At 34.7% G+C, this 209919-nt stretch overlaps 5 protein-coding genes across 21 annotated transcripts; 4 read left to right on the top strand and 1 right to left on the bottom strand.

Annotated features, from left to right (window-relative positions):
- The first annotated feature begins 14216 nt into the window (after nt 1-14216).
- Nucleotides 14217-16637, top strand: LOC120625016. The gene is made up of 2 exons (XM_039891926.1): nt 14217-14745; nt 16621-16637. The coding sequence occupies exons 1-2, from the start codon at nt 14217-14219 to the stop codon at nt 16635-16637; spliced, it is 546 nt and encodes a 181-aa protein (XP_039747860.1).
- Nucleotides 16638-26152: 9515 nt separating this feature from the next.
- On the top strand, nt 26153-151903 carry LOC120624995 (probable nuclear hormone receptor HR3). Of its 14 annotated transcripts, none has more exons than XM_039891900.1 (13): nt 26153-26318; nt 68404-68454; nt 130617-130730; nt 132252-132365; nt 140201-140372; nt 142588-142757; nt 143547-144035; nt 148343-148457; nt 148817-148971; nt 149460-149568; nt 150031-150149; nt 150793-150943; nt 151263-151903. In XM_039891900.1, exons 2-13 carry the CDS (start codon nt 68424-68426, stop codon nt 151387-151389), a joined length of 1866 nt encoding a protein of 621 aa, XP_039747834.1. In that variant the 5' UTR covers nt 26153-26318; nt 68404-68423; the 3' UTR covers nt 151390-151903. The 14 variants fall into 14 exon arrangements, with proteins under 14 accessions (XP_039747834.1, XP_039747833.1, XP_039747832.1 ...); XM_039891899.1 differs by lacking the exon at nt 68404-68454 and adding an exon at nt 36203-36420; XM_039891898.1 differs by lacking the exon at nt 68404-68454 and adding an exon at nt 36203-36435.
- Nucleotides 151904-157078: 5175 nt separating this feature from the next.
- On the bottom strand, nt 157079-165303 carry LOC120625225 (androgen-dependent TFPI-regulating protein-like). Of its 3 annotated transcripts, none has more exons than XM_039892221.1 (6): nt 165251-165303; nt 162345-162418; nt 160432-160603; nt 159509-159664; nt 158140-158360; nt 157079-157271 (listed from the first exon to the last, which is right to left on the bottom strand). In XM_039892221.1, exons 2-6 carry the CDS (start codon nt 162347-162349, stop codon nt 157079-157081), a joined length of 747 nt encoding a protein of 248 aa, XP_039748155.1. In that variant the 5' UTR covers nt 162350-162418; nt 165251-165303. The 3 variants fall into 3 exon arrangements, with proteins under 3 accessions (XP_039748155.1, XP_039748156.1, XP_039748154.1); XM_039892222.1 differs by lacking the exon at nt 165251-165303 and adding an exon at nt 163395-163420; XM_039892220.1 differs by lacking the exon at nt 165251-165303 and having other exon boundaries at nt 162278-162418.
- A 12915-nt stretch (nt 165304-178218) lies between these two features.
- Nucleotides 178219-185515, top strand: LOC120625224 (androgen-dependent TFPI-regulating protein-like). 2 transcript variants are annotated; one of them, XM_039892218.1, is made up of 6 exons: nt 178219-178303; nt 179177-179352; nt 180168-180314; nt 181633-181853; nt 183450-183646; nt 184547-185515. In XM_039892218.1, the coding sequence occupies exons 2-5, from the start codon at nt 179182-179184 to the stop codon at nt 183634-183636; spliced, it is 726 nt and encodes a 241-aa protein (XP_039748152.1). In that variant the 5' UTR covers nt 178219-178303; nt 179177-179181; the 3' UTR covers nt 183637-183646; nt 184547-185515. The 2 variants fall into 2 exon arrangements, with proteins under 2 accessions (XP_039748152.1, XP_039748153.1); XM_039892219.1 differs by lacking the exon at nt 178219-178303 and adding an exon at nt 178548-178640.
- A 3015-nt stretch (nt 185516-188530) lies between these two features.
- Nucleotides 188531-193336, top strand: LOC120625223 (all trans-polyprenyl-diphosphate synthase PDSS2-like). Its single transcript, XM_039892217.1, has 2 exons — nt 188531-188905; nt 191410-193336. Exons 1-2 carry the CDS (start codon nt 188663-188665, stop codon nt 192361-192363), a joined length of 1197 nt encoding a protein of 398 aa, XP_039748151.1. The 5' UTR covers nt 188531-188662; the 3' UTR covers nt 192364-193336.
- Nucleotides 193337-209919: the final 16583 nt, after the last annotated feature.

Genomic DNA, 209919 nt, shown 5'->3' with positions numbered 1-209919 from the left:
TTGCCTTTGGTGGTAGATTCACTATAAAACGACAGACTTGACGTTTCAAAAGTAATTATAACGTAAGCCTAATATAAATGAATTTTGAATTAAAATCGGTTTACCACACAATCCACTCTTTCAGTTATCAGATTAAATTCAACAAATTTGCTACACCCAAGTCAGACTTATCATAAGTAACAGAAAAAATCCCGCAAATTCTCGCCCATTATCAGACACGCGTCCAAATCAGCATCGATTGAACATGAGCATTGAACACCAATCTAGAATCCGTGGCTCAAACCGGCTACACCGTTACTGGCAGCACGAAAAAAAATACAGTTAGCTTTACTGCCCGTGCCGCGGAACGAAAAAACCACCAGCCTGCAAAGTGCACAAGCATTCGCTGCCGCACGTCATCTAGACGTGTGCACGCAGCTTTATTCCCGCGCAAATTTGACATTGACAGCGCGCGTGTCGCCATTTTTTTATTTATATTCTATTTTAAACTTTTTATCTTGTTTTAAAAGTGACAATATCATTAACTATTAAGTGAGGTTGTCTGTGGTCTATTAAAATTTGAATTTCGATTCGGAATATGAATGGATTACTTTGGAGTGTTTTGTGATTTTTTTTCTTACACTGAAGAGGTTGAACGGATTATTTTGCCACAATGCCTAGCACTATACGAGGTAAGTTTTTTAAAGAGTATTTTCTGTTTTATTGTAAACAAAATAATAAAAGTATCCAAAAATAAAATCGCAAGTGGATAAGTCTCCATTTTTTTTATTTAGGTCGTAAGTACAAAGTGTAACTGCTATATTTAAAAGAAACTTAGTGAATCGCTTTAATGAATACGATACTTGTTATTTTAATAGATATATATAATAATCAAAAGAATAGATAAAATACAATAAAACAGTTTGGAATAAAATCACTCGTACTTCAATCAATAAAACCTTAGCAAAAAAATAGCAAGCTCTTTTATTATCAAGCTACGTGGAAAAAAAATTATTCATCTATAACACAGAATTAGCATTTTATCCGCTGGTACACAGCGGGATTCTTTCTTCAACGGGGTGAATGTACTTGGCATTGTTTCCGTCAACAAAACAGTAATGTACCTATATGAATAAAAAGGATAAAAATTTAAATCCCATTCGGCGATTCCGCTTGTAAATTGACGGTCACTTACTACCCTATTTGCGATTTATTTATTCGCGCCATTCGAAATTTGAATTTGGCTGTATCATTTACGGTTCTGTTTTTTTTAATAATATTTTTTTCCTAGAAATACCGAAGTCTAGAAGAATAATTACGTCTGTAAAACTGATTTGAAAGATAATTATATTACTTACTAATTTTCTAGTAGATTCAGTGGCAAGTTAACATATTTAACAGGCCCTGTATGATATTTACAATACTGAGACAAGGGTCAAAATCACTTAATGTGCCTTGAAGAGAGCCATGCTCGGAGTATCTCTATGTGACCAAAAAAAGAGTAGAACCATCTCGTAAAGCTCAACGAATTGCGTAGCTGAGCTGGGCATGGTACATTGCTGGAAGAATTGATAGAGGTTAGGTCCCAGGTCGCTGGAATAGCAACCCCGAAACGATAAACTCAAATCCTGAACTAGCTGACTGGTCCAAGAACGAGTTCTTGATGCTGGAACTCCCTAAAAAAGACTTATCTCAAGCAGTGGATGTGCATCGGTTGACAAGATGACGATGTTAAAGTATAAGAGGAAGTATTTAAGAGTATGTTAAGATTAAAATGTACCAGGGAATCAGGAGCCAGGAACGTTCTAATAAAGATTACCAGTATTAAGTCATTGTACAAACTTAACTAAGCTTTAAACGTCAATAAACTCATATTATTAAGAGATTTATAATGGAAACCACTCAAATTTATTGCTAACTTTAGCCTGTTGCATGTTACAGGCAAAGTTTGCAAGGTGAGCTAAGTTAACATTGCCAAGACATTCATAGAGTCCAATTCTGTCCAGAGCAAAATTGCGCCTACTTGCTCTGAAATCACGAATTTATCGCCTAAAAAAATATACCTAAATTTTTCCTAGGATGAAGGAAGATAAACATTTTTATACACTATGAAACATCTACAATGTTAACATACAAAGTATGTTAAAAACGACACATTGAATTCCAGGTGAACAATTTTAACAAACGCTGAGGCGGCTTTAGCGAGAAATAATACAAACCAGATAACTGCACTGCATGGTATATAATGAGTAGCCAATAGGATAATCTACCTTTGTGCTAAATTTCATTTAGATTCGTTAAGCCGTTCTTACGTGATTTAATTACAAAAATCCAAACATCCAGCTTTCGCATTTATAATTTTAGTCTATAGATATTGATTTGTATTATTTCTATAAATCGAATATTAGTGGTACAATTTATGGGTGATGTCCTAGTTCTTCATTTGAAACTAGCCTAAGATACACGCACTTTCATATAAAAATACACCGACCGGACCGTTAATTTTCATCTTCGTAATCAATATAAAAATCAATAACTGAGAACACCCAAAGGCTCTGTGCAAAATCAACTTAGCCCCGGGCATTATTAACTTTGCCTTCCCTGCGGGCTTGGCCTGTAACGTATATTATAATAATAATTGTAGTCGTACATCGCTCGTTCAAATTTTTATTGCGGGTCAACGACCTTGCTTGGTTTAAAATTTACCAATGGCTTTTTTGCACAGGCAAGTGAAAGAGCGACAACCAAACATCTCCCGCAGCGTTGAGCGCTCTGGATTTGATGTTGAAGTGGGATGTCCGGGTTTAGGGCGGCTTCGGTCGGGCCTAGTTACTACCCTACAAACAAAGACGTACCGCTAAGCGATTAAGGGTTCCGGTACAATGCACAATGTCGTTTAACAACAGACTTGGTGAGCCCGTTACCATCTCAGACTGCAGCATCGATTACCAGCAGATGAGATTGCAGTCAAAGGCTAACTTGTAGTGAAATAAAAAAGAAATGGATTTATAAATCCATACTTACTAACGTGTCCTATCTTAATATAACAATTGTGAATGGGAGTATGTTTGTTTCGCTTTAACACCTTAACTACTAGACCGATCTTATTGAAATTTCGCAAACACAATTTCAGGGCGACAAAAGACACTTTTCACTTATAAAAAAGCGAGAAATAACTTTATTCAAGTTAAAAAAAAAATATTTGTTACCCATGCACAGACTATAAGCGGAATTGATCATGACGGGTGTAGAGATAACATGTAGATATCTAACCTGGAGATAGACAAAGGATACTTTTTTCCGCCGAAATTTTATTAAAAAAAAATAATGCTCTCGGACGAAACCTTTAGCTAGTGTTTTTTACGTTATTTAAAAAAAGAACACGACTGAGGAACATCGCAGTACTCATTTTTACAATAATTGAAAATGGCGCCAATGTCACATCCGCTTAAAAGTTGTGGTTGTATAAAGAAATACACATACATACATATCTACATGAGCCATGAAAAAAGTTACTCTTTCTTTGGACAGTCGTGTAAAAAAAACTAATAACTCGCGCAATTTTTATTCCGACGATCAAAGAAAAACTGCAAAGAGAAGGGTCATTGAACTTGCCAAAATCTTAAATCACCATTACGTACTTTTCATTCATCATTTGACAAGAGTCTCAACACTAAAAGCCACTTAAAGAGCCGTTAGTTTAACACTTACAACGTTGGTACTTACTTACAACTACAGAAGGGTTTTGAATTTAACAGACTATGTTTGTTTGTTTGTACGTTACACTACTCATTAGATTGTGTATTTGAAACTTGTTGCTGCCCGCGACTTCGTTCGCATGCATGTCTTGATTATTCTCTGACCTCTGAACTACCACTAAAATAACCTTGATCTGCTGCTCTGTAAAAAACAAAACTATCCCATGGAAACTGTATATTTTTTGGGATAAAGCTATGTGCAATTCTCATCTAGATCCGTATAGCCGTTTTGGTGTGATTCAGAAACAAACATCAAGTGGATAGAAGCAGGTGTTACTTTGCGGAATTCCATGGTATATTATGAAAATTAACCTTAGCAAATGGCTAAGTCTACTCCGCGAAAAGCAGGAGAATTTTTATGGTGTAATTTATTCTTTTTTCAATCCTTATACTCCGCAAACGGATTTTCGTCAATGTTCCCTCTACGCACGTTTCGCTCCGAAACCGGAGCATCCACAGAAGATTTATTTATTTATTCGTACACCACATCATTCAGAAAAACAAGAAAAAAAGAACAAAAACTTCAGAAGTGAGATGTTGACTTTACAATGAATAATTGTTGTCTGGAGTGTAAGGATTGAAGAAATTACATATTACGCCATACAGATTCAGAGTATAGCAAAAAAAGCTTAATTTTCATGATATAACAAACATCTATTCATCTAAATTTTCGTAATGATAATCACTACATAGTATAAAGTAAAGTCGCTTCTCGCTGTCTGTCTGTCCCTATACATGCTTAGATTTTAAAAATTACGCAACGGATTTTGATATAACATGCATAGTAGCGAAATACTGTTAAGTTTAAAAGGTTTCTAATATGACGTAATTAAACACATTTTTTGAGCTTACATTGCAAACGCTGGATGAACTCTAAGAGATAGATAAAATAATTTACTACATTATTGTACACCTTCAAATGTCCGCGATAATATTATTTTTATCTCCAAACGATAACCCACTGAAATTTTTTACTATTACATACATTTAAAACACATGTGTTATTTAAAAAAATATTCCTTATCCAATTAAATACATTAGATACGTTGTGCATTTCATGTCGATCACAATAGTCCTTTACAGCATTTTAAGGTCGGTAACTAGCCATGGCCAAGGCCTTCCACCAGACCAGGACAGACAAAAATACAGAAATGAATTCTTACATATATTGCACCTGTACGAAGCCGGGGCGGTTCGGTAGTTCTTAATTAAATTATTAGAGGTTTAACAACTAAGCATTTCCTATTGTTTGTGAGAAATCTTTATGTAAAAAATTTAAATAGGACTTTTTATAAAAAAAAAATCTTTTTTATTCGGCTGTTGGTCTGAGTTAACTTTCTGAACGAACGTACGTAGCTAAATTGTTGGCTAAAAATGAATTTTGTAATTGTTAGTTAACATAGCGATGGTAGTTATTACAAGAGACTCCCCTCTAAAACGTTCAAATTTAATCATGGATAGTTTAGATAATATGTTTTTTTTGCATGCTTACGGTGAACGGTCCCTCTGTAAAACAAAAAAAAATGTCTCTGCCGCATTCAATTTTAAAATCCAAGCGCCGTTGTAAGTTCGAAACATGGCACGCTGTCCAGCGGTATAGGAAAAGCGATAGTTTTGCGATACGGCCCTCAGTACCGTTGCTACGTCCCTTTCTTCGTGACGTAGCCTACGGTACTCCGATAGTGCTGCCCGTTGTGATGTCGATATGTGATTGGAATTTACAATAGGTATCGATCTATGGTGTATGTTGACACAGTTTAGTATACTCAGAGGACGGTGTGGCCTAGTCCCAGAAACGTGTATCAGTTAATAATTACTGCAACTTTTACCTAATTCGCGTAGTGATAGGGAGCTTAAAATTGTTTGAGTCAGCAATCAGGGGGCTTTCTCAAGTCAAGTCAAGTCTTCAAATAAATCCGGATAGCTGAAATAAGTAATTCCGCAATTTAACAATAACACTGCTTTATACGATGGTAGCAGTACTTAACCATACCCCAGTAGAACAATAATTTAATGCCATATAAGTCGTCTATTCATATATGTCAATTGTAGTATCCAAAAACTTTAACATTCAAGAGAAATACACGAGCCACACGCTTACACGTGCGTTGAGTTGGGCTCTAGACGAGTTCAGGATAGCCACTATGTAGTTGATAGAATTTTTGTTCCTAATAAGTAAGCTTGATTAGATTTTATTTGATTATTTAAACATCAAAGAAATATATTTTTTTCTATTATATTAATATATTAATTCAATATTCTTCGTATTTTTAAAATATTATTGTTGATAAATTTACTAGCTATAAAACCTTATGAAACCTAATCAAAGCGAAGCTCAAAGTACAGGACAAACACCATATGTGGTTTAATTTAAATTCGAAGTTTAGATCACTCAGACATATTTTTTCCTTTCCCATGAACATACCCGAAAATTAATCACAACAGTAAATAAATACTTAACTCAGTATCACATATCACAACAAACAAGTAAGTAAATAAAAACATCGATATGAATGCGGCACACGTCCCTACGATACGACATGACGTCGCTAACGGTGCAGCCTCACCCACATACTGTGTAACTGTACGCGCCGTTACACGAACGAGATCCGTGGGATTGGAAAAAAGCGTATGACAGGTGCGCCTGTGTGGCTGCATGTCGCAGTGCCGTTGCCTCGTTCATGAAACAAAATTAACATTTGGCGCGAGAAAACTAATCAGTAGTGTTCATATCCTCATCGATCGTATAATAAATCTTTTTTTCAATAAGCCAGCACCGTGAAGTGAACTTGTCTTATTGATAAAAAATAGACGAAATTGGCGAAAAAGTCTAATCAATACACTTGTTTGTAAAAATCTTGTTTTTATTTAGCAGCACTTTGTATCTTAAGCAAAGTTGTTACTATTGACTTCTTTAACAATTAAAATTCCTAAAAATATTTTTCATCCCAAACTATATAACTTAATTACAGATACTATCATGTAGCTCCGTGCTAGAGTCACACGGCCACACGGCCGTCGAATCCATCGATCCTGGGATGTGATATTTTTGCGCACTTATGCCTTATAAATAATTAGGTCAGCACGATACGAAATGATGATTATGATTTTTATCTCATATTTGTGCATTTCTAATAATTAATAATATAAGGTTTATGTAGGGTTTGCCCGTGTGGCTGTATACATTGCCTTAATTGCGATTTAAAAAAGCATAGGGCAAAGACATCAATAAACTTTATTCTTATTTCGTTAAAACCAGAAACAACTTTCTCGTAATACAACGACTGTTTATGTAGCTGTAAAACATAATATTCTACAAACTTAACGGCACAAAGTGCGTGCTTAAGAAAAAAAACTTGTATCTCTGGCTTGGACCGGTTGAGGTGAATGAACTTTTTTGACCATACGTACATTCATACTTTAATTATATTATTTAAATAAAATATTTCAAATTTCTAATAATTTCTATGAAATCATTTATATATATATATATATATTTGTATATAAAATATTCATCCAAATTCATAACTAATATACTAATATATATATATATATATATATATTAGTTATGAATGCAATACAACATACTTTGGTCCTCTTTGTACATACACGTATTACAGTCTTGACATATTGTCTTGAATTAATCACAAAACGCATACCCATTGAATAAAACTCTAAAAAAATAAAATTAAATGTATACGATAATAATAAGATAATACATAAATTTTTTTGAACGGTGTGCTATATTTATTATGTTCGTATGTTACGGTTTCAAAAAAATGATCATTATAAAAAAAAAAAATAGCTAGCATATGTTTCTGTCCACAAAACTAGAAAAGTATTAAATTGACTTTTACTTTTTACTCTAAAATTCTCACAGAAAATCCTGGACAGTAATTACTTTATAGCAGACTCAGCCAATGAGAATTGTTGTAGGGATTAGCCAGTAATAATATAAATCATTACCCCTCTTTCTTAAAAGACAAAACTAACCATACCTTCGTCCGTATAACCTAGGTTATAGGCCTGACCTAGCCTAGCCTACAAGTCTAGATCCTGGCTAACTGTGAACTTACAAACGCGCATACAAATCGTGACCTATTTTCGTAGGAAAGAAAAAAAACAGTTCTTTTTTTAAATTCGCAACGCATTACCATCCTGTCAATGTCAGTTCGGCGAATACCGTAATGTGACAGAACTCGAATATTATTGCGTAATGGAGCAGATGAGGCGCTTTTAGAGTTTCCGATATAAGCTTTATATTTCACAGCTTTGTATACTACTATGTATGACGTTCTTCGTCTTGTCAGTGCCTATTTTGTTTTTTTTTAATTGGGCTAGAACTATTTGTTTTTCCAGGATAAAAACAAGTAACAGGCAGGAAACCTATCGTTTCAAGAAAGCTAGTTATCCATTTTTAAAATATGCTGAGATCAGTTTAGCACTGAGCGTAGGTAAAACAATGGACTTAGGCAATGTCCATCTCCAGGATTATTAAGATCACTGGGAGGGTTGAGCCAAACAATAAAATAAACAAACAACAGGACACATTTTCCTATTTATAACATTAGTTTATATGTACACGTATTAAATACCTTTGCTTAAAGTAGTATTAATAAAATTTATTTACATTAGATATTTATTCACACCACTTCCTCGACAATGCATTATTACTAGAGCTGATATATAAAAGTGAAGTAAGTAGTGAAGTTACATTCATTAATACGACTTAGTTAGCTCATTTTTAGTACAACATACTCAATGAGTTCTGATGTTCATTTGTCATTAAGACAAAGTCAAAGCCAAAGTCAAAAATATCTTTATTCAAGAAGGCCCATAGGTGGCATTTTAATGTGTACATTACATGAGAAGTACACGGTGGTGAGATGATGGCGATAACCACATTCGTAAACTTTAAATAAAGCTACGAGGGTTCCAAACGTGTCCTGGTTTCAGAAGAAGCCCAAAACAAACTTAGCCGGGTGTTCATCACATTACAACAAACTTAGTCATACTATTAAGACACATTTAGCAGTCGATTTTTTTTTATATTATTTGTTATCTCGCTGCGATGAATAATGGATTCCCTCCCCCTCCCCTTACTTCGTTTGAAGCCTCTTTCACTGGCCAGAACGCGTCAAGTAAAATTTATATAGCATAGAGTATTGAAAATTCCCTCAAAAACTCATCTCCGTAACGCTTTATTTTGGTATTAATGAAATAAATTGCGAGGTGTGAAAAAAAAACAACTCAACATTATGCGGTGTTCGTTTTAAGCGCCTCTAAATCCTTCCGCTTATCTAAGGATACGATCTCCTCGTTCCGATTCATCCCAGCAGCCCCAACGTATGATGATATATCATTGACATTTTTACAACAATCTACCTTAATAACAAACATATATACAATGCTGCTATTGCTGCTTCACTTCGATATCGTGTCGTAGCCGTGACAATAAAAACCGATAACTGGGGTTCAATGAACGCAATTCGGCTATCTCCCGTTAGTAAGCGCACGTGACTGCGGGCGGTTTTACTTTTAAATTCGCAATTTGGTACCGCTATCCGCTAATAGGTGGTGTTGCTTTTGCCTGGCTTTATTTCTGTACTTATACTTAATTTATTATTACAAAGAGGGAATATTTTTTTTATTATTAGGGACATCGGAACACTAAATCGCTTAGCGGGACGTCTTTGTCAGTAGGGTGGTAAATAGCCACGGCAAAAGCCTCCCACTCCCACCAGATCAGACCAGAGAAAATTCAGAAATAATAAATTCCCAATTTATTTCTGCCGGGAATCGAACACGGGGCCACCTACTTAAGTTCATAGCGCTTACCGCTGCGCCACGGAGTTCGTCAAAAGCATTGTGGCGTGAGGGAGTAACAAACATCGAAACATACATACTCAAACAATTATCACGACCTTTTGCATACACGTTGTCAGGGGTACACAACTTTGCATCCCCTTCACTCAGAAAAAAAGTATTGTCCTGAGGCATGGTAGAATACTACTCAGAAAAGGACAACCTTAAGCCATTCAATAAACTTAGTAAGAAGCAAGATAATATTTTCATTAGTGTAGTCCATAGTTGTAGTACATAAAAAGTGCCACCACTTACCACCAGGTAAGATTGCAGTCAAGGGCTAACTTGTAGTGGAATAAAAAAAAAAGAAGGGTGTGTGTTTTGTGTTTATTGTGTTGTGTATTGTTCAGATAACTTTTGAAGTAAATACGCTTATGCCGAGGTGTGAGTGGACATTTTGTGATGGTGTATAACACCGCGTGTCGTGTTTAGCGACGAAAACATTTTGGTCCCATGTTTTCCCTGTACGTTTACTGTATTCAATTGAAAACCAAAGACAAAACTAGATAAAATACCCTTATAAATTTTTTTTTTTTTAAATATCACCAGGGGATAAACGTATAGGAAACCGAATATATATATATTCCTTTACAAGTTATATGCGATAATGTGGACAAAGTCAGTATCCACTTGTTTCCAATATATCTATAGAAAAGCTCTTAAACTATGTGCAACAAACTTTGTAACAGTGAAGTTACTATACCGTTGATGAATTTCTTAACGACAAGGTAGCTTGGAAGCAACTATTCTCATGTCCCACAAGATTATTTTTGAAAAAGAGCAACGGGCAGAGTATCATGCAGGCTTCTCTGTGGTAGAATCTGCTTTTTCTACCGATGCCTAAAGGTAGGGACTTGAATTTAGAATTTAAGGTCTTAACTTGCATTTATGAAAAAATTTTGGTATGCGTCTGTAAGCTTCACATATTAGTTGAATAACTCTATTTAACACATTTTAATAAACATAAATAAATAAATACATACTACGACAATATACATATCGCCGTCTTGTCCCAAAGTAAGCGTAGCTTGTGTTATGGGTACTAAGATAACTGGTGATTATTTTTTATGAATAATATACATAAATACTTATAATATATAGATAAACGCCCAGACACTGAAAAACATTCATGTCCATCACACAAATATTGTCCAGTTGTGGGAATCGGACCCACGGCCTTGGACTCAGAAACCAGTGTCGCTGCCCACTGCGTCAGTCGGCCGTCAATTGCATTTGTTTATGAGTAAAAATAAAAGTCACTGCAAGCTTCTAATGTTTGTCTCGTTAAAATATGAGTCATTTTTTAATTAAACTTATATTTGAAGCTTGCAGTCACTTGTATTTTTACCTTTAAGCAAACACAATTAAAATTTGTTAAATAGTGTTTTTTCGATAATTGACAAGTAAAAGAGCATTTTCAGTGTCGTAGATCTAGTGCTGTGAAACCTAAAAGGTATATGATATGGGCTTTATAAATATAGATTGATGTTATAAAAATTATATAACAATAAGAGCAAGAGAAAGGTATAGAAATAGGCCGTGTTTACTTGGGGTTTCCGTGTTTTGGCCTGTTAGATCATACCCGGTTACATAATATGAAGCGGGGAACGACAGCAGAAAAATATCCTAGAGTGACGAAATAAATAAAGTCAGACAACTTACACGCTTACGTGTTACGCTTAGCCAGAGATTGCCAGATGCGTGATTGCCAGAGAGTCGTATGTTCAAATCCTGTCGGTTCGGAATATTATTATGTTCATTATAAATTTATAAAATTGACACAATTGTAGGTAAAAACACTTTTAATAATAGGCCGCCAAAAGTAGGCGTAAGTGACGCCGAATTTTTTTTTAATTATAATTAAAATGTACAGAAGATATGTATTAAAATGTATTTTTAAATATTTTTGTTCTTAAAAAAGTGTGCTGCTTTCCCACATTGCGGGCTATCTTTATGCAAATTTTCATCAAGATCAGTTCAGCAGGTTGGTTATTAACATACATAATAATTGAAGGGAAATGTATAAAAATAGGCCGTGTTTATTTATGGTTTCCGTATTTTGGCCTGTTAGATCATACCCGGTTGTGTATGATTATTGTATAGAATGGAGAGCGTCAGCAGAAAAAATTTAAATCTTCAGAAGATAAATAAATTCATGTAGTTGAACTTAAATTATCGTGAGTGGCCGTTGTAATTTGATCGGCATGCACAAATGCTTAAATGCTGATGGTACAGGTTGGACGCCCCATGGTACGTGGACTGGTTTAGATCGCTTTTTAGCGACAACCCGCTTTTATTACCTGTCTCTTATATTTGATACTGTAACTCCTGTTCCATTAATTTGTTAATTTATATGTATACCTACAGTGTACAAATTTTCGCTATGTTCGTGTTCGGTAACTGACTAACGTCCGTTGTATTGAATGTTTCTGTCAAGGAAATGTTCGGTCCATCTTGAGAGCACGTTTAAAATCGCAATTCGGTATCAGTTTTATCACTACCATTTCATATTAACCGTTAAGCAACATTGTAGGTGAATGCTCAAATTCCCTGTTTCATATGAGAGAGAAGGCCTTATGGCTGCAGTGGAATATTAGTAGATTCAAGGTTACGTTATTAGCTATACAAAGAAATACTTCATCATCTTACCCATTCGTGCGAGATTCAAGTGTAAGTCCTATCTCGGTTAGAACAAAAACCAAAAAATAGGCCATGTTCACTTGCCTAAACTGGGTTTCCGTGTTTTGGCCTATTAGATCATTCTCGGTTACATAATGAGCAGCGAGGAGCGTCAGCACAAAACTAAGAAAATGAATAATCGATCGTGATTAGTTTGATGGTTAAGACGGTATATTGGTGTGGAACTACTTGGGCACACTCCGGTTTTTTTTGTGCGGGTATTACTTTAAACCGTTATACTATACCCGATTACCTAGTGGGGAGTGTCAGCAGAAAAACTTAGTAAGAAAAATAGTACATTTATCGCATCGTATCCCTCGGATACAAACACAACTTAGCATATAGGCACTATGCTAAATTTTGTTACAGTAAGTTTTACGACCATAGGTAACAAATCCACAAACATACATATTCTTACATCTATAATTTTAGTATGGATTAAAATTTATTTTTGTGCAATCAGTACACTAGATACATAGTACTCGCAGGGACCGACATAAATTCGATTATGTGCCTTTTTCGTCATTCCCAAACGATCGAAGGACCGAGCGAGAGCAACATTGTTGCGAGAGAGAGAGGAGATGGGGGCGGCTGTGCGCATGCGTAGGCACGTGTCGGTAAATGGGCGCCGCTCCACATGAGAGGAGCTTGTAGAGACAAATTTTGTGGTCGGAAATCGCGAGATTGTATTGTGCGGTATGGAAAAATCGAAAAATAATGTGTACTGATGTTGTCTGGTAGATATAATTAAACTTTGGCTATGATATTTACCATTTATTGCACGATGTATAAATCTAGACAGTGTGTATTGGTTTATCGAGTTTTTATTGTATCTCAAATCTAAATGTAAGATTTTCTGTGTCAAGAAAAGTTATTTTCTTTTATATAGCAACAACTTCATGATAAAGCTTCTAGAGTATGTTAAAATAAATAAACAATTAATAAAAAACCTAAGAGATTCGCAATATTTACTATGCATACTTAATGAAGATATGTTTATATATTTGAAACGTCGAACTAATGAAAGCATGTTTCTACTTTAAGTAAAAAACACTGATTGACTTAGAAGTAACGTTTTAGCCGAGTGTGTATACAATATACATAAATTTCAGTACCTATACAATGAATTAAAATTAAAAACAATATTATTTTTACTACTTTTAATCATCGTTGTTCTATTCCGAATTCCTCATTTATACATTCCAATCCAAAAAATATCTAAAACTCAAATCTATCAATCAGTTAAAGTTTATCGGACGATTATATAAAGATACTATAAAGGTCTGTTTTATAATGAAATGAATAAACAAAAATTACATTTACTATTTTTTTATGGTCGTCTTACAATCCTTATCTGAATATAACATCTATCAAATTATCTCACGACTGATTCGCGGAAGTGGACTCCATGCAAGTTTCGCTGCGCGCCGTAGCGCTACGCCTCGTAGGCCTCACAGTGGCTACGACACGGCCGCGTTCGCGGTCCGCGTTCTGAAATAAGGACACTGTGTCATCAGGTCCCTAGGACGCCTACAAACAAACAACAGACACAGATACCAGCTGGAATACGATGTGAACGCACAGTGCCTCGGACCAACCAACACTGCCAATTGAATTACGAATAAACGCACAAAGGGTTCAAGATATACGAAAAAAAAATATTAGGATGTCGACCCCTGACCTAGTTCCGATGCATCTGCGCTCTGCAGTGCAGTAGGACACGAATCAAGGACGTTCGACAACCTAGTGTTCTATGTGATACTTGTGTTCATTATTATAAGGATAACGCGCGTGTTTATTCACGATATTGCGGGAGAAACGCGCGGCACTCGACTGAAAATTAATAAAAAGTAATAATCTAAAAGTCTGATCGCTGCTTAGTGTGTGCGTAATTGCGAATGTTTGGCGTGAGTAATCGATAAAATAAAAATAAAAATGGCGGGCAACCGAGACAATACCCTAGAGGGGCAGCTCACTCATGTAATACAACATCATATGTCACAACCGGGGACGGAGGCTCAAGTGAGCGTTCACCAGGTACAAAGCCCACCCGGCAGTGGGAAAAGACACCAAATAATAATCGATATCAAACAGGATATAGATATAGATGAGCTATCGACTCGGTCTTTGGCTGAGAGTGTCATGGAAACCCTAGGCGCGCGTTCTGCAGCTGTATACATAGACAACTCTCAAGTACAGGGAGAAAATTCAGATATGGAGTCTTTGACGACTGTGAATGTTATAGTTGCTAATGATTTGAGCCAAGCGGCACCGAGCCCTCAGATGGAAGACACGGAAATAGTCGAAGAAACGCAGGCGGAGAGCACCGGGATATTGCCTGGGAATCGAATAGCTGTTGACCGGATTGTGGAGATGACAAATGCGGCGAATACATCGAACGAAAAATCGACATCGACTGCGACTACTTTATCGATAACCACAGTTGCTACCACTACTGCGTCAGGTGAGTATTTTGGTGTTGTTCTATTGTTTTTATTTTTAGAATTTTGTCGTTTGGCTTCGATCGTGGATATAGTTACCCTACTGACAAAGACGTGTTACCAAGCTACTAAATGTAGACTGTAGTGATGCCGCGTAGAAACTAACTAAGGCTATTGTTTGAATATAACTGACACACTGTACTGCTCGGAGAACCTTTGAGGTCCCAAGTTACTGGAATGGCTTCGCACTGCTTACCCTGTAACGAGATGGCATCAAACGATTTGCAGGGGACCGTTGGACCCAAGCGGAACAAGACCGTTGTATTTCGACTTCAAGACACCTATTTCCAGCAGTAAACGTCCATTGGTTGACAATGATGAACGGCTATACCCCTAACAGATAAGCCCGCTACCATCAACATTACAACCAGGTGGAACTGCAGTCAAGGGTTAACTTTTAGTGAAAATAAAAAGAATTTTGTTAATTCCATGGTACATTAAAAGAGGTGTGATTGTCTAAGCAAGCTTCATGGCCTTTGCACACAATACAAACTTAAAATTGACTCGATTAAAAATAGACAAATTGCAATGTTATTGTAACTGTTGTAGTTCAAATTCAAATTCAAGATTCTAAATTTATGTATTTTTATAGGCGTTTGTTGGTAATGGCTGGTCAAGCCTGACGGTTTGTAGTGACTCTACCACCAGTTTGTAAGGCGGATTCTGCCGGTACGAGGCCAGCAAGAAACTCTGCAGTTACTCTTTTCCAACATAAACTTTTTACATTGTAACAATCTTTATTCCATATCAGAGAACGGGTCGCTGCTACCCGTTCTCATCATTCATCTATGCTTCTACTACCATCTGCTGTGATCACTCAACCGTTTGCTCAGCGTGGTGATTATGGGTAAACCCTCCAGTTGGGAGGGCCAGTAGTTGATTGTGATAGGCTACTTATTGATTATTCTTTTTACGAGAGATGACAGGGGAGTGGCATGCTTCCAAGCCAATTTGTCATTGAGAAATGTATCCATTAGTTCTTTAACTTTAATTACTATATCTACTTTATTTAAGCCTAAGTGACAAACTTTTCTTTATTTTTTTTTAATCCCGACAACCGCAAAAATAGAGGTCTAATAAGTTTTACGTCTGTATCTGCTTATTGTTGGCGGCCATTTGGTGCAGTGGGCAGTGACCCTGCTTTCTGAGACCGAGGCCGTGGGTTCGATTCCCATTACTGGAAAATGTTTGTGTGATTAACATGAATGTATATTTAATTTTATTATATATAAAGACCCAGGTCTTTATCTATAGTAAAATTATATTTTTAACTTAACTTTGTCAATCATTCAATAATCATATGAGCTTAAAATGCTTCGACGGTCTATATTCATAAGGTTATGAAAAAGTTTACTTGAAAAATAAGATTTTAAGCACGGGTCTCCGATTTTCGATAGTTTTCTAGTGTTGGAGAACGTGGGGAAGAACTTGAATAATACATACACATACATTTGGTAATTTTACTTCTTCAAATACGTTCAGATACAGTTTACAACACCGACAAACAAAAAACAATAATTATGTTTTAAGATTATCATAAGTATATACATACCAAACATGTAATAAAGCACTATAACGGCGTTAAACTAGGAAAAAAACCAAGTGCCGGGATATTTTATTTTAAGTAAGAACATAATACAGTTACACGTTTTTATATTTACGTAGATATTCGATATTTTTCCGCACTTAGAGATACGCATCGGTTGGGCACTTGTGGCGTGTTGTACACTAAACTTAATTGACAGATCTAAAAATAGTTCCGTCCTTTCTGTACTGTTTCTTTACTGTATACTCTAGAAAGGGATGGCACTATAGTGAAATTTGTCAATTTGTTTTAGTTAAGATCGTGACATGACCGGTTTCAATTTCAGTACGCAACGTTGCAATTTGCAATAATTATTTTTTTGTAATTTTTGTCTTATTCTAGGAGTCATTAAGTTAGTTATAACTTAAATGTTATGTTTTTATAAAGAAAGAAAACATTAACACACCTATACCTTGAAGACGTATTGTTTGGTTGTTTTATTTTTTTTAATTACTTATATATAAGTAATTAAAAAAAATAAAACAACCACCTCAACCTCAGTGATGTCTTCGTATTATATACAGAAATTTAATAAATAAAGTAAAACGTATTTTAAAGTTTCGTTACAGGTTACTTGGCATTATTTCTATCGAAAAAAAAATTACTGAATTTTGTAACGCAGACAGGCCCTTTAGTCCGAAAATATTATATCTTTGTCTCGGTGTAAAAACTTAAACACAGATTATGAATAGTTTAAGTGCGTAAAACCTCATTTTTCAGCACTCGGCAACTTAAGAGATTTGCTTAAACCAACATTGGCACCACTGTTCCTATTACATTTTGTATGACGCTACTATTTAGTAAGTACATTATTGATCGAAGCGACAGACACATTTATTAATTCATTTATGTGGATTTTCATAATACCTTTGAAATGAAACTCCCATTGAAGCCGCCATTGAAATCAGCCTTCCCGCTTTTGATTTGCCCCCTCCCTCTCTCTACGTAAGGGGGATAATAAAATCGATTCTCCCTTCATTAGTAACTGACAGTACAACCATAAACTCTCTTGCTTTTTTATTACACGACTGTTCAAAAAGGAGTGCTATGTTTTTAGTTCATGTATGTGTGCATGAATTCTCTACTTTTCTCTCATATCATGTTGGCAATCTTTGGATGGTATTCTTTTTAGTGTAAAGTGTGCATTAAAATTAACTTTTCAGAGTAATGTGCTTTTTGAATTATAACAATTGATAATTACTTGCTTAAACGGTGAAGGAAAATATTGTGAGGAAACCTGCATTGCTGTTCTTCGTAGTCCTAAAAGGCTTGCGAAGTCTAGCTATCCGCACTTGGCCAGCATGGCTTGGGCATCGTGGCCACGGCCTTAGCCCTTCTCATTCTAAGAGAAGACCCGTGCTGTGGTAGTGGGCCCGCCGATAATGATGATGACTATATTAAAAATTTAAAAAAAAATCAAGTGCGTAATAGTTAACGATATTGATCGCTTAATGAGTGCCTGTAATAAGGTCTACATTAATTAAACCATTTTTGAATTTTGAATTTTTAAATTAAAGGTGTGAAATAATTTTAAACGTAAATAGCTTAAACGAATATTTATACTAAAAACAATGAACATAGTATGTATATGAGTGTCTTTATTGCTCCACAATTTCTAAATGCTTGAAAAGATATGGATGTATGTAGTAGCTGGAGGGTAACCTGCTAGGAGTTTTGCAGTTATATTGAAAAAGTTTATTTATTTATTAAAAAAAAGTGTACATACCAGAAGCCCTGTCTCCTTATATTAAACCCATTCCCCCTTAATCGGTTTCTACGTGTCATCATATATGAATTTTAAATCGCTTGGCAGCGTCTTTGTCGGTACTGTTGTAGCTTGTAACAGAACAGAGAAAATTTAGAAATTATAATCTGCTCGAGATCGAACTCAGAACCTCCCATTTCTAAGGCGCTCACCATTCCGCCAGGGAGTTAAAAATAACAATATTAATACTAGTTAAGCAGGGAATGTTCTGCGCAATGGAATAAAAAAGTAAAGCTGCTCGCGCATTGTTTATTTATAAAGCGCGAAAGGAGCCATTACACTATCGATCGGTTCGCGTCTCACTGCCCTATAAATGGAGCGGTATTTATAGCCGGGAACGGAAACTCGCCCGTAGGGGTTCTGTACCTAGAAGCGTCAATACATTGTCTATTGCTGTCATGATAAAATAAAAATTATAATTTTATATTTTTTGCCTGTTAATTAACTACACTGGATAGATCTTCCAGCAGCGGCAATTTGAAAAATTATAATTTCTGAATTTTCGGTCTGGTCTGGTGGAAAGCTTCGGCCGTGGCTAGTTGTTTGTTGATATCCTATTAACTTTGAATTTAAAGCCTACGCGCGATTCTTTAAATTTTAATGTTTGAATTTTTTTATTCTGAGGTAATAACATATTTTTTTAATTTTTTTCCGAAATTGCCGTTGTTATTTTGATATTTTTTTTTGATTTGCATATGCACTATATTTAACTATAGGTAACTTAGACTAAATGAATACAAAACTAATTAGTTCTTTTTAATAATGTGCAAGACTTTTTGTACTTGCGACGTGGTTTGAGGATTCCTGAAATTATATTGTCTTGATGCTTTATCGTTATGCCAAGACAGTTAATTAACACCACGCATCAATAATCATTACAGCAGCGTGTTTCAACAATGTCCATTTATTTCGAAAATAATTTCTTACTAATTCAGTTGACAGCGCCATCTATTATCTAATAGCTTTAATAACATACAGCAATCTGTAAGAACCATACAAAACTGGCTATTTCTTAAACCTTTCAATTGCATCACTGTTTTACTAGTGCCATCTAACGGTGTATCCAAACTTTGTTTTTTATTTTATAACTTTATAAAGTAGGCATGTGTAAACGCAATTTGTTTTTGTAAATAACAGATAAAGGGTAAATCACTCACACAATTCAAGTGTTCTTATCTTTGACCTATATTGTTTTAGATTGAAAAGACGAGAATGTATACAAATCCTAGTGTTATAATATTGAGAATGTAGAGTTGCAAATCCTTGAATTAATAAAATGCGAAAAGTGAACCCTTATCACTGTAACTATCGCCATCTGTTATTGGGCGGCGGTGTCTTTTTTTTAGTAGTTTTAGTAGATAATTTACTAATAAAGCAATAATTACTCATAGGTGTATAGGCATCAAGTGTTTTATGTACCTACAGATTGCTCGTTAAAACACTAGTATGGATGCATTTTGTAATCTCTACATTCTTTTATTTTTAGATGACCACATCTCTTTAAAAATAGAAAACATAAAATTGTTAAATTACATTACGATAATTTATTATAATTTTTGAGAAAACGTGAAAATGAGTTTTCCTATTACGGTGTTCTAACGCCATCTGTCATCCAGTGGCGGCGACTTTTTTTTTAACTTCTGGTATGTACCGTTGGAAGACCGCTATTGACACAGTTTCGCACAGCTGTTTATACGTAATGTGTTGGATATTTTTATGTCTGTAGGTACTCGGATCCGGGATGCAACCGTTAGAAGCTTAACTGAAACCTGTTTGAGGCACATTTATTTTATGTTAGCTGGCAAGCACTTTAATACTTTGATGGTTAATGCAATGTAGACTTTTAGATTTATTATGGCTTAAAAATCTTGTACCCATGTCATAAAATTTAAATACATAATAAATGAGGTACCTTATGGTCGGGAAGTATACAATGGTCTCCCCGAGCGTCTTAAAAAGCCAATTGGGGGGACATTTCGTGGTGGTTTAAAGTTCGGCCATACCCCCCTTTAAAGAGGGGGAGTTCCACATAATTTACTTACTGCCCGAGGATCGGCAATAGCCATAAGCTTGTACCACCACGACGGAAAAAAAATATACCTACTTGCCCATATAGTTAATTTTTACCTACCCAAATTCTTATAATTAAAATAAAATGCCAATCACTGGACCAACGAACTTCTATTCTTTGATTGTTTTTGTAATAATGTAATAAAAAATTATTTTCAGGTAAGTTGGTACCTACTGCACATTTAAGACTTCAGTCAAATATCAAAGGTTCAGGTAGGTCTCATTATTTATATATATCATATTCTTTATCTCGTGGCCGACTTACTTACTAATATAGTCTATTTTCCGTCCTTTTCCTACTAATATATTTTAAAGAAAATATTTATTAAAAATATTAAAAGATAATAAAAACATATGTGGGTTACATATGTTTTTATTATCTTTTAATATTTTCTTTAAAATATATTAGTAGGAAAAGTACGGAAAATAGACGTATAGAGTTTCCAAGTGCTTATAGAAATATTTAAATATATAATAATTTATTTTAATTATTTTATTTTCTTCAGTTAAATCAACATTTGTTTTTTACTTTGTCTTTTTTAATATGTAACTAATCAAATTAACTCTGGAGTTGGGCAAATCTATCAAATCTATACGGAGTTTTGACCATTTGTCGTTATAATTACTAAAAGTAAAAAGTTTTTGATTTTTTTCGCCCGTGCAATACAGTGTAGTGTTTCATATTGCACCTTGGTATGGAACCATTCGCATGCAAGTCGTTTTTTATAAAATCAATCTAAGAAAATTGTGCATATCTTATGAGCCTACAATTTATAGGCGTTGGCACCCATTTGGATATCAATGCTTTTATCGGCGAAGTTTACTATCCTATACGACCCTGATAATTGCTCTCAAAGGAGGTATAGGCTTCGTTTTTCAAACGACTTCATAAAAGTAGTGGGTTCATTGTGTGATTTATGGTCATCTGTTTTTATATGTTTGTTCAACTTTTACTTCGTCTATTGTAGACCGATTTTGAAAGAGTTATAATTTGGGTATGATCCCATTGTCATTGTCACTAAGTCAGGAAATTCCGTTGAAAGCGAGGGAAATCCTTAAGTTTTATAAGCATGTGTGTGTAAATCAACTTATATGTTTTTTGACCGAATCTTGTTTAGCTAAAAATTCACCCTTTTATCAAAACAGAGATGCCTAAAATTTGAGCAATAAAGATAACGTTCGCTACGGATTTAGAAAAATAGACAATGCGTAGAAAGAAATATGTGTTAGTCCGCCTTTATCTCGTTTAAATAATCACTCTCGAATCTGACGAAGACACCTTGAGCAATAAACTAATATTTGCCCGCAGTTCAAAATAGTGTGTCGATTTTATTTTATTACGAGTAACTTCAAGACAGAGAAAGAGGTGTTAGGGATTTAGTTTCAGACTTTATCTAGTTCACCTAAAAATAACTTTCTTATCAAACAAAGACGCTTTATACACTTAAGCAGTAAACACAAATTTTCACCCAGCTTACGTAAGATATAGTATTTTATTAAAATTTCAATACGAGTTAGCTCTTGACTGCTCTTATCAGAAAACTATATAACGACCTCCCTCGCAGCGGTGAGCGCTGTAGTTTTAGGTGGTAGGTCTCGGATCCTATCCCCAGCAAGGGGCAATCTGGGATTTTATAATTTCTGAATTTTCTCTGGTCTTGACCGCTGGGCTTTGGCCAAGGATATTTACCACCATACCTACAAACACGCGCCTCTAAGCGATTAGCGTTCCGGTACGTTCACGCGTAGAAACCTATATTTCAAATCGATTTTGAGTCTGAACATAGACCCTCTGGTCGATGTTCAGATTCAAAATCGATTTCAAGATCGATCGAATCGAAAATTTTGTAATTATAATTTTCTAAATAGAGAATGAACTTTGCAAATGCTTGGAAATAGCCTAGAAATGAACTTTGGGTGCTTACATTTAGCAGACCACAGACCGGTATCACAGCTCTTCGCCAGAGAGGTCATTTTATATATATATATATCCTTCGATTTATTTGTGTTTATTAGGTGGTTTAACTAAAAATTCACGCTCTTATCAAACGAAGGCGCCTGGAGCAATAAACAAAAATTTCGCCAAACTACTTTTTTTTTTCTTCGCCCACTATCGTCCATTGACCGAGATACGAACCCTGATACCTTATCAGCGCGTATCAGTAGAAATTAGGTTACTGTGTACTGTGCCAGAGCGTCTTGTCGATATCAGTATGAAGTATAAACTTATGGGCATTAATAACGCATATAGATATGAATGAATGTTACTCGAAAGTGGTGTCTAACAACCCCCAGGGTCTGCAACCTGCAAGGGGTCCATGTAAATGGGGGTCAACCCAATGACATTTAGAAAGGCCTTTTTTCTAGCATTAGATTGTATTATTAGCTATTGATTAGATTGATTTTATATGGTTTGTTCTTTTTCGTTTCTCTTTTCATTTATTTCTTTTTTGAAGTCAATATTCATTTAGTGTCGATTTGAATAGTTATTAAGCATGTTGTAACTATATATAAGTTGAAACATATGTGTTTCTAATACCTTAGGCTATTACTATATGTCAAGGTATTAAATGTGTGTACGGTGTGGTTCACATTGGCGGTGCTTTTAATAAATAAATTGGTCTTTATTAATATACTTAAAACAATTGTAATTTATTGAAAAAAATAAACTTCGATGTATCGTTGGAGTTTTATGATACTTAAACTTTGTGCTTTAAGAAATTATACCGTGTATGCGATACCCAATATGTTGAATCGATATGTATAGAAATTCTGAATTTCCAAATTACCCCTGCCACACTTTTACATATCAACACAATCACACGACCGCGTTTGTTTCGTTTTTCAAAAATACCGCGGGAACAGTTCGTTTTCTCGAGACGAACAGTTAAGAAGTAAGATAGGGTTATTCGATTATATCTACGTGTTATAAGTTTGACGTGGCTATGGCATCATAGCTCCCAAACACCTGAACCGCTTTGAGTTTATTTCTTTTTATTTGAAAGGTGAATTAGTCGGGAGAGTTGTTAGATATGTTTGGTGAAAATCGGTCCAAGATGGCCGTCGCCATAAAACTCCCTCAATATGGGTGACAAATGAAAGGCTACTAGTTGAAAATAGTGAACAATTATAATAATATAATATTGAAAGGGAATGGTTACGTGTCGGGGGTTTTTTTATTATAATTTTATAATGTTATTTGTTTTTTTTCCATGCAGAGAATTATAATAACACACATACTTTTGCATGTGTGTTATTATAATTCTCTGTGCATTTTTCATCAAGATCGGTGCATGCGCATTTAATAATACTCTTAGCACGGATTTGTTCAGAGCAATGCTTCAAATTAAAAGGCCGCATTGCAAAAATACTTTATTTTATTTCGATCCTGAGAAGATTGCGAAACCGTATAAGTTCTATTGTACGCAATTTCTCACAAACCGAGCAAAGCGGGTTTCTTAATTATTATATTATGGTAACATCTCCCTAACTCGTATTTATATGGACCCCTAGAGTTTTTAGGGGTCCGTTACAATAAACAAACCTTACCACTTTTACTTTGCACCTAATCAAATCTTCTTATCTTGTGTCTGGGTGTTTATATGTATATTATAAGTATTTATGTACATTATTCTTTAAAAAATATTCATCAGTCATCATAGTACCCATAACACAAGAAGCTACGCTTACTTTGGGGCTAGATGGCGATGTGTGTATTGTCGTAGTAAATTTATATATTTTATCAAAAATTCGAATTCAATATTCATTTATTTAAAACTAGGCTAATTACTAAACAATTTTATATAAACTCACTGCTTAAACCTTTCCGAGAGTTCTACGAATATTTTAAGACCTAAATAAACCAAATAAGCCCAGCCGCTCTCGAGTTTTTGTGAGACTAACGAACAGAAAAAAAAAATTATAAATATAAATGAATTAATAATATATATAAACATAGATTTTTATTTATAAACATAGATAGGTGTTCTTAGAAACCACTTTTGAAACGTCAATTCTGTCTATTAACTGTGGTTTTACTATTGGTCCTGGAGGCAGATTCCTCTCCCAACGGGAAGGTGGGCCAAAATTTACAACGCCCAGGGGACGGGTTGGTGACTGCAGTAGATGGTAGTAGCAAAGACGTTGGTACCCGTACCCCGTTTTATTCCCTAAGCCGCCTCGTAGAGTCGCCCACACCACAAGGAACGGGTACTGGTTCATAATAATAAACATGCCTTCGGCCTCCTCTGAGAATCAGTAGTGTTTGGGCTGTAGTTAACCACGCTGGCCAAGTGCAGATTGGTAGAGTTTACATGCCTTTAAGATATAGGGAAATCGCAAGAATGGAGGTTTTCCCATAATGTTTTCCTACACAGTTAAAGTAAGGAATATTTAATTGCCCAAAAAGCCAATAGCTACTAAAAGTTACAGATGAGATTGGACTCCGTCCACCCGCAAGACACACAAGACCGTGGTATTTGAAAATACGATTAAGATGTTGATGATGATGATGAAAAGGTATGAGGTTTCGTTAGAATCTTTTCATCATAAGGAGTGGCACTGGCTTTACAATTGTTGAAAAATAAATTTATCTTGTGGCTGAATGACATCTTCAACCAATGACATTTTCTAATATAAAAATCGTATTTCGTGTTCGGCAGTAGATTTTTAAATTTAGCTTTGTTTTTTTTGGACCATAGACAACATTTACAAGATGGCGCTTGACCAGTTTTCTTTTTTAAATAGCAACTAACCCTCTGACCGGTCCTCCCGGTTCCTGCTCAATGGATTTTACATGTCCTGTCATTTTTAAAGGGTGACCAACAAAGGGTTAAATTTGCAAGCGAAAAACACTGAAGGGGTTCAAATGTAAATATAGATCATGCTGAACGTCACAAGTAAATAAAATTAAAGTGTCTGTCTGTGATTTTCAAATATTTAATCTATGTGCCTAATTCTACATGTCTACATCTGTTTGGTGTATATCCAAGGTTTCTCGATTAGAGATTGCTATAACTTAGAATAGAGTGACTCTGTGAGACGGTGATAACAAATGGAATACACGGCTAAGTTTTTTGTGTCATTCTTCTGAGACTATAGAGAGTTTGGAACCTTCGTAGCTTTAGTATTAAGTAAACAAGTGTTGGCATCACCAGTATTTTACATTAATACAAAAAATATGTAGAAAAATATGTATAGGTAGACGAATCAGATACACTTTTGATACACTTTTTATTTAAACTAGATCTAGTTTAAATTAAAAAAGATTTGAGTCTGAGTTTTAAGTTTTGATAATTATTGCACGTTGAGTTGTCGATCCTGGTAATTATTACAGCTTACATCATACATGTGATTACAATGGTTAAAACTCGCATTGAAGCAGTGTGAAGGGCGTTACGGCGAAATCCCTTACTCATATAATATAGCATTAGGATCATTAATAAGTTGAGGTGATACTCCGCCAACCTGGCTTCAGCCACCGTTAATTACGAAGGCGTAACGTTTAAAAAGCTTTTCAATACGCTATACAACTTTCAGGCTTTTATTCTATGTTTGCACCAAAAAGGATTAAGTACTTAAAAAAGTGATGTCTATGGTAAGGCTGATATTAAAAAAATGCGTAATTATTTTAATTACTACATTATCAGTATCAATAACATATTGATACTTCTAAAAGTCAATCACAGCAACTAACAGACCATTTGGTACTATTTAATTTGGTTAGATATAAAACAATAAATCTAGCCTGACTTTGCCCTAAAGTAAAGAAATGTTTTAAGGTAATGGTATTTTTAACACTATAACTATTTAAGAAGGTGATTAAAAAAGAATCATAGAAATTTGAATGAATTTCAAATACGAATTGCCTGTGGCCAGTACCTTCACAGTCCTGTATGCCGTAACCATTCGCCTTCGCCTAACAAAATTCAGTTTGTGTGGAGAAGGCGCGCGCGCGGCCGTTCTACGCGCCGAAACTTTCAAATTTCGAACCCGAAATTTAAATTCGCAATCGGACACTCGCAATTTTCATTTTGACATTTGAGGACCAAAGAGTTTACAATAGTGTATACCAACTTTTTGTGAGTGACATTTCGGATTTTGACTGTACCTTGGATGTGAGTAGATATACAATAATACAAATTGAGATTGTTCGTCCGTCGTACTGAAATTTCGTAATGTCATGTGGGAATTTTAAAATATTATTTTTTAATTCTTGTTTTTTTTATTCTACGATAGTGTGCAAAGGTATTTAGATTTTTTTATTGAAAAGGCCTGTATAATTACCCGCATACAAATTATTATTATCTATCACGAAATGCGGTTATCAAGGTCTCTAGTTGCAGAGATGTATTGCATACTGTGCGAGTGAGAGAGCCTGAACGTAACCTTGCGTTAGAAAGAGAGCTCCGATGTTGGGAAACTCTTGGGAAATATTATTTTTCTCTTTCGGGACTGAAGGGCATTTTTTAAACTATTTGCTTTTTAAGATAAATTTTTATCTCTCGTAATAATTTGTTTGTACTTTTCTAGGTCAGTTGTTCAATGTATATTTTTTAGTATCTTAATTTTTTTAATTATCTAATAGCATTGTATTGTTATTCCTAAAAACAATGAACATGAATTTAATAAATACGATTATAATATAAAGACAATATGTTTTAAAACTTTATTCGTATCGACCGTTGCATTATTAGGCCTTGCTATAAGATTCTATTGCAACCAAAAAAAAAATTGACATTATGGGTTTTTCTTATTTCTTTAGAAAAATATTACTACTATTTTATAGGTACTATTTTATACGTTCTAAAGTTTTATGGACATTACATAGCACATACTTAGCTCTGAAAATTTAAACATTAATGACTTAGCTTATGACCTTAAGAACTTTATTTTTGATTGAGTTTAATAATTTTAATAGTTCTTCTAAGTCTAAATTTTTTTAAACTTTGATTCAAATCTGATTAAACATTACTTTTAATTACGTGTAAATAAAATGAAAAAAGCAATATTACCAATTTTATTACGTATAACTGCCTCGTTGGCGTTGGTTGTATGATTGACTATGGATCAACAGATCCTGAATTCGATTCCCAGGTCAGCCCAAAAATTGTGCGAAATACTTTTTTTGTAATTTCTCAGTAACTATCCTATAGTTAGGAAAATAGTGTTGACGTGCTCTCGAAAAACCAGGGGTGGCACCGTGTTTTGTAGAACACATAAAGACGTCGGTCCCGGTTATTATAATTGTCATAGGATAATAAGAGTTAAGTCTCACACTTTTGTTGCGCAGCTTAGTCACTACACCAAAAAGAGGCAGAAAAAATCATCTTCCGGGCTTCTGGTTGGTTATAGAATTTTCTTAATAGAAAACCCTTGTCGTAAAGTTTTAGCGCGTCCCGGGAATCGAACCGAGAAGCTCACATGCTTACCACTTCACCAACGAGGTAGCAAGCGACCCTTTAAACTTTAAGAGTTCTTGAACGTCCTACTGCTGGGCACAGGCCTCATCTCTTATAGTTTTAGAACATAGTCCCAACACGCTGCTTCAATGCGGGTTTTGGGCTAAAGGACTATTCTCCCAAGTTATGTTCTCTTATGTGTTTATCGAGGCTTTCGGTTTGACACTGCAACTGTACAGATAATTCTCTAACACTCCAATACCTAACAACTTTTGGCCCGAAACGAGTTAGGAGTTAGATGGAGTAAAATGTCATAAATGGATTGTAAATTAATAATCCTCTGGCAAGCGGATAGGGGTTAATCAGAAGTATTTTAGGTAGAGTAGTTTTTCTTTGAGCACCAAATTATAAGATAGGTATTTGTCAAGGCCTAACTTATGGAGAAATAAAAAAAAAATTGCATGGGTAACAGATATTGAACTCAGACACAATCCCATATTAAAAAAAATAGGTCGTGCTTTCTAAAGACATTTTGCAAATTGCAAATGCAACGCAATACGATTTTAAACCCAAAAATTTGACATATAGGTACTTAATGCAATAAACATAATGTAAATTTTATTCATCCATTTAAAAAAGTTAAATATCGCTTTTATTTGTATTTCTGTTAAGCTGATGGCACATAGCAACATGTACCGCTAAGTGTATTTTTCATTTATCTTTTCTCTCGCACTAATAACATTTAGACGGCAAACTGTAAGTATTTCAGTGTTTCTAAGAAGCATTCTCAACCTAAGACGGCTTTGGATCTGATCATGATATAAACCCTATGTAAGAAATTAAACTTTTAATTATTCTGGTATAAAATGTATCCTATATCAGCCTCAAGGATGCAAGCTATCTATATGTGAAAATGAATTAAAATCGGTTCAGCGGTTGAGCGGATACTTTCATCTTTCTAATATTAGTACCTATTCAGACAACGGTTGTGCCACAGTAAAACTTGCCAAACCGAAATAGGATTTCTGTTATTTGTATGCACAAACGATCGGTGTGATATACCTTAGCCAAATAGAGTTTACTGAAACACCCACATTTATTTAACAAATTTAAATTTCGAATTTCAGTGATTCTTTATTTATGCGTTTCTTTATGTGTTCGCCACATAAAAGTTGACGTCTCCTCATAGATTAAAAATTACGTCAATAGTGCAGATATATGCGTGTTAAGTACATTTTATTAATAATTTGAATATCTACATCTACAGAAAAAAGATCTTCATTAGGCTTATAATAAAGAAAGGCAAGAGAAAGTCTGATCCTAGTATTAAAGTGATTGTCTGCAGTAAACAGAAATATTGACCTTTAAATAAATGTCATATTTTATAAATGATAGTCAATTATTTATAGCTGTTATAGTATGTGAAAAATTGGGAATTGTCATTTGTTAAATTTACATCTTGTTTATATTAGACCTAAATGTGAGAGGTCAGAAAAGAAACGGCATTTCATTAAAAGCTGTTTTATTTTGCATACTTTCCATCTTATTTTCGCAGAGATGCTAAGAATTCAAATAGTTTTTTTGTAACGATCAATGTTTTTAAATCAATGCTTATACTGACAATAAATATGATAGGTTGTTCGGTCCTTAGACCTTAAGAAGGAGGATCGAAAAACTACATAATATGGATGTCTATTTTAGGTCAAAGAGTTTGTTAATTTTTTGGTTTTTAAATTGTTTAGCGTATTTTTCATGCCTGCAAGAAGGATACAAACACTAAACCTAGTTTTTTCTAACAGAAAAACTGTTTAATAACACTTGTATCAGTCGGATTTTCTCATTTAACCAATCATAAGCTATGAGCTAACAAAATTTATTTCTATTACTACGAAATAGCCAACTTAGGTATGAGACCTCGCAGCACGCTACTAAAACCTGTATTTTAGGTACTTAGGTACTTAGTACTAACTTCAATCGGCGAACGTACTTGAACGTTGGGAGTTATCAATTATTTTAGAACTAGCGATGTGGTAAAGCGTATACTTACATACTATCAAGCTAATTTTTTCATCATCCTCAGTTAATTCCCCGATTGCTGGACACAGGAATCCTCTCATAAGTTGTGCCCCTACGCTGTTCCAATTTTTTTAACCATTATTACAACATTTGAGTAGGCCAATAAAGGCTTAACAGCAAGGCCCCACAGATAACCGAAAAAAGGAACGTAATATTTTTGGTTATAGTTTATGTATGTATGTACTCGTATGTATCTTTACAGTCCTTACATGATCCCGCTTGATGCTGGTTATTTTTTTTTAAACAAATTCAATTCAAATTAAAACAAATTCAAAATTGAATATGGCAGATGTAAGGTGCCATTTTCAAATGTGAAAATTCGTACCGTGTCCTGTAGTCTTATTTTTTGTTATTTTGAGCCATTGGAAAGTCTAAACATGAACCTTAAAAGTTTTTATTAAAACTCACGCCATAATAAACTGACCGAAGTCAACAAACGCACACGCATTAAAAAATGCACAAAAGACTCACAGATCGCATCCGGCTTCTCTTTTAGTGTATCTTGTAATATGTAATAATAATTATGGCATCGATCCACTCTCGCCAGCTTTCACCGAAGATTTTGGCAACTTTCACATCGGGCGTGAGGTACAGACGCCGGCGGTTTTTTACTAGGTTTTTATTTTGGCCGAGCGAAGTGAGGTGCCGTGAATATTCCTATAGTTTTGTTGATCTCCATGATCACTGAACGCTGTGGTTTTATGATTGGGTGGTTCTGGACTAGATCCCTGGAAGTCTAGAATTTTCTAGTCTTTTCTCTTTCTGGTCTCATACACTTACGCTTATGTAATGGAATAAAAATGCGGCAAAAAGGTAACATTTCATTAAAAGTTATAAATTAAATTAATAATTTAAGGGGTAAATGCAAGGATCCATGATTTAAAGCATATGTAAAATTCCTAAATTCCTAGGGCCTCTAACATCTTCCATCCCCCACTTCACTCCTCGAAGCGTGTAATTTTATAAAACTTTGCTTTCTACCTATTATAAAGCACTAAACTTGTATAGTTGCAAAATAAATATGCGTTCTATGTGTTATAAAGCTTTGTATAATTAAAAAAGCTGCGTTCTAGCCGATAGGCAGGTTTTATAGAAGTTTATGTAATTAAAAAAAACTGTCCTATCGGATAAATAATTTAATTGAGGTTTACGTAGTTTCAGAAAAACTGTAAATTTTACTTTTTAAGCAGCTCTCAAATCAAGTTTCATGAAGATTTGTAAAATTCTGTCGCGTCGCATCTATAAAAAGTTTTAGCAGCTTTAATAGAGTCCTCACAATCGAACGATGCATACGCTGCATGCAAGATAAAGAGGAAAGGACATGAATGTGAAAACACTTACTTTCTGCTTCAATACTGCCAACATTAAAACTTTAATAAACAATAACTTGCATGAGGGTAGGATGAAGGTATGCTACACGCGACTCAGTATTTCACTAATGCATGGCTGGATGCAAAGGCAAGAATGTGTAAAACAATTACTAACTAAACGCTTCAATGTTGGCATTATTACTACTCTAAAAAACAATAACTTGTATGAAGGTAGAATAAAGGTATGCTACATGCGACTCAATATTCCACAAATGCATGGCTAGGTGCAATTCGAAGAGGAAAGGGCAAGAATGTTAAAACACTTACTAACTTTACGCTTCAATGTTGCCATCATTACTACTTTAGAAAACAAAAACTTGTATGAAGGTAGAATGAAGGTATGCAACATGCGTCTACGAGTATGTATTCCACTAATGCTTGGCTTTATGCAAGTTGAAGATGAAAGCGCACGTAATAACACCTACTTACCGCTTGAGTAACCCCAAGATAGGTTTTACAACAGGATGTTACTAAAGAGATAAAAATTACTAAGCAATTAAGATATTTTTATAATAAGTCGCTTGTTAATAATGTTACGAAAAACTATGTTTAAAACTACCTTTGAATGTTGTTTGTCACGCATTGTATAAGCTACTTGCTTATGCATCATAAAAACTATGTTCATTATTATCACTATAAGCTTATTACAGTTCTACTGGGCACTCCGCTCTCATGGGTGAGATGGATTCGGGCATAGACCCACCACGCTGTTCCAATACGGGTTAGTGGACTTTAATTGAATAGATACGAGTTCTTTAAGGCACTGGGCTACGTTAAACTGTATACTGCCATTTTTTAACAGTAAAATCCCATACCTAACAATTCTTGGCCCAATCATAGAGTGTAACCAAGGAACACGTTACCCGTAGTGGATCCTTTTAACCACTTAACTAATGAGGCAGTTAAAACTATGCTAAGTTCAATTAATTACCCACACCTGTCCACATGACATCTCTATTTTAGAGGAGAATGAAGAAATGAAAATACACTTTATTGTAAACAGAAATGAAATTATAAACAAAAACAACACTTAATAAAACACAGGTAATATGGGCGGCCTTATCGCTAAAAAGCGATCTCTGTCAGGCAACCCAACTAAGGAAAAACAAAACACTTTAGTAGCAGTGGAGTAAGCCTACAACACAAAGAAAAAGGGCTCAGAAGCAAAAAAAAGAAAAACTAATTAGGCTGGCATAAAATGTTTTTTTAAGAACTCTCTTGAAAATCGGTAGTGACTGCGCGCGCCTAATTTGTAAGGGGAGAGAGTTCCATAGCCGGAAATGAAAAGAAGGACAGCTTCAACTGAAAAGGATTTAGAATAAAAAGAAGTACTGTGGAAAGGAATTTTTAGGATAAGGTTATCTTCAGAACGGAGAGAGCGAAAATGAGAATCACTGAGAAACTCAAACCGTTCTTTCAGATATGGGAGTAGCTGGATTGAACAGAATGACACACTGAGAATGAGAATGAGATAGAGATCACACCATCAAGTGAAATAATAAACTTAAAGCAAAATACGTTTGTTGCAACTGGCGTTAGATTGTAATATTAAATAATAAAATAAATAAGTAAAATACACACATCTCCATCTAGCCCGAAAGTAAGCGTAGCTAGTATAATATACATAAATACTTATAAAATACAGATGAACATCCAGAAACTCAAAAACATTTACCGACATTTTCTAGTTGTGGGTTTCGAACCCACGCCCTTGGACTCAGAAACCAGGTTCACTGCCCACTGCTCAAATCGACCGTCAAATCTCACTCAATCAAAACACTTATTGCAACTTACCTATTTTTGTAACTCACGTTTCACTACCAAAAGTGCGACATAAGACGCTTAATGCAACTAACATTAGTTTACATTACTTTACAACTCATGTTTCGCTACACAATTTTTATCAATCTTTAACTCATGCCACACTTTAACAAGTGCAACATTAATCACTTAATGCAACTTGCTACAGTTTGTAACTCATGCCGCACTCAACAACGTATGCGAGAGCGTGAAATATTGCGCAACTTTGCCTACGTATTGAATGTAGATAGCTTTACAGTGGCATAACTTAGATTCAACAATTTATTTAGTTTATTTTTTGGTTTAGTTGGCACATTAAATTTTGTAAAAGTATAACTACTTAAATGCGATTACATGAGACTATCGAGAAGTGCAACATATAACACTTATTGCAACTAATATTCCCGTAACTCACGCCTTAACTTTAACTAATGCAACATAAAACGTTGCCTCGATTCTTTAACTGTAACCACAATTCTCCAAGTCCAACATAAAATACCCAATGCAACTTGAGAAATTTCGCTCACATTGGTCTTCACTCATGCCACACTTCAACAAGTGCAACATAAACCACTTAGTGCAACTTGCATCAGTTTGTAACACACGCCGCACTCAACACTGTATGTGAGAGTGTCGTAACATATTGCGCAACTTTGTCTACGCATTGAATGTGAGATAGCAGTGGCATATTTTAGTTTCAACAATTTATATAGAATTATTTAAGAATCGTTTTAATCGATAATTTTTATTAATTTATCTCTAATTGCCAGGCTTGTAACTCAATCTACTATTAAACCGAAAATTGCTCTTCGATTTTGCAATTTATACATATAAATTAATAGGTGCAACATAAAATAGTTGTTGCAACTATGAACAGTCTTTGTGACTTTCCGTTTTTTCTGTCCAACCAACTAAGATCGCGTGTAGCTACCTTATATTACTAATAACGGTGACAATAGTTTATATACTATATTTGTACACCATAAAAATTAAGGATATCAATAGGTGCAGAAAAAAATCAAAAGTAGAATACAACTTGGCATAGTTTAATCTCTTATTTTCTGTTTATTTAAAAAGATTTTTTTTTATTACCATAACAGACTTTACTCTAATCAGTAATGAAAAGAACACTATAAAATGTGTAAGAAAATATTTGTATAGAATAACATAACTTAGTTATAAGCGTTAACCGGTAATAGCGCATTGTGGGAGCTCGACTTCACTTTCGGGGGGCCGAGTTCGAATCCCAGCTCGCACCTCTAACTTTTCTAAGTTATGTGCGTTTTACGTAATTAAAATATCACATGCTTCAACGGTGAAGGAAAACATCGTGCGTGAAACCTGCATGCCTGAGAGTTCTACACAATGTTTTCAAGGAGTCCACCAATCCGAATCGGGCCAGCGTGATGAGCTACGGCCTTAACCCCTTATCATTGTAGGAGGAGGAGACCCGTGCTCTGTAGTGGGCCGGTAATGGGCTGATGTGATGATGATGATGACGATCTTAGCTATGGTGCCTCGGAGAGCACGTTAAGCCTCAAGTCCAGGTTATAAAACAATTTCATTATGACTAACAAGATGATACCGAAATTGTTAACTCACCAGCTAACATTGAAGCAGCGTGGTGGGTTTATATATACTAGAACCCTCTCTAAGATGAAAGAGGTGAACCTGTGCCTAGAATTGGAATGTTAAAAGGCTGGTGAAGATGATCACAGCTTTTACAACAGTCGTAAAGCATCTACGTACCCCAAACACAGCTTTAATGAGCTATTTTTGAAATAAAATTATACGCTTTGAGTTGTCAGATTAATATGATTTACAAAAAACATTCACAAACACAAAGTAGTAAAATATATCAAAAAATATTTGAAAAGTTTATCCTTTTTTGAAGTAGATAAGGTAACTACGCAGACGAAGTCGCGTGTCTAAACAAGTTAAGGGTATTGATCGAAATGCAGAGAGTATCTTTTGACCTTTGACATTTGTAAAGTTACATTCGTAGAATTGTTTTCAAAATGTTAGTTAATACAAGCTGAAATGCTTCGGCTTCTCTCGTGTGGCCCCACAACCGCGCCGCACCGCCAGCTTTAAGCAATGCGGTTAAATTTTTTTTTTTTATTATAATCAAATGTGCATCTTATAACATTTTGAATTTTGCTTAAAGATGCTGTAGATCGGATAGATTAACGGGGTCATCGATAAACACGTCCTCATGTTAACAGTTTATTTAAAGAACAGTAAGTTTTGAGTACATACCTATTGTTAAATACATATACACATACAAGATTCAATAATCGTACCAACAAAGGGAAACCGTTCCACAGTAACACCTACAATCTACATTCACCCATACAACGTTACAAACATAAAGTACTCCAGCGAACATCAAAGTAAAATGACATAATAGGCGACTGACGCCCCTATATATACATTCATACCATAGACTATAGAATATAGAACTATAGACCGCGTTTCCATGCCCCACACATAGCGATGCAAGTAGTGTTTTAGTTCTGAACACCTCACTGGCCATGCGGGATCGATTTCGGGCATGCGCAGTGAATACCAACGCTTCCGATCCACCCCTCCCCCCCGGACTGAAGCTGAAACCCCCTCTGCAACTGCACTTCAGTGCATCCAAGAACGCGGCTAAAAAAACTCCAAGAATAAAACGCAATACCGATTCTAAATTTAAACCGCGGTGTTATCTGTGGAAATTATTTTTTCTAATAACCAGTACTATGTGCGCGAAGGCCTACTCCATGAAAGTGTAAAACCCCGAGTGGACGGAATAAATCGATGCTTAAACAAACTATGAAGAGAAAAAAACGGGACGTAAACTGTGGCAGACAACCTTTTTATAACAGACCGCACCTCGACAATATATGAGACACGATTAAAAATAAAAAGGAAATATAATCACGGTTTATTCAGAATTTACACTGCAATATTTAATCACAAAAATAATAGTAATTAATTCACAAAATAATAATTAGTTTAAATCTAATCAAACTTACACAAAACCCACCAATTAAACGTATAACTTCCCCGATCATACCAAAACCTTACGAACGAAAATTTTAGACTGATATTTAAATCCGAATAAAAGTAGAGTTAAAAAAAATATAGCGTATTTACATTAGTTGACCATTTGAGAAAGTTTATAATATATAATATTATAGAAGCGTATTTATTGATAGAATTAATGATAATAATAATTAAAAAAAACACATAGTGATATGAAACGCAATATATTGAAGATACAAATTAACCTGGGATCAGACATAGCCTTAAGTTTTTTACTTACGAGTACGGCGGACGAACAATTTTGAGACTTGAGAATTTTTGCAGTGTGTTAAAAATATTTCGTATAAAATAAAAATGGGTGCGCGTTGTTTCTACTGTGTGATTTATTATTAACGTAGTGTGTTATGGATCAATTTATGTGAACGTGCACCGAGGTCCCTTAGGGCCCATGATGTTGAACATGTTCGATATGTGGAACTCTGTGAGCACGAAGCTGGAGGCCCAAAGCAATGTGCAGCAAAATCAACAGCCACACACTTCAGGTGGGAGCATTAAAGGTAATTTCCACTTAACTTACGGGTTAGTCACTTGATTTTCGACAAAAAAAAAATTATAGATGGAAGTATATCAAATATTTGGTAGACAGTGGCGTGCGCACTACACATGGTTATCTGCCAGGGTAGGCACGTTAAACAAAATCTTTCTTAATTACTGTGTGTAGTAGTGCTTTTATGCATTTTTATTGCATAAATGAAGTGCACGCCACTGTTTGTAGAGTAGAAAAAATAGTACCATTATTACTGAAATTATAGTAAGTGACCGGCCCAATGAAAATTTCACATTCAATAAATGTTCAATACACACATAGTAGAAGTTATTAAAGCCCGATCCACTGCTCGATTTGACAGCATTAATATGAAAAACGGCTAAATGCGTTTTGTTTTAGTGTCTCTCTCTTCAAAGATATTGTTCTTCGAAGAAGGTATATATATATATTAATACTAATTGCCACCCGTAAGAATTTTAGGTGAGCTTCCTAGTATGTCATAAAATTATTATTACATATATTAGTTATTTACTTATCTCAGGGATGGCAAAATCAAATGTAGTGAATTTGTGATACATATATTTTAGGGTCGCCCGTAAGGGCTTTTCGCCATACATAAATATGATTCAGCAGAACGATTAACGTCTGTTTTCTATAAATTGGAAAAAAGAGCCAAATTTTGGTACAAATATGATTGAAATTTTCTTATTTTCAGTGAGGAAAGGTGAGGAGTAAAATAAATTCATGTTTTTTTTTAAATTATTATAATTTGCTTTCATATATGGCAAATTCAGTGTTAAAACATAAAGATTCAATCAAACATGCCAGTTATCTTCAACCAAAGAAATAGCGACAAGTGCAAATATTTTTCGCAAATGCCTTTCTTTTTCTCAGTGGTAGAGGCCAGCAAAAATGTTAACGTTTTTGAGTCCATCTATAGTAAAAATTGCGTGAGCGATCTCACATAAAATATCTTCTAGAAAGTTCCGCCAAAAATACTTCCTTTCCGGTATATTAATACATACATAATTGTTTCTCATTTCACAGTTACGCAATTGAAAGCTGCTCGCCTAAAGAAAGTTGCCCAATTAAAATTCGGTAACAGTTACTGCCATGCCGTTGTGTGTCTCTTTCATTATGATTATATAATCCTCTCGTTAAAAAATGCAAACGCAATTATAATACTAATTTATAATATATTTGATTGGATGGGTGGATTAATAGCCGTGGGCTATGATCATATAAATCGCGCTACAATACGTATTAAGTTCCTATGTAAAAAAACATTTATGACATAACCCTATATAATAATATTGTACGTAAATTTTAATTTATTTGATTAAACTAAACTATCTCTAACTTTCGTTGAAATTATAAAACACAAAAGCTGATTACTTAAATATATTTTATATATATAAATCTCCTGTAATGATGCTATGATAAAATTCTACTATTAGTAAGTTAGCGCCATTTCGCCCCTGGCTCAAAAAAGAACATCAAACAGCAATCCATCTTAAAGGTGTCTGAAAGCGAATTCAAAGCACCTGATCTCAAATTAGTAGGTGTTTGTCCGCGATGGACTCCTAAACTACTCAACCGATTTAAAATTAAATTGGTACACCGTGAGCAGTCTGGTCCAACTTAAGAGATAGGATAGCTTAGATCTTTAATTATAGTCGCAATTTTATTTTATTTCAAATTATTTGTCTATAATTAATTGGCAGTCACATGTTATATATATATACTACTATACTCATTTAAAGCTTAGCGATACTGAATACTTTAAAAACAAAATCAAACGCAGACGAAGTCGCGGGCAACAGCTAGTATTTTATATAAATCGTATCTTTATAGTAATATATTATGAAACGGCTGTATTTTTGCGTTCAAGTACTGCAAATGAACTGATACTCTTTATATCTGCCATAGCAATTATGCTGCTATGTCATTAAAGTTTTTTTTTTCACTTTGTAAGACAAGAATATGAGCAAACGCCAAATTTTGTTTGATAAACTCATATGCGCTGATTTCTCCCTGTTTTTCATCGACAGGTGATTTAATCTATCCAATTTTAAGTTTCTCTAAATAACATTCTAAATGTGAGTTAATTAAAGCACATATTAAAAATGCAATATATATTAGCTATCCGAAACTAAACTGCGTGGATAGCTCTAAATGTAATGCGATTCCATTAAACAGGAAACATTAGGGATTACACTCAAAGCATTCCTTTTTACTATTCCGCTTACTTCATTTAACTATTCGTTATCAACTGTAACATTCTAGCTACTGAAATAGTTTATGTATGTAATTTACTATAAATGTTCGATATTATTTCGCAAATGAAAACTGTAACTCTAGTTTCGATCAGTACTTTCAAACAAAAAAGTTTTCATTATGAACATACATGGCATACTCGTATGCGATAACGTCAATCGATTTTTTAGTACAAATATTCACCACACAAATTCAGATGACGTTTTAGGACGCATTCCCAGTATGCAAAAATACGTTGAAGCTCTATTGTACATGCGATAGGCTTAGTATTAATGTTGTCTCATGAACAATTCTGCACCCATACCCCAAATTATCTAACTTAGTTGCTCCAATTATTTTAATGTTAGTTACAGAGCAATAAAGCTCCATGTTTTCGCACTTTCATTTCTAAGGACAATTTCGGTTGGCATTAAACACTTCAAGAAAGCACCTCTGCGAAATCTGGTTTCTTTTTTTATAACACGTTCTGTTGCGTAAAGTAATAAGGTGGAGTGTAATAACGCAACCAGTTCTACAGTTGTATGCTTACCATTTGTTAGTGAGTCGAAATTGGACTAGTCTTTTTTTTTTTAAATTAAAAAAGTTTGACAGTTAAAATTAAAGACAGTTAAAAAAAAATTAAAAGAGTTTGAAAAGACCCCTTTCAATTAAAAAAGTTGCGACGTTCCTCCTCTGCATAACGGGACCGCCATCTTGTTTTGTGCGTTTCGTTGTTTTGATTAACCTAGCAGTGGTTTAATGTTTTTTTTTAACAAATAATAGCGGGTGTATCACTTTACCCGGAAAAGAATCTCAATGTTGCAGCTCTGTTGAAAATAAAACTCTAAAATAAACTAAATGGGTAGATTTTAAAATAGTGCAGCTCTTTTGGAATAACAATGATATAGTGGAACGGAATTGGCATTTCGGCATAAAAGTAGCGCAACTGTTGGACAAACTAGGAATTTAGTTTAGTTTAGATAATTGTACGTAGCAGAACAAAAGTGGTCGCACCCAAGTCATCACAAGAAACACGCATTGTTCGAAGACTTTGAGTTTCAGGCATTGCCAATCCGAATTCATTGGGTGGTTTATCTATTTCTCTTAAAAGGAGTTACCTATCTACATTGTTTTTCTAAGGTATATATATTCGTGTAAGTTCACGAGTGCAAGGCGCTTAGTGATTATCCAGTGGAACGGATCATGAGCATTTGAGAACACACTCCAGTTAGGTAGGGCCAATTTCGAAAAAGGGGTAAGGCTTACCTGTTTCTCCAACTCAGAAATCGGATGGGCAGTGTTCGGACATATGTTCATCCGAAAATCACATCACACTCAGTGCCTGAAAATTTCGGGCAAGAGTTTCAGAATTGGCAATGAACGTCCACGGTAAATAAAACCCATAGAGCCTCCCTAATAATAAACCAAAAGGCTTCTCTTTCAGTTTTCGTTATTTGTTCATTTCTTTTGCAGCGGATTGAAATTAAATATTTCATAATCTTGTTGTAGGCATCTGCTAATAAGACTTAAACATATTGTTGGTATGAAATATGCTGATTTTTGAAAATTCTGGTTTCGTAATAAAATAATGTCCGGACGTAACTCGACACCGCTATTTGATGACTTAGCATTAGAATAGGTTTGCAATTTCTAAAATAAAGTGTCAACACTTAATAGAATGTTGATTGCTTATTATTTTTTTAGCAATATTAAATTATATGTGTAAATCACTTGAAAATGTTAGTTATTCTAAAATTTAAACTTCACTTAATTTAGTGAATAATAATCGAGCGCCTAAAAACGTAGTACTTTTTCTTTAGTTTTCATGTTTGCTTGTTTTGACGAACGTCTGGAAAAACACTTTACTTTCGCGTTTTTCCTCCTGTCATTTACTTCTGTCAATTTGATTGGTTTGCTTTGTTTACGGCTAAATTAGCAACATTTTACAACAAAACATATCAACAAAATGTACCAGGGTCACATAAGTATGTTAGTTAAAGTTTAGTCGTCATAATAAATACTATTCCTACACAGTCACACAATACATTAACCAGTTGTACTAGGCTCTCATAAACACATGCAGTTCAACGTTACACAATAATTATTATCTATCTTCCTTTGTTACGAATGAAACTTATCATATCTAAACCACAGTACACAACATTACGCTTAGGTACTACCACTTAAAATATACGTTAATTATTACCTTTTAAAATTAAATTATTTGCTTAAATCTTTTAAGGATTGCTGTTTGTTCCACTTGTTCGATGCGATTAATAGTTCTGCTTGAAAAACAGCCGAATTTATTTTAAACACGCTTTGATTTTTTTTAATAATTTTGACCGCGTTTGTTTTGGTTTTTAAAAACTCCAACGGGAACGTTTATTTTCCCGGGATGATATGCACCTAAATCCAACGAGTACGCTCCCCGGACGCTTATTCGGGATATAAATTGTATTCTATGTGTATTTCCAGAATGTTGTCTATCTCTGTGTTAAATTTCGTTAAGATAAGCGCAGTAGTTCAGCAGAACATACTTAACAAACATAAGGTAAGTATTTCTATACATCTCGAAAAATAAACATCATGTTTAGGTTGCTTACGAGTTACAATAAAATAAAGTCAAAAGTCTTTTTTAATTAAAGTTGTGCAACGAAAATATCGCTTTGGTCCTAACGTACAAGGAAAATTGTTTGTTTATTATTTAGAAAGACTTAATTTTACCTGTTCTGCGTTCTGACTAACACTGCTTGGTAAAAATTACGTTAGCTAATTATCGCGTGATTAATACATTTATAGTTTATACGATTAAACTTGCCTGAGCCTGTTATGATTATTATGACATAGATTACCAATTATACCGTTAAATGCATGTTAGTGTATAAAAGTGCTATATGTAGCTGAATATGTCTTTAAAGGTGTATTGGTTCATCATCATCCGCAGCCTATTAAGGTCCCACAGCTGGGCACAGGCCCCCCACGCTGCATCAATGTGGGTTGGTGTGCTTTAACAAAATTCAAAATCCTATTTTGCCATGATTACTTAGCTTATGATTTCTTAATATACTCGCAGGATTTTACAAAAAAAATAAAGACGCTGTCTAAAACATTTAACTACTTGAAAACCAAATACATATGTTGTTGTAAAGAATGATATATTTTTTTAACTGAGTGCAAATTATAAAAAAATCATCAATTTTATTTTAAACTGCTAAAACTACCAATCTACCAGGATTGTATAAATTTAGCTAACGTCGCACGATAAGTTGTTACGAGAAAAAGTTGCCTGGCCAAGACCCATATAGCTGCTAGTTACTTCGGAAAAAACTTAGATTCAACTTAATAATAGGTTTTGAACTATTGTATTATTTTTGTGAAACATGTGGTTAACAATGGAAAGTGTTGTTTATTTAGTATTTGTTAGGTTCTTTTGAGGGAAAATCTATAAATTATAATATGAATATTACATTTACATATGAACATATTTAAACACTTGGTTAATATTTGGCAGCACCCAGGATGCCTCGTAGCGGCGGTATCGAAGACGCTTTAGATTTAATTTGGTTCTAATTTTGTTCGTTAGGTTTTTGTTGTAAGCTTTATTAATTAAGTTTCTTATAAAACCTTATGATAAAAGAAGCGAGAACTCATTTCCCTTATGTTATTAGATTTTCAGTCGTCAGGCTCTAAAACTTAATAATAATCCATAGCCGTTAATGCAGGTAAACCAATAACTCGCATCATATTGCAGTGAACATGAATTGTTCACTGCAATATGATGCGAGTTTTGTATGAGATGACAGATACAGATAGATTTATAATCTATTTCTCATTGTCATGTCATTCTCGAGAAAAACGAACGAAAAGTCGTTGTACTGTTTTTTCGCATGAAAACATAGGTACATTGTGTCTCTATCTACGCACTGCGTACAAAACTAAAATATTACGAACCCGTGTTCCTACAATTATAGCGCCACTTGTACTACGCCAGAAATGTCAATGGTACTAAATAGATCAACTTAAATTCATACAAAAAAATTCGACCATACGATGTAAATGAAAATGTAACCTAAAATCCGAAATGGGAATCGAACCTATAATCACGATCTCAATAATAATTATTACATCAAAGTATTACATCAAAGTAACAACTAACTAAAATGCGTACATAAAATTCGACTGTACAATCATACACTACCAGGACTGCATAAACATGTGACAGACCAACGTTAGTTTAGTACTAGCGAGAAAAAGTTGCCTGGCCAAGACCCATATACACGCCGCCGTATTCGTGCGACTCGTCTTGATACTAGCCTTCGTGGTTTATTGACATCTGTTTAGTGACGGCCATTTTGACTGTTCGATTTTCAAATACTTTTTAAGGATGTCCAGTACGGCTAACTTGCGCGTCACGATATTATTTTATCTACTATATACGGTCAACTACAGACTGCCTTGACGATTCAAAAGTGCTTATGAACTAGGCCAACTGGATACAAATAAATATATATATTCTTGCATTTTATGAATGGTAAATAGTCGACATAAAATTACCCGCAGGGAGTTTTTGGATACAAATGACACAAAACTGAACAGGGAGTTTGAAAATCCCTAAAAAGACGCCTAGCAGTGGACGAACTTCGATTGTGATGATATTGTGTAGCTTGATTCGAGTGTCTCTGCTTCACTTAGCCCATGTTGGTCTAACAAAGTTGTGTTTTACGATCCAGAATTGTCATTTCCATCCCCCCAATGACAGCCGATCTTAAACTTGCTACTGCACACTTACCATCGAGTGTGATTTAAGCCAAGTTTTAGTCTATTGCTTATAAAAAACTCGTGTGTGTACTTATGACACGAGTAAAAAGATAAACTAATCACCTTTCCCTCACCACAATCTTTTTACGAATTCAAATAAAAAACATCAAAAAACTTTAAATAATTTTCATTGGAGACTAACTCAATACAGTGTTACATCTACGCGCGCTCCTTTTTTTTCATTCGGAAGAAATCACTCTGATCAGATATCTACTTCGCGCCAAAAGAAGTAGATATAACTTCAATAAAATAATTTAAAAGTTGTTACGCTTCCTACCGTACCACAGACTAATACATATAGGTAAGCATCATGATATCTCTACTATATTTTTGTAATATCGATGAAGAAATAGGATACAAAATTATGAATCGATCAGACCTTTATGAAATAGACAAGAGCTGATGATCTTCAACTGACTTCTACAAAGCTGAAAGGATGTTCTCTATCATACTCAAGAGCACTCTGATTTAAGTCGCGCCACATCGTGATTTTGCGTTCTGGTACGCGTCTGTCGCGTAGAAACCGGTTTAGAGCTGTAGGTTAAATATAATTGCCATATCACAAAAAGATTAGCCTACTACCACTAGATGAGGTTGCAATCCAGGGCTAGCTTGCACAATGTCAAGGATTGAAAAAAAAAATTGGTTCATCCGTTTTGACACTGCGATACACAGGGCAGCACATTAAACTTAAAACACCCATTTTTGCGTCAAGGGTTAAAACACTTACAGCAAGTATCAATAACTTCAGTCGCAGTTCACATATTTATGTATGCACATGCGTGGAACATGCGCTCAGGTACCAGTGACTGATATGATAGTGCGAGTGTGTGTGAGTGCCGTGCCGCGTTTGTGTGTTGCCAATCTACTTGACTAGTATCACTTCGTCGGTTATCTATTAATACTAGAACCCAACATTACAAGCAGGTTTCCAAAAAATATTTTCAGACAGCTTACCCCAACCCTCTAGTGTTCAAGGTGCTGATACTCGCCTAACCCCAATTGCAACGAGCGATGACTGGGGGAGTCTAATAACACAGGCGTAGTAAAGGTGCTTGTTTGTACACTTCGGGTACGAAACTCTAAAAAGTGATTGCAAATGATTTGCTGTCGTCCGTTGTGGAGTTATTTTTTGCTAAGATATTCATCATCATGAACATTATTGTTATCCCACTTTCGGCCCACTACAGGGCAAGGATTTATTCGTAGAATAGGATTTGCTTCGGCCATAGTACACCACGCTGCTTATTGGTAGACATTATACTCTTATGGATAACTCTCAGGCAAGCAGGTGATGATTTCCTACACCGTTACAGCAAGTAATATTTCATTGCTTAAAATGCATATAACTCTGCAGAAACTAAATGGAATATACTAATGGAAATGGATATACGAAATGGGAACTCATTAAAACGAACGCCGCGGCCTTTATCCTAATATTTTGTACTTCATGCCGGTATATACCACGCTATAAATGCCTGTTTAGGTACTCGAGCAATGTTTCCTGTTTATCGGTCAAGACATACTTCGATGAGTGTGCCAAGAACTTCACAATCTCATTCCTATACTGCCTTTATACCGTAGAAGCAAGATTACATTTATAATAGGAAGAGCTTAAGTGTTAAACGCTCTTCCGTCATCTGTGCTTCCTGACACATATACATTGAGTTTCTTCAAGGCCAGGCATCCGCACCATCCCAGACCTCATTGCTTTCTACAAGGCATAATAGTAACCTAGCGCTAGGCTATTTTGTATAAAAACAATTCTTGTCTATGATCTTAACTCGCGCGAGCACTAGATCAATCCAAACGGAGCACCCCAATCTACTGCAAACGTACGTGGAGTGCACGCGCTCGCATGCGCTTTGTTGCGTTTCGTGTGACGTCATCGCCATTTTGTAGTCAAATGTATATAGTAACCTACTAATAAGGCTGTTTTGAACTGGGAACGTTCTAGAACAGAGGTCACCAAACCTTCTTGTGTCAGAGACAACTTGTCATGTCTTTCGGCTTCGGGTAAATTTTCTGATTACCTGAATCTAGACCAGACCTATCTTAGTTATTAATATTTTTTTTATATTTAATATTAGTTAGTGGCTAAACTATAAATATATTGACTTGTATTTTCCGAAGTATTTCATTTATAAAGCTATATTAAGCTCTTTTGCTATATTAAGCAAAAAAACTGTGGCAAAAATCTGTCCTGTCGGGACTGGTTTTTCTTTCGTTGATCTCGCTCTATATCATCCACGGAAACCTTAATCTAAAGTAAAAAGTAAACGACCTGCTAGAATAATCCTCAGTCGATCACTAAATTTCAATTACGTTTTAGACGACTATGATCGTTCTAGAAGCTATGGTGCAATTGCAGCATAGCTTCAGCTTTGCAGCTTCTAACAAAAGTTGACCAGGAAGAAAATGGCCGTTTTCTGGCGTTATGCAGATGTGAAAAGGAAACGAAGTAGGTCTCCAGGTAAGGTAAGAAGTGAAGCATCAACTCGGCGGTTAGTCACTTCATTCATTTAGCAGTTGACAGTTAATTTATAATTTAATTTTAGCTCTAATGTTCTATGTTATTAACGTTTATCATAAAATGGGGAAAATGGGAAAACTTTGTGACCTAGCAACATTCCGCGGGGGTGAAGTGAGACGTGCTCGGGGCGTATTCTCTGTTTTTGGACACAAAGCACTGCGTGCAATAATGGCTGAATGAGCCTTCTGTACGTTCTTAATTCTTTGATTTGACTATTCTTTATAACAAAAAACAAACTTTCGCATTTATTATATCAGTGTGGATAGAAAAAAGGACAACAAAGCCTTTAATCAACTTTCCAAGTTCCAAGTATCTAAGATACTAGCCAAGGACAAGCCTGCCGACCCGGTTTCGCTTATCAATATATAAAAAGCGGTGTTGCCTTGGGAGACGTTGCAAAATTACTAAAACGGCTGTCATGTCGCAACCGAGCGGAAGGTCTGACTGATTTCACTTAGTTGACAACTGTGCTAATTGTTTTGGTCGGGAAGTGCGTTTTTGATTGGCCGGCTTCAAAACATTCTATGGCTGTCACGTGCACAAGTTCTTAGGGTTCCGTATCCAAAGCGTGCTTACTGGACCCTATTACCAAGCCATCCGACGGATGGCTATGGTATGTTTCTAAATGTTCAAAAGACAACATACTTAATCAGCGAAATAGAAATAACCTCCCGTTGAAGCTATAACTTAATTTTTGAAAGGCTGAAAGCGGTAGATCAACAATGAAACAACCGAATTCAATGGAAAATTGACTGTCTAGATTTCTTGGTATGAAAAGGAATTTGCAAAGATTTCTTGATTTCTACCGCTGGAATAGCTAGCTGACTACTAGTTTTTATAACAAGTGAAAAATATTTATATTATATAGGTAATAAACAGCAAGAAAAAAAGCAGTAACTCCAATTCATTAAAAAAAACTTTCTTTTCCTTCATCAATAATGGCACGATACAATTCGCAAATCCCATATCATACTTCTACGCATTCGAATTTCAAATTTCGAAATTCGCGACAGGATAGCTGCGCCCGTCTCAATTAAAACTATACTCTGTTGTCGCGGCGCTCTAAAAATAGCTCTAAAGTGAAAGTGGTAAGGTTCTTTTTAGATCGAACCGCGTGACGGCTTGAAGCCAACTCAAAAGTGTGTCACAGAGTTGAACAGCACCGCAAGGCCGGTCTATCTATGAACGCGCGAAGTACGGATGTACGACCCTTGCTTCTCTATCATTTATTTAAATCGTTCTATGCGTGTTCCATGTTTAAAATGACGTTGTAGTGTCGGGAGAAATTACGAATTTTGTCCTTTGCCCATAGACAGTTTATAGGTATTTTCATTTTGTAACTTTTTAGTTGACCTTAAAATAAATAAAATATATAAATTCACAAAGCGTATACAATGCAACCATAAAATTACTAATATTGATAAAACTCTATATTCGTCTTATTTTTGTTTAGAAAATATGATGACCAAAATGTTCCGAAAAGGCAACCATAAAAGTTCGAGATTTACTGAAGAACATCTACATAATGAGTAACATGTACTGCATATAATCCTCCTTTGGTTTGCAATGCGGGTAAAAAGCATTTTCTTCTGAAACGGTAGCTATAACTAGTAGATACTAGTATTATATAATGTTTAGTTACATTATGTTGACTTTGTTGCACAATTTCTTTGCTTTGCCTTGAATATTTATCAGTATTGTTTGTAAGATAATTTCTATTTCTTCAATATTTCGCTTTATGATGGTGAGTTATAAGATTGACAGGCTGTGCATGTGTGTCTGTCTGTGGCATCGTAGTTCCCGAACGGATGAACCGATTTGGATTTAGATTTTTTGGTTTTAAAGGTAAATTAGTTGGGAGTGTTCTTAGGTTTGTTCGATGCAATCCGGTCCAAGATGGCCGCTGCCACAAAATGGCGGGGTACGTATCTTATGTAACTTTTTCAATATGGATATGAAATTAATTGTTAAGTGTCGGGGGAAAGTTTTACTTTTTGTCTAACATTTGATTGATTACAAACGTGGCATCACAATATAACTATATAAAAAAAAATTGAGAATTTTTTTTCTTATATTCAATAAGGGATGTTTAATGTTGTCCTCGTATCTCCCGTAACGAATGAAACACATTGGCCAGCTAGTCTAGCCGATCGTAACACAACGCTAATATTATTTACAGTAAGCTAAGCCTGAGGGCGATATTTATTGGATTATCAACATGACAACCTAAATACCAAGAATATTTAATAATCGTTTTGAGACTTTGAAAAGAGAGCTCGATTCTGTTTCACCAGTTAACGACCCACTTACAATTTTTTCAACTAATAAAAATATTCGTGGCTCAAATTAATTATTTTATTCATCCACAGTCCACAGCTGGACATAGCCGCTTGAAGGGATTTCCCACGACTCGACTCAGATGTCACTCTCTAGGGTAGGGTCTACCGACTCCTATTCACCGTTGGGCATTCCATTCGAGCACGTTGGGACTCCAACGTCCATTATCCTCCTAATTATATGTCAATTTCCATTTCAGCCTTCACTGACGTGTGACTTTTTCATTCTTTCTACAGATACCTTTTTCTGATTTGATCACGTGTTGAATCCAAGCATAGTTTTCAGGCTTTTCAAGTTTATATTTTTATTTTTAGTTGACAGCGATCCTGCTCTCTGAGTCCCCACCAAACCCCACCTAAGGTTGTGGGTCCGATTCCCACAACTGGAAAATGCTTGTGTATTGAACATTAATGTTTTTCAGTTTCTAGGTGTTTATCTGTGCGTTATAAGTATTTATAATAATAATAATAATAATAAAGTTTTTTATTAGAGGCATATAAACCCATATATCAGCTTTTATATACAAAGAAATCTAGTTATCTTAGTACCCATTAAACAAGCTACGCTTACTTTGGGGCTAGATGGCGATTTGTGTAGTTTCGTAGTATATTTTTTTTATCGGTGAAAGTTCAATTATTAACAAATATTTTTTTTCCTTCAAGTTAGCCCTTGACTACAATGCCACCTCATGGTAAGAGATGATGCAGTCAATGGTAATGGGCTAACTTGTTAGGTTAATTGCAGTTATATTGAAGCCTCGGTTCCTACGCGACATCGGACCGAAATGCTAAATTGCCTAACTTTTATGTTGCTTTTGGCTTCGTGGTAAATAGTTACAGCTGAAGCCTCCCACCAGACCAGATCAGAGAAAATTCTGAAACTATTAATCGGGGATCGAACCCGGGACCTCCAATTATAAATCAATCATGCTCACCACTGCGCCAGGGAGGATGTCTAAATATTTTTGGTGTTTTATTAGTATTGCAGAAGCATAGTTAGTCAATGTAAAGCTTTTTGTGCCAGAGCTCGCCCGGAGAAGTGCATTCTTATTTCTGATGCCAAGCAGCATTGCTGTGTTCTGGTTTGAAGGGCGTGTGTTTCCAGTGTAATTACAGGCACACGTACAGGTAATCGTGTCCGTCAGGACACACGACGGCACTTTGTGTGAAGTATTCCTTCTATATCCTGCGAAGTCTTGCAGTAGTTGTTGGTAGACTTCACATACCTTCGAGAACGTTACGGAGTTCTCAGGCAGGAATCCTCACGATATTTTCCTTGACTGTTTTAAATTTCATACATTAACTCCGAAAAGTTAGGAGGTGCGTGCCGCGTGCCACGAACTCAGTCCCCACGAGAGAGAAGCCAAAGCTCCAGCCTCTAGGCTTTCGCCTAACAGCAGTGGACCGTAGTCCGAAGCTATGGAATCCATTAAGCAATACCAATATCCAGGTAAATTGAAATGTTACACTAAAATTCTATCACGCTAACTTGAAATCTAGAGAAACTAACGTAAAAAGGTTTATGATGGTTGTATTATTTCAAGGTACGTGACCACAATAATTTAGTTGCTGCATTGTGGTCAATAATGTAATGAGGTATAGCTATCTGTTTCTGAGTTTATTGGATTGTTTTGTAGAAATATTGACTTAAGAACTCACGTGTTCATGTCTACAAAAATCGGTTGGAAACTAGACTATGTACTATAAATATAAATATTCCAGTCTACTTCCTATCTAAAAGAAAAGGCAAATTTTATAAGTGATGCATGTTAGGGGAATTTAAAATATAGTGTTAGTTTAAAAATACAATAACTGTTCTAAATTACTTTCTGCTGTTGAAATTGCTGTATAATCCTCACATGAGAAATAAAAATCCAAGAGAAATAAAATAATAATTTAAAAAAATTCATACGACTTTTAAATCCTCTCATTGCAAAGAGAGCTTCGGATTAGAATTTTCTCCAAGCTTCTCAGAAATATATTGAAAATAAATTTTCGTAAAAATATAAAGTTTAAACATAGTTTAAACACAAATTGATTTAATTACAGAGGACGTCTAAACCTTTTATTTTATTTATTCGAATTTTAAATTAAAGGTTTTGTATCCTCTTTGGAACCAAAGTATGAACTACGTGTGAATCATCAAATCGCGTGCAAAATCGACCTTAGGCGTAGCCGTAAGGCCTATTCCTCAGAAGACTTAATTAAAGCTAAAAAAAATTGTAGACATAATTGGCTTGGATAGGTTTACTAAATGCAATTAAGTAAAGTACATGAACCATATTATTTCGTATGCTTTCGTATGCGTATTCTAAAAAGTAATTTGGTAACAGTATCCGGCCGTTATTACAAAAAATTTTAAAAATATACATGAAGAAATTCGAAATTCAATTCGGTGGATGTGCATACGGGCATACGTTTGTACCTATGATGTTTGTATGACGTACAGTACTGATCAGTACAGCCTTGAAAGTAATCCGCAGGACCAAAGATACAATACAATGTAATCGTACCCGGTTTAATAATTTTGTACATTGGTTTCAAAGATTTGAAAGTTTATAGGTTAAAAAAAAACAAATTAGAAACATTTCATTTTCAATTTATGCGTTAGCCAGTTTGTTTAAAAATACAAAGACTATAATTACAAGGTACGCACACATAGTTAATTATGAACATAGAATAATAAAATTGTATAAATAAATGCATGTTGTTAAAGATTCTATTGTGTTTTTATGTACAATATAAAAACTATTGCGTTCTGTCAGCACGTGACAAGATGCAATAATTTTATTGATTAAGTTTTAATTTTGGCGCGATTTCATTATTAATTGCTTTAATTTATTTTATACTTGCGTGACATTGCGACCTTGGAAAATTTAATAAATAAACTTAGATGCGAACTTAAGAGTACGTGTCTAAACTCGTGTACTAACTTTTAGCTGAGCTTTTAATACACTATTGTAGTGTTTTTTATGATATCATTTGGAATAGGCAATCAATGACCATAATCAGGTATAATTTCATAATTTTCATTAGAGTTTTTACCTACACTTGGAGGAATTATCAATTTTATAAATTTAACATACATATAAAAATTTCTGGAACCAACAGGATTTGAACCTGCGACTCTCTGGCAATCGCGGTCTGAACGCTTTCCCAATTGATTAAAAATATATTTCCCTATTAACTATAAATTTTATAAGCATGTTAAATATATAAAAATTATAATCAGGTATATCAATAAATGCTTAAAATCATAGACAAACTGTAAGTTTGTTCCATATCTTTATATATACATTTCTTGTGTGCGTGTGTATGTCACTGAACTCCTAACTCATAACATACCATCAAGTGAAATGGCAGTCAAGGGCTAACTTGTAGTGCAACGAAGAAATAAATCCTCTCTTTTATTTTTTTTCTTTTTGCCAGTAATATCAACCATATTAGATTTATCATGAAATCGTAAGCTTAGAATGCTATAACAAATACAACGAAACTATATAATGAAAACTAATGAGCACTTAGGGAGTTAACGTACAAACGAACAATCGCAACATTTTAATATAATAACTCTGCCATAGACAGGTAAAATGGGCTCATGCAATTAGTAATTAACTAAGTATAATATTAATTAATTACTTTTTTATTTATTTTAACAATTATGGTGAGTAATTAATAAGTTTTTGTAGCCTTAGTATCATCATGAAATTATCGGATATGATGATTAAAAACAATGCATAATGCTTGCGTTTAATGAATTTTAGATGCATCTATCTCGTATCGATAAAGATATGAAAACACACGGCGTCGTTTTGCAAACGGGAAAACGGCGCGTTTTGGTTTTAAGTTATAGTGTATAGTTAGATACCTGAAGTTCGTTATATTTAGATAAATAATGCGTGTTCGTTAAATTATCTTAAACAATTTGAAATTTAATTCTATGAACATTTTTGCTCATTTGTTTAACTTTTATTCTTAATTCAAGCACAAATTAGTGTTTATACATATTTAAAGAGAAAACTATTAATTAAAAAATTTACGGTGAATATATCACCAATAAAGTATTTAGAAGAACAAGAAAGACTTTATTGCACGTATAACATTCAGGAAAAGAAACAAGTAAGGAGTATACAGTGCACAATGTAGACATGCAAAGGCGGCCTTATTGCTGCAAGCAATCTCTTACAGGCAACCTTTGTAGGTAGGACTTACAGCAAGTTAACGGGATAGTGCCAAGAGTGTTGATAGATATACATAAATACCAAAATGTAAAGATGCAAATACATAGATAATTCAAATAAATATACGTAATGTATATATAGAAATATATAACACACAAAATATATATAATTAGCATAATTCTGCTCTTCCTATTTTGTGAAGTTGTTTAATTAAAGCGACGTTTCAGCGGCAGGTTGGTCCCCGTATGATCAAGCCACTGATTTTACTCATTAAATTCGCGTGACTGGGAAACACGGTGAAGGACTATGCCTACGAATTAGCAATATCTCATATAATTGCAGCTGTCTGCTGTAAAAATACGAGCTGTATGAAAAAAATATCGTAAACTGAGATCTGGTGCTTATAAAGGAACGGTTATAACTTGGCCATAATGAAAATACCTTCTTTTTTTTAAACAGAGAAAATGCCTGAAGCATTCCACTCCGTTAGGGGAAACGGAGTGGCTATGTGTCACTTGCACCCACTCTCTAATGTGCAGTTTTACCGGAATAAAAGTTGGTGAACCCATACGTCCAAACATGAAACTTTGTTGAATTTCAGCTTTATTCAAAAAATCAATCCTTATGTGTGTTTACTGGTCAACGCATCGTTGGTAGACTGCCAACTTGTTGGACAGAGTCGAAGGGACTAGTATACTAAACAGAGAAATAGCTGTTGTAGATAAGGAAGGATTTTTGAAAATTCATCTTCAAAGGGGGCAATATATTATGGCTTTTAAAGTCTTATAAAAATCGAACTGAACGTGATAGGAAAAAACTTGTTTAAACATAAACTTAATTTATTTTTGCTGAGCTTTATTAATTTGGCTATTTTGAACCGGATATGTTATCAATCTTTAACTACTACTGATATTAAAAATCAGCGACTAAGTATTACTTTCCCTTTGTGCTTTTCGAGAGAAAGCAACGCCTTAATTTAAATTTCGACTTGAAGTTATAAGTTCCGGTTCCTTTTAACAAACAGAGTTCATGAATCAATCAGCCGTTTACTTATCGCTTTAAAGTCTCTAACCCAGATTCGTCTGTGATTCAGTAATGATTTTAATTAATTGCACGACCGCCCGAAAATAGCATTTGTATATATGTATGTGTTTCTTTACTTCTCCATGACTTCTAAATGCCCGAAACGATTTGGATGTATCCGGATGTTCTTAGTAAAAAAAAAAAGTCAAGATGCAGGATCTTGACTTTAAAAAAAAATATGTAATATCAAATCAATTTCAGCAATCCTACATCCAACATCTTCACGCGCAAAGCTAATATAACAACCTTCTTTTTATGGTTATATCGTGGTTAAAAAAATGCTTCCCTTCGATTTATTGTTGTAACTGAAATCCGAGGAAAATATTACAAGTAAGATTACAGTAGGCTCGACTCGACTAAAAGATTATGAATTAGATTCTCCGATGGAGTTTGTGAAATTTACAATATTACGTATATAAATGATAATCCAAACTTACGCCTAGATTACAAGAAAATATTTTTATCCTTAATTTATTATATATTTATTTTAAATTACACACTACAGGGCCTATAGTTTACAAAGGAACCAACCAACCTATTGTTAATTATAACGAAACAAAATAAATACTAATTATTCATAAACAAAGCATTTAAACATAGAGCTAAACAGTATTAATAGTCGACTATCACCACGCCCTCACTTATCAACGGGTTTATTATCTAACAGTGAAAGTCTTGAATCACCTTTGCTTGCGTTCGAAAACCGAGTGACGAAATAATGCGGCCATCTTGTGTGTGAAAACCGGCGGTAAAAACTACGTAAAAACCTGCCTACATTGTTGTGTTGTCAAAGCAGTTAACACCAATGTTTGCTGATAGAATAACGCGGAAATAAAAAAACACAGCTGTTGTGTGTTTGCTTTAGACCCTTGGCCCATAAATAATTATATGTGTTTTATAATTTCCATTTTTCAATTTAGGCAAAGATCTGAAATATTACCCCACAGTGTTGTGTAGATACGTGTGGTACATGTACAAATTTTTCTTCTCCTTCAAAAAAGCCTTCTATTTGTATATTTGAGTGAAGAACTTTTGTCTTTTAATAATATTCCATTTGAATGAATAAGGTAGCGCAGGAATAATAGCAGGTACTATAATTTACCGTTCTATTATATTTTCGTAGATATATCACGATATGGTTAATTACAAGCAGCTGATAGTTAAGAATTTGTTAAATTTTTGTTTATATGCCCAAAACACCTGCCTATGATAGACAGCAAGTTTGATTTCCGGTAGAGATAGAGGCATAGAGGGCAATCTTATCATATAAGGGTATAGAGTATCAAGTACAAGTTTTAACAATTGATTATTTGACACGATTAACGAAGGGTTAAGCAATGAGCTATGTATATACTATGTATATGCTTTAAGATAACTCCAGAATTGCTTATTAAGTTTAAGCAGACGGTCTATAGGTTTTTTTTGTAACAAAACGGCTTTAAAACGTTAAAACGCTTAAATGTATGAATTATATGTATTATATATAAATACATACATATATTTATAAAAATTCTGGAATAAGGTGTTGTCTTCCGAGCATCTCTATCATTTATTCCTAGACCTTTACGCTGTGCCGTAAGAAAACCTAAAAAAATAAGAAGTATTTGACTTTTGACTGATTTTTTTACTTTTGCAGTGCCAACATTATTATTGCAATAAATTAAGCTAAAAATTAAGTATGTAGGACCTAGAAATGATACGTAAATAGAATAAAAACAGATCCATAAATCGATTATCAAATAGGTAATTGAATTTCGAACGTAGCGGCGTCACTTCCTAAGTTACAGAACGATACTTCCGCTGTCAAAAATGTTTTTCTCAAAACACGGCGCGCCGATTTGGCAACTTTCACCCGCGTTCGAAAGTTGAATTTTATATTGCATGTGTGTGCATTTTCGGATACACGTATAGTATTCAAATTCAAATGTTACGCGGTATTTTATAATCCAACAATTAATTTTTAAGATAAACGTCTTTAAAGATTGCGCAATCTAAACATAACTATTATAAACAAGAATTATATAAAAAAAATATATTATTGTTTCACTGTCTGATCGTTTGATTGAAATTTGTGAGACTAAATCAATTATCCATCCCACCAAATATTTACAATAAATGAAAATAACGTAATAACGTGAAAATAACGTTGTGTTGGGATAGAGGGTCATTGGGTATTATTAATAAGTTTAGGCCTCATAAGGCCTATTTATTGTTGCATAACTTTGTTATATCAGCGAATATAACTTGGGTACAATGTTCAATTAAATAAGCGTATTCAGCTGTTTGGCTGATATCGAATTATTGAGTTCTAAGCAAATAATATAAATATATGTGTTTTTGGTGATGAGAAATTTGCCACCTATTATTATTGTATCCTCAAGATTGAAATAAGTATAATTTTGTTTCGGAAAAGCACTTGGAAAATAGAGTTCCTGTGTGAATAAAACCAAATAAAATTGATGCATAGCTTAGCAGTACCTTTAAAGATTTTTTTGACCATCTTATTCTTTTACCTGGCAAAAAACGATACTTATTTAAGGTAGGTAAAATAATCGGTCCCTGCAGAATTAAAAAAAAACCGAAATAAATGTGGAAAATACATGGGAAACTACTTCATAATTTTACTTAAAGACGGATTTGAGTTTTAAAGTCCTTAACGGGCTTTGCTATAATTATAGAAAATTCAGAAAACCCATTTCAAGGTCAGTTGGTACTTCAAATGTTTTTACCGACTTACAAATTACCTACATAAGGTAAGAGTTGCCTCCCTGGTGGTATCATCAATGTTGGTCTAAGTAGTATTTTTTATAAAACACTGATCAATGATATCTATACTAATGAATTTTCAATACAATTATTTTACACATAAGTACCCAGGAGAATAAAAACAGGTAGGTTTCATTGCTTGTGTTTAAAGTGCAATTCAATTTAAATTTGGAATGCAAAAGCTGAAACTGCGTAGGTACTTATTAAATGTTTACATTCGGGGTACCTACCTACCTAATTAAATTTAAAAATGGAATCTTTTCGCTGAAATACACGGGTTCGTTGTGTTTTCGAACGAAAAAAAGCGAAAGCATGACTCAGGAGTCGAGAAAGTAATTCCTATTTTGAAAGTTGTACCGACAAGAAAGTACAACGACAATTTTTACGAAACCAAACAAACTGAGATAACTTATAAGTACATACCTATACGTCTTATTATAGAAAGGGACAACAGTAAACATACTTATTCGGAAGTAAATCAAGATAAATCACAATTGACAAAACGATAACAGTTTCAAAACAAGCGTGACACATTAACCAGAATATGTAGAGCTTCTTTTGTAAACTCGCGTGGTATAATCTGTGTTTATTAGCATAGGTCAAGTTACGATTGACGCGCAATACAATCAAATAAAGACCACACTAGCGACTGTCTTGATATAAGATATTATGTATTTTCAAGTTTGTGACGGCAAAAATCTCTTCTTCTTTCTTTAAAAATGATCGTTCTTAACTCCATAATCGGTGCAGACAACAGTATTTCATTATTATTTTTATAATTTTCTCACAGTTTATTCACCGAGGCTATTTTTCTCTAAAAACGTAGCAACAGGTTTCAGGTGGAATAGTTATTTTCAATTCAGCCAGCAATCTTTTACTGTTTGTTCACTTCATACATACAAATTTTACAAACGCAAGAGTGATTTTCCTAAAAAACGTAAACCGGGTATGTATTTGTCTTATCCAGTTTTATTAACGTATTTTAGTTGCCAACTATTTGTAAGGTTTGGTTAGATTAGGTCTTTCTGTCTAAAAAACCTCATTATCAACCAGGAGCTAAAATTAGCCATATCTCCGTATCTTGGTGAGCACTGTATTCCCAGATTATACACCAGATTAATATCACAAATATGTAATAAATATTGTCAAAAAGCCCGTCAAACTACATTTTTGCTTCACCTGGAAATGTTAAACCCTCTCTTCTATGAATGAGGAGACTTTTCCAAGCTGTGGGTATAGGATTAAAAACTATTGGGCATAGACCTAAATATTTTAAATGAGTCAATATTAGACCCTTACCCCGTCGTTTTTTTAATTTTAATTAATTAATACCACTGCTATCTATGCATAATTGACTAATTGAAAATTGATACACTTTTGCCATCTTATAGGTAGTTCATCCGTTTACTAAAAAAAACCAACGGACGGGGATCAATAAAATCTTTAAAAGCGCTTTGGGGTACCCCATTGGAGTTGAATTATTTCCATTGCAAGAAGTTATCCAAATTTCGAAAATATCTATTAAGGCAAGGTCCGGGGAGCACGCTGGATGTCTTAGACATTCCAATTGAGGCTCTTCTAATTTTGTAGCCATCTGTTGTTCAGTGTGTGGTCTTGTGTTTTGCTGAAGCAGCAGAGGCCTAGAGCGATTGACCAGTCGGTTATTTAGCAGCTAGCTTTTCCATCAAGGTTTGCAGTTGCTGACAAAAGACATCCGCTGTAATCGTCTGGCCACATTTAAGAAAGTTATAGTGAACGATGCCGGTACTAGTCCACCAAACGCTCACAAGTAATTTTTTTGAGTCAATTTTCGCTTGGGGCAGAATTTGGCCGGTTTGCCAGGGTTTAGACATTGCGATAAGCGTTTCTGATTATCCACTATTGATCACCGCTTCTTTTTTGTGCTGGTTGAGTAATGTAACACAGCAGTCGACGCGCGTTAGACTTTGCTGCACTTAATTCATGAAGTACCCACCTTTCAAGCTTTTTCCTTCAATTCTTCATCATCAACTCTGGTCTCCGGCCGTCCACGGGGCTTGTTCTGCAGGTTAAAATTTCCAGAACGAAAACTTTGGAACCACAAAACGCACTGTGTGTTCTTTTGTAAGACTGTCACCATACACATGATCCTTCGAGCCGTTTCTACAGCACTGGTTCAACGATGGAACTCGTACTCGTAAATAATGCAATATTTCAGGTTTTCCATTTGTGAACTGCGTGTTGCTAAGAAAAAAACCAAAGGAGGAAAAACAAATAAATTAGGGTTTCAAAACACAAAAGCATGAGTAAATAGCTATATAAACTTGAAATTGGAATCCAACCAAAGTGGACATGATTGAGATCTAACTCGACACATTGACTGTACCAATTTAGCTGAAATTTGAAATGTAATGTGAAATGTGATAGCTTATTTAATTTTATTTATTTCTATGATTCACTGAGGCAGCTAGAGTACACATAAATTACGACACACATTTTCTACTTTCTAAACTTGAGCAGTTGCAAGAAAGAGATCGTTGAAAACTAAGCGGTCATAATGTTATTAAAAAGTTATGTCCCCCGTGTGGTCAAACCCTAACGCTAAGATGGCGCATATGTTCGCACGACGGAAACGGCCGAAGTCCCCCGAGCGCACTCGTAACTAGGTCACACGCACACATCCGCACGGGATCGACGTACGCGGCACACGCACGCGGTTCATCGTATCGTGAGCTTGGGGAAAAAGAAAAAAAATACCTTATTTTAAATGGGAAAAAGATATTTTCTTTATTCATACTAATAGTAGTTTCATAATATGTTTCTTTGTTTTTTATTACATGTTTTCCACTCAATCATTACACCAATGTTGATGAAATTTAACACATTTATGTCTTGCATCCTGGAGATGGACATTGTATAATTTGTATCCCATTGGAAGCATCAGAGTAACGTTACGTTGTTTTAAAAAAAACTATCAAATGTTATTTTTGATAGTTTTTTTTTTTAAATTTTGATCGTTATAATAGAAAAGCTGAAATTAGTTTTTGTTTGTTTGATACAATGCTATACTATAGGTACATTTCGTGTCGTTTTCTTTCGTTTCAAAGAAAACCTACCTACTATTCGAAATATTTTTCTTTTTATTGCCCAATTCTCGCCCTTAGAAGCGGATCAAACTAAGTTGTACAGCTGGCGGGTGATGCGATGCGGTGGGTCGGAGAATATTGCTTATAATATGGGATGGTTAAGATAAATCTTCTATTGCCTAATCCTTATGTTAGTAGTGTCTTTCTTGGAGTAAAATAAGAACTTGGTGAATTTGAACAAACAAAATTGGCTCATAATTTTATTTTATTTTATTTTTAGTAGTTAAAGAAATAGAAGTTTTTGAAGGCTCAGAGTCACTCTGTGGGCTATAGAGGGAGCCATCATCACACTATCTCTACGTAATCATATCATAAATTGGGCGATCCGTAGAACCAGAGTGTCCGACATAGTTAAAGTCACGACGCTACAGTGGCATTGAAAGAGGCACCGTAGCTCTTAAAATGGATAGACGCTGATGCCCTCAGGAGCTGGAATGGCGATCCTGAATCGGTAAACGCAACTTTGGTCGACCACCAAGAAGGTGGGCAGACGACATGCAACGATGTGGAATTAAGAACTCTCTAAGAAGAGCTACATCCAGTAGTTGCAGTGGCGTGCATTTCATACATGCACAAAAGCACTGCATAACCAAATTATTTTATATAAGTCGTATTGGAGGGGAATTTTTCCATTTTATGCCATGTACCGGCTTAAAGCATAACCTGGTCAAAACCCTATAAACGCCACTGAGCAGTTGACATGATGATGACGATTATGGGGATGGCATGTTTCACAGAATTTATGGATATAATCCTTACTTGCAAAAGTGTTTGTTTGTCCTTCCTTTAGTTGCTAGCAATCCTTTGGTCTAGAGGTTAGCATGCTCGATTGCGAAGTCGAAATTCGATTCCCTAGTCGATTGTTGGTTATTGAGTATTACCCTGGAGAAAGAAAATTGTTGTTCTCCGAGACTCGGGGAGCACGATAAGCTGCTATTCCAGCATATGTGTGCTTCTCGACTAATGCCCGTTTTACCTTACAAAAAACAATGCTTAAATAAGTAACGCCTAATCTAAGGAGATTCCTTAGCATACATCTACCGACCAATAGTTATTAAGAGTTGGTGAAACGTTTTTTTCTTTAGACATCGCCTTTAATCATTAGGCATTCGATTTCGGCGATAGCTCGGTTTAGGCAAATCGGGCATAAGCTGTGGTTGAGTGTCAAATCAACCAATAGGATCGTTTATAATTTATAGCTTTAGCTTACCTAAGTATAGATCCGGTGGAAATAGATTCAGCAAAGTATGTATTTCATAGGGAGATACGTCCGAAGGAAGACTAACAAATAAATGGATGGGTTATGTGAAAGAGGATATGCGTGTAAAACCGTACAAATTTTCCTGGTTCTCGCGGATTTTAGCAAATTAAACTCTATGCTCCATGTACATTCGAAAATGGCGCCATACAGCCGCCATATTGAATTAAAAAATATATAAGTAATAGTATCTCGGGATATTGAGTTCTAACGATACCTCATAGAAAAAGTCTTTAACTATAACTATAAATATAACTCAAGGATAATGAAACTTGAAGTTGACGATCTCCCTGGCGCTGTGCTTAACGGTGTGGTCTTTTAAGTGGAGGCCCCGGTATCCATCAACGACGCACTCTATTTGGAAATTATAATTTTATCTGGTCTGGTGAAACTGCAGTAAAGTTATAACGCATATTTTTAGGTAGTCGTCTAACATTTTATTTTATATAAGATGTCAATCAACCCGAGCCGCAGATAGTGTAATATCCTTAAGGAAATGGCTTTATTATGCACTTGTTCTAGAATCAAACATTAAAGTTTTCTTTTCCAAAGTTCGCGCGACGGAAAAGGCCGAAGTCCACCGAGTGCACTCGTAACTGGGTCACACGCACACACCCGAACAGGAGCGTCGTACGACACACACTCGCGTTGGGCATTGTGAGGTTGGGGAAGGAAAAAACATAGCGTTTTTGCTTTCACTTCACACGTATTTTCCCAAAGAGATTTATTCATAAGGGAAGAAGGCTTTACGGTACATTTTCATTCCTGAATATTCACTACCTCATGATACCCTAGTAATATTATAATTATGAAGTAGACTGGCTAGTGTATGTTCCTTCACGCAGCAACGGAGTAGCGGATTGACATTATTTCATCCTTTGGAATAGGTCTCGCTATCTTGATTATTACCCGTTGTCCCTCCCTGCAAGAAATACTTTTAATTACTGTCATAAAAAAAAAATCAAGTCATAGAACTTTATCTGAATAATCTTAAAGGGTTGGAAGGACTTTGAATAAACTTCTTAGGAAGATATCTTCCTCGTTGGTGCAGGGATTAGCATGTTTGACTACGGATTCCGATGTCCTAGGTTTGGTTCCCCAGTCTTGAGAGAAATGGTTAGGTATAATTAGTTTTTTAGTCTTTCCGTCAAGAACTACATTGGCGTTGTCCACCAACGTTTCTCGGAGAGCTCACGAAGCCGTCTGTCACTTCTTTACATAGTATAAAACAAATTCGCTGCCGCTGTTTGTACAGTATTTTGAACAATGCAACGGATTTTAATGTAGTTGTGAGCAATAGATAGTGATTGAGTAAACTCAATTATTAGTATATTTATTACAAAGCCCGGGCGGATCGCTAGTGTGATAATAATCTATGAAGCCCACAACCCCGCATTAGGGCAGCGCTGTGGGTAAACGTTTTAAATCCCCCACTCCTACTTGAGACGAGGCCTGCTAAGCCCAGCAGCAGCTAAAGATATATCCTTGTGATCCGTTACTGCGTGAAAGACAGAAGACAAAACAATAAAAATGTTTTTAACCCTTCATTACGCAGCAACGGAGCATTGCGATAGTTAATTGGCTAGAGAGTGAAAAATTGTATGATAAAATAGCCGGACTCGGGAATCGAAAACAAGACGCCGTAAACAGCTCAAGGAGTCCTGGGTTCAATTCCTGGTATGGAAATACTAACCACTAAACAAACAAACATTACTCTTATATGTTCCTTACTTTAAACATACGCGTATTACTCAAGTTTTATTTAAACTTTACTTAATCCCACGAGATTTTATGGCCATTTTAAAATAAATGTGCGGTAAATAACTACTTTTACGTCGTATATAAACCGAGATGATATATTATGTAAGCCAGTTTTTGGAGGTTGCGTGTCCGAAAGGTGTTTGCGCATTACCAGGTGAACCGCAAACAACGCAACCAAATTACAAGCTTTTATTTAGATTCACCTGCCCCGGTGCTTGTATCGCTGAAATAAAGTCTTGCAACCAACTCAGCGGTTTTCTTTTAAGCTGAAATTCATATAAATTTGTAAATGAAAAGCGTAAAATACAGTAAAATTTAGTAAATAACACTTTCTATTATTACTATCAATTTTAATAATAATATGTGTGTGATTTTATAGTTTTAGTTTAAGTATTTATGTGTATATCCCTGTCGATGTATTAAATCGCAAAGAAGGGCTGTTTTTTCTCACAAATTGTAACTATTAATATTAATATAAGCACATAAATATACTGTACATGTAAATGTGAAAATACTAAGTCCACCATAATCCACAATTGACTTGCGTGGTGGATTACGGCACTGTAGCAGATGTGTTGATGGTGTGATGAAAAAATTAAATTGGAAAAAAAGTCCTTTTTTTATAATACCATTTTTTTATGATACCATGAAGCTGTTCTGAAAATGGAGTCGGAAGGTGAGAGTAGAAACTATGTTGTCCAAAAACGGGTTGGGCAACAGAGTTTTTTTTCGTCATATTCGTCTTACTGACACCGATTAGGCATATGTTTACATTATAACCTACCCCACACCTTAGACTGCATCATCACTGGTTAGGTTCCAGTCAGGTGCTAACTTTTAGTAGAATAAAATGATATAATTGGTTAAAAACTTACAACTGATATAAAAGATACCCAATAAGTGCTGATGCCCACCGTAACAGTTAGGTACGTGAAGCCAATGCGATTCAACGTGGAATTTGTTAAAATTAACTATTCAATACATTGACGATTTGCGCGTTGAATGCTAATGTTTACTGCAGCTATAATGTAGAAAAGTTATAGGAAGGTATCGATAATGGGGATATCGATAATATCCCTCGCACATCATTGCGATTCAAAATCAATAAGACACAAATGAATGAAATGTGAGCGAGCTTTATGTCGTAGGACATAGTGTTGTTTGGAGTAAGCGACATTTGGGCAATAAGTGGTTTATGTCACATTACGTAAAGAAAGCTATACTTTAATTTCGCCTGGTATTGAATTGATACAGTGTAAGAATTCCATTATTGTACCAAGCCGACTGGAGAAATTATCATTTTTAAATGATAAATAAAATAAATAAAATAAATAAATAAATATACTACGACAATACACACATCGCCACCTAGCCACAAAGTAAGCGTAGCTTGTGTTATGGGTACTAAGATAGCTGTTGAATATTTTTATGAATATAATACATAAATACTTATAATATATTTATAAACACCCAGACACTGAAAAACATTCAAAAGCTCATCACACAAACATTTTCCAGTTGTGGGAATCGAACCCACGGCCTTGGACTCAGAAAGCAGGGTCGCTGCAAACTGCGCCAATCGGCCGTCAATAAAGAACGCTATTTAACGAATTTACATCCTGATTGGAAAGTTTTAAATATTTCGTGGTAATTACCTAATGAAGGAAGAGAAATGAAACATATTTATAGGGGATTGGTACTGTGACAGATGTTCGGCAGAAAAAGGTACTGTGAAGCTGAACAACCCAAATAATAATCTATGTTGAATTTCGACCATATGCGGTCAAGTTTTCATTTCTTTTATTTTATATATAACATAGATTGTTTTTTTTGAAGTGCAGAAGTATTCTGTATCGCGATGGATATACACTTCTGAGTTACTTTGCAAAAAATTGGTAACAAATAAACATTTCTGTCGATAAAAGTATCTATTCACGTCACTAGTACTAGGCTAGAATACTATCTGCATAATTAGGGTTTACGGTTAGGCCTAACGTTACTAAAATTGGTCAATGTCGTATTTTTAATCATTATATCGAGGGCGGTGTGATTAAAAGTTTCCTAAAACTATCATGGTGACTTTTTAACTAGTCGTTCGCCCCGAACTAAGACATAGCGTTGTATGGTAAAATGGAAGCGTTAGCTTTGAGTTAATGAATTTAGTAATAACCGTCTCCTCTTGCCTGGTGAGAAGCTACGGTCGTGTCTAGTAACCGTCGCGTCTAGACCTGTCTAGAACCGACAAAGACGTGCGGTAACCGATTAGGAGTATGGTTTTATATAACTGCTATATTCCTAACAGGTTATCCTGCTCTCATCTAGGACTGCATCATTGCAGTCAGGCTTAACTTGTAGAGGAACATAATAACCATGTACCTCTTATAGGGACATTAGAAAAATATGTATAGTAGTAAATTGCCTTCTGCAGCCCAAATGGAATGAAAAATATGATGGTGTTAAAATTGTACCAACACCCACTAACCTGTTTAAGTCCAGTGCGGTGGGCTTAAGCTCCTATTCCCGTTTTCCTATGAGAGAGGACTGTGCTCAGCATTGAGATTTTAACGGCCTGACTATAATGATTCCATCATTTAAGATTATGAAGTGCAATGGTGACGTAAACATTTCTCATTGCACGACAACATTGTAAGGAAGTATGTTTATATTGTATTACCGCTATGGACTAATAATACTCGCGTAACTGACCTACGCGAATACACTGTTATAAGCGACCTACAACGCAATACTTTGTGTGTGTATAGACATGTACATCAATAGTCTATAACAGTCTATTGATAGACTAAAGGCCTCTCCAAATGGGAGTCAAAACTAAACGACCTCGTCAAGGGGAGTAGTAGCACAGAAGCGTGCATAGAGGGTATGCAGATGATATAAAATGAAGAAAATATTCAGTAACTGCAAAAAGCCTCATGTGCCTATACCTAATTACAACGGCAACCACGCCCTTCAGACTGGAACACATCAATGCTGCTGCCTGCTTGGTGTCAGAAATAAACATGGGGATAGGACTTCCCCAAACGAGCCTTTTCACAAAAACCCCTAATACTACGAACTCTATTCTCCGTTAGTAGAATAAAATAAAAGAAACTTACAGTAGTAATATTGTTTTATATTCATGTAGGTGTACCTACACACCTACATGAATATAATACAATATTATAGAGTAAGCATTGCGATGGTAATTCCCCAAATGAGCCCTTCCACAAAACACTACGAACTCTATTTTCCAGTAGTATTATAAAAGATTATAAAGTAGTTATATTGTTTTATATTCATGTAGGTGTGTAGATGCATTCTTACATGAATATAATACAATATTACAGAGTAAGCAAGGCGATAGTAATTCCCCAAATGAGTCCTGCCACAAAAAGCCCTACTACTACGAACTCTATTCTCTATTAGTATTACAGATTATAAAGGAGATATATTTTTTTATATTCATGTAGATGTACCTACAAACCTAAATGAATATACCTATTACAATAATATAGAGTGCGGTGGCCACCCTATTTACTAGTGTGATCATTTTAATGTCACAGAATCGCAGTGTACACGTTATTACGCCGATTAGTCATTACAATCAACATCATAGAGGCTGGGGACCGTTTAAGAGCAATCTTCAAAAATATTACTGCACGTAATTGTCTAGTATGCTAATGGAACAAGCAAAATGGCGGCTCTCTGGTCTGACTCATAAGTCATAACTTGAACTCTACTACTGACAAGCGTGGAATGACCAGATTGGATTTTAAGACTTGTAAAATAAAAAGCGATCTAAAATGCTACGTGGCCGCATTTGCCACTTTTCCACTTCCAATTTATTTTTTGCAATTTTTTGTTGCATAAAAAAATACTAAGAACTTTATATATATATTATATATAACCCCCAAAAATAGAAACTAGTATATGAAGCTGCTCTGAAGTTACACATGTATTATTAAAAACTCAGCATCAAATCGGCAATCTTAATATTATTATTGACAGTTACACTAAAATAAAAAAAAATATAAAACAATTTCTCAGTCTCTAAGTAGGAACATCTCACTGCATATCAGATAAATTGAATCGATGCTTGTTTATTGTGGCATAAGATATGGACCTACCTTTATTATTATTAATTATAGGATTCATAAAGCAGTTGCACCTATCAAGAGACGCTTATAATATACAGTACGTTAATTTGTATCGGTTCTATATATTTTTACTGAAAAATATACTGAATAATTTAAATTAAGCATAATGTATTAAAAAATAAAGATATGAAAAAAATAATTAACAGGACATAATTTTATCTGACAAAATAATTTTAAAAAGGATTAGGTAGGAAAAAATATGTCAAAAGTCGGTTATGCCAAGTCGGCTGTAATAGATCGACATGAAATCTAGTTAGCTAATAAGTACATAAAAAAACAACTTATTAGGTATATAGTTAGATAAAGGTGACAATTCTGTTGTAAATAAATTAACTAAACTAAATGTACATGTCTAAAAATAGTGTAATCCTGTTATACCATTATGAAGATGCCAATTCGATGCTCAGTAATCTATTTTAAAATAAAAACAAACAGAAAAGTTTTCTTTTTAAACGAGTTACTAATCTTTTTTAGGAATCTACCGCCCTGATACATAGTCTTAACTTATTAATAGCTGGTCTGAAAATTTCAGAAATTATTTCGTCCTTTTTTTTATTAATCCCCAGTAATAAGAATAAAGGTCAAAAATAATAATTATTATGCCCTTCGCAAACTCAATTAACGTTCAAATAAAAATCAGTCATAGAATAAAAGATTTATTTCAATAAATGCAATAACAAGGCAAAGAACTTTTCGTATTCAGCCTAATCATCGATTACTTAAATAATGAATAGATAAAGTTTAATATGTGTCATAGCATGCGACTAAAATGATAATGATGTAGTATACAGATATAGTACTACAAGTCTATAGCATTTAGTAAATAATTACGTCCTTTGATGAGAAATCCACGCATTAACCATAATATAGGTCAAAAATAATTTAGCCCCTTTTATATTCAATCAAAGTTAAAATAAAAATTTAAAACGTCATAGAGTAAAAGATTTTTTTTAAAAGCGAGTCATAAGGCAAAGCATTTTCCCTTTTCAGCCGATTTTAAAAGTACTCATTAAGGTATGAAACCCGCATTCCACAAAAGATTAGGCTGGTTGCATGTGTGCGTGACACGTGAACACGTTGAGCACGTGCGGATAGGTGTAGGTAGTGTGTGTGGATGCACACATGCTTACTACAGTGATGTAATGTTGGAGTTGACGCCTAGGCAGACATTTTTTATGGGCTCTGACGCAACTTTTTATAACCGTAGCGGTAAGGATCGCTTCATTTGTGCGCGCCCTTTCTCCGATTTTCTTTTTCGTCTAAAAATATGTGTCGCGCTTATTTCGAGCACTGTGTCACGATACAGCTATTTATACCCAAAGTTCGTGAAGTACCTAGTCTGATATTGTTTTTCGTGTAATTGCGTCGAGTGCCTATGTGCGCGTGTCCTTTATATTCAGATGAAACTAATTGTGTTTTGGCAATTGCCATGTTATAAAATAAAACGTCGAGAGACATTTACTTGATTTTACTGTTACATTAATAAAACAAAATCAATCAATCATATCAAATATAAAGCAGCTACTTATGCCCAATAAACGGTTCTTGTCACAAATACCTATTAATATTATATTTCAGGCGCCTAACTTAAAACTTCGTGGCGGGTTTGTGTTTTTTATAACTCAAGTAGAATTTAGACATAAAAAAATTTGTTAACGGTATTTTTTTGTTAATATTGTGTATTAAATCATATTTCTCTATTTACAGGTAAGAAATCACATGCAAATATGAGCAGCACAATCACAATGAAATCATTAGGTTTGTATTTTATTTAAGACTACAAACAACTGTTTTAAAATAAAAAAATAAATCGAGTAAGCATAAGTACTAAAATATAAGCGCTACTTTTTTAACTTATTCTGTAAATAGATACCTAATTTTCATTCAAAAAATAAAGTCTATGCCAAATAACGACGTCGTGTGAACCGAGCCTAACGATGCACGTTCACCACATACAAAGAACTGCGTATAACTGTAACGCAAGGCTGCACACTAACGCAACAAGGACAGGTCAACGCACTCCGTTGCCTTGCCCGAGCGAGACAGAAATATACAGTAGCACCTACGTGCGAGGAGAGTAAACATGCGTCACTCATTTCCATGGCGCTTATGCTAAGTTGTATGTGGGTGAATGAAATGGCGATATGCCGGTAGGAAGAGACAGCTATATAAATATTATGTCTGTTATTTCACTTCCTCTGCTGTGATGCAATAGCAATTTACAGTATAAGCATCTATTTTGAGACAAAGCTCAATTAATATTTTAGGCTTCTATCATTATTAATTATTCATGCATGCCTGAAAATGTAGAAAATAATTATAAAAAAAAAACTATATAGGTACCTCATACTTTATCTATGGAGGCTTGGGGAAGCAGATGGCGTTAATAATTGCTGTAAGTTTTGGCGGGAAATCTTACATGAACTTTGGATAAATTTTGTAACATTTTCAAATACTATAATTTCATATTTTTTAAATACAAAATAAAAAAGGCATAATTACCTGAAACATATGTAATTTACAATAATGTATAGACGAAATTATGCAATTATTGAATATTGATAACAGCGCCATCTTTCGATGGATAGCCGAACTAATTAGATAAATATTATCGCTTGGCCTCATTTTTGGACAATTCTTGAAACAACTACTCATTAGGTATGCAAGGGAATTCTCGCTATCATCTCAATTAAACAATAATATAACATTTATCCTTTAATTTAGCGGAAAATCGATGTGAAAAAAATACCGCACTACGCATGCCCTAGTTCCTTTTCCATGAAAATATCTTCTTTTGTGGACTACGTAGTGGAAAAAATAAGTAGGCCCAGATACATGCCAAACCGCGTGTCATTGAACCCTCTGAAAAAGATGCCAGCCTATCTCAGGTTCATGGGAATATGGACTTAAAGCTGCACGGAAAAACGTCCAAAACTACTCCTACACCTATTTTAAAAGAGAGACCATTTTGAAAAATACAGCACTGCACTTAAGCTCTTTCGTAGGCTGTGTTACACGCACACAACTCAACGTTCACACTTTAAAGAATCAAAGACACGAAGGTAGTTATGTACAAAGAAAGTACGTATGAGCTTTCCCTGTGTTGGGTTACACAACCTCCGGCCTCTCTTTCCAACTCGCACTTAAATTGCACCCCTCTCACTCCCCCGTACTGTTATGTAATAACGGTTGTTGTGATTTTGCCGTAACATTTTTCTCCACGGACCGCTATGCCTGTTTCTATGCTAAGATTTTCCATCCGCAATTTAATATAGCGCCTAGCACTCCGATTCGAATTTTAATTATTATTGCTGTTACATTTAAAAATACCTAGCTATGTATATATTTTTTTTAATCGCGACCTTTGCCGTTTTTTTTTATATCTGTCAAATAGATAAAACTTGATTTTTTTGTACATATTTTTTATTGCAGTGCACTATTTATGGGTATAAATACATACGTATATTAATACCTGTCAAAACGGTGCACCGTCAATTACATGTGCGAGTACGTGTTCAAACATAACGTGTCTGCGTGTGGGAGAATGCGGTGGTGTGCCTCACGCCTGAATATTTCCTAGTTGTTCCCCCGATGGCCCGCTTGCAACATCTATGTGAGCGGGTCCTTACGGATTCGGCGCGTGTATCTGAAATTTAAAAAAAAAATCCGTTGTCTGTGACGTGCAGTGAACAGTGTTTATTTAGTGTTGTGGAATAATTTATCGATATTCAAATTTGGAATGAAGCTCGCAGGTTTGATTTTAAAAAAGGTTTTACACAACTCGACCGGCTCGGCATAGTGATGTAACGCTGCGTTACGAATTACGATTACACTTATTATTTATACTTGTATGTAATTCGAAACTTTCTTAAACTCCAAATATAATTGGGTTTAATTATTCTTTAATTAGCAGAGATGGGTTTCGTGCGAAATTCACGTGTATTAATTAACTGTGTGGATGTTGGATTGTTAACTGTTCTTATTTTAAAAGTTCAATTAGGTACTTGCAATGCTCTCCGGTTTACGCTACGTTTTGAATGTGGAATGGTGAATTTGATAAAAAGTCTTGATGCGACTTTGAAACTATACAACAATAGGTTGTTTTGAATTGAGAAATTATATTTTAATAGCTAATTATTTTCAAATAACAAGAAGAATAACTGATACTTGTCATATTAGAGAAACTACTATTAAAAATCAAAAATCATAATAATTATTCATAATTTAAAAATTCTTTATTTCGACATTCATACTTACATATTATTGTGAGGTGATAACTACTATTATGTTCGTAACTTTAAACTGAAGCCCGTTCTAAGAAAAAGCCCACAACACACTTAGCCGGATATTTTTTTAGTTACCACTACGTTTAACTTTTAGTAATTATTTAATATACAGATGAAAGCATAGGCTGTATGTAAATCAACCTTTGCTTATCCCGAAGGAGTTACATTGAAAATTTTTTTTTTTAATTTTCCGAAAGAAATAATACTTTAAATTGCAATAAAAAAACCACAAAGCCAGCGGAAAAAAAATAGATAGAATCGATGGTATCTCGGTTTTCCTATTAAAGATAAGACTTGCATATAATATTATCACATGTACCATATGTGATAAGTTCCATTTTGGTATAATAGACAATGACTATCGCTGTTTAAGTTGGTTTCGAAACTTATAGTTCCTATCTAGGCTGGGAATATAATATAAGTACTTGGAATATGACAACATAACTCCTTATAATATGTTATTTGTATCTACAAATTACATACTATAACGACAGGTCTGTAACCGGAAAAAATATAACTTCTTAACGCAAAATACTGCTGATGTGTCCTAAATACCGCCAACACGTTAACTGTGACCCACTACGCTACCTCAAATGTGGTTCTGTGGGCTTTAACGATTTTACCTATTATTATAATGTGGACCGATTTAACGTGATCTTTGAAGCTGAAACACCCATAACGCCAGTTTCCAAATTTCGGGTACTTAGTTTAGTTTTACAGAAAAACCCAATACAAATTTTAGCCCGAACTAAAAATCGAACTTTGGCACACCTTCGGGGCTAATAACATCTTCACACGCAACGCATAATTTGAGATATTGTAATGCCAGTCCGCCATGGATTAACGCCTGGCAGTCACTTCACTTCATACAGAGACTTCTTTATGTGCATCATAATCTTTACCTAGGCACGGGTCTCCGCCCACAATGATAATGGTATAGGCCGTAGTCCACCACGCTGGCCCAGTGTTTTTTGGTGGACACCTTTATGCTATCTTGTTATTTATCACTGAAGTTAAATATAGGTATAAAATTCAGCTCAGTCGCAGCCAAGAAAATCCATGCTTGAAAAATTGTTTGCAACTTTGACGGTAGCTACATGGTCCATGAAACTTGAAGGCTTACAAAGAATTTATAATACATAAGCTGTCAACCCATACACTAAGATTTCTACCATAAAATATATATTAGTTTTTTAGTTAATAGGCAACAGTCTTAGAAATTCATTACCTATTTCATCTCCTTTACTGAGTTGATCTCTTAATAGAGTCTCGAGTAGTTTATTGTTTTCAAGTCAGTTTATTCAGGTAATATTTTTTTAGATGTTTTTTAATATTGTCGAATATAAAATTAATATTAACTATATTATGTGATATCCATTTTTGGACTTAAAAAATATGTTTCTGTTCGAAATGTAGTCCATACTACCGCTCATTAAATCAGTATTATTTTGATATTGTTAACGCTTTTGTTACAGAATTGTAATCTTTATTTTAGAGACGTCTAGATATGTCATATAAAACTGTTATTTTATAACACTGCTTTGAAAGAGATGGTAGTAAACCCCCAGATAGATACGGGAACCTACATAAAATTTTACACCCGCAAGATGGCATTACATTGTCCAGAATTTTCTCATCACTTCAGTAAATGTAGTAAATATTAACAAAATACAATTTCACGTCACAAAAAACTTGAAGACTTCTGACGGTTACATTCAAAACGTTTAAGAATAGCAATTCAACAATCCAAAAACACAATAGATCGGTGTTCTACGGGTTACTGAAAAATGGACGATATCAAGTTCCGAGGGGAAACTGTATAGATATCCCTCCCTGTCGGATGTGTTACAAAAGAATGGGCGAGAAAGAGACGGGGATAGTTTATTGTTAATACTATAAAAGATGGCCTATTTTCGCTGGCCACGTGTTGAAAAGTCTAGTAATTTCCTTTGGAATGGGGGGGACTGTTTAATGAAAGAGGGTATATTTTTTTTATCATTTTGCAATTCTCTGGTTGCTGGGTTATTGTTGACTAGCTTTGGCCGGCTGCTTTGCTCGCACGGCTTAATCACTCCGCGGAAGGCTTTTGTTTGGGATTTAATCTTTAGATATAACAAATGGCGGACGCTGAAATTTTATTTAGTGCACCGAGTCGAAATCGAAATAGCGGAGGAAATAATGGATCCGACAAACTTTAACGTCAGTATTTACAAAAATACGGGGCACTGTGAAATTTTACACAGCATCCCGTAGTAAACACAGGTTTAACTTATAATATTCTCAAAGCTTCCCCCAGGTAGAATCTGCCATACGAACCGTTGTAAAAGATTTGATCATACCACGTGTCTGTTATAAAAATGGAGCTTATTTGCTACACTCCGAAAAAGCAGGAGAATCTATATAGTGTTACTTATAATTTCTTCAATCTTTATACTCTACACCAAATCGATCTTTGGCAATGTACTCTCAACGCACGTTTAGCTCCGATATATAACTTGTAACTGAATTACGATATAATGTTGAAGGAAGGAAGTGTATTTCATAAGAAATCACCCCGTAAAAATATTAATTCGAAAGAAGCATTCATATTTTTCCATGCAAACAAATTTAAAACATTCTAAGTGTTTACTTAGAACAGCCCTATTACAGATAAAAGACTGACACGGGCATAGTACCTACGCTACGCGACGCGTCCCTAATAAAGTGACAGGAGCCACTTGATCTTAATTTTGCATGTGATTTAAAACTAAGACATAATGTACCTCTAAAGCCTATTAAGTATTATTTCAGTTTACATTTCCACGTTGTATATCGGAACATCCTCAGGTGATGTTGACTTTACAATGAATAATTGTTAAGTCAATCAGAGTTCTATCCAATAACCACGTGTCTGATAAAAACAGCTAAGATCTTCCGGCATCTCTGTTTCCTGCCATTTGAGTGACTTTAATGTGGGGTGAATAGGCATTTTAAAGGCAACCGTGCTCACTCTAGAACTTTTCATTGGTCTCCATTAGGCATCATAGTCGACAAGCCTATCTCGTGAAAGAAAATAAATAATATATCTTCAGTGCCACTATTAAGAGTAGGAGTAAGAGATTGAGAGCTTAAATCTAGGGTTTAAATGTGCCTTGGACGGCTTTAACGACTGGTATCACATGTTTAATATGATTCCCATTTGAGTATATACTCGCATACAACGCATTTACAATTAAGTATATTTATTTGTGTATGTAGAAACAAACGTATAAATTTATCCACATTTGTTTCTTTTCACTTTTTGGTGTACCTACATAATTGGTGTACGTAATTCTCATTTTATTTAGTAAAACATTAAAAAACCGAGGATAGCTAGTGTCTTGAATTTTCGGGGAATCGCGACCAGTATCTTGTAGGCTTATTGTTAAAAATCTTATCAAGGTACAAACGAGGCAGGTCAGATCAATAAGATAAATTTTAATCGTAAGCTTTTTTAAATCCGCGAAATATATATTTTATTAATTTCACCCTAAGTTTGCCCTTCACTGCATTCTCACCTGCTGGAACTGATGATTCAGTATATGATGGTAACGGACTAATCTGTTAGTGGTATGGCAGCTAAATTGGATCCGTACTCCTAATCGGTTCCTACGCGACGTCGGAACGCTAAATAGATTAAGGGCTCGACTTTGCCTGTAGGGTAACTAGCCACAGCCGAAGCCTAGAGCAGACAAGAGAAAATTCTGAAATTATAAATTCCCATGTATGTTATTGTTGTTTTTTTAGTAATTTACATTAATTGTGGGTAATTTTTTTATTTGTATTTATATGTAATATATTCATATATATGTTATAGTTATATGTTTTCTTTATATAATTTTTAAATCTTATTGATTGCACCACCTACCTCTTTTCTATGTTTTTTTCCATTTTCGCCTTTGGTTGCCTGGAAGAAATCGCTATGTAGCGATAAGGCCACCAAATTGTACTCTCTTGCTCTGTATTTATATCTCTGTAACTACTTTTTTTCTTTGGTGTACAGTATATTCATATATATATTATAGTTATATGTTTTCTTTATATAATTTTATAATTTTTAAATCTTATTGATTGCACCACCTACCTCTTTTCTATGTTTTTTTCCATTTTCGCCTTTGGTTGCCTGGAAGAAATCGCTATGTAGCGATAAGGCCACCAAATTGTACTCTCTTGCTCTGTATTTATATCTCTGTAACTACTTTTTTTCTTTGGTGTACAGTATATTCATATATATATTATAGTTATATGTTTTCTTTATATAATTTTATAATTTTTAAATCTTATTGATTGCACCACCTACCTCTTTTCTATGTTTTTTCCATTTACGCCTTTGGTTGCCTGGAAGAAATCGCTATGTAGCGATAAGGCCACCAAATTGTACTCTCTTGCTCTGTTTTTATATCTCTGTAACTACTTTTTTTCTTTGGTGTACAATTAAAGTTCCCAAATTGCGCCCGCCAGGGATAGAATCCAGGACCTCCCACTTGATACCACCAGAGCTCACCGCTGCGCCAGGTAGGTCGTCAAATCTGCTTCTAGGTAATCTCAATCTCTTTGAAAAAAAATCTCAGCGCCATCTAGCGCCAATAACTCGACGTCGCCCCAAACTTTAAATAGGTCACAGTGCGCTCCACATTTTGGGCTAGCTCTCGATCGGCCCTAATCTGACCTCAGTGGCCTTGAGGTCCAAGTTCATTGGTTTTCGAGGTCGGCCGAATTTCGCGGTCTTTGACCCACTTTGTTTTTGCTCAGATACGCAATGTTATTGTTAGCTTGGTTCACCTTATTCACTTCTTATAATTTGCTATTTATAAATCGTCTTTTTTTCACAAGTTTCTATTTTAAAGGCATTTGCCATAATGCATTGTCAGTTCTTGTAGGACTGCTGCATTGTTCATGTATTGGCAAATCGAAATTATTGTAGTTCTTATCATCAGCACAGTAACGACCCACTGTTAGGTCTCCTCTCAGACCATAGAGCATACCCTCCAATGCACGGTATACACACCGCAAATTATGTAACTTCGGGCTAGTATTTTTAATATGTTTAGGTGGGTTTATAATTTTTCAATTTCCTGATCCCGTGGGAATCTAGAAATACGAACTACAGGTCCATAGAAATACAACGTTGGGTGAAAATTTAAAGTCAATCCGTTGATTACTTTTTGAGTTTCGTGGATGCAACCACAAAGAAGCTAAATTTTTATAAATATATATTAATGACCCAGTGAAATTCGTATCACCTTAAAGAACGCCGTCTAGACAAAGTAATAATAAAAATATTTTTCGATTTTTCGACCTTTTCATGTGGGATTTTCCTAACATTGTATTAAAGTAAAAAAGAAAAACTGAAATCGGTCCAGCTATCATTAAGTTTTCACATGACATGTGCACGTCAAGTCATTATTATCTTAAGAAGTTCTTCTACCATCCAAGGAAAAATAATCTATAAACATTTAGGGTACAAATATTTTATTAAAAATTATAAGAACTGATCACAAAAATATGGGCATAGGTAACAAAATCTTATTTTTACCTCGTGACTTTTAACGAAATGCATATAATATGTACATACTCTAAGTAAAGTTTAATATAACCTAGGGGCGAAAGTATCGACATATGTTATCAAGATTGCAATTCATTTAGTATAAAATATGGCGCAAACATGCTATAGATGAAGTCATTAAAACCCGGTTCATAAAACAATTGATAGCCTTTCACAATCCAAAAGTTTTGTATACCGATCACGTTGGCATGCGTACAGTGTACAGACGGGCACATATAATATATCTATATATATCTATATAAAAAGTATTCAAATTATAATCTTATTTTTTCTCTCCTCTATTTCTTTCTCTGGTCTTCTCTATGTTTCTGTTTACAAATAATTTGCCATGCAGTAGTCTCGCAAAACTCTATAATGGCGTCCGATTTAGATTAGTTTTTGTTTTGTTTGCCTTAGTTTACTTAAAAACTTGACCCGGGCTTTTCTTCAGGAATAGTTTGTTGTCCTGAAGATAAAAATACCTATGGCCACTGATACAAAGCCTAACATAAGTAACAAGCAAGCAGAAAAACTCTCGAAATTATTATATTATCTGTGTATTTGAATATGAGTTAATGAATGTTAAAATATAAATTGTTCATGTTGGAAAAGAGCAACTGCTAAGTTTCTAGCCGTCTTCTTTTTTGTAATATCAGTTTTCAGCACCGGTAGTAGAAACACTGCAAACAGACATTTTTCACCTTTTGAAAATTGTCTACATGAAAAAAAAAAATTTGAATTATGAATTAGAATTTATAGAAGCATGTACCTACGTAGATGACATCAGCTATAACCAAACAATGCAGTAGGTCGTATACCAATAAATATGTGTCTCACTGTACATACGAGTAATATAGCCACATCTAGACATTGCTGGATAATACGCTTTGCTCAATATTATCAGCCACATGTAACTTGAAATGTGGACGCTTTCACACCGAACTGTAACGAGGAGACGTTTTTATATTTTGTCATTTATTTAATCGTTAAATTTAATGCATCTATGAATTCCTAAAAATCATGTAACCTGCTATGTATTGCAGCATCTTTTTGCGTATGTGATCTACAACCATCTCTGCTATATGATACCAAGCTGTGGGTAATTAATATAATGAGGGTGATGATGATACTTCTGGTTCTGTCAAGCAATTCTCAGTAACAGCTTCGAGTTAGGACATTGGTGACATCCAAACTCATGCCTCGCAGAGCACGTTAAGCGATCTTTCTTGGTCAGGTTTTAGGTACTGACATGTGATAATTATTTTGGAATCCCGCCAATCAGCATTTTAGCAGCATGGAGCGCTTAAGCTCTAAATAGCTCTTTCCTAAGAAATAGGAGATGTGTGCATAGCGATTTAACACTAGCCGACAGAAGATGATGATGCAATAAATGAGCATTCAAATAATCATATGAGGTTACTAAAGTGAAGGGTTTCGAAACACAGACTGACGTTTTATTTTCATAGATTTTTACTTACGATGTAAACGGTGTGATAGGCACCTCATTATGTAAAGAACACAGCTTACAGGCGAAATTTATAAAGATGTGAAGAGTCCTTTATAATCGAGCACACTTTCGACCTTGAGGGTTTGTAGGGCGCTTTCAAAGTGGAATAATGAAATGGCGATAAACACGTACCTACGGGACTTATACTATTGATTGTTGCCCGCGGCTTCGTTCGAGTTAATTCTTTTATTTTTAGATTATTCTTGTTGATTTTTCCGAGATAAAAATTCCACCTCCAGCAAGACAATTTTTAAGTTTTTATAAAGAGCAATTCATACCCATGCTTTTAGTCGCTTATAATATTTATATTATAGTATGATTTTTACTTAAGCTTACGTTATATTAAAGCTACGGCTCATATTATATACATAAAATGATAAACAATAAACAACGTTAAGTTAACTACTGCAAATTTTTTGCAATGTTGTTTATAAGAAGATCATTTCACAGGGAAGGTAAAGATTGTACCAAAATCGCAATGTCAACTAAGGACATCACTATTATCGAAGTTTAAAGATTTTTCCTTCAACACGAATATATCTATTATTAATAAAAAAATTAAAATCGGTTTTCGAGATTTTAATTATTGCATAAAAATATTTTTAGGGATTAATTCACATAGCAGACAAGCGCATAACAGTAATAAGCGCCATCTAGCGGTGAGTAGCTATACTGTTGCTAGGAGGAAAAGGTTGTTGGAAAATTTACGAAATATAACCGCAATTTTTAATTAATTGCAGCTTCTATGTACCTAATAAAAAAACATGTACATACAGTGCTTTATAACTAAAAGTATATAGATGTTATTTCTAGAAAAAATTTCACACGTGTTCGTTCTTCAGCTTTTTAAATACTACCTACCCTTACAGATCATTACAGATCATTACCTCCTAATCGCATATAATAAAATCCTATATAAAATCCCATTGCTGTGAAAGAGGCACCGGCACCGGCATTATACATTTTAGACCCACCACGCTGCTCTTATTAGTATAGCGAGGTAAAAATATGGGATTGGGTAATAAAGTATTATCTACTCTTTTAGTTTCATCTCCAATGTAACGGTAAATAAATCGGTATTTTTGATAGCACAGATGAGCACGTTTATTAAAAAAAAAATATATCTAGGAAATACCATAATTTGAGTTGTTTTTTTTAATTTTAAAAAAGCTAAACACAAATGCTAAATTGTTTATGCTTAACCATCGATATAAATCTAAGTCGTTATGCTTATTTTTTTAATATCACACGATACACCTGGACAACAGATGGCGCTGGCGATAAATTCCTCCGCGAGTGACGCATTATGTCATTTTTATTATCAGCATTTTTTCCGATTCCAACTGCGCCTAGGTAATCGGTCAGCGACTGGTTTTGTATTGTTTTTCCTTTATTATCGGATATATGTCAATATCTGTAATATATATCTAACAAGCTGACAGTCTACGGTTTCGCATGCATATTGCCATGTAGATATGTTTTAAATATATAGTATTATACAGTACATATACCAAATAGTTTAATATATTTAATATACCGCTTTTGCTTAGGTTTTATCATTTTATTAAGCGGTGAAGGAAAGCATCGTTAGGAAACCTGCATGCATGAGAGTTCTGCATAATGTTCTCGCACTCCGCACTGGCCCAGCGTGGTGGACTACGACCTAAACCCATTGGAGACCCATTCCCTGTGGTGGGCCGGTAATGTGTTGGTAATGATTGATTTCCACTCGGCATCGAGCTGTAACGCTTTTAAGAATTTCGGCACGTCTTTATGTGTTCCTGCCATTATCCCATGTTTTGTGGGATAGGTACAAGATCTCTTCTTAAAATTTGAAGACTTGTTGTTTTACTTTTGTCGTATATTTACGAGCGACAGCCTGCCTTACAACAACCCAACTTAGGAACGGTTTTGTTGGCTGAATAACCACCCCTATTCCGTTCAAAGGGGGATTATGATTGTTATTATTGTTTTCCTTAAAACGTTCGTTAACCTTTTATTTTGAGAGAAATCGACAGTTCTGAATCACCGCATTATTTATCTACCTTTCTATATCATGGCGAGACGAGTCGGCCTAGATTTTAGGCTTTGAACGATAATTCTTCAAATCGCGTTCGGTCAAGGGTGTTCATTTCTAAACATAATTTCAAATACAATAAGTAGAAGAGCTTTTTGGCTCCGCGCAACCACGTTCATCTTATTGACAATATTCTGCATACTTTTAATAACATAGCCTGTGTGCGGGATGTATTGGAGAGTGGAAGTATTGTAAAAATATATTATAGTTCAATATTTATATTTGCAATAATCCCTATCCCTATCCCTACTAATATTATAAAGTGATTGTAAGTTTGTTTGTTACGCTTTCACGCGAAAACAACTGAACCGATCTTTATGAAACTTTTTATACATATTCTTGGAGGTATTAGAAATAATATAGTATACTTTGCAACGAAAAAAAAAATTACGTAAGATAAAAAAAATCTTTGTGAAAAAATCTAATCTAATCGATGCAGACTATGTAGCAGTACGCTGCCTCCCAAAATTACGCGGGCCAAGCCGCAGGGCACATCTAGTATTATTATAAAGATATTCAATATTGGTAAGTACCCCTTTCTGCCCTCCAGATAAAATAACAGACACACTATATATTATTAGATACACTGAATGACGATTCTAAGAGGATATACAATATTGCACAATGTTAAAGTTTGAAGACAATGTTATTCATCATTCGGACTTACTCAATAGTAGCTTTAACTGGTTTGAGATACAGGGTGTCTCTTTCCAGGTTCCAGTCTTTTTCAATAATCTCCCTGACGCAGTGGTTTATGAATGGTAGGTCCCGGGTTCGATCCCCGGTAGGGCAATTCGGGAATTTATTATTTCACAAATTTCTCTGGTCTGGTCTGGTTAGTGCCGCCCAGCGATATAGATTTCCGTTACGATGTCGCATAGAAATCATTTGTAGGATGGGTTTAATGCAACTGCCATATCCCTAACAAGTTAGCCCACTACCATCTTAGATTGCATCATCGTGCACTGAGTAACATCACTTACCACCAGGTAAGATTTAAGTCAATGGCAAACTTGTAGTGGAAAAAAAACGAAAGATATCATATACAGTGTAGACAAGAAATAGGTACAGTTAGAGATAGTTGCTATAAATCCATGGAATTCCTTTAATTTGCCCAAATTATGTTGCATGCACAGGAATGGTTTTAGTCTAGTGGTTAGAACTTCGGCATCAATTTAAGAGGGCTGTGTTCGAATCACAACACGCACCTCTAACTGTTCAACTTATGTGCGTTTTATGCAATTAAAATATCACTTGATTCAACGGTAAAGAAAAAAGTCATCAGAAACATTCACGTCTGAAAATTGTACATAATTAACTCAAAGGCAACTATGGGAGGAGACACGTAATAGGTTAATATATATAACATAATATGATAAAGATGTTGCGTGCACCCAGTGGCGTGCACAGCGTTTTTGACCAGGTTATGCATAAAGAAGAAAGATGCCATAAAATGGAACAATCCTTCGCATTAATGAGTTATACAAAAAATGTAGGCTACTGCGTGCACCATAGCAAAACGGAAAATGGAACACCCTGTAAATAGTATTAGATACATTAAATCGTTTGACGATCAATCATTACAAATAGTTCTACAAAAACCGGCGCAGCCTCCGATAGGTGTATCATTAATAGAAATGTTATTAATAAATGCTCATAGCAATAAATCATTGTTAGCACTCGTTGAGGTGTTGATACAAAAAAATAACAAGCATTTATAGGTGACTAATATTTTCTTTTGTGCCAAGTGGTGACGGTAGATAAGAATGCAGTTTTCACCAGCCATCGTCTTCGACTGTCCTCCGGGACGGCTAATTTTTTTTTTTAAATACTAAATATATCGATATAATTTCATCTAACTATAGATTGTTCTAACAATTGCTTAGATTTTTGTATACCATTATAATTGTACTTGTTTCTTCGTGCCCAATAAAGTATACTATAATTATTATTTTAAGAACATTAATTTCGTAGGCCGATTGGCGCAGTGGGCAGCGACCCTGCGTTCTGAAACCAAGGCTGTGGGTTCGATTCCCACAACTGGAAAATGTTAAAAGTGTCTGGGTGTTTATCTGTATATTTTATATAAGTATTTATGTATATTATTAATTTAAATATTCATCAGTCAACTTAGTACCCATACAACAAGCTACGCTTACTTTGGGGCTAGATGGCGATGTGTGTGCATTGTCGTAATAAAAATGTAGTTTTTTTTTATTTCACAACCCCACCTGGTAAGTGGCGGTGCAGTCTAAGATGGTAGCGGGGTAAGCCTCTAGTCGTAAAGCAGTACCAATACCCCAAATCGGCTCTACGCGGCATCATACCGGTACGATAAATCGCTTGGCGAAACATCGTTATCGGTAGAGTGCTAAGAACTCCCACCAGATCATTGATTGTGCGGAATATGGGAGTCGTATAAACAAACAAACATACACACTTTCACATTTAATATAAGTATGAATATTAGTGTTGAAGTTTGAAGTTATTACGAATTCAGACAAAACTCCCAGTATCTGACCTTAGTAAGGTAATTAGTACCTTACTCAGGTCAGATACTGGGAATTTTTAGTGGAAAAATCCTACAACCCATTATTCGTGGTCTCGAACCAGGACTCGAACCCAGTACCGTTTGATCCATAGTTACCAATAATGAGTAGGTATTGTGGAAAAAAATGTAAGTCATCGATTCGTCATAACAACTTGGAAGATAACCGGGTGCGTTCACCTTAGTTTGGCAATCGTTTGAACTTTGGTACGCGCTACTTGATACTAGATGGCGTAAAACGAGTAAAAAAAATAAGGGTTTTTTTTGTAACATTTTGTAGGCTTTCTCACTGTATGTTTCTTCTGTTAGTTTATTACACTAACTGCCTCGGTGGTCTAGTAGTAGGGCTGTTTAACTACGGACCACGAGGGATGGGTTCGATTATCGGGTCAAGAATTTGTTGACGGTTATTCGGTTCAAAAATTTCAGTTCCTACCAGTCAGAAGCTAGGAAATTGGCAGTATCGACCCACGTTTCTCGGAGAGCACACTAAGCTGTCGGTTTCGGTTATTATAGCTTACATGTAATGGTTATTGTTAAAGCCCGCCAACCCGTATTGTAGCAGTGTAGTGGGTTTATGCCTACTCTTAAACCGTCTCTTCTATGAGATTAGACGTATGTGCTCAGTTGTAGGATGACAATAGGTTAATAATTACAGTTTATTACGACCTTGCTACCAGTTTTATCGATAAACAGACGGACAGACAATTTAACTCAATTTTACTGTACTTTACTGTCTCTCGGGTTCTGAACCGGGAAAACGAACCCGTTTTCCCGGTTCAGTTTTTTTGAACCTAACCTAAAACCTAACCTAAACTAACCAAAGTAAATGTGAAACCCAAAATAGGCTACCTATCTAGCTATAGACTTCGAGAATTTGCATATATTGTTAAAAAAGGGCATCAGTATATCCTCAGCCTTTTTCGTGGTTCTAGAGTATAGACCCATCACGCTTCTCTAATGTGAATAGGCGGATTTCAGAAGGTTATTGACTCACATACCTACAGCTCAACTATCAGAACTGTTAATACAATGGGAAAATAACAATGTAAGTAGGTAGCTATACTATTTAGGTAGGTACTACAGCACAATACGAGGCAATTGTTATAATTAAACAAATAAATAATTACAAACAAATAACAATTCGTTGGGAGCTCGTTTAAAAATAGTTTGCCAAGGTGCGTATCAGAACGCGGTTCATTGACCTTGCGAGTGACCTTTAGTTACGCTTCCCATCGCTAGATGGCGTTTATCACCTTACTTATTTAGTTTTTTCTGAGGCTACTAAATACTATGTAATCTTTTAACAGCTAGAATTACCAGCCATGTCTGTTGTGGGTCTTCTTCTTTGAATAGAGCGGTAGCTTTAGTTTTTATATATTATTAGTAGTGTGTCTACTAGCAACTCTGTTTGCGTAGAGTAGTCGATATCCCGTGATATGAGGAGTTTTATAGAGGTGCGTATAGGCGTCTCCTGTAAGGAATTTACTGGCAAAGCTAAAAGCAAATAAAACTGAAGATATCATATTCATTAATATAAACGTAACTCGAAAAATATCTTGGTAGATGAAGGACTTCCATACAAACTTTCGTACCTTATTTAATATACAGATGGACAGACATATTTGATAGTATTTTCAAAAACTTTGTAATACGTGTTTCTTGATTTTAACCCAAAGCCACTAACCAATCAAGTTTCAAGGATTTAACTTGTCAGATTTTTTTCCCCTTTTAAACTCTTTTTCTTAGTATGCCTGTAAAATACTCAAATAATACCATCATTCCGTCAGTCAGTCAAGACTTCTAATAGTTATATTCGGAGACTTACACATGTATATAAGTCCCACCAAACATGTGTTGAGGTCTCTTAAAAAAACCTATATGAAAGGTTTGTGTACTTATGACTCCTAATGGAAAGGATTTTAGGAAAAAGAGAGTTATAATTGGAGTGTCTCTAACTCTTTTCGTGATCAAATCAAAAGTACAACCATTGTTACACAGATTGCGAAACTAAAGTGACAGTAGCTCGGAGAATAAATTTACGTTGGGATCCCAACAAGCTGTAAGGTGACCTTTCATCCTTTAACCAAAGAGGTCATTTTACACTACATAACCTAAACTTTTTCTATACACACACACACACACACACATTTAACCTCGTACAGTACAGTGCCACCGTAGGAGCCTTCTAAGGTGAACACACGTACTTTGTCATATTAACTTACACACACGCTCACAACAGACAGGTAGCTGTTTCACATCTCGGGGATCTCGCTATGGGCCCCGGGAAGTCCTCGAAGTTTGCGGATGTTAGCTGTGGCCACAACAGCGGTGGTACACCTCTTCTAATCATTGGTGAACAGACAACATTAAACTAGAAGCTGCTGGGCAGGTGTCACAAATAGAATATGGATATCCATAAAAAAGACCCAGTAGTTGGCATTCTTTCTGAGTGTTAATATGCCTGGAATGTATAACATCGAAGCGTGGCGGGATCCAGTTAGTGAGTAATAAAAACCAGCCAGGTCATAAACATTTAGGCCGAATCACTGCCTGATAAATTAGGCACTATAAAATCTAAATTAGAGATTTTATTTGGAACAGTCACCTTTGGCACAAATTATTATGTATAATTGGGTTAAAGTAGTAGTAGTGTAAAGGGCGCGTCGGTCCCTAAAACGCATCTCTTGCAACCGTCTTTTCCTTGTCGTCTTCTAGAATAGCGCTAAGCGACGCTACTTAAATAAATTGATTCTTTTGGGTTCTTAGAAAAACCAACGCATCCTCGCACATCTGAGGTGTAAACGTAGCCTAAGGCTGCTTTTTTAATAGAGATTTGCTGAGCTGTGAATTTATTTGATATCCACCAATAAGTAGCGTTAATTTTTGTAGCTATTTGCATTAGGTATATCACTGTTTGAAACCGTTTAACGTAGCCATGTTTTTTAGATATGATATCAGCTGCAGATCTTGTGATCTGTAGAAGAAGAATGGGTCACCGACATAGCTCAACGAATAGCGAAGCCGTCTGGGTCCCGAGATGCTAGAATGGTGACCCCGCACTGGTTAGCACAGCGTTGGTAGATCCCTAACGAGGTAAAAAAATACCTAAGTCCAGCTGTTTTGGACGACTTTTGGTTGATATATATTTGAATTTAATAATTACATATTAAAAAAAATGGGTATATCTATATAGGGAGCCCTACCCAACATAGTATTAGTGGAAATAGTTAACATAGTTTCTTAGGTTGGCTTTGATTGTCGCTCAATGCTTACTTTCCTTAGTTATTTTTCCATCTTTATCATAATTCTAATTCTAATGCATAAGAAGAACACGGCAAAATTTAATTATAAAATTAATGATTCCGATGCTAACCGTATAAAGTATCATAAAGCACGAAATCGCTGTAATACATTGTGTAGAGATGCCCAACGTCGCCACATCCATAAGTCAGTCGAGAACGGTGATACCGCTAAGACTTGGAAATTTCTTGAGTCACTTGGAGTTGGTAAATCATCCCCTAAGACTTCTATCAACATTGATATTGAACTCCTTAATAAACATTTCTCTACTTCTGATACAATTGATAGTGTCAATAAGGAGCGTACTCTTAGTATTCTTTCTTCGCCATCAACTCCAGACTTTTTATCTTTTACCTTCAAGACTTTCACTGAATGTGATGTTAAGAAGAGCATATTGTCCATCGCCTCGAATGCAGTCGGTACTGATAGCGTCAGCCGTAATATGATCGTTCCCATTCTTGATGTTTTTTCCCCTTTTCTTACCCATATTCTCAACTATTCCATCTTGACTAGCAAATTTCCTGAAGCTTGGAAGAATGCACAAGTCACCCCTCTGCCTAAAAAGGCCAATCCTGTTTCTTTCTCTGATTTCCGTCCCATTTCTATTTTACCGTTCCTTTCTAAAGTTCTTGAGAAGCTAGTTTACGAACAATTCCATCTTTTCCTTAATAAAAACTTACTTCTCAGTCCCTTGCAATCCGGCTTTCGTGCTGGTCATAGTACAGTTACAGCGCTAGTAAAAGTAACTGATGATATTCGGTGGGCGATGGATAATAAGGAACTCACAGTACTGATACTGCTAGACTTCAGTAATGCCTTTAACTCAGTTGATTATGATATCTTGTTGAGTATCCTGCGCTCCATTAACATATCTCCATCGGTGATAGATTGGTTTCGGAGTTACCTGTTTGGTCGTCGGCAACGCATTCGGATTGAGGAGACCTCTTCATCCTGGTGTGATGTTGCGGCCGGGGTACCTCAGGGCGGCGTGTTATCTCCCTTACTCTTTGCTATTTTTATTAATTCAATTTCCAAACGTATCTCTTCTCTCTATCACATGTATGCAGATGATATCCAAATCTATCGCCATTCAACCCTTGATAACCTTGGTTCTACTGTTGCTGCTATTAACACCGATCTTAATGAAATTTTTGAGTGGAGCAGGCAGTATGGACTTAAGGTTAATCCAGCAAAATCTCAGGCTATTATTATTGGAAGCCCTGGTATGCGGTCAAGGGTTGATTGGGGAAATCTACCTAGTGTTGATTTTAATGGTGTCACAATTCCGTTTTGTGCCTCTGTAAAGGACCTTGGCTTGCATCTTGATAAAGAGTTATCGTGGTCTGTGCTAGTCAGGGATTTGAGTAGAAGGACTTTTGGCACTTTTAGGTCGCTGTGCCGTCTGCGATCCATTCTTCCAATCCCGACTAAAGTTATGTTAGCACATTCTCTTTTTCTCTCTATTCTCGACTATGCGGACGCAAGCTATCTTAATTTGACCGAGGACTATCTTAACAAACTTGAGCGTCTTCAAAATCTAGCTATTCGGTTCATATTTGGATTACGCAAATATGACCATGTATCTGAATTTCGTCAGAAGCTTAAGTGGCTCCCTATCCGCCGTCGCCGGGATCTTCATGTACTTTCACTTCTGTACTGTGTGTTATTTAATCCTAAGACTCCTTCTTATCTTAAGGAGAAGTTTAAATTTCTTGGAGTGCAGTCGGAACTTAGATCGAGTCGTGCGCTGACTTTGAGCATGCCGTTCCACAAAACGAAGTTTTATAAGCATTCGTTCACTGTCAAAGCTACTGAATTGTGGAATGCACTCCCATTGATCATAAGACAGTCGAAGTCATTGGGCATATTCAAAAATGCTGTTAAGGCTCATTATCTCGCTCAGTAAAGACGACTATTATTATTTATTATTATTTATTTATCTACTCAAACTCATATTGAAGTATTTATGGTATATTAGGATATGTATTAGTATATTTATTTTTTTATATTTATCAATAGTATTTTTAATTTTTTTTTATTTGTGTAGTCTGGTTTATGTATTAGTATGTAGATATTTGTATGTATGTACTAAATAGTGTACCCCACCTATTTGTTTTCTTTTTAGTTTTCCTAATCCTAAGGTTGCCTGGCAGAGATCGCTACTTAGCGATAAGGCCGCCTTTTGTATCCTGCTTCATTCTTCATGTGTTTGTTCTTTTTTTGTCTTGTTTCTTTGCTTGAGTGGTGTACAAATAAAGAGTATAAATAAATAAATAAAAAATAATCGTATCAACCCATTACCAGTCCACTACAGAGCACGGGTCTCCTCCCACAATGAGAAGGGGATAAGGGCGTAGTCCACCACACTGGCTAACTGCGGATTGGTGAACTCTACACACCTTTGAGAACATTCTGGAGAGCTCTCACGCATGCAGGTTTCCTCACGATGTTTTCCGTCACCGTCGAAGCAAGTGATATTTTAATTGCTTAAAGCGAACATAACTTAGAAAAGATCTAGGTGTTGCTGGGATTCGAACTCGGCCACCCGCAAATGAAGCTGATGTTTTACCCACTGGGCTGTCACCGCTTCCAATTATTATCGATTACATTTGTTGAAACTAAAGCTCTGATAAATCTAAACAACAACTATCTTATCTACGAGAGACAATAATAGGTTTTTTATTATGATAATAAACTACAGCTGATATTAAATATTCATCACCAACATCACTATAATCATCATCAGTAAAAGGTTTGCTGAGCTCATACTTTTTCTCTCGAGGAGCTGAGGGATTTTAAGCATAGACCGACAGCTCCGATGCGGGTTGGCAGGCTCATCTCAAAATATTCAACAATACTTTTTAGATAAATGTTTGTCACGGTTAGGCGTGTCTCTCAAACAGCTTTCGGTACAACCTCCTCGTTTTTCTCTTTCCCCCTGTTTCCCCCTTTCTCTGTCTCCCTGTCCTTCCTTCAAGTTATTCCTCACCCACAAATTGTAAGCGTATTATACATCCAAAACGTTATTAGGTAAAACCGACTGCCTCTGAATCAATTTCTTAGTAATGACAATAATTTGTTATAATTAAACGCTAAGCAATGTTTCACAATATTTTTCTGGGTCAATGCACCGGTTCGTGAGTAATTAGAGGTAACATACACATACTTTGTAATTTGTACCTACCTAATTAAAAGCTTATACAGATGTACCAACCTGTCGGCTTCAAATCCAACAACCAGGCCGTATAATTGTTACCCTATGTAACTAGTATTATAAATACAGAAGTATGTTTGTTGGCTGATGGTTTTCCTTTTAGTCATACAACCACGCAACAAGTTTATAGGCTGGAGAGTTAAATAAATAAATAAATAAATATACTACGACAATACACACATTGCCATCTAGCCCCAAAGTAAGCGTAGCTTGTGTTATGGGTACTAAGATGACTGATGAATATTATTATTAACAATATACATAAATACTTATAATTTTCAGATAAACACCCAGACACTGAAAAACACCTATGTTCATCACACAAACATGTTCCAGTTGTGGGAATCGAACCCACGGCCATGGACTCAGAAAGCAGGTTCTGTCATTCTGTCAAAACCTCTTCACTCTAATACGCCATCACATTTTCCACATTAGTAGTAACAAAGTACATGCGAGCAAAGCAAACATGAAAATTATTTTTTTATCATAAACATTACGCCCATATAAAGTCATGATATTATATAATCTACTGATGCACATCCATTGCTGGATTCAATGTATTAAGAGTTTTAAACTGGTCTTATATTTTAGTTGACATAGTTTAAGTTCATTTGGACCTCTTTTATTAATTACTGATATACCCCATTCCAAATACTACTATTGTTGGCTTGATTACAAAATAATTTCGTCTAGTTTTTAGTCGGCACGTATATAGATGCTTTAATACATGCATTTGGCAGGTCGACGACCTTAAACCCTTATCGCATAGGGTCTAACTAAATATTTATTTCCAATTAACTATCAGTAATTTCTATTTAATTGGTTAATTATTATATTTTACTGGCTCTTTTCCGCCACTCGTGGTACTTAGATCTTTCATAATGTACTCTCGGTTTCGCTTAGACACCGGAGCATCCACTGGAGATATTCAATGTACAATGAATAGTTGTAAGGTTTCTTAGCAACCTATTTGACCTTAAATATAACACGTTGCTATGTTATGTTATGATTATTTCTCTTCTAAAGGAAAAGTTGGGAACAGATGTGTTTAATTATTATGACTACTGTAATACCCTATCGACTTGGTACCAACAAGCCTTTTATAACATTGGACACTTAAAGCTTATTTCCCGATGGTAAGCCAGCCAATCTGCAGAATTAAGGTGTCAGATAAATCGGATATATTATACTAGCGGACCCGCGCGACTTCGTCCGCGAATTAGTCGACTTACAAAAATAGTCATAAGTTGTCGTGGACTGTTTTATAGACCTTTAAAGAAACAACAATTCGGACAATTCCATTTATTATCTATATGACACATAGTTGAAATATTTCCCGTGCCAATGATCCTGCATACTTTTTATAGTAAATAATTACAATTACTAATAATTTATAATCTTTTTAAACCAATGCCAACTAAGATGAAATGAAAGTTTTGTTACATGATATTTTTTTTTAAATTCATGTGACTACAATAAACACGTGAAGTTATTCAAGGGTAGCAGTGGAAGTAGAATATAATAGATACTAAGGTACGTATTAAATGAGTAATGATACTAGGAAGGCAGACTCTGAGAGGCGGTGCAAAGACTACTGCATAACGCTATATTTTCAGTGACATATTGAAACGCATAGTAATTGTCGCAGTATTGACAGCCGATTGGCGCAGTGGGAAGCGATTGCTTTCGGAGTCTAAGGCTGTGGGTTCGATTTCCACAATTGGGAAATGTTTGTGTGATGAATGTGAATGTTTTCCAGTGTCAGGGTGCTTATGTGTATATTATAAGTATTTATGTGTATTATATTCATTAAATATTCATAAGTTATCTTAGTACCCATTACACAAGATACGCTTACTTTGGAGTTAGATGGCGATGACTCCAAAGTAAGCGTAGCTAAAGACAAGTGTATTGACATAATATATTTATTATTATTATTATTAATACCTTTCATGAGGAGGCTAGGCAACTCGTAGCTAAGAAAGTGCTGAATGACTTAACACATTCATTCACTTTACAAGTCAACATCTCCTGAGGATGCTCCGGTATCGGAGCGAAACGTGCGTAGAGGGTACATTGCCGAAGATTGGTGTGATCTGTTGGGAGTATAAGGAGTGAAGAAATTATAAACAACACCATACAGATTCTCCTGCTTCTCGCGGAGTATAGAAAATTAAGCTTAATTTTCATAATGTATGCAAAAACGTACGCCGGGCATAGCTCTCTGTAGAGCTTCTACGAGCTTTCTTAACAGCTCCATAGTCAAATTCAAAGTCAAATATTTCTTTATTCAAATAGGCACATAGATGCAACTTTTGATGCGTACATTACATGCAAAATATGACATAGAAGTGAGTTGATGGCGATAACTAAATTCGTAAACTTAAAACTAACGCTACGAGGGTTACATACTTAATGATAAATGAAAAAAGTTGTACGCATACATCAAAGTGCCTTCTATAGGTCTATTTGTATGAGGAAGTTGTTACTGACCGTAACTTTATTTTGGAGCCACAAGTCATCACTGGCAACGCACTTTTTAAAGATTTGGGTCTGAAGCTACAACTTGATATCTATAGATTAAAGTTGTGAAATCGCGCCATTACGAAACGGCACAAAAACACTTTCCAATACACCAAGTCGGTAAAAATCTAATTGATTAATAATAGACAATGAAAATACCTAGCAGTCTTATCTACGCCAGTCTGTCACGTGTTACTTTCGTCTCGCTCCAACACGTGTAAAACCAAACAAACTCTATCCCGTTCGCACGCTATAAATATAAGGCCGGCGACCGGTGCGTTGACCCCCGAAATTTGTGAGGGTTCAACGAACGACCGCGTAAAGTTGAGCGTACTCGAATTACATTGGTGTACGATTTTTGCTATTTTGCAGCTATTTTTTTTTTGATAGCTCGATATCTCATACATACACCTACAATACAATATCCTACATACAACAAACAAAAAACAACATACAAATGCATTGAGAAAATTATGTATTTCTTCCATCGAATACCATACTATTTGTCATTGCCAACTTTCTGTGAAACAGTTTTTATAGTATAAAAGTTTTTGCTTTTAGGTGCCTTTTCCACAGGTAAACCAACATAAGGCAGCAGAGGCCGACCATAAAGTAATATTGTTTGTTTTTTATAGGTCTATTTTTATATAATTTTAAAACCTCTCCATATTTTTGGCCTAAATAAAATTATAAACGCGTACCGGAGTCTGCGGTGGAAAGGTGATAGCCCAGTGAGAAGGTCTTCGACTTCACTTTCGGGAGGCCGAGTTCGAATTCCAGCATGCACCTTTAAATAAGTTTCCAAGTTATGTGGCTTTTAAGCAGTGAAAATATCCCCTTTTTATTTTGGGAGATATGATGATGACCTGAGTCTCTTCATTTCGTCGTTACCTATGTTTGACTCGACATTCGTCCAGATCCGGTTTTTCATCCTGTGGATGAAACTTGTATTTCATCCAGGTAACGCGAAAGCCGTGTCCGAAGGATTAAATAACATGTATGGATTATCAGCTAGACAGAGCTTGACGAAATTTTGCACGGATATACCTAGCTTACATTCTTGGGAAGGCACAGCATACGTAATCACTAGCCCGGGAAACCGAACGTTCTTGTGGGATCCTCGATATCGTGTATATACCTATTTACTACTAGCGATCCCTCGCGACTCCATCCGCGTATAAATCAACCTTAAAAGATAGACTTTTTTGTAGAATTTTTAAAGGGTAACAAGTTCGTCGTTCATGATTTTTGTGAAACTAACCGTTTACGCAGCGCGTGCGGCGGAAACTCCTAAAAGGGACCCCGATTTTGAAACAATCTTCATTGGTGCTATGATTCTATTGGTTTTAGAGTGATGATACATAGCCTTCCTCGATAAATGGGCTATCTCGAGCTTTGAAAATAAGTATTATAAATTCAAGTCTCTTTGGTGGTTCACTAAATAACGTACTTTTAATGTCGGGAAAAGAATTCCTAAAGAATTCATAGTGATACCTTAATTAAAATGTTGAGAGTGATAAAGTTTCTATTCATAAAAGGTATGTTATTTATTAAGAGTAACATTTTCTTTAATCTTTTTAAAACCATCTAGTTAAATATATATCTGTGGTAGATTGTTAGAAAGGTCAAACAATTTTTTATTTTGTAATGCATTATCCTACTTATTATTAAGAAGGATCATGCCATTATCTACCTCTTTTAAAACTGTCTAATACTATGAATATTTGCATCTACTATTCAAAAACTACCAAACCAACTTCAATTTTACTTTTTATGAATAACGGCTCATTTTTTCACTAATTCGGTACCTACAGACCTTTTTGATTTTTTCCTCTTTTTTTTTTTAATTTATTAATAATTGTACTTGAAATTGAATATTAAGGATATTCATTTATTTACCTATAAAGTGATTAATGGGAAATTCCAGAAATTTTAATAGGTGATGAGTAGACACGAGAATAGATCATCATAGACAGTTTTGAAAGAATGTTATCATCAATGTTTCATACATTCAACCAGTTTAACCATATCTTTTCTTAAATTAGATAAAACATACTAAAACGTGATCATTGAAACTTAGTTTAAATAAAAGACAGTTAAATCTCATATAGTGATATATGTAACGTTCTAGAAACTGTAGTAAGGGATGAGTAGGAAGCGAAAAACTAAAGCACCGTTCGCGGGGGTCGGTAAATTTTTGGTAGGACATTGACTCTATAAAGTTGATTGAACGAAAGTGACTTGTGTTTTCGTACTTGTTCAATGTACAGATTGCGTGTACCTACTCAGTTACATTAATCGTTATATTGTTAAAAATGCTATAACACTTTGGAATGGGTTTTCCCAGGTTCGATACTGGGTAGGCATTTTTTCAAATCGTAATAGAAAAATAAATGTTTTTCACACTTTAAAAACTTGTTTTTTTGGGTTCAGGTTTTATCTAGTATAACAAAAGAAGGATTAAGATCTTAAACTCATTGCCATTGATTTCCACAAATGTGTGATAACTAAAGCTACGAGGTTTTGACAGTAATATTGGTACAAAAATTGCTTTTGAAAAGTTTGATTTCCGGTTATGAAAATTTAGCACGACATTAAAGATGTCACAGGTTTCATTCTTTATTGCGGCGGTTTATGTTTATTTAGTCTATCAACTCTCTTTGTAGTGTGGTGGTGGGTGAAAGTCCAATATGCTATTCATAAAATTTGGGTATGTAAAGCAAAACACTCCACAATAGCTCAAAAACCGCATTCAAATCAGTCTATCCATATGAACGTCATGATGATACAATCTTACAAACATACAGACCAGTTAAACATATCATACCCCTCATTTTGCGTGTGGGGGATTAAAAACCATATCACATCTAAACCAAATACCATCGAACCTACGACAACCAAGCACAGTAGTATGGCAACCAGGGGTCAAGTAACTTTGGTCATATTTTGGCACGTTCACCCCCAGTTCATTCAACTTCTTACACAATATCGCGATGAACTGATATTACTAATGTATGTCTGTGAAACCGTCTATAGATAAACTCTGACAGTATAGAAACGACCAATCTTAATAATATATATTACTAATATTATAAATGCGATGTTTTATATGTTTGGATGTTATGGCTGCCTGTCTGCCTAGTGTTTATACAAAGCAAACTTATCTTTAGCCTATTCATGCCCAACTACTGGGCACGTACCTCCTGTAGGAGAAAGTGATTTTAAGCTTTGACCTTTCACGTAAGTCCTATGTTCGACGGCAGGCGGAAGGGAGTCAGGAAAATGGTGATGTGACTTGAAGCGTGACTACGCCATTGGTCCCGGTTATTATCACTAAAATTTTGAGAGTCATCAGAGTCCACCAACCCACATTGGAGCAGCGTGGTGAGTCTAAGCTCTATAATAGGTCGTACTAACGAGACAAAAGGCCTGTTCCCGCAGTGGTACATTAATAGGTACTAGGATAGCATAGAGTAAATCCGTCCTGGAATGATAGAGGTATGCCAATAGGTCAATAATGATGGCTAAGTATGATGGGCTAAGTATAAAGATGAATCGGTTTGACCTCTTATAAGAGAGGAGGCCTGTGCCCATCAGGCATTAACAGACTGAAGATGATGATGGTGATGATGGTAAGCCGTTATACTAGGAGAACATAGAATGAATCCGGTATGAGGTAGGTATGCCCACAATAGGTCAGTACTCACTATACTCAGTAAGTCAGTGCACGGTCGGTGATTGACCGCGGGTTCATCGCCCGACGCCCCAAAACGCGCAATATTTTGTATATATTTCGCCATCTTATTTCTTTCGTACTCATACGGTTTGTGGGCAGTGTCCGCGATTTGAACGAGCATTAAGTCTAAGTTTTTTGTGGTCTTAGACCTAGGGGTTAAATTTTAAATTAAGCAATATCACCATCATCTCTCTGTAATGGAAAACTTTTGTATGTTTACTAAGTTTTTATGATGACTTTCATTCGTAGTTTAAGGGTTGCCCGCGAAATCCACATTTATAGTAAATAGCAGTTGTTAATAAGGCTTATAGTGATGACGTAGTTAGATGTAACAAAACCAATTTTATACGATTATGAGTTCGAAAGTGCGTTCGTTTTATAAGGACGCAACCAAGCGCCAAGGCGACCCTATTACTAAGCCGCCACTTTTGTCTTTTAGTCCGTCCATCCACCGATGCATCTGACTGTCAGCGATCTTTATTTAATGATATGTAATAGTTGAAATTTTCACGAAACGTTATTTTCTGGTGTCGCTAAAGTTTGTTTATATAATTCACTCAACATCTGCACCCGTATCCTGAAGATATAAAAGAGCTAGCAAATAGCAATTGTTTCCTGGATCCGGATATATTATATTTCTTCTCAAGAAATCATGAACAATCACCAAACAGGTTATTTTTAGGTTAAGTAGATATAGGAGTGATATATTGTTATTTCAACTTATTATAAACAGACGATGCAGACTTAGGCCCGCATTAATCATCATCGCCCTAGCCCGAAATGGAGCCAAGTAACGATCTTTACAAACTTGAGAACTTGTTCCTAGCTCAATGTCGGCTTATATCTGAGATTCCGCAATTTGAGTTTTCATTTACATTTCGCTTACACTTGTGTCAATGGGATCTCATGGTTCATTGTATGCGCAAGATAAGTTTACTAATCTAAAGGACAGTATGGCCTGATGCTGCGATCACGAGAAAATAATTCAAGTGGCGAATACTTGTTCTTAATATATATTTTCCAGAATTAGCTGTTCTAAAATTAAAAATTTCTGTCTGAATCACGTGCAACATATATACTCGGTATGTGATAGGGAAGTTAAACTTAAGCTGGCAATGGATAGATCCTTGGAGTTTTCTACGTAATTAACTCAAAAGTCTGTCTTCCGACAAAAATAGAAAAAAAGTCGACATGGTTTGCATGAAACCTACTCGTAGTTATCAAATCGTTTATTTGCAGATTGGTATTACATTGTTGGTAGGTACACAAAACATAGGGACAAACAATCCGCCTTAGATGGCATGCAAAAAATATATATGATCGTACAATAATTATACAATAATAATACTATCTTAAATCAATCGATATTATTAAAATAAGAATAAAATTTAAGAGTGATATCAAAAGTACAAATATTTGTAATTATTATTCATGTCAAATTATAATCACTGTAAATGTCAAACCTATAATATTGTGTCTGTTAAATATTCTTGGATGGTATAATAACATTTCCCAATAAGTAATTTTTTTATCTTATCTTTAAAATCTACAAGATTTATGTTTCTGTTGGCTAGTGACGCTGGCAATTTGTTGTATATTTTAGGCGCCATAATGAAAATACTATTCCCAAATAACGCTGTGGAATGTGGCTTATACAATAATTTATTTTTCCTGCGTTCGCTATCACTATATGTAAACAAGTGATTGTTTTTTTTGATAAATATCAGAACTTCATAAATATACAAACAAGGACAAGTTAGTATTTTCATTTTCTCAAAATACGGTTTACACGTATCTGTGGGACGCAAGGACGTAGTTGACGGTTTATTCGCAATCAAACCGAGAGTATCTCACAGAAACGTAGCGTAATTTTAACATCACTCTTACTGTTCTAGCTTGAGGTTAATAGAATTAAACACAAGTTTGAAGTACCAAATAGTGTTACTTGTATGCACCCACAAATGTATTTCATAGTGAATCACCCTGTAAAAATATTAAATCAAAAGAAGCATATTTATTTGTCCAAACAATGATATTCAAAACAATCTTAAGTGTTTACTTATGACGACCCTTTTGAAGATAAAAGACCGACACGTGCATAGTACCTGCGCTACGCGACGCGTAACTAATAAACTGGCAGGACTTGATTTTACTTTTGCATGTGATTTAAGAGCTGTATCTGATTTATTTTCAGTAAAAACTATGGCAGTGGTTTACTCAAAAACTATTAGCGTTTCGGTTTCACAGAGACAGAAAATAATGTACCTCTAAAGCCTCTGAAGTATTATCGGTTTTGATTTATATATTTTCTGATACTTTGACTTCTTCGACTTGAAGCACCCTATAACACATAATATTGTTAAACGTTTTTGTTAAACGTAAGTAATATTAGTAACTAAATATATTTTTTCTATACAAACTTTCATTCGCTATTCTACACAAAATCGACTATAGTATCGCATAGCCTCGAAGCAAGCATGTTTTTTAATAAACAATGTCTTTCCTCAAGCAATAAGGCTATCAAATACATACAAAATTTCAAGTCCGATTTGTAGTTATTGCGCTCAAACCAAAATAAATGAAAATTCCTAAGCTTTATCTTCTACTAGTGTGAAAATGCCCAATTGTAACTTTATCCACTCCTTTTTCAAATAATATAAAACTTTTTAACAGCCGCAATCGGCTGTTAATAGTGCCTAGGATTCTGCCTAAGTGGCAATGTTGCCCGATAATTTGTAGGACTGATGAAAGAGGCCTTATGGTGGCTGATTTTTTTCACTACGTGGACGGTTGACATTAAATGAGTCGCAGGGTGATAGACACCAACAGCAAGGTCGTGGGATAAAGAATAGGCATGATGATTAACTTTGAATAACTGCCTAAACTCGGTGGTGTTCGGAAGTATCTAACTATATTTAAAAGAATCTTATGTTTGTAGAGATTAAAGGTTTTGTTGATATAAATTTCAAATTATATTTAAAAGTCTTTCTACCATAGAATAAAAATATTGGCTTTATTATTGATAACCAAAAACTTAGCAACTGAAATCACAAAATACATGATATACGCAGAGATTTTCGAAGTTCAAGCGGTTCAAAAATATGTTTACTATATAAACATATTATTATAATTATGACCTCACGTCTATACGTGAGGTCATAATTTTGAATTCAGCGTTTTCCAGTCAAGGCGGATCGCTAGATTTTGCAGTTTTATTGATTGGGAATAAATACCAATCTCACTTCGAATATAAATAAATATACGTTCTTTATAATACATTAATCATGTATAATTAGGTAAATACAATATTTTAGCAATTCTTTGTTTCTTTGTCCATTCAAAATACCTATGTCCAACAATGGGCATCAATCTAATACAGTCGATGACGATATGAATCAAAGAGGCATATAACTATAAAAACAAAAAAATACACAGCATTCATTTAAACCTATTTTTACAGTCATTGGATTAGTTATTTTGGCATTCTGTCACTTTGTTTTCACATACGTACCAATTTATAATTTGTATACGCTTGACAGGCACAACGAAAGGGAGTTTTTTCGGGAAATTGAAGGAAAATTTTGGCACGCCTTCAAAGCAATGTCAGACTTAATTACAATTACACGATTAAGGCGTCGTAATTTTTGACGTCAGACTGGAATCGAACCGCCAAGGTCGTGGTGACGTATTGCTAAAAGTAAAGTTCGGTTCTGTGACAGTTCTTTGACACGGTCGTCGAACTTCTAGGCCGCATGACATTTTTCGTGTGAGACGTATAGTTTTATGATCCATATAGGTTATGATTGCCTGGTAGTTATCGTATAGGCCTATTATTATTGGCACATATAATTTATTATTAATATATTATACAGAAACCATTGTTCAGCAGTGACGATCTCAGAATGAAACAATTAGACAATTCGGTATTTCCATTCAAATTTTTGTCCCTTCATTATTTTATTATTTTTACGTCTCTGAACTAAAAGATTAGTCTCAAGAACTTTCATACTAAGCGAACATTATATTTTGCTTGGTTAGTGACTGAATTGGTAAAAAAAAACATCAGATCCTCTTACGGTGGATACTTAGTGGTTTAAGATAAGTGCTTTGAAATGGAGAGTTGTGGCAGACTAAATTAATATTGTAAAGAGGAAAATTAAATAATTAATTATTTAATGTTGATTTTATAATCGTTCCTTGACACGGTCGTTTACCTTGTCGCATAAAGATATGTTATGTAAATGATCACTTTAACACATTCCAAGTTATATTCTCCTGGTAGCTGATATACAAGAAATAGGCCTAAATATATTTTAACCTTATTTTGTTTACATTCTCCTGGTTACTTACTTACACTACAAGCTTTACCGGCTGCTCTGCAGTAGGTATAATCTACGTTCCAAAGTAGCGGTAAAGACACCGCAAATAAGTATACACAGGTAACAAACTACTCGTAAAATACAACTACCAAAGAAACTAACACATTATTCCATAGAATTATGTTCTCCTGGTCATAAAAAAAATATAAATCGAGAATTTCGATCTTAAGCATAGATTTACTGATACTTGAGAACCTGTCCTTAGCTTTATGTCGTTTTATATTAACGTGCCTTAAAGTGTCTTCCCCTTATCTCGGTTCCATAACGTGAGATCGCAATCGCAAGTAAATATAATAAAATAACTAAATTTGAAATCACGTGTTGCATGTAATATGACTCGTGATTCTGTGAAAAGACCCCCATTTTGGGAGGGTCATTAAACGACCTCAAGGCTGTTTCCCCCAGTCGCAAAACTGGGGCTAGACAGGGTTTCCTATGTATTACTTATATGTTATTGTTTCATGTTTGACCAAGATTTTTCAGCGGTAAGCTTCGGCCCATGTGTAGATAGATTATTTACTCACGTTAATAAATCGACATCGAGCTGATAACAGGTTCTCAAGATTGTCTATACATTGACTGAAACTTGATAACTTATTCTTAGCTCGATGTGGGTATATTATTACGGGCCATAGTGTAGTGTAATAGTTCTGTAAAACGACCCTCATTTTGGGGGGTCAATATACGACCTTAAGGCCGTTTCCCCCAAGGGTCGCATGAATAGATGGTAACGAGCGAGTCATAGTGACATTTAGTTTATTTAGTGTAGGTACCTATGTACGCTCGAATGAACATGAATAGATTATTTTTCTATACACTATGTTTAATTATTTATTCTATTATAATAATAATGGCAATATTATTAACCTGTCCAGTCGAAATTCGAATCTATAGTCTCCTCTGTATTTCCATTTATCTATTTATCCTTCTATACCAATAATATAGCGGAAGAGTTTACTTTTTGTTTGTCTGTTTGTTTGACGCTAATCTCTTGAGCTAGCAGTCGGATTAAAAAATTCTATGTGAATTTGATAGCTCAATCCTCATAATCAGAAGAGTAAGGGTACAGGATACGAAAGTCCGCCATTTTATACATTATATCGATGTGTATAAATGCACAGGTCTTATATTAAAATGGTAAAATAACATACACTTTTATGGATTTTATAATTTAAAACTCCACCCCCAAGGGGGTTAAATAGGGGATGAGAATTTATTGATAGAACGCGTTAATTTTTGGAACGACCAGTCGGATTTAAAAAAGCTTTTTACAATTTGATAGTCCAATTCTCAAAGAATCTATAGGCTATAAGCTATATAACATTACGACCTCAGAAAACGAGCAAAGGGTAGGCGGTGCATGACGTTAGGGCGTAGAATGACTTATCTTCTTACCACTTAAGAAATTCGTAATTATTAGTGCTATCACACCCAATAAAATATCCAATGAAGTATCGAGACATGTAAACGATTTTTCAAAAACATTATTTCTGTCACACGCGTTTATTTTTCACTTCTTGTAAGTCTTTTTCATGTGTCATAGAAATAAAAAGTTTATGTTCTAACTAATCACCATAAAAGTCTTAACGAAGAATCATGTAGGCAGACAAGTAAAAGACCTTTTAAAAAGCAATTATTGTTACGCGAGTTTTTTTTACTACACACCATTACAGCAATCTTAGTTTTAGCAGTTTGTGTACTTTTATTTGTTACTATTTTAATGCATTTTAGGAATAAAAAGTTGATGTTCCATCTACTCACCATAAAAGACCTTACGAAGAATCATGTAGACAGACATGTAAAAGACCTTTTAAAAAAACAATTAGTCACCTGCGGGCTGGGTGTGTGCGTCGTGCGCGCGTTCAGCGAACTCTATTGCGCAGTGGAGCAGGCGTTGACCCACCACGTGGGTAGGAACGCTTATCGTGGCTTCCCGGTGCCATTTTTGTTTCATAACTCCCGCGGTTTTGCACGTTCCTTTTTCAAATTCTACTTGTATTGGCATTCTTATTGATTGTTGTCGTGTTTTTTTTTCAACGTGAATTATTTTTGAGACTTTATATTTTCAAGTTTCATAATTTAAGAGAACAGAAAATCTTGTCAAATGGATGGTTCAGAGTTCGCCCCTGGAAAATTTCCACTTTTACTGACTTTTATACAATTTTCATAGCAAATCACCTATTTAAGAAAGTAATAAGGATTTTTTTTATTTTCTACTGAAACTTGGGTCAGAAGCTATTCCACCACGATAGAACTTCCAGCCAAATTCTGTGTTCCTTTGCTATCTCACTTTTCGTTCACTTATTAATACTGCAAAATCAACACGCTCAGCATATACAAGAAGTCCTTTAAGCATGTGAAGTGTCACCGCATTTCGTTGTTTTAAAAATGATATACGTCTATCTAAATTGGTCCTGTCACACGTTATAAAAAGCAGTTCTAATTTCAAAAGGAAAGTAAAATGTCATATAGAAATAGATTTTAAGATAAACTACATAACCTACTCGTCCATCCGGTGACCCAGATCCCCATAATTCGAAAATTGAATATCCAACGTTCAAATGAATGTCAGTTTTGGACAATGGCATTACAGCATTGGGTTTTAACTCTTTTAATAAAATACATGAATTCAATAAACAGATACAAATATTTGTTTGGTAATTATATTAGTGTTGTACATGAAAATTTAAATCTGTTTTATTTAACTGTTTTGGGTTGTTATCGACTTTCATCGTATAAATGTTAATTAGAGGCACATGCGGCTAAACATATACACTCCATTTTTCCTAACTTGTGTTATAATGTAACAATCTTTCATTACTTTTTTTAGTGTAAAGTAGATATGTTATAAAAATATGTGACAAAATAGATAAAAACAAGCGATATAAAACGTAATTTTTTTATGTGTGTATTTATTATTTTATTAATAAATTAAAATAAAATTTACACTAAAAAGTAACGAAACGATAAAAAAAATATGCTGTACAACTTAGGATGTGTTCCTAGCATATAGCCTGCGAAGTATTGCTTTGTATATAGGCAATAGTTTTTTTCTTACCAACAGGTTAGCTAACTGCTAACTGCCGGCAATCATTTTTAAAAATAAAGTGATCTGAAACTCTCAAGATAAGGTAACGACACCTAATCATCATTTTCGATACGATTTATTTTCTCATAAGGAATTTTTTTATTAACTTACAGAAGTATTTTATTTCAACGAAAGATTATTTGAACTACACTTATTTAATTAAATATCGTAATTAAACTGACTTTAGATTGGTAAAATAGTAAAACTTCCACTTATTTCCCAGTGGCGTGCACAAGAATTTGGACCAGGGTAAGCATAAAGAAGTAAAATAACATAAAATGGCAAGATACTCCTCCGTTCCCAGTTATATGAAAATGTTAGGGTAGGCAGCACTTTGGGCATGTATGAAGTGCACGCCACTGTATTTACCGATTCCAAAAATGTACCAAAAATACCCAAAGTCCATAATCCAAGGACTATTGATTGTACGGGAATTTAAACGCCAAAATTTTATAAGCAAAGTAATCGTTATGTATCATTTAAATATGAGTTCCATGTTCAAACTTAATTTTTGTAACAATCAGGGATGTGCACTTCGGTCGCGCAACTCGAAAAAGTGTGAAGTATGTACAAATAGCTATCCATGACTTTCATTTAAGGGATGTGCTAGTAACTATTCAGTCTAGCTAAAGTCCAGTGTCGCATGTACACTTATCCTTATGTCATCAACATTACCAGCCAGATATAGCGCACGGGCAAGAAGAGAAGGGTCTAGGCATTAATCCACGTCGCTGGCCACGTGCGGAATGGTAGACTATCCTTATGTATCACTTAAAAAAGTGTTCCATATTGGTACGTTATTCGAATAACGATCAGGGATGTTCAGCACTTCGTTCTCGTTAGTCAAAAAGCTGTGAAGCATATTATGCACTTATTATGTATCATTTAAAAATGAGTTCTTTTTTCAAGTTTAATTTGAATAAAGATCAGGGATGTGTGTGATCGCTACTCACACAGCTGTGAATTATTTAGGTACACGCATTCTTATGTATCATTTAAAAATGAGTTCCAAATTCAAACTTAATTTGTGAACGATCCGTGATGTGCACTTATGTCTCGTCACTTGAAGAGGCGTGACGCGCGGAAACGCATAACTGTCACTAAGGAAAGGAATTGCCGATCAATATCGTTATCGCGGTTCGGCGGCCGGTCGGCGAACCCCCAAACTGAGTTCATCGCCTCCAGTTGCCGTTGCGTCCAGCGAGCGATCCGCGATATAGGCGATTTTCTGCCATTTACCACGGTTTCACGCTATAAAGTGCTATAACGTTCCATTTTAACACGTTTTTGCGCTAAAACATGCTATAACCTTCCATGTTTATTGAATGTTAAGTGTCTACGCCGCGTTGGTCTAGTGAATAGTAACCACCATAGATCGACTACGAGCTTCCAGTGAGAGATCTGCGATACAGGCGATTTTCTGCTATTGACGCAAGGTTTCATGCCTTAATATGTAGTGACGTTTTATTTTAGCACGGTTTGTGCCTGACAGCATTATTCATTAGCCTACTAATGTCCCATTGTTGGTCACAGACCTCTTCTCTCTGGCAGAGAAGATTTTAGATTAACGACCCACCACGCTGCTCCATCACGGGTTCGCGGGCTTTTGCATGTTAGTGGTTGCCTGGACAAACACCATAGCGTATCTCCGAGGCATAGGGGTAGACAGAACGATACCGCCAATATCCTAACTGCGGATTTGTAGTGAGACTTTTTTTAACAGAAAAACGACAAAAACCTTGTTTGCCGGGAATCAGGGCCAACCCGGGAATCGAACCCAGGATCTTGCGATCCGTAGTTTAAAATGCTAACCACTAGACCAACGAGGCAGATTTTATGTCTATTACGTTATATGTTTCTCGAATGTTATATGTATACTGCAAGTCACTCACCGGTCAATAATGATGGATGCTCGGAGTATATCTACCTGATGATATCAGAAATGGCAACGTCCATAGAAGGACCAGAGTAACTCACATAACTGAACTAGCGAAGTGCAAAATGGACGGAGCACGTGCAATGTTAGTAGACCCCTTTCTAGGTGAACCAACGTCAAGTCGCAGGAAGTCATTGCCCGCATCAACACAATACCGTGGAGTATGGAATGACCTTTATCCAGCAGTGGGCGTCAATTATTGAAGTGTCAATGTCCAGAAATAGCGTTTGAATATAGGACTCATTTTTAAATAATGCGTATGGATAGTCTTCCGATTCGCATTGGGCCAGCGTGGTAGACTACGGCCTAAATCCTTCTCATTCATTGTGGGAGGAGTCCCATTCCCTGTGGTGGCCCGGTAAAGAGTTGATGTGATAAATGAAGTTTAGTGTAAGTCTCCTTGGTCTAAATCTTAGCATGTTCAACTAAGAATCATGAGGTGTTTGTTCGGGACAGAAATTTATAGGAATGGGGTTTTCCGTCAATCTCGGTCCTAAACCTCTAAATGCCTCTTTCCTATGAGAAAGGAGGACCGCCCCCAGCAGTATTAGTAGAACTTATCTTCGTGTATGTACCACACAAAGATCTTTACTGGCGCAAACGGGAGCTTTACCCAAAGGTTTATTGGAGTGACGACTAAGGGCGGTGTGTCAACTGAGATTCGGTGTTTGGGCATTAGGTAACAATCTTGTTAGAAAAGAATACTATATATTTTATGTAAGCTTTATGTTAAACACCTTTACTTGATTGGCTGACTGAGATATTAAAAAAAATAACAGTATTATCGGTCATAGGTCATTCGAGGTTCAAACGTTAGGTTCATAGTTCGATGGACGCGACCCGCGACCAATCGTATTTGAATTTCGAATGTTCCTAATGTAAACTTCCGAATCCATTCTATTGTTTATTCCGTTTCTGTTTGCGGAACGGCGCCATCTTGCGCTTTTTGAATCTGGAATGATCTTTTGTTGCTATCTGTTAGGGATTTGCAAACAACATAAAATATTATCGTTTAGATAATAAATGACTGATACTCCACGTCCACCCAGTGCATAGTAAGCAATTGATACAACTGCACGCAAACTAAATATTATTAATATATCATTTGCTTCAACGTCGAAGGAAAACATCGTCCTGACGCCTGCCTGAGAGTTCTCCATAATGTTTTTAAAGGTTTTTGGAGTCCACCAATCCGCACTGAGCCAGCGTGGTGGACTAAGGCCTTAGAACCTTCATATTGTGAAAGGATACCCGTGCGGCTGGTAAAGGATTGATATGATGAGGATGGATGCAAAGAAGTGCGTGCAATTTAGTTCTTGATAAAAATCGTGAGTTCGCAAAATAAAATACTGACATTCGTATAAAAATTATGAAGCTCTATTTTCAAATTATTATATGTTTATAATTATTTCAATAGACTAAACCTATCCAACGAAGTATTTAGGACGATTTCACTTTTTTTTATACGTAGCGTCTTAGATAATAATGGCGTCGACCTTGCGTGACGTCATATCCGCTCTAGCGTTCACCACCGATTTGATTATTGTATTATATTAGCGTATATAGCTATTTCTCTTAGCGTACATAAACGTAGCTACCCATTTTGATCGTTTGCCCGCTATTAGTAAATAATCATGTAAACAAGTCTATGATATGAAAAAAAGATAAAGTTAATTCTCCATAATAAGATAGATTTTAATATCCTATATCATGAAGGCATATAACAGACAGCGTTGAAAGATTTCTTTCCCTTAGGTACTGTGAGGTGGTGATAACTACATTTACTAAACTAAAGCTTCGCATCCTGGTTTTAAAAGTCCACAATAAACTCAGCCGGGTGTTTTGTTTGTTGTCACTGTCTCACAGAGTTCATTACACCGAAATTATCAATCCATCTTACCCAACCTTTCACAAAACCCCAAAAACGTAGGCAAAATTATAAAAAATGACCCCTTTTCGCTTGTATGAGAGAACCCTTAAATATTTAATAGAATATTATAAAGAGAATTTTATATTTTAAAAAGCATTGAAATGGTTAAAATTGATGAAATTCTTTTATTTTTCGTTCAAAATGAATCAAATAAAGTTCAAATTTCCCCGGATATGTACCGTCTGAACGGGGCGATTGATCTCGGGCGATGGCGGCGACCTTGCGTGACGTCACATCCCTTCTGGCAGCGGGTTATTGATTTTACTTGCATATGACCAAATTGTTGAGTTTAATGGCTTTAACGTGCTACTAACTTCAAATATAGTATGAAGCCTGTCCAGTAGGCTATTTAGTCAACTCTATAAAAAATAACTCCATTATATAAATTATACGAATGATCATTTTAGCTCCTTGCCATTCTGAGGTTTTAGTACCTATCTATATGTTTTAACTTGAAGTTAGTTGATATGACAAGTACATAACTCCAAAACAATTATATAAAGGGATCTGATACATTTTACGTATATGCCCGCACACCTCTATAGATGAGGATAAAAATTACGAGCTGTCAAAATTGACGTACAAAATATATTTAATGAGCAGTTAAGATTTATGCTTTATCTTCTCTATCGTCTATGTTTAGAGTCTAGGGATTCATAGACTACCACACGATTCGTTAAAAATTTACACAAGTAGCTAACGACTAATTTTCCGGGGTCAGCGACCGCGCAGGACAACACCGCATAGTGTATTTAACTAAGCACGTAAAGGATTATTAAAAAAAACACATGATTATACATGATCTCTTATTTTGAACTCGTGTACAAGACACGTGTTCAAAATAAGAGAATGTTTCTGAAGGAGGTTTTTTTTTTGGGTTTGCTGTCGACGAAATACGCTCATACTATATATATATGGTAAGAAGCCTAGTTTTATTAAAAATGCGTTTCAAAAGTGCTTATAAACTAGGCCTACTTTAAATAAATGAAGCTTGAATTTTAATTTGATATGATACAACAACGTACAAACAATCTACTAAATTTTTCCCAAAAACTTCCTTACATTTAAAAAGAACACCTGTAAATACATGTAATACCTATTTTCTTTATGGAAGTCGATTAAAAGTCGGTTAAAATGTCAAAAATCGATTCGCCAAAAAAATGCAGCTTCAGATTCCACATTCAAAATAGAGTTCAACAGCATTTCACCGAAATCTACTTTGTTTGGGTCCCGGGGTCAACGACACGACGTGACGCCGACGCGTCTGTGTGTGCGCGCGCCGCGACCGACACGCACACATCGATACCGCGTACACATCAGCCAACGGCTAGGCCATTTTATATCTTAATTACTCACCACCCTGCAAATATTTCCCTAGGCCTAATCACAGTTTTCGGACCTTTATTGCTTGTACTTTAACGTGGTGAAGCTCGTTTTCCGTTCATTCGCCAGTTGGAGAAGAAAATTTCGCTCATCTCTTTAAACGGTCGGGGCGTTGGGGCGACTGAACTACGGGGTATCGCTAGCTAAGTTGATTATTCGGCTCAGAAAAAAATATATAATTTTTCGTGAGCCCGGCCCAAAGATTCGTCAATGCGTCAGTCAGTCACCGGCCGCCCTGGCGTCGACATCTCAAGACCTGCCAGTCGCAGTCGCGTAGTCGAGTTGTGAACAACCTATAGTACAAAAAACACGTACAAATTTTCCCTTTACAGAAAAGTGAGGTGAACGCATCCTTTTATTGTTCTTTAATTAAATAAAAGTGAAAGTGCCTTCGAAACAGTGCAAGTGACCAAGGATTGATTTAAAAATGGAACGCTGTGCTATCGACCGATCCTAAAACTCGAAATTACTACACGCGTTCGACGTAACCCGATTAATAAAATAATTAATGTGATTTTAGATAATTGAACGCAGTTCGATAAGCTAAAATCTGTGATCGCTTTTGAATTATATGGAATGCTAGAATTTTGAGCCCGTTTAAAATTCTCTTAAACTCCTCCTTCTGCTTCGGTTTTCTTTTTACAGATTTTGATTTTTTTTTCTGTGTTCGGAAATCTAAAACCACAGTATACGGGATCAAGTGTATAAATAACAAAATTAAAATAATAAAATACAATAAATAAAACAGTGCCTTAGTAGAATGTTTATTTAAGAGTTTTATAAAAGAGAAGGAACAACAGAAACCACGGCGTCGACAAAATGCCAAAAAACTTGTTACTTTTCAAAAAGTTAATACCAGAAATAAACTTCGCGAAAAGAAATCTTACATCGCCGCTAGGCCGGAATATATATATCAGTTAAAAAAAACAACAGTGGTGCTTTATCGTCAACATAGTTGAAAAAAATAATAAGCAAAGACATACGAAGTAGAAGTGCCATAAAGCTTTTTTCGAAGAAAATTGCTTATGGTTGAAAAAGAAGTTGCCTTAGCCGACCAAGTCGATTCAAATTAAAAAAAAATAATAAAAATATATCAAAAAAAGAAAGCAGGAACACCAAATAGATAGTGCGAGGCGCAATGCGAATACGATTCGTGCGTTTTCAAAATAATTCGATAACTTAAAAAGTTTGGTAAAAAACCACGGAGTGATGATGAATAATAATCAGTTTCACGAGCTGTTCGGGTCCCAGTGGCCCCCCGATCAGCATGGGGGTCATTCCTCGGCCTCTACAATGCTGCACCAAGGCCAAGGTTTGCCCCATGGAATGCAGTTAAAGCGAGAACCCCACGACGTACAGGGGGTGATGCATAACCAAATGGGCATGGATATAACATCGGGATCAGTGGCCGATAGTACGTCTCCACCTCCAGGAAGCAGTGAGGGGATGTTCAGCTCAGCGATATCCGGGATGTTCATGGATAAGAAAGCAGCCAACTCTATCAGAGGTAAATGTCAGTGTTTTTTAATTTAATTTCTTTTTCAAAAATTGACTTTATTGTTAGTTGTTTTAGATTTATTATAATAATAATAATAACGTTTAATTCAGATAAAAATTCATAGCTACAACAATAACAATTATCTTACTTACTATATTATAAACTAAAATTGGCCAAACCTACAAATAATTTGAAACTTTTATTGAAGCTACTGCTTATATTTAATAAGGTTATGAAATACTATTTAAGTTGCCATCTTGTACTTCTGGTTGATGAATTTTAATCTTTAAATGAAGATCCTATCCTATCTTCGTTTTAAAAAAATACCAAAATCATTACAAAGTTTTAACTCTCGTTTCTAAAAAACGTTTTGAACGGAATGACTGAAGAATGAACATAAGTTATTTTGGACGCAAGATTTTTATCGACCTCCCTAAAGCAGTGGTAAGTGCTGTGATCTTATAAGTGGGAGGTCCCTAGTTCGATTATTACCCTGAAAAAATTTGCGTGCCAAATTGGCATGGTGCAGTTAAGATCTACATATTTTTCATTTACATTTCTGTAAAACCTTTTCTCCTGTATCAGGAAATAAATAAAATTGATTGATTCGATGTCTGGTGGGGGCAATTTGAGGATTTATAATTTGAATTTTGCTTTAGTCTTTTTTCCGCCTCTATCTTACATCGATGCATCATGGCTTAACAATTTCTAGTGGAATGGAAAAAAAGGTTAGGCTTTTTAAATACGACGTCGTAAGTCTAAAATATTACAATGCAAGTAGATATAATAAAACGTAAGAGACCATTAAAAGGTTTATCCCTGAGATGTAGTTTGAAAGCTAGAAGCCAAATCAATAATGCTTCGACACAGCTGGTGTTATGTAATGGACCTAATACTTAACTAGCTTTTGCCGCAAATAATGATTTGGTCCGAATTGTATTTCTTTTTAACTATTCGACCGATTTTTATAAAATTTTGCATACACGTATTCCATGGTAGATATAATGGGCACATACCATACCGCGGGATAAAAAAATACCTTCGAAACGTCGGTCGATTAAAGCAAACATTTAACGGAAAAGAAGCCACGGGCAAAAGCCAGTGTGGCAAGTATTGATACTATTAGGATCACCTGATTTTTTTATTTGCCTTTACGTCAATTTAATAAATCCAAAGTTCTTGCTATCAATAACCACTGTTTGTTTACCAGTCTGTTTGTGTTATTATCACTAATGTTCCTTATAATATGCGTAAGTTATGTCTCATTATTTTATTTAAATATAATTATGATGTGGTTTTTAAAAGTATTCATCTTAAATTAAAACTGCATTTCATGTAGATATAAATAAATATACTACGATAATAATGGCTAGATGGCCTATATAGCCCCAAAGTAAGCATAGCTTGTGATATGGGTACTAAGAAAGCTAAAATTATTAAAACGAAACCGTGTGTGTACTTAATTACACGCATTAGAACTTATACTTCTTTGGCATAACAAGATAAAAATCTTTTCAAAAATTTTATCTTTCGCCTTAATCTACGTTTGTAGAAAAAACGACACTGACATACCTTAAAAAAAAGGTATTTAATAAATTGAAAGTTTTATTATAACGCATTATGTAGTTAAATAAAGTTTATTTAAATATGGACATAGTAAACGTAATTTAATTTGGAATACTAATAGAATCATTATCAGACAACAAAGTTTAAATCAAAATTGAAATTTTTGTATAATTGAATCAATTAAATCACCGGAATGAGCACGTAGACTTTGTCAATTGAAGCTAACTTCAGGGTGTCGATTTTTTGTTACGCTGTGCGCGCGCATCACAAAAATTTATTCTCATCATATTTCCCTAACGCGCCAAAAGAAGTATAACTTCAAAAATACAATATACAGATAAACACCAAGCTGGAAATAAAAAACATTAATGTTCATCACACAAATATTTTCCAGTTGTGGAAATCAAACCCCTGGTCTTGGACTCAGAAAGCAGGGTCGCTGCCTACTGCGCCATTGTGCTGTCTAAACCAAATAAAGTACCTATTTCATATCATCATAATTATATCAGCCTATATGTGTTCCAGTGCTCGGGACAAGCTTTCATTCTCATAGGAGAACTTACCTTTTTAGACCACCACGCTTTTCTATTGATGATTGGTGAGCTACAACTACTATTATTAGCTTTCAGTTGATAAATAGTTATAACAACCGGGACCGATGATACTTAACAATTTTCTAACTTCGTTCTTATGTAAAATGAATGGACTGATCTGGGAATCGAACTCAGAACCTCAAAAAAATTTAATTTTAGAGCAGTCAGTCTTATGAATTGGCCGCACCAATATACACTGGAGGTGTACAGTTCTAGCAGAGTTTTTTAAGAAGCTGGCGCTGCCTTTCGGAATAAGCCGGTAACAGCTTTCGAAGTGTGCAAATAGCGCAACCATAAATACCCCTTTCATAGGCTGGCGATTAGATGTCCTACATAAATCAGTTGTCCTAAAAACTAAAATTGACAATTAGTTTAAGTTACTCATTAAGTATGCTCTCAAATCGCTAATGTGCCCCAGATTTTTCCAAACAGTTTTCCTTTGTCCGCAATTCGTGTTAATTGGTCGCAAATCTGGGTTAAAATGACAATTTACTAGTTCACGTCATCGCCATTATCAACCCATTAACGGCCCACTACAGGGCACGAGTCCCTTCTCCGAGAAGGGTGTAGGCCGTAGCCTAGTGCAGATTTTACGCACCACTACGAACGATATGGAGATCTCTCAGGCACGCACGTTTCCCCACGATGCTTGCCTACACCGTTAAGGCAGATAAAATGTATTGATCAAAGTTTCTTTACCAAATAGAGAGGCCGTAGTTCTACCTACTTGGTTATCACTTACCACCGCTTCTTTCACGTCTAATTATAATTAATTTTGTCAAGAATCAACCTGTAACATACCCCTATCGGCTTCTTCAAGGCATCATATCGGAATGCTAAATTGCTTGGTGGCACATCTATTTCTGTAAGGTAGTACCTACTAGTAACTACGGCCAAAGCCTACTCCTAGAATAGACCTGAAAAATTAAGACATTTTAAACACCCAAATTGCTCCTGCGGTGAATCGAACCGAGGACCCCGGCTGCGGTTTTATGATTGCATAAGACGCGATAAGACAGTACTCACCAATAGGCCAGGGAGGTCAAAACATGGGCCATCTCTTAGAAAGTTACGAATCGTACATTACGACGCGACGGTACACAGAAACAAGCCAGACAAAGTGTTAAAGCAGCTTTTTTGTTAAGAAACACGTTCACCCTCTTTGCATTGGGGGTTAAAAACAAGTTTTTCAGGTCAACGTTTAGGTCAAATCTTGCAAGTTACTTTTGTACCAGTTTCTCTTGTTAGCATGGGTTTGCGTGATGCTATGTTATTTACATCTGAAGATTAAAGAATAAAATAAAATAGAATATCTTAATTAGCGCAAGTTGCTGCTGCATTAAAGAAAAATAGGATAATAGTCGCATAACATTGAAATTAAAATATTATTTGTCTTTATAGTACAAGTACATAAATCAAGCTATATTGTGAGCGAGTTTTACACTGATTTTTCACTTCTATTGCGGAGCTTCTGATTTCTAATTTTATGCACCTGTTGTACAATCTACTATTATATAATAAAATTGAATACTTTTTTAATTTAAATAGTATGAATAGTAACTTCACGTGTACGATTATATTATTTAAAATACCCTGTTCACGTAAAGCAAATATCAACCGTGATATTGGAATTGAATGAAGTTCTACTTTAAATGTAATAGTTTTATGCACTGAATAACAAAATAAGTTTTATATCGCTTACACCTAGCATATAAATAAAAACTGTATTAGCATGAGAAGTTTAAATATGATTTTAATAGGCAGTCTGGTTACTTTTACACAATGATGTGACAAACCGATATGTAGTTTAGGATCTAGAAAGATATTAAAGATACAAAGTGTAATCGTCCGATTAAACGTTTGTATTGAGAAATATGCAGGCAGCCTTACCTTAAAAGGAAGTAATTTTTTTTAAACTCATTGCGCTACTCTTAAATGGAATGGGTTTTTTAATGGAACAAATGCTTTTGATCTTCTTATAATACATAACCAATACAAATATTCAGTACAAAATTAAATCTTAATACAATTTAACATAGAATTCATTTTTAAATGCATCGTAATGAGCTTGTAGCGTTCCAAATTCGAATGTGGAATGCACGTGCGAGATTCGTGGGGTGAACGCACTTGACACAGTTTGCACTTTGACTTGCGTTGCGGTGTTACTCAATCGTTTTACGAACGTCCGTAGCTTTAGGTCCATTGATAGAATGCATTGAACGTAATTTCATTGTATTCTTGTATATATTGGACTATTTGCATTATTGATTCATTCGTTCCCATAATATATTATAGGTATAGTTTTTATTTGTATTTTAAAATGACAGAAATGCTAAATTAAATGATAACAGTGGATTCATCTTTTTAAATAAAATGTAAATGGAATCGTTTCAAAGCTGTCTGTAGATTTTAGATTACAACTTAAATATTTGATGATTAAAAATCAAATTAAATAAGTAATATTTTTTTAGATGTTCTCCATTTCAGGTTATTAAGTAATTTATAACAAAAAAACCTACAAAAGACAGACTTCAAAAGGACCGACCTAATTCCAAAGGACCTATTATAAAGTATGTTTTGAATTACAGACGAAAGTCATAATTAAGTAACAAAAAAACGATGTCTGATAAGTGATAACCAGTCATTCACTGTAATGTTTTTGTCATATGAAAAGGTTATTGACCTGTCATGTGACGTAGCATATGTCTCGTGTATTTAAGACATGCTCTAAATTATACACAAACCGACTTTTGCCCTTAGCCAGACATCGTTCACTTAGCTCTTCAGGAATGAATTCTAACCTATAAGTTCTTTACCCCAACTTTAATTTTTACTCCCAGTAAATTCAGTGGCAATTTTAAAAAACCAAAACCAGTTTAATTATCAAATACATACTCTTACCTCTTACCAAAGGTTGTCTGGGAGAGATCGCAGTAGAGATAAGACCTCCTTTGCATACCTAATTAGTCATTTTTGTGTTCTGTAATATTGGTATGGATGGAAATGCAAAGTGCAATGCCCCCGTGACGTCACGACCGCGTCACCTACCTATTACGTTCATTTTCAATCGCGATAACCGCACTGGACGATATTGGGTCATTGTTACTGAATGTGGCAATAGTTAGTTATATGTATATCTACGTATACGTTACTAGTGTCTAAAGTCATAACATCATTAAAGCGTATTGTAGAAGCGTTATTCCAAACAAAATGTCATGCTTCGGTAATGGATTCGATTCCCGGGTCGCACTCAAAATAATGTACATATCTGGTTTTTCTGTCTTGAAATTCTCACCTGTGTAGTCTCAGGTCTCAGTTAACCATCTTTTATGGAAGTTACGCGAGGTTGATTTGAATTAACACATATAAGCTACTTTTGCTTCTGAAATACACATAGTAAAATAAAGTTAAGGTTAAAAAGGTTAAAGTAGCTTATTTTAATATTACTGTCTGTCTATGTCAATCTATTTTTGTACCCAATTCTCACCTCATCCTCAAGCCATGGAAAAAAATCTAATTGTCGCCAATTGTTGTGTTGTTCAAACTTCGATTTGGGGTTTTTTCAAGGGATACACAAATAATAACACAAAAGCCAGCTGTTTTTAACTCTTTAAGTCCACGTTGTCTTTTCCACACATTGGGTTGTTTATAATCGTGTATTCATCTCTTGTTACAACACGAGCGAACGTCCTTGCCTCGACGCATCATTTACTGCCTTGGCGTTGCGACACCAAAAAGACCCAGTTTAAATCAAACATGGGTGGTTCCAAAATTAAATTATGTATCTTTAACCAGCTGACATGTTTGGTTTAATGGTACATGAGTTATATTAGTAAGTTAGCAGTTTGCTATGTAGCTTAATTATGCTACTCACATAGGTACAAAATTGTATAATAAGGAGTTACTTTTCGGAAGTCCATGATATTCATACAAAGAACACCAAACCTGAGCCTTTCTTGCTTTATTTCGTACTTGATTTTTACTACACACGCACAATGGCTCAGCGGTGGCTGAGACATTTTATAATTGTGGTTTGTATTTAGGAAGTTGTTAAGGTATTGGCTCAGCAGTTACAGACTATTTGCCTAAGCAATGGCTAAGCACAACTGCTTAGCCATTTCTTAGGTAATTGGGCTAAGAGGCAGCCACTGAATGTTTCATTAGGTTAATTCATGAAATCAACTTTATGCGGTAAAATCGCGCATTCAGATTTGTCTGGCTGTCGCAGTTTAAGCAATTTAAGCGTAACATTCATTCTGTAGGAGACAGTTTAACATTGAGTTCAATGACCTCATTATCCACGTCAGCTGATCCTCCGCCAAAACTAAATATAATCCCACTCGTGCCTACACGATCGATGTAAACACCGCTATAAAAACCCCGAAATATAATTTCTTTGCGTTTAACTTTATTTTATTGCGATAATCATAAAAATATCTTAGCTCTAGGATGTAAGGGTGTGTTTAAGACTGCCCAAACATTTGTGTAGGTAATATTATAGGTTTCATGTGCGTATGCAAAGTACTTTATTCAGCCGTGACTTTTAAATGCCTGAACTGATTTTGATGTATGATTGAGATTCGGATCGTTAGAGTCCTTACATCATTTCAAAATGGCGGCTGAATGACGTATTTTTCTAAAATTCTAGGTACGGGTCTATTTAATCTCAAACTCTTAATATTTATTTTTTACTTTTAATATTGCCTCTGGGTAATGTTGATACTTACACGTATACGAATGAAAATTACAGTTCCAAGGTTGTATTTTCTGTATCTTCTATCTAAAAAAACATCAAGGCATCTAAAAATATATATATATTTATAACAACACTTTTTTTGTGTACGCATCAAAAGTGCCATCTATCGTACTTGCAAAAAGATATTTTTGACTTTGTTAACATTTTCAATTCCCACAGAATATTTTTGAGCACTAAACACCACTAAGGTATTTTTTTAAATCTCATCCTTAAAAGAAGGTTAAACAGGCGTAGGAAGTTCGTTTTGAAGTCTGCAATTTTTCAAGATATAACGATAAACATTTAAAAGACATTTAATGCTCACTAACTTCATAATATAAATAAAATAAAGTAGCAACGATTTACGGTAGGCATGCAAAAGCGGCTTTATTTTTATCTGTTTGCGAAAACGCTAAAGTAAGAAAATACCCAATTAAAAATATTTGTAGCATTTGATAACTCAATTCTGGCCAAGTGTGCTATTTGACGTCACAACCTTTAAAGTTAGGCAACGGATTGGCAATGTAACGCGGTAGATCGCAAAAAATTGAAGATGTGTACGGTACAAAAACTTTTGGATAAAGAACGCGGCCTGAAAAATGTAAGTTTAGGGATGATCCTTGTAGTTTTTTTTCCTCTTACACTTTTATCACACAAGCAGTTCTAGAACCTGAAAAATCATCGAATAAAAACTATTCTGAGAAGCAAACATTTATTCGAATTTCGATGCCAAAGGACGATACCGAATTTTTTGTCAGTTCGTAAACTAATTGCTTTTGCAAATTGACCCTTAAGCTACATAAGAATAAGAGTTGTGTATTAAATACTTGATAGACAAACTTAAGAGTTGTTATACGTTTAGTTCGGACATTCGAGGGCGTTCACCCGTGATATTCAGCTAGGGTTGGCACCAAAGAGATTTAAGTCAAGGTGTAGAGTTGATATAATAAACACTCATTACAAAATGTTGATCTCGTGCTCTAAGCAAAAACCATACTAAGCTCCTTATAATAGACTAGAGGTTCACTAAAATTAAATATAAAAATAACAAATAAATATACTACGACAATAGTAAATTCAGAGAAGAATTCGGGGGTAAGATAAACGTTATTGTAAGTGTGGTAACTTGTAGCTTCCTATTTAGGTTCATAGAATAATTAAAAAAAATTAAAACAGTTACATCATTTAAAATAAATGACAATATTCACAGTCTAGATCAGATATATTTTGTTGAAATAAAATAAACACACACAAAAGTATTCTATGTCAAAAACTCGTTTGTGTGTAAAATTCCAAACTAGAATAAAGATACCAATACACATTCATACAGGTCAAGCCAACTAAATCGTTTAAAAAACGTAACAACCCTATCAAATTCCACAGCACTTACTCACCTCGTTCTTATAACTGTGGCAGTAAAGTTGTTTTTTGCATAAATCTCAGAGTGAAATACAAGTCCGTTAGATTAAAATTCAAATTCGAAGCTCGGATTTGGCCTGAGGCTGATGACCTGTGACGTAGGCATGTGGGTGTGTTTTGTATTGTATTGATAAGAGGTTACTAACTGTTATACATGTGTGCGTATTGATTAGGTATTACGTTATTTTATGGCGCGTGCGAAAATTTGTCTGAATGAGATTTTTTGAAGATATGCCTGCGTCATCTTTGGTTGAAAATCAGACGAGAGTGAGTTTTTCCGAATAAAACCAAAGTTAGGGCGATGCCTTATTAGTATAATACACAACGCTTTAATATGGCATTTCATTTAAAATAAGCGGAAAACGATGAAGCATCGACGCAGCACCTTTGCTGCGATGATGAAAGAAACGCGACGAAGTAATGAGGCCAAAGACAGAGCTCTTTTTGTAAATGAAGATAGTCTCCGATGAAAAGCTACGGGCGCAGTTATAGCTCAATACAATATAGATTAGGTAGTAACTGTCGTGCGACTTTTGCAAAGAGCTCAACTGCCTGATTCAGTAACTTTTCAAAAAAGTTGAAAACGAGTTGACTTTATATAAAAAGGCATTAAAGGCGCCCTGGGAACTGTCAGCATAGTTCCTCAATAAAGAAGCGCTTGAAAAAAAACGAAAGGCTTTATTATAAACTGTGACCTTGTCGACAACAATTGACTTTATAATAAAATACTCGCAAAAATATAGGTTATAAAAAATAAGACCTGTGCACATATGACGAGTAAGAAGTAACTGTCGCAAATTTTCACATTATCGCAAAAACTTATATTATGAAAGAAAAGCTACCTACCTACCTTTTATACTTAATACTACAAACTACCTAAATAGGCTGTATAAAATTCAGCCTTCGGCAGTAAAAAAGCTGCTCGCGTTGTCATTGACATATTAACGTGAAATTATCTGTTGCATAATTTAAAATTGGAACCGTAAGCCCCGCCCGAATTCCATCCCCAGTGACGTCATCGAACGTGCTACGGCTCGGAGTGGGGTCGGTGACCTGTGACGTCACGATCAGCTGACCGTGTGCATGTCTTGCGTCTCTTTCTGAGCGGGAATGACCACGTTTCAATCTACTATGTAATGGGTATTGCAGAGTAATGACCTTTACTGACTTAATTTGATTACAATAATGGGTTAATGTTTTTTTTGGAAAATTAATTAGGTAATCTAACTTACTTGAGAACACCAGGTAAAAAATCATTGCCCAGTTTTTTCTCACATTATTTATATTTGCTGTTATTTCGCCCTTTAGTGTATATACCAATAAAAGTTAAAATAGTATTCATTCTTATTAATCTTTTTATTTAATCAATCAATTAAAAAAATCCCCTCGAATGGTGAGGAATCAAAATAAAAAGTTTCACATGATAAATTTCCATAAATTTGCAATGTAATTTGAACCTATAGGGAACCTTCATTACGTTGACCTAGAATCATGAAAGGCAATCAGCAATATCTTATAACAAAAATAAAGTCAATAAAATAATATTTTGTTTTGCGATCACATTTTGATATTGCGGTTGATGCATAGGACAACAGTTTTCCAACGGCAAAGTTATGTTACCTTCCCGTGATGAACGAACGATTGACGTACGTACTAGCACAGTAAATATATAAGCAAATATATATACTGTAGTACTAGTTTGTACGGAACCAACGGTACGCGAGACGTCACTTTGCCGGTCTCGTAAGTAACTTGCATTGCGACGCGCTTCTTAAATCTTAACCAAGGTTAAAATTCCAAACTAAAACTCAGCGGGAAGTTGTAAAATTGTATACGTTGTGACATACACAGAACTTTGGATAAACCTTCGACAGATAAACAAATGAGGTCAACCCGCCAAATTCCAAAAGTATCAGTAACAATCTATGCGACTTGGTTAGAAGAGGAAACCGCTTGTTTCAAAACAAATGACAATGTTAATTAGAAAGGCGTGACAAATTAAATTTGCGTTTTTTATGTGTAAAACAATTCAGAACTAAAACAAAAGCCCTTTGTTACGTAAGTTATGACCGGCGAATAGCTTTGAACAGAGGTAAACTGTTGATGTTAGGAAATACCGAAATATTCTGTTTTAGAACTATAGGTATGGATCGCGACACATAAAAAGATATATTTTTAATATAAATAACGAGCAAGTGGGTCGCCTAGTTTTAATTAAAGGGGACGAAAATGGAAGACTGTTCAAAAGTTTCAAGTGCGTGATAGAAATTATCCTTGTTTTAAGGGTGTAGAACCAGATATCCCGGCGGTGGGGATTAAAATTGTTTCTCCTGCGTTAGTGTGGTACACGCAGGGAACAAGGATGGTAATAGAATGCATCACAGTCGCAGCACACAAAAAAGGAGTAAAGTGAAGAAACTTTGAGCATCAATCTGCCCCATAGACTAATTTTACAATAAGAGGCTAATTATGTATTTTGTAGCTATAAACATAAGCCTCCGCCAATTAATTACTTTAAACGTCGATTTAAATAATCAAAAGTTTACCGATTACGTGTGCTCAAGAGCCTAGCATTCAACTAAGTACTGAACTAAGTTTTAGTGTTAGCGCTGCATCTGGAAGAAACGCACTAATGATACACACTCAATGCTGAAAACTGTTATTCCTAAATAAAATTTGATTACTAGTCCACTGCGTAATAAAACGTCAAAGGTCTTTTCACGTGACGTGACTTATACAAAATTTTATAATTAATCCATAAAAGTAACGTGACATTTAAAAGGTAATTTAACCAGTGCTAACCAACTTACTTAACTTGCCGAATAAACGTTGCCATCTATAGAAAAATCAAAAGATATACTTGTCTTTTCTTAAAACATACCTTTTCTACCGCAGCCTTTTCTTTTCCGTGAGCCTATTCTAGATATTTACATTCGAGTAGATACCTAAATAATTTGTCTTTACACGTGTCTCTATCTATTAGTAAATGAATATATTAATTATAACATCAATTTAAATTGTAGAAACAATTAAATTCGAATTATTAATATTAAAAAAGATTAACTCGTTCTTTACACGACGCGACGTACAACAGAGTGGAAAATTGGGCCTTTAGGTTATTATGATTATGATGAATAAAATGTTCATACTCATTCTAAGCGTATGCCCACAGCTGGGCATAAACAGACACAGGGTGATACAGATCTTAGACCCAGAACGCTGCTCCAAAGAAGATTGGAGGGTTTTAACACATGTAATAGTTAACCAGAACTGACGGCTCAACATACTCTCCAAGGCACGTAAGTATACAACACAACTTTCCTAAATACGAGCTTGTAGGTACGTACCTACTGAGACGGGAAAATTCTGAAATTGAATCCAAGTTTTCGTGATCTGTAGACAAGCTAACCTACTAACGGGACCGTTGAAATATTAGTGTCATCTTATACAATACTTTAGTAGTAAAAGAGTTAAAATCTTAATCTTAACCCATAACGAATAAAACTTTGCTATTTTTAACCCTGTAACTGGTAAAATTACGCAATAGTCGTACCTACCTACTTTAGAAAAAACGTCTATCTAGTACCTATCCCGTATACTACCAAAGATGGATACCGCTGGATAGGACGTTCACGGGATCACCGCACCATCTGGCGGTACATCACAAAGCGATTTGAACCCTAATCCCTACAAATAAAGCTTCAATTACACCGTAAAGAGGCACAGTCAGCACTCACACATGTAAAAAGGAGTCGATGCCCGCGCTCCGACCTTGCCTCTTGGGTCGACGAACTCGACCAAAAATGGCGTTAGTATGAAATTTTTGAATTTCAAATGGTAATTTTTTTAGGTTTTATACTTGGTCCTATTGCGTCGTTTTTCATGTGTTTTATTGTATGTATTTTTCTTTATAATAAAATTACTCCGGTAAGTATTTTTATTAGTATTAATAAAAAACGAGCTGTGACGAATTCAACCAAACATTAGTAAATACTAGCGGATGTATGCGACTTCCCCGTGTGAAATTTCTGGTTTAAGGTTTAGTTTATTTTTCTAGGCTAAAAAGTGCCCTACGTTGCTCTTCAGTGTTCTATTTATAACTGTGTAAAAATTTTTGTGTAGAATTTCAATAAAATTTATTATAAATATTACTTATATAATAATTTCAAATATATCGCTTTTAGTATTTAAGATAAATACTTATAAGCTTATGCAATGTTTCTATTTATAAAAATAAAAAAAGAGTTTACCTAGATCACACATACACACACAGTCCGTGGACAAAACGGTTAATACTTGTGACATTTCATAAAGTTTTATGTTTTAAAGTTAAAATAATTTATTGCTAAATTGTAGGTCCCATTTACGAATATATTTTATCTGTGATTCAAAATTGTTGGTCGACGAACTTTACCAAAAATGACATTAGGTATTGTGATTTTTTATAATTCGCTTATTACTTTTATATTTCGCTTAACACTATGATTGGGTTTTTTATCGTACCTACACTCTTGAAATTTAACTGAATTTTTTTATGTATAACACATAACAAAATACTTTTGGGATCTTTATTGTACACATTTTATATTGTTAGGTTTTCCATATTGAAGGTGTTTTATTTGGCATTATAACAATTGACTCATAAATTGAAAAAGGATTTTTTATGGTCTGTTTTATAATTTCGTTTGACGAACTTTAATAAAAATATGTATTTTGATGCTATAATTTACCGGATAAGGATTTTCCTTTAGAATCCTTGCTTTTGCTCTGAATTAAATAGATATACGCCACCCAATATTAAATATTTTGAATCCAAGAGACACACACAATTTCTTTATAAAAAAAAAAAAAATAACAGGAATAGTGGGAAGCCACTAGCGTAATATATTTTTGATATAGAATAGTTTTTAAACCGGGAACAAAAATAGTTCTCACGAGATTTTTAGAAATCCAATCGCGGGGAAGTCGCGTAAAACTGCTTCTTTTACTTGTAAGTGTTTAAGTTTTTAAGTTTTTAAGTTGTTGTAAGTGTTTTAGTGTGATAATTACAATACATTTTACACAAATAAAAACTTTGATTTACCTAGGTATCACGTATCCCCACTCTATTTTCATTTGTTATTCAAATCGATTTTGTAATCGATACTAATTGTTGTATATGTTGAAATCGATAACAATGGGGAACTTTGTATCGATACGAACTAAACTGTGTTTAGTTAACTACTTTCATTATAATACTTGTAGTTATGTTTGTGGGGTTAACGCTTTTATAAATGTCCTGAAAGATTTTGGACCTACTTATCTATATTTATAATAAATCTGTAACTGGAAGATTTATGAACATTTAATATTGTTTGAAAATTTTTACCGGTGTATGCTTTATAATCGATACTGAGTCCAAAACAGATTTTTGTTTAATTTTTGTCTGTCTGTCTGTCCGGGCATCACGTTAAAACTACTTAACGGATTTAAATAAAATTATATTAATAAAAACGAAACGGGATGAAAATTTTCATCAATTTTACTTCATAGCTCCGTTAAATTTGAACCGATTTTAATAATTCTTATTTTATTTGAAAGTGTGTACTATCAAGCATGTATTGTATAATTTTAATGGAGATCTAGTAAATATTGTCGGAGATAAAGGACATAAGACTCTTCACAGATAACAGCAAGTCGCAAGGCATATGGGACATTGATCGAATGCACGCTTACCATACTACTAATATTATAAATGCGAAATAAACAAAATAATATAAATATTAAGTTTCATTATATACCTGCAAATTCTTTTTTGTAATTATCCAAATTAAACCTTTCGCTTATAAGTTGCGACGGGTATGGAATAAAACGTACGGCTACGACGGGCCGCGAATAACGTATTATATTCTTCTTTGTCGTTACACTCTTGGCAGAGTGGTCGTGGTCATCATGAAGCGTCTTTGAGGGCAGATGTCACACGCCCCACGAGCATCCGCCACTTCTCTCGGCTGGCCGAAAGCCTGGTGCACTCGTGCAAAGGGCCACCCACAGCAGACTTAATCTGATCGGTCCATCGCATGGGTGACCTTCCTCGACCTCTAGTGCCCTCCACCTTGCCCTGCACGACAAGACGCCCTATGGAGTCACTCTCACGCCGGGAGACGTGCCCGAAGAATTTTAAGATGCGACTCTGTACTAACGCCGAAAGACGTTTTTTAATGCCGATTATATAGTTAGGAAATAAAACTGGACCTGTTAGGTAGCGCTGCAATTAGTTTCAAGGTTTTTTAAAGATATTAAAACGATTTGGTGCAGACAAAGTTACTTATGACAATCAGGGTTGTCATAAGTAAACACTTAGAATGTTTCAATTCGTTTGTATGCAAAAATAAATATGCTTCTTTTGATTTCATATTATTACAGGGTGATTCCTTATGAAATATACTTATGAATCCTTCAATATTATTTCGTAATTCTGTTACACGTTGTATAATGTAGGTCTAACCGAAGGCATATTAGCTAATACTGATAAGGATATTCGGCTATGTATCTAGCTTAAGCAGCTCGAGGGTTTAAGCCTCAGGTCTAGCCAGAAAATTCTGCTCTGTTCTGTTTCTGTTGGGTTTTTCTGTCAGGAAAGTTTTCTCTAGGAAAATGAGTGTAGATCACTTTAACTCTGACTATTGACTCACGAAGGTAGCTAACGTTAACATTTTACAGTAATTCAGTCGCGTTGCGGTTGCTAGTTACATACCTTAGCCCAAGTAACCACGATTTTGTATGGATACTTTCGCTATACAGTCGCACAATACAACACATCAGTCGACCTCAAGCATCTGTTTTTACTGAAAGCAGTCGCAAATAAGTAGCGATGCTAAACCAATACGGTCGCTCATTTGTATCTCTGCTAAATCGATACCACGCAATCGTACTGTCGCGCGTTCCAATAAATAAATCTATATATATAAAAGAAAGTCGTGTTAGTTACTTCACTTATAACTCAAGAACGGCTGAACCGATTTAGCTGAAAATTGGCAGGGAGGTAGTTTAGAGCCAGGAGAAGGACATAGGATACTTTTTATCCCGTTCGACATCATTCCCGTGTGACTTGACATGTAACGTCAGTCACTATAAAACGTGGTATAACAAAAAAGAATCAGACTTGGAATAACAAAATTGACGTATAATGACAGCTATGTAATGACGTATGGATGACTATTTGATATTTGTAAGAAATCAATAATATAACTATTACATTGGCGAAGTACCTTGTGCCCAGTTGGCACAGACAAAAGCCATAAACAAGAATTGAATTGAATATAACTATTTCTATTAAATAAATAATTAACATTATTGCCCAATTGCCCATTCGTATAAACAGTGAAGTGAACTATAAAACTCGGTATGGTTAAAAATTTAAGTTTTTAGGTGAAGTGAAGTTTAATTAATAATGCCGCGACCAAGACGATCGAATCTTTCCCGACAAAGCCGTGATGCAAGAAGAATACGAAATACTGCAAATGAAAGGACTGAAGAAGAACAAGAAATTGCACGTGAACAGCGCCGCGATAGTATGGCTCGACTTCGTGCTTCTCAATCACGAGAGCAAAGTGAAGCAGCCCGTGAAACAGCTCGGTTGGCAATGCAGAATCGTCGAGCGAACAACAGAGGTCAACAAATAGATAATTTGCGACGCAGAACAAGATATTTATCAAGTGCTGATTTGAATCGAGCAGCGTTTCAATACGATTGCAGCAATGATTACAGCTTGCATCCTAGCGTTTGCATTGGGCAAATGGACGTAGTTTGCGAGTATTGTGGTGCATTAAAGTTTTCCGGAGAAACGCCTGGATTATGCTGCCTTAATGGTAAAGTGAAATTGCCATTGTTGACTCCGCCACCTGAGCCATTGTATTCATTGCTTTGTGGCGAAACACAAGAATCACGCCACTTTCTTGCAAATACTCAAAAATACAATGGTTGTTTCCAGATGACGTCATTTGGGGCAGATATTATCGAAGAACGGGGATTTAATCCGACATTTAAGGTATTTATTTTTGTACTTATATAGAATGTAGTTAAAGAATAACTTACTTTATCTATTGGTACCTATGTAGTATATTTGCTAATTCTGAACTCTACTCTCCCACCGAAAAAAGTGTTTATAACCCAGTTAATACTGTCTGGTTTTTATTTTGTAGATACAAGGACAGATTCATCATCGAATTGGATCATTACTACCTTTCGAAGATACACAGAATAAATTTTTACAAATATATTTCATGGGCAACATGGAAGAACAACTTGATCGACGCCTAGAGATCAATGCAGGAATGAAGCGAGCAATTCTTCAAGACTTGCAGTGTCTGCTTCATGAACATCATGCGTTGGTCAGGTTGTTTAAGAGTGCTTTAGAGCGCATGCCAAGTGATGACTATAAAGTTGTTATCAAAGCAGATAAACGACCATCTGGAACACACGAAAGGACATTTAATGCTCCAACAGTAGACGAAGTTGCCATCCTGATTGTTGGTGAACAATTGGAAAAACGCGATATTGTGCTTACACGTCGCGATACTGGGCAACTGCAACAAATATCTGAAACTCATCGATCATATGACAAATTGCAATACCCGCTGATGTTTTGGCAAGGAGAAGATGGATATTATTTTAATATTAAAATGAAAAATCCATTGAATGGTGAGTATCAGTATCATAATTTATTTCATTTATTTGTGAAAGACACTGATTTAAAATAATGCTTATTAAAAAAATGGTTAATGTCTGTATTGTTTGCCTTTAAAATTTGCCTTTGAAATGGTTAATTATCAAATTTTTAATTTCAGGTGAAGAAACTACAAAGAAAGTTAGCTCAATGAATTATTACGCATATCGTTTGATGATTAGTCAAAATGCTGACAACTATTTGCTGCGGTTTCGTCGATTGTTTCAGCAGTATTGCGTTGACATGTATGTAAAAATAGAAACGGAACGTTTAACATTCATTAGGTTGAACCAAGCCAAACTGCGTTCTGAGGAGTACATCCATTTACGTGATGCAGTTAATACTGAAGGAAATGCAGCTAATATTGGTCGATTAACTATTCTGCCGGCGACATACATTGGTAGTCCACGTCATATGCATGAATATGCACAAGATGCAATGACATATGTTCGTCATTACGGTCGGCCCGATCTCTTTATTACTTTTACCTGTAATCCAAAATGGATAGAAATTACTCAATTGCTGCTTCCCGGACAAACATCAAGTGATAGACACGACATCACAGCACGTATATTCAGGCAAAAAATTCGGTCCCTGATGAACTTTATTGTTAAACAACGCGTCTTTGGAGATACTCGATGCTGGATGTATTCAATCGAATGGCAAAAGCGAGGCCTGCCGCACGCACACATTCTTATTTGGTTAGTGGAAAGAATTCAGCCTGACCAAATAGATGATATCATATGTGCTGAGATTCCTGATTATGAAGTCGATCCAGACCTACATGATGTTGTTACTACTAATATGATTCATGGACCGTGTGGTGCCATCAATCCCCAATCACCTTGCATGGTCGATGGAAAGTGCTCTAAACGATATCCACGGAAATTAACGGCGGAGACTGTCACTGGCAATGATGGTTATCCGCTGTATCGGCGTCGATCACCAGATGACAACGGTCGAACTGTCACAACGAAAGTGAAAAGAATGGATTTCGTTGTCGACAACAGTTGGATTGTTCCATATTCGCCACTTATTTCTAAATCGTTCAAGACACATTGCAACGTTGAATACTGCAATTCAGTTAAGTCCATAAAATATATTTGCAAATATGTCACGAAAGGCAGTGATATGGCGGTTTTTGGATTGCAATCCTCGAATACCAACGATGAAATTTCACGCTATCAAGTTGGTCGTTATGTGAACTGTAATGAAGCGATTTGGCGTATATTCGCATTTCCCATTCACGAACGTCATCCTACTGTTACGCATTTGGCGGTGCATCTGGAGAATGGTCAACGAGTATATTTCACGGCTTCGAATGCTACGCAACGTGCTGAAACACCTCCAGCAACTACATTGACCAGTTTTTTTGCAATCTGCCAAAGCGATCAGTTTGCACGAACTTTGCTTTACTCGGAGATGCCACGTTATTATACTTGGAATGCTTCATCGAAGAATTTTCAAAGACGGAAGCAAGGCGATGCGGTTCCTGGGTATCCAGATGTGCGTTCTACTGATGCTCTTGGTCGTATGTATACAGTTCATCCAAAGAATAATGAATGTTTCTATTTGCGGTTGTTGCTGGTAAATGTGCGTGGGCCAACGTCATTTGAGTCACTACGAACTGTTAATGGTGTAATATTCCCAACATATCGTGCTGCATGTGAAGAATTGAAGTTATTAGAAAACGATAGTCATTGGGATACGACAATCGCTGAAGCCATTATCTGTGCATCTCCAAGTCAGATACGCACATTATTCGCTATCATAATTTCGACATGTTTTCCATCAAACCCATGTAACCTGTGGCACAAATACAAGGATAATATGTCAGAAGATATTTTACATCAAATTCGTGTCAGTTCCAGAAATCACGATATTGAGATGAATGAGGAGATACATAATCGTGCTTTACTCTTGATCGAAGATATGTGTTACCTCATGTGCGGTAATTTATTAATCAGGTTAGGAATGCCAGCACCATATCGTGAAATGAATGACGCATTTAATCGAGAATTGGAACGGGAACGTGAATATGATCACCAGGAATTAGATTTAGTAGTTCAAACGAATGTACCCCTGTTGAATTACCAACAAAAGAAAGTTTATGATACTTTAATGAAGGCAATCGATGATGAAAATGGTGGTTTATATTTCCTAGATGCCCCTGGTGGAACTGGCAAGACATTCCTCATGTCATTAGTTTTAGCAACTGTTCGGGCGAGATCTAACATAGCGGTTGCAGTTGCTTCTTCTGGAATAGCAGCCACATTGTTAGAAGGATGCCGTACGGCTCATTCAGCATTCAAATTACCGTTAAATCTTCAAACTATTGAAGAACCAACGTGTAATATTGCAAAACACTCAGCAATGGCCAAAGTTTTAGCGGTATCGAAAATCATCATCTGGGACGAATGCACAATGGCGCATAAACGTGCATTAGAAGCACTTAACCGAACATTAAAAGATTTACGCAATGACTCGAGATGTTTTGGAGGAGCAATGATTTTACTTTCTGGTGATTTCCGCCAAATACTGCCAGTAATTCCAAGATCTACGGCTGCCGACGAAATAAACGCTTGCCTCAAATCGTCAAATCTATGGCGCCATGTGAAGAAACTGCAACTGACAACAAACATGAGAGTTGCATTGCTTAATGATACATCTGCTGAAGATTTCTCGGAGCAATTGCTGACTATCGGTAATGGTCAAGTACCTGTCGATGAATCGAGCGGATTAATATCATTTCCAAATAATTTCTGTAATTTTGTCTCATCAAAAGACGAACTTATCAACAATGTATTTCCAGAAATTATTTCTAACTACAAAAATTATGAATGGATGAGTGAGCGAGCAATTTTAGCGGCTAAGAATAAAGATGTAGATGACCTAAACAACATAATTCAAAATAAGATCATTGGAACAATGCATTCATTCAAATCTATTGACTGCGTCACAAATGAAGATGAAGCCACCAACTATCCAATTGAATTTTTAAACTCTTTGGACGTGCCTGGCTTACCACCGCACAATTTACGCCTAAAGGTTGGCTCCGTAGTAATCATGCTTCGAAACATAAACCAACCAAAACTGTGCAACGGTACGCGTTTGGTGGTTAGAAAATTGATGAACAATGTAATTTACGCTACGATAATGATAGGAAAATTCAAAGGTGAGCAAGTTCTCATTCCGAGGATACCGATGATCCCAACCGATATGCCGTTTGAATTTAAAAGACTTCAATTTCCGATACGTCTTGCATTTGCCATGACCATCAACAAATCACAAGGCCAATCCTTAAAAGTTTGTGGTTTAAATCTAGAACATTCATGTTTTTCCCATGGTCAATTATACGTGGCATGTTCACGGGTCGGAAGACCATCTGCGTTGTTTGTTTTTGCGCCTGATAATAAAACAAAAAATGTCGTGTATCACAAGGTACTTAAATGAAGAGCAACCTATGTACTAAAATACAGAAATAATTATGAATGATTGATGTAGAAATTTAATTTTTTTTGTATTTTTTCCAATAAAAAAAAAATCTGCTTATTTATTGACATTAAGGCGGAACAAAGTTCGCCGGGTCAGCTAGTATATATATATATATATATATATATTTTCCCTTGACTGCAAACTAAGTAATGATGACCTAATCGGTTTCTACGCGACATCGCACCGGAACACTAAACCGTTTAGCGTCTATGTCGGTAGGGTGGTAACTAGCTACGGCAATGACCTCCCACCAGACCAGACCACGGAAAACTCAGAAATAATAAATTCCCAAAATGCCCCTGCCAGTATCGAACCCGGGATCTCCTACTTAAATTCACAGCGTTCACCGAAGCGCCATGGAGGCCGTCAAAATATAATAACGACATAATATATAGACGAACGAAATAATGACCAACATTTCTCTCTTGTTGCAGCACAAATCGAGATAATACCATGCAAGGTATGCGGAGACAAGTCTTCGGGGGTTCACTACGGAGTCATCACCTGCGAGGGCTGCAAAGGATTCTTCCGCCGCTCCCAAAGCACAGGTCGGCTTCAATCATCTAATTATTAATTAATGCACGCCCATACTAACACAAAGATTTTAGGATAAGAATAGATAAATATACTACGACAATACATACATCGCCATGTAGACCTAAAGTAAGAGTAGCTTGTTTTACGGATACTAAGATAAGTGATAAATAATTTATGAGTGATATACATAAATACAGAAACTATGCGACTGTCTAATTATTTTGATATTGCATTCACTCTCATCTCTGTAGTTTCATATTCTTCTTTACCAGTATATTTTTCATGCTTTAGTTAACGTTATTTATCTTTTTAGTAATTTTCTCATCAGGTAAGATATATTTCTCCAGGTACGTATAGGCATAGATATTTTATGTATATTTATGTCATTCACATTTACCGCATTTTTTTCTCATTTGTCTCTTTCGTTGTAATTGCTTCAAGTCTAGTTTCTAAAAGTTGATTCTAATTGAAATAAGTTATATTTTTACACTCGTTTATGTTTGGCATACTTTTTTCGACTAGTGCCTTTTATTTAATGTGGAACTTGCGATTGTAAATAATTCCACCATTTGATTGTACGCTTTTTTACAATGCAAAACACATACACACATACAGTAATAACTATATTCATTAACAGAAGCACATGGGTTCCAAACTTCACTTGCCATAACGAATACACATATACACACACACATACACATACGCACTGTCGCACACATACGCATACACGAACACGTACATTATAAAATTGTAAATTGTATTGTTTTAGTTGTAATATTTTAATTTTTCTTTGTTTTAGTCTTTTTGTATTTAAGCAAACCCGGAGGTGGGCGTTAATAGCTGTAACACAGTTTCTAACTAACAAAGTTGTTACCGTTCCTTAGATTATAAGAATCCATTGTAAATGAGACACAATAAAGACAATTAATATTATATTATTAATTATTATATAAGCCGAGGACTCATTTTTTTAAAGGGTTTACTGAGAAGAACGTGAAAATCTTGTTAAAAATTCCTGTTTTTTTCTGTTAAAAATTATTTTTAAAAATCGTTAATGTGTATAAGTGAGGTCTCACGGCGACTTTTTGCAGCAGTACAACCGCGATACAGTCGTGATGTTGTCGCTGATTGCATGCCTTACCTTAACCAGGATTTTGTTTCGAGATTCAGTCACGATTACGCGATACATCCAATCGGTTAATATCCATTTTTATTAGAGGTTAAAAATATCCCATGCCCATTAGATCGGTTATGCAAAGGTGCATAGGTAACTAACGCTTTTTAACCCAGAAACTTATCTCCTTTCCAGGATATTAAACTATCTTCATCGAAGTTTGATACTTTGTGTCATAAAATATGGTATGACAGACAGCATATATCTAAAAAGCTTTCCATGGGAACTAAGAAACAAATGTACGAATTTTATAACGGAGGAGGCCAATTCACTATCATTTATAATATAATTTTGGACGGTTAAATGTTATTTTATTTCAAACTCAAGCGTAATTATTAACACAGTGAATCCTTTTCAGTGGTGAACTACCAGTGTCCGAGGAACAAAGCCTGCGTAGTTGATCGTGTCAACCGCAACAGATGCCAATACTGTCGGCTGCAGAAGTGCTTGAAGCTGGGCATGAGCCGTGATGGTGAGTAGAACTATATCAATGAGAAACATCATATACAATTATTAAATCTACAAAGTGTTTAACAGTGAAAAAAATAACGTATTCTTGACCATGTTTCGGACTTAACGGTTATTAATGTTATACACGATTATTAATATAATTAACTCGACAACAAAAAATGCTAAACTTATCTTTAGCACAATTTTAAGTGCGGTTTTCTAGGCAATTTAAAAACAATTATATTGGGATAGAATATAAAGTAAGGTTTAAGGACTAATGGAGGTCTATGGGAGTTACTGATTGTATCGGTTATGTTTAATATTACTTAAGCAACTTTAAATTTGCAAATTAAAAGGGAAAATGGAAAAGTTTACGTAGCGGCCAGGTAGTATTTCAGGCTGCGTTTTAGTTCGCAACGTTCTGTTTTAGAATGCAGTCATATCACGCTCATCATCGTCATTAACGAATTCAATGTGTATAAAAAATAAAGGGAAATTATAAATAGGTACAAAGGCCTTTTCTCTCATAGGTGTAAGAGATAGACATACGACTTCACGCTGCTAAAATTTGGGACAATTTGAGAGTCTAACCCAGATCCTTGTTATTTTTTGAGCCAGTTGAGCTTGTTGGCCACCAGACTAACGAAGCAGTTTGGTAACATTAAAGAAATTATTATAAGAATAGCTTCTTACTACACTAATACAAACTACACTATGTAAATTTTCTCTGTGGTGTACAATAAAAGTGTATTCATAATACGAACACAGACAAAATTCACATTAATATCTCACCCACGTGGCACTAGGAAGCGAGCCGCGGTGTCAACGACCGGTTATCGGCGCTGATAACAATGTTGTTCCCGCGATCCGATACCGCTGTTGCGATGTGGAAATGGCGGCGTGTTTACATATCGTATGCAAAGGAGTGCTAATATCAGGTTTAATCGGATTCAATGGAAGGAGCTCATTATTTTTTACATAACTGTCTAAAAGAGGTGGTACGTTAATTTTTACACTGTTTTTTTTTTTTTATTTGATTTTTTCATTAAATTTGAAGATAAAAAATAATAAATAATGAAAAATATTGTTTACATTATAAAGCAAGTAAGAAACAATTAAATCATCGGAATGAGCCCGCATATTTTGACAATTGAAAGTGTGCACTGTTAAGCCTTTTTTAGGAAAAACTGGAATCTTGACTATAGCTAACTTCTGGGTGTCGGTTTTTTGTGACGGTGTACGCGCGCATCGTAAAAATTTTGTCTCATCATGTTTCAAAAGAAGTATAACTTAAAAAATGGAGAGTATTTATGTTTATCTTTTCCCATTATAAAATGAATTTAATATAACGTAGTTTCTAAATGCCATAGCAGATACTGTTAGTTGTCATAGAATCCTTACATCATCCTATAGAAACCGATTAGGGTTATGTTTAGATGAGACTACAGACAGAGCTAACTTGTAGTAGAAAAAAACCAACGGGGTCCTACTCGTGACATTTTAAAACAAAAATAAAAAGTTAATATTTATGTACCACAAATTTATAAGATAAACTGGCAGCACCATCTAACGACTCAAGTCTAAACTAAAGAAATGACGAAGTAAATGCATTCATAACATGTCTATAAATCATGTCATCATTATCAGCAACACCGATTATAATATTTCCCATTTCTGGGTACAGGTTTCCTGTATCATAGGAAGAAGGGATTTGGTCCAAACGGCTCTAAACTGTTTGGCTGGCTTTAATAATTTAGTAACTGAAATTAAACGGGACCAATACCTTAACTTGCTCTCCGAGGCACGTGGTGGACAAGGCCAATTTCCAAACTCCTGTCCGGTACTAAGAATGTATTTTAAAGAAAAACATAATACTTCTTTAACCCGATCCGGAAATCGAAACCAGGACCTCTTAAAGTGTAATAGAGTCCATAAACAGAAAAAAAAATAATGAGAACGAAAACAAGTTATTGAAACATTTTAATTAAACAAGCAAAATAACAATACCATCTTTAACGGAGACCGGTATTTTATGAATTCACTTCTGTTTCGCAATTGTGATCTATTTGCAGTGTTACGTTGAACATAAAAACATACATACACACACGTTCCGCTTCACGCCTGCATCGTTACACAATAGATAGGGACGGGGGGGCATCGATAAAATAATATTAGGATGTGTCGATGAAATAGAAATAAATAAATCATATAATATTAAATCAACCATTAAAACTCGGGATGTACGATAAATAAACAATAAAACCCAAAAAATATTGATTGAATAATATATGTGTAATAATAAACGGATGTAAACTTCTTCTATTCCATGTTCTCGTGCGTTTTAGCCGGTGGACACGTTAGTTATATCCCTTGTCAGGGAATATAATCGGGAGGTATAATTTTTGTCTCTTGCTTGTGCTAAGTCTGCTGTATGGCTGAGGCATGTTATGCGTGCCACGACATAATTATTTCTATATTTTATGAGATAAAACAAGAAAATGGCCAAACATAATTGTCTTGTGACGTGGGTTAGCCCTAGTAATCAACGAAGAAGGCTACAGCAATCTTTTCGATTATTCTTTCTGTATTTTCTGTGTTTCGTTATTGTAATAAATCTTAATTTTGAAACTATTTCATATTACTGTAAAATATGTCGAAACTTAACCTATCTTGGGTATGTATTAAACATTACTATAGTCGACTTCTTTATAAAATTAATTACGATATAAAGAACAAAACATGCTCATCTTTGTATAAAACCAATATGATTTTATGTTTTTATTCCCCGTTGTCTATAAGCACCACTCTACATATGAGCAAATTTCAAATGTAATTAATTAACGCAATGGGACTGCTTTCATAGTTATTAAAGAAATACTTTTGTTTCAAAATATTATTGTAAGCGTATTAATAATACAAGAATATATATTTTTATATAAGTATTCTCTGCGGTTCTAGGGTTTACTGAGATGTTTTAAGAACTATTATTAGTAACATCCTTCGCTGCTTCATCATCATCGGGCCTAATTAATATCTCTGAGCAAGGTAAATAAAGGTTTTTAGGTCCACCACTCTGTTGGTCCACCACGCGTGTTTGTGTCCTATATACGCGCTCTCTAAGGTAGCAAGTAATGTAAGGTAAAAATTCAGTTACGAACTCTAGGCAACATTGCTTGAACCAAACACTACGCAAGTCAAGAGTAGGTTGTAGAGGATTTGGATAGATCTAGTTTCAGAATCAGATCAAAGGTATCGTATTATTGCATAATATGATATATTGCTTACGATAACTAATTGTACACACTTTCAAGTTCTTTGGACAATCATAGTTATCAAAATCAATTATCAAAATTATATAAGTACTCCTTTAAATGACAAAACCTTTTGTCATTTAAAGGAGCGCCGCTGTTTTGAATGGAATTTAACAATACAAGTTCTTATTTGTGATAATTGCATTAAAAATATATTCTACATTTAACGACCGTAGTCGGTATTTTTTAAAATATGTATGGCAGCCATTTTGTTTTACGCCATCTTGGTTTTTTACTATCTGTTGCCTTAATATAATTACACGTTGAAAATGAAGCTGAAATGTAAACTATCTTCATTATTCATGAGATAAAGTCCGTTGATAGGCGGGACATGATAGAACGGGATAGGATAGAACGACGTAGAGCGGATTCTTCGTAATAATGACCCATTGGCAACCATCGTATAAGGAACCCTGAGAGGAACTATCGATATAATTGTATTGAACTCTCACAGTCCCGTCACTAGCGCTATTACGCAATGCGTCACTGGGCTCGTTATGAGCGGGGTCTGAACACTATATCAAGTGATTATCAGGTTTTTATTAATAGACTAAAAGTAATTATGATGATTATATAACTATTATATAACCTACGTTGTGGTAAATATTGATGAACTAGTGGTGGATCTTTTTATACTGTAAACATCGGTTTCAATTTACTATAATCCATAACAACCCGACGTTATGTTTAGTTAAGTATATGCTTACGAGATGTTCTTCATAACTCACGTACATTCAATATAACTTACAGTATATTTATTTTTATTTTTTTGAATCTCGTAATGGAAAAACGGAGACCTTTAAAAATCTCTTAACTGTTGATCTTCAAAATATTTCTCCGTGTTTTCCAACGTTATTATAACATTGGTTTACATTTAAACTTAGAGAATTATGCAAGCTTCATCAAAATTGGTTTAGATGGTTTAGAGCATAAATACTTTAGGATATAATACTGACGTAGAGCTACTACGTCAATATTTTTAGTGTGTATAATTAGGAATTGGGATATATAAAAAAAAATAATTAGTGCTTAATATCTAAACGACAAGTAAATTTCTGTTTACGGTTTTCCAGTTTTCCCATAATCTTACTAACACTTCCCGAATGCAAAAATATTCTTTTCTTATGTGTCCAAAGTGTGCATACCAGACATGGCACCGATAGAACCTGTAGACGCGTGATGTATTAACTAGGATGTCTTCGTTATGGACTCATGTCAAAATGTGTAAAATGTAGCGCAACTATCCTAGACAGAATATGCTACTGTGATTCTATACCGGTATATGTCGGTTGATTTTCCTCAGACAATTTTCTTGCTTTATTGATATCGATGCAACGTGTGGTCACATCACTAGTACATTATATCGTATTGCGCAATGCGTCGCGTCACTATCCGCTCGGGCGACGACTCGCAATGCGTACTGACGTTGCCGATTACGGATTATGCTCACCTAGTAGGTACTTATGCTAACCTAGTACCTGTTATACTAAAGTACTAGTTATAACACGAATACAAATACTGGAAATACCTACAAATACACAAATAAGCAATTAAGCATTTTTTTTTGTTTCACTGCAAGTTAGCCCTTGACTGAAATCACACCTAGGTAAGTTTTGAATCAGTCTAAGATGGTAGTGGAGTAACCTTATAAAGGTATGGCACTTAGTTATGGTGTTAACCTATCATAGAGTAGGCAATCGCTAAGAAAGTATTTTCATCACATAAAGGACCAAGTAAAATTAGCACTTAACGTGAGCTAAGCAGTAGGCTAAAACTAATAATAATAACATCACAAAGAGAAAAGATTGGTTTATTTGTTCGTAATCGATATACCTACCTACTCTGAAACTACTGAGCCTATTTTAATAATTTTATGAACATTAGTAAGCTTTTCTTCTTACCCAGAAGCATTATTGGGTGTATTTTATTTCAGTAATACAAAGAGCTCAGGCTGTAATAATAGTATTTGTAAAGAAAAAACGCTACTTAGTGACTTTATCCGCGTATCCTGTATAATAGGTAGTGGAAAGCAGGCACAAAGGTACAGGTACAACCTTCTCAACGATTAGTTCTAAGTAATAAAAGACTAGCCTGTTCCAATATTTTTTGTAGGACTGTTCACTAACCTTTTAACGTTATTCCTATTACTAAAAGCATTGAAGTAAATCCCATAAATCATAAATAACCGAAATCGCTGTTTATGCGTAACAAGAAAGCCTTTGTAAGAGTCTAGACAAAAATAGTGCCAACAAAACGCCTTTGTCCGAAAAACCTATAAAAATAGGACATTAAACCGAAGGACACCGTCCCAAAAATGCTATCCAAACAAAAATACCTCTAATCCAACGCAAAATCTTAGAGGAGCGGGCTCTAATTATACTGGATCTTCGCGAACATAAATAACCAGGACCAAAGACCTGTTCGTGCGTACAATTTATAAGCCTACCACGGGGCAAGTAACTGGTCGGGGTCATCGAACGTTTTAACAAAAGAAATATTATGTGCTTACCACCGAAAACCGCGTCGATAATACCACCGAATTGAACGGTAGGGCGATAAGTAAATAATTGTTAGGCTGTAAACGCGTTTACACCCGTTCGGGTTATAGAACGGGATCTACGTAGGATATAGTAAACGTCATTACACGTCGTCAGAGGTCGTTGTTCTACTAGGCAGTATGCCAATGGCCGCTCGTCCCGCACGCACACACAAATAACACACGCACACATTAGCAGTATACAAGTTTACTTCTTGTTATACATCAACCCACCAGCCTACACATTCGCACACTTACGTACCCATGCAGTAGTATTATTGAGTAATAAAGCATACAATTTAATAATTTAAAGTAATTAATTGTATTTATTGATAGCGAAGAGGTATTTTGCGTGGGAACTTGTGATAAGTGCTTTTTTTTGTGTTACGTAAAATTTGACTGTGGCGCTATAGCGGCGAGTAGCGGGAATGTTCGATTTTGCAAATACTTATTTTTTTTATCCAAACTAGTTTTGATTAGACCATTTATTAGTGAAATATAATTGCAAGTCACTAGCTATTAACTAGTGGGGATTTAAGTTTTCCGGGATATAAAGTATCCTATGTGTACTACTATAGGCAATAAAAAAATGCATAATATATACACAAAATAAATATATTATGCATGTTTTTAAAGTAAAGGCAAAGCTTTCTGTATTTTTTACATGTATTGCCACTTTACGATACTTTTGATGCAAAACTAAGAGATGAGACATCGCGTCGGTCATCGGTGGTAAATACTATGAAACTAACGAAGGTTCATTATCATAATCTAAAACAAGTAAATAAGACTTCACTACCGGTGATTTTTTTGATATGACCATCTCAAAATTTAAAACATTTCAATACCAACAAAGGTAGTTATTAAGATACTTCTTAAACAGGTTATTAAGTTCATAGTAGGTAGGTACGAAATTATAACTACCAATTTGGCAATTAGTCTATCTTTGGATATCAGTCCACTTATACAACGATCAGCCCTCTTTTGTAGCATTGAGTTTGAGTTGAATAATTTTCTTTTAATTGTTATTAGAAAAGAATTAATTTTAAATAGTTATGGAAAACCCAAACAAAAACTATGTCTTTTAGTTTCGAGAAGACATGTTCCAACATAAAGTGGGATAAGGTCGGAAAGAAGGAGAATATTATTAAATAGTTATATTTGCGTTCAGGAGTGTTTACGAAAAAAATTTGATTTCGATCATTACTTCAATATATCACATACCTATAAATGTGTCTTAATTTAGTTTGGTAGTTCTAGTTTACTAGGATCACATATTTACTTAAGATTGTGATATGACCAGATTTCAGTAATGTTGCATTTTGAAATTTCTTATTGACATTTTTTGCTTTGCACTCTGGGAGTCATCGTAAATTAAATTTTACTAAAAACATTTTGAAAACAAAGTATTTTTATCTGTATTTGCTGGAAATATCAGTAGAAATGAGTAATGAAATAAAAATTACAGTATTTTTTATTTAATCCCTAAATTGTAATTCAGTTTTTTAAGAGTTAATTTTGTGTCGCGTAATCGTATGAAGCGGACAGACATTAAGTCAGAAATACGGTCAAGAATAGTAAACATTTTTTTCACTGTAAAGAACTACGTATAGAGTATTAATAGTTGAAGTTCTATCAATCTCGTTTAGCAGCACTCAGCAACTTAAAGATTTGTCATAGATTGAATTGATAGAGCATTTCTTCAACGTCATACCTACCGAAAGTCACGCAGCGTCGCGTCCAATTACTAATTTATAACACGCTTTTATTAGTTTGACCTGTATATACGTATAAGCGTAATAGGCTCTTTCAATTTCATTTTCACCTACTTTCAACGTGCGCATAACTTGAAATTTTGCACTTGCATTACGGATAAAATTATGCAAACATTGGGCCCAGCGTCAGAAATTAATTAGGCTGATAATGACAATGGTAATAAATTTTCATGTTAAATAAAATCTTGCAATTTAATTAACTTGACGCTTAACGACTTTCTTTTTTAAATTTCAGCGGTGAAATTCGGTCGCATGTCAAAGAAACAGCGCGAGAAAGTGGAGGATGAAGTCAGATATTTCCAAGCACAACAGACTCGAGCACAAGCCGACTCAGCCCCGGACTCAGTGTACGACACACAACAGCAAACGCCCAGCTCCAGCGACCAATTCCATGGACACTACAACAGGTAAAATCCTATAATGCATATATCCAACTTCCTGCAACGCCAGACTCGAACGCAGGTAACTTACAACAACAAAAACATAGAATTTGAGTTGACAGCCAGCTAGTATATACCTCACAAAACGGGGTACACAAAGCTCCAGCGATCAATACTCTAGAATTATTACTTTATACTGTAACCATTACCCTTATAACTCATCAAAATTCCAAAAACAAAAGTCTCAAAAACTAGAAGCAGACCAAACGAATGCCATAGTCACTACAACGAGGAAAACCTTGTAAGTCACAAATTCCAAGCACAACGGTGTCGAGCATAGACAACTCAGCACTGGACTCACACACACAAATAGCAAAAACACATAATTAAAAACTTCGTTATTGATAAAACAGGCTTTTAAAGCATCCGTAGTAGATGCTTTAAAAGGTCTATTAACTGTCGTGAAGGGTTCATAAGGCCTTGCCAACTAGTATGAAACTTAGAAAAAAAGTGGCACCGTAATCAGCGCCGAAACCTACTTGTTGTCTAATTAAACAGTCTTAAAGATCTCAAAGACGGTAAAGGGGAAAAATCTTATAGGCTTTTTACTCTTAATGTTGCCTCAACTTACATATTGAAAGGACATACATGTTTACCCCTTTTGATGTCTAGTTGCCTGGTGTGTTTTGGCAGCCTCGAGTTATCTTCCACGAAGAGCTCAATAATGAATTATTTTTTTGTGTATATTGAAATAAACATACTTCCATATAACTTTTATAGGCCGTTAAAGAAAAATAACAGTAAGATAAAACCGTACCAAGAGGAACTTATTCACACAATTACCTAGGCCACATGAACTCCCATGCATTTTTACACACGCATCACGAATCCGTTACAAAATACGTTCTCTCCGTCGTATAATCCATGCCATACCGTACCGTTACCGACCTTTCCGTAATACATAACAAACATTCATGTCAGTCATTACCTAACGGGTCTGTCGCGACAAACTTCAATGACGTCCTAACGGTATACTGTTTAGCCCATAACTCCATCTAGTGTCGAGTAGCGGTATTACTTAGTCTTGTGTCTGCTAATAGATGGCGTTCTGTTATGTTGACCTCAAAAAACTTGGATTAAATCGAATTAATTATTGTTTATTCCAATTAGATATAATAAATTCATAATTATTTTTCATAATATATTTTCCATGACATGCGGCGGTTGATAAACATTAAATTACTTAAATACTTTTTTTTACTTATAGGTTTTAAACTAATAAAAAAAAAAAGCTTTTTCTTACGAAACAACTGAGAGCGATGACACTCTGTAATTATTAACGCCATCTAGTCTTCAATACATGAGATATTTAGTTGTAATATATGCTGGTAGCTGGCGTCATTTAACGCTTCGGAGCGCTGCGCTAATTTGTATTGATTGCTTGCTCTTCCGCGAAATGATGACTCCACAAGGATGCTCTAAAGTAGGTTAAGCTGTACATTGTTTTTCACCGCAATTCGACCACAACTCTGTTACTATTTAAACTAAAACTACGTAAAAGTCTATTATACCCAATTTGTATTATAAAGCCGATATTAGACCATCTCTTTCGACTTCAAAGCTACCAGGTTTTTGTTAACCTTACTGGTTTGGATACTTAACTGATGAAATTTAGTTTTTACCCCGGAAAATGTTTGGTTCTCGTGGGTGAGATTATTTCTGTTTGACAAAGTATTATATTTTATATGGTATTTTAGGTGTCAGAGAATAACATGCGAGAACAGACGAAGTCACGGGCAACAACAAGTGCGAAATATCTATCAATTCAACAGTAATTAGGTCCATTCCATATTAACAGTGAATTTTTTTTTGATGACTTTATGATCATGGTCTGATTCATGACTCAGTAACACTTATTTAAGCCATTGTAACTTCATCCTTTATCTATTTCGTTATCAGTTTTATATGTGATATTAAAGAATATTAATTATCAGGTATTCATCTAAAGTTTGATGATTGCACGCAAGTGCGATTTTTATTAGTTATACTACTTACCTTTCATATTATTAGGAGATTTTTATTAGTTATACATATCGCTCTCTCTTTCCTTCTATTAGCGTTATATCTTTTTTCCTCTCATTTAACGAAATGTGCTTTTCACGCATCCAAAAAATTTCTTATCAAATCACCGCCTGAAACATTCACTTAAGAAACTTATTGTTATTTTCTGCTATTTTTCCAGCTACCCCGGCTACAGCTCCCCCCTACCGTACGGCTACAGTAATCCCCCCCTCAACTCAAACATGAACATCCAGCCACAGCCTCCTCAGTATGACGTCACGGACTACGCAGACTCCACTACACCCTATGAGCCGAAGCCCCCGTTCTTGGACACAGACTTTATTGGACGTGGTAAGTGCATTTTGTCAATTAGCTTATGATAAGTGAATAGTCCAAAAGATATGAATAGATATGTTGATATGAACAAATTATATTTATGGACCTACATAAGTACGTCTCAAAACATAGGAATGTGAAAATTTAATAAAACAAATGTTTACCGGTCAATGAATGCAGGAATAGCATAAAAATAGTCAATAAATAGTTCTAAACCTGGTACACTAAGTAAATGGAAATAGAACTATAGCTTACCGTTCAGTGAAGGGGTCCTGTGTATCTTATATAAACGAAGGACTATAATATAGTTCTGGACTATTCCCCCTGGTCAATAGTCCAATAAATAGTTATACTATTGTAATTTGAATGATAAGCATTTGTACTAATTTTAGTATGTAAATCGAGAGTTTTTGGATCATACACCTAAATAATTAGCACTTTATTCCTTAGTGGACTATTTTTAATAATCTTATTGCGTCGCAGGTGGATAAAACGCTACCGCTAATATTGTTGCCAATAAATCAACAAATGACCATTAGAGCTACAACTTAAAGCTAACTAACCTGTAATTTATTTCAAACCAACACTCGTTGATCAATGTTTTATATATTAACTACCTCAGTTACTTAATTATATTTCAAAACGGACTATTCTTGCATTTATGTCAAAACGGACTACTCTTAAAATAAATTATAGTATTGTCATATTTATTCTTTATGTCGAAACGGGCTATTCATAATCTACAATCGAATAATATAGCTATAAGCAAAACCTAACCGTTACCGCTAATATCATTGTCAATAGACGAACAAAAGACCATCAGAGCAACAACATCAACCTCAACCGCCACAACATCAACAACAACGATGCGTCAGTCAACAATAAACGACATCAACAGACCCAGGATACAAGAGTTCGACAGATACGAGGAGAGAATCCAATCTCCGGCGTCAATATCCAACGGGGTCATAAGCATAAAGCAGGAAATAAAACCGGAAACATCAATGGGAGTCGACAACCTGGTTGCTTCGTACGTCGATTCGACAACCTTCCTCCATAGTCCAACCAACATGCATAGTCCAATGGATATACAGAACACGGTACTTGTGAGCGGGCAAAGTTCAGTTTCCCTAACCAGTGAGGAGTTGAGTCCAGATGATTTGACGTCCAGTAGTGGGCACGGGCGGTTGATGGATCCGTTAAATATGAACATGTCGGGAATGGGAATGGTCAATCCGAACGCGGTTTCGAATAGAAGACATCAGGGGACGAGTTCAAGTGACGATTTGCCGTGTAAGTTGAACGTTTTTGGTATTGAGATGTTATTATCTATAGATGGTAATGTATAACAAGCGTCAGAAACCCGACCCACTTTAAATTAGGAACACAACTTTTATTAACGTTCAGCAATTTAAATACAAAACGCAAGCATTTTTTAAGAAGCAGTTTTAAAGGTTCAAAAATAAATCATTATTGTGCTTGATGTCTTTTAAGTTTGGTACACTTGTTTTGGCTTGGTATCGTATACAGGACAAGTGGCCTTATTAAAAATGTCTAAAAAATACAAGAGGATTCTATAAGATATTTTAATTTGTATGATTTATATTTTCTTCTACGCGGGACCTTATTCATACCTCAAAAATCAGAAACTTCGTTAACGCGTTAATTTTTAGATATATTTACATTTATTCTCTTTATTATTCCTGGGAGTTATTGCATAATGTTGACTAACCACCGCAGAATTTATTTAATATATATTTTCCATTCGAAGCACAATTTATTTAGCGATGTTGCCACATTTGTCTGTGGGGCGGGTTGACTTATATTCGTACCCAAACATACATTATTAGTAAACCGTTTTTTGAAAAAGGAACGGGATGATATGTTTTTGAGTTAAGCACGGCATCATACTCTAAAGGTAATAACATCTCGGTGTTTTTAGTAATGCTATAATAAATATGTATCAAATGTTCATAAGGGTGGATTTACACGGTTCTTTTATTAGTTTCGCTCGCTTTTCCGTGAATTCGTTTAAAGCAACCAGCCTAGAAATATTTTTTGTAAAAAATAATATTTTTATTGCTCTAAACTGAAAGCAATTATTTTTTAAGATGTAACGTCTAATTGCGCCCTAAAAATGAATTACTATGTTATCATATTATGTTAGTGTGTTATTTTTTATATGGCATATCTTAGGGCCACGGATTTTGGCGACAAAAGGTGACAATCTAGTGGCCCTGAGGTTTGATAGTAGAGAGCATTGCTAAATTTTCGGTTTAAATTTGTTTTAGTTATATCCCTATTTATTTTCTTAGGAGTAGAATATTTTGCAGTAGAACTTTTCATTTTTATTACAATATTATGTTGAAAGCAGACTGCCTCAAAAGCCGTAGGAGTTGTAGCAACATATTTAGCATTCTGAAATAGCGGATGGAGTCCTATGAAGACCGCGCCTTAAAGCGAAGGCCAAATCGTCGAATCCGCAATGCAACCAACAACCCAATCACAAGATTTTAATATAAATGTTTTGTTTGAATTCGCGCGCAGAAAGTAGAGCGGGCAAATTTGATATATCGAACATGCTGTCATCAGGAAGAACGAGACTAAAGCCTTCTTTTATATTATAGAAGTACAAACTACATAAAAAAATATTTGAACTCACTTTACTCAGTATTAATTTTTTTTCTTAATTGGTGATTCCAACTATACGTACGAGCATTTCCACCAATGTGGTTACTGCGGATGCAGTTAAAACGCCTTAAGGCATGTACAAGCTTATGCGTATAGCCCGCCTCTACAAAGGCGGTTAGGGTTCTTTTTTCTACGACGAACCTTATGAATCTTGACAAAATGGATGTGTTATGTGATTGGTCGTAAATTTGCACGCCACTTTAGGCTTGGGTATGAGACTTTATCTCTAGTTTAGCTTTTACTTGAATCAGACGAAAGCTTGCATTGATTAATTGCTAATGAACTTGGGGGTTATGAGGCAGTCTGCAATTAATTTTACTTTTCTATTCAAATAAGTAATACTTAAAAGTTGTTAAATGTATTTTATTTGTTATCTTTAAGTATAATTTTTGCAATCATCATAAAAAACATCACTGCATATCGCCAGAGGACGGGTTGTAGTATTTGTTCCTTTTCAAGACCATGCCGTTTTTTGTAACGCTCATATAATAAAGTTTGGTGTCCATCTGAAAACATATATGTTACGAGTTACGAGTAGTAATCTATCCAATAACTAGTGATTTCCGTTCGATTTCTTGATAGTAACAAACAGTACTGTGCAGCTTCGCATTGTTCACACACAGTATATGGTTTTTCTTAATGCACCGTAGTATTTATAATAATAAATAATGTGGTTGTGAGCCTAACTACTCATTCTTCAAGTTTGTAGATATGCCGTGCTGATTCCACATAACAAAAGGGCAAGGGGAAAAAATTTGTTAGTTTAATTTGTTTAATTAATGCCTCGCCATTCGGAGCAACAGAAATAGTTAACAAAATCGCTGCAAAGGGCCAACAATTTAATTCCACGGTCAAAATCAAAGGCCAAGTTACCAACCGATTTGGTGCAGACGGAGTTGTGCGGATTGGCTAGTTTATGTATATTATTCATAAAAATATTCATCATTACTTTGAGGCTAGATGGCGATGTGTGTATGTTCGTAATAAAAACAGCTTGTATATAAACTTACCTTCGCGCTAGCATCGGATAGTGCACTTCTTATCTCCGTGTTGACTTTACACGGCGGTTTCCTCGTTTCCACTACTATTATAGGGAAAGGTATGATGGGCATAGCAAGGCAGCATGGCACGAGACATGCTAGAAACGAAATCAAGCTATACATATGTTGAACATTGTTTTAATATACTTCGAGCATATAGCAAATATATAGTATGCTGAAAATGAATCGAGAATGATGTAGATATCACTTTAATTTACTCACGCCAACAAGCTACCACACATGTAGCTAACAGTAGAACCGAGAGTGGATCCATTTTTCCATTTTATTAAATCTAACATTCTGGACAGAAAGCGTGCATTTTCACAGCTTTTTTCATACACAAACACCAAATTTCTGCATTACTTATAGTGGTGACATATAGTAGCGTTTTCAGTTTTTACTTTTCGTATGTTTATTTTATTTTTTTATGACAATTCTAAGTTTTACAAAAAGTTTGCTGTTTTTGTCAGTCAATAAAGGTCTGCGTAGACCGCGCGAAGAACTTTGATGCTGGAACTCAAATTTCGCGGATAGTTAAATATAAATATAGTAACATATCAAATCATCGATAAAAAACCAGTTAAAACTTCTGAATTATCAGTTTTCGGATAAAATGTCTGAGTTAAAATCTCGCATGCAGTGATGTTTTACTTTATATTTTTATTTTTAATACAGCTAGCACCAGTATATTGCTAGGTTTTTTTTTTTGTTAGAAAATAAGTTTCAGCACATACCCAGCAATAAACTTTGAAAGCATGCTGAAACACGTTCAGAATTCTCTCGTAATAAAGTTAGTCTAAATAAGGCATATTTATATTTTTATGTAAGATGATAGAAACATCTTTATATTCATATACCTAATGTATTTTTAGAATGGGTCCATGTCATAGCAGCATCTAAGATGTCGTATCCGCATCAAATATGCAAGGCCATAAATATTGACTCATTTTGTTTGTAGATAAAATGTGTTTCAACTCGCTTGTTTGTTTCGACATAATTAATAAGAGTTCTTTTGTATTCAATAAATTGAAATAGAGACATATCTAAGAGATGTTTGGTTTAAAGTTATTCAGAAATTAACATGAGAAAACATGTACCATTCTCCTGACACTGACATGGCATAATAAGCAATATTTTGTATACGATTTAATTCATATTTGATTTGGTTTAGTAATGTCAGTTGATTTTACATATAGTTTAGATATTTTATTTTGGCTATATTCAAATAATCTGTAGTTAGCAGCAACGGTTTATCTAGACATATCAGGGTGAGCTAATTTTACGTCATATATGAAGTATAACAAGAGTGGTTTCATTAAAGGTCTATAAACATAGGATACATTTCCGTATCTGGGACATTCGGGCATTCAATATTCCGTTGTAAGCACTGATACGTCTAAACAGATTGTTTATATTGTAGTATGTAATTAGTGTTATATATCAGTATTGTTTATTTTATTTTGTTTTTTTTATTCTTACTCTAGTTATATGTGTAATTGGCTTTTAATGAGGACTAGATTGTCTATTGATTTTTATGGTAAAAATTTATATTTTTTCACTAGATAGTTTTTGTGCAATTTAATATATATATATACGTAGTAGCTAAGAACGATTAAAAATATCTTACACTCAGGTGTCTGCGTAGACTAAGCTGACTGAGCACATCACTTCATGCTAACTGGAAACGATAGACAGTTTAGATGTCGTCATGTCAACTGCAATATTATTAAATTCCATTGCTGACCAAATGCAATATGTCTGCACTTACGTTAATATAATTGTTGATATATTTTTGGTAGAGCTTTGGTTTTGCTATTTGTTATTACAGTAACTGTTAAAACTTGACCTTTAATGATATAACTTTTTCAGCGGAAGGGGACATAAGCAAGGTGCTGGTAAAGAGTCTGGCTGAAGCACACGCGAATACAAACCCGAAGCTGGAATTCATACATGAGATGTTCCGGAAACCACAGGATTTGCCCAAGTGAGTATACCGCATCATCAGTGATTCCAGCGGCCTATAGCATGCTGTACCCGTGGCATGTCATTAGCTACCGAGGTAACCTGGCATGCTGAGGGGCAGCGCATACCATAGATAGCAGGGCTTATATTGCCATGGTATCTGCTGCCAACTATGCGTGTACTGTCGGCATGCCTTACCCAGCGCTGTAGGCTAGGTTGCTTGTCAAGGTGTTCAGCGGCATGCTGTCGCATGCTTTGGCAACCCTAAGCGCTATCGTATCATAGACGTATCAGATCGTTGCAACGGCATGCAATGTCCCGTCCGTCTCGTTAAAGTAATAAATATTTGTATAGTAACTTCTTTTCTGTTTTAATCTTCAGGCTTCTGTTCTACAACTCAATGACTTACGAGGAGATGTGGCTGGACTGTGCGGACAAGCTGACCGCAATGATCCAGAACATCATCGAGTTCGCCAAACTGATCCCCGGCTTCATGAAGCTCAGCCAGGACGACCAGATCCTGCTGCTTAAAACAGGTTAGCTTTCATTATCAGCTTTAATAATATCCCAATTCAGATAAAACTCCATTTGGTTACGTTAACCATAAAGCGACACTGATATACGATTTAGGAAATGATTAAGTTTTAAAGTACACTCTTTCTATCTTCCAACACATTTACGGTGTTCGGTTTACATTCGGCTAGAAGTCGCGGATTATAGAAAACCTTAAAAAGCAGACGATTTCTAAGAACTTTTAAAAATGAACAGTTACGTTATATATTGTTTTGGCGTTACTTTAAGCGTTTTAGCATCGCACGCATCGCAAGCGCTTATCAAGAATATTTTTCCGGTGTTTGCAACATCTTTCATTGATACTCAAAAAGACGAAAGGAATTTTCAAAATCGGTACTGTAAATCCAGAGATTATCCAACTTCATAAACTTAACCTCTTTATAATATTATATAGTAAGTAGTTTCTCCCAATGTTTGACTATGTGTATTTATTAGATATTTTTTTTTACAGGTTCATTCGAGCTAGCCATAGTGCGTCTGTCGAGACTTATCGACGTCAATCGCGATCAAGTTCTATACGGAGATGTCGTCCTACCGATAAGGGAGTGCGTTCACGCGCGGTGAGTAACATTTATATGTATATAATGTACCTACATTAAAAGTGAGAACATGTTTCCTTTTTTTAACAGATTTTATGACATTTTTACGTTAAATACTTTGCTTACATTTAACTTTGCAGATCAATCGATTATATAAGAGTAGGCATTAGGACTTTTTAGGTTGCATTACAGCACCAGCAGTCAAGTATATAAAAAATAGAAGTTTGAGGAAAGTATTCCGTCCAATTTTTTATTTGATAGTGTTGGAGTGAGTAGGAAAAATTAACAATCAAAATTTCTTTAACGTTAGTTCCACGCTAAGCAACATCATCATCATTCGACTACAACTTGCCAGAAATTCACCGACATGTTGGTTATCAGCACCACCATTACTTGTATGGCAACTACCAAATCGTTTCTTCCTTTACCTGTTATCTACGTGGGTTTTAGACAATGTTTAATGTATATGTGTCTTAATTCCAGTGACCCTCGTGATATAACACTGGTGACGGCGATCTTTGACGCTGCAAAGACGATCGCGCGACTCAAGCTCACGGAGACCGAGCTCGCTCTGTATCAGAGTCTCGTGTTGCTGTGGCCCGGTGAGTTATGCTTCACGCTGGCTCTAGGGCCTTCTTCTGTATTATTACTTACTCATTAGTAAGTCAAGTGCGGATCTGTAGACTTCAGATGCCTTTTAGAACATTAGACAATAGATTCAAACATGAAGAACTCTCTGGTATGCAGCAGTGTTCTTTATGCTACTTTTATCATCTTCTGTGATCATCTAGCCCTGTTTAGCGTGGTGATTTTGAGAAAACCGTCCCATTTGGAGAGGCCTTTGTTTATCAGTGGCCTGTTATAAGTTATGAATATAATCCTACTACTACTTACGGCTTAACTGACTTTACAAGTGGTATTTAGGTGAACAACGCCTTATTTCTAAGCCCGGGCTGGGGCGGAGAATTTCTTCTCAGCTAAATATAAAACCCAAAAACACCTGTCCCGACTCCACAACTGAAATTCAGAACTCGTTATTCACAGTCGAATTTGGCCTATAGATTGTCATTAGATAAACGAGGCAAATGCACAAATCTGAATAAAAATTAAGTTCAATTAAAATAATATTACATAAAATAAATTTATTTTAATAGAACAGGTAGCGGTACTTAATTAATTTAAATTGTCAGAACGGTTGGCGATAGTGTTACATATAAAAATGCATATAGTTACATTTATTCGTAGAACGTAACGGCGTCCGCGGCAACCCCGAGATCCAGTGCCTGTTCAACATGTCGATGGCGGCCATGCGCCACGAGATCCAGACCAACCACGCGCCACTCAAGGGCGACGTCACAGTGCTGGACACGCTCATCAATAAGATACCCACCTACAGGTAAATGGCCGGCAGCCATTAAATTTTTTATGTTACTGAATTCACGGGCGCTTATGTTTTATGCAGTGAAAATCATAATAGCTGTGTTTACTTCAAAATCAAATGTCTCGTTTCACTATGGTTATGGAAAAAAAAATTACCTACACGTTTTTAAAAGCATTTCAGCAAAGTTTTTAAAAAAGACGAAATTAATTTGCAATTTACTATCTCATTTCCCGTAATTTGGCTTTTCTTTCTCAGTATAGACTATCAACATATTTATTTTTTGTAGTTTATGAATTTTGAAAGTTATACAACTTATATAATTTGTTCCTTCTAGAGAACTGTCAACGCTCCATTTGGAGGCGCTGTGCCGATTCAAGGCAGCACACCCCCACCACGTGTTCCCAGCTCTGTACAAAGAACTGTTCTCGCTAGACAGCGTTGACTACACATTACACGGATAAATAGAGAATTATTTCCCTAGGTGGATATATTTCTTTGCGTTGCGACTAGATCTCATTTTTGCCTATGAAAACGGGACGTTGGCGAGTGAGGCCGAGTTACTTCTAAAGACAGCTACATTTCATATATTATTCCCCCCGTGTCTGTACCACTGAAGACGTCTATCAGTTTGTTAACCTATTTATAATTGTATGTATGTACTTTGAGACTGTTATAATGATATTTATGTATTCGTACGTACGTACAATATTAATATTTAAATGTTTATTTAATTCGAGTCTAAGTACGGATAGGCGTCTTCAGTTTTACATATATTGCCAGAACGGTTGGCGATATATTGATCAACTTTACATTTATTGTCAGAACGATTGGCGATATATTGATCAGTTTACATTTATTGTCAGAACGGTTGGCGATATATTAAATACTTTACATTTAAATGTGAAGTAATGCGTAAAACCGAGTATCTCATACAAAATATTACATTGTAATCCAACACTTTCTTAATTATTAATTATGGTGTAATATTTTTATGATGTTTATAATATTAATTATCATAAAGTGTATCTAACATTGATGAAGAAATAATAATGATTATTATATATAAATATAATAATAGAAATAGAGTTTTTATTAAGAAATAAATAAAAAAAGTTATAACGGTGTAGCGTGAGTCGTGACCACACAACAGTTTGTTTTTTAAGCGAAAAATTTAATTAAAATAGGTCTTTTTATAATTATTTTAACAGTTTTTTTTAAAGAGAATTGTAACTTGTTATTTATTTCAAATGATTATTAATATTGATGTTTTTTTTCGATGTAGAATGTCGATTATGTTGTAATATAGGAATACTTGATACTGCCCATTTTTTTTGTAATATTTTGTTAGCTTTTTTAATGAAACAAAGTAGTCGAACATGAAAACGTAAATAAAGTAATTTAAATAATAATAAGTTGCATTGTAACGTAATAATTATTATAATTGTTGAACAAATTCGCGAAAGAACATTTTTTAGAATTAATAATCAAATCTTGTTATTACCAATTAAATAAATAACTTATGAATTCATTTTACAAAGAAAATTTTTACGTCGTTTGCTATGTTCAACTTTTTATTTTATTTTAAATACTTTACCTAATTCTAATATAAAAACGGTATTCATTAGTATAGAAAATGAAATATATTCTGATTAATTTAATTATATTAACTTTTTAGTTATTAAATCCATTATAAAAACAAAACGTAATAATGAGATTTGATTGTATTAAAATAAAATTTCAAAGTACATTTTGAACTGTTTACTTGTAATAGCAGGCAATTTACTTTTCTCTGTAATTAAAATTTGATCTCATTTTTTGCACTTCTACGATTGAGTGCCATTTTTGGATTTTTTTTGAGAATGTGCGACATAATAATATTGCATAATATTTTTGTTTTTTGTTCTTATGAATCGAAGTACATTTTTTTCTCGCGAAGGTATACGTAATGTATATTTTTTTCATTTATAGCTTTACGCGGATGTACGTATTTTTTTTTTACATTTTTAATTTTTTACATTTTTATTTTTACTAAATATAAATTGCCTGCTACGTTTCGTCGGATAGCCTTTATTATAGACTGGATTATATTAATGTTAAAACGTATAAATCTTAACTCGTATTTTGTAAATAGCTATTAATCGTATGTATTTTATATTAAATATCATAAGGTTCGATGGGTTATTTTTAATTTTACATTCTATTAAACAAAAAAGAAAACAAATTTTCCATCATGGGTCGATAGACGCTACTCTTGAGAAGTCATGTGAAAAATGTTGTTTTTTTATCTTTCTATATATTATATATTTTTTGTTAAATAAAGCAATCTGTTATTGTCTATTGTTTTTGTTTTATTTTTTTTAATTTTCGTTCCATAGGTTTTAAGTATTTATTAATTATTTATTTACATATTAATATATATAATTTTTTTTAATTTTTTTGTTACATATATTTTTATTTTAAAATATTACAAAAAATAATATACACACACACTTTCCGTTTAAAGATAATAAATAAAATAGTTATTAATCATGCATACATAGTGAGAATATATAGAAAATAATAAAAATATACGGGTGGTTCAAACTATTATTTGAAAAATAAAATACATGCTGTTATAATATTATATAAATGATATTCCGAGTTCTTTTATTAATGTTCTTAGTAAAAACTGTTGAAACTAAATTCCTTTCAATAATTAAATATTTTATTATGGAAAAAAAACATCGTTTTGTTATAATATAAAATCATTTTTTTTAAATATTATATTAAGAAGAAGCACGTCATTTAGTAAGTTAGTAATTTTTTTGCTGACAAATGAGAAATGTCTGTATTTTTTTCTATCAAAAATCTTAGATTGATAACGCTTAGAAAGAAAGTTTAAAATGAATCTCCTGGTTATGATAGGTTCCTTTAAAACAATTTTCCCCTTTAAATAAAAGCATTGAGATTTCAGCTGATGCGATTGCATTCAAGTGGTGGTCTAAATATTTAAAAAATAACTCTGAATTATTTGTATTAATAACAGAATCATTGGTTTGTTGTCATTTGATTTAAATGTATCATATTATACGTATAATGGACGTAAATTACTTTAACGGAGATTCAGTAAACTTATATCCAATGAAAAAAAAATTGAGATTATGAACCTCATATACAATAAACTTGTGCTGCTACCGATTTATTTGCCTTATTTATAGTTAAAGTTGAAGCCTTATCAATCTAAGAGAATAAAGGTTTATTTTTCGTATTTATGTTTCGGCTTTGACGAATTAAAATGTTTGCATATCAGGGAAAATTAACATTTATATTTAATTATTATAAAAAGGACATTCCTCTTTGTACAAAGCACAACAAAGTTTTAGAGCACTAAGACTGAATTCGGTAAAAAAATAACCGCTTTTGCCTAAACGTAAAAATATAACCGTCTAATTTTAAGCCTGCTACAAATATTCGACTGAATTTTAATAAAAAAAGTACGAAATCTTAGGTCCCTTATTCGACAATCACTTTATTGATATGTATGTGGTAGGATGTAGTATTTTCGTTTGTAAAATAACTTGAAATAATCTTTGTAATATAAGGTGTTATTTTTCATTAAACTTTTAAGACGATCATAATTATTAACTTTGATTATCAAAAACAATTGGAATAAAAATATCATTTTATTACTCAAGATCGCATTATTTGTGAGCAGGCTAAACCTCGAATTTATTTTGAAATTCCAATAATCTATCGAATGCCTCTTTTCGTAAGAAAATTAAAAAAAAAAAACCCAATTACTAATAGAAAATCGTGTCCATTCTATACTTCTTAAAATGTAGACTTGTGATTGGTGCAGACAAGGATAAGGGATATCAGGTTATCTCTTTCGCACGAAAGAGTTTTCGTGATAGATATAGAATTAGTGGTCACATGTGCCGGGATTTTTTTATATGTTTGCAGACTATTTATACTATCATCAATTGGAAGTGTATACGGAAAAAAGGGGTTTAACATTTAAAAAAATCCCGTGCTATGCGAATTTAGGGTAACGTTTTAATTGCTGGGTAGTCTAGTAGGTATTTCTAAAACTTTTGTACTATGTTTTGCTAAATTTTCACTAAAACAATATTATAGATTTGGACACAAAGATAGGGCGTATGATATGATGTTTGGAAAAATATTTAGGAAAAGCGCAAGGTTGATGCATGCGGGAATAATGGGTAAACAGGTTGTCGTGGTTCTGTGCAGGATTTTAGAGAATATCATTTTAAAACTCTGACCTTAAAACTTACTTTTTTTGATAAGCTACTTTAAATATCACACGATCGTTTGTGTAAATTATAATGAATACAATTAATTAAAACAGTAATATCCAACGACGTCCTCGTTCTCGTAATTCTTAGATTTATTATAAGTGACGTATGTTGCCACATCATACTTCAAAGACTCGCCAATGCGCTTGTCCTTTGTAGGTCATTGGCAGTGGCGTGCACTTCATACATGCACAAAAGCACTGCATACCCAAATTATCTTATATAACCCGTATTGGAGGGGACTTTTTTCCATTTTATGCCATGTACCTGCTCTATGCATACCCTGATCACAAACCCTGTGCACGCCACTGGTCATTGGATCATGAAAAGTACCGCAAAATTTATGAAATGCGACGCGTCATTATAAAATCAGTGAAAAAAATACTAAGACCAATCGTTTAGGATACTTCATAGACGCAGATTCATAAGTAGAATCAAAATTGATCCTTCCGATTCCGCCATAAGAATTGCGAGTATTTATACTGATTAATTACTTACTTTTTGTCATGAATTACCTAAAATCCCTGTACAGAAACGGTTTTTTTAATTGGTTTAATTAAATATTGTTTCTCAATAATTATTTAAAAAAGAGCTTCTATTATATACAAAAAGAGCCCACAAGACAAAGACGGGGGCTCTCAATTATAAATAAATAGTAAAATTTTGTACCTCTTGTTTTCTATGAGATAATTATTTTATATTTAATGAAAAAATATTCATTTGTTATTAAATATTGAGTATTTTTACACATTAACTGAACATATTAAAAAAATAAAGAGTTACAAAGTATAAAAAAGAAATCATATATCTATGTAAAAATATAACAGATTATATTAAAGAAAAGTGGATATTTTGTACGTACATGTTGATCGAAAATTTATTACGCCCCGACTTTTAGGTTCTCGTATTTTATGTTGATATTACAAAGAGTTTTTGTTGCAAAAAAAGTATTAATGTCCGGAAAAGTTTTGTTGTAAAAAAAGTTTTGTTGGAAAAAAGACCGCTGGATTGTTTTTCGGTCAACGTGTGCTTACGTTAGCTTTGTTGATTTATGGATTCATAACAAACATTGTACCTAAGTAGTGGGGACTGGAGTTGAGGAACAATAGAAAATAAATGTTAATTGTTTTTATTATTATTCTCGAATCACTTGCAAGGGGTTGTGTTTTATTTAGTAACTATTCCTTCCTTATTTTATAAGATATCATAAATAACATCAATAAACTTTCACTGTAAGCAAGAATGAAATATATAATTTTGAAATACCGACACAGCATATCGCAGGCATGTTAAGTCAAAAAATTTGTAAATTTTCAACGATCAATATAACACTATTATCTTATCAAGATACGTGTATCACAAATAGTATATCAGTAATAAACTTTATTTAGATGAGTAGATTTAAAAAAAAATAACAACATATTTTGAAGTCACAGAATCAAGAACATGCAGAAACCATGAACAAGACTAATTTTGAATACAAGCTACCGCTAATCTAACATGGTCGGGATTATCTGTAAAGCCGTGCATACATAACAAAGCCTGTACACTAAAATCGACAGAGAATATTACCCTGGTGCTTTTCCGAAGTAGAAAGTAGTATTTCGATCTCCAGGATGCAAGAATGAATGCAATGCTATGTATTTGCCAGATTCAATACATAATAATCAATCTAATACATTATCTTCAAATCAAGTCAAAGTAAGTATTTCTTTATTCAAATAGGCACACAGAAGACGTTTCCCTGCTGAAAAGGATTGCTCTACTGTACTCTTAGATCTGAATACATTGAATTGATTATTATTATATTAATTCTGAGCGTAAGAATAAAAATAAAACAATCGAAAATTACATCTCATCTTATTTTTTCAGTTTTTTTACAGGTAATATTATTATATACTAAGGAAGTTAGAGGCCATTGTATAAAGTATGCAGATACGTATATAATACATAGAGCTGCTAATAATAGGGGGAAATATATGGTGCCATACACGATAGTGAACAGTGGGTACGGCCATGTACCACGCTCGGCGTAGTTAGCGAATAATCTGGAACAAAATATATAATCAATACTTAACTTCTTATAATTGGAACTCTTAAAATCTGTCCCACTTATGAGGACATCTCTTATAGAAAAGGAAAGAAATTTAACGAACCCCTCAATATAACTCTAAAAGTGTGCAAAAAACAATATGTCTGTATTGCCACAATAAAAAAGACCAAATAAAAGTGTACTCTGCACACAGTAAATCAGAAAAAAAGTGTATACTGGACACATTAAGAGAGCAAAAGTTTGTGATGCAGTTAAAAAGACTAAATAATAATAATAATAACAAATTTACTACGACAGTACACACATCGCTATCTAGCCCCAAAGTAAGCGCAGCTTGTGTTATGGGTATTAAGATAGCTGATGAATATTTTTATGAATATAATACACAGATAATACACTGAGAAAAATTCATGTTCATCACACAAACATTTCTCCAGTTGTGGGAATCGAACCCACGGCCTTGGATGTGGAAAGGGTCACTGCCCACTGCGCCAACCGGCAACCGGCAAATAGAAGTGTGCAGTAAACATTGTAAAACCGTCTTAATTAAAGTGTGCGTACCACACAGTAAAACCGACTGAAAAAAGTTACGTTGTACACACAGTAATACAGTTTGAATAAAACTGTTCTGCCATGCAGTTAAAGAGACTAAATTGAAGTGTGCAGTCAATACAGTAAAACCCTCTAAATTGAATAGTTCGATCCACACACCAAAACAGACTAAATAAAATCGCGCTATCCGCACATTAAAATACACTAAACAAAGTCATAAAACCGTATTTTAGGGGAACAACAAAGTTTAATTGTATAAAATTTCTAATTCGACTAGAAGTTTTAGCCCAGAGTATGTATGTATTACTTACACAATAAAGTAGGAGAAGAATATAACAGCCATATGACCTAAGTATAACTTGTGGGAACTTGGTTTGGCTCTTGGATGGAAAAGTAACTCCCACATCACGATGAAGAAGATTGCTGAGTGCATGATCTGGTTGGATACAGGGCTGATAGCTTTGTCTATGAACTTAGGGAAGATAAGCTCTCTGTTGTAGATGAAAATTGGCCAAAATACGGTGAAAATTGCCTGGAAATAAAAATAATAAAATTTTTAAAAACAATAGTTTTTAAGTTACGAATTGTTCCGAATGAAATACAGAATATGCAAAGATATTAAAACTCTATGAGGATATTGTAAACTTTGTAATATCTTTTGTATATTTTAATTTTTAATTTCATTTATACATGTATCTCAAAAGTTTTAAAACGTCGTTAGCGCTATGTAGAATGTTTATATATGTATTTCCGAAACTATTATTTTTTTGAATTGTAAATTTGCATTTTAAAGAAATACTCATATTGTCTTAGAGGCGGTAATTTTTTGTTAACATTGTTGCAAACCATTAAATTCTCAGCTCAGGTAATAACTTTTTATTGGAGACGAAAGGTCAAACCTTTGTGTCAGTAAAATTGACACATTATTGTTAAGGATGATTTATGCTACACTGTGGAGGCAACGATCCGTGTCTCATAGGAGGTATGTCTCATATAACCTGTATGTTTTAACGCTGCAACGATAAATTGCTAATCGGCACGTTTTGTCGAGACGGAAAAACATGCTTATTTTTGCCGCTAAGTTCGCCGTTGCCAGTGTAATTACAGGCACATGAGGATTAACACCTACGCCTCAGGTTGATGGACACAGGAAGGCACGTTGCAGGACGTGTTCCTTACATGCCATGCAAAATGTTGCTCTATTCATTGGCGAAGGTAATCCACTTAACATCAGGTGGGAGGTTACAAAAAAGGAGCGGGCGAATACTTCCAATATAAATATTGGATAGAAGCAGGCGTTACTTTGCGAAAATCCATAATTTATTATGAAAATTAAGCTTCATTTGTTTGCTCCGCGAACAGCAGCAGAATCTGTAGACTGTATGGTGTAATATACGAGTGAAACGTGCGTAGAGGGTACATTGCCGAGAATCTGTTTGGTGTGGAGTATACGGATTGAAGTAATTATAAATTACACCATACAGATTCTGCTGCTGTTCGCGGAGTTTAGCAAATTAAGCTTCATTTTCATAACTCCAAATATAAGACAAACCTGTAAGACTCTTTCAGCCTGACCGTTTGTTCACTCTATTTATTTACTTGTACTATTACATAAATCAAATCCAATATCAATATGTATCTGAAAGGGTAACTTTTTATTTAAAAAACCATCTTACTTACCACGCCAGTTGGAAAGATGACGCCTCCAAAAACAACTTTTCTATATTTTCTTACATACTCTAAGTAGCATAATATGGGCGACGACTCTTCCTTAACTTTCAAGAATAGCGGTATGTCACACGCTAGATTCATTATTGAATACGCTATTTGGAAAGCCTGAAAGTATTTTTGATTATTGAAATAAGGTTCGACATTCTGTAATAAGTTTACATAAAAACACAGGCTTGAGCTACAACACGAACCACTATTGCCTTATGTTAAAAATCAGACAGATTGAATTTAGTAATCTGTATTTTAGCTACATTTTTTTAGGAAGAGCACAATAAAAAAGCGATACATCTAACAGTTTAGCCCGCTACCATCTTTGAATGCATCATCATTTACTTTATTTTTAATTTTACCATCAGGTGAGATTGTAGTCAAGGGCTAAATTGATTTGTCATCAGAAGATTTTGGATTAGATTGATTTTAATAATTTGGGCAAAGTCCAAGGCAACCTAGTTAACGTATTTTTTTGAAATTTTTGTCTGAATTTTTTTAAAATTTTTGTTTTCATGATTCAATGCTGGTTGTTTTTGTCGAAAGGTGATGCTGTCAGACAATGGTACATTACTTGTTGAATAGTGGATGAGCTGTTATTTTGGATTTAAAGCACGTGTCAAAAACATTTGTTGATAACATCTGGTGACGTAAGGAGTGACAACTAATACGGTGTAAGCTACAGTGATTTGTTATTGTCAGAATTTTTGTAATGAAGAATTAGTCAATATAATTTTGTAAAATGTAGAACTCAGTCGTGACTTAATTCACTCGTATATTCGAAGATAATATATATAGACTTAGAATCAATGATTCTAAGTTTATATATTTTATTTATGGTTGTTTATACACTAACGCTTTGAATTAATGAAGTATTTTCTTACCACATTCCATATAGTAAGATACCTATATTGAGTGGCTTGCAGGTTGGCTATGTCTGGGTCTTTAAGTATGTCGCCTCTCATGGCAAAAAACATTGCTATACTGTTACCGCCGTGCAGTAATAGGGCTATTGCACTGCCTATTATACGGCAGTGGACGTGGAATGTTATTGCACTGAAAAAAAAAGTATGAAAAAAGTATAAATAAATAATAAATAAATATACTTCGGCAATACACAGCCCCAAATTAAGCGTAGCTTGTGTTATGGTAACTAAGATGACTGATGAATATTTTTATTTATGTATATAAATACTTATAATATACATATAAACACCCAAACACTGAAAACATTCATGCTCATCACACAAACATTAAGTCAGTTGTGGGAATCGAACCCACGGCCTTGGACTCAGAAAGCAGGGTCGCTGCCCACTGCGCCAATCGGCCGTCGAGTATGTACTGCCGCTTAATATGTTGTGCTTAACAAATTAAGGTATGTTTCACGAGACGCTGTACGAAGTCTGTCTCTAACCGTGGGACATTAAAAGGCTAATGATGACGATGATATAAACATGAACACCCAAGTATGGACAAAAAAGACAATATACGTAGGTATTCAAATTTCAATTATGTAAAATAACTCTGACATCAAATAATTGTAAGTTTAATTTTAGAATAAAACTAACTAATTAAAATGGTTATAAAAAAACCGTACCTCTCACTCGTTTACCTAGTAATATTGTAAAGTGGCAACCATTGTTTTTTTGTATGTTTGTATGTAAACTCAAAAACTTTTAAAGTTATTTTAAAATCTTTCGCTCATAGAAAGCTAGTCTCGGTTGTACAAGCTAGTCAAGCTAAAGAACCGTAATACATAGAGAGTAGAAATGCTACAGGGAGTTTTTTCTATTCCCACTTTAACTATAATAAATCAAAAAAAAGTTTAATTTTAACTTTTTTTTATTAATTATAGTTAATATAAGAAACTTGTTTTTTTTCTGAATAATGAAAACTTGATACGAATTTAAATATCATCGTATGCCAGCCAATCCAGCAGTTAGTCGATTTTATTAATACAGACTCTAGTTAATTTCATGTTTGTAATTTATTCCTTAAGAACTTTCTGTGAACTAGATCAGCAGCAACTGTGAAATTAAAGCGAGCCCATACGATAACAATCCATGCACAAGGACATAAAGCTTATAAGATTCTTTTTTTTTATGTAACGACCTTCTTCAAACGACACACAAGGTAAAACTAGAAATAAAATTAAGTGTTCCGCCATACTTATTTACATATAAATTTATTCAATTAAAAATATAGCATATTATAGTTTAGTTTTTTAATGCTATTTTGTATAAACAAGGCTTATTGTGAAGGTGGTATATTTGGTATTGTAGCATTCGTCATAGCGAAAACCTTTTGTACTGCAACTTTTCCATTTAATCAATAGTTGTATAGAATTACCTGTAAAAAGTTTTCATCAAAAATAACGCGGTGACAACCTTAGCTGTGTTTGCATTTTAGGGTCGCATAAGGTCACAGAGTACTAGGGCAACAGTAAAAAAATAAAGGTCCTTATTAAATATAAAAACGATTAAATGTACACAGACGACGGTCACACACGATAATGATTCTTTACAGGTTATTAAGTCTAGGCTGGTCATAGATGACAGTGATTAATAAAAAATGATGAATAAGGTAAATATATAAAAAGAAGAAAACATAAACTTCAACAGTTATCAGTTACGATAGTAACATATTATATTAATGTATATAATTAAAAATAATGGCTTTAATAAATTATGGAATTATTCATGAAAAACAAAGGTACATAATTTCAATTACGCGGGAAAGAATCCCGGGTGCTTTTCCGTAGCAAAGCGCGCTTGTAGCAAATTTTTTTCAGACATACCCCATTTTGTGATATTGCTTAAGACGACACTTTTTACAGGTTTTTGAGACCTCTATTCATTTGGCTGATCTAATCTGAAACAAAAAGTTATGTTATGTTATCAACTTCTTTCTCAACATGTTTGTTTCCCACTACTGGGTACCGATATCTACGTTCATGTTCATGTTCATTATTACTGTAGGTGGTGAGATGGTGCTAGGAGGGTTCCAAACTAGTCCGGGGAGCTTACTACTATCGCTTATTTTAATATTGTTGAAATTTTGTTAAAGTTTTACAATCCATCTTTACAGACATCAGAAGTCAAATTAACTGTCATTACAGAATAATACTGCTTTAATAAAGCCACTGATTGGATAGAAGCAGGCGTTACTTTGCGGAAATCCATGATATATTATGAAAATTAAGCTTAATTTGCTACAGTCCGCGAAAAGCAAGAAAATCTGTGTGGTGTGATTTATAATTTCTTTTAGATCTGTTTGGTGTGGAGTATAAAGATAAAAGCCACTGAGAGATGCCTCTGGTCTTAAAAAAACCCAGAATAAACTGAGTTATTCTTATGACCTATGTGATTTTTATTCACCCAGTACTTCTAAACGCCTGAACGGATGTATGGTATACGTATAACGGATAACTACCTTAACGATAAATGGTCTGAAATAATACTATCATCTGTATGGTGGCATTTTTAAACCCCAAAGAAAAAACGACGCGTGTTATAAGTTTGACGTGTGTGTGTGTGTGTGTGTGTGTGTGTGTGTGTGTGTGTGTGTGTGTGTGTGTGTGTGTGCGCGTGCTAATTGTGTTTTTTTGTGTTTGAAAGGTGATTTAGTCGGGTTATAGGTATTAAATAAAAGTATGCACTTTATATTGTTTACCCGCTGCACACTTCGTATGTTTACAGAACGTTTAGTTTGGCGAGTCTACCTAAAGTGTGAATTAAATAAAAAAAGTGCATATTCATAATTATGTTTGAACTTGCCATTTCGACGAAGTAAGAAGTTATTTAAAAATTAAACAAAGATGTCCGGATTAAAAAAACTATTTACTTACTTATGCATTGCTTTGTACGTCGTTAATGAAAACGGGAATTAAAATTAAATCGACCGATAGGGAGGGTCCTGTTTGTAAGTTTTGGGTACGGTACGCAAAAAACTATAGCAGTAGTAGAGCTTGTTGTAGCAAAGCTTGTCCGGGAAGTAGGTACTACCGCCATGCTTATTGCTGCCGCCAAATAGTCTTTCTGTGTTACGTGTGAAGTACGTAGTTGCCGGTCTAACTACAGGCACACGAGGCTAAACACCTGGGGTTGATGGCAGCAGGGCGGCACTGTAGGTCGTGTTCCTAGCATGCACTGCGAAGTGTCGCTCTGTTTAAAGCCGAAGGTTTTGTTACTTACCGTCAGTTCAGCCATCTGCTTTGTCCGTCAAATTAAAAAAAAAACCTGCTAAGGATTGCGTCATGCTACAATGCAAAAAAAAAAATCCGACCACCTCCAAACACCGGTCCAATTATCCGTTGGTCCAAACTTCCGATATGTAACTTCCTAATCAAAATAGAATTAACATATTTATTAATTTTAAATTTATCGCGACTTCGTCCGCATATTAGAATTTTCCGTATACAAATTTCGTCCGCTATTCTGCACAAAATACTGCGACCCATCGCATCGCATCGTCCATTTTGTTTGGTGTTCATTTCACTCCTAAGGGTCGAAGCGTGATGTTAAATACCCTTTATTAAATGTGTTATCGAATGCAAAACATAATTTTGAGATATCGAATTTGCCTGCGATTCTTCAGCTTGTGGTTTTCGCAGAACATATGTACATGTAACAGTTTGCGACTATAAAAAAAGTAAAACAAGGCCTATTTTACTTTGACGGTAGAGTTTAATATGCAATAACGATTCCTCGATTGCGGGCGAGCAATTCTACAGAAGAATAATACAGAGTTTTATCACGCTCTGACTTCTTTTAATTGCTGTCAATAACGGCGTAGCTATGTCGACGTTATGACACACTGGTTAATAAGGAGTAAGGTTGTATTTTCTTGAGGAACATTGTATTTATTTCGTTTTCCCTCCACCTAGTTATGAGACTTGTAAGGCCCCTGGAGAATATCGCTTTTAGTGATAAAGCCGTCTCTAGTACGCGTTTTTATTCTATATACAATATCTTTTTCTTTTTTAGTACCTACGCAATAAAGTTGTTTAAATAAATGAATTAATTATGGGTAGGTATGTTTCTAGATATTATTCAAATTCTATTTATTTTAATAGAATTTATTATAATGTAAATGTAACTGCGATTAACAAGTCGTTTGGTTTCTTTGTTAGCACGAGAAGGAAGTATGACAAGTGCAGTAAAAATACCAGTGTTAACCAACTCTGGGAATTTGATGTTTTTCCTGTAGTACAAGTAGCCCATGTTACTTTATGTTTTTTCAACTAATTCTATGCTAAAACTTACGTCGATTGGTTGCTTAGTTAAGGCGTGAAGTAAGGACAAACAAACAAACACACTCTCGCATTTAAAATATAAGTAAGCATTTAATCATTATAGGTTTATTTATTTGTAAATTTAAAAAATATTAACTAGGCTGATTTGTAAATAAATATAAAAGTCCCTAATAAATAAATACTTAAATGTAATAATAAATAATATATAACTTTTGTCTACCATACTAGAAACAGACAAGCAATTAGAAATATTTATTTGTCTATTTGTCCGGATCACTAATCCGAACAGCTAAACTGGTGAGTACGTTCTTTGTGATCTTTGTTCCCTTTCACCGATGGAAAACTGAATTTAAACGAAATTTGCAGCTACTTCTAGCCGCAGGAAATAGGGGTGCGAAAATGAAAATTCGTGGACAAATCCCGTAAAAAAATATATGAATTTGACTCACACGTCCTCTCTCCTTTATATTTGCTCACTAACTGTCTCTGATTCATTTTAAATTGTGATTTCTGACTATAACCTGCACTAACGTGAGTTGTGACCTCCCGTGCGGTTCCCTCAGAAAAACTTGTTCATAATGAACACAGACTAGTATAAAACTATAGACGGAAACTACAATTATTTATATGAAAGAAGCAAAAACTTTGTTCGCTTTTTTACGAAAATTGCGCTGACGATGGAGATGTTTGAAATTTCCCACACTTATAGTAAAAAAATATAAATAGAACATACATTAAATGAATAAAAAGAACATTACACACACTACCATAAGCATGTATTTAATTTAAACACGCATATATGTTCCTCTTTTTAATCGGTTTTTGGATTATAATTTGAATGGAACAGCCAAATTGACAGTGTAGCCTTGGCGAAATCTGAATTGAAGAAAAGAAGAAATTTAGTAATGTTCAAAATTATAAATTAAATTAATTATGGTCGAATTTTGCCCAGTGGGCGTCAAGTTGTCATATATTTTTCACTTTAATTTTCCCGGGTTCTTTTACAGAAAATAAAGTATCGTATGTCCGTCTCCAGGACGCAAGTATATACATGTCTGAATTTTATCAAAATCGTTGCTGCAGTATTATTCTGACACAAGGGCGCCGGGCGTCAGTAAGCCATACTAATATTATAAAGTATGTTTGTTTTTTACCTATGCTCGGCTCAGCTGCCTGCTGCAGCACCGATTTTGATGAATTTTGTTACTCTTCGTGATGAATAGGTAATTCATCTGAATTAACATAGCTTGCGTGCTGGAGTAGATAGGATGATTTTCGGAACAAAACAAACGCGGATGAAGTCGCGGGCAAAGTCTGATATTAAAAAATATATCGAAATGCTATGCGAAAGTTCGTAAGGTGGATGTTACTCTTTTGCACAACCTGCTGAGTACTGAGTGGATTTTGATAAATAGTAAGAGTAATATAGTTTATCCACCAAATTAAAACAATAATAAAATTGGCCAAAATATAAACGTAAGTTTCAAGTAATTCGGAAGAAAATCTGCAAACTAATAAATTATGAATCTATTAAAATTATAATAAATTTGTAAGTTCTTCTTTTAATTTAATTTAATCTTAATACCGTAACATTTTTCATCATTTGAAAAATTTATACACTGACTGGTAGAATGTTCTGGGTTCTTTATAATATTTCAAAGTCTCAATGTACCTGCCTAAATTCTTGTGAATAAATTATTATTATTATTATAAGGCTGCCGTATTGTACCTATTACGTTACCGCTCTATTATTTTTGCATTTATTCTTTGTGCTACGAAATCCATTCAATCATTCGTTCGTTCATTATCATTTTGATTTATTCATATATTTTTTCATTATCATTTTACAAATGCGTAAGTGTGTTTCGATATTGTGTACGATTCAAAGCGGCTACTTTGGCGTGGACACTTTTCTAGCGTTATTAGGGAAGTAGATGTGGCACACGCGGGAAAAGTCTCGGTAAGGTCTTGTAAACAAGTTGATTTCCGTAAGAAGCTCACTAGTTATAAAACTCTCACTAGCTAAGTGTTGTCGGTTGCCAACTAGGCGATAAGATATGCCTAGTGATAGCCTAGTGGGAAGCGGTGATAGTCTAGAGGGTAAGGCTTCGGCTTTCCTTTCAGCAAGCTCAGACCCCCGGACTGAGTTTAATCTGGGCACGAGCCTATAACTTTTCGGAGCTATGTGCGTTTTTAATTTAATGAATGTGTAACAAAGCAATTAATGAGCATTGCTCAATACATTTTTTTTATTCGTATACAACATTTAAATAATCATTACTAATTATTTTGTCAATTCAGTGCTCGCTGCCGCGTTAGGCGCGCGAGGATACGGTTAAAAGAGCGAGCAAACTCCTCAAATTGTAGCTATGATGTTAATAAAATGTTTCGTTAAAAATCCGGAAGGCTCATGTAGCTTTAAATAAACAAGACTATGTAAATGTTATTATAAAAGAATAAAAAGATATAATAAATTAAAGTGAACGATGATAATAAAGTACGAAATAATATAAATAAATACCTAAAAGTAATAAATGTGAAGTACTCTAAGGTAAATGACTCATTTTTTTTGTACCTCATAATAAAAATATTTTGTTATCATCCTATCATATTTGAACACGAAAATGTGTTTATTCGTTTGTCCTTGAATCACGCAGCAACGGAGCAACGGATTTACGTGGTCGTTTGTATACAGATAGTTTGCTACATATGTTACTGTTTATCGGCGTAAATGTACGGTTTATATGGGATTAGATTCCAAGCGCAAATCTGTTAATCCTCATAATATAAATGCGAAAATGCTAAAGTGTTTGTATTTTTTTCCTTCCTTCGCGCCCTAACTGAGCAACTGAGGAACTTGATTTTTGGCATAAAGTTAGTTGAAAGGACATAGGCTACTTTTTATTTATTATATATATATTATATATATATTATTATCCGAGGAAAACAAGCGGTTTCCACGAGATTTGTAAACCATAATAAACGCCATCCGGTTCTCCGAGCTTGCCACTTCAGCTTTGCGACTATGATCTCCTCATTTCTGATTTCATCACGTAGAGATACTCCTAACATAGGTCTTTTCATCGCTTGCTGAGTGACTCTTTGCCTTCTAATGAGGCCTATAGAAAGCGAATACGTTTCAGACCCGTATAACCCGTTTATTCCAACACAAATATTCTAATATCCAGCGAAATTTTGCAGGAAAAGGTTTATTTAAAAACTATGACAGATAAATGTGCTGTTAAATTAAAATTATGTATTAAGTTAATATTTTTCAGGCATAAGCTATTTTTTTTTGGCGTGCTGGATAAGCTTTATTGGTACCTCCGACCCTTGGCCAGGACAGAGGTTAGGCATGTCCCTCTTGTTGGCTTTGTTAGACGCCCGGGGAACAACAGGCATACAATTTCATCAACAAGTTTCAACAGTCCACTGCTGGTATAAAGGCCTCTCCCAACGAGAGAGGTTGCCCATAATTACCACGCTGGGCAGACAGGTGGGTGGTCACAGTAGATGTGGTAGTAGAACGGAGGACGCTTCTTCTTCTTCTTCGTATGACACCCGCGGAAAGAAATGGGGTGACAACTGTATTCTGATTTGCCGTCCCGACACGGCACTAATACGACAATAAAATATAAATATAGCTGCACATTTATCTGCTAAAACATTCAAAACAACTACTACAAACACAACAACTTTGTAAATTTGGATAGAAGCACTTACTTTGCGGAAATCCATGATATACTCGTATTATGAAAATTAAGCTTAATTAGCTATACTCCGCGAAAGTAAAAAGTAAAGTTTTCGCGGAGTATAGCAAATTAAGAATAATTTTCATAACGTTGAATTACTTTTTTGTTGACTGTTTACGCTAAATCTGCGGTAATGGCTCGCTGTTATGTGTGAATCAAAAGTGTTGTTGAGTTTAGTGGATTTTTTTTAGCACAGCAACTTTAATTCTTTTTTTATTCTATAAATTAACAGGTGCGTTATTTAAAATTTTAATCTAAATTATATTTTTCAATTCTTCTACAAATTACTGGTTCAAAAAGCAAACTCACTGAATAGAAGACTCCAGCCCACTTTAGACTTCTCTTAACACAGCATTGATATATACGAGTATGAAAGCTAAAGTAAAATTCCAAGTTTCACTAAAACATTTGATTTCAGTTGTATTGAAAATGGTCGATCGAATTGAACTTAGAGATAAATATTGATATGGAAATTATATTCTAGGCAAAGGGACTTTAATCGCGGAAAAGATTAAAAGTAGTAATAGATTAATTACGTTAGCTATATACAAATGAATACATTTCAAGTGTCTGTCTGTAATTTCGAAATAACTATGCTATGCTTCATAGAAGCTAACTTTCATTCTCGTGTGGTTGTGGTTAGAATGACCGTCAACGGTCACCGCTAATTTTATTTATAACACTCAAATCAGGCAACCATTAAAATAGTATAATGGTTGCCTGCAAGGAGTCACTATAAGTGATAACACATAACAAATATAAATTGTCTTTTTGTGGTTCTGTCATTCTGTTGTTTTTTTTGTGTGTGGAGTAAAGTATTTTTAGTTGATTGCTTAATAGGTGTTCACACCGAAATACGAGGAAAACTGTTCACCTACGGGTTAAAATTAGAAGTTCACCTCTAGACTATACTAATTTATTAAACTAGATGTTACCCGCAACGTCGTCACCGTGTGTTTCAGTTTATAAAAAAACCACGTGAATTCTAGATAAAACCAATAAACTGGATTGATAAATTGGAGATTGGATTGCAAACTAAATTTGCATCGGGTTGATTTTTTTTGTATGTATATTAATATGAGGATTTTTTTCCGGCGGAAGAAGTTTCGGCGTGCTTTTCCGATATAAAGAAAAGTAGGTATGTCTCTCTCCAGAAATAGAATTATATCAAGATCGAACAAAATAGGTAACAACCAAACCAACAGACAACCACCCACATAATAAATTATAATATTAGTTTTGTACGTATATAAGTGTGTTTGTTTGTTACAAAGTATGGCTGAACCGCTGAACTCATCTTAGTGGAATTAATAAGTAAAAATATTACTAAATATAGGAGAAGAATACTTCATTTCCCGAAAAGTCTTAAAATTATATTTAAAAACCCAATTTTATGCGGACCAAGTCATAGTTTGAATATAATAATTAATAATAACCTAAAATAAACTATTTAAAAACTAAATAAAATCTTAAACGTCCTCGAAACCACCGCAGCGAGTACTAGTTTTTAATAATTAATTAAATATGCGGAAAAAATAGCTTATCATATTATGTTTTTATTTTTGACAGTAATAACGATAAATCAGAAAGTTATTCCGGCTTCGATTAATGCTATTCTTGATATTCGATAATGCTATAATTTAAATTATTTTATTAATTTAATAATCAAAGCTGAAGAGTTTGTTTGTTTACTTGAATGCGATCATCTCGGGAGCTAATGGTCGAATTTCAAAAACTCATTGTTGAATAGCTCATTTATCGAGGAAGGCTATAGGCTATATATCATCACGCCTAGATCAAAAGGAGCATAGCACCAATGAGGAATGTATCAAAATCGGGGTTTTTTTCTCCTTTTGAAAGCTTCCGCTGCGTGCACTGCCTAAACGGTTAAAGTTTCGATAAAATCATGGAAGACAAAGTCGTTCCCCTTTAAAAGTTCTAAATCTATCTTATACACGGATGAAATCGCGAAGAACCGCCAGTAACTTATATAAGTCAACCAAAGTAAATAAAATTAACAAAAAAAAAGTGTGTGCGTGTAACCTTTACGCGCGTTTAAGTAAAACTTTTATTATAATTTATTGATGAAAGAGTAAAATGTTCCTGGAACTCCGCCATTTCATTTTATATTCTATTTAAAATTAATTAATATCACTTTCACGTGGTCTGCCAACCGCTATTAAAAAAAATTTCAAACAAATAAAACATTTACCAGAAACAATAAAGAAATAACAGAGACAAAGAGATTATAGACTTAATGCCAACATGCATTATATTTAAAGATACTTGCTCTACTACTTATTTTTTTAATCCACTACGAAGTTAGCCCTTGCCTGCAATCTCACCTGCTGCCTACGATGGATGATTGTCTGTTAGGGATGAATGATGGGTGAATGATGAATGAATGAGCCGTGTTGTGTCAGCAGATAAGTATACAGTTGTCATCACCCCTCTTCCCGCGAGTATCGTACGAGGCGACTAAGGAAATATAACGGAGAACGGGCAGCAGCGTCCTCTGTGCTACTACTGCAATCTCCTGCGGTCAATGAATGAATCAATGAATACGTCTATGAAATAATGAAGATACTTTATTTGCACACCAAAAAAACTACATAAAAAAACAAGTGTAACAAGACAATGTATACAATTTGGGAGGGTTTTTTATGGGTAAATCGTACCGTTGAGGGAGGCATTTATTCTAGCAGTGGACTGTTAAAGACTATTGATGATGATGAACGAATGAATACACTGTATGTACAATGAACACCAAAGAAAAAAATGGTAACAGATTTGATGAAGAGCAAGAGGCTCTAATATGCTTATAAGTATGTTACCATTTTTTTGGGTGGTTGAAAATAATAAATAAATAAATATACTACGACAATACACACATCGCCATCTAGCCCCAAAGTAAGCGTAGCTTGTGTTATGGGTACTAAGATAACTAATGAATATTTTTTTTTTGTGAATAATATACATAAATACTTAGATTATACATATAAACACCCAGACACTGAAAAACATTCATGCTCATCACACAAACATTTTCCAGTAGTGGGAATCGAACCCACGGCCTTGGACTCAGAAAGCAGGGTCGCTGCCCACTGCGCCAGTCGGCCGTCAAAAATGGCCTTTGTTTTCTAGTTACAACTAGTAAGACATAGGAACGGAACGCTAAATTACTTGGCTGGTCTTTGCCGGTGGAGTGGTAACCAGCCACGGTCGAAGGTTCCAGACCAGTCCAGAGAAAGTTCCCAGATTACAAATTACCGAATTGCCCCGACGAGCACTTAACCCGAGACCTTCCACTCATAAGACCACAATGCTCAACCCTGCGCTGCGGAGGTCGTCAAAGATACTATTGTGACTTTTTATTTTATGTCTTACTAGCTGTTGCCCGCGACTTCGTCTGCGTTTGTTTTTGTTTTTTGAGACACATGGAAATAAAATTTAAGTGTAGTTGTACTGAAATTTTTAAGTTGTGTATACTTTTAAAAAAAAAATTCTATTCGCATATATCGCATATATAAACAATATCTGAAAAGAACTGTCTGACCAGTCTCAGCTCCTCCTATCACTTACAAAAAAATAGTAATCGTTATAGGATGAATCGAAATCGCATTGTCAGTTGATTTATATGCTAAAGGTTAACGAAGAACGTTTCTAACATTATTTTATAGTCCTTGTGTAAAGTCGTCAAACTTTTTCATCACCTTTCCCAAAGGGCATAATTTCGGGATAAAAAGTATCCTATATTACTTCTATAACCTCCAAGAATATGTTTCCAAAGTTTCATGATGATCGGTTCAGTAGTTTTTCCATGAAAGCGTAACAAACAAACTTACATTCACATTTATAATATTAGTAGGGATTTTACTAAAGTGTTTTATTAAATTTGATAGATTATTTGTTTTAGCTGAACTGCCTCGTTGGTCTAGCGGTAAGCATGTTCAAACCTGTCTCGATTCGCTGGCCGGTTTGTTAGGCCTTCGGTTTTTCCGATAAGGAATCCTCTATACCACCCTGGAGTAGGCAAATGGGGTTGTCCAACCCCTATGCTTCGGAGAGCACGTTGAGCCGTCTCGTCAGGTTGTTAACATATATTGTTAAAGCTCGTTTAATAACAATAGAGCAGTGTGACGGGTATAGCCTGATAAGTACTTACAGTCTGTCTATAAAACTATTTTAAATTGAATTACATAAGTTTTAAAATACTTCAAGTTTAGTCTGAGAGTCATTGAAGGCGTTATGGTCTCCTTTAAATTATACATAGTCTTTGAACAAAAAATGTTTTATTAAAGTTGTGTCCCAAAAATTGGGCTGGACGTCTAGACCCAAAAGCTGCGCTCGCCATTTGGTCCAGACGAGTTATTGGGCCAAAGGCTAACGGCTAAGTCTATCTATTCAAAGGTGTAATAGCACCAGTGTTCTGGGTACCATGCCTATACGTGAACAGTTGGACGGTGGTATTTTTGCTAGTACATTTTTTGTTTTTCTTATAAAAACTGTTTTTATTCACAAGTTAAGTGATGTCAATGTGTCTTGACTGCGCACTAAAACGTCGCCTCGTATAAATCTTTTAAATAACTAATTGTATACCTTAACGTATAAATACACGGCAATTAACCACACCATGAATATGAAATGAAGATTTGTCCCATTTACTTATATGGCCGGCCGCATATAAGTTTTTATTGTAATCTGTTGTGCAAGAGATGTGGCTTTTTCCTGTGCAATAAGATAACAAAAAGCCAACAAATAGCGGGCAGCCCTTCGAAATGTAGCAAATTTCGGACGTCTGTCGTTTGAAACAGATCAGCAATCTGACAACATACTGATAGTCTTCAGGGTTTTAATGTGTGGGCAGACTGCCTTACGGCGTGGTCAAATGTTGCCTTCAGACAAGTCCTAGAATATTTTTCAGACTTTATTTGTTTTTTTAATCTCTGGAAGTCGTCTTTTCATTGCTTTCGAAAGAACAATTCTTGAGGTGGATTAGCTGTATAATATTAAATTTACAACAGGAGTTGAACAGATCTTATGGTTTTCTGCACAATGGTGGAATGGTGAAAGTTTATGGTATATGGTCAGTTCTTACAATATGCGGCCCGCCTAAGTAGTCATCAAATGATTACCTTTTTTATAACCGACCGGTTTTTATCAAGGTTTACTGTGTTTTAAAAATCAGCAGTGATGGTTAGGTATTATATACCTACTCTTTTTTACTCTTCGTAGTACTCATCGAAGGCGTCCACCGTTGGACATAGGTCTCAAAAGCAAGAAATGTGTCGGACAACCTTACCTTCGGTGGCTAGTTACAACCTTATCGACAAAGACCTGCTGCCAAGCGATTGAACGGTCCCATCAGGTGGTATTTCGGTCAGCGCTAGTCTATCCATACTCATATTGTGAATGCGAAAGTTTATTTCTTTATTTGTTTGTTACTGCTAAACAAACTATACTTTGAGAGCATTATGGAAAACTCGCAGGTTCGCAGAAACTGATATTTATTTTCTTAAAACGCTCAAACTGGGTCCCGTCCTAAGGGAGGATGAAGACTTAAACTCCTCGCTACCACCGCTCCTATCAAAGATACGCCTATTCAACTTGTTTCTAACTTGAATAAAAGTTCTCAAATTTCATGTTCGCTCACATGGTTATTATTTCTTTCGTTTTAATAATAAATAGCAAAGATTCAAGTTATGTTATTTGCTAGTCTTAAAAGGAAAGGCGTTTATCAGCGCCTATAACTCATTTTTCCTTTTTCGGGAGGACACTTGCGATAACCACCAGCTGGGCTAGCACAGGCAGGAGACAAAAATTATATCCCCCGATTATATCCCCAGGCAAGGGATATAATTAACGTCTCCACCTTCTAAAGCACGGGAAAAGTCTTAAAGCTTTAGATTCGGTGGATCGTCGCGCCAGGAGAATTATAGGCGACAAATCGTTAACACAGGCGAAACTACATTGTCTCCAGCACCGACGCAATGTTGCCTGTTTATCGGTTTTTTACCGGATATACTTCGGTAAGTGTGCTCAGGAACTTCACAATCTTGTTCCTCCTTCCCCGTTCTACCACAGAACAGCGAGCCACCGTGAGCGGTGGCATCCTTATGTGGTTGATATTCCATCAACAAGCACGAAACGTTTTTTTATCCATGTTTCTGATACGTGCCGCTAAGGTGTGGAACACCCTCCCGGCAACTGTGTTTCCTGCCACGTATAATAGTAATACCTTCAAGGCTAGAGTGAATAGGCTTTTTCTAGGCAAACATGCTCCAACTTAGACCTCATCATTGCTTTCAAACGGGCATGGTTGCCCAGGGTTTTCAAATTGTATTCTTTTTCGGAGTTATTTTTGTTTGTCTAATCTTTCGTTTTTTATTCCTCTACAAGTTAGCCTTGAGGCTATTACCCATTGAGCTATCACCGCTTATAAATGGTTAAGGAAGCCTTTCGAATAAACAGCGTAAGCTTATAATATTTACTTTTATAATTATTATATTTTTTTTTTCTTCTATTGTTGCCATAACTGTAACATAACACTTTACTTACTCTCTTCCTCATCGCCAGTTGTTCTGTCCTCAGTTATCCCGCTTAGTAAGAAACCCTCACTTGTTTGACATGTATACTGCCCCGCATCCCGATGCACACACAAATAGTACAGGAGAATCTAAGTACAATTATTAATAATTCGCATTTTAGTAGAAGCAGGCATACATCATTCAACTGTATCTATCGCGAAACTCCGGGGGTTTCTTCAGTCAGGGCTGCCTCGGGAGCACATTTTATTAGGGAATTTATCTGTCCTCTGGTGCGATTTTTAACTATGGAAAACTTTAGATTAATTAATTAATTTTTATCAGATTTTGAGTTGCTCTAATATGGCTGCTATTTATTACGTCTCACTCGTACTTAAGATACGGGTCAACGAAGTACGTGATGAAATGGAGATGAATACGGATTAGAAATTGAGCGGCGTCTGCGCAGCTTCTTTAAAAACTTTAATCAATTATTTTGCTGTAAAACTGCGATCGTAGTATCGGATGAAGACTGTATTTGGCTTAATGGTTTGTGTTTTTAGCTAGTTAGGTGCGTCATTCTCGAAAGCTCACCGCGGACTTTAATAAGTGTTGATAATCCTAAGCACGTTAGTTGTGTAATTTTGCGGACATTAGTACGGTCTGGTTCACCATTGTGCGATCTGCTCAACAAACCTGCTACGAGAACGGTCGTGTAGGTTAATTCTTACTTCAAAGGAATTTTGATTTAACTATTAATTAATCATTTTGTATTTTCTTAGTCGAGTGAAAATGAGGTGTGATTAAGAATTCAGGCCGCACTTATTGAAATAATAATAATAAGTTTATTTCATTCAACAGTTACACAGTAAACATTAAAACAATACAAAATTACGTAAACATAAGGTAATGTGTATGAAGTGCGGTGTATACGCACGTGAATCCTTATAAGGACACAAAGAGTTAGTGGGTGCAAGTCCCACATAATTCCGTTTCCCCTAACGGACTGGTATGCATCAGGCAATTTTTCGGTTTTAAAAGAAAAGGTAATCTGTATCAAGAAAATCAAATTGGAATTTGGATAATACTGTTTTAGTGCAAGACAGAGTCGTATTCATTATCGACCACCTCTGGAGCGAGAACCATACACTTAATTAATAAATTAACCTATACTTACTTTATTGATTAGTAAAAAAAAAACCTTAAATTAAAATAAAATTAAAAAGGTAGCTTTTTCCAAGATGAACGGAGTGCAACTTCTGCTCTTGTCCATTCTGTGATAGGAGTATAATAATTAATTTAATATAATTTGTCATGATTTGTGACCCTGAATAGCGGCACTATCACTATCGCGAAATAAAGCAGCCATTGGAGAAGTGGCATACCTTCAAAATCGTAAGTATAGAGTACATACAGTTAGTATCATCTAGTATCTAGTACTAGATAGACATACATAAAATAATTGACCAAGTGAGACGAGATTTTATAGTTTATAAGCTGTTGCCGGTGACTTTCTCCGCGTTTTTTCAGTATTTATTCAAATCGAGATTCGTTAATATTCCCGGAATAAAAAGTATTATATACGTCTCCAAGCTGCAAGCTTCCTTTGTGCTAAATTTCGCTAAGATCGTTTAAGATGTGAAACCTTGCATAAGTAGATAACAAAGGCTATTTATTTCAAACAATACTCTAGTGGTTCCTCGGAATAAAAAGTATGTATGTCTATCTCCAGGACGTTTTCCAGGATAAAGACGTAAATATATCGTATATTCATTTCCGGGATGCGATAGATCTCTACGCTTTCTTTAATCAAGATTAATGCATCGTTTAGCCGAACATACGTAACAAACAAACAAACAGCAACATCTTCAGATTTATGATGCTTATGGGTATCGATATCTTATTGCCTTGAATTGGATTTATCCGGTTCGGAATGTGTCGAAAGAATCCCATGTTATGTTTTGATCCATTCGTCAGGTAATCTTTATTTTAACAGAAATGCGAGTTAGGTTAGTTTTAATCAATTCTTGTGCAACAATGTCATTATCTTTTCTAATCACTGCAATTTGCTTTGTTACTTTGTTGCTAGTGAATACGTATCAGTATTATTGATAAATCGCTAATTTACCGCTTTGAAAGACAAGAGTGAGTGGTGTTCATCATAATTGAATCCACAAGCATAATCTGCTTTATCCGCGAACATCCAGAAAACATATGTTAGACTTGGACCTCTCACTTATAGGACCACAAGTTCACAACTACGCCTGGTAGACTTTTTTTTTGACTTTTGCTTGGCAGCTGTTATCCCTGATGTAAAGTAATGATGCGGTCTAAGTTGGGGTTCACTTGCCTAGAAAATTCCTATTCGCTCTTGTAAAAAAGGACGGGAACATGGAATAGGGGATGTTTACCCCCGTGTATTATTACACATATCTATATTATTTCCACTTGTGTGCCAGCGCTCTAAGACTTGACAAACCTGTGGGAGAAGATAGTTTTTGGTCAATGGTCAAAAACTTTACAGTTTAGATTTTTGGCATTTACAACTGTCGTAACTTTTAAACAAAAGGTCTGAAACGAATGATTTAAAGAAGAACTAATTTATATGAGAGTCAATCTTGATTATGAAACTATTAATTGGATAAGATATTTATTATATTGATACCAATGTCCTCATTTTTCGAGTGATTTGTTTGACTAATCAGAATTAACTGTTTTTAGTCACTAATAATAGCTTATCTATATAAAAATATACAGTATGATATTTGTTTAATTAATTTGTGATTGGCTATCTATCCGTGCGAAAGAGCACTATCGACAAACAAGAGAGGTCTCTTACTCTTTCGAAATAAGATAGTATTTCGTTGTGTTGCATTATCATGACTTCTATATAATATCTCGACATGATAATCTCTTTGTGCTATAATCAATTTTATATCCAATAACATAAGGTTGCTTTTAAAAATGGCTATACACCTAACGGTTTGTACGTTGGCCATTATAAAATAACTTAAGAAATTGTTACACTGATCTTTAACTTTAGCGAAATAGAGTTAATTTTAGAATGTAAGCCAGGTGCGGCTATAATGGTTAAGGTTACACATGCTCAAGCCTACAATGGTATGAAGACAGTATGGTTCAGAATTATGTGAGGAGAAGTTGTCTTAAAAAATAAAATGAAATAGAGAAAGTTATTCAGAAAATAGTTTGTGAATGTGTTGAAAAGGTATCTACATAAATTCATTCTAATATAAATCCATTTATAAATGCGAAAGTGTTTGTTCTTAGAAGCCGGAGAGTAGCGGATTGACGTTATTTGCATACATAGTTTTTGGACCTGAGACTGAAATAGACACAATTTTAAGGGATAGATCTAAGACGCTATAATTATTTCTCATCTAATCTGTATTTATCATTTTACAAAAAAAAATTTGAAAGCCGCGTTCCCCAAGAAGGCTTAACATATACTTTTTTATAATTCTGTATGAAACCACTATGATAATTTTGAAAGAAAGATAATTAACGAATTTTTACGGGACTTTCACAGAAGGAGACTTTCACGGGTATGAGATTTTATTTAGAATATCTACCTCTAAAAGGGGTGAAATGGGAGTATGTACTTATGGGAGTACCATCAAAAGTTAGGGGCTTTTAAATTTAGAAGGTTTTTATAGGTTAATTCATAATCTTTTAGTTTAGTATATTTTTAATTCAGAAAGAATGTTTTATTTTGAGTAAAAGTTAGCTTGCCCTTGACCTCAATTTTACCTTGTGTTGTGTTGATGATGGTAAGATGAGATGTTGAGATGCTAAGATGGTAGCGGCTTAGGGGACTGTCAGTTATAATAGTAAACCCATAGTCGGTTTGAATCGGTACGATGCTATGTTGGTTCCCAACGCCAAACCGTTTTGCGAAACATCTTTGTCGGTAGGGTGATAACTGGTAACTACCAAAATCAGACCCGAGATTTTGTTTTAATTATAAATCCCTTTCCGGAGATCTAACCCGGGACGTCCCACTTATACCGCAGCGGTCACCACCGAGCCGGGGGGTCGAAAAAATAATATAATATCTAAATCGATTTCTTAAAATTTTCAGAGATAATGGCGAACAGAATAATATACCTACGCATTTTAGGTTACATATTAACCATAGCAATGCATGTTGGCAACCTGACCTATCTCCGTATGACTATGAAACCCGAGCAGTTAAAGGATCCTCAGCTGATAAGTTTCAGAAGGTTACAGCCAAGATATTTTACTGTTTGGACATTTGTGAGTACCATTTTACACGTCTGCTTATCTTACGGTTTCTTTAAAAAAAAAACAAAATAAGGTATTCGCAGGTAAAGCGAGGCTATGCATACCTATTGGAGTAACATAGTGGGTCAACTCCTAAAAATATCTTCTACTAGCGATCCATCGCGACTTCGTCCGCTTATAAGTCAACCTTAAGACACAGACATGCTGTCGCGGCCTTTTTTTTATAAATTTTAAAGGTAACGACTTTGTATTACATGATTTTATCGAAAATGTAACTAACATATTAGGTACACGGTCGAACTTGAGGGTAATCTGCTATAACCTATTATTAGTCTAATAACATAAAATCCATTGGTAATAGTAGCATTGTCTTGGCGAAACCTTGATACTGGTAGGAAGGTACTTCATGCTTGACTGCAATCATATATTATGCTACAAATAAAGTATGATTTACATGAAACCACTGGCTTTGACCGCGATTGCATAAGCTTATAGGTAGGTATTGAATATAATTTTAGGATTCCGTTAATAAAGCGAAGTATTGTGTGCATTAGCCTTTTGTTTTAATAGTAATAAATGCTATAAAGGACTAGGTTTAATAATAGATCGAAGTACCTAAATATTTGTTGATCTAAATTATCGTTTATTTCAAATACTTTTGTATTAATAGGCAAGAATCTTATAAAAATAAACTTTGTTCATTAATTACTGTAGTTAGTAATTATAAGTTTTCTTACAGAATACGGAGCCCCTAGTGAACTAGTGAAACTCGCGTTTGGCTTTTTCGTAATTACTCGACTATTATATTGTTTTTCTCCATTTTCAAGGTTCTACATATAGTCCACGCGTGGGTTGGTATCGTCTGCGATTATCTGATACTATACAACTCAAAGACCAAACATTACAAACTGCCAAAGCATCTCAAAGGGTTCAAGGATACGTTGTTCAGTGCTATACTGTGGCCTTCTACTTGGGTAAGCAAATTTTGTACCCGACAAGCGGGCTAGGCAAACATTGCTCCTTCAAAATGATAAAATCCTGTCCTCAGATCGCAGCGCCATCTAGCAAAACACCACCTCCAGATATGAATTTGAACCATCCAAGGACCCACTCTAACACGTAGCTAGTTTAGCCCTCTTACGGACAAAAAAGATCCGCCAGATCTTAGCCCATGAAAAGGGCAAAAAAACCTTATACCAGGACAGCTGGCCTGCGCATATGACCCGGGGAAGGAGGCGTTGCCTCGAGGCCCGTACCTCCGACAGGCCCGTTGGCCTTTGAGAGTAGGTACGCTCAAAATTAGTCCAGCCGTTAAGAAGATCAGTTCATTCACACGTATGGAAGAACTATATACCGTTTTTTTACCGGTGTAAAGAGTAACCTATGTTAGTCATTAGGATGCAAACAATGTTTATACAAAATCAAGGCTATCTAATCGCCCTAGCACGTTATCGGTGTTACTGGGATGAAAAGTATCCTTTGTACATCTCCTGGATGTAAGTTACCTAACTACTAGAGTTCATCAATCTCGGTGCTGTCAAACTAACAGACTATATTTTTATTTAAATATGGATGCTTCATTATTCGTTGATCGCCGTACTACACCATCTATAATTTATAGCTACGTAGAACGCCATATATTGGTAGCTATCCGAAGTAGTAGTTCTCCATTGGCTGCTCGCACACACTTCTATAATATTGACATTATTCTGCATATTGACAATAGTATTCCGTGTGGGGTGTATTGAAGAGTTGAAGTATTGGTATAAAATATGCAATATTATTCACATTACATTGACCGTGTGCGGAGAGCCATAGAAATCGGAATATGTTACATGATGTAAACAAAATTGGGAAGCGGGGCTGAGTGCGAACCCGGAGCGCACCTATTACTTCTCTAAGTTATGTGCGTTTTAAGCAATGAAATATCATTTGATTTAACGAAGGAAAACATCGTTAGGAAACCTGCATGCCTCCACATTTATGAAGATGATATAAAAAGAAAAAATCTCCAGTACGAGTTAAATAAAACATAAGGGTAGGCATTGTAAGAGTTATAAAAAGCCTACCCTTAAGTATTTATAACTCGTACTGGAGATTTTCTTCATTTTATTTCATCTGCATACCCTGTGCATGCCCTCTATACACGCCACTGCAGTATACCGATCCGCAATTGGTCAGCATTGTAGACTCCGGCCTACACCTTCTCATTGTGGGACGAGACTCATGCAATGTCCCCTACAGGGCGATAATGAATTGAATGAATTAAAGAAGTATGATGATTATTTACAGGTGGTATTCTCAGTTTTCTGGACCCTATTCCTCTATGACCGGAACCTGATATATCCAGACTTTCTAGACAAGATACTCACGAGCACATCAAATCATATAATGCACACAGCGATTGTTCCGGTTGTCCTTTGGGAGGTATGCTTCCGACCGAGAGTGCAACCTAGGTCCCATAAGCGGAATATATTCCACTTGGCATTCCACTTGCTATTATATTTTGCTGTGTAAGTATTTTTATTCAATTAAACCTAGTTTAAACAGCTACATGCACTAGTTGAAAAAGTGATAGCCTTTTTTGTCTAAAAGCTGAAGCTTTATGGTTACCTACGTCTTAACACAACCCTTGGGCAGGACGGGGTTATGTGGGACTCCTCCTATTCTGAGGGAGACCCAAACTAAAAACCACCACGGCTTGTCTCTCTTGTGGCAATATAAGACGCCAGACTGCTTACGTAGGGCACCTCTTTACCAACTCCTTCCATTTGATCGGATACAAAAGCGGTCAGTTCGACTTGTTGACAATCCCAAATTCATAGTACCTATTCTTCTATTGTTCGAAATACCAGATCATTTCTACCGCGCACTTGCAAATTATGGAACAATCTCCCATCTGATGTGTTTCCTCAAAAATACAATCTGGGGTTATTCAAGGGGCGGATAAACAAATTCCTTAAAAGCCATCGCATCACTTATCATCAGGTGACCCACTTGCTCGTTTGCCCGCTATTAATATAAAAAAAAAACTACCGGAATACGTCCAGTGATAACCTAGTGGTTAGGAAGATGTTTGGGTTCGATTCCCGGAACCTTTGTGCTTTCCTGCTTTTTTGCGTTTTTAGAAATTAATTTCGATGAAAATCAAGCTTAATTTGCTATTTTCCGCGAAGAGCAAAAAAATGAAAAATCTGTACGGCGCAACTTATAATCTCTCCGTAGTGAGTACATTGCCGAGGATCTGTTTGGTGTGGAGTATAAGGATTGAATAAATTATAAATTACAGCATACAGATTCTCCTGCTTTTCGCGGAATGTAGCAAATTAAGCTTGATTTTCAATGTATATCCTGGAATTCCGCAAGGTTACGCCTGCTTCTATCCAACTATTCTAAACCTGCATGCTAGGGAATTCTCCAACAAGTAACGCTGTGTGTGGGGTATGTGAGGCGGAGGTGAAGAACTTCACTGCTGAAGGTACCGATCGGGCGGACAAACTAATTAACAGGGGCACCAATGACGCACGTCCTTCGCATCCCCAATGGCATAGCAGATCAATGTGATTTGTATTGTTAGGCTCTGAGTAAATTCACAAGGATCGCAATAAGCGATAAAAATTTCAATTTACCTACTTATACAAATAATTGTATAAGTAGGTAAATTGAAATTTTTATCGCAAGTATCTAAGTATTCTGTAATGTTATGTGTTAGAATAAGAATATAAATAAATGTTCTTAATAGCGAATTTCATCAAGCCAAACTTGGTCCTGGTTGCCTAAGACCCTTCTTGATTTTGAGGGTACCGGGACCTCCACCTAATCATTCTCCGCACACATCACTCGGCACACATCACTGTGCTAGGAAGATCATCACAGAATACAGGAATACATAGATGAACAATACAAGTTTGTTTAAAAAAAAAAATTTTGCGATCTGTGGATCAGGAACGAAATTCAGTATGTGTAGAAGTTCTCCACATTAAATGACTATCATGGCGGGCAGCGACGTGCATAGGGCATAACTCGTTTTCCTCACGTGACGACTAGGTGGCAGTTAGCTCCTTACCCAAGCCATGCTAAGGACTTATATATATCTTGTTTTGTTCCAGGCTAACCTACACATACATAGAGCAAAACATATGGATTTATCCCATATTCGGGGTCTTCTATGGCACTATATATTTCCCGTTGTTACCTATAACCGTTGGAGTTATTGCGTTTACATTTTACTTTTTGCAATGGACATTAAATAATTATATATGGTCAAGTGTAACTAAAATAAAGAAAGTTAGATAAAATTATATTGGTAAATAAATTTGTACAAATATTTTTATTTTAACATATAGAAAGAAAGAAAAGAAAGAAAAATCGTATTTATTGTCACACATTTGTGTAAAATGTTACATTTGTGAAATAAAATAATAGTTAAAGAATAAAAATTAAAAAAAAAATGTGTGACAAAGGATCTGGCTCAGTATAGCTGCAAACTAAAACGCGCAGCACTGGTTTTCAGCCAGCCCCATATAGTCCAGCGCTTTACTGCTATCACACCTGATGGGAATTGTACAGAAAGTCTGTATTCCATTTTGATGAAGATAAGTTATGCCAACAATAAAGTGGTAAGAAGAAGAAGAAGTACGAGCTTGAGGCTTCCGAAAAGAGCCTTGGACGTTAACACTTCTGCTTTTCTTCGTCTAATACTTTCCCTTATAAAGCAAAAAAAAACTGTTTGTCTGCCTAGCGTCCCGGCTAATCTTTGAAATTGTTGACGTGATTTTGGAGAGACCAACACAGGCGCTAAACGGGGAGTGTGGGGGAACGGTTGAAATGTAGTATAAAAGAAAACCTCATTTATCTTATTAAACAGCCTTTATTTTCAAAACTTAAAACAAAATACATCAGGAAAATATAATACATCATGTTAACACCTCCATAACAACTGACTTCGTAATTTATAGTTTCAATAAAGTAGTCAATTCACATAAATGTTTATACCTACGAATAAATAAATTGAAATGTCTGTGATTTCATAATCCCTTTTGTTATAATGATTACTATTATAACGATATTCTGACATTCTAAACACATCATTTGAAAAAAAAATCGTGCATCTGGACTAGCAGTTTCGACTACTGTGTTTTTTTAAATCTCGAAGGAACTGCTTCGTTTCCCAAGACAAAACGTATAGTAAGATGTCCTTTTCCAGGTTGCCAGCTATATCTGTAAAGAAATCTTCAACATCTGTATACTGTTTAAGTAAGTAAGTCATAAACAAATTAGCAATCGGATCCGCTGTTATGTTAATAATATAAACTTTTTTCGCAATTTGTTTGTCGAAAGACAAGCGTTAAATAAAAAAAAATATCGAAGGTCGTCACCAACGATTAGTTTTTACTAAAATATGAATCTGTCTGACAATGTCTCACCATAGGTACGAAACCCTCACATAGTTGAAATCCACACATTTCTTCTTCCAGTAGGCCTATCTACAGTGTAAAGAAATGTATTAAAATAAAATACCACTCACTCCGTAACTTTACGATTAGAAAAAAAACAGACTTTAAGTATTAATGTGGTCGACAAAACGCAACTTTCAAATCCAAAAAATCTGACCAAGAGGATTGAGGGTTCCTTAACGTGGAAGGAAATGTTAAAATGAATACAATAAACCAGCGAGGGAAGCGAAGCATTTCGAATTTTACAACCAATCTGGATGATTTGGTACGCAGGTTTTACAACGTCATAGATTTTTTGTCGGGTATTTTTGATTGGAGGGATTATTAGATCCGATTGTGATTTAAGAAGGTTTAGTTTGGGTTCATTAAACTTTGGTGAGGATCAGAATAGCTCCCAAAATACAGTTAATTGCTCAATTTTTTTATTTCTACCTGTGGATGGGACCCTATTGTTGGAAAAATATTTTCGCGAGGTCTATTTAGTATGTTAATCAAAATTAAAGATGGGTAATTACATATTTTTTATTTTTAAACTTTTTATTTTAATTGTTTTGGACGGCATAAACAAAAAATTGATTAAGGTGCGACTACTCTACTCTACTACTCTACGGGTTGGAGGGCTCTACGTTACTAATTTAACCATTTCTAATAAAACTATATTAGCGGTATCGTATTATGTAGGATTCTGTGAATTATTATTTGTTTTTAAAAAGTGTGTATTGCATCATTTTCTTTTATTCTGTAACATTTACATATTTTCTGTCAACTACATTTAACATTTTTGCTTTACAAACTTTTTTGCATTGTTTATGATAAATGATAAACTAGTGGTTTAACATTAAATAAAAACATTTTTTTTTCTTTTATTTAATTTTTTTTTGTATGTTTCATTTTTAATTTCTTTCATTTATTTTGAAAAGTGCTTTCTTTTCATGCATTAACTATTGATTATAATAAAGTACAGTAGTACAAATCTCTCACGTATACGTTAAACCGCCTCTGTCAGTCAATATATTTTACGATTAGATAAAGAAAATAACAAACTCAAAAAAGACATATTACTGTGGTTAATATAACGTAACTTTCAAATAAGTAAATAAAAAAAAACTAATTTTTCTACTTTCCAATATAAGTTGACCCATAATACTTTTACTGCATATTAAAAATATTATAAGGGAAAGTTTACACCAGACACTCGGTCGAGACAGTGCGCTTGGTTAAGTAATAATGAATAACACTTTTAGTCAAAAAAAGTTATTATAATTTAAAAAAATAAACAAAGAAAGTAGAAAGGGTCTAGTTATGAGTCCTAGTATCCAGTAAAAAAATTGAAAATTGTCTTTTCTAACTTTAGCAAAGATGGAAACTTCGGGTCTTTGAAAAATGGTTCCCGGATTTTTCCCTGTTATGTCGATCATTTCTTGATGAACTTGTCTCGTCTCTTCAGATATTCCTAATTTCGAGACAATCTGTCGGTTACTATAGACTATTTTGCAAAGCGAAAATGGCAAAGAGCTTGGAGCATGTTGGGGTTCCAAGGTTAGTGAAATGAATACGTGGGCATACGACATCAACTGAATGACGAATCGCTGTGTTTCGGTGAACAAAAGTGGAACAAGGCTGTACAAAAGACCTATGTCCAACAAAAGAAGCCCATCGAATAATATGAAACTCTGATACTGATAGTTGGCGGCATCCTATATTGTCAGTTAATACTTAGTTGGTCAGATATCCCAAACGTGTGAATTAATTAAATAAGCCTTTTTGAATAATTCAAAATTTTACTAATTGACTATGCTTGTGACGTTATGTTGGGAGCTGCAAATGTGTACGTGCCATTACTAGAATTAATATCAACTTGACCCAGTTACTTCCGAGTGTAAACACGGCTTAATATCAGAAGCTTTTTTATACTATTTAGAGAGCTCTGTCTTTGTTTGGCGATTGATAACTTTACAATCTTATCACATACCCCCAAAAACTTGCTTGCTACTCTTATTATTCAGAGATTAAGGTTCAGAATAGCTTGTTTGTAATATGAGAAAGTAGCTTTCTATTATTGTTTATTTTACTCTACGCTAGACCGTGATCATTCCATTCCACTTTTCACGGTCAAGCGCATTTGTTTGTGTTGCCAGATTATGAGATTTTGCCTAAAATTAGAAATAATTTATTATGGTTAGATTTTTTAAGTACTAATCGAACCTAAGCAAAACATTATTACATTATTATTTCAAACAGACTTTATATTAGAGATTATTATTTAAACTTGTAACTTGTAACTTGTTGTGTTGTGATGATTTGACAATGAATTATGAATACACTTTTATTGTCCATAATCGTCATCATCATAATGATTTTCTACATCTGGCCATGAGAAGGTTTTTTAGTATGCAAAATGCTGCTGCAATGCTTATATGAAATGATCGGAGGATAAAAATACATACTCAAATATGAAAAGGATTTTTTTTTTAAATAAAAAGTGAAATTCTAGTTTCATAAAAGATAAACAAAATTGTAAAGGGATTTCCAATATTTTTTTTATTGAAGCGAATTTAAGCTCTATTATAATAAAAAATAATAATCAATGTTTTTATTTCAGTCCTTATAAAATATTACAGGAAAAATAAACGAATAAAGATTACGATAGAATCAATTAAATTAAATTAACATTACAATTTGAAAGTTTAGGCGGTTCTTTTTAAATTTTATGAGAATCAAATAAACATGTGCGAATATAGAGGACTGATTCTTTAGCTATCAGTGCATGCACGTTAAGTTATCGACCACGGTGATTATCAATTACACCTAAGGGAAATCATTCGATACCTAAAAATAGAGTTAGTAACTTAAAAGGGGTAATCCAAAATGAAGCAATGTGGTGAATCTATATCTCTCTCTGTAACCCTATCGTCTACCTACCTAGGTCTTTACCTAATCACAAGAATTGCCGTGTTGGTTAGATATTTAAACTCAAAATGAAGTGTACATTGTGGATTCTACATTATAGCTACCTACAAAAAATCTACTTTATATATATATTAATTTCTCAACACTAGTGAAGTAAACAAAAACCATTTTGAATATTGCTTAGAACTTCTTTGCATAAAAAGATTAAGGCCCGAGTTTGATGACCAATCTAATCTAAACTCTTCAGAGGTCCGGTTCAGTGGTGCTATGCTTACTATCAGGGAAGGGTAGGAAAAGGATAGCACTACAAAGTTCAATCTGTCATCTAAAGATTTTTGATTAGATTGATTATTAATTTCGAAAGTTAATAGGCTGCAGTTAATGACGATAAAGTCAATAATGTTCATATCTAAGTATAAAAGAAAACATACTAAATAACTATAACAAAAAAGGCCTTCACATAAATTCATACGTCGTATACTTGTAGTTAACATAAGTAATTAAGCAGTTGTAGTAAAACAGTACAACTGATAGGTATTACGTTAGAAATTTGTTTTTGTAACATTAGGCATTTTTTTCGCAATTGTAGCAGTATGTAGTCTTGTATAGGTAATTTTTGTATTCACAATTTTCTCTAAAAACGTAAAATTTTAGATATCACTAATTTTTGTATGCAATTTTACCATGGTGAAATATAAGTTCCGCCTCACTTTAATATTACAATTTAAATTAATCAAAACTCGTATCTTATATGGGCGAGACAGGGAAAACACTAGAGCAGTGTTAAATATTAAATAACTCTGTTAATAGTGCTAATTAAAATCTGTTGTGGCAACACTAAATATAAGTACACACTTTACTTCACTTAAGTCATTTAACCATAACATGGCTTTGTAGGTGCACGCCTTTGCCTAAACCGGTTCGTTATATAAAAAAAAATATTTTAGTTTTTCAAAATGGCATACGTTTCCCGCGTTTTGAGACGCACGTCGCCGTTCCTTTTTCAAAAAAGGCTGGAGTCGACGATGGCATCATTAACTAAGGACGAAATACTCATTTTACTTCGACCTCCTTACACGAATTGGAGCAACATTATAAGAGAGGCTGAAAAAGTTGTTGGTTATCCCACTTCTTTCATGAATTTGAGATGTCTCTTAAGCGACGAATTCGCGAACCTGGCGCTATATTTGCGGAAATTGGTGAGTTTATATACTTTTTAACCATTTTTAGGGTTCCGTAACTCATAAGTAAAAAAGAAACCCTGATACGATCACTTCGTTGCCAGTCAGTCTGTCTGTGCCCAACTTGAGGTATCAAGTTGAAATTAACAACAAACACTCAAGTCTGCAATTTAGAGCTGCGAAAAATCACACTTCTTTATTGACGTAATCGGTAAAGATACGGCCGTTTATGTCATATATTTTGACAAAAGCAAAGAAATGAAAACTTACATTGTACCTACTTGCCGTTTACCTGAATTATGATTGGCAGTACGCAATGATTTATTTTTGGTAGGTTCCAGCCGTAGCTCATTACTACTTTACCGACAAAGACGTGACAATAAGAGATTTAAAGAGTCGGTACAATGCCACGTAGAAACCAATCAGGGCTTACTTGTTAAGAAAGAAACTCTTACGGGGATTAATAATAATACGAGTATAATAATATTAAAATCTGTATTACGGACGTTGTCCATACCATGTTAATAATAAGTCTTAACCTATGTTAGTGTTTAAGAACTAAATAACAATTTTAAAAAATAACTTAAAACCTACTAGCGCTCTCGCTCCAGGTCGCTATCATCCACCTGGCTGTCAGTTACCACGAATTCAAATCAGTGGATTTTTTCGGTTTTATAAATAACCGTAAAAATCCACTATAATAATATTTTGTTTAAGCTGTTTTCCGCGTTCTCCGTCTGCGTTTATTACGGTTCTTACTTCCTATCCTATGTTACTCTCCGTCTTTTCAACTAACTCCATGCAAAAAATCAATATGATTGGTTGCTTATGTGTGAAGAAAAGACAACTAAAATACACACTTTCGCATTTATAACATACTAGTAAGTATTGTTTAGCGTGCACATTAAATACCTACCTACCTTCTTAAGCTGCAAAGACGGTCAAATATACGACAGGAAAATATCACTACCGCTTTCACGTTAGCTAGACACGCAAAGCTATAACTGTATTATGTGTTATGTACACTAATCAACTTTGAAATAGCCTCTTTGCGATCTAAGATTTTTTTTCAATTCTGTAACACTTACAATCATATATATACACATGCGATTTATCGAGACCATATCATTCACGATTTTCGTCACGTATTACAAAATATGTCGCTCCATAAAAACTAACAAATATCACGAGCAAAATTGCAGTGCGTGTTAACTTGGCCACAATCCGTGGCAGTCAATGACAGTAACAAAGAATAGAATCGCTAAACTATTGTATTAATCTATGATGCTTCATGTATTATGAAAAACTTAAACTTATAAAAAGAGTGTTTTTATTTATATTCTTAGTGAGATTGTTATTTTCAATAAATAAAACTGCAAAATCGAGCGAGCCGCCATGACAGGTAAAATGCCGAATGACGTCACGTCTCTATAAACATAATTTTGTAGCACTTGAACTTCAAAAATAGCTAAGGATATCATGTATTTTGTGATTACAAACTATGAGATGTTCAGTTCTGTATCATCAATACCAAAATAAATAATCTTTAGTTACGGAACAAGGAGTTTCCATATAGCTCTATTTTTTCTATGACGTCACGAGTACGACCATGACATGGCGAGAATTTGGAGGGAAATATTTTTTTTTTATATTTTTGCAATAAACAAAACTCTTAATTTTTGTAAAAATAAGATAACTTTTTGAAATAGTTCTGAACATGGGCATTGGACACTGTTCCAAAATTTGTCTTCATGCCTATTGAATAGACGGAATAAAAAACACCACATTGAAAATCGTGCAGACGTTTTTCGCAGTGCGAGCAAAACCGTTTTAGTTTAGTAGCATGTTTGAATACAGATCACAAAGTGCTGGGTTCGATCCCTTGGTCATGCCGGTAATAATTGACATTTATTAGGTATTTTTGTCGAGAAATTCTTTGGCCGAAGCCGGAACAATCAAACAGATATACTGTTTGTTTGTTCCGGCTTGTTTCAAACCGGCTGGATCTATTTCGATGGATATTGTATTTCCAGATAGCGGATTTTATAAGGAATAACGTAGGCTACTTTAACAATCCTATTAGTCTAGATTACCTTTTTTAGTCCCCTACAAGTTAGCCATTGACTGCAATCTCACCTTTAAGGCGGAGGGCAGATATATTCAACTAACAAGTACCACTTATCAGTTTCTACGCGGCGTCGTACCGTAACGCTATATCGCTTTGTGGCGTCTCAGTCGGTAGATTGGCAACTTATCAAGACTGAAGTCTCCCAATAGACGAGATCAGAGTTATTTCAGAAATTATGAATTCTGAAATATTCCCTGCTTGAGATCGGACCCGACATCCAATCGGACAATCGGAAATCGGACCTCCAACTTCAAAAAGTACAGCGCTCGCCAAGGAGGTCGAAAAATACTACTTACTATTTCTGTAAATAGATAGATTGTTAACAGTATCCTAGTACCAACTTTCTAATCAAAATGACTTATGATGCCTAACCAATAGTTTTTCTCTCTTCCAGGTTGGCAGTAACCATCTAGTCATGAAAACAGCAAAAAACGTTCTGTACGGCGACTCCAAAAACCTACAACCATGGGGTTTGATAATACTCCTATTATCTAAGGCTGTTAAAACCTCTACCCTGAACTCCAAAGCGATATATGAACAACAAAGACAATTGGCTGAGCTCACAGAAATGATGAGAACAGGCCATCTAATACATCGAGGTATAGTTAACGTGCCATTTGCTAAAAGATCCAAGAGTACAGAGTCTGCTATATTCGGTAACAAAATTGCCATTTTGCTTGGAGACTACCTTTTAGTGACAGCGAACTCGATGCTTGCAGGCCTCAAGAACGCTGATGTTTTGTACATAGTTTCAACTGCTTTAAAAGACTTATCCGAAAGCGAGTTTTTTGGTGAAAGAGATGAACAGAACATGCCTCTGCCAGGCAAACCTAGAGCTTTTGAAGATGATGATATAACTTTTGAAACTAACGCTATAGAGACAGATGACGTATTAGGTAAACCTAGGAAGGAGTGGACAGCTAGAACTGTTTATAATGGAGTTAGCTTGCTTGGAAGAGGCTGCCAAGCTTCAATGCTGCTTGGAAGACAGAATAGAGAAACGCAGAATTACGCATATCACTTCGGATGTCATGTAGGCTTAGCTTGGCAAGCTGCTGCAGAACTACAAAAATTTAATGAAAATAAAGATCAGTTTTGCTTGACGAGTGCTCCAGTTTTATACGCATTAGAAAGAAACCCAGACCTTTATAAAATTATAGAGCAAGCTAAAAACGACGTTAATGACGTAGACTATGAAGATCTTAAGTTTAATATACTGAAAACGGATGCAGTTGATAAAACTAAGATGCTATATGAAGACCACGCGAAGAAAGCGATGAATTATATCGATGATATTGGGCAGAATGAATCTGTTGATATGATTAAGAAGCTCATAAATACTTTTTAGTAGTAATACGCTTACGAAAGACTGTAACTCTCCTTCACTTATACTACTTAAGTCTTCATGAGGCGTTCTAAGTAAACACTTTACCTGTGCTTGCAAGGCAGAGAAATGTGGAGTTAGAAATAATAAGCTGTTGCTAAAGTATTTAATTCCGAAAATACAAACGGCTATCATAGAACCATATCCAATATGATATGGGATCGTCCCAATGTTTGTGTCCAGAATGACATATCTATGCAAATATGCCAAGCTCGATTTAGCGGTGAAGTCGTGCATATTATGTTACAAAGGCTATTTTTGAAATTGTTCAGAAATTTTATTAAATATACATCTCCAGAATGCTAGCTATAATATATATATGTGTACTATTTAATCAAGAGCTTTCAACTGACTCTATGCCAAAAATCTAGTTGATTGGTTGCTAAGTTAACCTAACTGGTTGCACGTATACGTGAAGGATGGACAAACAAACAAAGAAACACCCTTTCGCATTCTTAATATTGGTAAGGATTTAGGATGTTTTCTGCAAAAGACTGTCGCCTTTATTTAGTACAACCATTAAAAGAGATACCTAAATATAAAGTCATAGATGATGAACATTTTAAACTAAAGCTATCAAAACATCTGATGATGGTAATAGGAATGGATAGCTGAATGGAAAGCCGGCTTAGAGGGCTAGCTTTAATACTGCTTAGAAGTGTTGATCTCATAGTTAGCGACTATGTTTCAGTGCCCTAAAGTACTGGCAATTTGAACTGTTCGAAGACTTCCACGCACTGATGATTTTTGAATTCGACTCTGATGATTGTTGAGCTATTTCGGTAACTCTGGTACGGTATGGATTTCCTCATTCCTGATTTGATCACGTAGAGATTTGATCACCCTGAGGATAGCTCTCCCCATCGCCCGCTGACTTGTGATGACAAGTGAAATATGGGGAACGAATTATATGTAAGCCATTTATTTAAGAGACTGAATTGGGTATTATATGAAGTGTTTTTTTTATATTTATTAATTGACTGTTGATAAAAAAATTAAACATTATAAGCATTATTGTTATTTTTTATTTCCTTTTTGCATGTATGAGTTTTGCATTTGTTATTTCAAAAGTATAATCAGAATCCTTTTAGTGCCCAATTGCTTATCCTAGCTCAAGCGGGAGTTTAAAGCATAGGCTTCGATGCCATGTTGCTTCGATGTAGGTTGGCGGGCTTAAACGATTGTTATTGTTACATAACAACGTTATAACGTCAATATTAAAAATTATAAATATCATAACGACAACGCCAATTTGTGACTGACTGAGCCTAAGAAGTTGAAGTCAAGACATTGTGTTCAGTAGTTGAACATGCTTACTACCAGACAAACGAGACATTAGTAGATGGCCCACTAAAATAGCTTAAAGCTTTATTATTTTATAAATGCCAGTTTTTTAACGATAAACCTCTACGAATCTCTCCCCTTATTTAAGATACGTTTCTCTAAAAAAAGGAAAATAATTCTAAAACAAGAGCGTAAAAAATATTAAATTTATTCTTAACATGTCAAATATTCCAAAATGAGTTTTAAAATATAATTTAAATAACTGACATGACCAATATATCTAAATTGTAATTCGCAGAACAATATTAAGTAAAATAAGCTTGTCAAAAAAAAAATTACCATTCGGGCAAATTTGCAGTATATATTAATATTAACTTTGGTTATTTTTAATTGTTATTTAAGGAGAAAAATGCACGGAACTGCACAAAAAATGGGGTATTCGTAACAAACTAACTACGTTCTGAAATAAATTCCGAGTTTCAAAAATCAAAATATCTACATGAGAGTCTAAATATAAAATACATGGAATGTCATAAAAAACATAGACATTTGACATTATGATTCTTATCTATACAAATCATTTAGTTTTATCTATGTTTTAATCTGCTTGAGATATTTTTTAATTAGCAATAACAGATCAGTCGCAGAGACATCATTCGACTTTAATAATATCATCTTGACCCTTAGTAAGTATAAGATTTGTACACTGGCAGACGCAGTAGCTTTCGAGTAAAAAATTATTGAAACATCAGGGTGCGTAGTGTTAGATGTTTCACTTATATTTACTTACCGAACGCGTAAAAGTTAATCCCGATTTGTATGGTATCCACGAAACGCAATCTAGTTACAATAGTAGGAACATATTATCAATAGATGGCGCGATTTCGATGCCATAAAGACAGTGGATAAATATATAGATAGATAAAGTCCTTATTATACAAATTAAAAGAGAAAACGACAATCGCGTTGTGTTTTCCATTGAATCTCCACATCAGACAGGTGACTAGAATAGTAGTAGTTGTACGAATAGTTGGAATACAGTTGGTATATATAGGAAGTGCGAAGTGTTGTTTGACAATAAATTCATGTTTTTGAAGTTATACTTCTTTTGGCGCTATATAAAAATGATAAGATTAAATTTTAACGATGCGCGCACACCGTTAGCTATATGGTTTGACAGTGTAAACTTTCAACTGTAAAAGTATATTTCAATTGTAATAAATAAATAAATTAGGAAGAAGGAAATTTTTAATGTTGAGTGAAACTTGGTTGTCCGATAATGAGTCTATTAGTATTCCAAATTTAATATCTATTTAATAACTAGATAATGCGTTATAATAAAACTTTCAATATATTAAATACCTTTTTTCTGTTGTTAACGTCGTTTTTTTTCTATAAACGTAGAATAAGGCGTAAGTAAGTTTGTTGTTGGCTTCTCCTTAGACCAGGACGCGTTTGGAACCCTCGTAGCTTTAGTTTTAAGTTTACGAATGTGGTTATCGCCACCTACTTGAATAAAGATATTTTTTACTTTGACTTTGATTTTGACTTTGGCGAAAGATAAAAACTTAGAAAAGATTAAAAATCTTTTCTGGTTACACAGTACAGATACGTATTTTTTTTAAGAAGTTCCTCTGTTACCCCATGCAGATACCTAAGGTGCTGCACGTGGATTTTTACTAGCAGTCCTTTGCGACTTCCGTCCGTGTATAAGTCAACCTTAAAAGATAGCCATATGCTGTCGCGGACTTTTTTTTGAACCTTTTAAAGGGTCAACTTTGACTATACATGATTTTATAGGAACTTGAACCGGTTAACCAACACACGCAGTGGAAACTCTCAAAAGGAAGGAAGCTCTCTTCTAAGCATTCCTCATTCGTGTTATGCCCCTGTTTGGTTTTAACGTGATGATAGCCTTTAGCTATCCTCGATAAATGAACAATATCATAATGAATAATATAATTCAACGCTGAAAGAATTTTTCAAATCGGACCTGCTATTCTTGAGATCATCGCGTTCAAGTAAACAAACGAAAGACTCTTCAGCTTTATATATTAGTATAAGCTTATAGATACAGACTAGCGCTTGGCTGCTGTCACACCTGATAGTAAGTGATGATTCAGCCGTTAGAAGATTATCATATGATAATAGGAAGTGAGGAAAGCTAACGCCTTTCCAAATCTCTATGGTGCGTATTTGAAACGAGGAAACAACAAAGCGCTTCGAACACGTACATGGGTTACGGGGATATAATAACTGCAATTGTATAGATACTAAATATTCTTTAGTTTATGTTACATATTATAAGTTTTATTCAATAGGATTTTTTTATAAATCCTAAATAAATTATCTGGTGGAAAGTGTATAAAATAAATATTAGTAGTACAGAATGTGCGATAAAGAAGTACCATATAGGACAATTTTCCTTTGACGATAAGGCAATAATTACTCTACGAATTCGAGCATGTAAATCATGTACTAAGGGAAACAAAGATTGCCTTAATATTGTGTTAAAAAAACGTAAAAACTTGTCTGTTGACTCAAACCCCTGGGTCAACATACTACATATAGCATTGGAAGGTCTCTTCAGGTCTGAGATGCGTAGTTATAATTATCACAATGTCTAATAATGACGCGCTGTTGGGCCCCCTCGTGAAAGAAGGTTTGTAGAGCAAAGACCCACCACGCTTTTAATACGGGTTGGTGGACTTCAACGATTATTGTAACGTTTTTGTTTCTACGTCTTAGCGTGCTCTGCAAGCACGTTAGGCCGTTGATTTACAACACCAATTTTTTAAATTCCAGCGTGGTTGTGAGTTTCCCCGGACGTGTATTAAAGCCAACGAGAGGGGCATGCGTTAGTGGTTTTTAATTTGGGTCAACGAGTCCCAAAAAACCCAAAAGGTCAGAGGTAGCCAGCCATAAAGCTTTTCCACTACGACAAAAAAAAATAAGAGTGATACTGAGGAATTGTGTTAACAGAGTAACCTAAAATAAGGACCTAACAATTTATGACTCTACTCGGGATAAAAGTTCCGGCCAGGTGCCGGAAGTGTGCAGGAAGTGTTCGTAAGCAGACTTCTAGCCTATGGGTATACTCTACCGTCGCTTTAGGGAATGGGACCAAAGTGTTACCAAAGTTGGACTAAAGTTTTTTTTTTTTAGTGCGGTGAATACACAAGTGAATCCAGTACTATCACTTATAGGTCTGTCGAGGAACACACAGAATTAATTATAAGTGGGTGAAAGTGCCACATAACTACTCCGTTGGTAGGAAGGTATTTTCTCTGTATAAAAAAAGGGGACCAAATATCCCTTCTTACTTGACCTAAATCAAATTAATATATAAAAAACACGGATTCTTAACTTAACTAAAACTTGTTTATCTAATACCTATTTGTTTTTATATCACAGAATTATCATAGTAAAAATATATATAAATTCAATTTCAAATGTTCTTTGTTCATGTAGTCCAATCACAGGCACTTATGAAGCGTTCATACATCCGGCGTTCAGCCGGGTAATTTTATTGTTATTACCATCTCCCGATTAATTAATTTTAACCAATGAAGTTAGAGCAATTAATACCCATGCTATCTTATCGTTTAAGTATTATTCATGTCGAAAAAGTCGATAATTTTTAGCCGGTTTTTTCAGTAGAATGAGATTTCCGAACCGGTGGTACAGTATTTCAAACGACAAACTGCTTATAAAGTTGATCTACTTGAAATTAATTGCGTTTTGTTTTCAATTTCCATAAATATAATAATATTGGATTAGTAATTTAACTGGTCGCATTCTTCCGCAACACAGAAATATGCATTTTATCTAACAAAATTTCAATGTTTACGGATATCGGAATGCTCTTCAAAAGGTTGCGTCTTATCAAATCCCATATCTATAATCAAGTTATTATTTATGTGATTATTAATAATTATTAATATTTTTATGCGATTTGTGTTAACGACGCACGTGGCGTGTTCTAGAACGTGATCGCAGAATTGTTGTCTAAGGCTCTAGCTAGGGCAAGCCACAGGAAAATGAAGTGGCATAGACATCTTGATATTTTTCATCCAAATCTCATATAAAATACATAGAAATAAATCTCATTATTAAAACACATTGAACGCAAATACACCATGAAAAATTATCCGTAGGGTGTCTCTTCGGTGCACCCGCGTATTTGTCTAAATGATTCTTATTTTCATGTATTGGATTTGTATGAAAATTGGGAGGGAAAATATCTCAATTTGAATCGGAGTAATTTATTGGGGGGCAAGTTATCGTCAAAAACAGTCGCAGACCGTCAAAGATTTAAAATAAGAATTGTTATGTTATCGTCAACAATTTGGTTGATTTACTGTGTTATTTAGTAAATAACACCGGCAACCAGACTCTTCAGACCGGAACATATCATTGCAACAAGGCTGCTTAGCGGCAGAAAACAAACAAACATGGCGGTCGTACCTACTTCCGCGGACAAGCTTTGTCACAAAATGCTTTATTACTTCTACACAGAAAAATCAAATAAGTCGGTTATTTTTTTGCTGACATTTTTCAAATAAAACAAGCACATAACGCATGTGTTATTGATTAGAATTATTTTTATTGTTAATTTTATGTTTAAAATAATAGTTAAATGCTTTACGAGTTAGTGGATAAACAGACAGAAGCGAAAAGCGACTTTGTTTTATACAATGTAAAGATATTTTCATTTAAAATTTATTTAAACCATTACGAGAAACATCTTAATTTCAAAAGGCTTCATCGCGAGTTATTCAGTAAGTAAATAAGTTTGTGGTATACGTTTAAAATATTTTTTATAACGTTGTTGTACAAAATATTTTCACATGCGTCGAAGATGATATAGAGAATTATTGTTAACCGGTGAGATTTCAATAGCTGTCATCAAAACAAAATCAAGTTATTACGACTTATGTATTTTTAGAATAATACTATTTATATCAAGTGAATCTATAAATTAAGTGCTTAGAATTACACAATATTAGATAATATTGTAAAATGTCAAATTAAACTATTAAAACAAAAAATGAACATCCCGATATTAATTTATTTATAATTAAATGTAATACCGATAAAATAAAAATGCATAATTAAAAAACCATAAAAAAATTAAGAGAATATTAATATATGGGTCATGAATAAAAAAATCGGCCAAGTTATGGTTTTGGTCACAGTTTGACAATCTTACAGTTCAGTAGTAATAGCATAACAATTGTGGGGCAATGAACGCCTCAGTATCATATAGATACTAGCGGGGTTGTGCATCCAGATATGTGAGTTACCTTCCCTTAAGTTTTTTATAGCTCATACCTACTGGAGATTTTTCCATGTTATATCATCTGTCCGCTTAGTGCATACCTTGTTTGCACGCCACTGGATACTAGCGATTCTTCCAACTTAATACGCGTATAAATCAGTATATTTGTCAATCGTGTAAATTTTTCCTTTACAGACTTGCATTTGCTGTTTACTGAAAACTGATTCGTAGTTCCAAACATTAGCGCCTTCATACTGGTTAATACTAATACCTCAGCTTTATAAAAAGCACAATTTAAACAAAACAAACAAAATTTACTTATCAGAAGTTCATAATGATAAAATCGCGTCGTATCAGAACTGTATAATCGCTAAACTATGTGCTGTGATCAATAAAAATATTAATATCATATCTGATCACATCTGATAACGATCTAACTTGAGTCCGCCCGGAAAATTTATTAAAAGTAAATATTTTACATTTTCTTTGGTGCGTCCAGCGGTTAAGCATAGTGTGCTTAAGCGGAGCGGATTATGATTATTTCTTCGATAATGAAATCACAACTACTCAAATAAAAATAAAGTCCAATAAATAATATATTATTATTATTTACTTAAGTATTACAAGTTATTACTGAGTAAAAGTGGTATATATAAATTGGTTAGTGGTTAGGACTTTGGCTCCCATTCGGGTGGGCCGAGTTCAATCCCTGACATGCACCTCTTTATTTTGGGAGTTAAGTGCGTTTTAAGCACTTTAGTATCACTTTCTTAAACGGTGGAGGCTAACAACGGTAGGAAATTTGCATGCCTGAGAGTTCTCCATAATGTTCTCAAAGGCGTGTAAAGTATGTCCACCTGCAGTTGGTTAGAGTGGTGGAAACTATAAAACCCTTTTTATCCTGATGAGTCATTACATTTAAAATGATGATGTTATACCATTGGCTATGGTATACCAATTTAAACCACAATAATATTAGTGCTTTTATTTTTCGGTTCGTTTTTCAAGTGTTTCTTCATCAAAATCATCACGTCCACCAATAGATGTCCACTGCTGGACATTAGTCTTTTGTTGAAAGTTCCAAATACCTTCACAGTCTGGTGCATTCGATGTAATCTGTCCACTTCGTCGGGGGTCTACCAACGCTGCATTTATTTGTTCGAGGTCATCATTCCAGCATCTTAAAGTGATAAATGTGTGGATAAATCCAATTCTTCGTTTACAATAACGCTCCGCTCAAGCAATGGAATTGCCGCCAGATCAGTTCAGCGACTAGTCAAGTTATTTGTTGTGTTCTCACCCCTCTATAAAAGCACTACAGTACGCCACCGCCAACCAGTGTCATACAGACGTCCCTTAAACAGTTACATTTAACAAAAAAATAGTTACATTAAAAATATATTTGTTACATTTAAAAAATCTTACATATTTTGTGTGGCGTTCCAATTGCGTGTTGAAAAATAAGATTACGGGTTGTGAGTATTTTTTTTTAAAAGAAATTAAATGTAAAATTTTGCTTCGATTTTTTTTTAATATTTTGTGTTTTGTTTTTAATGTTGAATATTTGTTTAAAGGTAATAATTGTTTTTAATTAACAGTTTTAGTTTTTCTTTGTCAGTGCTGTTATTATTTTATTTTTTCAAATTCAAATTCAAATTTATGATAAAATAATATGATTCATAAAAAAAGTTACATATTTTTTGAGTTCTAAGAAATAGTAACAGGTGTTATTATACTTAATTTTAGAAACGATTAAAATTCAAACGTTCTTTAACAAATTTATTTTAATATTTTAAGTCGTAGTTTAAATGTCTAGCTGTTCCTAAACGCAGTTTTATCTTAGAATATTATTTTATTTTAGACAAAGATCATGGATTCTATATTATATTAGATCTTCATAAACTGAAGTTTTTTTAAGACATCTTTATCACTATCGCGTTTGGACCAAAATATTATAATGATTATGTAACAGTCCATCATATATAATTTAAAATTATGAAAGCGTATTATTTTTTTTGTAGTAGTATGCATGCAAAGCTCTATTAGAAATCGAGAAATTGGACGCTTGTAATAACCAAAGTCAAAGCAAAAAGCTTTTATCTTTATTCAAACCGGACTGTAACAAACAAGAAAATGGAGCTAGGTGTAACGTAGAGAGAAATACAGAAGTGAGATATGAATGAAAATAAAACTAGCTCCCAAGTTTAAGTTGCATAACAATGTAGGTTTGCAAGTCAATGGAAAATTACCAACAAATAATTGGCAACATAGATAGAGTTTCAGGTAAACTAACTCTCATCGCAAACCTTTCCCTGTTGTCTGTACAAAATATCTAGTTTTATACGAAGTAAAAAAATATCAAGAAGGCGAAGTCTTGTTTTTATACTTTATAGTCAGTTAACCATGGCCAGTTCAGCAGATTCCACAGAGATTAAGCCGGCAAGAAGCTCAGAAGTTTGATGTTTAGCAAATTCAAAAAAGTAGGAGTTTCTAATTTCGTCGGTTCTTTTCATATGTACGAGTATGTTACCCCATTACTCAAAGACGACTGGATCATGAAATGTTAGTGTAATCATGATAGACTTACTAATAAATGTGAAACTGTTGTCAAAAGAAATTGCTAGTCAATACTTATATTAAGTACAGCCGAGTAATTTGTTTGAATGTCAGAATTAAAAACGTACTTTTGCGTAACATACCCAGCTAGTTATCCTAAACCTTCCTCAATAAACTTATTGACGAATGTTTTTAGCTGTAATATCTCGCTAGGTGTTAGTAGTAGGCGCTCGCTAAACGGATTGAAACGAGGGACGACTGTAGAGATTAGAATAATCTGTTTGCATTTAATAGCCCTATTTTTGAGGAAGTCGAGGAGGAGTGTTGGTTTTGTGAGTAAGTTATTAACTTTTTATTGTCAAAACAGGGAAAAGGGCCAAATAGTTAAGTTTGTATGAAAGTCCGTTACTATTCAAGTTGTGGTTAAAGACGTTTATTTTCTCCAAAGAAATTACAATTTCACTAAATGAGAATATTTACAACTTATTTTTATGTAGGTAAACTTAAGTCACATAGATGAAAATTGGTGCTTAGAGCTGTGAAATTAGGTTGAGAACTATTAATGTATACTAATATAAATGCAAAATTATGTTTGTTTGTTTGTGATTTTTACGCCATAACTCAGCAACCAATCGACTTTATTTTGACATCACGTTAGTTAAATTTACGGACATTAACATAGACTACTTTTTATCCCAGTAAAACAGACGGTTTTTTTACAAAAGAATTTGTAAAAAAAACTGTAATAAACTTGGACGAGGAACAGCCTAGTAATCTATGTTCTTCACGAAGAAAAGAAGATATGCTATTCCTGACTATATTTCTGTCCAAATGGTGGTTCACTTTACATAATTCAGTAAATTTTCGATAGAAAAAGTTTTAAAAGTTATCTCTAACGAAAATTTGAAGTACATTTTCTTAGTTATCAAATAATTTTTTTATGTAGGAAGTACCGAGTAATTTTGTTTACATTTTTTTAATAACAAATTTAAATTCCCTTCAAGTGTAGGTAAGAGAACTTTAATAAAAATAAAACATTTAATTCGTGATGAACTAGACGACCTCTTAAAGGCATCAAAAAATGCAAAAAAATATGTCAAGTTTCCTTGTTTACTGTGATTGAATAGGATCGTGTCGCTATCTTAAGGTTGTGAATTCATCATCATCATATCAAAAAATTTACCGGCCCACTACAGGGCATGGGTCTCCTCCCACAATGAGAAGGGGTTAAGGCCACGCTGGCCCAGTATTGCTTGGTGGAGTCCACACACCTTTGAGAACATTATGTAGAACTCTCAGGCATGCAGGTCACGACGTTTTTCTCCACCGTTGAAGCAAGGATATTTTAATTACTTAAAACGCACATAACTTAGAAAAGCTATAGGTGCGTACTGGGCCCCCGCAAGTGAAGTCGAAGCCCTACCCACTGGGCTATCTAAATAAATTTTTCGGGATTCGGGAAATTCTCATAAAGGGGCTAAATAGGTAATGAAGGTCTTTGTGTTGGAAAGCGTAATACTCAGGAAATACCTGTCCGATTTAAAAAAAAATATCTTCTGCAGTTTGGTAGTACGAATAGTTGAAAAAAAATTTTACAGGAAACATCGCGATTTTTACGCAATTTTTACGCGGACGAAGTCACGGACTATTTGTAGCATAATAAAATTGCTATATTGTTACGGGATCAAATAGTGATACATCAAACTGCCAACTTGAAGTAATTGTATTTACCTTCAACGCCTCAAAACAAAGCAAAATTTTATTTACTCTTGCATTATTTCTCTTTTTACTCAATGCCGAGAATTGATGGTTTATTGCGCTATTCGGCAGTCAAAGTTACTTTTTAACTAATACAAAAACTGCTTTTACTTTATATGTAAATAAAAAAGTTTTTCCGAATCGCGTATAAGTGACTTTACACCTTCAGGAATTTGGATTTTATGTATAAAGTCAAAAGTTCGCTTCATAGGCTTCGCTTCACAAAGCCTTAAATTCTTGGACAAAGCCAATTAGTTGCTTCTTAGTTTAATTAATTGGCAACATTTAGGTAAGTAACAGAATCAGATAAACCAAACAATTGGGCATTCCTTCTGACGTAATAGACACGCGAAGAGAAAACCAAAAACTAAAAAAAATTAAAAGACATAAAAACAAACGATTAATTGAGAGATAACTACGGAAAGGTTATCTCGCTGTTATTATTTTATTATCGACTAGATAACTACCCGTGACTGTGTGGATTTCAGAATTGTTTCTAAAGCTTCGTTTATTAACAATTTTTTGTCCTACCACCGAAACTATTTGAGAGATCGGTATAGAAAGAACATACATGTCCTTTTCCATAGCATATAGCTGTCTGCCCGTGGCTTAGCTGGAAAAAAAAATTTCAATTATCTACTACTTAAGGAATCGGGATAAAAAGTAGTCTTATGTTCTTTTCCATGTCAAAGGCTATATGCATACCAAATTTCATCCAAATCCGTTCAGCTGTTTTCGCATGATTGAGTAACAAACATCAACACTTTCAAATTTATAATATTATACATATATTTAAAAATATATTTATATATATGAATAATATTATACATATATATATATATATATGTACATGATTTAGGAACTATGCTTCTTAAATGCAGGTTGGTGGCTTTAGGCTCGTCTTTATAACAATGTTAGTTGATATTTGTTTACTGTTTATTGTTACCAAATTATGCGGGTCCTTTGGTAAATAGATACTCCTTAGGTAATGGTAGACTTACCAATGCATACGTTTAAGCTATGTGCTAAAACCTATGTATTGCTGCAAGATAACTATGAAAAGTTGCTGAATTTCTCTATGGCAAGGTTGCTTGGCGCCGCTTTCATTTCCCTTAAGATAGAAAAATGAGTGTCACAGTAGGTACGTATGATAATGACAATGATGAAACTATTGTTCCCATTTTGTTCCGGATAGTACTTAAATTATGAATACCAATAATTATGAATAATATCGCTTAGAACAGTATTAAAAATTATTGTTTATTTGAAATACCTTAACTTCCTAAAAATAAGGATTACAATGCTATCATAAAACGGCATCAGTGTTATAATATACTTTAGGTAAACTGCTTTAAGAGATGGTAGTAAGACACATGTAGTCCTGAATATGTTTTTCGATGCACTAAGGAAAGCCTTACCCTGTTAAGATTACCAACTAACTGACTGTTAGTAAATCACGTGCGTGGTGCAATAGTTAGGTCACCAAGACAATGTAACATAATGAAGTCGATTTAGTTTTTTTTAATCCTATCCATACTAACAAAAATGAATACGAAAGTGAGTCTGTTTTTTTGTTATTTACGTGATCTCAGCTTTAACACTAAAAACATGAATTTGTCTTCAATTTTGAAGAAGACTTGTTGTAGTAAACCCATATGACGTAGGGATAAAGGCAAGAAGTAGGAGATAATCGGCTACGTGATATCCGTGGTACAGACGCCAATATTTTATTTTTGGCTGTTACTGAGAACTGTGGACGTATTATGGATCATTAAATCTCGGATTCTATTTCTTGCAAATTTTCAATTCGACTCGATTCTTATCTGTAAATATAAGTATTGATTACAATCAATATTTTTTTGATAATACGTAAACAGTGGTAATTATTATAAGTTCCGGAGGTAGGCGTAACGTAACAGTTATAACTTTTACAATGATAGTCGTTCATAATATATATATTGTAATATTATTGATCAATAAATATATAAATTTCACTTCATTAATGTCTGTGTTGAGCTTGAAGTTTTTACTTTTTGAATCCCTCAGTCTTATGAGAGTTTAGGCTTGCGCCCTACAGTGGGCAATAAAGAAGCTTATAATGATGCCGAGTATTATGAACGCGAAATCGTATTTTGGTTGTTGGGCTATTACCACGACTTAAGCCATCTGGACGATATTTTGCACAGATAAAGAATGCATTCATCCGGGAGTCGGACCGGAATATTCAAGAAACCTCTTAATTGTTATTAAGAGGTTTCTTGAATAGAGGAGCCCGGCTCTTAAGAGCTTAAGAGTTTCTTAAAATATTCTTACGCATGCCCATAAGAATAAAATTAATAACATCTAGATTGACACACGGCCAAAGTCGCTTGTGACCAATATTTTATCGGGCCGGTATACTCAATCAATACTAATTTAGTTCACGTATCGCAGGCGTATGATGTTCTAAGGCTTCTCAGTAGAACAAATGCAAGTTAAAGTACTTTATACCTACTAGATCGTGTCCTTGGGGAAAACTCATATAGAACACGTTTTATATCCACTACGTATCCGGCTACCCACGTTGGGGCAACGGATACAAGGATAAACAGTGGATTAAAAGGGTGGTAGGTGACTATGCATTAGTTATATAAAACAAACGAATCGTAAACAGAGAAAGCATCTTCCAGCTTATTAAAGTTCGCGGTATTAACGGTAAATAGAGATCTCTTACAGTTCTCATTCGGTTGCATTTTTTCTTATTTTTAATATATGTTTTTTTTTTTGTTTTAGCGATTTCTGAGATGGATCACAAGGAGTTTCGGGTGAAGGGTAAGTGCATTCGTAACCAGATTATAATTTTTGTGCAATAAAATTCGTAGAGTCGGTAGAATTAGTAAAATTATATTACATCTAAAAATGGGTGGAAAATAATATTCCAGAGACGCTAATGTAAATAAGATGGAAGCAGGATATATTATATATTTTGTAGAAAACCACGAAATAAAAAAAACGTGTGAACCGTCACGCCTGGCAGATGTGAAATATCGAAATTATTTTCTGTAACTTATTGCAGATATTGCATAATGAAAAGATACGAGTAAAGCATTACAAATTCGTTCCACAAATAAAAAACAACCAAATGGATAACTCCTTTTTGTAAGTCGGTTAATAATGACTGTTTTATACGAAATACAAAAATTCTATTATATAGCGTGGCGATGCGTCGCCACGGCCCGTGTCGCCACGCCAAAAATCAGGTTTACCCTCGCCGCCTATACATATTTCACATTAAAAAAAAAACGTTAGAAATGTGTTCTTAAACTTTTAGAAGTTATGCTTCTTTGGCGTAACAAGATAAAAATGTTTTAAATTTTTTTATCTTTCGCCTTATTCTACGTGTACACTAACAATAGAAAAAAGGTATGTAATATATTGAAAGTTTTATTATAAAGCATTATCTAGTTATCTCAATATCGGACAACCAAGTTATACTCAACATTAAAATATGAGATTTTTATATCAATTAACTCACTTGAATGAGCCCGCAGACTTTGACAATTCAAAGTGTACACTGTCAAACCTTTTTTTGGAAAACTAAAATGGTGTCTATAGCTAAATTCAGGGAGTCGTTTTTTTGTGACGGTGCGCGCGCATCGTAATAATTTACTCTCATCATTTTACCTTAACACGTTAAAAGAAGTATAACTTCAAAATATAAATTCTACTACTCATTTTCTATTAGTACAGTAAGTAACCTAATCAGGGATTTTTTATGCAGTTTATACCTTTACTGCATAAAAAGGGTTAGGGTAGCATAACAAATAGGAAATCAATCTTATTAGTATTCAGAAAACGTATGAAAAGTTGTACAATTAGCTTCACTACGTGGAAATAATTTGATGTAATTGGATTACGCCTAAGATTAGTAGGCATTAGTAACTAATACATAGGTAGGGTATGTTTAATTGATTTGTCAATGTCGTGTCCATGCATTTTATATATACATCCTGTTAATAAAAGCAGCAATGACTTTGAGCATATTATTGTAGAGATTGACCACGGCTGTTGCCTAGGGGCAGTATGAAATTATTCTCCTTCTTTTTAACCCCCGAAGCAAATACAACGAGGTGTTATAAGTTTGACGTGTCTGTGGTTGTCAACGTATTTTCCGATCATCCGCTCGGGAAATTTTGTGGATGCAACAGATTTTGATTTTGTGTTTTTTGTTTCGAAGGTAAATTAGTCGGGAGGGTTCGGTCCAAGATGGCCGCCGCCATAAAATGGCGGATTAAATCTTTTTCATAACTCCCTCAATATCGGTTTCAAATTGTAGGACTTGACCAGTAGAATACTATACGCTATGTTGAATTTCTAATTTTTTTTTTATGCCCTTTCTTTCTTTTCCGTAGCCTTATCCCAAGTTATTGGAGTTCGGCACAACATGACTCCTACAATATTAAAGGCATATTTATTGTTTAGGTTTTGACACAGTTCTTACGATAGACCGCTATGTTTTTTTTGGTACTGGTGTAGAAAATTTTAATTATTTTGAATAGAGTCTGTTCAGATTAAAAGGTCAGACGATGTTCAAAGATAACAAAATCACAGTGTTTATTTGCTCGCTTATAATTTGTATTCTATGCACAGTCAGCTGCATTCTGCAGCTGTACCCAAGGAAATGTAAAGGTTTCCAAGATGCAGCGAATAATCCTTCAATGATCCATCCTTCGATGTATGCGGATTCATTCGCGATATATTATGTGTTGCGAATATGCTAACAGTACAATTTGCCCTATTGAGCATATATCAAGACAATAAACATTGAAACGTTCAGCAAATCCCGCGCTTAACGAAGATCTGACGCCATAAAAAGGCTTAGGGGGACGTTGTAAACGATTCAATATCGAGAATCGAATCTAATACAGTCTACAGCGATTGCGAAACGATGGGTTATTTGACATGTATGAAAATGTATTACATTTAAGAATAGTGTTTAAAGACTTTTTATAGACTAACATAAACGAAATCTTATAACATAAAATCGATTTTAATATAGAAGACTGTCTATTTTCGTAAAAAGTCATAAATTTTTATTTAAAATATCATAAGTTAAATGAATGTTAATACGTTGCTTAAAATTCTGATATGAAAATCAGTGCCACCTCAGTACATTATACCTATACCTACTTCGCCAATGTCACTTTATGTTTCCACTTTCCTGTGGTATATAAATTTTTAAGCATGAGTTTAAGTTTCTTTATTAAAAAAATACAAGTATTTTCTAATAATAATATAGACATTTGAGATATCATTGGTAAAATCTCGTCCGTCCGAAAAGAGTTAAATTCAAGGAATTCAAATTTACTCGGATTTATATCCTATAACTTTAAAAACAAAAACTTTGCCCTATATTCTAAAATTTTTAGTTTTGGTACATTTAAATAATATAAACCTTAAATTAAACTTTTAAACGTTTGTGAAGATATCACAATCGCTGTTTTCATCGACTTCAAAAATAAAAGGAGGTTCTAAGTTTGTCAGTTTTTTTAATCTTTGTTCTTCGATCGCTTAAGAAGCTATAGAGTGACTGTTTTTTTGTTGACTTAAAAATATGAGGAGGTATTAGGTACTTATATCGCTGTAGTAATAGCTCATTTCATTCGGTTTGCTAACAAGACACATTTTGAAGCTTACTTAAACCTTTCTAATTGGCTGTTCCGTTTAAATGATAGCCTATTTTTTAATTTTCTATTTAAAATATCGTGAAGAACCTTCCCTTCTAGAAAATAACACTATAATAACGTTGCATTCTTCTTCTAAAAGTTGGTACATGAGAACTCTGTTTTACATATAAATGACTGAACTGTAAGTAAAAATAAATGAGCAGTGTAAAATACGATCTCAAAAGAAGTATGTTGTTGGAAATACTATCCTCTTTGTCTTTTGTACTAGATAATTGGATTTGTAGACATGTTCTTGATTGAATTTAGGTTAGGTTGTGATTGTGTCGAAATATTTGACAAAAAGTATAGTTCATTTGCGGTTGCCCGCGACTTCGTACAACTTCTGATCAGCATTATTTTTTCCATAAAAATTAAACTGTGTGACGGCAAAACAAAACATTTATTCTTTTCGGGTGTCTTTTTTTTATAGGCTTGCACTAGACAATTATCATGCCTGATGGAAAGCAATGATGCGGTCTCAGTTATGGCACGCTTGCCTAGAAAATGCCTAATCACTCTTGCCCTGCAGGGCGAGCACATAAACAGGAGATAAAAATTATATCCCCCGATTATATCCCCTGACAAGTGATATAATTAACGTATCTTAGCTTAATCACTGGAACGTGGAATAGGAGAAGTTTACTATCTTTATCTATCATTTATTCTTTTTCATTTTTTTTTTAATTCTTAACAATGCTTAAAAATAAAATAAAAAACACTATTACAAATTTATAAAAAAAACATCCATCCTCCACTTTTGAATGCCCAAGCAACCGGCGGTCAGGGTTCCAGAGTGAGGAACCTCCTCACAATACGCGCCGTTTCAAGGACTACTGCCTTCTGTATCCGACCCTTGATCCAACAACCACGCGAAAGCTTTTAAGATGTTTGTCGAAGCTTTTCGCGAGAAGACCATAGACTGAAACGACTATACAA

The sequence above is a fragment of the Pararge aegeria genome, chromosome 7 (assembly GCF_905163445.1).
Source record: "Pararge aegeria chromosome 7, ilParAegt1.1, whole genome shotgun sequence".
Classification (NCBI taxonomy): domain Eukaryota; kingdom Metazoa; phylum Arthropoda; class Insecta; order Lepidoptera; family Nymphalidae; genus Pararge; species Pararge aegeria.
The sequence above is the reverse complement of the archived record's forward strand: the minus strand, read 5'-3'. Positions and strand labels throughout refer to the sequence as shown.

Bases quoted from the DNA above. Each gene is read 5' to 3' on its own strand.
- LOC120625016 (XM_039891926.1), top strand. From the start codon at position 14,217: ATGGCGGGCAACCGAGACAATACCCTAGAGGGGCAGCTCACTCATGTA.
- LOC120624995 (XM_039891894.1), top strand. From the start codon at position 109,379: ATGATGAATAATAATCAGTTTCACGAGCTGTTCGGGTCCCAGTGGCCC. The intron at 144,036-148,342 runs GTAAGTTGAACG...TAACTTTTTCAG, and splicing joins TTCAAGTGACGATTTGCCGT to CGGAAGGGGACATAAGCAAG. The intron at 149,569-150,030 runs GTGAGTAACATT...TCTTAATTCCAG, and splicing joins AGGGAGTGCGTTCACGCGCG to TGACCCTCGTGATATAACAC.
- LOC120625225 (XM_039892220.1), bottom strand. From the start codon at position 162,342: ATGTCTGAAAAAAATTTGCTACAAGCGCGCTTTGCTACGGAAAAGCAC. The intron at 158,361-159,508 runs GTAAGTAAGATG...TTTTATTTCCAG, and splicing joins TCATCTTTCCAACTGGCGTG to GCAATTTTCACCGTATTTTG. The intron at 157,272-158,139 runs GTAAGTAATACA...ATTTTGTTCCAG, and splicing joins TTCTTCTCCTACTTTATTGT to ATTATTCGCTAACTACGCCG.
- LOC120625224 (XM_039892218.1), top strand. From the start codon at position 179,182: ATGGCGAACAGAATAATATACCTACGCATTTTAGGTTACATATTAACC. The intron at 179,353-180,167 runs GTGAGTACCATT...TCCATTTTCAAG, and splicing joins ATTTTACTGTTTGGACATTT to GTTCTACATATAGTCCACGC. The intron at 180,315-181,632 runs GTAAGCAAATTT...GATTATTTACAG, and splicing joins TACTGTGGCCTTCTACTTGG to GTGGTATTCTCAGTTTTCTG.
- LOC120625223 (XM_039892217.1), top strand. From the start codon at position 188,663: ATGGCATACGTTTCCCGCGTTTTGAGACGCACGTCGCCGTTCCTTTTT. The intron at 188,906-191,409 runs GTGAGTTTATAT...TCTCTCTTCCAG, and splicing joins CGCTATATTTGCGGAAATTG to GTTGGCAGTAACCATCTAGT.